The 225200-nt window shown below is 49.5% G+C and overlaps 7 protein-coding genes, 1 long non-coding RNA gene and 1 pseudogene across 17 annotated transcripts; 5 read left to right on the forward strand and 4 right to left on the reverse strand.

Moving 5' to 3' along the window:
* Positions 1–974: 974 nt before the first annotated feature.
* On the forward strand, positions 975–36137 carry CSNK2A2 (casein kinase 2 alpha 2). 2 transcript variants are annotated; one of them, XM_019754740.3, is made up of 12 exons: positions 977–1450; positions 2218–2329; positions 11390–11491; positions 13942–13992; positions 21840–21899; positions 25829–25912; positions 26688–26798; positions 27053–27154; positions 27660–27760; positions 28579–28727; positions 30132–30225; positions 35708–36137. In XM_019754740.3, the coding sequence occupies exons 1-11, from the start codon at positions 1347–1349 to the stop codon at positions 30206–30208; spliced, it is 1053 nt and encodes a 350-aa protein (XP_019610299.2). In that variant the 5' UTR covers positions 977–1346; the 3' UTR covers positions 30209–30225; positions 35708–36137. The 2 variants fall into 2 exon arrangements, with proteins under 2 accessions (XP_088656454.1, XP_019610299.2); XM_088800328.1 differs by lacking the exon at positions 25829–25912 and having other exon boundaries at positions 975–1450.
* LOC109459860 (uncharacterized) lies at positions 34175–43202 on the reverse strand. Its single transcript, XR_002139446.3, has 4 exons — positions 42892–43202; positions 40699–40831; positions 36561–36661; positions 34175–34487 (listed from the first exon to the last, which is right to left on the reverse strand). It is a non-coding gene; the product is annotated as an uncharacterized LOC109459860 (long non-coding RNA).
* A 117-nt stretch (positions 43203–43319) lies between these two features.
* On the forward strand, positions 43320–55118 carry CFAP20 (cilia and flagella associated protein 20). Its single transcript, XM_019754728.3, has 6 exons — positions 43320–43671; positions 52084–52163; positions 52881–52992; positions 53580–53768; positions 54125–54235; positions 54675–55118. The coding sequence occupies exons 1-6, from the start codon at positions 43588–43590 to the stop codon at positions 54678–54680; spliced, it is 582 nt and encodes a 193-aa protein (XP_019610287.1). The 5' UTR covers positions 43320–43587; the 3' UTR covers positions 54681–55118.
* A 35387-nt stretch (positions 55119–90505) lies between these two features.
* Positions 90506–110436, reverse strand: MMP15 (matrix metallopeptidase 15). Its single transcript, XM_019754714.3, has 10 exons — positions 109685–110436; positions 99080–99228; positions 98363–98491; positions 96814–97121; positions 96342–96503; positions 95280–95533; positions 94693–94831; positions 93901–94051; positions 93647–93762; positions 90506–92525 (listed from the first exon to the last, which is right to left on the reverse strand). Exons 1-10 carry the CDS (start codon positions 109976–109978, stop codon positions 92059–92061), a joined length of 2169 nt encoding a protein of 722 aa, XP_019610273.3. The 5' UTR covers positions 109979–110436; the 3' UTR covers positions 90506–92058.
* Positions 110437–111138: 702 nt separating this feature from the next.
* On the reverse strand, positions 111139–129966 carry USB1 (U6 snRNA biogenesis phosphodiesterase 1). Of its 9 annotated transcripts, XM_019754700.3 has the most exons (8): positions 128363–128511; positions 128118–128166; positions 127346–127512; positions 125658–125841; positions 124453–124506; positions 122085–122190; positions 120744–120827; positions 118544–119641 (listed from the first exon to the last, which is right to left on the reverse strand). In XM_019754700.3, the coding sequence occupies exons 1-8, from the start codon at positions 128430–128432 to the stop codon at positions 119537–119539; spliced, it is 819 nt and encodes a 272-aa protein (XP_019610259.3). In that variant the 5' UTR covers positions 128433–128511; the 3' UTR covers positions 118544–119536. The 9 variants fall into 9 exon arrangements, with proteins under 9 accessions (XP_074170909.2, XP_019610259.3, XP_019610251.3 ...); XM_074314808.2 differs by lacking the exons at positions 118544–119641; positions 128118–128166 and adding an exon at positions 111139–115441 and having other exon boundaries at positions 128353–128518; XM_019754692.3 differs by lacking the exons at positions 128118–128166; positions 128363–128511 and adding an exon at positions 129617–129966.
* ZNF319 (zinc finger protein 319) lies at positions 129395–135429 on the forward strand. The gene is made up of 2 exons (XM_019754644.3): positions 129395–129534; positions 131560–135429. The coding sequence occupies exon 2, from the start codon at positions 131799–131801 to the stop codon at positions 133554–133556; it is 1758 nt and encodes a 585-aa protein (XP_019610203.3). The 5' UTR covers positions 129395–129534; positions 131560–131798; the 3' UTR covers positions 133557–135429.
* Positions 129400–214378, forward strand: CNGB1 (cyclic nucleotide gated channel subunit beta 1). Its single transcript, XM_088800330.1, has 36 exons — positions 129400–129534; positions 140546–140600; positions 155759–155934; positions 157567–157624; positions 157910–157982; positions 158769–158859; positions 158970–159015; positions 159213–159249; positions 159872–159947; positions 160221–160260; positions 160641–160800; positions 161376–161451; positions 162740–162776; positions 168334–168499; positions 169319–169402; positions 173488–173575; positions 174253–174280; positions 175887–176144; positions 180048–180210; positions 183250–183357; positions 185378–185535; positions 186635–186790; positions 187802–188010; positions 189073–189123; positions 189406–189492; positions 191825–191889; positions 192691–192813; positions 196764–196905; positions 197676–197835; positions 199553–199650; positions 199751–199834; positions 202687–202805; positions 203078–203224; positions 209183–209396; positions 211659–212535; positions 212709–214378. Exons 3-35 carry the CDS (start codon positions 155767–155769, stop codon positions 211899–211901), a joined length of 3813 nt encoding a protein of 1270 aa, XP_088656456.1. The 5' UTR covers positions 129400–129534; positions 140546–140600; positions 155759–155766; the 3' UTR covers positions 211902–212535; positions 212709–214378.
* Positions 142616–148970, reverse strand: SPMIP8 (sperm microtubule inner protein 8). The gene is given in 9 exon segments (XM_088800710.1): positions 142616–142784; positions 143890–143922; positions 144311–144418; positions 144420–144469; positions 144597–144645; positions 144724–144736; positions 145120–145294; positions 145554–145615; positions 148733–148970. Coding segments are annotated over 9 exon segments (744 nt in total). The 5' UTR covers positions 148956–148970; the 3' UTR covers positions 142616–142753.
* Positions 176159–179041, forward strand: LOC109459805 (small ribosomal subunit protein eS25 pseudogene; annotated as a pseudogene).
* Positions 214379–225200: the final 10822 nt, after the last annotated feature.

Consider the following 225200-nt stretch of genomic DNA (forward strand, 5'->3'; position numbering starts at 1 on the left):
TTAGGCTGAGTGTGGAAGTTCTGTTGATAAAGGATTTAGAATGGGAACACAAGACCACAGAAAGGCCCAGAAGATCAAAGAGAGAAGAGTTTTAAGGGCTAGGAGACAACATAATAATATAGGCCAAAGTAGGGTTGGCCATCCTGCTCTCAGTCCATGCCCAACCTCTAGCCTGTCCCTTCATGCAGGACTCTCACAATTCTTCTGGTCTTCATCCTCCCCCCAAAAACCAGGGTATTTACATGGTCTCCAGTGTCTCCCCATAAATCTCTTTTTAATTACAAAGGGAAAAATAGGAACTGGACAAGAAGCAACCTGGCTGACTCCAGCTTAACCAAGTGATGGAACTGAACATTCAGAGAGCTCTTAGACACGGCTCTGGAAGAAAAATCTGGGGTAAAGTGTAAGAGAAGGATTTTTTGAGGAAGGCTCTGGATGAAGAGAGGAGTAATGTTGGAGGAAACAATGGGTGACAGGGCAGGATCCAACCGGGAAGAGGGGGTGTCTCTGGGAGGGATGGAGAAATCTTGAGATGGGGAGGTTCTGAGTGATAAGAGCGAGTCGTCATCGGAGAGGGATTTGATGGGAACAGTTTGGATGACAGGAGGTCAGCACAGTGTCCGTTCAGTATGGAGGTCGGGGTGAGTAAGCTCTGGACGACGAGAGGGTGGAGGACTTAGGACAGAGGTCTCCAGGACAGTCCTGAAAGGGTATACGAGGGGTAAGGTTCTTAGACAGCAATCTGTGGGTGGGGGAGGCTCTGTGAGCTCGTCCCGCCAGACTGAGGATGGAGAGCTTTAAAAGTGGGGGTCTAGGCGGCGGGAGCCGGGGGCGGGGCCGGGGGCGGGGCCAGCACCGCACGGCGGGTCCCCCCGCGCTGCAGGGGGCGCTGTGAGCCTGGGCGGCCCCGGGCCGGGCGGTGGCCGCTCCTAGTGAGCGCGGCCCTTTTCCGGGTTCCCTCCTCCTCCTCCTCCTCCTTCTTCTCCTCCTCCTGGTCGCCGCCGTCGCTGCTGCCCCTTTCCCGGCCGGCGGCTGCCGCTGCTGGTGCTGCCGCCGCCGCCGCCGCCGCCTTGGGGCCGCGAGCCCAGCGGAGGCCGCCGCGGAGCGTGAGCGCCGCCCGCCCGATCGCGCCGCCGGCCGCTCCAGGGCCGGGCCGGCTCGGCCGGCGCCCCCCGCGCCCCCAGCCCGCCCGCCCCCGCGGGCTCGGCCTGGCGTGGCCGCCAGCCGCCGCGCTCCTCCTCCTCCTCCGGCGCCCCGCGGCCCGCCGCCTTCTCCGCCCGCCGCCCCGCGCCCCTCGCCGCGCGGCCGCCCTCGGCGCCCCGCGGCGCTCCCCGGTCCCGCCCGCCATGCCCGGCCCGGCCGCGGGCAGCAGGGCCCGGGTCTACGCCGAGGTGAACAGCCTGAGGAGCCGCGAGTACTGGGACTATGAGGCTCACATCCCGAGCTGGGGGTAAAGCAGCCGTCGTCCCCCGTCGGGTCCTCTCACCCCCACCCCGCCCGGCCGCTCCCCGGCGCAAACCGCACTCGCCCCCGGGCGGTCTGGCTGCCCGCGGGCCCCTCTGCTGGTCCGGCGTGTCCTCGGATCCGGGGTGGGAGGCAGAGCCTGGCCCTTGTCTCCCTCTCTCTGCCGTGCCCCCCCCCCCCCGGACCCCAAGGAATGCTTTCTCTCTGGGGAGAAGTGTTGGGTCCAGGGCCTGATGGAAGGGAGGGAGCAGCCCTTCTCACACGTTTGGGTTTTTATTGGGGTGGGAAATCAGCAGCTGTCCTCTTGAGCTATTAGAATTTTCTGCTTTTTTAGTTTTTTTTGAAATGAGGCTGGGTGGGAGGAAATTCTTAAAAGACGTCCAGATACTCAAAGCTGGCGCTGTCTCCTTCAGGGTGTGAAATAGAAGGCAGGTGTCGCGTCGCGCCAGGCAGAGGGGTGCCCTCTGAGGCTCCGGGGTAGATGCTTTGCTCCCCCGTCTAGATTGGCACTGAGCAGTGCCTTCCTACTTCATCTCCACAAGTTACCAGGGACCAATTAGGTGAGGAGCTCTGTGCAGAGTGAAAGGAGCCAAGTTTACGTTGTGGCTTTCATTTAGGGAATGAGTTGTGGCGTGATGTATACAGATGTCCAAGTGCTTGGTTTGTAGAAGTAGCTGGATGGGGATGTAGAGTGGGCATAGGCTTGGTTAATCCCAACTCCTGGCATTTATGTTTCTCTCTTGCCTTTTACAGTAACCAAGAAGATTACCAACTGGTTCGAAAACTTGGTCGGGGGAAGTATAGTGAAGTGTTTGAGGCCATTAACATCACCAACAATGAGAGAGTGGTTGTAAAAATTCTCAAGGTGAGTGTCCTATGAGTGGCATTACCTTTTTTTTCCCCTCCACAGGTCAGAAGGATACAAATTACCCCAGCCACATTCTAGAATGAGCAGTTCAAGCTCCCATTTTATGTATTTTCTGTCTGATGTACCCCCACTACTCCTCCCACCCCATTTTCCTGTGAACTTTCAAGAAAGTATGCGGACCTATGTCAAATTGAGGCACGATCACTCAGCAGTGTCTTTGTTGGAAATGTATTAGGTTGGTGCAAAAGTAATTGCGATTTAAAAGGTTACAAATAATTGCAAAAACCACAATTACTTTTGCACTAATCTAATAATTACAGCTCCCAAAGTGAAAATTCTGAGGGGGCTCCAGTTGTTACAAAGTAAGTAGGTGTTCAGAAGAAAGAATAGCCTTTCCCTGAAGATCCCATCATTCCAGGGGCTCCTTGAGCACTATTTGGTTACTCTTGGTGCCCTAAGTTATCCCAGAAGGAATGTTGGAAAAAAGGGGAGCTGCTTCGAAGATGAGTTTGCAGCCTGAGTAGAGGGAAACATGTCAGTGGATAATCACTTGTTCTTCTTTGGCAACAGAAGTTTCAGGTGGGTAGGTGTAGTGAGCCACTAGTTCTGGAAGGTTCGTTGTTATCAGCCAGTAAAAGTGAAATTGGGAGCAGTAGATGAATGCACTTATAATTGCTAAAATAATAATTGGAATAAAACAGTCTTAGTGTTTGGTTGAGCAGCATGTTTGACCTTTTGTCATCTCTTAGATGAAGATACAATCTCTTTTTTTTTGAAGACATGATCTTAATGAGCGGAAAGAGTTGGCTAAATTTTCCTCAGGTAACTGATTGTGTAGCTTTAACCATATTTTATAGGATGTCCTTAAAAGTAATTATTAGAATCTGGGAAGTGTCCTCAGCATTGCCAGATCATTTAATATGTGTGCATGTAATTTGTGAAATACTGAGAAGACCAAAGAATAATCTAAGCACTTCTACAGATACAAGATTCCCAATGTGGCCATTTTACAGAATTTTCTGTGACTAAGAATTTGGGGTTGAAAAACTTTTTGTGTCTGAAGGATGGAGTTAGGGCAGCTGTGTCCCTGTTTAATATGAGAGGTCAAGCTTACGCTGTATGAAAAATCACCTTTTAGAAAAGTGATTAACTCTTAGTAGCATCCAAGCCTCGTGATGAAGAAGCAGAGTTGTTGCAATAGAGAGAAATAAGTTCTTCGTCCTGTCAGAAACACTGGGGGTAAGAAGTGAGAAACTGATGTTGAAGATGTGTTTGACTCCCCTCTTCCCTAAGTATGAATGGTACTTACAAAGTCACATGGTCTTTACAAGTGTAAATATTTAAAGAAATGTTCCTTTCAGAGAGGCCACCTGGGGAAATCATACAATTTTTTCCTTTGTACATTAGTGTAAATGTTTTCAGTATAAGCTGCTTAAAATCTTTCTAGGAAGTAAGCAAGGCATAAATGAAATTAGAAATATCTGTATTCTGTTGCTATGCATTCGGAAGAATGAACTGCTTACTCTAAAGCAAATCCGGAAAATTGTCTAAACTTTTTAGAATACGCGCAACTTCCTGTGGTCTTTTTTGAAAGGAACAGTGTCCAGGTGTACACGTAAGTAACAGTACATTCATTTAGGAAAGCATCATATTGCTCTTTAGTCATCCTTCTAGAGAACTTTATGGCGTCAGTTGCCGGGTAGTTTTTTCCCCCTGCTGTAGAGGTTCTCAGGATGTGTTTAGGGAACTCAATATGGAAGCTTAAAGTGATTTTTATGGACGAAAAGCCTAAGCACAAAGAGCCTCATCTAACATCACCATGTTGAAATGACCCTTGGCCAGAATGCCTGTTTCCTATTTTCTTCAATCTCTTACTGCTCATTTTAGCATTGGATTGTAAAGTCTTAACATCGAGCACAGAGTAAGTTCCAGTGTTCTGGAATAAGACTTGGGAGGCTGCTTTGGTGCTCTAGTTAATGAAGTGTTTTTTGTTTCTTTTTGATGCAAGTTCTTTCCAGGGTGCAGCCTGAACAACCTTGTTTCCACTGGTGAGAACTATACTCACTTCTCTGTTTTTCAAAGCCTTGTGGCATTTCTATCCAGATTTCTTTCTATCTGAAGGATGGAGTAAGAAACTCCTAATGGTATCATTGTGGTTTTCTTATTCTGACAGGCTGGATTAAAGTAGATTTAAAATATTAAAAACAAACAAACAGGGTCTTTATCCAAAGTTGTGCTCCTCTATTCCGATAGGTTGAAATTATGACTAATATCCGCTGTTGTGCTATTTGGTCATAGGAAATTAGGTCCTTAACAGAGTACCAGCTGCTCATAATTTGGAGGAATCTGGAAAAGGCTTCCTCTTTATGTACTATATTTCAACTGCAGGAAGGAACTTACGTATTAATGTACACATAGCAACCGAGATGGAAGGTACATTCCTTGAGGACAGGAGCTGCCTTCCTTTTTCATCAATAACATTTCCAGTCAATCCTTTCCAATATATGACAGTGGTGAGTTGATGAATGACCACAGAGGAATTTTTTTATATCATTTAATTTACGTCAGTAGATTTCTAAGTATTTTATTGATCATAACATATTGGTTATTAAGAGGTTTTAGGAATTTAAAAATGGGTGAGCAAAGTTTTACTGTCAAGTGAAGTTCAAAGGCTGAAATCTTAAAAGAAAACTTGACCAGTCAGTAGGGTGGTGGGTTGTATCTTTTTTGACAAAAGTTGTTTTGACGAGTAAAGAGGGAAATAAGGGGGGGATGGTAAGGGTTAATACAGCAGGGCAGAAAGCCACTTTAGTGCCTAAAGTTTCATCTTTTGATTCTGAAAAATCAATTTTTCAGTTCCTTTGTAGTATCTCTTAGGAAGGTGTACATAGAGATAAAAGCATTTGGCCATTTTGGACAATTGGTAGCATTTTGTGAGCGCTAGCTGTGTGTGCGTTTTAGCCCTTCTTAGGGGTCCTTGAGGTCCTTTAAATTATTTCCTGAGTAGAAGTTAAGAGCAATCCCATCTTTTAAAAAGCAAGGCCCAGAGAAAGCATGTGGTTTGCTCAGAGTCACGTGGTCGGGGAGAAAGCATGAGGTCGAGGACCCTCTGTTCCTGTCATGGAGTCGTGGGCATGAGGGGCCAAGTTAGGACATTGGCTGGATATTTGCCTTGATGTACTGGGAGGATTGCTGATCACTGACAGGAAGTCACATCAGTTTGTTTCTAGTGGGTTTGGGAGCTGTTCTGTAAGGAAGTACTTGACTTTGGTGGCCTGCTAGTTGAAGTGTGGAAGAGATGAACCGGAGAGCTGCATGACAGGGTTCTCTGGTTTGTATCCACAGCCCCATGCTTAATGCATAAGGGAAATGCTACTTTGTTTTCTTGGTTTGAAGCTTTAATAACCCGTGGTTTTTATACTTTTTTAACCTATGCAGTTCCTCCAAGTCTCATCATGATCACCTGCCAGGTGTTTGTGGTTGGCAGTTTTATCCCTTTAATATATTAGAGTGTTTTTGGAGAGTGAACTATATGTGAAAAGAATATCTTGATATAAAAATACCTGTTTTCATGTGTAGGGCATGGCTATCTACATAACTTCTAGAGCCTAACTTTAGGATCTGCCACCTCATAATCAGGGTGTAAGAAGTGCTGTAAGTGGAGGGCAGAAGACTTGGAATCTAGAAACAGCTTCATTTATAGCCACTTGACTGTTTTCCCATCTCTAAAATGGGTGTATGTGTTACCTTTCTTGTTTAACTCACAGCGTTGTTGGGAGAATAAAATGAGGTATAGATAGATGATAGTGTTTTAGTAATCTACAAAGCGGTTTTCTTTCCTGGGAGAGTCTGGCATGGGAAATAGACGGCCTGGGTCAGACATTAATTCCAGTACTTAGAAGCTCTGTGATCTTGAGCAATTATTTAAACTGTGCCTCAGTGTCCCGTAAAACCGCATTAAAAATACTCATCTCAGAGTACTATTACATGTAGATTAAAATGTGCTTAAAACTGCCTGGCACTTAGAAAGCAATAAAATACAGTTACGATAACAGTGTTTCAATTAGGCCAAGTGAATGATTTTAGGGGACAGAACCGATAGTAGAAAGAAAGGATGGCACCATTCTCTTGATGAGTTTCAAAAGGCCTGCTGTGTGCCTCACCTTTTTATATTTCAAAAAATCTTTTATATCCTGAGAATAAAGTTACCCTTAAGGAGTTGATAATGTAATTGGAAAGATGAGACTTGAAAGATTAAGGGAAAAGTTGCTGTGAAAATATAACATTGCTCGGATAATGTTTACATTTAAGTCAGTTCCAGTGGAACCCTATTTCCCCAAAAATAAGACCTAGCCAGACAATCAGCTCTAATGAGTCTTTTGGAGCAAAAATTAATATAAAACCCCATCTTATATTATAGCAAAATAAGACTTGGTCTTATATTAATTTTTGCATTAAGATGCATTAGAGCTGATTGTCCAGCTAGGTCTTACTTTCAGGGAAACACAGAATTTAGAGATGATACCAAAATAATAAAATAAATGCCATCATCCAGGCTGAACTTTCTTCCTTACTTTAGCCTACATTCCTGGCAGCCAGTGTTCTAGGTAGTTATTTATTGCAGATGATGAAATTTATCTTAGTGGGACAATTTTTGCTTTGGTTGTGGACTAAAAGTAAACCCAGATTTGAAAGATCTGAGCTATAGTCCTGCCAGTCTTGAATTTATCAATTCATTTGAAATGAAAAGAAATTAAAATGGGACTTTCCTGTTAATGGTTGCTGAGATTTATTGGGGTCACAATCCTTATCCCTTTGGTAGATGTTAGTTTGTATATTCAGTCATAATTAAAGGCTAGTAGTTGAAATCATTCTTAGATCTGGCTTTTTTAAAAGTGGCTCAGATTACTATCAGCTTTTGTCTTTCCAAGCATCCCATCGCTAAATTTGTCTTTTGTTTTAAAATTTGTTAAGTGTTGGTAAATAGGGAAAGAGAAAATGTACCCTACTCTTGGATTACGTTGAACAAGGTTGTCCTGAATAGCTGGGATTCTTCACCATGTAGGCAAAAACCTCTGAAACGATCTCCCTCCCTCCCTTCCTTCCTCCCTTCCTCCTTTCTTTCCTTCTTTCCTTCCTTCCTTCCTTCTACCTCCTTCCCTCCCTCTCTCCTTCCCCCCTTCTCTCTCTCATTCCCTCTTCTTTCTTTCTTTCTTTGTTTAGTTTCAGAGCTTATGCACCGAAAATTTAAAATGAGTTTTTTCCCTTTAAATATTCTCTCCAGGTGTGTCCAAATTTATTTATTTTGAAACTTGATTTAATACTTAATTTCTGTTTTTTAGTTTTTTGCCATTTTCTCTACTGGACTTGGAGTAAAAAAAAAAAGAGCAACTTTTTTTTTTTTGGGTTTGGAAAATAAGCTGATTCAGTTAGAATCTTTTAAACAGATAATCTCTGAGTTGTAATAAATGAACCTTCAGTTGTCTAGACTTTTGTAGCATGCGAGATGAAATTATGAGATTGTCATGGGAATGTATGTATTTTCTCCACTTTGTGTTGTTAATGGTGGTGGGTGAGTGGAAACACGGGGCTAGAGGGTCATAGCATCCTTGTTTCTGTAAAATTCACGAAGTTTTCCTCAGAATGCAAGGAAGTTACAAATCTTAACTTTTTCTCTCCAGTTCTGTTTGTAGAATTAAAGTGATCTCTTTCACTCCACGGGAGCTCAGTGGCTTTTTAGCTTCCCACATTCGAGGAATACGTTGAGGCTAAAGGGAGTTTACTGTCCCCTGGTTCCTGTAGAGAATAGGGGCCCATGCTTTGGAGGGGCATGTCCTGGGCTGTCGGTCACTTTCCTTTTGTACAGTCTCGTGGTCTTTTGTTAGCATGTTAGGACTCCAGCTGCTGCGTGACTCCACTGTGCCACTTCAGTTGCCCTGCTGTCCCCAATCGCTTGTTTGGGAAGTTGTTGGATAGGTGATAGTTGAGCAGCAAAATATGCTTCACTTGCTCTGTAAGTTACCTTTAGACATAATGAAAGAAAGCTTAATGTTCACTGGGTTGTCCAGGAATAGTGTGCCTACCTGACCTGTTGCTGACAAACAGGAGAGCAAAGCAAAGCTTTACATGGGGCATTGTCATAAAAGCAACCTGTTTAATGGGGTACCCTTGCACTAATTCACTGTTAGGAGAGGAGGGCTTTGGGTGTATCCACGCTTCTGGCTGTGGTGGTGATTTTATTTTTTTATTTTTATCTCTGTTACCACTTCCACAGATCTATAACTGCTTTCCAGTAGTGGATGGCAGCTCTAGAATTTTCTTATCTTGCATATGCTGGTAGCATTGGCTGAATTTATAGATATGGCAGCCAGCTTTAATTTTTCTTTGAACTTTTGGACATAATTTCAGACTTAGAGAAGTTGCAAGAATCCCCATATATCTTTCACCCAGATTTCTCAAATGTTAACATTTGCTTTATCCTTCTCTCTGATCTTTTCATATGTATGCACATATTGTGTGTATATACATATACAACTACATTTATTTTACGTGTTTTTTTTTAAGTGCTTGAGAGTAAATTGCAGTCATCCCTACTTTAATGTGTATTTCCTAAAAACAAGGACAATTTCTTACATAATCCCACAGTGCCATGATCAAAATTCAGAAATTAACATTGCTATAATGCTACATGTTTCCCCGAAAATAAAACCAGGTCTTATACTAATTTTTGCTCCAAAAGATGCATTAGGGTTTATGTTCGGGGGATGTCCTGAAAAATCATGCTAGGGCTCATTTTTTGGTTAGGTCTTGTTTTCAGGGAAACATGGCATTAGGTAATCTGTAGTCCCCATTTGCATTTGCCAGTTCTTAACAATGTTCTTTATGTAAAAGAAAATCCCAGATCATGTGTTACATTCAGTTGTCTTATCTTTGTAATCTGGAGCAGTTGTTCATTGTGTGTGTGTTTCATGACACTGACATTTTTGAAGTTTACGGGCTACTTATTTTGAAGAATGTCCTTCTCTGGCTATTTTTTGATCAAGTTGTACTTCATGTTTGAGTGCTTCATGTATTGAGCTTCCTAATTATGAAAAAGGGAATAAGGAGTAAGATGCCTGAGTGGAGATGGGGAAGAGACACAGTAGCCAGATCTGCTGTCCTGGGAGCCCTGGCAGTGGAGTGGGCCTGGGCGTCGGCAGCTGGCTCGGAAGGACGCAGCTCGACTCCAGTCTCGCGGTCGGGCACCTCGGTACAGGTGGTGCAGGTGCTCTGTGTTTCATTATCTTCTCCCTGTCTGTTTTGTTTTGTGTGCTCAGAGCTGTAGCTTAGTGACCAGCAACAGCTGAAGGTTTCTCTGGCATGTGTATGTTACATCCCGCCCCCCCCCCCACACGCACACACCACTACAACGTACACATACACAGGCTTTTTAAATCTTGTTTCATGGCAATAGCCACTGCCCCTCTTTGCCAGTGCTATTGTAACAGTGTCTCGGTGATGGAATACTCCTTTTCCGTAGTTATGTTAGTTACGTAGCCACACGTGGGAAACATAGTGGCTAGGAGTGAGGCCTGCAGGGTCAGGCTGTCTAGATTTGATACCTGCCCCCACTTTACTGTTAGCTGTGACCTTGGGTAAATAGCTCCAGTTGGCTGAATCTATTACATAAGAATTTTCTGAGGATGAAATACGATTTATTACTAAGTAAAACTTTGAAAATAATAAAGCTAACATTTATTGAGTGCTTACTATGTGCCAGTGACTGCTGCGTGCTCTGTAAAACATAATTGATTGTGATGTGCTTATTTTTCCTCAAACTCCATAGCCCATTTAAGATAAGAAATGATACATGTAATGTATTTCCGATTAAGGTCTTTAATTTTTCTGTCCAGCAGATTGAAAGGTTAGCAGGTAGCAGGGGTTTTCAATCACTGCGGTATCAGAGATTGGTTTTCTGCTTTTCTGATCTGTCATCTCTTTCTTTAGATGGGATGGGATCTGTTGGGCAGTTTTACTGGCTCTGTTCCCGATTTCAGATTCTAGATATTAAGGAAATGGGAGTGGCGACAGGAAATGGGAGCCAGCAGCTGGGAAACAAGTTTGTAACTTGATGTCAGGGAACTGGTCTCCACTCCTGGAAGGAGGCAGAGTTACATGTGTAACTCGTTGGAAGAGCAGGTGTCTCACCATTTTGTTGACGTTTTTCCATTTGTGGGTGTTTGATATACAGCTGTTCAGAGCGATAGCATTTTCCATTTGGCAGTTACCAGTAAGCATTTTATTTTATTTATTTATTTATTTTACAGGACTTTATTGGGGAACAGTGTGTACTTCCAGGACTTTTTTCCAAGTCAAGTTGTTGTCCTTTCAATCTTAGTTGTGGAGGGTGCCGTTCAGCTTCAATCTGTTGTCCTTTCAGTCTTAGTTGTGGAGGGCGCAGCGCAGCTCCAGGTCCAGTTGCCGTTACTAGTTGCAGGGGGCGCAGCCCACCATCCCTTGCGGGAGTCGAAACCGGCAACCTTGGGGTTGAGAGGACGTGCTCCAACCGAGCCATCCGGGAGCTCAGCGGCAGCTCAGCTCAAGGTGCCGTGTTCAGTCTTAGTTGCAGGGGTCGGAGCCCACCATCCCTTGCGGGACTCGAGGAATTGAACCTGCAACCTTGTGGTTGAGAGCCCACTGGCCCATGTGGGAATCGAACCGGCAGCCTTCGGAGTTAGGAGCATGGAGCTTTAAGTTTCTGAGCCACCGGGCCGGCCCCAGCATTTTATTTTTAAAGTATGACACGGGTGTTCAAAATTTGTAAATGCCCTAAATGTAGCTACTTAAAATTCTGACACAAAAACTTTAATTCTATAAATTATTTAACTTAATCCTATAAATTCTTACAGGCAGGTCCATTTTATCTCAATTTTTTTGTCTTCTAATTTTAGCATGCTCTTGAACATTACACGGTGTACAATATAATGCAATATCTATTTGATTAGGTAAAATCATTTTCAAGTTTTATTGATGAACTTTAAAGGGGGTCTCACTTCTGATTACTCTTGTGTATTTAAGCCAGTGAAGAAAAAGAAGATAAAGCGGGAGGTTAAGATTCTGGAGAACCTTCGTGGTGGAACAAATATCATTAAGCTGATTGACACCGTGAAGGACCCTGTGGTAGGTGCTTGACGGTTGCGGGAGAGCGAGTGTGTGTGTGACACAGAGCCTGAAATCGTGAGAAATGGTATGTAGTGAGGATGAGTATGTTTGTCCGTCCTACTGAATGATTTTGCAAACCAGAAAACATAGTGGCCCAATGAGCAAATAGCCACCACCACTTCTGTAGGACCTAAAAATGTACATAGAAAAATCCCTGCCCCATGTTTATTACCTCCTTATTTTGATGCAGCCTCACAAACATTTGCTAAATATTTCCTTTAACCCCCTGCTCTTCTCCCAATTTTGAAGCTGATTACTACCAATTAGCATTATTTTACGTCACTTAAGTAAGCCTGACATTTGAAAATCTGGGTTTATAGGAGAAGGAAATACCAAATATCTCCATAAGGCCATCTGGCAGAGATTGCCGAGCAGGTCCCAGCCCCACAGACCTTGGAGGATCAGCCTTGGTGTTTCTCATACTCGTCTTTAATGCAGCGTCCACCATTAGGGATCCCGTTGTATATGCAGATGCAACTGAAATGTTTTTGTTAAAATGCTTAATTTTTAGCCATTTTAGATGTGCTGTTTAATTTTTTTTCCTCTTCCTGGGGAGTAACTTAACCTTAAGTGTTTATGATTAGCTAAATAAATAAAAGTATTTTTGTAATACTTTTATACCACTTCTATTCCATTTCTGTTCTTCACCTGTTGTACCTCAAATATTTCCTTGTTCTCAAAATGATAGCTTTTATTTATTTAAGAAGTAGGTCTTTGCTTCTGTCTGCTAAAGACATCCTCGCAATAATGTGGTCGCTAACGCACTGAGCACCTTGTGTGCTTAACGGGATCACATCATTTATCATCAGCCAGTGGGTCCACAGTGTCACACTGTCCAGATGAGAAAATGGAAGTCTATGGAGCTTACGTCATTTGCCCCAGATTACAGTGTTGTTGAACTGACGAATAAGGAAAGTTTGGTTTTTTTTGGACCTGAAAAGGCTGAAAAGGAAAGATGGTTATATGTTACTGTGTTTCCCCAAAAGTAAGACCTAGCTGGACCATCAGCTCTAACGTGTCTTTTGGAGCAAAATTTAATATAAGACCCGGCATATATATTTTATTATATTATACCATACCCTGTCTTATATTAAAATAAGACCCGGTCTTATATTAATTTTTGCTCCAAAAGATGCATTAGAGCTGATGGTCCAGCTAGGTCTTATTTTCGGGGAAACATAGTAGATTCTAATTGGCATTAAAAATATACACCGGTCTGATCCACTCAGATTGATTTTACAATGACTAACAGAATTTAGTGATAGCTGTCTTACTGTTTTTGTAATTTGTTACTTAAAGAATGTGTGTTTCACATGATATGTAACAAATAAGTTGAAGTGGAGGAAAACCAACAGGGAACCCCCACCCCCTAACTTGTAGAGGAACAGTCTTGCTCCCAACCTGTAAAGCGATCTGGTGGTTTTGATGAAACCCTTTCACCTTTGGGCCAGTGAGGAGCCCTCTGACCAGGACGCCTGCTTGTCCTGGCCAAGACCTCTGTGCATCACTGGGGCCCATTTACTAAGTAATGTTCTGCTTCCTTCAGCAAAACTTCCCAGCTGCAAAGATTCCCAACATGGTGATTTTTTCTTTCTATAACCCTCTTAAGCCCCTGCTTTGCTCCCAATTTTGAAAGCTTATTACTACCAATTAGCATGATTTTACCTCACATAAGTAAACTTGACATTTGAAAATCTGTATTTACAATAAGGAAATCTTGACTGTTTTGTACTTGTTGCATTAAAGATCAGAGTGCTTTAAAAATACTTGATTATATATGATTTTGGGGGAACACATCCACTTTATAAAGTGAGACATTGTGTAATGGCTTCTAGCCAAGGCAGTAATTTCCCATTATAGCTTACTGATAATCGTAGATATTTTCCTTTTGGATCCTGAAAAGACTTTTGATAGATCCCAGGACCTATGATAATTCTGTAAAATGCATCTGCTTGCTAAACCAAGATGAAAACATGTCGCTCCTTTTGTAGTTTGCAGACTGGAACACTGCAGAGTATAAATCTTCACATAACGTGTCAGGCCCACGGATAGGTAGGTCAGAGAGGACATCTCTGAGAGCATCTGACAAAATATTATGAAAACTATCAACCATTTACAAAAATAAATGGTTGACGAGTGTAAGAACCTCCTTGCACACAGCACCTAGCTCGAGCAGTTCATCCTCGCAGTTCATCCTCACGCCAGCTTTGCTTCGTCTGTACCCCACCCACTTCCCCACTGCCCACCATCCCGTTATTTTGAAACAAATTCCGGACATAAAAGTTGAAGGGGATGCTTTCTGAATAGTCTCTCCCTGTTGAGTGAATCTTTTTCATCTAAGTGGGGGACTTGAGAAGCAAATTGTGCTTGTTTGAATATTTAATAAGCATTCATATTCTCTCTTGCAGTCAAAGACACCAGCTTTGGTATTTGAATATATCAATAATACAGATTTTAAGGTGCGTATATACTTTTTCTTTCTGGTATGGGGTTAATGAGGGATGGGGAGGTGGCGATAATTACTATTACACTAGAACACTAGGGGCCGGGAAGGTCATTGGTGAGAGTAGGAAGTAACAAGTTAATTCCTTCTAGCATGAGTGCAGGATGCAGAAGGTGGTTAGGGTCCTTGCATGTTGTGTGACTGCTCATCACCCTTTGCCTTGCTTACCCTGGAATAGCTGCTGGGCTGGGACTAAGCTAATGCCTCATCTATTCCACTACTTTTTTGGTAGATGTTAACTTTGAGTTTCATAGGAGTCTTACTTACATTGCTGATAGGAAGTGATAAGTGGATACAACGCTCATGTGAAAAGAAGCAATACATTGGATCCAAACTCTCAGATAGCATGTGTTCATGCACCCTGTACACAAAGCAGATGACACAGAAAAGCCCTACCCTGGGTTATTTACATTCCTTATATTTGTAATGCATAGCTATTTAGACTGTGAGATGTTCTTTGAAAAGCATGGTTTTAAGCTGGTTTTTCATGAATTTGTTTTTATTGTTTTCCAAACACCACAGTCTTAACTTGTGGGTAAAGTTTTGGGGCCATTCACAATATGAAAACCAATATAAGAAAATAACATTTTCAAAAATCAGAAGTGGTATTGTTCTTTAGGAGCATTTAGAGAACTTTTAGGTGATTACAACTCTGGCGGTAAATAAAAGGCTTGTGATTTTGTTGCGATGGAAGTTAGGAACAAAACCAAATCAGCAGTTGGAATATGCTGGTCCCAGAATGGCACTTTTGGGTGAAAATAAAAGAACTTTATCCTCACATTTAAATTTTCTTAGGTAATTACTCTAAAATAAGGTTAATAAATGAAAAGTAAGCAAAAGAAGACATTATGACTTAACAAAACAACAGGCAAGTTTTATTTACAGAGTAACATTCCCCGGATGTGTGACTTCTTAAAGGTAAAAAACCTGTAGTGAACTCGTGGGATGTCAAGTTTTTCATTAACTAGCACTGTCGTGTTTAGCTGATAGAATACTGTGCTGATGTCACTTTTGCTATGAATGACCCAGGTTTATCAAGGTGTATATGTGGTGCATGCATTTCTTCAGAAATGGGCAGGCTTTATTGAAACCAAACGTTTTTCTAATGCAAAAGTTTCAAAGTTGGTCTTCTTGGAGCTTCATAGTGATAATTCTTCCGTTTTAAAAGCTTCTTAATGAGTTCTTACCAGTTGTCCAGCCACACGTGTAACATTTTGTGTTTCTGACATTGATGGCTACTCTGTTGCCTTAACATGCAGAAGATCAGTTTTTTAATTCCCTAGAGAAATCTTAACTTCTTACAAAGGGAATGTTTTGATGGCTTACATTCTCTAGGAGCTTGCTTTAAAAGGATCATGAGAAATTAATGTTTTTTGAGGCTTGCATATATGAAAATATCTTCATTTTATCCTAATTAATATTTTTGCCATGATACAGAATTCTAGGTTGTAATTAATAATGTCCTAAGAATTTTGAAGAGATTGTTCCATTCTTACCACTGAAGTCATTCTGGTTTCATCTTGTGATCTGGCTTTTTTTTTTTCCTTAAAGTTTTTAGGATTTTCTCTTCATTCTCAGTGTCTGAAATTTCAGTGACATGCTTTCATATGGGTTACTTTCATCTTTTGTTCTGGATACTTACTGGGCTTTTTCAATCTAGAAATTCATGTCCTTCCGTTTTGAAAAAATATTTTTAATGTTCTTTGATTTTCTTCCCTTCTTTGTTCTCACTTTCTAGAACTCATTCGGATGTTAGACTTCATATCTTAAAGGTCTGTTTTGTCCTCGGGACTTTTAAAAATAGTATCCTATTTTATGTTTTATATAATAGCTTCTATTTTCTCACTGAGAATATGGTTTTTTTCCCCCATTATGTTTTCTTCATGCCTTTTTTTCTGTTTTTCTTTTCCTTTTTCCTTTGTTTTTCTTCCAAATTCCTTTTTTGGTGTGTTTTTATTTTTTTTCTCTGTGACATTTATCTGAAATGTCATGATTTTTGAATGTCTGCTCATACTTTAAAGTAATGAAATCACTGATGGTCAGCCCCTGACTGGAGGGTTCAAGCCTGGCTGCTGGCATCTTAGGATCCACAAGTTGAGGAGAGCTCTGGGGAGTGTCACGTAGACTTTCACTTAGTTCGCCCTTCTCAGTGTGGTGTTTTCCTGTTTTCAGTTCATTTAGCTACCCTCTTTCAGTGATACCTGGGGTCACCGATTCCTGAGCCTTTCTGTAGTTCTTCAGTTTGAAGTTGTTTGTTTCTGGAACCCCTCCACTGTTGCCAGGATTTTCAGCTTTTTTGGTCGGCTGAGTCAGCTGGACATCTGTTTTCTAGCTTCAAAATGTTGTCGTCTCTTCCCTTCTCTTAGTTATTCTGAGTTAATCCCCTTCTCCTTTTACTGTTATTTTAGAGGTGCTTTGGGAAGAAGCAGAGATAGGATGTGTTTGATCTGCCGTGTTAAACTGGAGGTCCCCTTTGACTGTTCAAGTATGCCATTTTAGTTAACTTAAAAGATCATTAAATACCAGGTAACAGATGGCTATTGCAGAAGAGTAAATCGTGACAGGAAAATTATTTTCTTTTCCAGGTAGTATGAGAGGCCACGCACAGGGAAACCAGTTGGTTTATTGTCCTTGTGTCCTTCAGGCTTTTGATTTTGTCCTGTATCTGTCTGATTAGGGAAGTTGGTTTTAATTTTCTTCATTTTACTGTTAAAGGTATTAATAACTGGTTTTAAGGTATCACCCAGAGAAGGCTTGTCCCTGGTTTAATGTTCTGTGAATCAACAGGGATACACCTGCAGCCCATTCTTCTCAGTCTTTTTATTGATACAATTGATAATACATTTTTATCTATAATTACCTTTTACTGTAGCGTCCTGATTTTGGCATCAAGGTTTTACTAACTTCATAAAATAAGTCAGGTAGGTTTTCCTTTCTATTCTCTTCAAGCTGAAATAAAATTATTTAGGTAGGTGTGTGTTTTGGGGGAGGAAGGGACACTTTGTACTACACTTTCCTTTTTAAAACATACTATAGGTTAAAGGTTTATCCCTTTTTTCTATCTTTTTTTGAGTCAGTCTGGATAATACCTGTTTTTAAAGTTACCTCACTTCAAATTGTACTCACATAAAGATATTGATAGACTTCTCTTAGGACTTCAAAACTGTTGCTAGAATTCTCTTAGGACTTAAAACCTGTAATGTGTCTGTAACTACGCTCGCCTTCACATTTGATCTTATTTGTACCTTTACTTCCTTTAAAAAAAAAAAAAATCAGTACTGCTAGAGACTTCTTACTAATACTTCCAAAGGACCAGCTTTGGTTTTATTGCTCAGATGTTTTTGTTTGTTTTCTATTTTATTGTTTCTGCTCCCATCTTTTATTTCTTCTTTATGATTTCTTTCCTTCTTTCTTCCTTAATTCTTTTCTTCCTTGGGTCTTCACTGTTTTTCCTTCTAACTTCTTGAGTTGAAGTCAACTTCCTTGATTTGTTTCCATCTTTCTTGATTGGTAGTAAGGGTGCTTTACGTCTGTACAACCCCAAGCACCATTTCAGCTACATTCCATGGTTATGAAACTCATTTCTATCCCATCTTCAAAATAGAAGTACAAATTCCAAATTTGTGGATTTGAAGTTTTTCCCTCCTAACTTTTTATTGTGAAATTTTTAAAACCTACCGAGTATTGGACAGAATGGCATAATCAGTACCCGTATGTTATTCACCTTGACTTACCAGTTGTTCATATTTTGCCACATTTGCAATTATTTCCCTCCATCTCCCCACCTTCCCTTCTGTATCTCTCTCTCATGATCTTTTTGCTGAAGTCTTCTTAAAGCAAGTTGCAGACATCATCCTTTACTCCTAAATATGCTAAAACGGGAACTAGGTCGGACATCTTCCTACATGGCCACAGTACTATTAGGTACACTAAAAAAAGTTAATATTTATACAGTAATGCCATCCAATAGACAGCGACTATATTAACACTCATCCCAGTAGTTACTGTTCTGGGAATATCATCATAGCTGTATGTTTGTGAATATATGATCCAGGATCCACTTGATTTTTTTTTTTTTTAATTGGGGAAGGGGAACAGGACTTTATTGGGGAACAGTGTACTTCCAGGACTTTTTTCCAAGTCAAGTTGTTGTCCTTTCAATCTTAGTTGTGGAGGGTGCCGTTCAGCTTCAAGTTGTTGTCCTTTCCGTCTTAGTTGTGGAGGGCGCAGCTCAGCTCCAGGTCCAGTTGCCGTTGCTAGTTGCAGGGGGTGCAGCCCACCATCCCTTGCAGGAGTCGAAACCAGCAACCCTGTGGTTGAGAGGACCCATTCCAACCAACTGAGCCATCCGGGAGCTCAGCGGCAGCTCAGCTCAAGGTGCCCTGTTCAATCTTAGTTGCAGGGGGCGGAGCCCACCATCCCTTGCAGGACTCGAGGAATTGAACTGGCAACCTTGTGGTTGAGAGCCCACTGGCCCACGTGGGAATCGAACCGGCAGCCTTCGGAGTTAGGAGCATGGAGCTCTAACCACCTGAGCCACCGGGATGGCCCACTTGATTTTTTTAAAAAAATATTCTTTTATTGTTGATTCCTAATTTGATTGCATTGTGTCCAGAGAACATGATCTATATAATGTTGGTATTTGGAATTTGTTCATGGTTGATGCTTTATGACTTTATTTAGTACATGGTCATTTTTTATGTCAAGCTTATTAATTTAGTCCAGATCCTCTATGGCCTTAGTCATGTTTTCCCTTGATATTTCATGTTAAAGGTACTGGCTTGGTCAACTTCTCCTTGAAATCATCAGTTACAAAGCTTCATATATGTCAAAGTGATAATAAAAAGATACATGGTGATACTTCAAACAAAACACAAAACTTCAAAACAAATAGGAAAAGTCAGTCTCTAAAAGTTGCAGTGAATACTTACAGAAAACTCCCAAACTCAAAGTTGTGTCAGGAACACTAAGGCACTTTTTGAGGTAGAAATGGTTTCTGCTGTGACATGCTTCTCAGTTTTCTATGCCTTTGGAGGAGTATAAATAAAAATGAATATACATTTTAAATAGAATGTCATTTGGAAATTTTAAAGATTGATAAAACGTTCCAAATGGGCTGTGTGTTGAGAAGATCGTACACCTGTATTGACCTGTAGAGAATTTCTAGATCACTCACATAGAGGTGGGCCTTGTTAATGCTGTTAGAGCTTCACATGGAGAGGATGGTTTACAGACCTGATCAATAAACTTTCCTTAATGGGGGGAACAAAATTTACTTTGATTACAGCTCGTTGACATTATTTTGCCATTTCTTTGTAAGACATTTTCAGGTTGATCTTTGATTTGCTTGATTAATGATTTGTTCTTCCTTCAATTTCTAAAAGTATTGACCTTGGTTTTATTCTGGATCTTGGGGTTATGTGTTAACAGTGCCAAACTGGTGACTACTGCTGTCGGTGTCCTGTGAACACCACAGAGGACAGTAAACAGTATGGGGGTCAGAGAAGGAAGTGCCCACTTTCAGCTCTGTGGAGCCTGAACAGGATGGGTTTGACTTGATGAGCCAGGGAGAGGGGCAGGGTATTCCAGATTTGGGGGTGGCAGAGGCGGGAACACTAGCGAGGGAAGAATGGAGGTTGCAAATCCAGGTTTGTTTGGTCAGCATGGGGGACTTCTGGGGACTGCAGTGGAGACAGCTGCAGAAGTTGAGGGAAGCCAGACTTTGGATCCTGGTGAGTCCTGAATTTTTAGCCCAGGTGGTAAAATGTTACAGATGTATTTTGGTCTCCTCCTACCCAGAGCTCCTGAGAAGTGAATGTCAGCCTGTGATTCAGGACTTTGTAAGGTATTCGGCCTAACCGCTATACTCAGTGACTGGGTTTTGTACTCCATAAAAGTGGCGTTAGTTGGAGTAGCTAGAAACCCTATGCTGGCAGTCCGAGGACGTTTATTTCTATGCCTTAGACCAGTATTTGGTATAGATACACATGAATGAGAGGAAAGCCCGCCGCAGATCAAAGTCCAGATAATAAAATCACCCAGACTTGTTCTGGAAAGAGAATATTCTAGCCCTCTGAGGTTAGAAAGTGCTCTTTTCATTGGGGTGGCCTATTCGTTGACTTGAGGTTCAACTTGGCATAGTCTCTAGAGTGATCTCTAACTCTCAGAGGAGGAGCTGATTTGACACCCAAAGAGATAGTATCTTCAGCCTGGGTCTGTACATACAGGTTGGGGGTGTGGTAGGGGAGAAAGAAAAACGTGGGTGTTTGACTGTTAGACAGTTGACTCGTGAGCAGAAGTGGTGGCGTGCTTGTGCCATTGTGCTTGAATGCGGTTCAGTCCCAACCAGGGTCAGCCTCCAGGAGTGGAGCAGCTCCCAGGCACCACCAGTAGTGTATGCTGGGATGCGTGTTTTCATTCCCTGTGGTGCCCTGAGCTCCTGCTGCCTGAGGTGGATGAAGTCAGCTGTTTTTACTAAGATGGAAGGAGAATTCCTATTATTTAAAAAGGGACCTTTGAGAAAGAAGCTAAGTCCTGGTATTAAAATAATGTTCAATTCGATTTTTGGCAAATTGGTTTTCCTTAAAATTGTTTTTGAACAGGTGATGTATTTACGCGGATCTAAAATATAAAGGAGTATGCAGTGAAAAGTCTGCTTTATTCCTCTGGGCCCAATTGTCCATCCCCCCCATATATGTGAAATCACTTGTTATTCATCTCCTTCATATCATTCTTGCAGATCCATACAAATGCGGATGTGTGGTTTTACTTTGCCCCTTTTACACAGACATATTGTACACGCCGTTCTCTGCTCCAGCAAGAGATTCCCTACATTGCTTGAGGCTTCCAATAAAGAGAGAAACAATATATTTATGAAAAGTGTGCTGATTGGTTTTATGGAAAGTGCTGCTTGGACTGATGGGGAAAGAGATTTACTTGGAATTGATTATCAAAAGTAACAGTATAGTTTCTGACAAGGGTTTGTGGTTTTAATGAACCTGGATGCATAAATGCCACTCTGCCTCCGAGAAATTGAAGTTTTAAAAAACCTCCCAGTGGGTGGGTCTTTGGATTATTAGAAATGAGAACTTTCATTTGTATGTCAGTTTGGCCTGGAATCATCTTCAGTACCTGCCTTTTTTTTTCTTTTTAATGGCATCTACCACTCCTCTTTTCTTCTGCCTACAACGTTTTACTTCTTTAATTCCCATCAGTATTGCCTATAAAGTGTTCTTTTCTTCCAGCCTGGAATTGGTTTTGGAGGAGTGGAGGGATAGATGTTTTTTTGTTTCTTGCCATCTCCAAATTCTATAGCAGTTCATTTTCTTCGTGTTTCTTTCACTGACAGACTGGCTGTTTTGCCACTATTTTACCACATGGGCTAATGAAGTTTTTCAGGTTCTCCTGTCCACTCAGAACTTGGTTCTGTAAAGTGCAGAGTGCTCTGTAGTGGGGTTAGTTTATTTGAAGTGCAGACTATGAGGAAAGCTGGACAACTTCGACATCGTCGCCATAAAAATAATTGTGGGTTCTGAAATCATAAAGCATTAAACAGGTTTTTAAAAGATCCAAGTGGGCTTACGTGTTTTTCTCCCCTGGAATTCCTTTTTTCCCTTCTGAAGACTAAAGTGTTAGAGCCTCCTCTTTAGTCTTTGTCCCCATTTGTTGCAGATCTGGTAGGAAAAAGTTCTGGGGTTCTTTAGTGACTTAAGCACTGAATTTACAGAGAATAATGACCAAAATTTGGGATGACAAGATACAGTGAAACTAAATTAACTTTCTGTTTTCTGAAATCTGTTTCAGCAACTTTACCAGATCCTGACAGACTTTGATATCCGGTTTTATATGTATGAACTTCTTAAAGTAAGTGGAATTCATAAACTGAATTTTTTTCAGGCTTATTCGTTAAAGAAGTTTTTGAGAGGACAAAGTGAACTCCAACAGAATATTTCTTTGTACCCAGAGAATTTAGTGAGGTTTTTGTTTTTGTTTTTCTTTACTTATATTGAGCCTCCATTGTGGGACCTTTCCAGTGGAATTGAGAAAAGTGGCCAAGTTGGGGGGTACCAAGGACATTATATCAAAGATTAGAACCTCTCTCTTCGTAGCTCTTGTTGGCCCTTGGAGTTTCTTAAAATTTTATTTATTAAAATTTACTATTTTCACCGTATAATAAATCACCAAACTTAATGACTTTTAAAAAATGATTTATTGTTTCTCATAATTCTGTGAGTTAGCTGGGTGAGTCTTTTGGTCTGAGTCATGTTAACAGGGGCAGAGTGGCCCGGGGTGGCCTCATTCACTTACCTGGGATGGCAGCTGGAATAGCTGAGGTCTCGTCCTCCAGGACGTTAGTCTGGTCTCCTTCCCATGGTGGTCTCAATGTTCCTGGCAGCAAAAGAGGGCAAACCTGGATGTGTAAGCAGTTTTCCAGCCTCTGCTTGTGTCACGTTTGCTAATGCCCCGTAGGCCAGAGCAAGTCACGTCGCCAAGATTCAAAGGGTGGAGAAGTAGACCCCAGCTGCCGATGGGCAGGGCGTTGAAGTCACGTGTGGAGGGACGTACATACAGAGGTTTGCAGGGCCGGGTCCTGTGAACTGTCAGGTTAGCCCCTTCCGTGAGGTGCTCTTCAGAGAAGCCCATGCGTTCACCCTGTGAGAGCTGCAATCCCAATCCCACAATTGTTTTTTTTTAAAGTAAGATATTTAAGATTTTGTGGCAGGCTAGCACACCAAAGGTAAGGTTTATAAGCTGGCACAGTTGTCCTTAGATCAGGGAAAGACACCCCATGACACAGGTCTTCACAGCCTGGTCACTCACATGGCACTTGGTATCTGGGGTCCTCTGTTTTCTAGGGTAGCAGCTAGGTGGTGAGGGCATGTACTATCTGCTAATGAGGTGTAGAACCCGAGATGAAACTTGAAAAACGTCTTTCGTGCTTAGTGGTCAGAAACTAGCAAATATTAAAACTGAAATAATTCCCCAAGGAATTTAAATGCATGTCACTACACAGGGAATCTGACTAGTGAACTTGGCAAAAGAATTACTTCCCTTACTGAGTTTGTTCAGCTTTGCTTTCATCACGTATTTTGCACATCCCAGGTATTGTGGTCCTAGTTCCTTTGGGCAAAAACTAGGCAAAACAACAGAATGACCACTTGCTAGATTTTCTCTTTGGGGGGAAATACAGGGATGGGAGGAGGAAATATTTCTCTTCATTGAAAATGTAGAAGCAGCTGAGGTTAAAGGGCTGCACAGTGATTGCTCGGTGACTCATGGGTTGCACAGTCTGATCTGCTTCAGATTCAGGGAGGTCTGTCCTCAGGAGCCCTGGTTTCATAAGGCACTGTCACAGAGCCACTGTGGAATCTTGCTACAACTATTGTAAAACAAAACAAAAATTGAAGTAGACCCTACATAAATGGAGTGACTATATCTTAGGTATACAGTTTTTTGGATTTTACATAAGTGAAACCTTCACCTAAATCTACATAGAACTTTGCTGTCTAGCATAGTAGTTACTGCCCGCATGTAGATTTTTAAATCAAAAAAATTTAAAATTCGGTTTCTTAGTCACACTAGTCACTTTCCAGGTGCCCACTGGCTTTATGTGGCTAGTGGTTGCCATATTGGACGGTGCTGATACAGAATATTTCTGTTGTTGCAGAAAGTTCTGTTGGACAGCGCTGGTGGAGAATATTAGGACTACTCCAAAAGGCTGTCTTATCCCCCTTCTCTTCAGTATCCCTTCCTCTGAAAATTCGCATATTCTCACCTGTACCACCATTGTTTAGTTTTGCCTGTTCTTGACCGTCATATAAAAAGCGTCAGACACTGTATGCTCTTTGGTGTCCAGGGAAAGCAAACGTTGCTTACTCCTGGAACGCTGGTCCTAGGAATCACTCTCTGGCTTATGGATTCCCTCCCCCATAAAGATGCTTCATACAGTGCCCTTGCTAGTCTAGTGCACTGGTTCTCAACCAGATCAGCTTTGTTGAGAACCACTGGGAAATTTGGCAAGGTCTGGAACCATTTTTGGTTGTCACACAATTGGAGAGGAGCTGAAGCATCTGGTGGTAGAGGCCAGGGATTCTGTGAAACATGTTACAGTGCACAGGACAGCGCTTCACAATAAGAATTATCTGTCCAAAGTGTCAGCAGTGCTGAGGTTGAGAAGCCCTAGTCTTGTCCCATGGAAAACTCTGCCAGGAGCATTCAGTGTCACGCACATAGTAGGTACCATAAGATTGCGGGATGCTATTATTATTTCTTAGGGAGTATATTATGTGATTCATGTTGGCTTCAAGTGCTTTTTAAAACAAGCCAAAGGGCTTAACAATGAAATTTATGAAACTTGTGTTTGAAAAGGGAGATTTAAGATGAAATTTTTAATATTAAAAGAAAAAATAAACAATCCAAATAAAAAATGGATGAAAGATTTGAATCAGCATTTGTCCCAAGAAGATATAGGATGGTCACTAAGCATGAGATGTTCAACTTGATCACTCATTAGGGAAATAGAAATAAAAACCACAATAAGATACTGCTTTAAACCTACTAGAATGGCTGTAATCAGAAAGTGTCAGCGAGGATGTAAAGAAAGGAATCCGCATACAATGATGCAGCCACTTTGGAAAGCAATTAGGCAGATTCTTTAAACATTTAGTGTAAATTTACATACAACCCAGCGCTTCTTAGGAATCTACCCAAAAGAAATGAAAGCAGGTGTCCTCTCAAAGACTCATACATGATTGTTTATAAGCAGTTAATTCATAATAGCCAAAAAGTGGAAACAACCCAAATGTCCATGAACTAGTACATTCATGAAGTGAAATACTACTCAGTGAGAAAAACAGCAGTTCAGATGAATCTCAGAAACATGCTGAGTGAAAGAAGATAGACAAAGTTATTTTATTTTATGAGTGTCCAGAAAAGGCAAGTCTGTAGCGGCAGATAGCAGATAAGTAGTTGGAAGGAGAAGGAAGAGGGGGTGGTAGGGAGGAGGAAGGAGGTATAATAGATGAGAGTGTGCATTGACCGTAGGCAAGTTGAAGGGAAATTCTTGGAGTGATGGAAAAATTCTAAAACTAAATTGTGGTACGGGTTGCACAACTCTATATAAAGTTACTAAACAATCATTGACTTGTACACTTAAAGATGTTATCTGCATATTGACGATGTCATAGAAAGCAATTTCCTGCCTTAGAGTAATACTGTAATCATAATAGTTAAAGAGCAGCTGGCTTAGGGGTTGTTTCTAAGGATACTACTAAAATTAGAATGTGTGTTAATCTAGAAACCCACATGGGACACATCGAAAAAACAGGCCACGCTGGAAGATACATTTGCAAGTCATTCTTCATGTCTACATGGACGCTTGTATGTCATTTGAACCACTATGACAGGCGACTCCAGTGAGGTTCCCAGCTCTGGTTTTAAAACATACCAAATTGGGCCAACAGAGTAACGTATGATTTCTAAATCCAGGTGGCTCACCAGTTGCTACCTGCTGCAAGTGGGAGAGAAGTGCCTAAAGAAGTGTGTCATTCTCCCTTTTCAAGAAACCTCCATCCTAGCCCTTGACGTCCCCTCCATAGTCCCCTTTGTACCAGTTGCCATGTAATGTGCACAGAGAGCGAGGGATGCCTTCTGAAGCGTGTTTTTTCTCTTTTGTTACAGACAGTAAGCTGCCCTTTGGGGGACTGTGTTCACGTCAAGCTGTCACAAATAATTTTGCATTGGGGGGTGGTAGAGGGCTTGCTTACATTTCTCTGTGCTTTCTCACCTACTAGGCTCTGGATTACTGCCACAGCAAGGGAATCATGCACAGGGATGTGAAACCTCACAATGTCATGATAGATCACCAACAGAAAAAGGTACCATTACAGCCAGGCAGCAAAAAGCCTTTCGCTGGAGGACTTAGGGCTGACCACCACACTGGCCAGTACCTGGGTGGTTTCCGACACCTGTGCTGGTTTCTTTGAGGCTGGTGATTCTGTTATTTGTCCAGTCTCCAATGTTGGTTTCTACTTTGCGTAAGCATAATACACAGCGAAGTAAACAGCTGGCCCTGACTGTTGTCACTCGCTTATTGTGATCATGGTTTTCTGGAGGGCCTCAAGAAAGAAACTACAGCTGATGGTTTCTATTGTTTTAATGCCCCTTCAGACCAATCTGCCTGGCCTTAAACGTATACTTGGGTCCCTCCTATTTTCGATATCTAATTCTGGTTGTCCCTGATTGATGAGTAAATGAATCAACTAGTGTTGCAATAATGAGAAGCTGGAGCAATGCTTCAATTCTGGAATGGGACATATATCCCCAACCTTTTTAGTTATGACTAGCGCTTATGATGAAAGCTCTCAATGATGAGGGAATGTGTTACACATGTAAGTGGTAGTCACATGAAGCCAGAGAGAAAGCTTAGCTCAGGATAATTTAAATTTAAAAACAGAAAAAGCAAATAAGATCCCAAATGCGCTGCTTTAGAAATGAGCTCTTATGCAGTTGCTGAAAGTGTAATTTTTTTAGCCAGTGCACTTGCCACCATTTTTTAATGTGGCCACATAATTATCATCTAATGTGCCTTGTTCTAAGGCACAGAAATGAGAAACGCTTCCTTCACATGTTTTATTTCTGTCGTATTTGTAGCTGCGACTGATCGACTGGGGTCTGGCGGAGTTCTACCACCCTGCTCAGGAGTACAACGTCCGTGTTGCCTCCAGGTACTTCAAGGGACCAGAGCTCCTGGTGGACTATCAGGTAAAAAGGCTGGTGAAGCACCTCTGGGCTCTTTTTATAGTTCCTTAGGGCTTTTCCTGGCTTTTCCTTTTCCCCAGTTTTCGTTTAGTCAGTTTGGATACATTCAAAACCAAGTCTTTATTCCACCCCAGAATAATCATTTCAGCTTCTCCTCAGCTACCTCTTTTTTGGGGGGACTTTGAATTCTAAAGGATCAGATCAGACAGTTGCTTTTGTAACACCCTTGACTGACTGGTCATCCCTTATCTCCTCAGATGTATGATTATAGCCTGGACATGTGGAGTTTGGGCTGCATGTTAGCGAGCATGATCTTTCGAAAGGAACCCTTTTTCCATGGACAGGACAACTATGACCAGGTGAGCAAACACCACCAAGCTCATATCCATTTGGGGGCAAATGCCAAGAAAATAGCACCCCTTGGTGGGGTTGCTATAATTGAGCCACTGCATATAAGCTTTTCTCCAGGGTAAAGAATTTCACAAGAGGTTGTCTGTGGTTGCCAGGTTCCCAAACATAGATAATGCTGTCTATGCCCAACTTCCAAAGTGAGCCTGTGAAGTCAGTTGCCCCCTTGTCTAATAAAACTAGATTCCGTCATTGGATTGTGATGCCGCCATAATCATCAACTTCTAGAAGATTGCTGTGATAAGTTGTGTTGCCATTTTAAAGGCAGTTTGGAAATCTGCATTCATATACACTTGGTGTCCTGGGGTCTGCCGCCTGTCTGCCCCAAGCTCAGATCTGTGTCTGTCCCTGGAGATTTGGTGATGTGCAAGTCCTCTAATGCCTTGGTACAGTGTCCCCGCAGGCTTGCAGTGAGTTCTGTGCTCAGTGATTTGGTCAGTTTGTTTTGTGTTTCAGCTTGTTCGCATTGCCAAGGTTCTGGGTACAGATGAGCTGTATGGGTATCTGAAGAAGTATCACATAGACCTAGATTCACACTTCAACGATATCCTGGGACAGTAAGTAAGAGAGAAAGAAAGAGGGTTTTAACTTACCCATTTCAGAAGTGGAAGGTTAGCCGAAATGACTTTCTAAAGCTCTTTCCCCTTTCTAATCATATCAGAATTGAAATATCCTTCTTTTTTCCCATGTACATTTTTTAAAACTTATTTTGAGATATTTGGACATTGTTTACATGTGTCTTCTAATCATTTTACTTCTCTAAGAGAGAGAGCCTGTTTATCAGTGGAAAAAATGTAAGACAGAATTATAATGTTATAGGAAGAAAAGCTTTCTGGGATAGCATATGCTTATTATAATGGAAAATATTAGAAAGCTGATTCTCCTTTGAATAAGAGATAATTTCTTGTTCTGTGTAATGGATTTTCTATAAGGTGGCACATTTTAAAGCATGTTTTTAGATGCAGTGTTGAAAGTAAATGTGTTGATAATTTTTAACAGTACTTTGTGGAACCTCCGTGTTTCTAAGGCTAGCTCTCTAAGTATATCTGCTGAGTAATAAAAATTACTCAGTCACTTCTGTGCCTCACTCGTAATTGACTAAAAGCCCGGGACATAAAAAATAATAATCTAGAAAGGTTCCACAAATTCTAAATCAGATGTAGAAGTTTTAATTCTGTTTGTTAGTCACAAAGCACTGTTTTTATCTGAGGATCCTGTAATTGTATGGGGCGGGCGGGGGAGTTACCAGTAAGAATGAGATGGAATGAGTCCATGATCAGCGTAGTGTTCCAAGATTTTGTTGGTTTTAGCCCTACTATGTGAGGATTCTTGTTGGACTTAATGTCAGGATACTCATGCTTCCTTTTCTTCTCAGACATTCACGGAAACGCTGGGAAAACTTTATCCATAGTGAGAACAGACACCTTGTCAGCCCCGAGGCCCTAGATCTTCTGGACAAGCTCCTGCGATACGACCATCAGCAGAGACTGACTGCCAAGGAGGCCATGGAGCACCCATACTTCTGTGAGTCTCCAGGCGCTTCTCAGGGGCTTCGTTTATAGAAGGAAACATTCACCCTTTCTCTTTGAGGCCAGTCGAGAGAAATGTAGGCATTTGGATTGAATGCACTTGGAGTCGGGCCTCATTAGTTGTAGACTATTGAGACTACTCGGCACATCTGTTTCTTGATCCCCAAAGGTGTTTGCTTGTTCATCGCTGTAACTTTCCTTGAGTTCGGTCTGTGTGACCATTCCCCGTGGCCTTGAGTTGATAGGTCACAAGTATCTAAAATTTGTTTTCAAATATATACATTTGTGTGGAAACCCAATCAAAGATTGTTTTCCCCCTCAGAATGCAAGTAATTAATTGAAAATAATAAGATAACCAATAGTATATTTTAAAGAAGAAAATGAGTTAAATTTGAGGAAAGGAAAGTAGGTATGGAAAGACCTCACTTAAATCCTGTCTGAATTACTGACTTCTTAGGTCCCACTTCGGAATTTGTGTATGTATTCAGTTTATGTGGTTGCGTATTGTTCTGCATAAATCTAGTTCTCTCCACTAATAAAGCACATCTCACACTTTCTCCTTCTTATCATTGTGAGATGATTTAGTCCGGTCAGAGGAATCGAAGAATAAGGGAGGTTAAGAGACCTGTCTCAATTCACTATTTGAAATTGAGATGAAAACTTTCAACTTGTCTGTTGCTTGACCAATATGCTATCTTTCCTTCTTTTTTTTCCCCCTTTGGAGATTGACTAAGTCTTGCCTGAAGAATAATCACTATATAGTCTTGAACTTATTGGCCCATAAACATTAGTAGACAGCAAGTTGAAAAGGTCAAGTGCAACTTGATGTCTTTGTTCCCGTTTCTGGCACAGAAAGCTATTTTCACCCTTTGAGTTAGATCGAATTAAGAACACTGATGTTTACAATATGTAATTCATGATCTGTCTACTTTTCTGAATACACCACATACTTCTATAAAAAAATTTCTCAAACTACTTTTGCTTAAAATTGATAGGTCTTCTAATGGCTCTTTTTATTCACCCTTTCCTCTGAAGTGCTTATTGCACATGCTTTGAAGAGATTGGGGCTTGGGTATGATGTTAGTATTCAAGGAAAATAACACATAAGAAAATAAGTAGGAATTTTGAGCATTGGGAAATGAGTGTTTGAGTGACACTCTTTTCCATGAGGCTCGGTGGTTGAATTTGTACTCTGAGGAAGTATACAAGCATTTCCCCTGATCGTTTTCAGTGTCTGGTTTTTCTATAACCAGAATTCTGTAATTTCTGTTGTCCCCCTGGCCCTGACTCTTCCGGCAGTGTGTATCTTTATGTCACTGGAGGGGCTGGGTTTATCATGATGTCCTCTCCCACGTTGAGCAGCCCTGATTCTGCTCACTTCCCTCCTGCTTTCTTGCAGACCCAGTGGTGAAGGAGCAGTCCCAGCCCTGCGCAGATAACGCTGTACTTTCCAGTGGCCTCACGGCAGCCCGATGAAGACAGGGAAGCGACGGGTAATGCGGCGTTGATGCTTGCCAATAAAACCAACCAACCAAACAAATCTTGAAGGAAAACTACAGTGTGATAAAAAGAAATTCTAGTCATTCCTTCTAAACGCAAAGAAGAGTAAAGACCTAAAAGTCTGTCAAAAAGAAAGAAACTCCCCAGTACTAGTCTGCAGGGAGCTGCCGCTCTGGCAGCGTGACGATGCACATAGTTCAGGATCTGAGGGCCTCTCCCTTTGGAATGCATGGGAGATGAGAGACTCGGAGTTGTTGTGCAGTTACCTTTACTTAACAGGAGACCACTGTTGCATTAACACGTTCGGTCAACAAGCTCTGAATATCTGACTTCCTATCTATTCCACTGTGGTCTGGGTTTCCTTGGGTGAGATTCAGGCTCAAGTTTGAGCAACACGTCAGCAGTCTGTACTGACACACCAGCCTCATTTACAAAAAGGAGGTATTAAAACAGTGACAGTATTTTTTTTTAAAGCTCTTTTACAAATCCATGTTTTATGTATTTTTTTATGACATGAGCTCTCTAGGAAATGTACCTCATCCCTGCAGGTTCCTTCTAAGTGAATTTATTTGGGAGCAAACTGCAGTCACTCTCACGAGTCCCCTTTGATGTCAGCAGACATCACGTTAAACCTTGTGATGCCATGAATAGGTCCATCTGTCTCATCAGAAGTTAGATGCTAAGTACATATCTTGGAGCTCACTGTAACCTTTGTTGATTTGCCTAACCATAAAATCTTGTTGCTGTTTTTTTGTGTAGCTTTTTTTTTTTTTTTTGGCAGCCTTATAAGGAGACCTCACCATTTCCCAGCACATCCAGTGTGTGCACCTATTTTAATGCATCTCTCTGAAACAAAGACTTGTTCACAACCATAACTAAAGCTGGAAGTCAGTCTCTAGGCAGGTTGGGGAGGGAGAAAAATGTCCTATTAGAATTTATTAAGGAATGACCTATTGGGTGAAAAAAAGGTCCTTTCCCACCCCCAACCTCCCTTTTGCCTCTTTTTATCCCCATGAGAAATAGTTTCCCGCTGTAATCAGGGTAATCTGCATTTTTTTTAAGCTCTGATAGGTCATACATGAATGTGACAGCACAGGTAGTGTGTCTCACGTGCAGGGACTGGAGTTGGTGGGCAGGGCCACCCATTCCCCAAGCGACCGAGGAGAACAACATGCAAGGGGCTTGGGGAAGGGAATGGAGCTCCTGGAGCAAGTCTCGAAGCTTGGGATCCATTGTGCTAGCCCTCACCTTAGCAAAGGAAGCTAGATTTTGTTTAAAAAAATTAAAAATAGGGCTGATTGCATTTGGGGGACTTGTCACCGACATAGTTTGCAAGCAGTCCCCTTACCCCAGCTCTGCAGAGCCAAGCGGTGGGGACCTCACACGTAGGCTAGAGCTAGAGGTGTCTACCACCACGTCACACTTTAGGATTTCTTTATTACCTATTTAATAATGCCATACGTTTTAATAAGGTTAGATTGTTTGTTTGAAAGCATCTGTTTACATTCCATATTCCAATAAAATCATTGGTATTGGTAGCAGGTCCTATCTCTAAAACGTAGATTCTATTTTTGTCATTTGGTTGGTGGGAACTTAAAATACAAATAAAACTCATTGTAGAGTTGAGCTTACAGATTAACAAATAAAAATAAGGTCCCAAAGCCAGAAAATGCATTCAGTTAAGGTTCTCATACCAATACTACCTGCCTGCATTGCACATTCTGTATATTAATGTATACATTTGTTCTACCTGAAAATTAAAAACAAGACATGAGCTCTTGGCTGAACCTATATTGCCATGTCAGGCAGTAAAACTCAGTGTTTCGGACTATCAAAAGCCTTCTAATGTGCCCTTTTAGGTGACACTGAACTGTTGGTTATTATCAGGGAGATGTGCCACTGTGTGTCTTTCCTGCCCCGTATCTTTCATCTCCTCCTTTGGCCCTCCTCCCTCCCCCCCTTTTTTTTAAGTTGCCTCTCTGGACCAGCAGGGGGGCTCTACTGGAGGGTCTTGGTGAAGTAGCCCCGTTTCTTTCCCTTGGGTCCCCAGAGGCAATAAAATCATCTGGAGAAGAAAGAGGCAGGTGATTTACTTGTGCCTCGCTCTCCTTTGGTCATGATTTAATAGGTGCAAACATGCTAATCTGCCTGTCCTTGGGTTCTGTAACTGCAGCTTTAACAAGAGTAATTCTTCCTTTTTATGCATAGTTTACTTTTCTACCACCTATGCTTTTACCTCTCTTCATGCCTTAGACATACAGCAGAACCGAGTGTAAAATACTCCTTTCTGAGTCTGGTCTTGACACCCAGCTTGCGGGCTGGCTGACTGTAGGTTGTTTTTTCTCAGACTGAAGTGAGTCCAGTCCAGCCCTTTTCTCTTTTACCTGGGTTAGGAGATGGTCTTGGAGTTCCAAGGGGGGGGGGGGGGGGGAGAGGGAGAGAGAGAGAGAGAGAGGCTGACTGTGTGTAGGAGTGGGAGTCTAGTCTTACTTAGATTAAGCTGTGGTATGTTTACCCACCCACTGTCCTTCTCAGTGTATTTCTTAAAATTCATCTCAGTAATTTTCATTAGACATTGTGTTTGCTTCATTACCTTATAACAGGTTAAAAGTGCCTATGATAGGACTTACTACTTCCTAAAGAAAAGCAAAAAAAAATGTGGGGAACAGGGTAGTGTTACACTATCATCTCAGGTACTGCCAATGTTCAAGAACATAGAGCTGGTATGGTGAGAACAGGAGGGAGGTTCCTATGCCAAATGCAGGTCGCTCGGTCATCAGTCTGTTGGCACCAGTGAGCGTAACTACAAGGTTTTGCCTCAGCTGAGAATTCCTATGGTGAGAACAGAACTGCTAATATTTTCATCTGTGGTTTGCTTGCAGTTCAGTCTTCCTGGATCCTACCAGCTGGCCTGCTCCTAGCCTATCCTGTCCCTGTGGTAGGTGACTGGGTGGGAGAAGCCATCAAGTTAAGCAGACCAAGCATTTCTGGGTCTTCTTACAAATCAGAGGAGTGCTACTGCCAGTTCTGTGTGGCACTTAAACCTCTGTCACTCCACTGGGTCTCCTAATAGACGTTCTCCAGCACATCGGTACTCACAAGGCTTAAAGCAAATTATTTCCTTGCAGAGAAGGAAGGTGCTCTCAGACTGGTTGATTAATTAGAGCTTGTAATCCCTGGGGGCTGGGAGAGGAGCAGGGTAGGGAAGAAAGGGAACCGATAAGAGTCAACAGGTCCAGCTGGAGGAGGGGACATGACTTCAGGGAAGAAAAGTAGGGTGCACAGAATTCATGTTCTGCAATGTGCCCTGAGGTGGGCACTGCCCCCTGGATTGGTTCCAGTGGGACCGGAAGGTGGTGGTCTCGCCGAGGCCGGGTCTCAGTCTGTGCCTACTCAGGGAAATGACTTAGGTTCTCCCAGGTGTGGCATTCCTGAGGGTGGAAGGAGAACTACTGGGGGACACAAACACCAATTGGAAGAACTCGCATGTACACTGAAGCGGGTCTCAGAGGGTGTCCTCTAATGCCAGTGCAGGTAAAACGATTTGTTTAGACACCTGTGTTACTACTGCATGAGCACCCACAGGAAAAGGCAAACTTCCCTCCTGTACGTAAATAGGAACGGATAGTAACTATCAGACTCAAGGCCATTGAAATAGAAGCCCTTGCAAAAGCAAAAGCAGGGTCCACATGAGCACACAAGAAACCAAAGTGACTGGATAATGTCCTGCCTTTAAAAACTACCCCTAGGGTGGGAACGGGGGAGGGGAGGTGGTGGGGAAACATCTGGCTAAGAAAACCAGTAATAACACGCTTCTGAGCTACATGGATGTGTTAATGAAAAGGACCATACGCAGGGATGGTAGAGGCTGGGGAAAGCGATGCGATGGGGTTACACAAGTGGGGCGTATTTTTGTGTAGACTCAACAATGTGCTACAAATGTGATACTTAATCCTGAACTACATGTATTGAGGATTGTTTAAGAAAACAAACAACTTTCATTGAATCAATAAATTAACAGTTTTTCACTTGCTGGCTTTTCTTGCTGTAAATGGTGGCTAAGGTTGGGACAGAAATCTTGGCACCCCGTGGGAAGCTTGGATAAATCTTCAAGAACCATGGAGCCCGTTTTCCTTCTGTTTGCAGAAAAGCAACACTGCCTGCTTGGTGATCCTTTATAAGTGACTGCAGACACAATTGGCCACCTCTTTGTATCACTGGATGACTGATGATGTATGATTTCCATGCTGCTGCCCTTCAGGGAAAGAAAAATGCCATGTTAAAGCCTTGTTCATAAATAAAATGTTGATCATCAGCCTTCCCAAGTGGGAGACCAGCCAATGCAATGCTCTGAGGACCATGAGCTCGTGTTTCCTGACAGGAGGAGACGAGGGATAACCCCTGAACTGCCAACAGGAGCAATGAGTGTGTGGTGGTAGCAGTTAACCACCTGTGTGTGCAGACTTGCCTTTAGCAGGAGGTAGCACTGGATTGGCATAGTGGGGATTGTTGTTTCTTGGTTCGTGCTGCCGCACTGCACCCCTCAGACACGTGCTGCTTGGAAGTGGCCTGTTGTAAAGCACGACTTCAGCCTTTGTGGCGGCGTGTTCTGCATTTGTGAAAATCTGCCCCCACCTGTTCCTTGCAACATTAGCAGGCACACACTAGTGCTTGGCAGATGGCCGTGTCTTTCATCAGAGTGCTCCCTTCTCCCTGGCTGGTCCCTCTTTGGGGTTGGACACTTGGAAATCAGTGGGAGCGCTTAAAGGAACATAGTGGAGTCTTTTTTATCCTTGTGCGCCATGCGGCCTCAAATGATAAGCAGTAGAGAGCCCTTTACCCGGCAGAAGTTTTCACATGATGTGATGGTTCTGTGTGACAGCTTCCCAGGTGCATAGCCCTTCCCCTCAGGGCTGTCATCCCGATCTGAGACACAGCGGCTAGAATGCTGCTGGCATCTCACCACCCACTTCACCATGTGGGCTGTGCCAGGCAGCCACTTCCAGAGGAGATTTAAAAATATGGGAGCTCCCTGTTTGCTCTGTTAGTGGTCTCGGCCCTTTCCCTGTGTGAGTACAGCCACCTCATTCTTAGTCCTCAGTAAATCGGATCAGGTCTGATGGGGACCTATAGGTGGGCTGCTGAACTTGTAGCTTGGCTTGCTGAATGGTCAGCATCCTGGTCCTGAGAAGGGAAAGAGACCCGGTCACAGTGGCGTCCAGAGCTCTCCCCCTGCTCAGAAGGTCATGCACAGACTGCCTGTTAGTGGTGATCAGAAGAGGAAGGGAGAGGGTACTGTTCGGAACCCGAAAGCGTAGTTCTCACTAGGTTTTCCAGAGTGGCATGGGAGAGAAGCTTGCATACAATGCCCAGCCCTCTTCAAAAGGAGGACGCCACGTGCAAGTGGATGCCTGTCCTCACTCCTGGTCAGATTGATTAATGCCATCTTTCCCCTCCTCCCATCTCTTTCCCCAGGTCTGTTGCGGTTCCTCTCACTTTTCCATAAGCAGAACAAGAACCAAATCAAACGTCTTAACGTGTGTAGAGAGATCACGTTCCGTGAGCAGACACAAAATGGTGGCAGGTTTGGCGAGCACGAACTAGACCAGCTGAAGGGCAGCCCACCACCGTATATCAAACCTCACTTCCGAATGTAAAAGGTTCACACGCCTTTGGCTTCCTGTTGACTTCCTCCTGACCCAGAAAGCATGGGAAATGTGAAGGGTATGCAAAGCGGTTGTTGGTTACTGTTGCTCCCCCGCGCCCTGACTTGTCCGGTGGCCACCTGTTTTTCCAACAGACCACAGACTCCACAGCGGGGAACGGGGACATATATGGCATGATGGGCAGTGACATATTATAATTTTAAAAGTATATATTATTGAATAAAAGGTTTTAAAAGAAATGTATGGAGAGTTTTCAGTACGGAGGGGGCCATTAACCAAGACCCATGGCCACAGAGGACTGAGTCAAACAGAAGAGCATTCATTCATGCCAGGTTCTAGCCAGAGGAAAGGTAGTCCCGGAGGTGAGAAGGGCCGCTTTTAAGGATGCACTTTACAGAGATGAGAAGTTGAAGGGGGATGGTGAGCTAATCCTGGGAAAGGGGATTCAAGGAGACTGTGAGCTAGGAAAGCCTGAACTTAAACACATCTGTCCTCCTCTGACCTTTGCTTCCAGAGCTGGTGCGTCACCCGCAGTGTAAGTGGTAGATGAGTGTCACCTCTAGTGAACTCGGGAAGATGCCTTAGCCCCTTTGCACATTTCTCCATTCCACTTCCCACTCCTGTGCCCTCGCCCCATGCCCCCTTCTGAAAAGGCATCTTACCTTGGAGGATGTTGAATCTGCTGTCCTGAGGCAGGGAAGGGGTCCCGGGTCTTGGGTCCAGATCAGGGATGCTTTGGATTACACTTTGAAGCTCCCGTGAGCTGAGAGGAAAAGAGGCCCACTCAACGTGAAAGAAGGGAAGAGAAGCACTGGTTGTATTTGTTAAGTGAACAAAACTAAACCTGTTCTACAAATGAGGCTTCGCTGCCTCCGTCGGTCCTCCCCTTCTAGGACAGCTGTGCCACAGGGATGTAAAAGCAACAACCTGTGACTGCCCAGCCTGGTCTCTGACAGTGGCCTGTGTCTTCCCACTGCCTGCAGAGCAGAAAGAAGTACCAGGCACACCCCAATGTCCAGGTGGCTGGATGGGGCACCCAATAGTTCTCCACAAAAGCCACTTGGGCTGCAATATATTTCTCCCGTCTTCTCTACTTGTCCTGAACAGGTGACTGGGAACCCAGGTGTGGCTGCTGAGTTTTTGAAGCACTTATGGGGGGAAAGCAAAGAGGTCCCTTAGGACCATCACGGCATCACGGTGTCACTGGGACCAGCTTCTGTGGTACCCAAGCAGTTCCTCAGGTGTGGGAGCTCAAGACTGCATGTCCCGGGACTCCAGCGAGTCCCATAGGCCCACCGCCAGCAGACTGTAAGGCCAACGGGACACTGAATGGACGGACTTGGTCCTTTCCAGCTCCGTCACCATCCTGGTGTTCTCTCATGAGGTCCTTTTGACTTGTGGTTCTGCACATTTCTGTTGGTCCCCCAGATCTCTGGGGCAGCATCCAGTACCTCGTTAGAATGAATGTTCCTGAAGCTCCTGTGGACGTGGTGCTCGTGTGTGCGTGTTTATGTGCACAGCATGTTACCGCCGTGTGGACGCACAGTATTCGAGGGTCTTCCTGGACAGGAAGGGCCTCTATGGAGCAGACACATGGTAGTTGGCTTGGGAGTTCTTGAGATGCCACACAGAACTTGAATGCTAGCTTCGTCCTCCAGGCTCCCTTCTCAACCAAGGCACTCTGTCAACTTCCCTGTGTGAAAGTCTTGTTTTCCAGAAACCTCTCAACCAAGATAATCTTGGTTTTTGTGGATGATTATTGCTCAGTGGGAGAGTGTTTGGTTGTAGAAAGAAAGGGAAGGATGAGTTTTTGCTTAGGTGGTCCCCTTGAGAGAAGGGGACAAGGAACCTGCTAACCCAAGACCAATCTAATGCTCATCCTCAACGTGCTTGGGAATTCAGATTATTAATTCATCTGCTTGTGGTTGGGTTGTTTAAAGTAATACTTCCTGAATTTTCCTGATTACCAAAATAATATATGCTCATGGTAAAAAATTCATGTTCATCAAAGTAAATAAGGAAAGCCTCCCCACCCACCCCGCCAAACGTATATGTACAGAAAACCTCCCTTGGAGGTAACCGTGGTTACATTTGGTGTATGCCTTCCAGTTTTTTTCCTATGCATTTACTAACATTTTAAACTAGAATGACTAATTTTTACAGAAATGTAATCAGACTCTACATTCTTTTTCTGCAACTTGTGTTTTCACCTGTGAAAATTTCACTGTCTTAACATGTATGGATCTACCTCACCCTTTTTCGTGGCTGCATAGTACTCCCTACATGATGTGCTGCAGTGGAAGCAATCCCTTATTAATAGACTCTTACCAATACTATTAGCAGTATTTCCGTGGTGAACACGTTTGCACATACATTTGTACACAGTATGCATGTTTGTGAGATAAACTCTTTAAAAAGAACTGTGCCATATGATTTTTTTTTTTTTAGAACGGGCATTGTGCAGATTCAGAGAAAGCAGTCTTCCACTCCCTTCTCTCACTGGTGTAGGTTGGAACTGTGATTGATACCGTTAGCCATGGAGTTCTTGTGGGGCTCTGACAAGCACTTGGGCATGGTGCCCAGGGTCTTAGACTTTTCAGGGGCCCACAGAAACGTTTGAGACCTGAAAAAACATCAGTTTCTCGTAATTAGTGAAGAGTCACAGACAATCACAAAATCAAGTAAATTCAAAAGCAAATTCTAAAAATCTTTTCAAAAAAATTACAGGAAAAAAATAATCTTGAACATGAAAAAGGGCTGCCTTTTAATATGTTTGCAGTGCTGTGGGGACACCTTCAAAAATAAGCTTGCAGAAGGTTGACAAACATTTTTAAAACATCCCTGGCCAGAGAGGGCTGGGTGGCAGAATGGATGAGTAACTCTCTGTAGAGTATTCCCACAAAGCTGATAAAATTATGTGCCTCTCAAACGCATTGTGCCAAGTGAAGAAGCCAGATGCAAAAGGCTACCTACTGACTGATTCTACTTATGTGACATTCTGGAAAAGGCAAAAGCGTAGGGATGGAGAACAGATCCATGGTAACCAGGGGTTTAGGGGGCATTGGTGGAGGAGGGGGTTTGACTAGAGATAGCCTGAGGGAGTCTGGGGGGTGATGGGACTGTCCGTATCCTGTGTGGCGATGGTTATCTGACTCGGTGCCTTTGTCAAAACTGTACACCAAAAAGAGTACATTTTTCTGTGTGGAAGTTTAAAAATAAAAACTTGAAAAGCACGATAATGTGCACGGGCCCAACAGAGTCCCATGTGAACCTCACTCTCAGATGAGCAGGAGCCCCATCGGCCCAACACTGGCTTTCTACTGATGTCGTCAGGGCTGGTGGTCTTTGGACAAAACCACTGCAGCTGGGATTCCGTGGTCTCCATCCGCCAGCTGAATGCCCCAGTCATTCAGACATTCTTACATCTTTGCTGTCTAAGGGGTGATTCTCCAGGCACAGCTCTGCGCCTCATTGCGATGCCTCCTCATACCCCTCGAAGAAGGGAGGAAGAATAAACTCCGCCTTACTGTGTGTCAAGCCCCTTGTGTCTCTTGGGGGCCAGGTGCTCTGAGTTTCTGGGCTTGGACTGACAAGAACAGACTCCACTGTCCACTGGGTTTTAGCATCTGACCAGGGCTTTTGTGCACTGAAAAGGATTCTTATAGTTCCTGGTGTTTTAAATAATATCTTCATTATTAAAGCTATACATTTAAAACTCTTAATTTGTCTTGTGTCTTTAAAATCAATTTACAAACCTTATTATAACTATGAGCTAGTTGGTTTTGTATATAAATATGAACAATTCTTTTGCTTACTCTTTGATCAATGCTCAGTTAATCCAAAAATTAATGGGTTAAACCCTAAACATTGTTCACACACTTAATCCGGTTTCTTTAGACATTTCAAAGTCACCCACGTATTTAATCTGATTTGCACAAACTTCCAGTAGCTAATATGAAAGACCTAAAATCTGATGAAATCTTCCTAAGCATTCAAATACTAACAATATCTTAAGTCTAAACTCATAGATATAACAAATCAAAATCTTTTAAACATTCATTGTTTACAAACTTAATTAAAATTTTTAGATATTTTTAAATTAAAATATCACAAACCTAATTTCAAATTCCTTTAAGCATTTCAAATTCAAAGTATCAGATCCTCTAATAGCTTATCTTAAATACTTCAAATATCTTAAATAACAAACAAAATGTCCCATTAATCAGAAACTTATTTGTCATTTTGACATGAATTACTGAGAAAATGTGTTTGATTTACTTGCCATAATCTCTGTGTTTTGACACCCTGTCAAGGTGACATATTCAATCTCGATGCAGGACTGTGATTTGTTCATGGTCAGAGATTCTGGGCTGGGCACAGGACTGGTTGCTACTTTTGTGATGGTTCTACCCAAACTGCAGGTTAAGAAACAGCCCTTTATAGTAAAGGGATTCCCCAAACCACCATATATGTTGCACCTCACGCAATTCCTTTATCTCTTTTGTGACTTTTACTGGCCTAATTTGTATCAGTTGAGTTTCTGTACCCACTGCCCAGATTGTAATCGCTGTACTGCTTCATTAGATGCTGTTCTTTTATTATTTTTTAAAACTGACTCATCTACCCTATTCTAATTGTATAATCAGTGAAGGAAGCAACTTATTAGCAAGATTTTTCTTGTGTTTTGTCCTTACATGCCTTCTTCATGTTGATGAAGTGAAAGTGATCTTGAAATACAGTGTTCAATGCATGTTTCTGTGAGAGACATCTGTAGTTTTAGGTTAATTGGGTGTACATTACCTTTGAAATGAAGGTAAATGTCAGAGGTGACCATTTGACTCTAGTCCGTCCATCCATCCATCCACCCACCCACTGTATCATGCTGGTGGTGTGCTGGGTGCTGTGACGCATGCACAGAAGATACAGTCTGCACCTGGAAGAAGCATGCCAAAATCAAGTCTACATGTTTGCCTAACAGTAATTTCTGTTCTCCAAACTTTTGACCAAGTCATCTTGATGTAGCCAAGGTCGATGATCCCAATAAACTTTGAACCTCTACCTAAGGGAAAACTGAACACAGTTCATGTGGACACTCACGCAGAATGAGTAGTTAGAAGTAAGCACTTTCATTTTCTCCATCATTGCTCATCGATGGGCTATCTGTTCAGGGCACTTAAGCCCACACACATTTAAGGTGTTTCCATTTTAATTGCGGAGAGTGCATGGTTACTGAGAGAAATGTGAGCAGGCAAATGGAATAGGTGAACCCTAATTCTGAGCAGATCTCTATTGTCTGGACGGCTCTGGAGCTGCTGAGGCCAGGAGAGAGTCTGTGCTGGGCCTGCAGTGACCAGGAACCCCAAGTCTGACTTTCATTCACAGATTCAACATTTACTTACTGTATGCCCGATTTTTTGCTGGCATTTGGTTTGAGTACTAGAAATACACCTATGAGCAAGACAGATCAAACTGTTTCTCTCAGAAGCTCAAAATCAAATGCAGGGAGACAGACAATAAATGTCTATATAGACTATCAAGTAGTGATATGTGCTATGAAAAAAGAATAAAGCAGGGTATGAGAGACGAGTAGTTAGGGTGTGGGGGTGCTACAAAGTTATTTTCACTGCCCAAAGGTCCTCTGTGTTCTGCCTGTTCATCTCTCCCCACAACACCACCCCTGCCAAGCACTGATCTTTTTATTGTCTCCATAGTTTTACCTTTTCCAGAATGTTAATCAGACAGTATGTAGCCTTTTTAGATTGGCTTCTTTCACTTAGTATTGGCATTTAAGTTTCCTCCATGTCTTTCCATGGCTTCATAGCTCATTTCTTTTTAGCACTAAATAATAGTGTCCATAATTATAATCCATAACTATTGTCCATTGTCTGGATGTAGCAGTTTATCCACCTACTGAAGGACATCTTGGTTGCTTCCAGGTTTTGGCAATTATGAATAAAGCTGCTGTAAACATCCATGTACAGATTTCAGTATGGACATAAGTTTTCAGCTCCTTTGGGGAAATACGAAGGAGTGGCATTGCTGCATCCTACGGTAAGTGTATGTTTAGTTTTGTAAGAAATTTCCAAACTGTTTTTCAAAGTAATTGCACCATTTTGCATTCCCACCAGTGATGAATGAAAGTTCCTGTTGCTCCACATCCTTGCTGGCATCTGGTGCTGCCACTGTTCAATGGAACAGAATAAAAAAATCCTGCAATAAACTCAAGTGCACACAAAAATCTAATGTATGATAATTGTGTAGCCCCCTAGGCTATTTTGAAAAATGTAGTAACAAGGGAAAAATTGTTCACTGGGCTCAAGTATACACAGTCCCCAGAAATCATTCAAAAGTAACAGTTTCATGTAAAAAGTTTTGACTTTCTACTGCAATACAATCCATATATTCGCCCACCCCCACTCCCATGCCTGGAAGTTCTGGCTCAATTGTTCACGGGATTGCTGTGAGGATTAAATGAGTCAACAAAGGCTAAGGCGCTTAGTATAGTGCTTGACACATAATGAACGCTCAGTTGATGTTAACTATTATTAGCGCTTACGATGAAGTTCGCTGCAAACCCCTTTTCTATCAGCCACAAGACCCAGCACAGGCCTGGGCACACGCTCAGTAAGTGATTGGTCTTCAGCATTTTGGATTTCTTCCACACTTGAAATATCATAGCTTATGTTATGTCTTTAAATGTTCTGAGTATTGATTAAAAAAAAAAAAAAAAGAACAGCTGTTGATTCAACTCAACCAAACTTGACTTTATTTTGTTTAATTTTATTAACGTCTGCTTTTACCTTAACGTTCCGGCTTTCTTGTTTTCTAAGAAGGCATTTAAGGAGATAAATTTTCTTTAAGCGTATTGCTTTGACTACATTCCACAAGTTAAGATATGTGGTGTATTCATAGCGACCCTGTTAATAATGAAAGTAATGATGCCTATAAGGCGCTTAGCTAGTGACTAATACCGGTTAGCTGCTTCCATCTTACCTTGTACTCGGCCAACAAGCATTTATTTGGCATTCGCAGGGCACCAGGTAAACACTTGCCCAACCACGCCTCCTCACCGGCCTTTCTCCACTTCTCTTTTGTGCTTCTAACTACGCCTCGCCCCTCAGGGGGCGGCGCTTGGTCTTCATGCCCCGTGACCCCACCCCTGCCAGGTTCCCATGACGACACTGCATAGGTGTAAACAATCCATTCCATATCCTCTGTCTCCTTCCGTTTCCAAAAGCAGCTCAGAGCCACGATGGGAAAAGTAGTCCCTTGGCAACGGAGTTCTTTGCTTGAGGGGGCGGAACTAGGGCGGGCTTAAGAGCGAAAGGAACAGGAAGTCCGTGAGCCCTGGGGCGGGATTGGCCCCCGCGCTCGCAGGGGGCGGGCTCAAGTAGGCGGAGGGATCCGTTTTAAGAGACGGGCGGCCCACAGCCTCCATTTAAGACAAGAAGAGTGGCGCGCGCGGCAGTTACTGGGGTTTAGGTCCTAGGTTAGCGTGGTTCTTGTGGGAGCTGAAACTCAGGGACGTAGCCTCCTGTGTCCACATCCAGCGGTCGGTGGCTGCCGGTGCGGAGGTCAGCAGCGCAGCATCCCTCGTTCGGACCAAGGCCGGCTCCTTGTTTTTCCTTCGCCACTTGGCGCTCATATCTAGGTCGCTGCGGCGCGGCCGAAGAGAAGGCCGCCTGCGAGATGTTCAAAAACACATTCCAGAGCGGCTTCCTCTCCATCCTCTACAGCATCGGCAGCAAGCCCCTGCAGATCTGGGACAAAAAGGTAGCGGACTGGGGGCGGCGGCGGGGCAGGGTGCAGGGCCGCGCTCCCTCCTTGCCCGGAGGCTGGGGACCGGGTGGCGGGTAGACGTGTCGAGTTGGGGCCTGGGGGAGGCCAGGCGGTCGCTGCTGTGTCCTGTGCCCAGCCTGATGTGACCGAGGCGCGAGGTGGGGGCGTAAGCACAGGGGTACATGTGGGGAAGGCGTGGCTGGGGTTAGGTGTCCAGGGGCCGTGATGTGGTTAGGTCAGTGGTCCCTCGCCGCAGACTTCACCTGGTCAGTCAGTTCCTCTGAGCAGCGGTTTCCCCATTTTATAGTGGGGTTGCTACGTAGTGCCTGTCTCATAGCATGCAATTCAGAAACTTACTTGAGGTTGTTTTGGAAACAGATGAAAGGAACTGCTGTTCATTGATTTAACAAATCGTATTGACTGATAATTTGTGCCAGGCGCGGTGCTGGGCCCTAAACACAGAGCCTTTGTTCCAGACAACCTTACACGTAGACGTACAGCCAGAACCAGTTATGTTTGGGGTTAATTTATTTGCTTCCTTCCTTTCGCTGATTCCAAATCAGTCAGAATGTGGTGGCCTTTGGCACCTGTTCCATCCACACTTCTTGTGACTTGGGGTCTGTGCTGTGCCTTCAGTGCTTGGTTTCTCCATCAGGAAAATTGCAAAAAATGGTGATCAAGTCTTGTCTGCATTAATGAACTCACAGCCACGTACAGGCCTCATTATCTTCAGGCATCCACAGGATGATACTTCCACTGGCCCACAGAGATGAGGACCTGTCCACTTTTTGGAGATGCTGTGTAGGGGGCCTGTGTGTCTAGCAGTCTGTGAGTTGGTCTGCATTTTATCCCAGTGATATTTCATTTCTCAAGCATCTTCCCGGACATCTGTACCCTTTTTTGAATATAAGTTAAGATAGGCTGGTTATTGAGGGTATAACAGTATTGCTCTCCTCTGGGGGGAGAAGGAAGAAAGGGGGTTTGTTGAATGGTGTTTTTATAGAGATGGATGTGGAATGATCTAAATAAGCAGTTTATTGGTCATGAAGCCAAGAATTTTGGATTTCATTTTGGAAGACAATTTCTGTCTTCCATTATCCAGATGAAAGTTTGGGTCCTCCTAGAGATGGGAAGAGAACCCAGTCTGACAGCCTTCTGCCTGTCACCACTAGGGAGTTCTGCATTCTGAAAGCAGCTTTGAGGGTGGTGTGTTCATAATGTCATTTTTGTAAGGTAGTTGAAAGATTTGAATATAATAAGTTTGGGCTTGATGCATATGTGAAAAATCCTGACCGACTCTGCTCTTTCACAATGATTCTATCTGCAAGCTAGAGCTAATGCCAAGAGTCTTACACAGGAAAGCAGTTCCTTGACTTTTTTCCTGCATTACTGAGGTTTTCGGTTGCATGGTTTTGTTCACATGAGAATAAAACATTATAAACTCTGAAATTGTACCTCTCCAAAGAGAACCCGGATTGAGTGTACCAGGAAACTCTAAGAACTTTGTAAGGCTTCCCAGCTGTGGCTTGCCTTCTTACCGGCTGTCAGAAGACATGAAGACAGGGGCCTTGCTTGCCACTTGAACTTGGAATTATAACAAAGTGTCAGTATAAGGCAATTGAAATAGACAATGGGACTTGATCTAAGAGGAGAGGTTTTCAGAGCAGGTCAGGCAGAGAACTTGGTAACATGGAAAGGGATTCCAGTGGTAGGGAGGCCTCTGCATTTCTATTAAGGGAAACTTATCAGAATTGCCCGTTTTAACCCTTCTGGGCTTGATCTTTTGTAATGTGTTTTATTTTCCCAGTGCAGCTTTTTTTTGACTAGTCAACATGTTTACACATGGAATATAAAAGCAAAGTAACCATGGTGCCCTGTGTCCCTTAACAACGCCACTAGAGGTCGGATGGTACCCTGATGACATAAACACAGGTGAAAACATTGTTAGAGCAACTGGCAGGTTTACATGGAATAAAACAGACATTTTGGCAAAGAAAACCTTTAGAAGAACACTCATTTTTTGGGGGGGGGAGGGGAACAGGACTTTATTGGGGAACAGTGTGTACTTCCAGGACGTTTTTCCAAGTCAAGTTGTCCTTTCAATCTTAGTTGTGGAGGGTGCCATTCAGCTTCAAGTTGTCCTTTCAGTTTTAGCTGTGGAGGGTGCAGCTCAGCTCCAGGTCCAGTTGCCGTTGCTAATTGCAGGGGGCACAGCCCACCATCCGTTGCGGGACTCAAGGAATTGAACTGGCAGCCTTGTGGTTGAGAGCCCACTTGCCCATGTGGGAATCTAACCGGCAGCCTTTGGAGTTAGGAGCATGGAGCTCTAACCACCTGAGCCACCGGGCCGGCCAAGAACACTCATTTTAAGCAAAATTCTTATAATAGGAAAAGTTAATTATGTTTCTACTCTTCTTGTTTAGACTAGATTCAAAAGTGTTTAGCAGTGAATTTTTTTCCCTGGGGCAAGGGAAGGAAAGGGAAGAAAAGGGAAAGTTTGGGGCCAGATGCATAGGCTTTATTGTATGTGTGCCTTTCCTCACCTGTGTTATAAAGTGCTCAGTGTTGGGAATCCAGCCCGGTCGGAAAAACACTAGAAATTGATCTACTTATCGGATTTATTGAGCAACAGTTAAGTGACAGGTATCATGTGGGTTTGGGGAAATACAAAGTTAAAGAAGATATTTTCCCTGCTCCCGGGAATAAGGCAAAGTTGTGATAAGGGCAGAGCTTGATGGAGAGCAGGAAGGACTGTCCACATTATCTAGAAATGACCCTGACCGTTGCTGGTAGGTACATACTGGCTATGGCACCTAGTATTAGTTATTTTGATTCACAAAACTTTACTATTCTCCTTCCTGAGTTATATAGAGAGAATTCTTGTAATTTGTTTTCTGTGAAGACTAATCTTGGAAAAATTTAGGCTCGGTCTCAATACCAGTGAATTTGCATATTCCATATTTGTGGGTGTGGTTACATTGGTAACACCTGCGTTTATCCATCACTCTGAGGTTCACAGCCTCTCTCCCCATCTCATTTTACAAATCTCAACTTAAACCTCATTTCATTGGGAGCTTAAGTGAAGCATCTCCCTCTAGATTACAGTTCCTTAAGGGGAGAAGGGTAGCTTATGTGGAAACCCCACTGCTGGAGTGTGATGAGACACCTTGGCTTTGTGTCCTGGCTCTGTCTTATGTCCTCTGCTGTGTGACCTTGGCAAGTACTTAACTACCCGGTTTTCTCATCTTACAGTGGTGCCACCTTCTCATGGTTATGGAGAGTAAATGAAGATGTATATAAAAGGCTTAGCAACAGAGTTATGGCATACCAGCAGGGCAGGGGACCGAGGACAAGAGTAGAAAAAGAAGTGTAATTGAGCCTGATATGCAGATGCCTAGGAATAGGAATGACAGTAAAACCAGACTTCTGACATTACAGTTACTTAGTCATGGAGCCATGGCTTTCCCATCCATAATCCTTAAGGTGGTGGGTGCCTGGTCAGCCAGTTCTCAGGCTCACCTTCCCCCAGGTGGCCGCTGAGCAGTGACCTCCTGCGGAGCTGAAAGGAATCCTGTTCTCTCCCCCTTCCGGCCTTTGTACTTGCTGGTCCCTCTGCTGGGATCCCCTCCTCCACCTCCACGGAAGTCTCTAGGTCACAGCTTAAAGGCACTTCTCCTGGTTAATTTCTGTTCACTCATAGAACCTCTACTTTTCATCATACTTGAAATTAACCTCTTAAGATCTGTATTCCTGGCTAGACTGGAAGCTTCCTGATAGAGACCTTTGTAATTTTTCAAACCAAGAGCTCAGGAGAAATTAGGGGTTTCTTAATGTTCCTTAACTTCTGGGTCCAGCAAATATTACATTTATTAAAGGACTTTTATGTGTAATGTAAACATTACTTCTGGTTTGTAAAGAAAATTCCAGGCGGTTCTATTCCTACTGTGCTTGTGTAAAACATCATTTTCAGTCTTTGCTGATAATATCCTTAAAAGTCTACTAAATGAAAATGTTAATTCATACACGCTTCTCTTTCTCTCCTCTCGCCTTGTCTCTCAGCTGCTGCTGGTCCTCCCCGATTCCCAAACTAAAGATCAGAACCAGAGTTTTTGTGGTTGTTGCTGGATAGTATTAGATTCCCATTCCCTGTTCCTAATTTAAAACATGAACAAAGTCTCCTGAAAAAAGTTCCTACACCTTAGTTTCTAATTAGTAAATGTTGTTGCTTCGTGTTAAACTGATGCAATTTCCAATAGTAGAATTGAGAGCACTTGGATATGAAGGTGTAGTGAAACTGTTTTTTCAGACTTTCCCTGGGTGGGTCTGACAACATTCTTCATTATTCTGAGTAATAGCTTTTACTATAATTGGGCGAAGGCCTGGGTTTTACTTATACTTCCGCTTTCAAGGCACTGTTAGGAAGAGACCGGTTAGCAATGCACATAACGGTCCTTACGTTACCGAAGGGGTTGTTGTATATGCCCGGAGTTGCCTGTCTGCTGTCTGGATGGTCCCTATTAAGTGTAACAAAGGATGAGAAGTCTGACCCGTTGGAGCCTGCAAGGCGGAGACCCTGAGTCGGAGCTATGCCCAGTTCACCCCACAGAGGTCTCCCTCTGCCTGTTCTCTGACTTAGAGCCCAGCCCCTAGCCCGGAGCAGAAACGTTCCTGCTGAAATGGACAGCTCTAATGGCTTGATGTAAATTGGAACATGTGTCATTAAGACTAGGATGCCAGATGGCTGAGGGCTCAGCTGTCTGCCAGGATAAGTGGGTGGAGCCAGAAAAAAGGAAAGGGGGGGTAGGGAATGGATACAACTCATATGTTATTTTTAAAGCACTTGTAGAAATACAGAGCATGGGCCAGCTTCCTCCCTATCCCAGTAGTATTTTTTTCCCCTCAGCTTGACCCTCCTCCCTGGGGCTTACATTGAAGGGGGGGGGGGAGAATTAGTGTTCTTTATTAGTTGCCCCAGCAACCATGGAAAGCCTGGGAGAGGGATTGCAAGACTGGCTTGGTGGTTCCCTCCTTGGTGTCTGCGGAGCCTGAGAACCATTCTGATTTGTAATTGTTCGTAACCTGGGTTCTGAAGTTCCTAATGTACCTCCAGCTCATAGATTTGGGGGTGGGGGGAGGTCATGAAATTTAAAAAATGTAAAGTTGGCTTTATTTATATATTTTATTTATTTATTTATTTATTTATTTATTTATTTATTTATTTATTTATGGAGGAATAAAACACTGTAGGCCACATTTTGACAGTGGGAATGTGTCATGAAGTAACAAAAGAATAAGTCAAAAATAATTGGCATTTGCTAATCTAGAGAGAAAAGTGAAATAAAACCTGTTTTCACCGTGAGCAATAAATGCTGACCGGTTCATTTTATCTTCAAAGCCAGGCCTGCCTGGCGGTGACCTTTGAACTGGAAGAAGCTAAGGAAAGGAAGCTGATGCTTTCTGAGGCCAGTATCTTGTGATACGCGTTTGAAAGAAGCTGGACTGAAGAGGGGGTTGCTTCCTGTAAGACCTTTACCATTTAAAACAGTAACAGCTGGATTGCCAGGTTAGTTAGGAAGCCTTGCCCCAAACTGCCCACCCCCCTTTCCCCTTCCTAGCTTGAGAAGAGCTTTGGGGAGGTTTTCCACCCTTTACGTGTTCATATCTCTGATTAATTGCACCCCCATCCCCACCCCACTCTTTTCTTTCAGTGAGTTTGCATTTGCAGCCCATTGAACTTAATAAAAGAGAAAAATTATAATTTACTAACAAATCAACTCAATTTGATTTCAAAGTTCTGGCAGCTTGTGATATAAGAATACTTGTGTTTTTCTTCTTTGAGGACTGAACTTGCTCATTGGGCAAAGCTCTAGCTTGTCTCACCCAAGCCAGGTTAAAACTCTAGAAAGACTGACGGGTATTCCTTTGAAAAAGCTGCCCTGTTTCCTCTGAGTTCTTTTGTGTTGCGGCTACATTAATTAATTTTTTAAGAATTAAATTTGCAAGTGTGGTTGCTGATGTGTGGCTGAAAGAAATGTCTCTTTGGGAAGTACTGGAAAGTCCACCTGCAAGTAAGCTTGTCTCTGAGGCAGAAGCAGTGGAACATACAGAGTTTGTCTTGGCCTCCAGTCTGTTGGCTTCTGCATGCATGCAAGGCACTGTTTTCTTCTGTAAAGACCTGAATAGTCGGATTTGCTAGAGTGAAGTCATCTGCTCTCAACTTTGAGATGGACAGAAGGCAAGTTCCCTGTTCCTCCCTGTGAAATCTGGCCAGGCTTCCTGCAGCTGAGGGAGTCTTCTTGTTGACTCTGGCAGAGAGACCTTTGGGGTTGTAGGATTTGAGGCCTTGCTTTCAAACAGTGCTGGATAAATTGCAACATGTTGCTTGGGCCCTAATTACTTAATCCTTTCAATTTAACCATCTGTTTGAGTGTTGCCTTGTGTACTTTTTTTTAAAAAAAGAATGAAGTTATATTACAGAGAATAATTCATAGTATGTTACAAAATTAGTGTCTGCATCTTGTTAGAATACTGCCAGCTCTTATCTATGTGACTGTATCACATTATTTGGAAATACTTTCTTGATTAATTCCTCCTTCACCACTTCGGTGGGGAGCTTTTATATGGGGAATGAGGTGGGTAGTGTTGGCATGTGCCATACAGACCCAAGCCTTGGTCTCCTTAATCTGCCTTGGAAACAGGCCTAGAATCCAAAGCTGCTTAGGAGGGCATTGGGTGTCACTAGCTTTGTTTGAGAAGCATTTCGTGTGACTTTTGTGTCTTGAGAACCCAAGAAATGGTACATTTGCAGAGGTCTGGTGCCCACCCACCCAGCGCTCTGTCTCTGACAATGGGTACCAAGGGGTGATTTGTGGGAAAGCATCTTCCTGCCGACAGACTGACGGACTCTGTGATATGCCCCAGGATCTCTGGTTTCCTGTAATAGTCCGTGGTGGGTATGTTCTCCAGGAATGTTTAAAAAATCCTCCTTGGGACTGTTCATATATGCCAACTCTTACGGAGACAAATTCCAGAAGTCAGCAAATATTTGAATGCTTACTGTATGCCTGGCACAGTACAAGCATCGTGGAAAATGCAAACGATGCTTAGTACCTTACTTGATCCCTTTCCTTGAGCTTGTACTTTCAGAAAAAGATGGGCAGCGATATCAGCTGTCGCCTGGGTGACACCAAGCACACCACGCGTGGATCAAATTCACAGTAACAGACCTCAGCGGCTGATTTCTAAAAACAGAATGACATATTATTAATAATCTGTTTTGAAAAGTACAACTATCAGATTCGAACCTGCATTCTCACCCTTACGCAAATCTCATGGAAAGCCAGATGACTGTCATTGAATATGACGGCCCAACACAGCCGTTTTCACTATTCCTAGAAAAAGACCACGTTTGTCTTCTGATGAATCTTGTTTTAAACCTGGTTGATCTGTTTCGTGTGTTAATACGTTCAGACCTAACCGTCCAGCCCCGTCTCAGAATTATCGTTGTATATCTGTGCTCTGTCCATATTTGGTGCTTAAGAGCTTATAGCTCGAAGATAATTCTTCTTCCCTACGTATTTTGGGAGGGGAATCTGTATTGAATGTTGCTTCCTTCTCATCATGTACCTCCTACACAGGCAGCAAACAATACAAAACAATGTAGGATGAAGTGCTAAATGTTGCAGTCTGGGCTGCAGGAACCAGAAAAACAGATCAGAGAGAAAAGAGGTTGGTGTGGACCCAAAATGCTGTGGAAGGCTTCTGCGTGGGGCACAGATGAGATTGAGTTCATACTTGAAAAAGTAGAAACTTAGGGAGAAGAAGATAAGCATGAAGTAGGACTAAACCTGGGGAAGAATGCTTTAGATTTCTGGTTGCCCCCTGCTCCTCAGTGACACTCAGCATTTGGCCTTTCTAGCTGAAGAAGTGTGAGGCGGCAGTATGAGGCAGTGGGGCGCCTGGGTGCTCTTCCTGAGCCTCTTACTTAGGAGCTGTCCTTTGCACTCCCTGCGAGTCAATGTCCACATCTGTAAAGCGGAAACAATACCACATACTTTGTGGTTTTGTTGAAATAAGTGAGAGGATGCATATGAGTGTTCTAGTGCCTGGTAGGAACTCAGTAAGTGTTAGCTTGAATTGAATTGATTTCTTTGGGAAGAAACTTATCCTGATTTACAGATCGCCACGTTACCTGCAGTTCCTGTAGTGGTTGTTAGGACCCTGTATAGAGCGGGCATAGCATGGGTTACTTACATACAAGCTTCAACATAGCACGTCACAAACTTCTATGTCATGCCCTTTGGGCCACCGTGGTTTCCTTTAAATGGTCTTATTCAGCCTTCAAAGCCTTAGTAAAGTTGTTGCCAAATACTCCAGTACTAAACGGTTTCACTTTCTTCCTTATAGGTGCGGAATGGCCACATCAAAAGAATCACGGATAATGACATCCAGTCCCTGGTGCTAGAGATCGAAGGAACCAATGTCAGGTAGGTGGCCACTCTGTTCTCCCAGAGACAGGGAGGCAGCACATCACAGAGGTGAGTGGCATGGACTGCAGAGTCCGACTGCCTCGCATGCATCCAGCTCTGCTACTTAGAGCTTATCTTGGGCGAGTTACTTAATCCCCTTGGCCTTCATTTTCTCATCTGTATAATGGGGATAATGATAATAGTGCATCTTCCTTATGGGGTTATTGTGAAGATTAAATAAGTGAATGTGTATGAAACACTTAGAATCTGCTTAGCGCATAGTGTGCACTACGTAAGTATTAGCTACTATTACCATTAATATTTAACCAAGGTGTGTGTGTGGCAGGGTTGTGGGGAGATGTACTACTCATCCAGTTGGTGGCCACTCTGGTTTTCAGTGCCGCAGGGGTCTTAGTTTTGATTTTCTATCATTTGTTTGTTCTCTTGGACCAGAATTGAATCTTCTCTCAATGGAAGAACTTCCTCAGATCCACTGGTCTGGCTTTGCTTTTCGGGTATTTTATTGTTGCTGTCTAGTCCTGTGTGAAGCGTTTGTTTCCGAGTCCAGCATTTTTCAAAGCATTAGCTGACTTCAGAGTGGAGGGCTTCGTTGGTTGCTCTATCTGGATCTTATCCATGCCTTCCAGTTTGTCCTCTCGGGCCGTGTGTCATTTCTGTGCGGGCCACAAAGGGAAAGTTAAGTAGTGTGTTTACTGGTATTTCCTCTTTCTACAGCACCACATACATCACATGTCCTGCAGACCCAAAGAAAACATTGGGAATTAAACTTCCCTTCCTTGTCATGATTATCAAAAACCTGAAGAAATATTTTACCTTTGAAGTACAGGTAGGTTGGTGCACATGACGGTTACAGTCTTGGCTGTACCAGACAGGTGCCACGTCAACGTATAGGGAAAGGGGGCCCTAGGGAAGTATCGTCATGCTTTCGTATGTCTTTTCTGCCTCTGCTGTACACGTCGCGCAGCCCTTATTACTATGACATAAATGTGGTATTGGAAATCATAATTTAATACCAGGTTTTTAAAGAAACACAGTAAGCAGCTAGAAAATCTAATCAATAGCTACAAGATTTTAAAGCTTACGGGTTAGAGTCGTGTCCATTTGGGGAGTAACCATTTAATACTGGGTTATCGTAGTATTTTATTTTTTAAAGGGAAGAATGTTTATGAAATTATTCTATGGTCTGAGAGCTTGATGAGTATGTCATACGTCGTACGTGGCTGGTGTTGTCTTGGCAACAAATAAGATAAACTTGCTACTTCCAGGCCATCTGTGTCCAGTGTGACCTGTGCCTGGTGTGTTTATTCTCCCCTGGGTCTCAGCCTTGGGAAACTAAGAGTTGAGATCCTTGCCTTCCCAAGATTATTTGCTTCTTCCAAGACGGAGCGAGTGACTCTTGCGTACGTTTCAAAGGTCCTAGACGACAAGAATGTGCGTCGGCGGTTTCGGGCGAGTAACTACCAGAGCACCACCCGGGTGAAACCCTTCATCTGTACCATGCCCATGCGGCTGGACGACGGCTGGAACCAGATTCAGTTCAACCTGTCAGACTTCACTCGGCGAGCATACGGCACAAATTACATTGAGACTCTAAGAGTGCAGGTACCGGGGGCCTTCTCCGCATGGAGCCCCACATGGGCGAGGGGATACTGTCTGTTACTGGCTTGGTTGCCGTATGACAGAACAGTGTGGGTTTCTGGCTCAAGTTCCCAAGTTACTGTCCTGTGGGCTTTGACCTCAGGGGGGTCCAGGACAGATTCAGGATTCTCCTTGGATATGGTGGGAGAAAACGGTAAGCAGAATCTCCCCCTTGTCAGAATCACCCAGGCCAAGCCGAGGAGATGCAAACGGGACGAAGCGCTGACAGCACCATGGAGGAGAAGGGGGGCTCTAGGACAATCAGGAAATGAGGAAGGACAATCATGTTTAGTCTCTTAGAATAAGTATTGCATCCACAGATCCACGCGAACTGTCGCATCCGGCGGGTTTACTTCTCAGACAGACTCTACTCAGAAGACGAGCTGCCAGCAGAGTTCAAACTCTATCTCCCAGTTCAGAACAAGGCAAAGGTAAGCCAGCCTTCCTCTGAGGAAGCCCCGACAGTGAGCTGGGGAGGCTGAGTGCTGGAAAGTGCTCTATTCTAAGAGTTCAGCTGTGGAGCCTCTGTCAACAGGGAGAATGGAGTGTCTTTCCATTGTAAGATCCCATGTCTTCTCCATCGTCGGCACTGAATCAGGGGTGTTCCTGTGGAAAGATCTGTTACTGCTCCCTCCACCTGCACAAGCTGGTCCTGCCCCTCCTCACAGCCTTCCATCCAATCCCCTTTATCAGCCCCAAACTGCTATCCACTGACCAGTCTCCTCTGACACGATGGTGGGTGCTGACCGGCCTGCATTTCCCCATGGCTCAGCATCCTTCCAGTGTCACAGAGGGAGGGGTTAGTGGCACCAATCAGCTGTTCTCTGATATCTTAAACTGATGGCTCTTTTCTGGTTTGTTTTCCTCCAGCAATAACTGGAATGCAACTCAAGGGATAGACCCTGGTCCTGACTCTTAATTTAAAAAGGAAACTATCTGAAGGACAATGCAAAAAACAAATATTTGTATTAGTTCACTATGCTGTGTTCTTGTATCTACTACTTGGTGTGCCTTGTCGCAGACACCAGTGACCATGTCGTAATGCCATAAGTGCATCGTATAAGTACAGTGGGGATAAGCCGTCCTGTGATATGTGATATGTGACTGCTGGACTTTATCCTGCTGCCTGCTGCAGAGTGTGGGGAGATCCACTTACCACGAACTTACAGAATTAAAGATGTCCCATAAGGCAATTTCAGACCAATATTTCTTCCTACAGTTTGTTTTTTGTTTTATACATTATCGAAATATATGTATATGCTATGTAATAGTCATAATCTGGAAATGAATAAAATGTTATATTCTTGGTTTGTACATTTGTTCTCAGTTTGCGTCTTTCTTAATGGTGACATTTCTCTTTTGTGGTATGAAAAGAGATCTCTTTCCAAAGAACATCCCATATGGGCATGCTGTGAAATAATTTGCAGCGAGCACGGAAGGAGAAAGGTCTATAGATACTGATTTGAGCAACTTCCAAGAGAGACTAAACGGAAAAGAACACGAATAGTGTATGACTGGTAGAGGCATCTTACTGGAGCTGGTTATGTCCTAAGTTGAGCTTAAGACAAAATGGCATGTAGTCCAACTTGCTCTTAAACACCTTCTGAAGGTATCATGTTGGAGCCTCATGCCCTTTTGTAACAATCAGCACAGCCAGTGTCCCTTAGCATTGGCACAGGTCGCCATTTCCCTGTTGGAGCTCCAGATAAAGTACTTGCCTTGTATTTAGGAACTTACAGGAATAATGACATGAGAGAACTAAAACCTTGTACCACTCACACTTTTTAAAAAAAATGTTTTATTTTTCAATTCTATTTGGCATACAATATTATATTAATTTCAGGTGTACAACACAGTAATTAGATATATAACTTATGAAGTGATCATCCCGATAAATCCAGTACCCACCTGACACTATATATACATATATAGTGACTATATTCCCCATGTTATACTCTACACCCCCATGACTATTTTGTAACTACCAATTTGTACTTCTTAATCCCCTCCCCGCCGTCATCCGCCTAATGCCCCCCATCTGGCAACCATTAAAATGTTCTCTATATCTATGAACTTGTTTCTGTTTTGATTGTTCATTTATTCTGTTCTCTAGATTCTACGTATAAATGAAATCATACAACATTTGTCTTTCTCTGTCTGACTTATTCAGCATAATACCCTCTAGGTGCATCCATGTTGTTGCATATGTCAAGATTTCATTCTTTTTTATGGCTGAGTAATACTCTATTGTATATATGGACCGCTTCTTTATCCATTTATCCATTGGTGGATACCTGGGTTGCCTCCATATCTTGACCATTGTAAACAATGCTGCAATGAATATATGGATACACATATCCCTTCAAAGTAATGTTCTGGGTTTCTTCAGATAAATACTCAGTGGTATGATTACTGGGTCCTTTGTCTCTTGCTATAGCCTTTGTTTTAAAGTCTATTGTCCGGTATAAGTATTGCTACCCCAGCTTTTGTTTTCATTTCCATTTTCATGAAACATATTTTTCCATCCCTTTACATTCAGTCTGTGTGTGTCTTTTGATCTGGAGTCTCTTGTAGGCAGCATATGTAAGGGTTTTGTTTTTTTATCCCTTCAGCCATTCTATGTCTGTTGATTGGAGGATTTAATCCACTTACATTTAAATTGTTGACAGATAAGTAATTATTGCCATTTTATAACTCATATTTTTGATCACTTTTTTTCCGTCTTAAAGATGTCCCTTCCATATTCTGCGTAGCACTGGTTTGGCGGTGATCAGTTCCTTTAGCTTTTTCTTGTGTGGAAGCTCTTTATTTGTCCTTTAATTCTAAATGATAGCCCTGCTGGGCTGAGTCATCTTGGTTGTAGGTCCTGGCTTTTCATCACTTTGGATATTTAGTGCCAATCCTTTCTGGCCTGCAAAGTTTCTGTTAAGAAATCAGCTGACATTCTTATGGGAGCTCCCTTGTAGGTAACTAACTGCGCTTCTCTTGCTGCTTTTAGGATTCTCGCTTTTCTTTAACCTTTGGCATTTTAATTATGATGTATCTTGGTGTGGGCCTGTTTGGGTTCATCTTGTTTGGGTCTCTGCGCTTCCTGGGCTTGTATATCTATTTCCTTTGCCAGGTTAGGGAAATTTTCTGTCATTTTTTCATATAGGTTTTCAATTCCTTGCTCTCTCCTCTTGGTACCCCTATGATGCAAACGTTGGTACGCTTGATATCCCAGAGGCACCTTAAACTATCCTCATTTTTTTGGATTCTTTTTTCTTTTTGCTGTTCTGGTTGGGTGTTTTCTGTTACCTTACCTTCTAAATTGCTGATTCAATCGTCTGCTTCATCTAACTTGTTGATTCCCTCTAATGTATTCTATTCAGTTATTGTATCTTCACTTTGGACAGGTTTTTTATTTATGTTTTCTATCTCCATTTTTATGTTTCCTATCTCTGTTGAAGTTATCACTGAGAACATTGAGCATCCTTAAAACCAGTGTTTTGAACTCTGCCTCTGGTAAATTATTTGTCTATTTTGTTTAGTTCTTTTTCTGGAGCTTTGTTCTTTCACTTGGGACATGTTTCTTTGTTGCCTCATTTTGGCTGCCTCCCTGTGTTTGTTTCTATGTATTAGGTAGAGCTGCTGTGCCCCTCAGTCCTGGTAGAGTGGCCTTAATGTAGTAGGTGCCTTGTGGGGCCCAGTGGCACAGTCTCCCTGGTCACCAAAGCCAGGTGCTCTAGGTGTATCCTTTGTGTAGGTTGGGTTTGTCCTCTTGTAGTTGAGCCTTGTTTGCTGTTTGCACATCAATGGAAGGGATTGACCCTCAGGCTAACTGGATGTGAGGACTGGCCATGACTGCAGTGGAAAAGCTGTTGAGCAGGATCTGCCTCAGCTGGACTCTGGTGCCTGCCTGATCTGTCCTTTGGGTGTGTCTTTGTGGAGGTGGTTGGATGGTGCTCTGGAGTGGTCTGAAGCTGGCCACCAGGTTTGTTGATCTGAGGCTTCTTGGGAAGGACTCTGTTGCAGGCCAAGTTCAGCCGCTGCCTGTGCCCTTCCTGAGGCCAGTTGGTATGAGCTACAAAGTGATATGTAGTTGGTTGCCACTTGTGCTGTGCTTGGAGGTGCCTGGGGGAAGCTAGGCTACAAACTGAGATTGGCCGCCATTAGTGCCAGGCTTGGGCTGCTTAGCAAGAAGTACAGAGCACGCTGAGGCCAGATGCTGCTTGTTTGGGGTCTGTGAACCTCTGAGATTCAAGTCCACAGCATGAATCATAACAGGCCATTGTGTGGAAAAGCCACTGGAAGGAGCTTGGATTGGGTAGGATGTCAGGGAATCACCAGGGCAGAGTGAACAGTGTTAGCCAGGTTGATGGAAATTCAGATATGGCAGCCGCCTGCATGCTGGGAGGGGAACAAAGGAGCAATGGATGCTGCCAGCACTTCTGTCTGGGAGGAAGCTGCCCCTCCAGCGCCTGCCCTGAAGCCAGATAATTGAGTTCCTCCCCGTGTGTCCCTGGTGCCTTTTGAGCTGCTGCCCCAGCGCTGGAGCTCAGAGCGAGTGAGTCCATCAGCGAGTGAGTCTGTGCAGGCCCTTTGGGAGGAGCACCTGGGACTCCAGCTGCCCTTCGTCTCACTCAGCCACCCCACAGCCAGAAGTCGTGGGGACTTCTCTCCCTGGCACTGGAACCCTGGGCAGGGGAGCTTGGTATGTGGCTGGGACCCATTACTCCTCAGGAGGGACTTTTGCAGCCAAGATATCCCTCCCAATTTTTAACTGCCACACTCGGGTGTGGGGCCAGCCCGTTCTGTGTCTGCCCCCCTCCTACCAGTCTCGACATGGCTTCTGTATGTCCTTAGTTGTAGGACTTCTGTTCAGCTAGACTTCAGGTGACTCTCAATGATGGTTGTCCTGTAGGTTAGTTGTACTTCTGATGTGGTTGTGGGAGAATGCAAGCACAGTGTTTACCTACTCTGCCATCTTGACCGGAAACCCACTCACACTTATTCTGGGACATATGCTCAGTAGAACAACCCTGGCACAAATAGTTACATTTACAAAAGTTAAACACAACTCTATTGTGTGTAACATTTCGGGGAGGGGGGCATAGAAGAGCGTATGTAGATACACCTATATGATCTTGAAGGATACACCAGAAGTACAGTGATTACATCTGGAGAGAATGGTTATTATATGTATATTGTACCATGAAAAGAATGTTTTTGGAAAGGTAATATTTATGTAATAAAAATGTCAAAGCCAAAAAGGAAAAAAAGGCCGTCCCAGATACCATGTTCTCTCCAGGCGCTCCCTGTGTGTTTGGATCCTTTCCACAGAGACGAGGCTGGACCGGTAGGCACCCGCCGTTTTGACTTTGATTAGCGGTAGAAACCTGGAGCGTTGAATGCGTCGTTACCCTTGCTGCCTTCTGAGAGGTCAAGTGGCAAGAAGCACTCTCCTCCCAGGTCCTTACCATCCAGAGTCTGCTCTGGTTACCCAGAGCCAAACTTCCGAGGAGGGCAGAGGCTGCAGGAGGTGGAGGGTGGAGGCCCAGTTGCTCCCCTGCGACCTTGTCTGACTCAGTTTCATTGCCCCTCACAATTGTCAAGTGTCAGGCACTCAGGAGGGCTCAGCCAAGGTGACTTAGCTCTTTCTCTCCCTGCTGACAACTGGACTGGAGCCACCTTTTTCACGGTGCTGCCCCTCTCCTTTGACAGTGCCGAGTCCTTCAGCATCACAGAGCACTCACTCATCAGCCCAGGTGACAGCACGCTCTTTCAGGGCCAACCCCAGTCACACCTGAGCGTTGTCCTGCTTCTCCATCCTTAAACATGTTAGTGTGCCTGTTGTTAGACTCCCTGTGCCTGTCTCCCGAGCTTTCTGGGTTACAGTAGGAATCCTCAGAAAGGAGTGGGGGTGGGGTGGTCAGGGACTTCAACAGAGCTTCCTGCCTCTGGCCGCTGTGTAGTGAAATCTTCCCCCGAATCTGGAGTCTGTTGGGATGAAAGATGCTTTTGTGGAGGCAAGAAAACCCGGTTAACTTTTCATCTCCCTTTGGTGCCAGGACATCCGTGAAATGCTCCTGAGCAATACAGTAATGCACTCTCCTCCACACAGAGCCCCCTTCACGCCGAGGCACTTGTCAGACTATGTATGGGGATTACCTCACCGTCCTCTTTGGGGTGGAAGGCAACAGCTGTTGACTTCCCAGATGCTTCACATATCCATCTGAGAGGAAGTGAGGGGGCGTTGAGGGTGATGGGATGCATTATCTAAGCTGGCCCCGGGCCAGTGTGAATTGTGGCACCAATGACTGCTGGCCCCTTACCCTTAGCTTTCCAGCTCACCAGGAAGATGCTGACTACGACTAGCTGTGAGGCCCGGGGTAAGGAGGAAGGAAAGGCTAGGCTGCGGGGGTAGAGGGACTTCAGATGGTGGAAACTGGAACAGGCAGCCACATTATCCAGCTTCTTGGTGTGTTTTAGAAGGAATTGCCTTCCAAATCAGTGTTAATTGGCATGAGCTGGAGGGGACATTTGTGTAACCATTCCCAACAGGGCTCGTCTTGGGGGAGAGCAGATCCACTATGGCCCTTATTTGCCACTGGCCCATTGACTGCTTCCCCTGTAGCCAGGCCAACAAGACCTTCCGTGCCAGTCCAGCCCCACCCCGTTCTCAGGGAGACGAATATGCCAGACAGCAGCCTCTAAGCCGATTTTCCTAGCGCCTCAGCAGCTTTAACCAAAAGACTCAAGTGTCAGGGAATTCACTGAAAAAGACCTTGGTGCTCTTCTTGTCTTAGCCTCCTCCTTCCCCTTTTACTGATGAGGACACTGTAGCCCCTCCAAGAGTGACAGAGATGGAGCAAGGGCCCGAATCACCTGATAGGAGTCATATGCCAACCCTGTTCTCCTTTGTGTTGGCACCCCTGGCTTCCTGTGTGGCTGGCCCAGCCCTTTTTATAGAGGGCATTGACAGGTCAGATAATGTCCACTTGGGTGGCTGGGCCAGGCCAGACTTGGCTGCTCCAGAGAGCTCAGACGACACTCAGCTCTCCTTGCAGTGAGGGCTTCCTGGTTCATCACTCTGTGGTTTGCACATGAGCTGAACTCTAGGGCCTGAGGCTGAGGGTAAAAGCTGTGGGGCAAAGTTTGTGTTTAACTAATAGACCACAAAAGCAACACATGCGTTTAGTATCTCAAAGCTCAGGAGAGCACTTTACCTAGAGTTGGGGTTGCGGGTACACGAGATGGGAGAGGCACTTTAGGGGGCTTCCAAGAACCAGCGGTGCTTTATTTCCTAACCTGGGTCATGTTTACACATGGATGTGAGCTTCATTACTATTTGAATTACGTACACAGTTGAATATATTCTGATTATACTTCTCAATTAAAAAAAAAAAAAGCTAAATTTAGATTACTTAACCCTGGCCTGTTAAAATGCAGGCTCTTGGGGCCCAGCTCATTAAAATGCAGATTCTCTTTCAGGAGCTCTAAATCTGGCCCAGAAATCTGCATGGTAACCTTCCCCCGGTGATTTTTGGTGTTTCTGTCACTTGAGAAGCTGCTCCAAGTTGGAACGAGCGAGTTGATGTGATACCCTTGAGTGTCGAGAAGCCAGATGCTGGGAGGGAAGAAAGCACAAAGCAACCCCAGGCACACCGGCAGATAGCAACCTCTCCTTGCCCCTCAAAACTCCTTAGGTTCCCTTTATACAAAATTCTAGTATTTAACTTACATCTATGCTTTTTCAATAACCTGAAAATATGGAGCCCTGTAATGCAAACTACGAGAGCCTCTGGGCTGCAATAGGGGCACTCCAAGCTGTAAATCCTAAAGGCATTGAACATCTGGATGGGGCATAAGCCTTGGAAAAATTGTGCGTCTTGGTATCCATGGTGTTTGAAGCATGCACAAATAACTGCGAGGGGTGGGATATGGAACGCACTGGGCAGAACCCCTTATTAAAGGGGCGGAAAAAGTCCCTGAGAGCCTCTGCTGTTTTATTGCAGGCGGGTAATAAATGTTAATAAGGGCCTTCATGAGTTCTGTCATCACTTGGGTTTCCCCCAACTCTTTCTTCCATTAAGTCTTAAGTTGTGAATCATCTTGGTGTTTGGGAGGGAATACAGTAAAGTCCATAAATACAGTAGAATCAGCCCACACACATTAGCCTTTGGATTCCAAGTCGCGCCCCAAAGCTGCCTCCCCTCCTCTGAGACTGCCCTCATGTTCACTCTGAAGCATCCTTCTAAGCCTGGGACCTCTTTAATTGGTATTGGAAACCGACCTAAGCCAACACATGGTGGTGTGCTATAAAAGCAATTCCAAATTGACTAATGAGCGTGCCAAAAAAGATCCATGCCACCTGTTCCCAAAGCTTGGCGAAGAGTCCGGTCGCTCTCCATGGGGAATGAGGATGTGTGGACAGCAGGATCGGACTGAAAGGATCCCAAGGGACTCCTCTGCTAAGTGTGTGTGAATGGGGGTGGGATGAGCTGCAGGTCTTATAGGAATTTCAGACTAAAACGTTCTGAAGGTCTTACCTGGCTGGTCTTGCCGAATTCTTACGCCCCGCTTTAAGAGGGACAGAAGTACCTATATATTTCTGGCTCGTCACACGTTTTGGACTTGACGTTTCACCAATGAAAAGTTGTTTCTGATATCACTGTTCTAATTATAGGGAGTAGAGATTCCTGCCCAGAGGTGGTGCTCACTTTAGTTTTTGTGTTGGCACTGGGGTGGGGAAGGGAGGTGCTCTACACTCAAAGTTTCCTTCAGGTCTCCTGCTCCCAGGAAACAGAAGCAACCTCGCATAAGGGAAATGAAGAAGCTGGGGCTTCCTCAGGCAGCCGAGCCCCAGAAGAACCCCTGGCCTTCCCCTGTGGGATTTGGGCATTAGCTGTCCTACTAGCCCACTTACCCCAACGAAGCTATTGAGGCCTGAAGGTATTTCAGGGCACTGCTCATTCCCCAGGAGGCTGAGCTCACCTGGTGCGAGGGACCCATGGTGGCTGCCACTCTCCGCTCCCATTTGGGGCTCCCTAGTCCTCAGAGGCACCAGCTTTCTTGCCTCAGCTGTGAAATCGTATAAAAGACAAACTTCTGTTTCTTCTTCTGCTCACACTCACAATACTTCTGACACCGGACATGTGGTTCTTTCCCACACCAACCAATTCTCCAACACAAGTTGTGTATCGTGCAGTTCAATTCTGACACTGTCTAGCTGGAATTAGCATCAGGTCCCCCAGATTAAGGGCTTACAAAACTGCCCCCTCCCACCTCAGACACCAATTGCGAGTATCAGGTCCCCAGGTTATCCACACTTCTGTTTGAGTTGCCTGCAAACTGCGGATTCCCAGGCCCCCCTCTGCTCAGGTTTGATAATTTGCTGTAATGGCTCACAGGACTAAGGGAAACACATTTACCACTTTATTAAATATATAATAGAGAACATCATAAAGGATTCTGATGAACAGCTAGATGGAGAGAAGCATAGGACGAGGTCCAGAAGGGTCCCGAGTACAGGTACTTTTGTCCCCATGGAATGACAGTGCGTCACCATCCTGGCCCGTGGACGTGTTCACCAACCTGGGGGCTCTCCCAACCCCGCACTTCAGGGACTTTCACGGCAGCTTCATCACAAAGGTATGATTGGTGATTAACCCTGGAGGATGGAGGGTGGGGGCTGGAAAGTCCAAACTTCCCATCATGGCTTGGTCTTTCTGGCGACCAGTCTCCATGCAGGAGCCCACTAAGAGTCACTGCATTAAAACAAAAGACACTCCTAGCACCCAGAAAATTCCAAGGCATTAGGAGTTCTGTCTCAGGAAATGAGGCCAAAGACCAAATATTACAACAAAAGATACTTCTAGCCCCTTTATTGCGTAGAAAATTATAAAGGTTTTGAAAGCACTGGTTGGCAGCTGGGGATGAAGACCAAAATATATATTTCTTCTTTGATCACAATGCCACCCTATACCAAGGAATGTGGAGAAGGGAACCAGGTGGCAATGTAAAAGCTCCAGGACCTTTAAGAAACAAAGTAGATTTTAAATATGTGCTACACAGTAACCACTAGCCACCTGTGGCTATGTAAGCTTTAATTAATTAAAATAAAATTTAAAATTGAGTTCTTCTATGGCCCTAGCCACATTTCAAGTGCTGTATAGCTGCGTGTGGCTACTGGCTACCACATTGGGCAGTGCAGATATAGGAAATTTTGATTGGACAATGCTGTTCTAAATGTTTGCATGAAACAAAATAAGACTGTAATGACCACCACCACCAAAAAAACCATTCAATGTGGTATGATCATGTCCTCAATACATGGATGCGAGCAGTCCGCAAATACTCACGTGCATGTGAGTCGTCTAATGCGAGTTCTGACTCAGCAGGGCCGGGGGGAGGCCCTAGCTTCTGCGTTTCTAATACACTCACAGGTCCCGCTAGCACTGCTCGTCCAAGGATCACGCTTTCAGCAACAAGATTTTAGAGAATGAATTAAAGACACTTAGGGTGCATTTTAGGTGATGAGCCTTGAGAAGTCAAGGCCAGTTCAACATTGCGTGATGGGTAACGAGTATCCTCTTCTGTTCCTGAACAAATGCCTTTGCCCTGTGTAACCTCATTCAGACGTGATGTGTCAAGTCTAAATTGCAGGCCTGTTGTAAATGTGAGGCCCAGCCCAATGGCCCCTCAGCCAGAATGGTAGGCCCTGGCGTCAGGGACTGTTTCATCGTCCTCTCATGTTAGGGCCCCCTGAGACCAGAAGACCCTAACTCCCTGGGGACCAAAGGGACCTGCCATGACAGCTGCCTAGGACTGCTCTGCTCAGATCGGTGAACTGGATGTCTCATTTCGGCCTCCCCTTTATTTGTTGTCTTTTTTCAAATGGAAAAATACAAAGTACCCATATTCTCACCACCCCCAAAATACTCTTGTTACAATTTTTCGTGTATGGCTTCCAGTTTTACCACTTGTTACAGCCTGCGAATTCGGTTGCTTCCAGTGACTCTTTCCTCCTCTTCTTCATGCCTTGTGTAATTCCTTCCCCTGGTATTTGGGCTGGCACTGCAACTTGCTTTAACTATAGAATGTGGCAGGGAAGACGCTGTGCCCGTTCTGAGCTTAAGACTTAAAGAAGCCTAGCAGTTTCTCTTTTTTAATTGTTGGAAGCTCTTGGCTCTAGGCTACTCTGCTGGAGCGATCGTGCAGGGTGACTGCGTGGAAAGACACGTGGAGAAGGATTGGGAGGCCCAGACCTTACGGGGAAATAGAAGCATGGCCTCAGCTTCCAGGCCAGCACAGCTACGCAGGTGGCCACCAGCAAGTTCAGCCTAAGAGCTGTCCACAGAGCCCAGCCAAGATGGAAGAATCAGGAGCAAATAAAACGGTGCTTGTTTTCAGCCAGGAAGTTTGGGGTGGTTCCCTAGGTAGCAGCAGATGACCACAACGTAAGTGACACAGGACACAATACCCAGCCCCTCCCTTTTAGTGTCCCTCCTTCCCTGTGCTTCCCGTGTCTCAGACCCCAAGTGCCCTTAGGCAGGGGGAGGAAAGGATAAACTAATGCGTAGGAGAAAGGGGGTAGTATGTATTTATTTACTAACTAATGTATATCTCAGCTCCAAAAAGTGCATGAGGTGTGGTTTACCAGAAATATATACAATGTAAGTTTTTCTTGAAAGTTGAAAGGATGAAGGGGAAGGAAAAGGCTGAGCGGTGTGGACACCAGGCTGTAAGGGGCGGGGCAAGTCCGGAGACGGGAACAGCAGGAGCCAAGGCCCCGGGGTGAGAACTCCGGCATCCTGTTGCAGCAAGAGCATGCGGCCACTGTACATCAACTTCCAGCAGCATCCCCAGGTGTGGAGGCAGACCCGCTTCTGGCCACACGTGGGCCAGGCTGCGGTGCTGCACTGCTGCGCTGGGGGAGGCTTCTGCCTCCTGCTCCTGCTGTCACCTCCTGTCCCAGGGAAGAGGACTTTGTTCCCGGTGTGAGGACTTTGTTCCCGGTGTGGGGGGAGGCAGCCTCGGACTCTGGGTTGGACAGGATCCTCACCCCCACGCCTGCTGCCCCGGCCTCCAGCTCTGTGGGTTTGGGCCTGGCTGTAGGCCGTGGGTGGGGGGTTCTGTGGTTCTGTTCCCCACCTTTAATCCCTGGCAGCTGCCATCCTCCCCAGGAAAGACAGTTGTGTCAGAGGGCAGGGAAATAGTTATTTTGAGTTGGGCACTGGCTTCTGATCAGGCGACAGGGATGGCCACATCGGGGCCTGGCAGGGGTGTGAGTGAGCCGGACCAGAGCTGGGCGTGATTGGGAGGGCAGCCCACATGATTAATTACAGGGGACGTGGAGGGGTAGGACGTGGTCCTCACCGAGATGGGGGCTGTAGAGGACAGTGATGGGCTAAGGAGGAAACAGGCTGGGGGTGGTGGTGCATAAAATGGAGCAGGTGTCCTGAGCGTAGTCTGGATTGGCTGGAGGGGGTGGGGAAGGTTGCCACAGCTTCCCCAAATTGGCCGCTGGTAGTAGTCAGGAGGAAAAGGAGGTCCCTGTGCCCATGACTGGGGTTTTGGAAGGGGGAGTCTCTTACTTGAATGAGTTGCCTGAATGAAGGGACTGGGCTGGTGGGGCAGCCTGTGGTCACAGTCCCCACCCCTTCCAGACAGGCCCTTCCAGCACCTCCTTCCCAGGAGAAAGCAAGTTTGGTGGGGACCTAACCCTCCGGTGGCATCTGTCCTTCCTGCCAGTGGGGTTACTATAGGGCAATGAGATGAATGGATGTGCCCGCATGGCCTGGTAAAACCAAGAGGCCAGTAGCTAAGCCCTACCTTCAGGGCTTACCAGTGTGGGCTGGAATCCTGCCTCTGCCGCTGGGCAGCCTGTGACCTCAGGGTGCAAGGCTGACCTCACAGAGCCTTCCCATTTTACATAAACGGGAATGACGACAGTGACGGTACCTCACATGGCTGTGGGAGGGATTCACTGAGAGACTGAATGCAAGTTGCTTAGGGAAGGAGGACCCAGCACTCAGTAAGCGTTGTCATGGTGACAGGGGTTGTCCATGGGCGTCACCATGGTTGGCTTTCCTCTTGGGCCTGCATATAGGGCTCCAGGCGGGGTTTTGTGGGGAGGAGAGGAGAAACAGGGATCTTCACCAGGTTGGAATTTGGAGGTTCCCAGAAATTTGAGGAAAAGGGAGGAGCCCACTGGGCTGTGTGGCCCAAGAGTTCGGGGCCCATGTCTTTTTCTTCCCTGCTGTATCACCAGCACCTGGGATAGTGCCCAGCACAGGTCTGGTACTCAAAGCAGATGTTTTGAATGAATGAGTGAATGAATGAATGAATGAATGAATGAACCAACGAACGGATGGATTTTGAAGTCAATCACTAGATGCCTGGGGTGTGGATCTGCCCTGGGCCCCTGGCTAAAGACAATTGGATGATGAATTATCGGACTGGTTCATGACCCAGGACATGGCCATCAGATAGATCCCTCTGTCTGGAATTTAAACAGGGACATACAGAGAGAAGGGGTTAGTTAGCAGCAGGGGCTCAGGAAGCAGAAGTGAGAAATGGGCCCCCGAGAGAAGGAGTGGGCCCTTCCAAGAAGGGGCAACGGTGGAGGAGAGAGTGTCACCTCCTCCCTCTCCCAGGCCCTCCATCTCAGCAGCTACCTTGAGTGGCCAGAGGAGGGAAGTGAGAGGGAGGAGGGGCATGCTCCCAGTGACCTGCCCCCTCCTAGAGACCCTCCACCACAGGGAGTCCTTCCCCTTCAGTCCCAGACCCTCTCGCTGAGCAAACATCGATCCCCTGCTGTGTACCAGTCATGACTGGGAGCCCTGTACAGAGTGGCTTCAGTGGAGGGTAGGAGGCCAGAGATTAGCCCGTACCCCTGCCTTCATGGGGCAGGAGAAGAGAGAACTTCTTGGAGGAAGCTGCTTCTACTGTCTGTGCTGAGAGCAGAGGAATAGGTACAGGTTGGACAAGGAACAGAAAGGGGAAATGACTTTCCAGGAAGAAGGAACAGCAGGTGCAAAGGCCTGGAGGCTGGAGAGAACCTGGCCAGTGGGGGGAACTGCAGGAAGTTCCTTGTGGCTGGAGCGTGGGGTGGCGTGGGGGGACAGGAGGCTGTGGATGGGGTCTCCACTCCGGGGTCAGAGCCTGCCTGTGCTGAAGGGTCCAGCCTAGCACTGCGAGGGATGGCTGCACGTGAGTGACCTACGCTCAGCTCTGCCACTGGCTGGCTCTGTGACCGCAGGCCGCTCATGGCTCCTCCCTGGGACGATTTCCCCATCTGCACAGTGAAGGGCTAGCTGCTTATTCTGTAAGGCCCTGTCCTTGGGTCAGAGGGGCCCAGAGAGGCACTGTGGGCTGGTGGGGGATGGGGGTGAAGGCAGACTGGTGGGGAGGGGGCAGGCAGCCCAAGTTTGCTCTTTACAAGGAGACTCCTTTTCCAGGGACTAGTGTGGTCCAGCCAGCACTGCGAGCATGTCACCAGGTCTTAGATCAGGCTCAGGAGACACAGATCCCACCTGGCTCCTGGCCTGGGTGGCTTTGTTCTTCCCCAGGGAGACCCTCTCCACCCTCCCACTCACAGAGTGGTCCCAGCACAGGCCTTCACCCCTGCCAGGCCCAGGCTGCCTGGCTTCTCAGTGACAGCCCACTCAGCTTTGGTACACCTAGCTCAGCCTCTTCCTCCCTCTGAGGCCTGACCTGAGCCTGTCTCTGGTGTCCTTCCTGCCCCTAGCTTCCTGCTGGCTTCAGGCCTTTGCAGAGAGGTGGGGGTCACTTTTACACTCTGGAGCCTTCCCCCCCCCCCCCCACACACATTCTCACCTTACAGATACACCTGCTGGGCAGGTGTTACTGCCCCACTTTGGTGGAGGGGGGGGCATTAAGATTCCAGAGGGAGCTCAGCTCTGCAGTGTCAGACTTGCAGGGGTGAGGTGTAGAGGAATGATGGAGCTGCTCTCCCCTTCTCATAGGGAGAGGGCTTTGCCTAAGGACCTCGCACTGGGCCCCGTCAAACTGCAAGGGAGGGATTGGGCCACCTGAAGCTCAGCACTGCCTCCAAGGGGCACCTTGAGAGCATTCCCTGAGGGCTGAGTCCTTCTCTCCTGGGCAGGGGCCTCGTGTGTGGCTGGCTGTCACAGGGAGGTCAGGAACACACTGGTTAAAGGCATGGCTTTTGGGGTCAGACGCCTTGAATCTGAATCCCAATTCAACCTCTTTCTCACAGCATAGCTTGAGAAAGACCCCTCAGTTCCCAGATGGAGAACATGGTGCCTCCCTGTCAGGGTAGCAGAAAGGGGAAATGCAATGATCTGTTTTATTCGTCCATTCAAAGTAGTGTTCATTGTGCACTGGGACGTAAAACAAATGAAATAAATGGATGTAAGTTCTCTCATCAGACATACATTCTAGCTGGGAGACCGACAATAGAACGTTGACATGACAAATTACACGACAGACTGGAAGGTGGGAAGGTGGGATAAGGGAAAGCAGAGCGGGGGAGGGCGGGAGGGAGCAGTCAGAGTGGGCTCCTTTGAGAAAGTGGTGAGCAGTGCAGACTCTGAGGGAAAAGCGTTCTAGGTGGAAGGAACAGCATTGCAAAGTGCGGGGTGGGCTGTGCCAAGTGGTTCAAGAAACAGTGAAAGCGATGGGTGAGGGGAGAGCAGGTGAGAGTGCGGTCAGCGAGGTGGGGGGACTGCCCCCTCTGTGACCAATCCCACAGGAAGTTGCTCCTTGGCAGCCGTGAAAGGTCAGAGCCTGTGGACACAGGACGCGGCCGATCTAGCTCCACTTCCGCATCCTGCAATTTGAGTGTGTCCTTTCTCCTTTCCTGCCATCACATGGCCTCTTCCTTAGGTCCTAGGGCCCAGAGGCTTCCCCAACTGTGACCTGTGACAACCCCCACCCGACCCCCTGGGCAGAGCCTCCTGCCACCGCCTCCTACTTGGGGAGGGCTCTGCGTCTGCTCTGGCCAGTCTGGGAGCACTACAAAGGCGCCTTTCACCAGAGGGCATTGTAGGGGGATGGGGAGGGATGTGGTGCCCTCCTGCCTATGGGCATAAAGACCCCCTTTCTCTTCTGCTGCGCCAGCCCTCCTGACTGGCGGGTGGAGCAGTGGGATGAGGGAGATTCCTGTCCTGCATGAGCAGACAGGGCCCGGCCAGACAATGGTGGCGATTTACAGTCTGCTGGGCTGCCGGGCCGTCTGTCGGGGTGGCAATGGCCAGCCAGGAGCAACTAGGCACAGGGAACCCCATGAGCAAAGACAATGCTGGGTCTGGGGGTGCCTGCCTAGGATCCCGCAGTGGGAGTCCCGACTCACCTGTCAAGTGAAGGAGTTGGGCTGGAAATTTCAGAGCCAGCACCTCCCTCCCCTCCCCGGCCCAGAAGAGGGATGAGCCTGCAGTGGAGATGTGGCTGTAGTGGGCGAAGGTGCCTGGCGAGGTTGGCGGGGGGTGGGGGGTTGGGGGGAGCAAGTTCTGCACCGGAGAAGGGACCTCATCAGGAAAGCAGTGGGCGCTCACCAGGGGTCTGATGTGAGCCTGCAGAAGGAGGAGACTACAGGGGGCGACGGAAGCCAGGAGATGGGTCACAGCACAGGGGAGACAAGAGCAGAGCCAGTGGGCATTGGGGGGGTGAGGAGGTAGGTGTTTTCGCCCCTGATGGGGCCCAAAACTTAAGTAAATGGTACCAACTCAGGACAGTGCCTTGGGTTCTGGCCTGGGCAACAGACGAGCTGGGGGTTACACCAGTGGGGCTGGGATCCTGTGGGGGGGGAGGAAGGAGGCTGGCTGAGGACTTGGAGGAACAACATGGCGACATGCCCACAGGACAGCTGAAAGGCGGTGGGGTAGTGCTGGAGAGCGGGAGGAGAGAGACAGCGGGGGAGGGAAGGATGGAGAGACAGAAAAAGAGAGAGAGAAGGGGTCTTTCCTGAAGGAGAAAGCCAAGGGAAGTGAAAGTGAGTTGCTCGCACATAGAAAGAGAGAGGGGACACAATGAGAGGGAACAAGAGTTAAATCGATTGAGAGGGAGAGTGAAGGAGAAAGCACAGGGAGAAGGCAGGAGGGGAGAGGGAGAGGATGAAGTAGAGGGAGAAGGAGAAGACGGGAAAGAGCTGGGCCAGAGCTGCAGGGAGTGAAAAGCAGAGAGAAAAGCCGGGGGACTTCTGCTTTGTCCTTGCTGGCCTTGACCTCCCCCTGCGCTTGGCGCCCTGCCCTGCACCCCAGCCCCCGGCCTCGATGGCCCGGGGAGGGAGGCAGGCAAAGTGGACGCTAGTCTGTTCCCCAGCTCATAGAGGAGGAAGTGAGGCGATCCAGGTGGACACAGCATCGATTTCGGGATTAAGCAGCAGAGCAGGCCCACAGGGAAGTGGCCTTCGCCACTTGACACCTGGCCTTCCTGAGGCAGGGGACTGGCCACGTGAACCCTTGGAGGGCGTGGACTGTACCATGTTACTCTAGGTTGACAGAATCCAATGTGGAAGAAGGTGGTTTTCAGACCACCTGCCTCAGTTTGTCTCCATGAGGCAGAGTTAGGGGCAGGGGTTCAAAGGTGGGGTGGGGCGGGGGCTCTGGAGCTGAACTGAAGCCGGGCTGGTGAAGTCGCAGTGTGTTCTCATCCAGGTGGGCCTGGGAAACTTCTCCTCTCCAGCCCCAGCCTCTGTTCCAGGAAAGGACAGCGGGGGAAGAGGAGTGGAGGGCAGGAGTCCACTGAGTGTTTCCAGGGAAAAACTGATCCTCGTGGAACACGTACAGGCAGCTGGCGCCTCCCCCCCCCCCTCCCATCCTACCCGCCTCCCGCCACCGCCTCCATTCCTTCCTCCCTCACTTTCTGGCAGAAGGAGCCCAGCAGCTGCAAAAACCATGCTCTTCTCCCAACTCCCACCCTTAACACTGCTGGGCCCAGGGTGGCCCTGCAGAGGGGGCAGGGTGTGTGTGTGTTTGCGTGCTGCCTGGCCGTCATCACCTGTAGCTATGGGGTGGGAGAAGCAGGGTGTATCAATGAGGAAGGAAGCAACCACCTGGGGCCTCAGTTTGGTCATCTGAAATATGGGCGTGACCCTTGCCCTGTTTCCCTAAATAGAGCTGATGTGAGGGTCATAGAAGCCATGGTGGGAAGGGCAGGCACCTGTCCCTGAGCCTCCCGGATACCAACCCTCATAGCAACCAACAAGGCAGGTACTGTGACTGTCCCCACTTCCCAGTGAGGAGCCTGCACCTCGGAGATGTCAGTGGCCCACAGCTGGCAACTGGTTGACCTGAGACTGGAACCCAGATTTGACTGACTACAGGGTTACTGACAAGGTCCCCGAGGGATGGGGAGGAGGCGGTCACTTCTTCCTCCCTCCGAGGCGCAGGCTGCGTGTCCGCCACCTGGGGAGTTGCCTGTCCCCTGCCTGTAGGACCTGAGGGCCTTCCTGACTTAGAGACTTTCTTCAGGTTGTTCCAGGCCATGAGCTGTTTTTCTCTCTTCCTTCCTTCAAGCACTAACGGGTTTCTAGAGGGGCTAGCCTGGTCCCTGGTATGACTTGTGTAGGGCTGATGCCCGACAGAGAGAGGAGTGGGAGGTAGATAGGGCTGGGGAGAGGTCCAGAACACCCTTTGCTTGACACACAGCCAGGCTGACCCACCTGACCAAGAGGTGGGAAGGTGGGACCTTCCAGAAGGAGGTGAAGCCCAGGGGCATAGACTCCAGGCCTGCTGGGAAGGAACTGTGGCAGGGTGTGACGCCCACAAACCTGGGCTCAGGCCGAGAAGTCAGCCACGACCAGAACTGAAGCTGCTGCCCTAGGCTCAGCTGTTTTTCAGATGCTAAGTGCTCTTCGGTGCCCGGCTCTGAGCTCCGCTGTGCCTCAGATACCGCACCTGCCCTGGGCAGCTCACACTAGGTGGGGCCCTGGACACACCCTGCCGCAGGTGCTGTTCACATCTGTCCAGATCCCCAGGCTGGTGTCCCCTTCCCTCAGCTGCTCTCAGTTCACCCCCTTCCAAAGGCTGCCGTTGGGTGATGGGCGTCACGTTACCTGGACACATGGGGGAGGTTCTGAGCAGTGACTGAATGATGTGCGTGTATAGCAGCTCTGTCCCTTTGCCTCCAGAGTCCACAAATTCTTTGGTACAATTCACAGTCCGGAGCTCCCCAGGGGACCAGGCTGAGGCAAGATTTCTCCTGATTCCACGTCTGGCTCAGTTCGTCCTCTGCCCGGCTCTCAGCCACTCACACAAAAATTGTGTCTCCAGCTCTGCTTCTAGGGAGCTTGACCTGAGACACCCACAAACTTGACCTGGTGGTCTTTCTTGCAGAACGTTATCAGGGCTGGATGGGGGGGGTACGGCCCAGTCTTGGGGGCACAGGAAAGCCTCCCAGAAGTGACATTTGAACTAGGGCCTTAAGTAAGAATGGAAGAATGGTGGAGCTGAACAGTGTCTGCTCCATTTGAGAAATCTTGCCTGATTTAACTGCTGGGGACGAGGGACAGACATAAGAGGCCAGAAGTCAACCCGAGCCAAGGTTCTGAGACAGGGAACGGCAAGGCCTATTTCAAAGAGAGCGTGAACCTGCAGCTCGAGGGGACGGCAGGCAAAGCAGGAGGAGACGAAGCAAGAAGGAAAGTTGGGGCCAGAACTGTCACCATGCTGCAAGCTCGTGTCACTCACCATCACACAGCGGCCACGGTAGATGGACTGTCATACTTTTTCTTGCTCAGCCCAGATCGAGCCTTCGAATCTTCACCCTGCGCCTGGCAGACTCTCTGAATCTATTGAATTAGCATGTGAGGTGACATCCATCTACTGTCCCTGCCTCAAGGCAAGCCCAGGCTGGGCCTGTGATGTGCTGTGTGGCTGAGTCCAGAGGCCTGCAGAGGATGGCCCAAGTACAGTAAGGGCCTCCCATGGCAGCAGCCATTGTGGCCCATAAATAGGTTAGGCGGTCAGGAAACAGGAAATCCTGACAACACAATGAAGCCTGAGGCGCAGGGGTTTCCTCCAGGCTGGAGGGCTGGACCAAGGATGCTTCTTGGGCCAAAAGCCTTGCTGAAGCAAGACTCCCTGACTGCTGGCCCCAGGCGCCTGGCCCTTCCCACAGTCCTCAGGGACCTCAGGGCCTAGCCTCACCCGACCCGGCCCAGTCAGGGCAACTCAGGACAGGCCAAGACAGGCCAAGACAGGCCAAGACAGGCCAAGGCAGGCCAAGGCAGGCCAAGGCAGGCAGAGGAACCCTGAGGAGAGAGTGATTACAGGCTCAGCTCCCAGCTGAGCCTGGAAGGAGGCAGTGGGGGTGGAAGGGTGCTGTTGGGGCAGTCAGACCAGGGACCAGGCTAACCAGGTCCCCACCAGGATCAGGGGGTATTTCCGCCAGACCCTCTGACCCCAGGAACCCCAGGAGCCTGCACACCTCTAATGTCTGCATCAGGGGCCCTGTCCCTGCCCTGGGCTCTCCAAGGGCATAGCAAGCACCAGGCTGACCCTCTCTGGACCCTAACAATGGAGAAATAATATGGTTCCTTATTAAAGAACCAGGCAGCCTGTAAAACCACATCCCAGAAGAATTTTATTAAGAAAAGCAAGTCACAAAACACGATATCCTATAGGATCCCAATTTTTAAAAAATACACACATGTGAAAATCTGTGTGACTGTGTGTGTGGCTGCCCACACTTGTGCACAGAAAACACAGGAAGAAGGGCCAACGAAATGTCAAAGTGGTAGGTTTTAGGGGATTTTATTTTCTTCTTTATTCTTTTCTGTACATTCTAAGTTTCATACAGTGAATTTTGTAATCATACAAAACCCGACCCAAATCCTGCAGTGCCTGTTTTCTTTGAAGTACAATGTGTACAAAGCTTTTAAAATGGGGAAACGTGGATCATGTAATGCTGAGGGGAAAACAGGATACAACATTGTATACATCACATGTAGGGGACGAGCTACTCAGGGCAGGAAGGGGACAGGAAGGAAGCACACGGGGTGTCAGGGCTGATGGCTTTGGCAGAGCCACCAGCGCAGCCCCAGCCACCTCCAGTATATGAGGATCCCACACTCTTGTGTACACTGGGTATCACAAGTCTCGAACATTTTTGGCGATCTGGTGAGTGGAAGTTAGAGTCTCGTAATTTGATGGAATGGTTTGAAGCTGGAGTCTTGTAATTTGCACATCCGTGATCACGGAGCCTCTCCCCGCCCCAATTTTTATTATGAAAAATTTCAACATACAGAAAAGAATTGTACAATAGTACCCATTTACCATCTATGTTCTGCAATTAACGTTTCACTAGCCTGTGGCTAATGTGAGATGAGCCACTGGGGTGCACGTGTCGCTGAACCAGTTTCAACCCTTCCAGTCTCTTATTCACTAAGAAGACACACTGGGCAGGCACAATTCTAGGGGGTAGCAGAGGCGGTCGGCCCCCTGGTCTTTACTGGCTTAGGCATGCCGGCCCCACTTCCAGAGGCCAGCTCCTGTGCTTCTTTAACTTGCTGTAGCTGCAGGAGAGGTGAGGTCCAGACAAACAGCAAGACTGAGGTGCCAGAGAATTGACACTCCCCTCACCCCCCCAGCAGTTGTTGATGGGAGTTGGTGTTTGGTATCCCCAGCTCCTCCACTCTGAGGCGGGATGTCTCTGATGTGTGTTCTACATCAGCCCCCAGAGTTCTTTAGGGGGATTAAGCTCGGGTTACCTGCAGTGGTAACCAGCTTGATAACATACTCTTTATTTTCTGTCTTCCCTTATCACTTTTCCGGGCCTGTACTCTGTTCTTGGGTCACCAGCAATAGTACTTTCCCTGGAACCCTTGTCTCAGGGTTGGCTTCTGGGGGAACCCAAACTAAGACGCAGGCGTATCCTTGCAGCTGCTTTCATTGGTTTTGAAAAGCAAATCATTGGCAAACTTCTGGTGAGAAACAATACAAATTTGTGTGACTCGGAGCCTAAAAGAGTTCCAAGCCTGGGGAGCGACCGTTTTGAGGAAAGTATTTTTGACTGCCTCTGTGGAGAGTGGTATAGAGGAGAGGCGACTTGGGAGGGGAGTCTCCTAAGAGGCCTGAAACAGGGCTCTGTGTGGGAGTGGCTGCTATGGCCCTGGAGGAAGGGTGGAGGGACCTCACTTTGCACGCAGAGGACCAGGGACACTAGAAGGGCGCATTACAAGATGGAAGCATTTGATCACATGCTGGCATGGTGTGCGTATTGGGGAAATGGGCACTCTGACACACTGTTGGCGTTGCTAAGAATTGAGGCAACCTCTATGGGAGACATTTGGTGAATTTAAAAATGCACATATCCATTGATTCAGGAATTTCACTTCTAGAAATGTATCCCACAGACATGTATATTTGCATATGTATGTTGGGATTTAACACATTGCCCAAATATACGACAATCTTCTGTTTCCAAAAGAGATCAAAAACAAAAACAAAAGCAATATCACATCTAGGATGTGACACTGTCACTAGGATGGCCACTGTGAAAACCCAGAAAACAAGTGTTGGCAAGGATGTGGAGAAGTCGGAACCCTTGTGCACTGTTGATGGGAACGTAAAAGAGCGCTGCTGTGAAAGCAGTGTGGTGGCTCCTCAAAAAGTTACAAATAGAATTTCCACACAGGATCCAGCAATTCCACTTCAGGGTATGCAAAAAGGACTGAAAGCAGGGTCTCAAAGAGATAGTTGTGCACCCAATGTTTATAGCAGCATTATTCATGATAGCTAAAAGTCAGAAGCAACCCAAATGCCCATTGATGGATGAGTGGTTAAGCAAAATGTGGTCTATCCATACAACGGAACGTTATTCAGCCTTTAAAAAGAAGGGAATTTTGATACTTACTACACTATGGTTGAAGGACACGAAGCTAAAGTGAAATAAGCTAGTCACAACATGACAAATACTATATGAGTCCACTTATGTGAGGTAGCTAGAAGTAGTTAAAGTCATAGACAGAAAAGCAGAATGAAGGGTGGTTGCCAGGGGCTAGGGAGAGGAGGAAATGGAGAGTTATGGTTTCATGGGGACAGAATTCAGTTTTACAAGATGAAGAGTTCTGGAGAGGGATGATGGTGATGGTTGCACAACACTGTGAGGGTACTTCATCCCACTGAGCTGTACACTTGAAAATGGTTAAGATGGTAAGATTTATGTTATGTGTATTTTAGTACAATTTAAACCAATAATCAAAAACAAAAACAAACCAACAACATATTCATGGGCACGCTCAGATCTATAACTTTTAGATTAAATATCAAATACTTAAAATATTTAGTGTATTAATTTAGCTACACATATATATTTTAAAATCATGTATTAAATAAAACAATATGTCACTTCAGAGATAGCTTTTGTCCACTCTGTCACATTCCATTAAATAATTATGTTCTACTTTTTGCATTATACTTCTGCCCACTCATCTCTGTCCTCTGTTTGTCACTGTCACTGTGATCACCCTCTGAGTGTCTCCCTCAGCTTTCTAGTGTTACTGCCATCTAAGTGTTTGCAACAGGCACCTAAGATGCTGTCCCCCAAATTTAACCCAGGTCCCAATTAGCCATTTTCAAAATATTAGTTTCTCTAGGTATATGTTCTCTCTTCATATGCATACAGAAAAACACACAAATATTTTGATGAATTTCACAAACAGAACCCATCCATGTAGATCAAGAAACAATACGCCCAGCCCACCAGAATCCCCCTCACGCCCCATCTGGCCAGTCTCCCCCACCCCAAGGGGAACCACTCTCTTGACTTCTGACGCCAGAGGTTTGGTTTGGCCTGGGTTTTTTCCCCCTCTTGACTTCATTTCTTTATTTGCAACACAGGGATCTTTTCTTTTTTTTAAAAAAAAAAGTTATTTATTGGGGTAGCATGCATACTTTTAAACTTGCCATTTAAACCATTTTTCGGAATAAATTTAGTGGCATTAATGACATTCACAATGTTGTGCAACCATTGCCATGACCTATGTCCAAGCTTTTTCATCATGAAAACAGACCCTTTAAGTCCCCATCACCTCAGCCCCTAATAATCTCTAATCCACTTTCTATCTCTATAGTTTCATCTTCTAGACATTTTGTATAAATGGAATCATACAGTATTTGTCCTTTTGTGTCTGCTTCCTTTCACTTAGCATAATGTTTTCAAGGTTCATCATGTTTTAACACGAGTCAGAACTTCATTCCTTTTATGGCTGAATAATAGTCCATAAAAGGACACATGTTCGGACATAGCGCATTTTGTTCATTTGCTCATCTGTTCATCAGTCGTACGACTTTTTGGCTAGCTTGGCCTGCTTTTGAATTTTATACAAACGGAATCATATAGCCAGCACTCCTTTATGTCTAGCTTCCTTTAATCGTGTTTTTGAGAGTCTGACTTGCCATTACCTCTAGTCCGAGTTGTTCAAGTTCAATGCTCTATATATTTGTATGCATATTCCACAATTATCCACAGTGCTATGGGTGGATACCTGGTTTGTTTACAATCTTTGGCTGTTACAAATAGTACGTCAAGATCCTGACACCATTTCTGCTGTGTGTTTTTTTCAACACCACTAAGAATGAACTCAATTCTGACACTGTCTACCTGGAGATAGCATTAGATTCCCACAGATTAAGGGCTCAGTCCTACAAGACTACCAGTCAGACGCCAATCAAAAGTCCAGGTTGTCACCTGTGCTTCTGCCCAAGCAGCTATAGATCGAAGGTTCCAGCAACCACCTCCTTGGTGTTGGTTAATTCGCTGGAGCAGCACACTTGATATTGTCTCCCTGCTGGCTCAGGAAGTTGCACGTGTTTTCTTATGCTTATTGGTCATTAGGATATGCTTTTTAAATAAAATGCTGACCATGTCTTTTATCCATTTTCCTTTTAGATCATCTGCTTTTTATTTCTTGTTGTTTTGTAGGAGATCTTTATATATTTTGGATATAAGTCTTTTGTTGGACACACACATTGCAAGCAATCAGCTTCTCCCGCTCTGCAGCTTCTCTTTCATTCTCTTAATGGTATCTGGTGAATGGACATTCTTAATTTGAAAACAGTGCTTTCTAAAGTAATCTTTAAAAAGTTTGTTTACAGCGTTATTTAACACTTGCAACTGTGAAGTCATATCCCCAGGAAAAACTACTAAATGTGTGTTAAATATCTGCCTTCTTTTTCCCCCCAACCAATTCTGTTGGGTGTCCGCCACAAACCTCCAAAATTAGAATTCACTGAGGTCATTTCAGGCTATTGTGTCTTCCGTAAATAGTACTTCCTTGTTTAAAATAAGGAACCAGAAAGCATCAGGTAACATTAGAGCCTTTATCAGAACTTGTATATAAGGGGACTTCTCTTTTGAGGGATTTTTTTGGATGGAAAAATAAGTTGTCTAATATTCAGGCATAACCAGTCTGTATAGAGGTATTCTCTGTGTTACTGTTGTAATAGAAAAATATTGGAAATACTCACGTGTCCTAACTGTGAATATTCATTCAATGGAATACTAAAGAGCCATTCAACAAAGAGAAGATGGGTTTATGCCTAAGAACACAGACTTATATTCCTTGTTGAGGGGAAAAATCCGGCAGTGAAACAGCATGTGTGATAAAGCACAGGGATTCACCTCTTCTTGTGCACACACTGTCTGTTTGGAGGGAATTGCACCAGTGGTTGCAAGGGGGCTGGGGGTACAGGGGTGGGAAGGAGAGTTACATTCTTTTGCAAATCATCTGGGGCATGTAAAATATGCAAAATATTTTTTGACCCATGTGCATCTATTATTTATTCAAAAAAAACTAATTAAATTTTTGAAAAATACAAAATATAGCAATTTGAAAGGGAATAACATTTTCCATCCTAAGAAATATATGCAGTTATTTTTGCCTGAGCCCTAAGTGGTTTCCTTCAAAGCCATTTCTGCCCCACTGCCACCTACTATGTGGGTAAGGACCAAGGTGAGGGCTAAACACAAGGGTGTCTGCTTTGGGGGTCTATTCTCAGCCACGTGGGCCCCACGTGTGGCACACTCAGGGCTGACTTCTCCATGAGACAGTGGGGCCAGTGCCTAGGATCCATAGTAGTTTTAGGAGCTCATGGAAATGTTTGAATTCATTTAAAGACAGTAGAAAAAATGAATACAATCCAACCTGGATTATATTTGTCTTTATACCAACACAGTCATAAAATATAATTATATATTATATAATATATATTAAATATTGTGTAGATTATATATAATTATATTTTATATTCATATTATATTAATTTTATTTTATATTTATATTTATTTATTATACATGATATAATTATGTATTATCTAATATGTATTATACTAAATATTACATTATATTATATATATTTTTCTACAATGAAAGTGTTCATAAAGGTGCAAAAGTGCCTAGAAAGTCACAATATAGCCCTGAGCAAACTTTTTGTGATGGGTCCCATAGTAAATATATTAGACTGGGGGCCAGATGGTCTCTGTTGTGACCAAACTCTGCCCTGTAGCAGAAAGCAGCCATAGACGTGCACAAATGGATGACAGTAGCTGTGCTCACAAACTTGGTTTACAAAAACGTGCAGTAGGCAGGGCTTGGTGAGGGGCCAGCCCTCTGCAGTTGGTGCTGGTAAGTCTCAGTGTTAGCTGAGTGAATGAATGGACTGGAGGGGAGGGTGGCTGCCAGGCTCGATCCCTGTCTGGTGGTTCAGGTTGGGTGGGTGGGTGGGGTGGACGTCGGGCTGGGGATCAGTTTTCACACTACCCCAGCCTCTTGTTACGTGACCTTGGGCAAGCTGCCATCGCTTGCTGGGCCTCAGCCCTCATCTGTAAGGTGGAGGCCATACCTCCCATTTGCTGGACTATGTTGAAAGAATGAAATATTAACAGAGGATACGGAAGTGCCTGGAATAGGAAAAGGAGATTCCCACTGGGCAGCTCAGGGCAGGAACGGCCAGCTTCCTGGAGGCCTGGCAGCCCAGGGAATGTCACTTTGGCAGAGGAAAGAAGGGGGTTGGGGCAGCCAACAGTGTGACCCGAAACACAAACAATCCCAAAGAGAGGCCGAAACTCTCAGCTTGGTGAAAACACGCTTGTCAGGTTTTTGTCCTGCCTCTGAGCTGGACAGGGGAAGGTGCCTCAGGCTGGTCTCAGTTGGCAGTGGCTGTTAGTGGCTGGCAGGGCCTGGGCCCCTCACGTGCCCCTGGGCGTGCGTCCAGCCAGAGGTGGCCCCGGTGCCCCAGTGTGTGATTGTCGATCAGCCAGGACACTCGCTCCAGAACCTGAGGTTGCAACTTGGGAGCAGCCCCCCAGCTCCATGGAGGGAGCCCCATACCCCCATTCCTCCTCAGGGCTGCCCAATAACCTGGTCAGACAAGCTGTCATGCGACCTGGAAGGGCAATTTGGAAGCATGTATTAAAATAGACAAAACACATTTCCAGGGATCTGGGAATTTCACCTCTCCAGCTGGATCAGTCAGAGCTTTGGCAGGATACAGAATTCACTCCAGACAGGCCAGACAAAGTGTAGAGTTTTAGTGACTTCCAGAGGTGTGGTTAGAGTCACCGGACAATACAAGGGAGGTCGAGGTCCCAGACTATCCCAGTGGGGTGCCATTGCCACCCTGGGCCTAGAGGGCAAGGGGAGGGAGAGCACGCCTTGATGCCAGTGAGGGCTGCAGTGTGTGGGCCTAGGCAAGGGTCTGGGGTCTGCCTGCGGGGAGCTGTACGGCCATGGCCAGACACTCTGAACTCAAGCAGGGATAGGGTGGGAAAATTACCCCAACCCCTCTCTTCTCCACCCTCCAGTCTCCTACAAGCAGCTCCTATTGGTGGAACCTAACTGAAGCCTGAGGGAAAGAGGAATACAGTCCGTAAGGGCCAGGCCCCCAAGGCAGGTGGAGTGGAGCAGAGATGGATGTAGAGGGGCAAATGGAGCAAAGCTTAGAGAAATGCTCGTGAGAATGCACGAGGAGGCGTGTGTGGGAAGAGTAATTGCACCACTGTCTGTAGTGGAAACATGTTAGGGGGATCCTTTTAGTGGAGGGAACTGTTTTAAAAGCGATTACACCCAGACTGTGTCCATCAGGTCAGGCAACATCAAGCTGCAGAAACAACTTAACTCTGAAATTTCCATGATTTAACACATGGTTTTCTGTGTTCTGTGAAGGCTGGGGTCGGGGGAAAGACACATCCTCAGCTCCACAGAGTCACTCAGGGACTCAGGCCCCACCTTCTCAACAAGAGGCTTCAGGAATCAAGCTTCCAGGGGGAGGAGAGAAAGAGGGTTGAAGCCCTTCTTTTAACTGCCTCTCACTGAAAGTGATACTTGTCACTTCTACTCACAGCCCACTGGCTTCCTCCTAAGTACCTAGGAGGTGGGGCTGCCTTCCTGTACCCTCAGGGTGGAGAGGAAAACTTGTTACCCTTATTTCTAGCAATCTTTGCTACACAAAATTGGTAGCATTACAAAGAATGAGGCTGATCTTTAGGTGCTGACATGGAAAAATGTCCGAGACATAATAATGGGTGAAAAAACAAGCTGCAGAACACTGCACCCATTACAACAACATTTATGTTAAGCAGACAAACCCCTCGCAAAATAAATACTGTCTCCGTTATGAATACATAGATATATAGTATGTAATTGCATAGAAGTGGTCTGAGGTGACGTAAGCCACAATGAAAGAGCGGTTATCTCTGAGGAGTGAGAGGGGATCTGGATTCTAGCATTATCCGTAATGTTTTCACTTTACATACAGAGAGTGCACGCACACGCTGCACTTGAGCAATTAGGAGTGAGGGCTGGGACCTGCTCCATCCTACAGGGACCACAGGACCATGTCTCAGTCTAACTCTGCCACTAACTTTCTCCAGAATCCTGGGCAAGCCACAGGTGCCTTTTTGGACCTCAGTTTCCCCAACTAGAAAATGTACCAGATGCTCTTGAAGGCCCCTTTCCACTTAGACCCCCCTGTGGTGCTAATTGTCCCTTTTCACCCATCCATCCTCTGTCAGTGCCCAGCACAGCCTCTCTGCCCTGGTGGCCATATTCCATGTTTCTGCATGGACAATTTATAGCATCACCAGCTAAAACTTGTTGCATGATATTCCATCAAAGAATATGCCACAAGTTATTTAACCAATGTCCTGTTGTTGGACCCTTTGTTTGTTTCCAGTTACTTCCATTGTAAATAAAGATAAATAAACATTTTTGTGCACAAAGGTTTTCCCATGCTTTGAAAATATACTTCCTCAGTATTGATTCGCACACGGCTCAGTGCTTTTATGACCCTGAACAAGAGCATGTGTTTGCAAACCTTTTGTTAACTTGCAAGGTCACGTAGATGTGAGGGACAGGGACTAGGGCTGCATATCATGTAAACCGGGGGCTCCCGGTGAGCAGGGCATTGTGGCGGGGGACGGTGTGTCTGGCTTTCTGTGCCCTCACTCTCCTGCTAAGTTATATCTAACCTGGGATCAGTCTGTTCTCATTGAGCCCTAGACTTTGATGATGAAGGACTGGATTAAGTGACAGTTGTATTTGTATTTGTTTTCAGTTACAAATAACAGAAATTCCAAGTCAAACTGGATTGATCAAAGAGAGTATTTATTGACTCTTACAAAAGAGTAAGGGGTGACAGTGTCAGGTCTGGCTGTATCCAGGGGCTCAAACAATACCATCTTTCTGTCTTGTGTCTCTATTCCCTCACGTGATGCTTATTTTCATGCAGGCTGTTCCCATGTGAGGGCAAAGGCCAGAGGGGACTTGAACCATTGCCCATCCCTGGTAGGGATGAGGAGGGGAGAAGGGACGCACTGTACCTGGGTCACACCTTCCCCTAGAGCTAAGGAGAAGGGCAGCCTTTCTGCAACTCATGAACACATAGTGGGAGAGGGGTGGCTCCCTAGAGGAAAAGCAAGGTGTGTAGCAAAGAGGTGGGAGGATGGGTGCTGGGTGGACAAAAACACTGATGCCACCACAGTACAGACAGCCTCATGTTTGCACGCGTTTAAGTCCATCATTTCGCCGATTCTTAGCACCAACTCTGGGAACTGAATCCCCATGTTACAGCAAAGGCTGAGAGCTCCAGTGAGTTCCCGGATAGAGCTGGGCTCCAGCCCAGCGTTTCTGAGCCCTGATCTAGGACTTTTTCTGATTCACCTCACTGCCTCTTCTCTGATGCCTCCTTAATGTCTGACGGCCTGCTCCTGCAGTCCTGCACTGCATAGAACAGAATACGGGTGCAGGGAGTGTGTGGTAAACCTCCCAATCAAATATGTGGCCCCTCCCGTTATCTGGGGACAAGGGGAGAACACGGACACCACCCCCTCATGCTCCACCACCCACCCCAACCAAGAAACTCAGCTCTGTTCCCTGGGACCCATTCCTCCATGGGTGACATCATCCGCACACAGAGCCAGTTGTCTGCAGAATGTCTTCCCAGTAAGAAGCTCTGGTGGGGAAGTGGGGGTGGGGGCAGGGGAGAACCTGGAGGGGCTGGAGGGAGGGGCGGGAATCTCTCTAGGCAATGAACACAACTAGCAGAGCCATCTTTCTAGAACAAGCATGGCTCCAGAGAACTGAGAACACTGATTAAAGCCAATGCCCATTCTTGTCTGAGCCTCAGTTTACCTATCTGTATACGAGGGGCTTGAGTTAAGAACTTTCGAGCTCTGAAACTCATTGAATAACAAAGGGGCAATTTCCTCACACTATAAAGAGTTCCTACAAACCAACAAGACAAGTCACCCCAAAATAAAACGGCAATGGGCATGAGCAGGCAATCCTCTCCTCCCCTAAAAAAATCTCCAAATAGTTAATAACTGACATGAAAAAATGTTCACACTCAGCGACCATCCAAGGACTGCAAGTAAAACCAACAAAGCAATATTACTTTCCCTGATCATATTGCTAAAGATGATCTCATACGAAGTGCGTGTGTCGGGGGTGGGCACTCAGCCACTGGGGGGAGCAGGGAGTACAAACAGGTGCCACTTTCTTTCTAGAGGGTAATTTGTCAGTATGTAATAAAAGCCTTAGAACATTGTGGGCTGGCAATTCCACTTCGATTCTGCTTTTAGGACTCTCTCTCTGAAGGCAAGAATCATGGATGTTTGCAAAGGTAGTTTATACAGTAGCCAGAGAAATATTCTTAAAATCAGATTATGCCACCTTTTCCCCCCATCCCTTAAAATGCTCAGAAGCTTTCTTGTCAGGCTTAGAATAAATTCAGCTCCTCACCCAGGCCCTGCTCCCTCTCTCTCTTCCTCTCACCCCCTTCAGTACCCTGCCATCTCCTTCTGTTCCTCATGCCAGGCCTGGTCCAGCCTCAGGGTCTTTGCACTGGTTGTTCCCTCTGCCTGGGATGCCCATCTCCCTTAAATGTGAGCCCCATGAGCGAGGGTCTCTGTGTGAGTCACTGCTGGATCCTTGACCTGACCCCTGATATCAATAGATGGTCATTGAATAAATAAACAGCTAAGAGCATGAGCTTTGGGGTCAGAAGCAGGTGTGGGCTTGAGTTCAGGCTCCATCATTGATTCGCTGTGTGACCTTAAGCAAGTTCCTTCACCTCTCTGAATCTTGGGGTCCTCCAGTGGGAAGTACAAACAGAAGTACTTATCAGGATTAACTACAGTAAAGCATATAAAATCTGCAGCAAAGTGAGCCCCTGAGAACTATTTGTGATAATTATGGATGTTTCCAAAATATTATCTGTAATTGTCCTGCCATGGTTGAGGAAACTCCTCAGGGCCATCTGTAGGACGCATCCACTGAAAGGATGTTGTAGAAAACAATTCGTGGACATGAAAAGTGGTTAAAGATACACTGCTTACTCACTTATGTCCTCATTATGGGCATATAATGCATGGTCATGAAAATTCAGGCAACAAATAAAGGGAAAATCTCCTACATCTCATGTTTCTCATCCAAATCTCATGCTAAATGAAAAAGGCATGACTGCTATGAACTCACGTTTTACAGATAAAATATATTAATACATATTCATAAAGGAAAGCCTGTAGGATTTACCAGAAAATGTTAAGGTTGTTTGGCAGGAGAGTAGAAATTGCTGGCATTTTTCAGAATCATCTTTGGGCTTTTCTGTGGTTTCTTCATTGTCCATGTGTTACCATTTGCAATCTGAAAGAGCCTTTGTAACAGTTAATGGAGCCTTCCTACACACCTGCCTGCTACCATCTGGCTATTTGAGTCCCAGGGCCTCTTGAGAAGACTCAGGTGTCCTGTGTTGTCTTAGGCAACTGAGGTGTTGTGTCAGGGACCCCAGAGCAAGCCTTGTTTCTCAGTAAACAATCAAGGGTTGAAGAGATGGGTGCCTTGTGGTCGGGGTTTGGTGCTATCATGAGGAGAATCTTAGATTGGCAAAAATGCACTAAGCTAAGCACACTTTAGAACTCAGGGTACGCTGGGCATCAGCCAGGAGAAAAGTTAAAAAAACAAAACCAAAAGCAAAACCAACTCACATTGGCTCAAGAAATAAGGGGAGTTTATTGGTACATGTAATTGAAAGCCTAAGGCCCAAGAGCTTCAGGCATGGCTGGATCCAGGTGCTCAAATGGTAACTTCCAGAATCTGCAAGGCACTATTTTCCTCTGTGCTGGCTCTGCTCTGAGGCAGGCTCTCTACATGTGGTGGCAAGATGACCCAGGCTCAGGGCTCATGCTCCAGTTGCGTAGCAATCCCACCAGACACAAGGCTTCTTTCTCCCAGAGCCTCCAGGAAGAGTCACAGGGAGGCCCTGATTGGCCAGACTTGGGTTTCCTGTCCACCCTTGAACCATGCACTGGGGCGCTGATTGGCTGGTGCTGGTTTACAAGGTCATCTGGCCACCAACAGGATGGGGTCAGCTCTAGCAGAACCCATGGACTGAGAGGGAGGGAGGGGTTGTTCTCACAGGACAGTGGGGAGCTATTTGCAAAGGGCAGAGCTCAGCTCCACCAGCCAAGTGAAAGGCTGTGCTCCACGAAGCACAGAAAGGCTCTTTATCAGGAAAGCTGGATTCATCAAAACACCCTGCCCTCAGCTCTTCTGAAGAACAGAAGAGGGAGGCCCCATGTGGGGGTGAGGTGTGGGGGTGGCCAAAGGGGGGCTATGCAGGAGAGTCCTGCCTGGGGACTGGAAGACATAGTTTAGAGTCAGTGTCCAAGCCTCAGTCTCCCCATCTGTAAAGGAAGCTTGATCTGACTGAAGCCCACAGTTTTAGGATGGTGCTATGTATTTTTTGATGAAAACTTTAGGGGTACAGCTGCCCTTCCCTTTCCACTGACTCGGAATGATCTCTTAATGGAATCCAGTTTATTGCTGTCATCCATGCTGGCAGGGCAATGATATCGTTTTTCCAGGAGGGGCCTGTTAACTTGGCTATAAGTAGAGTTTGGAGACTATTTCTGGCAAAGACTGAGGTGGGTGAAAATGTGGAGGTGGGAGGTGTCAGGGGCACTTAGGGAGGAAACCTGAGCAGGGCCTCCTGCCCAGGGTCTGGGAAGCAGGGCTGTGCTGGGCTGAGGAGGGGCTGGGCCAGGGCAGCCCAGGCCCAGGGCGGGTAGGGTGAGGCCTCAGCAGCTGGGAGAGGAGCTGGGGGACAGGAATGTTCCTCTTCCCAGCACCTGTCCCAGGCTTGTGACCGTTGACCCTATCCCACCAACGGTCCTGGAAAGGAAGGCAAGGCAGGGAGCCTCCTCAGGGCCCACCAGGTACCTGCACCGAAAATATATTCGTAACAAATCATTGAGACCCATGAGCCAAGAGCTGGTCTAATTCTTCACAAGGATCAGCTCAGTCAAAACTCACAACCATATGAAACAGGCTTGGCTATTAGCTTCAGGCTACAGATGGAGAATCTGGGAGCATCTCAGAGAGGTAGTGACTTGTCCAAGGACACACAGCCTATGAGCCCACGATGGAGCCACAGTCAGCATCTGGATACCTGTATGGATGGTCAGGCTGGGCTCAGAGGCAAGGGATGGCCAGGGTACAAGTGCTGGGTGAGCCTGAGGGGGAAGGAAACTCAACCACCTTGAGGAGGGAGGGTGAGACTCTGGAAACAACCCTTAATCTGGGCCCTGAAGGATTTATGCAATTTGGACAGGATGAAGTGTACAGAGAAGGGTTTTCCAGTGGGAGGGCAAAGGCATAGAGACAAGCAAAGTATAGGGGACGTGTGGGACAGGGCGAGAAGCCTGGCAGGGACCTCTGCCAGAGTTTTGTGGGTCATGAGGTCACTTGAGCAGTGGGCTGAGGGTGGCATTGCTGTGTCCTCTGAGTGTCTTGAGGCCTGGAATCCCCAGAATTTTCTGGGACAGCCAAGAGGTGGCTGACCCCAACCCATTGTGTGGTTTCAAGGGTTGGGAGGCAAAGCCTGGCAGCCTGGGGCCCCAGAGGCAGGAATGGAAGACGTGGAGGGTGAGGAAGCCTGCTCCTCTCGGACCTACACGGAGGAGTCCATAGAGTCTGGGCGGCTGTGGATGAACAGGAAGCCAGCCATTCCTCCCCGTGAGCTGGAGGAGAATGGCTTCTGTGTGAGCCACAACAAAAAGGCTTTTCTGCCAAGTCAGAGGGGGAGGAAGCGGCCAGCTTGGCCCCTGCCCCAGCCTGAAAGGAGGCTCTGTTGGTGGCCCTGGGGTCTTCGATGCCTAGAATGAGCGGGGAGGGAAGGCCGGCATGAGCAGGGCCTCCTCATTTCTGTCTCAATTCTCCAGCAGCACCAGGGTGGGGTGGGGCTGAGCTTCTGTGCAAGTCAGTCCGCCTGGGTTCTAATCCTGGCACGGCCATGTCCTAGCTGTGTGACCTTGGCAAAGTCACCTCACTTCTCTGAGCCCATTTTCTCATGAGTAAAATCTAAGTGGGGGAGCACGCAAGTTGACTGGGGTTGCGCTCGCACACGGACCACAGTGCTGGCCAGGCACTATCACCAGCACTTTACAGGCACCCGTCCTCTAGTCGTCTTCCCAGCAGCCTGGGAGGTAGGTCCTGTTACCCACTCCATTGAGGTTTAAGTTCTGGCAGCAGCAGGGCTGAAACCCAGGATGTTTCAGACTCTGAAACTCCAAGCTGTACAAATGCAGAGGAAAAAAATGCTGGAAGGAAACACAAGCTGTCAACAGTGACGGGGATTCAGGTGACTTATGTTCTTCTTCCCTTTGTTTATCTGTAATATCTTAATTGTCTTACTTGGGAATTAGCAAATATAAAGGAACAAACAATGCTGAGGGAATGGAGGCTGTGAGAGTCCCAAGGTGAGTTTAGGTTACAGCCACAATAAACAAAAAAACAATTTAAAGATGCAGGCTGCTGTTTAATAGTGGGGAGGAGGGGTTCCCAAGCTGGGGCCACAGGGCTCTCTGGGGATGGGGGGGCAGGCTGAGGTACTCCACCCATCCCTCCCCACATACCTCCTTCTCACATCTGGTCCCAGAGGGAGAAAGGGGCTCCTGAGATGGGCTGTTCCTTCAGCCACTGGGTTTCTTTGAGATTTTACCAGAGAGCTTGGGGGTGGAAGGCTCCTCAGGCAGTTTCCTGAGGAGCTGACGCCTTTGCCAGGTCTCTCCTCTGGCCTGGGCTCTGACGAAGGGCCCAAGGAGAAAGGCCTTTCATCCTCTCCTTTCTCGTCCCTGTACCCCACACTGCCTCCACCCGCTTGGTGACCTCTGGGCTTCTGGTGACTCTAAGGCATCAGGCTTCAGGCAGACCTGGGTGGGGCCCTGTGGCTTCTGGTAGGAAGGCTGACAAGATGACGTCTGCCCTGGACCCCCATGCCGCCCACCAAGGCCCCTGTGTGTGGGGGTTGCTCACAGGCCATTTCCTAGCTGAGCCTGAGGCCTTTGGGGCTTCCCAGAGCCAGCATTTCCTACCCTCCTCAGCCAGTTTTCAATACAAAGAGAGGAAAGGGTGGGATCACGGGGGGCAAAGGAGGGGGTATGCAGCTGTGGGGGCGGGTGGGGCCTGGAACAGGTTTGAAGGACCCTGCTGAGGCGTTGTGGAGGCCTGAACTGCTCCATGCTTGGAGGGGAGTCCACTACAGCGGATCATTGCATTCCTGGGGTGCAGGCCAGAACCCAATAGGTTTGGCCCAGAGGATGGACGTGAGGGTCAAGGCTCACCCAGACCTGGGGGAAAGCAGTATTTGTCTCCTGCTCTCCTGGGCATCATCGGCACCCTGCTCAGGGCGAGAGTCTCTGCTGCTTCAAAGATGAGAAGGCAGACCTTGGGTGCCCCCTCACCCTCTGAGCAGAGCATGTGGTGAGGGGAACTTTTGGAATCCACCATTGGCACCATTTCCCATCTTCTTCCTATCCAAACTGGGTCTTCAGTCTGCCCAGAACCCAGTCTGGATAGGTGGAGGGCCGAGGGGCCTGGCCTGGTTCTCCCACCCCTCCTAGACATGCAGGAAATGTGGGGAGCTGAGTTGTCCTTTCTCACCATGAATGAATGGCAAGCATCTTCCCCATTCCTTCCCTGTCCCACCCCAGTGGGGCCACCTCCAGTGCCCTACCTGGCCCTCCTCAGGTCTATTGAGGGCAGCCACCTCTCACTCTTACCCCAGCTCCTCCCCTTCCAGGACCACTAGGAAGGAGCCCCCGCAAAACTGGGAATGAGGTCTCTTTGGTGTGGGAGCAAGTTCCCTAATCCCAGCACAGACTCCACCCCGTCACCTGCAGCCCCTCCAACTGTAAGCTCTGGCGCGGGGCCCCTTACAAAGGATGTCACACTTGCCGGCCGTACAATTTAATCAGTGCAGATTATTTACAGAAAGAAACATATGGGGGTAGACATGGACCCCCCTCTACCCCTTGGCTGACTCTCCTGTTCTGAGGACGAAGGGGGAGGAAGCTGCTGGACCTGCAGTCGGGGGCCAGCCCATGAGAAGCCCCTCCCTCCGAGGGCCTCCTGATTCTGGTGGCAGCCCCGCTTGCTCAGAGCTGAGGGAAGCAGAGGGGACAGAGCCGGCTGTACAGTACCATTTCCCACAGCAGTCTCCCTCTGCTTGCTTTGGGAAAGAAAAGAAGGAGGAAGCGTCTCTGCCCTCAGGGCTGAGCCCAGGAGGAGGGGAGTCTCCAGGCTGTAGACTCCTGGAGCCCACAGCCCTCCCAAAGTCTGCGTGGGGGACAAGCTGCTGACCTCTCCCACCAGTGCCCTGGGGGACAGGGAGCTGGAGGGGAGGAAGCCCCCAACCTGGTATGGGGTGGGCTGTGGACACTCACACAGGTGGGCATACTCTGTGGACATCTACCACCTCAGCCTGGGCACCTATCAGCCCTGTCTCCCAGAGAGAGCCAGGACACTGGCAGCTGGAGACTGAGGATGGCGGAGTTATGAGACTCCCGAGGATCGTGGTGTGGGTGAGACAGGGTGGGAGGAGGCCCCGAAAAGGAGCCCAGGTGGGTCACAGCTCAGAGGAGAAAGTAGACAGGGAGGGGCTTGGAGGCCCAGCCTGGGAGGCGAGGCTCCTGGGGTACAGGGGCCTTGGCAGACCTCTTTTGGTCCTTGATAAGGTGGCCCAGAACCCCTTCTCCAGAGAGAAAAGGAGGCCTGGGCTCAAGGGTTACGCAGCAGCTGGGAGCGTCTGGCTCCTTGGCTGGCCCGCGGCAGGGAGGGGTGGGGTCCTTAGGCACAAGGGGCCCGGGCTACTGGGGTTGTCAGAGGTGGGCTGGGAAGGACCGAAATGCAACAGAAACTCACAGCCAGTGGTCACCTTTTCCTCTGTCCCCTCCCGCCTGGGACTAGCCCTGGGTGAAAGCACTTCTAAGGCAAAGAGACTCAGGTGGGTAAAGACCAGTTAGGCCCCACCAGTCTCCAAAGCCCACCAGTCTCCTGGGGCTCAGGCTGAGGAGGGCCCAGGGTGGGCAGAACCTGGACAGCTCGACAGCATGTCAGCCGCTCTCCCACCTGGGCCTTCTGACCCTCCACTAGGCTGGCTGTTGCCAAGCCAGAGGTGGGTAGGGGCCTAATTCCCTGTGTGGAGCAAAACTCCATTAAGAAAGGTCGAGCCCCCTACCCTGAGGGACTGCCCCTGGTCAGGAAAGTAGAAACAAATGCTCAGTTAGTGTGCAAAAAAAAAAAAAAAAAGATACCTGGGTATAAATAAACAATGGGGGCAGGGCTGGCAGGGATGTTGGAGGGCCTGGGGGGCCCCCCCCAGAGGCTGAGGGAACCACCAAAGGCCTCTGCTGGGTGCCCCAGGAACCACCGACTCAGAACCACTGGCACCACCGGCACCGCCAGCCTGGCCCCTTAGCACCGTGAGGAGCAAGAGGGGCCGTGGGGTCAGACCCACTCCTGCAGGGAGCGCTTGCAGTACAGGAGCATGCGTGGAGCGCCCTTGCGCTGCAGCTGCACCAGCGCGTAGGTGAGGCCCAGGATGAACAGGAGCAGCAGCAGCGGGGGCACCAGCACCATCACCATATTCACCGTCCGTGTCACTTCCTCCATCTGCACCACCACGCGGCTGCCCCCATCCACATCCGGCCCCTCCCCAGAGTCCCCCTCCCCAGCACCTGGGCCAGCCTCATGGCCCTCATCACCCTCCCGGCTGTCGCCGCCTGCCCCAGGCTCTGCACCGCCATCGGGGTTGAAGGGCGGACGGGCCACATCAGGCCATCGGGGTCCCAGCTCCACATGCTCTTGGCAGCCCATGAAGTCCCGCAGGATGGACTTGGGGTAGCCGGGCTCCATACGCATGCGCTCGTTGTCGAACTTCCAGTATTTGGTGCCTTTGTAGAAGTAGGTGTAGGCTGCAGGGGCAAGCGGGCCAGAGTGGTGTCAGGCCAGCCAGAGACACGCAGGGACCAGGATACGCTGAAAGGGCCCTGGCTCTAAAACACCCTCCTTCTCACTTGCTTCCCTGAGCAATTTCAAATCTGCCGCTTCCCAGCTTACAGGAGACAGACCCGGCTCAGAGAGGGGCAGGGTTTGTGTCAAGCGCACCACTAGCATCCTGTGCTTCCTAGCCAGGCTGACACTGACTGGGGCAGCACATGGCGGAAGGGTGCTAAGCTTGCTGGATCGGGGGCTGCAGTCAGGGACCCTGCGGTCCTGTTCCAGGACTGGCTTCACCCCACATGAGATAGGCCAGTGACTACTCAAGGCCACACAGCCAGCCTGCAGTGGGCCTGGAGTGCACCTGATACGCCTCGGCTCAGCTCTCTGGCCTTGGGAACTCAGCCCGGGAAGGGCCAGGTTTGAATCATGGGGGAGTCTCTGCTCTGCGGAACACAGTGAGATCAGAGCAGCTGTAGAGTCATGCCGTCACACACAGAAGCCATGTGACCTGCCCGAGCACTGGCAAAGGCCCTGAGCCTAAAAACCTGGAATCTCAGAACCAGGGCTATGGTTTTTCTTACACTCACTAGAGACCCTGCTGGAGAAATAAAAGCCACAGCGCCCTGTCATTTGGTTATAAAGACAGAGATTAGGCTTCCCTTCCAGGAGGGTCAGCGGGTACCCCGGAAGGACTCTCACTCCCTAACTCTGAGCCAAGCTCAGGCTCAAGGCTCCCTGTGGGCTGTGCAGAGGCAGCTGGACTCTGCGAGGAGCAGGGCAGTTCCAGGCATCAGCTCTGGACACAGGCAGCCCTGGTAGGACTTCTGACTCCACAGCTTCCTCATTGTAGGATTTGGGGCCCTTTACTCAGCGACATGTGTTAGTGCGGCTGTCTGTAAAAAGGGGATGGTGACAATGCAGGGAGGACCCGGGGAGTCATGCTCCAGAAGCTCCTAGCAGCCCAGGGACTGACACTGCTGTGTCCCCCATATATGCCATTGCAATGTGTGGTGACCTCGGGCAAGCCCTGTCCCCTGTGTGTGGAGGAGGGGCGTGGTGAGTACTGGGCAGACTGGGGGTGCTGGCCTGGTACCTGCATCATTGCTCAAGAAGGCCCCTCTGGGGGAGACGGGGATCCCTTGCCAGATACTGATGGGCTTGGGGTAGCCAGGATCTCCACGTTGCGTCTCCTCATTGAAGCGCCAGTACCTGTGACCAAAAGCACCAGGCTGTGGGCCTGCTTGGGCCTGGAGTCCATTCCCAACTGGCAGTGAGTTCTCTCTGGGTAGGTCTGAGGGTAGAGGGGCCTGGTTGGGGCCTTTTCCCTTTAGGAGACAGGGTGCTCACCTGTCCTCTTGGAAGAAGAAGGTGTGCCCTGTGGGCTCCCACCAGATGGCCGTGTCGATGCGGTCGTAGGGGATGCCCAGGCCATAGCTGGCCAGCGGCTGTGGGTAGCCAGGCTCTAGATTCGCTTCTCGGAAGAGCCAGTAGCGGTCACCTGTGGGAGGAGCAGGAGGTGGGTGAGGACAGGCCTGGGGCTGAGGGGAATGGGCAGGGAGGGGGCACAGGGACTGCTATTCTGGGCCCACAAATGCATTCACATCCACTGCCATACTGACCACACACACACACACACAGACACACACACAGTTACACATACACACACTCACACAGGACAGGCCCTGACACCCACATGCCCACGACAACACACAATGCAGCTCACCTTTGCGTCGCACCCATTCTGCACACATGGACACCTGTGACACGCTCCTTTACACACACACGTCAGATGCTCACAGCTGTACACACACCATAGTCACACTACACATGGGCCTGCATTCCCATGTGAACGTCTGTCCCCCATACATGCTTCTTGTAGAGAAAGGAAATCGGGGGAGCCCTGCCTGGCCTCTGGGTCTAGGGGCTGCATCCCTAGGGCACACCAGTCCATGGCCCAGGGCTCCCCACTTTTGGTATGGGCCCAGCCCTGTCCTTGGGGAGCTCCCCGGGGGGGCTCTGGCCCTGGGGGTGCTGCCCTGATCCATGTAACACAGCTCTTTTGCTCTCCTCCTCAGGCCCAGGTGGGTCAGAGGTCGCGGCAGGAAGGCTGCCCAGCTCCTCCCACCTACCCCAGCTTACCTTTGAAAAAGACAAAACGCCCATCTTGGCGCTCGTAGGCAGCACTGATGTCACTGGGCAGACCGCGCCAGAAGTGCCCGATGGGCATGGGGTAGTTGTCCAGGACACGGTTGTGCCGGACCCGCCAGAACCAGCGGCCCTGGGGAGGGTGTGGGTGTGAGCGGGCAGGGCCTCCATGCTGCCTTGGCCTGGGGGAGGCCCCTCCCGGGACCACTCTTCCTGGGTCAGGGAGTGTCCAGGGGAGGCCACTGAGGTCCTGAGGGCAGCACCAGGGCAAGAGCCCTGGGTGGAGGGGTGGGTGGCTGGGGTGGACCCCTGGGCTTGCTCTGTGACCCCGGGCAAATCCCTCGGGCTGGTTTCTTTTTGGACTAACATCTGATGGCTTTCCAGGGGCTGCTCAGTGAGGGAGGGGTGGGGGTGCTGAGTAGCCAGGTCGGGCAAGGCTCTGGGGTGGGATGGGGTCCTTTCCTGCTCTGAGCCTGGGCCGAGGCTGAGGGAGGCAGGGACAGGGGCTCTGGGGTGGGACGGGGTGCTCTCCTGCTCTGAGCCTGGGCTGAGGCTGAGGGAGGCAGGGGCAGGGGCCAGACCTTGAACACGAACATTTCCCCGCGCAGCATGGCCACCGTGTCAAAGTCCCCGTCGCAGATGTTGGGGCCATACTGGTCAGGCCGCTCCGTGGCTCGGGGCTGGACAGGGGGGCCTGGCTTTGGGGGCCAATCCGGCTTCCCACCTGGGGGTGGGGGCTGGGGAGGTCTGGGGGGCCGATGGTCTGGCCGGCCTGGCCGCCGGGGTGTCACAGTAGGGAGGGGCCGGGTGGGCTGTGGCTGACCATCTGGGGTGCCTGTAGAGCCAGGAGGGAACAGGAAGTGAGGGGGCAGCCCTAGAACCCGCCCAGGACTCCAGGTTCTCCTACTCGGAACCCTAGGACCCCAGGGCCCCCAGGCTGGAGAGACACATGCCCCAGGTGAACGGCCCTGTCTGTCCACAGTAGACTCCTCCCTTCCCCCCATCAACCTCAGGAGGACCCTATCCTCTTCTGTACAGTCCCCTCCTTGACTGTAGCCCCACACTGGGCTTGGGTCACTGAGCTTCTGCCTCCACTAGCCTTCAGGTACCCACGAAACTGGCCCTCAGGAGACCTCCCCACTGGAGGCTTTCTCGAGTAAGGCCTGGTGTGTGTGGGTGGGTGTCACCTGCCTCAAAGCCACTGGGAAGTGGTAAAACAACACTCAGCAGAGATCCCAGGACAGACTCAGGCTGGGACTGGCAGTGGGAGGAATAGGGTCCTGGAAACCCAGAGGCACCTCAGTCTAATAGGAATATCATTGAGGCTGAGGAGGAAAGGGGGGTCAGTGAGGGGCCCTGGTGCCACCTGTGTCCCCTAGAAGTCCAAGCCTGGAGCCACTGTGAGAGCTCTGGGTGTGAGACTTGGGTGAGAGCTAGGCCCTAGAGTCGGTTGGCTAGTTCTGAGTTTGATTTCTAGCACCATCAATTACTCACTGAGTGATGTGGACAAGTTACTAATCCTCTCCAGGCCTCAGTTTCCTCATCTACAAAATGGGGACAGCAGTTGTACCTATGCCTCATAGGGCTGGGAGTTGAGAGCAGGCCTGCAGAGCCCACTGGCCACACCCAGGCCGCCCGCTCACCATAGAGCTGCTGGATGCCCCGGAGGTCGTCCTCAGGCAGCTGGAAGTTGTCGGTGTCCATCCACTGGTAGAACGGTGCCATGATGGCGCTGGGGTTGTTGGAGTGCTCCAGTCCCAATGCATGGCCCAATTCGTGCACTGCTACCAGGAAGAGGTTGTTCCCTGCAGTGGGGCAAGCAGCATGGTCAGCTCTGGCCTGGCGCAGGACCTGGCCACCCCAGACTATAGGCAGAGGCTGCAGAGGGCCTGCCCTTGTTTCACTCTTAGAAGAGGCTGAGCTGCTCCGACTTCTGGACCTCCAACTTCCCCATCTGAGAAATGGGTCCAATGATCCCTTCCCTTCTCTACCACCCCTTGACTACAGCCTGAGACCAAGAGTCAATGCTCAGAGAACCTCGCAGGGGAAGCTCTTCCCTCCCAACCCTGCAGCTCCTGTTCTGCCCGCCCCCACACACGGGCCAGCTGATCTCACCATCTAGGTCAGTGCTGGAGAAGGTCCAGGGTTCATCTGCGTCGAAATGGGTGTCCCCACCCAGACCAGGGCCAGGGAAATAGGCGTGGGCCAGAAAGCCACCGGTGCCATCAAAGGGTGAGCTGTCGCCATGGAAACCAGAGGCAAAGAGTACCATGATGTCTGCCTCCTTCTGTCGCCGCAGCCTGATGTCCTCGTAGGGCACCTCCTGGAAGACCAGGGGCGTGGCCTGCTCCCACACGCGGAAGGCCCTGCGAACTGCCTCCAGCGAGTGGTACCAGCCCAGCTTCTCCGTGTAGTTCTGGATGCTGCAGGGGGGTGTGGGGAGACACGGGAGTGAACCCACGGGGTTGGAGGCTGAGACACATGGTTCCAACGTCTGAGCTGGTTAACGGACAATGCCCAGTATCAACCATTAGTTCACTTCGATGTGAATTTGAAAAAGAACTAACACGTCAAATCCAGGAGTTCATTAGGATATCCCCAAATAAGGTTGCATTGTGCCAAATAAGCTTATTTTAAGTAAGAAAACATTAAGTAAATAAAAGTACATAGCTGAGAGAAAGACCTACAAAGCAGGTGCAAATGGCTGAGGTTTGGGGAACACAGGCCATACACGAGTTCTGAACGTTGGGCTCCAGGGTCAGGCTGACCCAAGTTCAAGGCCTGGCTCTAACATATCGGTGCAACCTAGGGCAAGTGAGTTAGTCTCTGAATTTGAGTTTCTTCATCTGTTCAACGGGAAAAGGAGGGTAATGCTTTCGCCATTGGGTCCCTGTGAGGATTAAATGAATTAACTCCTGTAGAACACGTGCTACTGAGCCTGCATGTGGTAAAGTGTGAGGAGCCGTGTCTGTCAGACTAAGCGTCTGCGTGCTGGACAGACTTCCAGTAAAGCTGGTTGGACCATGAATTCCCTCTGGGGGCCTGGGGTCTACGAGGCCGTGGGAGCTGCTCTTCCTCAAGAGACGGAACTCTGGTGGGGCCATGGCTGGACTGGGACAGGAAGAGGAGCCCTTGGGGACCACCACGTACTGGAGGCTCAGAGGAGTTTCTTGCCCAAAGGCTCAGCAGAAAGGAGGAGGGCGCCTGAATCAGGGTTTCTGTAGGTGATGTGCCGCCTGCCCACGTGAGAGATCCTAGAATTTAGGCCCCCTGCCCTCCTCAACCCTTCAGGTGTCTGAAGCCCTGTGCCCTGCACTGTGGGGGCCCCTAGTTCATGCTGGTGTGAGAACATCTGGGCCAGTGAGCCAGGCTGGGCTGCTGGCGGGTGCGGGGAGGGAGGGGAGGAGGTGAGAGCGGAAGCAGCTCCAAGGTCCTGACCTGCTCTGGAGGGAGACTGCCTGGGGTATGTGGCCCTTATCATGTGGGAGTGGGAGTGGGAGCCGGGTTCAGGCTGTCTATGCCGGGCACCCTGGTGGGTGGGGAGGGGGATCTGCTGGGAAAGGAAGCCTTCCAGACAAGCCCACTGGGAAGGAAGCCTGAGGCCTCAGCCCAGATGGGGAGATGCCCTGGGAAGGATGCCACCCTGGGCAGCTGCGGTCCCTACCTGAAGGTCAGGTGGGGGTTGTTCCACTTCCTGCCGGTGAGAGCATAACGTTTCCGCCGCCGCCGCAGATTGGCTTTCACCCGCACCCCAAACTGGTCTGGCACCCCACAGCGGGGCCGTTTCATCCACCTAGGTCATAGGCATGGAGGGGTGAGCCCAGAGCTTCCTAGAGGCAGCCCACCTTCTTCCACCCTCCTGCCTCTGGCCTTCAGCTGGCTCTTACATGGGTGTGGTGGGCGGTGGGAGACTAGCTAAGTTCAATTTCCTCATCAGGAAAATGGGCACAGCGATCTTGTACTGGAGGACAGGGTGCCCAGCAGTAGCTCCACAAGGGTGAGCCCCTTCGCACCAGTGTCACCCAGGAAGGGGACAGTCCTTTGGCTTTGGGTCACATTCCCTTTGTCAGAGCAAGGCCTAGCTGGCTGTCCCACCCAGGGCATGTGTGCCGTGTCTGCCCATTCCCATGCCTGTGGCAGACATTGCTAATCACTTCTATGCAACTTGTGGCCAAGCCAGGATTTGGCCTCAGGAGCTTTCTCAACACAAGGCTTTAGGCAACCACTCCCAATCAGAGCTAGCATGGAGGACCAAACCACCTGCCATCTCTTATCTAGGCCACTCCTTTCTGGAGACCTCACATGCCAAGGACTCGTCAGAGCAGGCCGGAAGGGGGCAGGTGCCCGGGGCGTCTGGGATGGGCCCAGCAGAGGGACTCACGCCTTGGTCTCTTCGTCGAGCACACCGGTGACAGGGATCCCGTAGAAGCGCTGCATCTCCGCAAGGGCCGAGGCCAGGATCTGGGCGGAGCGCATGGTGGACATGTAGCGACTGGGTTGGGGCAGGTAGCCGTAGAGCCGCAGCCAGTTCTGCAAATGAGAGGTCATGTCCCAGTCAGTGGGTCCTGGCATGGCTGGCTCCCAACATGTACAGCCTGCATCCGACCACTGCCTACCACCTCCGCCATTGTCACTACCACCTCCCTGCTTCCACCTCCTGTCATCTGCTCCCACACAAGAGCCAGAGCAAAAGGCCTTCACAAGTCAGGTCTGGTCTCCTGACTCAAAGACTTCTCATCTCAGAGGAAAAGCCAATTTTTCAGGAGCTACCAGGCCCCACCCGAGCTGTAAGACCCCACTCCTCCCATCCACCCAGCCAGGCCCTCTCCTGCCTCAGGACCGTTGCACATGCTGTTTCTGAGCGCTCTCTCCCAGATATCTCCATGGCCCATTTTTTCAGGTCTCTACTTCCACCTTACCTTACTGGAGGGGTGTCCTCTGACAACACTATATAAAAAAGACCCTGACATGCCATACCCTGTAGCCCCTCTCCTCCTTCCCTGCACTTGTCACCTTCTGACACACCATACATTTCACTTAGGTATTTATCTCCCCCATTAGGTTTGTCTCCCCATTAGGATGGAAGGAGGTGATCCCCAATGAGCCACAATGAGTTCTAATAAGAAACTGCCCACTTCATGCCCCCAAGGCCATGAGAACATGATGACCACTGTGAGAGGCGGGTGGCACTGAGGCCAGGGAATGCTGTGGGCCTTGGCCACATGGAAGTGTGTCCTCTGCATCTTTCCCGGCCCACCCTGGGTCTCTGGGGGCCCCCAGATTGAGGGGACCTGAGGGCCTGCTCTCTGAGAGGCCCTGGAAGGTGAGGTCTGCACATCAAGGACCCACAAGCAGGTTGGTGGCCCGACATAATGGTTGCTCTGGGCGAAAAGCCACGTGTCAGCTGGCCAGGGCCACACCCATAGCTGTCTGCCACCAGTGTCACAGCCAGCTCCTCAGGTACTTGCTCTCTCAATGCCATCCGTCAGCCCAGCCCTGGCATCCAGCCAGGACTCTGTGTGGAGGGACTGTCACATTCCGTGGCTCAGCAGCACCCACACTGCCATTGGAGGGAGCTGCTGCTGAGCCAAAGAGAAACTGCCAGAGAAACTTCCAGAGCCTTAAGGCCTCTCAGGGCCATGGGTCGTAGCCACAGAACCAGAAGGCAGAGACACAACCATGGCTCTGGTGACAGACAGGGGGTGGGGACATATGCCAGCCCAACTTCTGAGACTCTGTGCTTCCCTGTGCCTCAGTCCGTCAGCAGTGAAAGGGGGTTATAGTAGGACCGGCCTCATCTCGGGTTTCTGTGAGGATTAAATGGGGACGTCCACACTAGTGTTTGGCATTGTGCTGGGTATGGGAAAGTGCTCAATAAATGTACCATTAATGACAGCGGCAGGGGGACGACCTGGTTGTCCCTCGAGCGGCAGCCTTTGCCTCTACCTGCAGGGTTGAAGGTTCTAGGCTCCAGCAGGGCCGGAGCACAGTGTCGCCTCTGGTGAGGGATGGCAGTTGAGGCAGGCAGAGGAGCCCGTGGCCTTCCCTGCCAGCCCCCATCTGCCCTCTGGCCTAGGGCTCCTTTCCTGGGTTCCAGCAGACGTTTGCACTGTCGTGGGCACCCTCCCCATTCTTCCCCAGCACAGGGGACCTTCCTAAAGCTCCTGTGTGTACGTAAGGGGGACGCCCACGGTTCTTAACGGATATGGTTTTCCTGAAGAAGCTTGGAAAGATCTAGAAGGCGAGGCCAGGATGCTCCAGCAGTGAAAGGGATCCAGCCGGAGGTGGGGGAAGAGGTGGGGCTGCCTGCTGCTGGCAGATGAGGGCACCTCTACATCACCTATTTGCATAAGGTAAAAATATCTCAGGGAGCGCAATCACAGGCCACCAAGGGACTGATTAGCAGTGTCTGCAGAGTGACAGGGCAGGGAGGAGGGCAGGGAGGCACAGGCTGCAGCCCTGGGGAGAGGAAGGGAGGGGAGCCTGGCCTGTCTGCAAGGGAAGGCTCCAGAACCCAGTAGAGGGCAGTTCAGGGGCTGATGGGAAGGTCTCCAGGGTGCCTGTGGACCCTCCTTCACACAGGTGAGCACCTTTAGTCTCAGGGAAGTCAAGAGCTTTCATCCTGGTATCAGCCAAGCCTTGAACCCTCAGTCTCCTGGTGACAAATGCCTTGTGGCCATTGTCACAGTGAGAAGCCAAAGCTGAGGACCAGTGGTATGGGGGTGGGGGGCAGGCGGTAAGCATAAAATGCTTTGGCCCAGAGCAGCCAAACCTCCAGCTGACAAGGCGAAGACGCTGACAAAGCCTGCCTGGCTGCCAACACGTACTCGGGCTGACCACCAGGTGCCAATCTATGCTACCAGGATAGGGCTGTGGGCTTGTACTTTCCAAGTTTCTAGCACCTTACTGCTGTGCTAAGTGTGTCAAGGCCAGGGAGTGAGGACATGGAGGGACAAGACAGCATGGGACAGGGGTGCACAGGTGCATAGCAAGGGCTGCTGCCTCCAGGTGAGAAGGGGCTGCTTGAACCCTAAGCTCCGGCTTCTCGGGGTATTCTGCTGCCATGGGAAAAAAGTGGGGAGTGATTTCCAAGGTCATGACTGACCTCTTGGTCTCAAAGTAGGGGAGGGGCTGTGTTCAAGCTCTTGCTGCTCCTTCTGTACCTTACACAAAAGGATAGGGCCTCCTTTTCCTCCTATCACCTATTCTCACAGGTAGAGTGAGTCAAGCAGGTGAAGCTTTGTTTCTCAGGTGGGGAAACTGAGGCTTGGGGAGGTCAGGGAGGAGCAGAAGAAAGGACCGCCGTCCTGTGGGAGGCAGGGAAGGTCCTGGAGAGAGCTCTGGGCCCATGAGGGCCCTTCCTATCTGCAGCCCCCCTGGTTCTTTCAGCCATTTCTTTCTTGAGCTCCAGACCCCACCCCATAAGTATTGATACATGCTTCAGGGGAGGGGCTGGCCCCAGGCAAGGAGACCTGGGACCATGAGGAGGCTGAGGGGGGATTCCCGGCCTCCTGCCCCTAGAAGAGGCCATCAATGCAGCAGCCAAGGGCTGAGAACTGCCATGGGCCAGGCCATCTGCTCATCACCCCATTCAATGCTCCCAAGTACCCCATACTCATTATATAGACTGCAGGTTCAGAGGGGGGGGGTGGCCCACCCATGGTCACACAACTGAGCTGGCTAGAACTAGTGCCCATGACAGTACTATTGGACCATGCTGTTTGTGAAGTAGCATCACAAACAGCATGGCCTGAGGTGGGGACAATGGGCTCTGGCCTTCTCAGGAACAGTGCCCAGCACAGGACTGGGGGACAGCATCTAATCCTCCCCACACTCACATCTCCGACTGGGTCTGGGCACTGGGCCACATCAGCAGGGCTGCCCCCCAGGACTGCTGAGATAATGCCAACGCAGTCCCGCAGGGAGGGTGTGTCTGAGAAGGAGCTTCCAGATCAATACTGTGCATTAAGCAGCGGTGGGGGCAGGGGGGTGAGTGCAGCCGCCACCACAGCCAGCTCCTCCAGGGCTCAGAGCAGTGGAGCCCCGCCCACAGGCCTTATCAGACCTCGTGCACTAAGGACAATCTCTGCTGGGCTCTGCTCTGCCTGTCACCCACAGCTCTCTGCGCAGTCCAAGCAGACGCTGGCAGGGCTGCCCAGACAGACACAAAGGGCATCTTGTCGGGCTCGCCAGCAATGGACAGACCTTTCAGGATGCTGTGAGGACCTCACCGTGCCTAGCTCCCCACCCGGTATCGCAGTCTGAAGGCTACTGGGCACAGGCCAAGGCCATGCCGGGCACAGGGTTGGTGCTGAATGGAGGATGGGCTGGAAGAGCAGGGCATGGACCTCAGGTCCCTTGGGCCCACCTCTGTTCAGGGGTTCTGAATCAGGACCCATTCACTAGCCAGGTGACCCCGACCGAGCAGGCCTAGACTCTTCCAGTCTCAGGCTGGAAGGGACCTCAAGGCCATCAAGTCCAGCTACCCCAAGGAAGCCTCTTGGACCACCACTGGGCCAGGGACCCATGCAGCCTGCACCCCTGCAGAGACCGAGCACTCACTGCCACCGAGGTACCCCATTCTGTCTCTGGGAGCCATGACTATCAGGTCTTCCCGAGGCTGAGCAGAAATCTGCCTCCCCGGGACATCTGCCCCTTGGTCCTGACTGCTTGTCCACAGAGCAGGCCTTTGAGGAATGGACGAGAACTAAGACAACTTCTCCGAGCCTCTGACCCCTTCTCTGCAAAATGGGATCACATTTTTCACTTCCCAACTGCCTCACAGGGATGAGAGCACAGATGACATAACTAGCCCCAAAACCAGTGAAGAAAGGGGGCATCAAGCCAGGGCACCCTGTCTGTGGTGGATCATTTACTACCTTTAGAGGCAGCACTAATCTCGTTCTAGAAGAACTGCCCTCCACAATGGGACAGTTGCAGGTGGGGTACGGGGCTTTGGGTGGCAGAGAGAGCGGGCAGGGTGGGGGATGTGCCTCCAAGGACGCAGGAAGGAGGTAGACATCCTGAGTTTCTGCCACTTCTGTACCCTGTGGCCTCCCAGCTTGCCCTGCACTGGAGGAAGAAACAGATGGGTCCTTTTCGCCAGTGGGCAGGCAGAGACGGGGTGGAAAGAGCCCTGTCTGCCGGGGGTTCCGGGGTGGCTGAGGGCCAGACCTGGGGCTTCACCTGGAAACCCCCCTGTAGGGGTTGTCTCCCGCATGCGGTGGTCCACAGGGCAGAGTCTGGGTGGCTGGACGGTTGGGGGGAAGGCTTCAGGCTCACCCAGCCCCCCTGCCCCCCCCACCACCTCCTTCCCACTTGGCTTAGGCCCCGCAGGCTCCTGCCTGGCGGCACTTGCACACAGCATGGCATTCTGGGCTCTGACCTGCAACCTTTAACCCAGTGCAGGGGCTGGGAGGTCAGGCTCCAGACCAGACAGACTGGGTTCAAACCCCAGCTCTGCCACCCCCTGGATAGGGAATTGGGCGTAATTCCTCTCACCTCATATGGGGTAATGATAGCACCTGCACTGAGAATCAGTACCAGGATTAAATGCGAACGTGCTTACAAAACAGCTCTAGACGATGCCCAGGATAGAACCAAATATGCTGAAGGTGCTCAAAAATAGCACCGGTCCTACTGGGCCACGTGAGGGCCACTGCACGGCTTTCAGCATTTTACACATAAACACACTGAGTGACCCCTAGAATTCCATCCAGTAGACGCTTTTACTATTCTCATATTGTACAAAGGGAAACTGAGGCTCAGATGGATTCGATGACTTGCCCAACAGCCAATGCCATTTGCTTCTCACTGTCACTGTTTTGCCACTAGCTTGCAAGTGCTTCCTACACACCAGGTGCTATGCTCACAAGAGCTGGACGTGAAACTGGGCTCTCATCCCCCCAGGGTGGCAGTCACTCCTGGGAGGACAGCATGGTGCCCAGGGTGGACGGCCGGCCTGGAGAGCTGATCCAGACCCTGGCCTCTAGGAGCCATAGCTCCAGAAGATCAACCAGCAGATGGCAGTGGGACATAGGGCATCTCCAAGCGCTGGCTCATGCTGGGAACCAGGTCCTCATCTGTGTGTCCAGATACTGGAGGCTGATACTTGCTCGTTTCCTGCTGTGCCCACGCAGGGAATGGGATCTGGCGCAAGGCATCCCTCCTTGTCTCTCTCTCTGATCCAGGCCCAACTCACACACCTCTGCTGCTCTTGCCTAGGGCTGCCAACTCTGTGCCTCCTCCCCCAAAGGGCCCAGGCATCCCTGGAACCAGTGTCCTCCTGGGAAGTGGCCGGCTTCCTGTGAGCCCTAACTCGGGGCTTGTCTGGCCAGCGTGTGCCCGTTGAGTGAGGAAGGCCTGGAGCGTTCAGCCACCTTCAGGGTCCCAGGTCCTCACATTCATCTGTAGCGTCCTCCCAGGCCCCTCTTGGTGATGGAGAAGGATCCAAGCAGAGAGCCCCTGATCCTTCTCTGCTTCTGCTGACTCAGAAAACACATCTGCACACCTGAGGCAGAGCTGGCCATGGGCCTTGGCCCGTGCCTGAGTGTGAGCCGCATAAAGCTTGGGACAGTATTGAAGAGGCCAACTACCTCAGTCCCTTTGGGCTGCTATAACAAAAATACCATAAGATGGGTAGCTTATAACAACAGACATTTATTTCTCACAGTTCTGAAAGCTGAAAGTCCAAGATCAGGGTCAGGTCCTGGTAAAGGCCCTCTTCCTGGCTGCAAACTGCCGGCTGCTCACTGGTGGAAGGGGCCAGGGCGCTTTTTCCGGCAGCTTTTATAAGAGCACTAATCTCATGCTTGAGGGCTCTGTACTTATGACCTAACCACCTCCCACAGGTACCTAATACCTCCTAACACCGCCTCCTAATACCATCACCACCTTGGGAGTTAGGTTTCAACATATGAATTTTGGGGCAACACAAACATTCCATCTTACAGCAACAACTCTAATGTGAGCTGGGGAGCAGAGGTGCCTCACAGTGACCACCACAGCTGGCCTCGGGTAGAAGTCAAACTCGCAGCTGGGCAGAGGTGAAAATGGCAGGGAACAGCTGGATTAGCCACAAAAGGGGCATGAGGGGGTGGCCAGGACCAAGCACCTGGCAGCGTTGCCCTTCGGAGTTGGCATCAGAGAACATGGGCAGTGGGTGCTGGGGTTCAGAGGAAGGCTTATCTGCGGGGGGATCTGGGTGTGTTACTGTGTTGTTTCCTCTCCACCTCCTTGGCGTGGGGCAAAGGAAGGTGTTTGTGTCCAAAGGTCATAATGGCAGGTGGCACCGATGCACTGTTCAGACCAGGAGCACACACTGGGCCGTTCTCTCCAAGGAGGCAGCTGACTGATGGAACCCCAGGGCAGCCCAAGCACAGGGACCTGGCAAAGGGCTGGGCATGAGGGCCACGGCCCAATCGGATCCCGGGTTCCTGGCTGTGTGTGGGGACAGAGCCAGGAGTGCAGTTTCCGAGCTCTCGACCTCACGTGGAAAGTTGCTGGCTAAGGTAGTAAATGGCCATCAACTGTGAGTGGATGGCCATCAGCTGTGGCTAGTTGGCCGTCAGCTGTAACCAGTGAGCCATTGGCTACTAATATAACTGCCGTGGCTACACTAGCAGAAAATGGGGACCAGCAAGAAGATGGTGGCTGAGCTAGTATGCGCAGATTGCAGTTAGCACGGCGGATTACAGCTAGCAAGTGAGGTTGGTTGGCAGAGAGAAGTGGACGGCAGGTTGCGGAGAGAGTGGCTCCTGCTTCCTGTGCCTCCAACCCAGCCGCCAGCGAGAATATAGTGGTATGACTCCCCTATCTATGGCTCCGTGGGTGTTCCTTTTTGGCCTCACCATATCCTGCGTTCTTATGTGGGGAGCGGGAGCTGAGACCCCACATGACACCCTGCATGACACTGTGTCAATCACCCTAGTTCTCTGGGGTTTTGAGATAGATGGTGGAGGGGTGGTTTGTTAGTAGTAAGAGGACAACAGACTACAAAGCAGGGATGGGTAGGGGAAAGAGGGAAGATTCCGCTTCTGTAGGTTCCCAATGACAGGCTCTCACATTTTCCTCAAGGGTGAGGATGGGGCATCTGTCGTTTCTGTTCCATACTCATATTTAAGAAAGGGTATTAAGAAGTATGCAGGTACGGGGCCCCCAGGGGCCAGCATGGAAGTGCCAGCAGAGACTGGAGCATAGGAAGCCTGGGGCTATGGCTCACCAGTCATATCTGAAGGTCAAAATCAGAATTCAAGCTGATCCCCACCCCTCTTTTTGCTTCTCTTGTTCAGTTGCCAGGCAGGGGCAAGGAAGGTGTGGGAGTCTGTTCAAGGAAGGTGAGTGTGTCCATGTTTTAGTGGCAGTTGCATCACACCTGTGAACTCAAAAAGCCTGAGTCACCTGTATGAGGCAGGCTGAGGGCCTGAGGTTATGTCTGGGGAGGACGGGGGGTGGGAAGAGACCACGGCTTCTCTGGTGAAAACCAAAGGCACTTTTGCAGGTGAGGTACTGTAGCCAGCAAGAGCAGGACAGAGGTCTGAAGGGGGTCCTGGACTCTCAGGCCTGGGAGGCCTCAGTCAGCTGAGGCCTTCAGCTGTGCAGGGGAACAAGGCTCTAGCCCTGAACAGCTGGAGACTGGGACCTGACAGCCAAGGGAGGGAGTGTGACAGGGCAGAGTAGCTCAGCGGTGGCTTCCCCCTGGAAGACACCCTTTTCCAGGCTGGGGCCTGGAAGGTTGTACGTGTCTGCTGGCTTCTAGCACATGCCAGACTCCCTGATGCCTTAGTCTAGTCAAACTGCTGTGGTTTCTGCCCTGGGAGGGATGAGGGGCTTTGGCTTAGTTACCAAGATGCTCTGAGAAGTCCCAGCTATGACCTGATCTGAAGTCTGGAGCTGTGGGGATTCTGGGAGGCTCTGGACACAGGATGCAGGCCAGGCCCAGGAGTCTCTAAGGCTTGTGCATGGAGAGTGTGGACCTGAGGACAGTTGTCTCACAGCCTCCTGGCAAATGCACTGGCTGCTGAAGCCACTCAGCTCTTTGGGTCTAGATCTTGCTAGACTTGATGGGACTCCAAGGAATAGCCTGTACTCCAAAGCCAATTCTAGGAGCTGGGACAACCCACCTGTCTCTAGCCCTTCATCTACCTTGGCTCTCAACATTCAAGGGTCCCCAGAACCTTTCAGAATCTCTTGCAGCAACAGCCAAACCCAAATTTCCCCCCAGGAAAGAGGCTGCAGGTCACTCACAGAATCTCTGACCAGTGCCACCAAAGGTTTAGGGCCATGGTCTGAAGCCCCAGTGCAGACCCTGGGCTATGGGTACTCTCTCAGCTGGGAGAAGAGGGAGTGATGGAGGAGCAGAAGCAAAGAAAAGAGAGAATGAAGACCCTCAGACCAAAGGTCCCAGTGGCCCAGCTCCTAGCCATCTAGGATGCATGGCCACCAAATTCCAGCTTGGCCCATAATTACCTCCTGTGTGGAGATGCCCTTCCTAAACAGATTATAAACTGCTCAAGGGTGGGTTTGTGACTTGCAGTTCTTTGGTACTCTACTCCAGAGAGTGGCAGGTGGGCCCAAACACTCTTCACCCAGAACTGGGATCACAGGCTGAAGGGCAATCCCCACCAGCAGGAGTCCCCTGCTTGCCTGTCAGTATGAATGAGGGAGAGGCAGCTGGACTGGGCATGGGCTGGGCAACCACCCCACCTCCTGCCAGGACCTGGCTCCCTGCAGCTCTTCTTGGCCTGGCCAGGGAGGGAGGGTAGAGCAGGTGGGGAACTGGCTAAGAGGTGTAACTTGAGCCGGGAGGAATTCCCTGCCCTTCCTCCAAGCTTTTATTAAAGTAGGGCGGGGAAGGGCAGGCTTCCATCGGAAAAATCTCCCAGGCCCAGGCAGTAGGGGGAGGTGGGGAACCCGCGGGGGGCTGGGAGGGAGAACCGGCCCCGCTGCAAATAGAAACGGCACTCAGGCCGGCAGCCGGAGGCTCCAGGCCGGCCCAAGGGCACTAAGGCCTGAGCCTACCCCGAGAACGCAGAGGCGGGTCTCCCCCAACTACCCACTCTCCTCTCCTACTGGTCTGGCGCAGGGAGCGGGATTTTAGAAGTCGGTTAAGAGTGGACGCCGCTTTTGCTCTGGGGCAACGGAGCTGGTGCCCTCACTGTCCCTGCTAGGGAGGAAGGCGCTGGGCTACCCCATGAAGCCGGGGGCGCTGGCTGGACCCAGCTCTGCGCCAGGAAGCCGCGCCTGATCACCAGCGGGACCGATCCAGAGAGGCGGCCCCGTAGAGACGTCAGGAGGGCTCCGGGTTAAAAGATGCGTGGAGTCTGCCTTTTGCGCACCGGGCCTCAGATAGGGAGCTCTGGTGGGAGGAAGCGCCGGGGAGACTGGGTCTCTCTATTAGACTCTACCTGGCCGTGGCGCGGCTTCCGTGCAAGAGCCCAAGAAAGTCGCCAAAGCGCCCCTGCGACCCGAGTGGAGGTTCGCACCCCTTCTCCCCATCCCGGCCCGCCGCGCGCGGCTCAGTGTCTCCCAGACCAGAGGCTACCTAAGGCGGAAGCACCGCCTGCTCAGCCGTGGTACCTCCAGGCTAGCCCACTCCCCACTCGTAAAGAACGTCATCGCGCCCGCAGGGCTCTCGAGGAATCGGCCTCCCCGGAGAGAGTGCATTAGGAGAGCAAGGGATGGGGGCGGTAGAAGCGGCTCCCAAACGCTGGCTGGGGCGGATCAGTGCCCAGGACAGGGCTGGAAAGGTAGAGAGAGGGCGCGAGCTACGCCCTCCAAGGTTTGGGAAGAGGTGCGCTGCAGAGAGCAAGCTGGGGAGAGGGACAGCTTGCCTGGCCCCTTTCTTCTGCTCCCCTCCCCTGGGACAGGTGGCTCTTCTCCGCGCCCAGTACCTCCTGGGCTCAGGCTGCGGGCGTGGCTCTTACCCCAGCAACCCCCCTCCAAGTCCCCCCAACCCAAGGCAAAGGGACAGGGCTGGGGTCCTTACCTCGGCATTGACTTCTGCGTCCTCCGCCGCTGCGTCGCGGCCCAGACAGCCCAGAAGCACCAGCAGCAGCGGCAGCAGTCGCGGTCGTGCCGCCTTCTCCCGGTCACCAAGTAGGCTGCTTGCCCAGACCCGCCGTCCGGGCGCGCTCCGGTCTCTGCCCATGCTCTCGGCGCCCAGCCGGGCCCCGAGCGCTGCACGCGGGGCTCGCCCACTCGTAGGCGCCGGGTCCCCACACGCGGCTCGGAAACTTGCGACGCTCCCTGGCTCCCCGCCCGGCGGGCGCGCGGCAGACATCCCGGTCCCGGTCCCCGGAGCCGCTTAGGTACCCTCGGCAAATTCCCACGCTCGAGAAGAAGCGGGCAGGGCAGGTCCGGGCACACCGAGCCGGCCCACTTGGGAGAGGGCAGCCGCCGGGTCCTGCAGCCTGGGCACCCGGGGCCCGGTTCCCGAGAGCAAGCGCAACTCCTGAGCCTTTGTTTGGCTCAGCGCTCCGGCCGCCCGGTCCCGCGGCGCCCCCTGCGCGCCCAGCTCCCTCTGTCCATGCCCAGGGCCCGGCGCTACCCAGAGCGCGCGCCTCCCGCCCGGGGACTCTGCTCGCCCCGCGCCCCACCGGGCCCGGGTCCCCGCGCAGTCCCGGGAGGAGGCGCAGGGAGCCGGTCAGAGCGAGCGAGCGAGCCAGGGAACCGGCGCCCGACGTCCCCGGCGAGTTCCGCGCAGCTCCCGGCGCTCCCAGCCCTCCTCCCCGCGCCGCTGCCGCCGCCGCTCTTAAAGGGCCAGTGCTCTCTCGGCGCGCGGCCCCGGCGGGGGCTGGGGGCGGTACCTTAGCCAGAGGCTTCTCGGTAGCAGGTGCGGACGGTGGAGCCAGGCAGGCAGCCCTTTTACTCTACCCAGACAGCGGCAATCCTCCCCAGCCCGCCTCCGTCACTCCCATCCTTGCTTTTGAAGAGCGGGGGTTGTTCCCCAAAGCGACCCCCTACAGAGGGAGTAAGGAGGAATGAAGACTCCTCTTTCTCCCACCTGGTGGGGGGGGGATGGGGATATTGAGGCAGCAGTGTGCAACCAGGAGGACCCAAATGTCCTGTTTTACGCTTAAACAAACAAAAAAAGATAAAAACCGAGATTTGTTATTTTCTCAAAAGCCTCAGGGTGTCTTTGGCACAGTGAATTTCTTCAGTTGCAAAGTGAGGAGTTCGTACCTTGGGTGCCCCGTGAGGTGACTCCTGCGTTGCCATTTACCTGCGGCATGGGGGTGGGCAAGTTACTTAACTTTCCTGAGACTCTATGACCTTATCTGGAGCGAGGGGCAAAGTTAAGGGTTAGGTATGCTTTTGGTTCCTGGCCTAGCACACATTAGGTGCCTAAGTAGAGGACACTATTTGTGCAAGTGGAATGTGACAATGCTGCATGACAAGGCTCTGGGCAGGTGGGCAGAACTTCCCACCCCAGTGGAGCTTACACTGCTAGATTTAATTCAATTCCAGGGTCAACTTGAGATCCGGTAGGTGTGGATACAGAAGGCTTGAGGTAGGGGGAGCCGAGGCCTAAGGTCCACAGAGGCTGCGTCCAGACCAAAGGCAGCCCTGGCCCAACAGACTGGTGGCAGGGGCAAGAGCAGGAGGTGAAGGTGAAGGTGCTCCGGGAAGGTAGAAGGGCAGAGATCTCCCCTCTCCTCTGCCACCTCCCAGCTCTGGAAATGGGCACAGATCGGGCAGGGCTTTAGAAATTGACCTGTTCACTGACCTGCCAGGTGAGGGGAAAAAAAGCACCATTAAAGAGGACAGATAGAAGTTAAAGCGGTGATGACGGACTTTATTCAAACAAGAAGAAGAAAAAACTATAGCAATAGGGAGAGACTCACTATAGAACTGGGCCTGATTCCCACTAACAAGCGTGTGTGAGGGGTGGGGGTCGGGGGGCACAGGTGGATGGAAAATGACTAAGGGGAGACATCAAGTCTGGGGGGATTCTGGCTGAAGGCGGGCCAGGGTGGTCAGACACCACCTGAAAGGTAGTGGGGATGGGGCGTTTGATCAGATATCAAGGGTGGGGAATTCTGACTAACCTGATTTAGCAGGATTCTGGATAAACCTGGATTCTAGAAGGAAGTACATGGATGGGCCTTGCTGGGGAGAGGGTTCAGGGAAGCCAGACTAAAGTTTGGTCACGCAACAACTCTTTGTTAGTCCCCCCTCTTGTTTCAGGGAAGAAGAGGCATTCTTTGCTTTGATCAGTGTAAGTCCATGTCTCATTTGGTTGCCTTTATTCATGTAGAACCAGCCTAACCATCTGGTGAGACTTGGTGACAGTTGATAACTGCTGTACTATACGACCCACAAGGCATTTAATGAGAGGAATACATTGAAGATAAATGGAAAGATGAAGATTAGAGGCTAAATCGATTTGTGTGCCCAACTTCATAGACCTTCAGGATCTACCAGAAGAAATCCAGGAGCTATTGTCCTTCCTGGTGTGGTCACCATGGCAGTGAGGCACACATGTCTTCATTCACCTCTCAAACCTTCCTGGTTATGGCAAAGATGTCAGGTAGATTGCTGGGGACAAAGGTGCAGCGCTTGCTTCCGACCACTCTGCAAGTGTCCCCCTTCTGCACCCAGGGTCATATGGAGGGCAATGCAGTTATGGAGAACAGCACACTGGATTTCTCATAGTTGGTGAGTCACCAATTCAAGGCCAGTGGTGAAGTTATCCAGGGAGAAGGTAAAGTGCTTCAGCAATGAGTCCTCCCTTAGCCAGGATTTCACTTTCTGTGGTGTCAGTTACCCGCAGTCAATTGTGGTCTGAAGATATTAAAGGGAAAATTCCAGAAATAAGCAATTCATATGTTTTACATTGTCTTCGTTCTGAGTAGCATGAAAAAATCTCGTGCTGTCCTGCTCCGTCTTTCCCAGGACATGAATCATCCCTTTGTGTAGCGTATTCACCATGTACATGCTACCCGGTAGCTTAGTAGAATCTTCTACTAGACTAGCTGAAGAAGGCGTCCTTATGGGCCTTCCCAAGATAATTTCAAAAGACGGTCGCTTACCTGGAGATAGGGGTGAACATCTCAGAGTCATAAGAGCAATGGGCAGCCATGGTAAGTCCAATTCTGGCCGGTTAGCCAGTTCGGTCTTGAAGATGCTGTTGTATCTTTCTATTGCGACTGATGACTGAGGGTGGCAAGGGCAGTGGAGACTTGGACTAACGCGTTGTCTTTCCGATTTTCTGTGTAATTTTCCCAAAGAAACATGATCCTCTGTCACTAGAGATGGTAGAGGGGATACCCCAGGTGGGGAAGATTTGTTCCAGGGAAACTTTGGCAACTGATGTTGCTGAGGCATTCGGCAGGGGGAAAGCCTCTAGCCATTTAGAAAACGTGCGCATGAGAGTGAGTACATATTGGTAGCCTTGTCCTTTTGGTACTGGATAGAATCCATTTGCCAGTGAGGGGAGGGTCTGAGGGGAAGCCACTTCCCTTCCTTGCCCACTTTTACAGTTTTTCCAGGGGAGTGTTTCAGCATTTGAGGGAAGTGGCAAATGCTTGGTCCAAAAAAAGACCAAAGGGCCTAAACTACTGTTTATCTGATATATCACACATTTTGTCCTTTCCATGTGGTGTAAACTGTACACAATACTCCAGAGAGAGACAAAGGAACTGCCCAGCCACCATCTTGGTGTTTCCAGAATCCATCTGAATGGCTTGGTCATCCAGTTCTTTCCCATCCAGTTGTTTCTGAATCTGAGGCTGTTATTTGGGCCATGTGGACAGATTTCTTTTGTGATTTCCCAGGAGTCATCCTAAATTAGTGCTCTCCCTCAAGGGAAGGTGAATAACCCCACTGGGGTCTAGGGCTTCCAAGCAGCCTACAGGGGGCATAGTCCCAAGGCTTGGGAAACACTTGGATTTCTTTGCTGACTGGGGAAGAGGCTGCTAATTTAGCATATTTATCAGCCCATCTATTTCCTTGGATCTCATCTGGATTTTTTGTGCTATGTACCTCAGTTTTAACTGTAGTGGTCTGCTGAGATAATAATACCTCTAGAAGTTCTGCTATTAGGGGTTCATTTTTGACTGGGGTACCAGCTGCAGTCATGAATCTTCTGTGTTTCTATAATGTACCCAAATCATGTATTTCCCTGAAGGCACAGCAGCCATCAACGTAAATGTTAACCTTAATTCCCTCTGCTTTAATGCGAGCCTGAGTAAGAGTAATTAACTTGGTTTCCTGGGCTGGTTTGACATTTGGCAGGGTTCGGTATTCTAGAAGTATATGTTGATCTGTAATGGCATATCCAGCCTGGAAGGCCCCATCCTCCATCCGGAGGTGTGAGCCATCGACATGAAAAGTGAGGTCAACTTGGGGGAGGGGGCTTTCTGACAAAGCCAGCCTAGGGCAGGATAGTAATCTAGTGTTAATGACAGTCATGATGTGTCCCATCAGTGAATAAAGGAAGGCAGGGTTAAGATTTTGATGGTGATATATGAAGATGTGAGAGGGAGAGAGGAGTAAGATTTCACAGGAGGTAAGTGGAGATGCAGAAAAGTGCCGTGTGTTTTCATTAAGCGATAGGGTCTGCACAGCCTGAGAACATGGATGTCAAGCGGATGACCTAATACTCAATCAGAGGTAGCGTGGACAAGTTTGGTGGCTGTAGCCATGGCTCACAGGGGGCTATGCCTTGGCAACTGGGTCCAAGGCCAAACTATAATATCCCAGAGGTCTTTGGTGTCCATTATGCTTCTAGGATAACATTCCAAGGGAATGACCCTTTCGTTCATGCTCAAAGAAAAAGGCAGGGAGTCACTGGAAAGTCCAAGGGGGGGAGGTGAGAGTCGAGAGACCATTGTTGGATGGGGGGTCCCAGACTACTGCATCTGGGGATGCCTCCTTGATCATGGCATAGAGAGGTGAGGCAAAAAGAGAAATTAGGTATCCATGTCCTATCCCGCTAGACCTCAAAAATGTGTCAGTTGTCGTTTTCTGTCAGGAAGAGAAAAATGTTGAATAGTAGAGGCTGTCTGTGGAGGTAGCTCTACCTGCAGCTGAAATATCGTGACCCAGATATCAGACACACAGAGAGAACTGTTGAATTTTGTCTCTAGCCACCTTGTGGCCTTTTCTTGCTAATGCCTTAAGAAGGTATGCAATGTCCAAAGGAGTTGTCATAATTGTCAGAACAGAGAAGGAGGTCATGTACATAGTGGATTAAAGTGGAATCTCCTGGGAATTTTAAGTCTCCCCAATTGGCATTTAGGGTGTGCAAGAATTAAGGAGGAACCTCAGTAAACCCTTGCGGCATAACAGTCTAGGTATATTGTTGGTTATCCCAGGTTTAGGTAAACAAGTATTGGGATTCCTTATGAAGGAGAATTCTAAACCAGGTGAACATAAACCAAGGACTATGGAATATTGGGTGTTGGAAGGAATAGCAGACAGGATAGTCAGGATTAGGCACCAAGGCAAAGGTAAACCTGGGTTTGACGATTTTGATAGATCTCAGATCTTGGACTAACTCATATCCTTGCCTGTTTGGTTTTTTGGTGGTGACAATGGGAGTATTGCATGGACTAGACATGGGGACGAGAAGGTGAATGGACTGTTTTGTCTAATAAACCTTGGATTATTGGGCGGAGTCCCTCAATTCCTTTTGTCTTTAAATGATATTGGGGAATCATGGGGACAAAAGGTCTAGGTCACACTGATTGTTGCATCTGAGGGTCCGATGGTGGTTCTGATCCAGATCTGAGACATGGCACTAAACACGGTGAAAGAGAACCAGAGATGGACAGAAGTTAAAGTGGCAAAGATAGATTTTACTAAAAAAAAAAAAAAAAAAATCGCAATAGAGCGACTCCAGTAGCCAATGGGGCTCAATACAAACACAACCAGAACAAGTGGAGATTTATAGCCGAGGAACAAATTGTGTGTGGGGGGGAGGGGCATTGGTGGATGGAAAATGACTAAGGGGAGACATCAAGTCTGGGGGGATTCTGGCTGAAGGCAGGCCAGGGTGGTCAGAGTCATGTGGCAGGTAGTGGGGATGGGGCGTTTGATCAGATATCAAGAGTGGGGAATTCTGACTAACCTGATTTAGCAGGATTCTGGATAAAATTGGATTCTAGAAGGAAGTACATGGATGGGCCTTGCTAGGGAGAGGGTTCAGGGAAGCCAGACTAAAGTTTGGTCACGCAACAACTCTTTGTCAGCATCGACAGTGGGTGGACATTATCTGGTCTTTGGCAAAGCTTCCTCAGGGAATGAAAGTTGGGGTTTGGAGAAAAGGTTGGGGCAATTTCACCCATTTCCACTGACTATATTCTCTGTGGAGTCCCTCCTTTGGGAAATAGATTTCTAAATTTTTTGCTTTGAAATTTCCTTTTGGGAAATGTACAGTGGACATCAGAAACGGACAACAGGGTTGTCTCAGTTTCACTAAACTCATCGCAATCTTTCACAATGTTTACTCCCAATCAGCCAATTAGAAAACAGTTTGCATTTGGGGGGCTACCTAATAAAGAGAGGAGCCTAGGAACCATGAGCAATGTGCCTCCAGGCCAGTGGTCAGACCAGTTTAGTCAGTGTTTTCTCTAGGCTGCAGCTTCCTCTCTTGGGGAGAATCCTACCTTAAGGAGATGGCACCCCTGTGACCAGACCTTGAAGCTCCCAGTGATTGGTTCTGGCTCCAACAGGTGGCTTGAAGCCAAAGTGGGTTTGTACATCCATCCCTCCCAGGGTGTGGCCAGCACCCCAGGCCTGAGGGGACCAGAGGGACTGAGATGAGCGAACGCCAGCCCTTTTCTCAGCCGGCTTTAAACGTTAGCCACATTTCGTCAATGTCCTTTCATCTAGACCCTGACCTCCCCCACTCCCTTTTTCTCTTGGAGCCTTTTGAATTAAAGCCCAGACACGTCATTTCACAGTAGTTTCCTTCTGAGACCCTGATGTGGTATGAGGGGTTGTTTAAACAGCTCTGGATTAGAAGCCAGGCCACAGGGTTCCTGCCCCAGCACGAATTGAGTGGCAATCTTAAGCAAGTGACGTCCCCTCTTTGGGTTTGTCTCCTCATTTGTAAAAGGAAGGTTCTGGCTCAGGTAGTGGCCGAGGTCCCTTGTTTAGTAAAGGAAAGGCCCAGTGGATTGGGACCAGGACCAGGGCCCCCACCCCCACCCCTGGCCTCCCCACCACAGGCCTCTCAGGCTCCTGGTACCAAGACAAGGAATAAACAAACAAGCCGAGGTAATTTCCCTCTTCCTTGGAAACAAAGCTGGGGTGGTCTGGAGAGGCGTGTGGAGAGCCAGGAGTGCCAGGTGGAAATGGGCCAAACAGGCCGAGGGATGACCAGGACAATCCTTTCCCTGCCCTGCAGGGAACATCTAAGGACACCGAGGCCAGATGTGTTGATTTTGCGCTCTCCCCGGTGTGATACAATCCCCACCAAGAGCATGTCTTTACTCCTTGCCAGCCTGCCTGGGGTGGACCCGGCCTGCTCTGGTCGTGCCTCTGTCTCCAAGCACATCTCCTCTTATGGAAGAGCCCCAGCTGCTTCTGCACTGTCAGCGGAGCCTGTTCTCCAGCAGCACACTCAATGTCTGGGCACGTGCCAAGCCCCTGCTGCCCAGCCTCCTCCGGCCCAGCCTGCCGCACACCCCCTCCCAGCGAATCTCCTACTTCCTTCCTCTATCACCACCTTTCATGCTCCATGGAGGAGCCAGTTATTGATCTTGGCCTATTTCTCCAAGTTGCCACACGCTAATTCCATCTGAGCCACATCCTCCCCCGTGGGACCCGTGGGTCTGTCCTCCCAGGATGGTGGTGGTGGTGCTACATCACACCCAGCCTCCTCCCAAGAACAGCGAGCACCCAGGATGGAGGCTGGGTGTCTCCGATGAGAAAAGTCTGGTGATCGGTGCCCAAAGGACCTCCCTTGTTGGACGCTGGCTTCCATCCTAAAATTGGAAACTGCAGGAAATTTGGTGGCAGAGAAGTGCAAAGTTGGGGATGGGGCTTTTCCTTTGCACACCCTGCCTGCCCCCACCCATGCTGAGCATCCAGAGGGCCAGATGAGACTGAGTCACCCGCTGCCCAGGTCAGGAGCTGGCACAGAGCAGGTGTCATTAAGTGCTGGCTGCACAGCCGGTTTGCTGTGTGCCTTGCATGCTGGGAAGGAAGCCTGGCTTCTTTTCTCCAGATGACCTCAAAAGCCAGAGGAACCGACTGACCAGTTAGAATTGAATCAGCAGATCCATGCAGTGGGGTTGGGGAACAAGACACAGAATATGACTTCCTGGGTCCTTCAGTGCAGCAGTGGTTGGGAGTTTGCCTCAGGAAGCACAGAGGTGCAGGAGGCAGAGTGGGGAGCTAGGACGACAGGCCCCCATTCCCCACACCTTTCCCTCAGGCTTGGGGTGGAAAGGGGGAGAGCAGGGCTGACCAGGAGCCTGTGGGCAGGACTGAAGTTAGGCAGAGGTCGGGCCTTGCCTCTGGATTTTCATACGACCTCAGGCAAGTCACTTAACCTGTTCTATACGGGTGGAATAATCATTCCTACCCAGCTTACTTTTCAGGGGGGTTATTGGGAGGAATAGCTGAGAAGGTCCTAGAAAGGGCTTTAAAAAGTGTTCATAGTATCAGGTCTTACACTGATGAGGAATAGGGGTGGCGACCCCTGCTAGGTGCCAAGTCCTGGGCTAGATGTGGTCCATGCGACCCGCTGGTGTGCAGGCCAGGTGACCCCACCCCATCATTACCGTCTCCAAGGGTCCCCCCGCCCCGTCCCCAAACTGTGAAGCACGCTGGAGAAGGTGGTGTAGAGAAGTCATCTTTTCACCTAGGTGAACAGAAGCAGCCCAAAACAAAATCCAAAATAAAAACTGCAATTTTCATTTGTTGAACATAATTTAAAACGGTAACAAAAATGTCTCTTCATCCATCACCAGAAATCCAGATGGCAACTGGAAAGGACTGGTCCTTCGCTCTGGTGAGGGCTTGAAGAATAAAAATCCTGTGCAATGCCTGGCCCTTCCTCACGTTCCCTCAGAAGACCCACAGGCCACGGCAGGCACTTGGAGGCCGCAGAAAGTGAACTCTGACCGGGGGAAGGCGCCGCTCTGCCTCTTTGGGAAAGCTGATGGGAGCCAGAGGTCACAGAACGTTGGAGGCCTGGCTTAAAGCCACCAGCAAGGCCAAAATGAAACATCTGCTCAAGTCTCCCCAGGCACCTGGCTGGGGGGGAGTGGGAGGAAGGAATGGAGAAAACTCATGCTGAACCTCCAATTAGCACCCTGTACCTGGGCCCTGAAATGTCCCCTGCTGGCATAGGAGGGGATAAGACTAAAAACAAATAAATAAAGTGGCATGCTTTAAGGCGGGAGGGTGACAGACCCACTGAAGCTTCATCCTATGTCCTGGCTTGAGCAGGGATAAGCCAGGGCACAATGGTTTTAAAAATGCTGGTCTGAGGCCAATGGCATCACAACACAAACAGCTGAAGGGGGGGTGGGGGAGTGTGAGGAGGGGCCATTTGTTGGAGGGACTACAGTGGGAACTGTGGCTGAGTATGGGTGGGCTCACCCAGTGACCCCATTTTTTTTTTGCATAACCACCTCAGACGGAGAACCAGGAAGCCCAGGTTGCCCTCTACTGGTGATTTCTGGGAATGACCACACCACAGCAGGAGGGAACCTGCAAGCCAAAAGGGCCAGGAGAGAACCAGTCCCTGGGACCACCAGGAGGGGCTGTACCTCCAGCTGGGCCTCCCAGTGGTGGGCTGGGAGCATCCCCACCACTTGAGCAGGCTCCTCCATCTCTGCCCGGCCTGTAGCAGGGCCTGGGATAAGGAGGGCCTCTGGTGTCACTTCAAAGGTATCGAGAAGAACTTGTTCCCAGACTTGCAGCGGACCTGCTCGGCGTGCACGCGTAGCAGCATCTCGGAGTCTTCAAACTCATCCACAATTTCCTTAAACCAGGAGCCGGGAGAGGACAGTCACTTTAGGGGAATCAGGAACCCAGAGGGCACTGCAAACAAATCCGGCCTACTGAAATCCTTCAGAGATTAGGCACCGCTGAGGGGAGACCCGAGGGCCACGCAGGCTCCAGAGTCTGCACCTAGTTATCTTGTCTAATCGGCTCTGCAGTCTTGCAAGGTCGGTCCTATCACCCCAATTTTGCAGAGGAGGAAATGGATGCCCTAGATTACAGAATCCAATAAAACCAGAATTGACATCTGGGTCTGCTGGAGCCCCACACCAGAGTCCTCTGCCACATCCAGCACCATCAGGCCAGGAGCAGAGGTAGCCACGTGATGGTGGCCCATGCGATGTATCTACCTAGCGTGCACATGTGTTGTCTGGCTTGCAAAATGATTTTTTAAAAAATACAAATTAGTTGCCAACATTTAAAAATAGGGAGATTATACACAAAAATCTGGATTTCTGGCTTTTCTGGAAAAATAGGAGTGGTAGCAACACGAGGCCCACATTCCTGCACAGCAACACTCCCCACTGCCTCCCCAACCGGAGGCGGAGTGTCAGCTCCTCTAAGGGCTGACGGGAAAGTGAAATATTTCACTTACTTATCAAAATATGAGAAAGGCTACAAGGGTAGGATGTTCCTTATACCTGGCACGTTTCACTCATGTCAAACACCTGCCAGACCTGTGGGCACCCACGCCTTTGACCTCTGGGCGAGGGGCTAGGACTTCAGGGCAGGCCTGCAGCGTCCTCTCAGATCAGCGTTCCAGGGCAGCGCTTCTCACATATGATTGTGTACACAAATCCCTAGAGAGCTTGTTACCATGCGAGTCTGAGTTGTTAGGTCTGGGCTGGAGCCTAAGGGTCTGCAGTGCTAATAAGCTCCCAGGTGATGCTGCTGCTGCTGGTCCAGGGTGGCACTTTGAGGAGCCAGGTAAGGTGGTGGGGTCCCCCACCATGTCAATGATTTCCCTGGGATTCAGGTTGGCATGCCCAACCCCCAGGGCCACTCAGCTCCCGTCTGCTCCCCAACACCTATCCCATTGCTTCTGGAGTTCGGCACCCTCTGCCCCCGCACCGGAACCTCACCTGGAGTTCCCTCAGGCACTGCCCTTCCAGCTGGAGACGCGCATCACCCACACACCACGCCAGGCTGATGTGGAAGGAAGGGTCCTGCAGAGGGGTGGCAGGGAGGCAGGTGGTCACCCAGGTGCTGTGGCAGGCCCAGACCTCACAGCGGTTTGTGACAGAGCTGTCATGGCAACCCTGCTGGATCCCTGGCCTGCTCCCTGGGAGACCAGAACCTCAGTGTTGATCAGTGTTGATGGCAAGCATCCTCCACAGAGGGACAAAGTAGCCCTGATTTGGTCCTTGCTGTGAACTGAACTTGCTATGAACTGTCCACCCTTTCCACTCCAATTCACAAGTTGAAGCTTTAACCTCCAATATGATGGTATTTGGAGGTGGGGCCTTTGTGAGATAATTACGTTTAGATGAGTCATGAGGGTGGGGCCCTCAAGGTGGGATTTGTGCTTGTGTAAGGAGAGCTTGTTTTCTGCTGTCAGCCCTATGAGGACACAGAGAGAAGATGGCTGTCTACAAGTCAGAAGAGAGTCCCCACTAAAAACTGGCCATGTTGACACCTTGATCTTGACTCCAGAATCGTGAGAAAATAAATTTCATTAAGCCGCCCAGTCTATGGTATTTGGTTATGGCAGCCCATGCTAAGCCAGTCCTGTTCTAAGCCAGTCCTGTTCACAGAGGCTTTCTTATACATATCAGCAAGTCATTAAATCTGGGATGTGGAAGACAACCCAGGCTTCGAGTCTATTTTCTGACCTAAAACATCTCAACAGATGACATGCTTTTTAAGATAAAATAAACAAAACCCAAAATGTCTAAAATTATGAAGAAATAGTAATTGTTCAAATTCATACTTACATATGTCAGAATGGTTTAAAAAGAATTTATCGAGCAAAACAAATGGCCCTTTAAAGCCGTGGCATTCAACTTGGAGTTGAGTACCCCTGGAGGGCATGGGGCAAAAGTGCAGGAAGGTATGTGACGCTACAGCCTTCCTGGAGTGTCAATTTTACTAAAAAATATTGGGGAGAACTACTTTTTTAAAAAAATAAAAATAAACGTGAATACAATACGGAGTAGAAGATATACATCATGTATATATTTAGGATCCAAAAAAAGAATTCTAAGATTCTAAGAAATGTTGGACTTTGGCTGGGCTGCATCTGACCACATCTCAGACCCTCAGCTCCCCAGGACTGTGTGTTCTCTGAAGGCTGGCATTCCGGACACTTAATATGGGAAGGTTCTGGAGGGCTCTTCAGTTTGCCTCTAACAAGGGCTACTTGAAGGCTTGTTTTACTCCAGTTAGAGATGGGCCAGTGGAGAAGAAAAGGGCCCGTTCATTACCTGGTAGAAAGTCGTGAGGTCAAATTCCTCCATGACTCTGTCTACTTCTGAAACCAGGTCCAGGAACTGGGTGTGCCCTGAGGTGACCTCGAGCCCAACAAAGGTCCTGGAGGGAGGCAGAAGTGGAGACGACATGGGTGTGAGATACAGCACCTGAGAACATAAACCCTCCGCAGTGGGACAGAGGATGCGACAGCCAGGAAGCTGAGCGGTCTGGACCATGAGTGCTTTCTTACCCCCATCTCCTGGTCGGTTCACTTTCCTGCTCTCTCACTGCCTCGTTCATCCACCCCCTCCTCTGGCTGGAAACCTTCCTTCCCCAGTTCTAACCACACATCTCCCTTCCCTCTCCAGGGTCTAATAACCCTTGCAGGAACGCCTTCATCTGCCACTGCCAAGTCTGCAAGCCCCAGAGCTTCTGCGCCCGTGCTCTCCATCATCACTCCTGGACCGTTTCTGGAGGACTTGGCTCTCTGGCACCAGCTACCCTCCCATCAGCACTCATGTTCTCTCTCATCTTTAAAAACCCTCCGAGACCCTTTCCTCTCTCTCTCAAACCACACACTCCACAGTCCTGGTTTGATGTCCCCCTTACCTCCTTGTCCATCCTCCTCCACTGCCCTCTTTTCTTTCCAACCTCTACCTGGCCAAGGGTTGCAGAGCTCAGTCCTCAGCCCTCTTACCGTGTTTCCCCCAAAATAAGACCCAGCCAGACCATCAGCTCTAATGCGTCTTTTGGAGCAAAAATTAATAGAAGAACCGGTGTGTTGTATTACGTCGTGTTGTGAGGTGAGGTGAGGTGATGTGATGTTATATAAGACTGAGTCTTATATTAATTTTTGCTCCAAAAGACGCATTAGAGCTTATTTTCAGGGAAACACGGTAGCTACATCCTCTAGCAGGCAGATTTCACCCAGCCCTGCTTTAAATATCACACAGGCGCATGGGTCCCAAATTTCTATCTCCCGCTGGCACCTCTCCTGTGCAATATAATTGAGTATGTGCCATCTCCTGGGGGTCTAACAGGCAGTCAAATCTAAGAGGCACAAAGCAGAACTTTTGATTTTCACCCCACCAGTGCTTTCTATCACAGAAAAATGTGGCCATTATTTACCCAGTTATTCAAACCCCAAACCTAAGAATCCCCTTACTTTGCACAGGTCCAACTCCTTGTTAATTCCAGTTGAGTCTACCTCTAGTATATTAGGAATGTGTCCAGTTCTTGGCTTTTCCACTGCCATCACCCTAATCCAGGCCACCACTGGTCCTTCACTTGGATGGTGACACCTGCCTCCTCTCTGCTTTCCGTGTCTACCTTTGCTCCCTTACACCTCTTCACCACTCAGCACCAACAGACAGACATGGTGTAGTCACACTGACATTTACAAACATAAATTGGATCATGTCTCTCTTCTGTTCACATCCCTCCAATGGCTTCCATGACACTAAAAATCCAAACTCCCTATCTTGACTTTGAAGGCCCTGCATGAACTAACCCTGCCGAACTTACCGCCTATCGCCCCTCCACCTGCTCCTCAGTCTCCTCAAAATCACCAATTGGACTCTTTCCTGCCTCAGAGTCACCTTGTTTGCTGTGTCCTCTGCTTGAAGGTTCCTACAGCAGCTCTTCCCAGGGTCCCCGGCAAATGCCACCTCTCTGGCTACTTGCCTGGTACCCTTCTTGGCTAACTGCTCCTGACTGTCACATCACACAATAGTTATGAACAATCTCATTTACTTTACTATCTGTCTCCCCTGCAGAATATGAGATCCCTAAGAGCAGAGACTGTGCTGAGCTTTTCATTGCTGAATCTGTAGGTGCTGAATAAATCTGTGTATAGAGTGAGTGAATGAACGAGCCCTCCTTTCAGAGGTGCTCAGAGAAGGCAGCTCAGTGAGTGGATCAGACAGGGAGGCTTGCTCTAAAGCCCTGATACTAATAATTTCTCCTTATATTCACCTAACACTTTAATACTTTTCGAAACTTGTCTGGCTTATTTGAACCTCACAAGGGCCAATGATGAATGTATCAAGGGCAGGCATGTGACAGCCTGGAAACGGAAAGTCACGGAGGTGAAGATATGAGCTAAACATTAAATTGTGGCCAGAGCTGGGCAGGAACCCAGGTTTTCCTTCAGTCTCAGGTTTTTTTTCACTACACCAAGATGTTTTTGTCTACCTCTGCTCCTTCCTGCATGCCCCTCTGGTTATTTCTCTTAATGAAAGGTTCAGATTTGGAAACAGCTGCTTTTGTAAAACACAAACAAACGAAAAACTGCAACAGACAAGGCCAAAAGCAAAGCACCCCCTCAATATTTACTCCAGAGACTCTTCTGGAAATGACTGGGGGCAGAAGGGGGAGACTCACCTTGTTTTCTCTTGATTGGTATAAATCTTTACCCGGTTGGCAGTAAAGCAGAATCTAAAATTTAGAAAAAGAAAAGACCACATTTCAGGAACAATAATAATAAAAAAAATCAGGAAAAAAATTTATGTTAAAAAAAAGGACTTTGAAAATATAGTTAACTCATTTTATACTTAGTATTGTCACCCTATTATACAGGTGGTAAACTTAACCCTAAAATATTAGAGCTGGACAAGACCTTAAATAATCGCCCAGTTTAAGTAATACAGTTCCATCTGGATGCTAGCAAAATTTTTATTTTATTAATAGCAGTTCATTCCATTAAATAATGTGAGACCACCTCAACTTTACTCACGGGAATTGTGAAAGTCTAGTTCACCAAGTAGGTGATAATAGATCATTTAAGGGCCAATCTGTTCCTTGCGGTTTAAAAAAAGACAATTCTGATCTAGTCAAAGAATTTTCCCTGTGTGGCTGAGCTGAGGGCTTTGTGCCTGGGTGGCTTTTTTTGGCTTCTAGAACCAATGTCAGAGGATCTATAAAGGATGGCTTCCGGGCTCCCTCTCACCTGCTGAGTCATTCAATAAACATCCCTTTGATGCCTATCGTGAGCAAAGCACCTGGAAAAAAGATGTGGGGTAATTCAAAGATCAGCTGCATTCCTGGGCCTACAGGAACTTGGGCTCCAAAGGAGAGACGGACACAGGAAAGGCTGGGTACCAGGATGAGTAAAATGAGCTCTAGGGTGTAAACAGCCACAGGACCGGACGATCCCCAGGACTTGGGGACTCTGGGACAGTCTCAGTGAAGGAGCAGGGCTTCGGTCTGGCCAAGCCTCGGCGGAAAGGCATGCCAATTAGGAAGAAGTACAAAATAGTTAAGGGAAAGAAAAGCCCTAGGCTGGCAGCCAAAACCAAAAGTGGGGTCCAGTTCAGATCCTTCGCCAAGTCCCGCTTGAGGCAGCCACCACCACTCCCATGACCTGCACACAGATAAGGACTTGGAAGGCTTCCAGAGCTTACATGGCGTGCCCAGGTCACACAGGATGAGGTGTACAGCGGGTACCTCACGTTCGGTGTTCTAACCTTTAGGTTTGGCCTGCTTGCTGGAATAATACACTCAGACCCACATGCCCACAGTAGCTCAGGACAGGAAGAGGACCTGGAGGGGAGCGAGATGAGAGGCAGAGGGGATCACTCGGGACTCACCTCTGGCAGGAAGCCATGCGGTCTTTCAGAGCCTGCACGAAGGGGAGGATCCAGTGATGACGCAGAACCACGTTCTGGGACAGGCTAAGGTGGAAGGCCTCCATCCTCACCAGCCGGGGGACATATGTCTGGGCATGGAGCAGCAATGCGTCAAGCAGCTCCAGGAAGTCCTCCCTGGCTTCATCTGGAGGGGGAGAGTGAAGAGCGTAACACACATATACTCATTGTAAAGAATTCAAGTAATAAAGACATATGCAAAGGAGAAAGCAGGGGCCCCTGAAATCCCATCACCTACAGCAATGGTCTCCAGACTACTGTGATCACACAGGCCATTAATAAAACAAGTTTGCACACATACCTGCAATGAACTTGTATTTATTTATAAATTATGAACGTGTGCTACTCTATAAAATTACGTGTTAGAAAATGCACACTCTCAAGAACAGAATTTAAAGATGAGATAAAAAGATACACCTAAAAACGTCCTAATAGCTCTTCTTCCCACACCTTAATGGATCATTTTGACCTCTCCCCCAGGGCACACACACCCCATTTTGAAGCCACTACCCTAGAAATAAACACTGTAAAATTTGGTTGCCTATTTCCCCAGTCTTTTCTCAATGCGTATACTAATGTATATATTTGATTTGTTAAAAAAGACGAGCGTATACCATTCAAACTGTTCTTCCACTGGTTTCTTCATATAACACTATATGTTAGAGATCCTTCCTCTCAGGATAGAGATCAAGCTCATGATTACAGCTCCACAGTAATCCATAACGAGAAACAGTGCATTTCTTTAATCGGTCTCCTATTACATATTTAGAATCTCCTGATAAGACATTTAGCATGCTCCCAATTTTTCACAAATACATAGAACACTACAATGACCACCATCTTATGTTCACATACTTATTTTTTACCAGGCATGTGCCTAGAGCTGCGTGGTTAACAGTCTGTTCACACCCAGCATGTTACTCAATTTGCCCAAATGTCCTGGTGAGTAGGTATTATAGAGAATCATTCCCATCTATGGCTGGGGAAATGGAGGTTCCAAGAATTTACTTGACCTAACACAAAATAGTAAGAGTCACCACTTCGTCTGTGTATTGTGATAAGAACTTGCATAGATGATCGGATTCAATCTTCACAAAAGTCCTAGGAGATAGGTATTACTATTATCCCCATTTTAGAGATCAGGACACTGAGGGTCTGAGAAGTCCAGTAACTTACTAAACAGCACCCAGGGTAGTGGATAGTGAAGTGAGGTCTGACTGTGAAGCTTGGACATTTTCTACTTTCTGCCTGCCACTCACTTCTTAGGGTTGGGGTGGGACTTAAACCCAGCAAACCTAAGGCCCTCTTAGAAATCAAGAAGTGCCAGCTTCAGCAGCACTCTGGGATGGCCCTGACACTCTGACCTATCCCCTCCCTTGGTAACCTGCTCATGAGCATGGAGAACATTATACCCAGGGTTAATAAAAAATATTTCAGGCAATGATTTGAAAACGGAAACTAATGGACAGAAAAATTCCCGTTCTTGAACTTCATTCTCTCTCTGCTGAGTTGATCTCTTTCCCACCACGAATGTCATGGGCTTCTGGCTTCTTCCTCCGGGTTGGAGTCAGCTTCCTCCCATCAGGAGGCACCTATCAGTCTCACCACTTGCCTCACCACACAGTACTCACACGGTGTGTAGACATGGGTGGCCCAGTTGCCCCGTTCGTGGGGAAAGGTGCGCACGCGGCCCCCATGTTTTGCACTGTCATCTTCAGGCGCCTCCTCGGTGCCTGGGAACATGTGCAGCACACTGTCTGGTACTGGCAACCTCTGGCTGGGAACGGGACTCTGGCCACTGCAAGAGAGTAAAAGAAAACAAGCACATATATCCTCTGAGCATTCTCCACCTCTGTAAACACAACAAAAGTTGTAACCCCTTGTACAGGGTGACTTCATATCTATTTCCCACCAGCTGCTATAAGCAGCTTCTAGATAACCACAGTGCTCTTTCCCCAGGATTGTTTCATTGGGGTCTCCCAGGGAGGTGCGTGGTCCTCACCAGAAACAACTGAGCAGGCAGCAATGTGGGGTTCAGAGGTCACCTGCCCTAACTGGACAGGGATAACAAACTGAGCTGGAATAGCACTTTCTAGCTCTGTCGTCGTGGGCCAGTCGTGTGCCCTTTGTGGGCCTCTTTCCTCTTCAGGTACTTCTACCTGATAGAACTATTGTGAGATCAACTGAGATAATGCTTGAAAAGCACTCAGCAAGCATGAGGCCTGGCACTTAAGAGACTAGGCTCCACGAAGTAAAGGACTTCCATGGTTTTGTTCACTGCTGAGTCCCCAGTCCCCAACCTGGTGCAGAGTGGGTGCTCAATGACTACTTATTGAGTGAATGAAAAAACTCTCCAACGCTTTAGCTATTACTACTGCAACTGTGTTAAATGAAAAAACAGACCTAGAGTGGTAGTGATGCGTGCCGGGAGGTAGTCGACCAGCGGCAGAGGCTGGACCAGAATCCATGTTTCCTGTCTCTTAAACCTGGCCTAGCCAGGGAGGATGGGCACCCAGCGCCCCTTCTCCTTCCCTGCGGAGCAGCCCCGCATCCTCCCATCCTCCCCCAGACACTCTGGTCCTCGTCGGGGTCTCACGCGAACCCGCACTCTCCCACGAAAAGCTGCTTCGCTCCTCACCGCGGGCAGCCTCCAGCCCCGGTCTCGGCCTCATCCTCAGAGCCGCTGCTGCTGTAGCCCACCAGGGGCGCCGCACTCATGGGGCCTCCCCTACAACAACAGGGCAGGCCAGGCAGCAGCCACACGGCGCACCCGGAATTCCGCTGCGCCGGAAGTGCCCCGCTGGGGGCGGGACCTGTATTAGCACCTCCTCGGGGCGCGGCCTGGAGGGGCGGGGCCCGGGACCCAGCAGAGACTCTACCCACCGAGACCACGCTTCCTGACACTCGCTGCGCGTTGAGGGCAACCCGGAGGCTCCCAGTGCCCCCCGGCCTCCGTATGCCCACTTCACAGATCGCTCCGGGAGCTGACCTCTGTCTGCGGCTCTGTCTGCAGCCACTCGGGATCAGACCTCCCAGCCACGGAAGGTCCCTGGGTCAGCGGTCAGCGCATTTTAGACACAGCGGGGATTCCTGCCCTCGAGGCCCGGTCGGGATCAGAGGTCCCGGAGCCCCCTACTCTACACGGCCCAAAGTCCGAGCTCCGGGGCCCCTCCCCTAAGAACACGCTGAGCTGTCAAGAGGCGTGTCAGTTCCAGAAAATCAGGGTGTCTAGGAGGCCCCTCCTCTCAGGTGCAGGGGTCGCAGGTGCAGGGGTCGGGCCGGGGGCCGGGTCCCGAGAGGCCCTTCCGGTAAGATCGAACAGGGTGGTCGGAAGCTAAGCGCCCTCCCTGAGTCAGCTGAGGGGTGCGGGCCAGGGCTACTGGAGAACCGCCCCGCACATCCGGCTGTCCGACCCGGCCTGGCCTGGCAGAGGGGTCCCCGGCAGGGGGCGGCCTCGCTCCGCGCGGTCCGCTCCTCCTGCAGCCGCCGCCGCCCCGGCAGCCGCTCCTCCTCCGGCCCCGCCTCCCTGGCCCCCGCGCGCCCGCCTGTCCTCCGGTCTCTGCAAGGCCATCAATCCGTTCGCCCGCCCTCCCACCGCTCCTCCGCTCGGACCCGCTATCCCGGCCGCGCACGTCGCTTCCTCGGTTCCAGCCACCACTAGCCCGTCCCACGCCCCCGGGCCGGCCGCCACCGCTACTCGAGGCCGGGGATTGGCAGCGCGCGTAGGCCGCGTCGCCGCGGATGGAGCCGGAATAAAGGGGCGGCCGAGAGAGCAGCCGGTCGCCACTCGCCCCGCGCCTGACCCCGCGGCCTGGAGCAGGTGAGCGGCGGAGCACCCGGGGCCGCGTCTTAGGGCCACTCCCGCGCCCGCCGCACGCCTTCCGCAGCCAGCCCGGCCTCACCTCCAATCCTCTGGCCCGACCCGGTGGCCTCTGAGCTTCTGGGCGGCCCAGTCCGGCCTCGACGCGCAGCCGCTTCCCGGGCCTGGCCTGCGGCCCCGGGGCCTTCCTCGGGCCCAGTCGCCCACGGGGCCCGCGGTCGGGTAGCAGCGGTCTGGCCATTCCCGGCGAGGGCTGACAGGAGGCAACCCAGCTGGGCGGGCGGGCAGTGCCGGCCGGGAGGTGATCGGCTTTCATTCGGTTTCCCAGAGAGGAAGAAGGGCAGGGGTGGGGCGCAGGTGGGGGCCTCCCCTTGCGTTCCTTACCCTAGTCTCTCCTCTTTGCGGAGTGATCAGAGGCCTTCTGGCTGCACCTTCTTGGAGGTGGGCAGTGGAACTGGGGGCCCCGGGTCGGGGACCTTGTGTCTGGCAGCTATTCATGACCGGGGAGGCGGGGTACTGGGGGGGGGGGGGAGAAAAACAGTTGAGAGTTGAGTTGGCGCAGCTGGACGTGCACCGTGCTCGGAGTAGCCCTGCCTTCTCTCTTTCCTGGGAAGACTTAGGCACTTGCTTGCTTTTGCAACCTGCTGCCTCCATCCAGAGCAGCGCTCCTTTCCTTCTTCCCTTTCCTGAAGATGCTGAGGATGACAGCTTTTAGCCTGACTTATACTGCTGTGGCAGAACAGTTAGAGGCCAGACTGGCCTGTGAAGGCATCCCCCTCCGTCTCCTCTTTCCCTCAGGAGAAAACTTAGAAAGTTTTCAGTGTTAGAGGCAGAGGAGCTGGGAACCTGAAAGTGGGTTACATATGATTCTAAAAGTTTCTCCCTCTCTGCTGTCATTATCTTATGCTGCCACAAAGTGGTGAGTTAGAGATTTGCCTGGGCTGGATTGTCTTTATCTTCCATTGATTATCTAGAATGTTACAGACTTGGAGCAAGGGAACAACAGGGTTGTCTCAGGAAAGGTGAGAAATCCTCTGTGGTTAGCATGCTACTTCCCACATTGCAGAGGCAAACTCATACTTGCTTACGTCTTCCTGCAGGCCTTAACGCCATCAAATTCAGAGGATTTAGGACTTTTTTTGGTGCGCTGGAAGATGACTAGAGTGGGGAAGTTCTGCTGTGTAGACATCGAGGCTAGGGATGGGGGGGTCTGTGGACTTATCATCTAACCCCCATCATGCATTGGCTTAGGTCCCTCAAGGCCCTCCAACCTGTTGTGTGGAGAGAGAACGTGGTCAGAGTGGGCAATAGTTGAGAGAGATGTGGGCCAGCTTCTCACAGGAGAAGGTTTCTGAGATGGTCCTTGGTTCCATGTAGTTGTTTTAAATATTGACTGACTGAGGCCGTCTGCTGTTGGGCCCTCAGATCTGGGAGGCCTGACCTCTTAGACCCAGTAGGCTGTTCTCCTGAATTGAGATCCAGGGCAGCAATGGGAGAGGAGCTGGCAGGCCCCAGGGAGGCCTCAACCAGAGCCTCTCTGTTTTTATCTAGATTTTGAATATATTGGGCTTCCAAGTAAGAATTTATTTGCAAAAAAGGTTATGCTGCTAAATTATTGTTTTGGACATTATGGCCCTAACTGATCAGTCTTCCCCTCCTTCTTTTCTTGGAGCATGAGCAGAATTTGTGACTTCTTTGTGTTGTGGGCAGATCCATCTTAGACTCCCACCTGTGAGACTGCTGATTAAAAAGGGTTGGCAGTGGGAGGCTGTGATGCCCTGACCCAGGGATGGGGAACTGAGGGTAGGTGGCTGTGGAGGCAGCTGCCATCCCCTTTGTTGGAGGAGCTGAGCTGCCAGTACTTCTTTAGTGTGTGTGAAGGGAACAGCCCTCCCAGCCCTGAGCCTCTCTCTTTTCCCTGGTGTGGTTCGTATTAGTGTGGCAAGTGCAGGTACGACAGGGAGAGGGCCCAGGGAACAGCTGCGTGTCCCTGCCTCAGTCTCACGATTTCTCTCTTCTCTACAGAACCCATCATCGGGGAAGGCAGAGCCTTCCTGGCGTTGCGGGCACCCTGCCTGGAAGAGCCCCCGTCCTGTAGGCAGAGTCTTAGTTAATGACTGGGGCCGTCTGACCAGTCCCTCTTCTGTGCCTTGTCGGGGGTCCTTGTCCGTCCCTGAGCCCAGGCAACTTCTCTCTGGGTTGGTCCACTTTAAGCGGGGAAACTGAAGCCATTACTCTCCAAACCCTGTTTCATCTTCCCAAGCATGTCAGAAAGCTGGCAGCAACCACCACAGACGCAGCCGCAGCAGCCACAGCCACCACAACCTCAGCACCACGCGGAGCCACCGCCGGCCCTCGCGGAGCATGCGCTGCCCCCAGGCACAGCGGAGAACCCCCTGGGCTGTGCCGTGTATGGCATCCTCCTGCAGCCGGACGGGGGCCTGCAGCCCCCACAGCACACATCCCTGCAGGCAGCAGGCGAGCCGGGCCCCAAGTGTGGTGTATGCGGTCACGACCTGGCACACCTGTCCAGCCCGCATGAGCACCAATGCCTGGCGGGCCATGACCGCTCCTTCCAGTGCACGCAGTGTCTCAAGATTTTCCACCAGGCTACTGACCTGCTGGAGCATCAGTGTGTGCAGGCCGAGCAGAAGCCCTTTGTCTGTGGTGTCTGCAAGATGGGCTTCTCGCTGCTCACCTCGCTGGCGCAGCACCACAGCGCACACACTGGCGCCGGTGGCCTTGTGAAATGTTCCATCTGTGAGAAGACCTACAAGCCCGCCGAGGTGGCGGAGCCCGCAGCAACCGCGGCCCCCTCGCTGCCCCCAGCGCCCCAGCCGCCTTCTGTCGCCCCTGCTGAACAGGCCGACAAGCCCTACAGCTGCCCCATCTGCCAGAAGCCCTTCAAGCACCTGTCGGAGCTCTCCCGGCATGAGCGGATCCACACGGGTGAGAAGCCGTACAAGTGCACGCTGTGTGACAAGAGCTTCAGCCAGTCGTCGCACCTGGTGCACCACAAGCGCACGCACAGCTCGGAGCGCCCCTACAAGTGCGCGGTCTGCGAGAAGACATTCAAGCACCGCTCCCACCTGGTGCGCCACATGTACGCGCACTCAGGCGAGCACCACCTGTTCCGCTGCAACGTGTGTGAGCTGCACTTCAAGGAGTCCTCGGAGCTGCTGCAGCACCCGTGCACGCCTAGCGGGGAGCGGCCCTTCCGCTGCGGGGAGTGCCAGAAGGCCTTCAAGCGGCCGTCGGACCTGCGGCAGCACGAGCGCACGCACAGCGCCGAGCGGCCCTTCAAGTGCGACCTATGCCCCATGGGCTTCAAGCAGCAGTACGCACTCATGCGGCACAGGCGCACGCACAAGACCGAGGAGCCCTTCAAGTGCGGCCTGTGCGAGAAGGGCTTCGGGCAGCCCAGCCACCTGCTCTACCACCAGCACGTGCACACTCTGGAGACCCTCTTCAAGTGCCCTGTGTGCCAGAAGGGCTTCGACCAGTCAGCTGAGCTACTGCGGCACAAGTGCCTGCCAGGCGCAGCCGAGCGACCCTTCAAATGCCCCGTGTGCAACAAGGCCTACAAGCGGGCGTCGGCCCTGCAGAAGCACCAGCTGGCCCACTGCTCGGCAGCCGAGAAGCCCCTGCGCTGCACCCTCTGTGAGCGCCGCTTCTTCTCGTCCTCGGAGTTTGTACAGCACCGTTGCGACCCAGCCCGGGAGAAGCCGCTCAAGTGCCCTGACTGCGAGAAGCGCTTCAAGTACGCATCAGACCTGCAGCGGCACCGGCGCGTTCACACCGGCGAGAAGCCCTACAAGTGCCCCAATTGCGACAAGGCCTTCAAGCAGCGTGAGCATCTCAACAAGCACCAGGGCGTGCACGCCCGCGAGCAGCAGTTCAAGTGTGTGTGGTGTGGCGAGCGCTTCCTGGACGTGGCGCTGCTGCAGGAGCACAGCGCACAGCACAGTGCTGCTGCCGCCGCTGCCGAGGGTGCCTACCAGGTAGCTGCCTGCCTGCCCTGAGGTCCCTGGTGGCCCACACCAGGCCCAGCCCAGCCCAGCCTCCTCTTCAGAAGTCCTCACCCAGCTCACCCAGCTCTGTGTTCTGAGACCTTGTGCATGAGAACAGAAGGGCACTGGGCAAGTGGAGGGGCCTGGTACTCCTGAACCCCCCACCCCTAGGGGTGGGGGTTCCAGATTGCTGTGGCTGGTCTTAATTCCACAAACCACTTTCCCCTTACAGGATTTGCTTTTTGAGAGCCATCAGCCTTCCTTGTGTCTGGGGGCCTGGAACCAGACTGGAAGTCAAGTGGCCTCTCTCCACCCCGAGGAGGGGTTGGTGCCAGCCCAGCCCAACCTTCCCAAACTTTTCAGCCTAATTAGAAACCAGATGGATTAGGAAACAGGACGGTTGTGGTAGGGCCTGGTAGAAGGCCTGGACCAGGAGGTGGGCTGGGTGTAGGGCGCCCCCCTTCAAGTTGCTGTTGGAGGGAGAAGGCCAGCTTCATAAGGTAGTCTTGGAGACAGGAGGGCAGACCCTGAGCCACAGGCCTCCATCCAGGGGGAATGCATCCTCCAGGTTTCTGACAGGTGAGATGAATGGGAGGGCTGCATCTCTGTGGGCTGGGTCTGCCTGGAGAGCTATCTGCCTAGCCAGAAGGGAGGAGACAGTTCTCCTGTGACACACTCAGCCAGGACAGTGCCCAGTCTGGACAGTGCTGTCCATAGGGAAAGGAGGAAAGGCAGCCTTTGTACCGAGGTCTAATCCTGGTGTTTTGGAAGCACCTCTCTCACCTTTGCAGCATGGTTCCGCTCTCTGGTGGAAATGTGCTCTCAGCCAGACAACTGCTGATGTGAAAGAAGGGAATCATTAGACCACCTAGTGCCCCCAGAGGAAACAGGCCCCAAGCCCATGATCTTCCCAGTGGATGCGACAAGTGTCCTCCCCCTTGAATTATGTGAACCAAAGCGTCAAGGGCAAGGCCCCAATCAGCACCCAGCCCTGTTTCAGGGCCAAGACCAGGCCTGGGTATTCAGGGTGGGGCAGGTGAAAGGACTGTGTAATTGGCCTCTGACTGTACAGAGCCCACCCACCCATGGGAACCCATCCCCATCAGGCTGGCTGCTGACCTGGACCCCAGGGATCTTGCATTGCCAAGATGCCCTAGACAATATCCAGCTTCTTCCAAGGCCAGAGAAGTCTCCCCTGCATCCTCCTAGGGTCCCCCAGGTCTCTGGCTGACCACAGGGATCATATTGCTGAGGGTGTCCAGGGCATAGGAAGCAGGCAGCAGAAGAAGCTTATTAAGGAAATCAGTAGGTGGATGGAGTCAACTGGTGTCACTGGGTGGCAGGTACCCTCCTTGGGAAGCCCAGAGGACTTTTGTTGTCAAAATGATGATTTTGAACCCAGCTTTGCTCCTGCCCTCTTCCGGCCCCCTTCCCTGCTGGTGGGTCTTGAAAGAAGACTAGCCAGTGCAGCAAAGGCCCAGAGGAGTCGAGAGCCCTGTCTTGTCCCATCTCACCTTAAGAAGTTTGAAAAGTACACGTCCGCCGCCTCCCTCTGACCGGGTTCCCGTCCTGTGCCTGCAGAGGGGCTGTTCCTTGCCCTCGGTGCTGACTCTCAGTCACAATGCCTGAGACGACATGGACCCCAGGCTGACAACAGTCCCAACTGCTAATGTTTTCCTTTCGTTTTGCTTTTTAAAAGCAGTTGTTATACTATTCCTAACATTGTATAGTTAATTTCACGTCATTTTGGCTCTTATATGAAAATGTGAGAATTTGGATTTTTAAAAAGAATGCCTCCCATTTTAGATAGCCCCCTTTAATGTTAATATATAGTGAGTCCAATGTATGCTTTAGAAGTAAAGACATTGACCATCACAGACCAAAACACCACATGTTCTGGTCATTCTTCCACAGGGGGAGATGGGACGTGGGGAGGTAGAGGGAGGTGTGCAGGCTTGGGACTGGGACATAAGGCTGGGTTCACATCCTGAGTTTTGAACATTTTAGTTGTGTGACTTTGGGCGACCACTGGGAACTCCCTCTCTGGGACTCAGTTGCCTGTTTGTGAAATGGGGAGGTCAGCCCTTGCCTTGCTTGGCTGTTGCAAGAATTAAATGGAATCATGTATGGAGGCTGTGGTGGGGAAGCTACAACGATGCTGATGGCACCAACTGCGGGACACCTGGGACCCTCGAAAATGGCCCTGCAGCCGCTTGAACTCTTTGGGGTTTAACCGCAGCCCCGGCAAAGAAGCTGGGCCGGGCGGGACCAGAAGCTCATGGATGGTCAGAAGCTGGGGACAGCCTGGTAGCATGAGAGCTTGCTCAGCCCCAGTGGAAAACCAGGGCCCGGCCAGACAGACCCTGCCCCTGAGGATCGCCTGCTCTTGCCCCACTCCCATTCTCTCTGTCACACAGCGATCTGCTGTGTGCCCAACCCTGCCGCCTCTCACCTCAGCCCTTCTACACACCTTTTCTTCTGTATGTACCCCTTTCCTGTCTCTCAGTGGACCACTGCGATTTGGGCTCCTTCCATTTCTTAAAGGGAGGGTGGAGGTGGGAAGAGAGGGAGAAACAACCTCCACGGACCTGGGCATCTGAGAGCAAGTGGAAGGTGGTCAGCAGGAACACCCTGCCCTGGGGGTGGTCGTGGGGTGAGGGTAGAAAGTCAGGAGGACAGGGAGCTGCCCATGCCGCTGAGGCTTAGTGAAAAGGCTGCGGGGACCCCAGATGTGACTCAGACCCCACACGCATTCCCTCTGTGTGTTTGGCCAGAGGAGGTTTGGCCTTGAGAGGCCATGTTGTTCCTTCCTGCAGGTAACCGCCGCTCAGCAAGAGGACACCCAGAGCCCTGTGCCAGGCTCGAATCCCAGCTTCCCTTCTAACTGAGTGGCCTTAGGCAAAACCCACCCACCTCACAGCGATGTCTGGAAAGCACTAGCATGCTTGGTGCTTTATAGCTTCAGGTTGCCCTTCCTGCATGGATGACGGTCTGCGTGTGCCAGAGGCTGGCTGAGCATGGCTGAGCTCACATGGAGCTTGCAATGACTTGTTTTCCTTTGTCCCCACCCCTGCCTCCCCTCACATAGCAGTGGGGCTCCTACAGCTCCCACTGGCCCTCAGCCTCTGTGCTCCAGCCTGAGCCCAAATCAGGACAGTGGATGGAGCCCTGGCCCGGGAGGGAGCCTGTATGCTCAGGTTCAAGTCCTAGCCCTTTGTTGACAAGTGACCACAGGCAGATCTCTGCCCACCTTGGAGCCTTAGTTCCCATCTGAAGCATGTCTTGACTCCTGATCTCTGAGGGTCCTTAGAGACCTGACGCTCTGATTCTGGGAAGGTGAAGGGTCCAACTTTTCCCTCCCTGCCTTTCCTGGCTCTCGGCCTGCTCTTCTCCGTCTCAGTCTGGTCTTTCTTGGTTGTGGCAGGAACAGCACGAACTGGCGTAAGCAGCTGCCCATTGCACCTGGCTCACACAGGTACCTCTCCCACCTACCTGCCCAGGAACCCACAGCTTCCTTTCCCATATCTGATGCGACTCTCCCTCTCTTAGAGCATAACATTTTCATAGGGCAGCTTCAGACATTGTGATGAGGGGTACAAACTAGTGCTATATTTAGTCTCTGGGTAACCATTGCTTTGCCCCAACCTCTGACAGGAGGGCAAGAGGGTGGTACCTTGGGGTGAGGGGTGACATGTGGATGAGAGCCAGAGCTGGGAGGAGCGAGAGGGAGAAGCTGAAAAATTTCACATTTTGGAGTTAGTAATTTCCGCTAGCTAGGGGAAGAGGCATTCTCCCAGGTCCTAGAAGTCGTTGCCAGGGCAGGCGGGGCCACCAAAGACAACTTTCCTAGGGAGCCCATCATCCCAGCAGCTTTGTCAAACTCCCACTGTGCGCTGGCTCTGAGCTGGCCCTGCTCTCCGGGATTGGAGCCTGTGCTCATGAACCACGGTGGCAGTGGCGAGATGTCATGGTTAAGAGCACCAGTCAGACCTGGCTGGAGTCCTGCCTCTGCCACTCATCAGCAACAAGGCTTTGGGCAGGTCGTTGGACCTCTCTGAGCCTCCCTTTGCTCATCGGTGAGATGGAGCCCGTAATGCTTTCTTCTGGGCTTAGGGTGAGGGTATAGAGAAATGACCTGTGTGGAGTGTGGCACTCAGTGGCCACTCAGAGAAGCAGAGCACTGGAAGAGCAGAGGTGGGAGGGAGCCAGCCCAGCGCTTCCCTCTGAATGTCACGGGCTCTCCCCTCGCCGCCTCCGACACCGTTCACAAGACCTTCCCCATCCACCAGCTCATCTGAGCCTCATGCCATCTCTGAGGTGGGCAGCGCAGCCCTGGGGATGCCCTTCATGCTGATCCTAGGGATGTCCATGGGCTGCCCAAAACCAGCTAGTGATGACAGTGGCCTGGACCTGTGGGGCTTAGCCAGGCAGTGAGGGCCAGGACGGCTTGGGCTCTGAACCTCACAGGCCTCTAGCTCCAGCCACTGAAGCCTGGCTCTGGCTCCAACCCATTCTTTGCTGACCAGGAAGCGGGGAACAATGACCGGGGAACAATGGCACTGGGTCTGGCCAGGGGAGCAGGAAAGCTCTTCTCCCGCAGGCAGAGGGGGTGGCCAGCCCTCTGGCCTGCTCTCAGCTCCTTGAGGGAGTGAAGCCACTGTGTTCTGTCCTCCCATCTGTGCAGAGGCTGCTCCATAGGGAGCCTAGGCCTCCGCAGGCGCCATTATGGGAGGGTCTTCTGTCTCCAGTCCTCCATCCTGACCTCCCAGCCCCCACCTCATTACTTCCTCCAGAGCCGACCTCAGACAGGACCAGGGGCTGTGTAGGCTTTGGAACTTTGCCCAGGGCCTCCCAGCCTGGGCCAGGCTCCCCATGATAAGCTCTGAATCCCATCCTCAAGCAGGCAGTTTCTTTGTTCCTTAAAGGTCATGCCTCCAGGATAAACCTTGGCTGTGACTGGTCTTCAGCAAATCTACACAGATTCACGCTGGAATGCCCAGTCCTCCTCTGGGCCTTGCAAAGGTCAAAGGTATAGGCCAGGTGGGAGGGGCCTGTGGGGTCTCCCTGTCACTGTGTGTGTGTCCATCCCCACCCCGGGGCTGCATTTCTGCCTTTGTTCCTCCACAAGCTTTACTGAAGACCTGCTGTTTGCCAGGCATTGAGCTGGTGCTGCAGCCATGAAGCCAGAACTTCAGAGAAAAGAGTTTTGAAGTTTTCATGTATCAAAAGGTCAAAATGTCAAAGCTGCTGATTTTCATATAAAATATTACCTGTGAGAGTCGTCGCTGACCTTCACCACCCCACCCCACCCCCGACCCTCCATTGAGACACTTACCCATCCCTGGTCCTCCCGGACTGCCAGCCCCAGGCCCTGGCTGAGGATGCGTGTGGGGACTGAGTCCCAGAGAGCAGTTTCCAGGCTCTCGGCCTCACGTGGAAAGGTGCTGGCTCGGGTAGTAGATGTTGGCCATCAGCTGTTACTGGTTAGCCATTAGCCACGGGTATAACTGCTGTGGCTAGGTCAGTTGGTTGGCAGGCAGAAAAGTGGACGGCAGATTGCAGAGCGTGTGGCTACTACTTCGTGTGTGTGTCTCGCCCGGCCGCCAGAGAGACTGGGGGGCAGGAAGACCCCTTGTTGGGGTACTGGTAGCTGTTTATTTCCTGTGCCTCCAACCCAGCCACCAGCGAGACTATAGTGGTATGACTCCCCTACCTATGGCTCCGTGGGTGTTCCTTTTTGGCCTCACCATATCCTGCGTTCTTGTGTGGGGAGCGGGAGCTGAGACCCTGCATGACACCCTGCATGACAATGTGTTTTGTGTTACTTTGTAATAAACACAACTATTACTTTGTAGTATTGTTTCCTTTACTCCTGATCCGTATGTTGGTTCTGGGAGGCCCTGGCCCCAGTCCTGAGCCCCAGGTCCGCTTGGAGAGATAAAAGGAGAGTGCAGTATTTCCCGAGAGCCAGAAGCTAGGAGTTAGTCCCTCCAGAACAGCTACGGTCCCTGTCCTTGTAGTTTGGGGAAAGAATGGGGTGAGAAAGCAGGACTTGAAAGAGGCCTGCCTGGAATAAGGAGGGTGGGGCTGGGATTTGGGTAGGAAGAGATGGGGAAAGCATTGCAAGGGGGAAGGAAGGCTTTGAACAAGGGTTAGGAAGCAGAGAAGAGCCTGGGGTATTTGGAACAGCAAGGAGGCTGGTGGTGGGGTTTGTTGGGGTAATACATGCAGGCCCAGAGCCAGGGTCATGGATTGGGGTCAGGCCAGGAAGGCCTGGAGTTGAAGCCATGGAGGCTGAGCTGTCCCCAAGGCAGTGGTCACAGGGAGGATTTCTGATGTGATCTACTTATGATGAGCAAAGAGCGCCCTTAGGCTCAGGGGCCTGTGAGGACAATGGCCCATTTGGGTAGGGGCGGGGACTCTCCATCTCTTGGCCTCTGGGTGGGATTTTCAACCTGCAGACTCTGCCACTGCCAGCAACTCCAGAAGAGCTTTCTGGTGGGATATCTCTTCCATTGAAGCCCTGGTCAAATTCCCTATCCCCAGAAAACCCCTCTGGTTTCCTCTTCACTCTTAGCTGACATCTGTCTCATAGCAGGAAGGCAGTAGTGTGTGGTGGCCACAGGCTTGGGGGTCAGGCAGGCTGGCTTCAATTCCCAGCCTGTGTGACCTTGGGCCAACCACTTAACCTCCCTAAGCTCTTTTCATCATTTGTAAAATGGGTCTACAATTACCCTCCTCATGGGCCCTGCAAAGTGCTTAAATACATTGCCTTGCACTTAAAAAATAGGAAGTGCCTAATAAATCAGGATCGTTAAGTTCATCTGCTCTGCATTTCCTTTGTTCTTGGGCATGCGTTTTCATATTTATGACATCAGATTTCAAAGTGCAGCTGGTGGGCAAGAACCTTGTTAAGATTGCTGGTGTGGGTTACTGTTCGCAGCTCCTGGGTTTGAGGAACACGGTCTAAGTGTGCTCACATTCTCACCTTCTGCTTTCAGGTTTGAATCGACTGGGGGCCTGCCTTTCTTCCCCTAGACTGGAAGTACCTCAAAGGTAGGGATGGCATCTGGTCTGTGTCCCTCCAGCACCCAACGCAGGGCCTGGTGGGGCCTCAAATGTCTGCTGAGCCAAATACCCGGATGGACTTGCCCAGTCAGTCAGTGTCAAGGAAGCAGAGCCAGGAAAACTCCCAGGCACTTGATTCCCTCTGGCATGCTTTCACATGCTCTCTGGCTGTCCCCAGTCACAGGCCAGGACTCCAGCATCCCTGCTGTGAGCCTTGGGGAAATCCAGCTCTTCTCTGATCTGGCATGTCCAAGGGAGCTCTCAGAGCTGCAGAATGTGGCCCTGACATCCCAGGGGACTCTGCCAATGGCTTCCCAAGGTTCAAGCTAGGTGGACTGTCTGCTGGGCTTGGAGGAAAGGCCTTTTTCCTGCATGAAATAGGGGGAGGCTGAGTACCTCCTGGACAGGGCCCCAAGGAGGAAGGGGGTGTGCCCTGCTTACTACTTCCTGTCGGCTCCTCCCCATGCTCGTCTCCTGCCCTGTTGCCATCACAGCCTCATACTTAGGACAGAGAGGTGGACACCATGGTCCCTCGCCTCGTTATAAAAGGTAATGGCCATCACCTCCACCCCTAAAATAAATTAAAATCAGCCTCGAGTCTGTAAGGCAGGCTCTGTCTGCATATTAGACAACACAACTCACTTCCTTGTTTAATACCTAAGGTTGAACAAAAGACCCCCATTCTGGGAAATAATCCATTGTACAAATATTGAGCACCAACTATATGTGAACACTGTCAAGTGCTGGGACACGCTTTGAGTACTGGGTTCTGCATTTGGCCAGAGGCTCTTTTCCTGATCTGGGCCTCAGTTTTCCCATCTGTGAAATAGGGTAGTGTTAGTGCTGCTCACTTTCCAAGGTGCTTATGGCATCCGAGGAGATCAGGGGTCACATGATAATTCATTCCGAACAGTGTAACACGGGGTCCAGAAGTGAGGGGCTGGTATTATCCTTTAAATTCCTTCCATCTGAGACCTGGCTTGCATGTACTAGGTGCTTGGCAAATATTATGGAAGGGGAGGAAGAGCGTGTAAGTCAGAGTTTTCTAACCTTTGAGGGCCCTGACTGTCCTGAGAATCAGATGAAAATAAGGAGCCTTTCCATGGAAAATGCACACATGCGTGGACACACGGTTTTGCACATGATTTCAGAAGGTTCGTGACCCTAGCACCAGAAGTCCTGTTTAAACAGTTCTTGAGATTGGTGGCTATTTTGTTGATCTGGGTCTGTCCTTGAAGACTGCCTAGAGGTGGGGTGGGGGTGGAATATGTGCAAGGTCCAGGAGCTAAGTGCTGATGCTGTCGCTGTGACCCCCTAACCATGCCATAGACGTTCTTCCTTGGCCAGTTTGAGTGGGTGATTCTGGACCAGGCCCAGGAGTGCCCATGGCTGTACTCAGGACATGGCGCCTTCCTTTCTGTAGGTTGGTGGGCAGATAAGGGCTAGTCCTGAAGCCACGTGGACAGAGCAGACAACTTTTTGCTTACATGGTATGTTCATTGGTGATGCCTTGGGGAGCAGGAAACTTTTCTTCTCTGAGTGGTCTCGGGTACCTCATCTTACTTCTATTCTCTGCTGCTGCACTGGGAATAGAGGCCACAGGGCTGGCCAGCTCTCCAGAGCCTGCCTCTACCTCTCAGGGGATCCTGGGCCCAGGGCAAACACCCAAAGTACTCTGGTATGAGAGAGGTGTCTAAAAATACTTTGAACCTCCTGTTTTTCTCTTTAGGGCTCAAGTTCAGAGAACAAGTGGAGGGGGCTTGTTTTGGGGGCTGCAAGCAGGGGACAGGGACACAAGGAAAACCCAATTCTCAGGCCTGCCTCAGCATCCCACCTCCGGCTGGGCCTTGGGGCTTAGATCCTGACTCACTACCTGGGGGTCACTGGATGTCTTTCTCTAGTCCCCCGCCAGTCCTCCAGGAGTTGGTAGTGGGCGGGTAAGGGTAAGACATGGTCATCTTGAGGTCTTGACTTTCTCAAAGCCTCTGCAACACACACACGGGCCCAGTGCCTCCCTGGGGGGGAATTTTATTTATTTCCAGCCAGGCTGAACTCTTAAGGAGATGGGTGGGGCCATCGTCCACACTCTGTCCTGATGTGGAACCTGAGGTGGCATGGGCTGGCAGCCTCCTTTTCATAGATTAATACCAGGGGGTCAGGTAGTTGACGCGACTGTGGAGAGAAACAGGGATGAGGTGAGGGCCTCCAGGGTGTCCTGGGGGAAACTCAGGCTGTCATTCACTAGGCTACACTTTAAAACCCACCTCCTGCCCTCAAGGCTCTGAAAACACAGCTTCCACAGAGTCTCTCTGTGGCTCAAGAGCCTTCGATGGCTTCTGATTTCCTCTTATATATTTTCAGCTATTCTGCTTGAGTTTCAAGCCCCACTTCCAGTTTACATCATCTTCGTCTCCCTCTGATCCCCAACCATGCACTGCTTTACTCATTTTTCAATCCCTTAGTGAACCTACTTTGGCAGGCATCATGTAGTAGTAAAAACACAGGAAGCATAGCCCTGCGTGTGCACAGGGTGAGTGAGAGAAGGCAAGCTTCCCGTCAATTATGACCATGCAATAGTCCGTGGGCTACCAGATAGGGATGCACAGGTGATGACCAACTAGAGGGGGTCTGAGCTGCAGGGGAGAGGCAGAGGGTCAGGGAAACCTTCAAGGAGGATGGCACTGGGCTTTAAAGACAGGCGCAGTTTTTCAGGTAGAGAAGGATCATCTAGGTGCTGAAACAACTCAAGCAAAGGTGTGCAGTGTTCGGTGGTGCTGGTGGTTTGGGTCGCACCCAGGAGACTGCTAAAGTATAGGGAATGGGGCTGGAGAGATGGGAGGCAGCCAAATTATGAAGGTATTTGAATATCTCGCACATTCCAGCTGGGAACACTAGCCCCAGCTCTTACCACCTCTCTGCATCCTGGAAGGCAGAGTCTTGGCTCCCTCCATCATGTCTGTCTCTCATTCTGCCCTTGCTCTCCTCCCCACCTTGGCCTAGTCTGGGCCAAACGGGTGGGACAAACTCTCTGTTCCCCCTACCTCACAGCTCCCCCTACCTCCTAGTGGGCTGCGCTTTTGCCTGGAGCGGGTGTCTCCGAAGGAAAGCAGCTGTCGCCCTTTGAAATCACCCAGGGGGGAAATCAATGCACTGGAGCCTCCCTCCAAAGGCCGCGCGAGCGGAGTGGGGTCTGAGAATCTCCGGAGCGGGAGACCATCGGTCCAGGCGGGACCAGGTCGTGACCAGGTGTGGGAAGGGGGTGGAGTCAGTCCCCTACCTGTAGTGCGAGCCGAAGCGTCGGAAAGCGTTCCTGCCAAAGAGGGAGGCGGGTGAACCCGAGGTGGAGGCGCGACCCTCTCAGGGAACCTTAGGCCCATCTGGGGAAGACACCACGCCGCCAAGGACTACACTGCACCTTCCCCTCACCTAAACGCCTCCACCCCGAAAGGGTGAAGTTGCCAGAGATTGGATGACAGGGTGCTCCATTTGGTAGGAGTTAAACATTTATTCATTTTGAAATTGGGATTTTTTTCCTCCCCCTTGCCCCATCCGAAATTGAGATTTTCTTGTGGTGTATTGGAGCCAACCAATTCTGCCCAGGTCTTATATTTTCAAGGGCCACTGGGTGTGTGCTGGGAAAAGCGGCCGAGACCCCCCTCCTTCAAGTATGGGGACCCGGGGCCTGTGGCGTCACTTACAGGGAATCGAAAGGCAGAGGCTTCTGTCCATACCGGTCCAGGCTGGGGTTCTGGTTAAGACAGTACTGGGGCGGGCCAGAGAGATGGGGGCTCGTGAGTGGGGGTTTACGGACCCCCGCCCCACGCCCTACACAGCGCTCTCAGCCGGAAATCTTGGCCCTGGAGACTGGGAGACCCTGCTCTCCGTCTCCTTTCCCTGCTTCCCACGTTTAACCACACCACACGTTAGCCGTCCACTCCACCCCGCTGGGCCCCCAGGGACGGGTCACCACGCAGCTCTCCCTACCCGCCAGTTCTGGGTCACCTCGGGCTTCAAGTGTCGCACCGCGTAGCCGCTAAAACTCGCAACTGTAGAGAGAGCGCCCATCTCCGGCCCCCTGCTCGCTCGAAACAAGTCCCTCCCCCGCTCTTACCTGAGCCCCTCCCCTAGATCAAGCCCCGCCCCACACCTGCTCTAAGAATCTGTCCGGCCTCAACTGCCCGGCCAGAACAAGCCCCGCCTCTAGACCCTGCTCCGCGAGTGACAGAACCAACCCCGCGCTCAGTTTCCTCCCCAGTGGTTTCTGGCGGGGACCTGGTCCCAGCCGGATCCCCAAGACGAGCTCCGCCTCCATGTCCCTCAATACATCTCAGCCCCACCCGCTCAAAGTGCCCCCACTGATCCCCAGTTTCCCCGTCTTGTCCTTGCCGGAGTTCACCTCGGATGGCCCCGTCCGTCCGCAGCCAGCGCTCCGGGTCCCAGCTCCAGGGTCCCGGAAGCTTGGCTGCCTTTCCCGCCCCAGGGTATCCTCCATGCCGGATAGACTGACCTCTCTTGCTCGGGCAGGGCAGCTTGAACTCGCCAGCCGAGGACACGAAATGGGACCAGTCCTCGATGGCGCGCGTGAAGCAGGGCCAGTCGACCCGGCTGATGCCTGGCGCGATGGACGCCAGCTTTCCCTTGCGGCACCTGTCGCGGAGCCTCTGGCCGGTCGAGGTGATATCCTGCTAGGGCGATGGGAGTCAGGGTCGCAGGGGTAGGCACAGAGGCCTTGGAGGGCCGACCCAGACCACTCGGGAAGACGGAGCTGACCTAGGGGCGCCTGAAGCCCGTGATGGAGATGGGAAGGGGGCGTGGTCCCAAGGCGGCCGCTGAGGAAGTGTGAGGAGTGGAGCCCAGGACTGAGGTGCTAAGTGCTGGTGCAGGAGGGGTCTTCGCCCCCTCCCCTGAGCAAACCCAGGGCCAGGGACAAAGGACACTCACTAAGCACTGCAGGGGTTTGTTGGGAATGCCGAGGAGTGTGAAGTAGGCGTTGTCAAAGTCATCTGAAGAAGGAAGAGAAAGGGAAAAGAGGTGTCGTCTCCATCAGGAGTCACACAGGAGAGGTTTGGCCCACACCTCTTTAAAATTTTCTTGGAAATATTTGACAATTTCAAAACAAAAATCTAAAATAAAGTAGATTTTTACTGAACACAATTTACAACAGAATAAATTCCAAATAGATCAAACATTTCATTATATAAAAAAAAAGGAAACCATAAAAGTACTAGAAGAAAACATGGGTAAATTCCTTTATAACCTTGGGGTGGGGAAGGCCTTACCAACTCTTATTCAAAATCCAGTAACGGATGTTAAAGAAGAGAGTCATAGCTTTGGCTCCATAAAAAAATACTTCTGCATGACAAAAGCAACATGAGAAGTTAAAAGACAAATAGGAAAAATCTTTCCACTTATTTTACAGATGAAGTGTAATTTCCCTATTATTGAAAGAACTCCTAGAAATCAAGACCAAAAAGAAAGAAAGAAAGAAAGAAAAACAATGGGTAAACAGCATGCATAGATAGTTCACACACAAGAAATCCAAATGGCCCTTAAACATATGAAAAGGTGCTCATCCTCGTTCATAATAAGATGAATGCATATTCAAAGTACATTAAGATATCAATTTTTGCTTATCAGATTGAAAACAATCCAAAAATTAGTGCGGTTACTGGACACAGGGCATTGCCATATGTTGCCAGAGCAGGTATAAATTGATTCGAGCCTATGGAAAGCAATTGGCAATATCCATCAGAATTACAAATACACATACCTTTTGACCCCACAGTCCTGCTTCTGGGAATTTAGCTCACTTGACAGCTGCCCAACTGGGAAACGATATGGGGAGGTTTACCCATTCCAGCATTGTTTGTAATAGTGAATGACTGGAATCAACTCAAGTGTCTGCCATGTAAGGATTGGTTAAATAAACTGATACACCCTCACTATGCAGCTATCAAAAATAGAGGAAGTTCTCGATGCATAACTATCTGAAGTGCAGAAGTATATAAGCCGTACGCTACGTTTTGCTTTAAAGCCTAAAGCTGAAACTATTGGAGGTAGAAAAGAATACACCCTCAGGTCACCACCTTAACCACGTCATCAAACTTAGCATCACACGTAGTGGGACAATGACATTCTGTGCCTCCTGCTGAAGCATTATGGCCAATAGGGCACCCCTCACCTCTGAAAGATTCTGACCGCTGATGTTTTACCTGGCTAATCAAGTCCCTACACCTAGCTTCTCGTTTACAGAAAATAGATTATCAAGGTAAACAACACCATAAGGAAACACAAGTTTACAATGTGGGACTGTCTACAACATATTTTTTTTAACTCTAAAAAGTCAATATTATGGGGGGAAAATGGAAAGTGGGGAAACTGTTTTTGGCTGAGACTAAAAGGACATAACAACAAATTGCAATGCACAATCCTAGATTGAATCCTGGTTCCCCCCAAAATTTTAAGCTATAAAAGATATCTTGGGGGTAATTGGAGACATTTTAATATGGACTGAATATTAGATGTTAGGAAATTATTGTTAACTATCCCAGATGTGATAAATGGTGTGATGTCATAGAGGAGATTCTTATCATTGGGAGTTGCTTGCTCAAGTGTGTGTGTGTGTGTGTGTGCGTGCGTGAAAGAGAGAGAGAGAGAGAGAGAGAGAGAGAGAGAGAGAGAGAGGAAACAAATATGGCAAAACATTAATGGAAACAGGTGGAAGGTAATGGGTGTTCATAGTATTATTCTTTCAACTTTTCCTATGTTTGAATATGTTCATAATAAAAAGTTGGTGAGCAAAATAATACACGTTTGTATTTGCAATAGTAAACAATGAGAGGATACATTAGAAACTAAAAGTGGTTACCCTTAAGTGGGCGTGGGGGAGAGGGAGGAGTAAGACTTGTTAAGCGTACATTGTTACAGCACTTCCAGTTTTAACCATGTGACTCTATTACTTTTATTAAAGCATATACTTGCAATAAAATATATATCTAAACCAAGGGCAAGCTTTCCCTAAAAACCTAGATTCCAAGAGAAGCCAGGAAATTGGAAGATCTGATAGCTGTGTGGACCCTTCCCACGCAGCACTGGGGTAGGGTGGGGGAGCCCAGTAGCTGCCTCCCTGTGGAGGGGCAGGTGTGGGAGCTCCACTTCATCTTTTGCCCCTCCCTCCCCTCTGCTTCCATTTCCCATATTTGTGTTTCCCATCTTGGCCCTGCAGGGTTCCGTGTGGGACCTCTGGCAATCTCCATGTAGTCTGTGACACGCTCACTGGCCTGTCACTGAGCCAAAACCTCTGTGTCATCCCCACTCTTGTCTCCCTACCCACACTGGTACCAAATCCTGTTACTTTGTCTCCTAAATACCTTCCGAAACCCTTGCCAGTGGCCAGGACACTATCACTCCTTCTAAAGACGGTGGCCCCTCCCAGTGTGCTAACCACGCCCTCCCCACATTATCCACCTCCAGTCCCTCTGGGCCATCCTCCACCCCCCCCACCCCCACCCCCCACCCCCACACCTTCCCCAACCACCCACCCCCGTGCTTAGATCTCTTTCCTGCTTCAAGTCTTCAGAGGTTCCTATTTCCCTCCTGAGAAAGTCCAGGCCCCTGAACTTAGTTTAGCATCAGGGCCCTTCCTGAGCTGTGCCCTGTCGTCCTTTCCATCATGGGAGGCGTGAGGAGAGTCTGTCTCTTCCTTCGCCAGATGCAGAGGGGGTGGGCAGAAGTTGTTACCATTGCAAATAGTATTGCTCCTGCTGCTGTGACTACTTCTGCACAGTTCTCTCTTCATTCACAATAATAATAACAACATCAACAAAAATGTGCCCAGTTCGTGCCAGGCACGACTTTAAGTGCTTTTCCTGCTTTGCCTCCTGTTAATCTCACACTTGTCTGCGAAGCAGGCCCTGTTATCATCCCCACTTGACTGATAAGGAAACAGGCTCAGCCCTTGGGCAAGGTTCCCCGGGTAGAAAGTAGCAGAGCTGGGACTAGCCCCTTTGAATGTTTTCACCTGCCACTCACGGCTTTTCCCTCCCAGATCTCTCTCCTCAAAACCAGCTCCCCCCTCCCCAAAGGTAGGGGCCTGGCAGCAGCGGGTGAGGTGGCAGGACCTTTGCAGCAGTAGGTTGTGGACCGGCAGTGCTCCTCTGACAAGCAGGCCCTGGCAGAATCCATGTCCATGCGACGCAGGCTGGGCAGGGCCGGGTGGTAGAGCTGCTGCTTCACGCTGGCCAACTGGTTGCGTGGCCGTTCCATCGGGAGCAACATGGCTGGGCACGCGTACACTGCGGTGGAGCCGTCGTCCCAGGGCACCAGGTCAATGATGCGGGCCATGGCTGGGGAGCAGAGAGTAAGAAGGGGCTCACCTGGGCTCAGGTCAGCCAGACATGGGAACACAACCTCGGCCAGTGCCGACTTGTCCACTGATCCAACGTTTACTGACCACCTACTGTGTGCCAGATCCTATTTTTCAGGAGCTCCCCATATGATGGCAGGGGCATTCAGACAACGTGACACACACACACAGGATGTGCTAAGGGCTCTGACACACATCAGTACAGGGCGTGTGTGTCTGGGGAGGCTGGGGTGGGGGCATTCAGGGAATGGTCTAAAAGAAGCGGCATTTGAGTCTGTTCTTAAATAATGAGCAGGAAGCAGCAACAGCAAGTGGGTTCATATTTAGCTCAGAATGCCTCTGGGTAACTAGTTATGAACTTTTGGCTTTAGCTAAGGTATCTGGCATTTACTCAAAATTCTACAGGGAGACAGAAAAGGAGGGGAGAGACAGATAGATATGAACTAGGAAAACATTGCCTCCCTTTAAAAAACAGGTATTCTCAGGAGCCATTCAGCCATTTAAACTTCAGTGAGAATTTGTTGACCCCGTTAGAGGTGAGCGATAGAGGTGGTTGGCAGGTAGGACCATGGAGGAGTAGGGAGAGGGGATGAGAGCAGCGTGGGGGGGGGCCTGCAGGGGGGAGACAGAGGGTGGAGCAGTAAGAGGAGGGAGGATTCCCTTCTCCTCACCCAACAGAGACAGCCGCTACCTCCTCTGCAGGGCACAAGCCCCAGGTGCACAGGCTTATAAGGATTTTCTGCTCTTCCGACTGCTCAGTGAGGAGAAGAGGCCAGGAGATGGGCCAGGCCCCAGTGCCTTATGAGAAAGTAGGCGGATAAAGGAACATTCCTCATAGACAGTGCCCACTGTCGCCTGATTGTGAGGGCACCCCCTCCTTGGCAACCCTGGCAACCACATGCTCTGTGGAGAAGTACCTGCTGCCAGGGGTCCTGGGCACTGCCCCCTCACCCCCACTTCAGACTTCCCGAAGGTCGCTGTCTCCTGGGCGTCAGCCCAAGCCGGGCGTTTTGGGAAGTGTCGGACAGGGAGATGGGACTCCCTGGGGGTGGCCATGTCAGGGCTGGCCAGGGCAAGCTGTGGGACCCTGGACTGGTTACTGTCTCTTCCTGGGCCTCAAGGCTCCCGTCTGTGTTAGGCAAGGGCCTTACGTCCTGCCGTGAGGGGTGTCTGTGAGCTGGTTCCTGCAAACCTCGGGAAAGAGGGCACTGCCCTGCCTGCCAGCCCTTGGGGATATAGGGGTGGAGATTAGCCATGGCCAGTATCTAGGGCCAGCTTAAGGGGATCAGGGAGAATGATGGCCTCAGCAGGTCAGGGATTAGCAGGTGATACATCATCTCCAGCCCCCTGCAGGTCTGCAGCCTCTGTCCTTCTGTCCCAGAAAAGCAAGGTCACAAAGTACCTAAGCCCAGCACCCCAAAGACTTGGGGAATACCCACCACCCTGGAGACAGACCCCCAGCCCTACCCCAGGAGAGGAAACCCTGGGAGAGCCTCACTTGTTTGCATTTATTGCATACACCTGCCCAGAAACTGAGCCTGTGAGATCCTGTAGGACTTGGCTCCGCAGCTGCTCCCCCCACAATGTTCCATGCAGCCCCAGAGCCGCGTCCCCAAGTCCCGGCCCCAACGTTCCCTGAGTTGATTCTATTCACCGCCCCAAATTTATTTTTTAACTCTTTTAAAGTTATAAAAAATAACAAAATCCAGAAAACGCATAAATAAATAGTGGAACCAATAATCTCTAAAATGACACCCTGAGTAACTGCCACTTAAGAGTCAAGACATGGGGTACTACTTTGCAAAACAGTTTAACAGCTTCTGAAAAAGTGAAACACACGTCCACTATATGACCCAGCAATTCTACCTCCAGGGATCTTCCCAAGAGAAATGAAAATATATGTTCACACAAATGTCCTTAGCAGCATTCTTCATAGTAGACAAAAAGCGGAAAGAACGCAAATGTCCATTGACTTGTGAACAGATAAACAGACTGTGGGATAGCAATACCACGGAATGCTCTTGGGAATTCAAAAGAAACGAAGAACAGATACGGGCTACAATGTGGATGATCCTTAAAAACAGCAAGCTAAGTGCAAGAAATCAGACACAAAAACCCTGCACCCATTGTATGATTCATTTATATAAGCTGTCCACAAACGGCAAACCCTTAGAGGCAGAAGGTCAGTGGTTGCTTGGGACTGGGGTGGAAATGGGCAGGATTGTCATTGAGCATAAGGGATCTTGGGGGTGATGGAGTGTTGGAAACGTCCTAAAACTAGATGGTGCTATTTAATAGTCGCCTACTCGGGCAATTTACTAAATCACTGGGTGGTACACTTAAAACTTTAGGGTGAATTTTATGGCATATAAATCAAACCTTAATCAAGTTGTTAAAAAATATGCCAGCCAAAGAAAGCAAATAGCGCCGCCAGCCCCTAAAAGCTTCCACAAACCCCTTCCCAGTCGCACCCCCAGTCCCCTGCCAGAGGTAACCGCGCTCTTGCCACATAGTGTAACCACAACTTTTCTTTACAGTTTTGCTACCTTTGTTTGCAGCCGTAGACAAGACAGGCTACTCTGGCCCTTTTTGCACTTTGTATACATGGACCACTGGGGTCTTTTGAATCTGGCATCTTTCCATATATATATATATATATATATATATATATACATATATCATCCAAACAGGGTGGCTGAGCATTGTTCATTTTCCTCTCCCTACAGCTCTTTCCTCTTCACCCAGGCCCGTCGGATTTTGCCAGCCCCCCAGGGGCTCCACTGTCTGCAGGTTGCCCAACCCAGGGGCACACGTCATGCCTGCGCTCACACCGCTCACACCATGGTCCCCTCGCCACACTGACCCCTCTTGTCGTGCTGCACACTCCACTCCCTAGTGCTTCTCCTCCCTCACTAGTGGCTCCTTCAGTCTCCCATCCTAGCTCCTCCTTTTCCCAACCTCATCGTGTGCCAGAGTGTTCCGGGAACCATCTTTAGTCCTGTTCTCTTCTTTATGTGGGATTCCCTGGGTGACCTCATCAGTCCTATGGTTTAAGCATCATCTACAAGCTGAGCTGATGCCCCCAACATCTCTGTCTAGTCCACAAGCTACACACACTCACACACACACACACACACACACACACACACACACACCCCTCACCACCTACTGCACATTTCCACTTGGATGTCTCTCAGACATCTTAACAAACCAGAGTTTTTGATTTCCGCCCCCCCTTCTTCCCAGCCCCAGCCCCAGGCTTCCCCTTTGTGGTAAATGGCACCACCTGCCCCCAGTTGCCCAAGCTGAGCCCCCTCCACACTTCCCTTTTCCTTCTCCTCGTCTTTCTGTCTGTCTCTACTGCCACCCATCTAGTCCAAGCCCCGTCCTCTCTGTACCAGCCTCTGTCAAGCCAGACAAAGGGTGAATGTCACCCGTGACACAGGCCATCACCTGGAGGCCCAGGCGCAGCCACGGGGAGGAGCCGTGACCCCCTGCAGCCTGGCATATTTACAGAGGACAGGCAGACGCCACCTTGAGCTTTGCCACTGGTGTTCCGCCTTGCTGGCAGAAAGACTCCTCTCCCTCACTGTATCTCAGAGTTCCGGCATAGGCAGGAGAGCCCAGGGGTCATCTAGTCGCAAATTGAATTGTCCCTCTGCAGCCTCCTAAGTAGTTTCCTGCTTCCACATCTGCCTACATACAGATCGCGTCCAGACTCTGTTCAAAACCATCAGGGGCTTCCATGGTCCATCAACCAAAACCCAACCTGTTTGCTGTGGTGTACGGGCCCGTATGAGCTGTCCTGGCCTACCTCTGGACCTCATCTCCTGCCACGCACCCTCCGCCCACAAAGCCCCTGGCCTCCTCTCTGCTCCTCAGGTGCATCTAAGCTCATTCCAGCCTCAGGACCTTGACGTTTGCAGTGTCCTCTGCCTGGAACGCCATTCACTCAGATTTTGCTTTTCATGTCTCAGCTCAAATATTTACCTCTTCATAGAGGCCAGCCTAGCCCCCGTTCCCCACCACTATGTACATGTCTCTGCCCTGTTTGTTTTTTCATGGAACTCAGAATAATTTGCAATATTTCTTTGTTCATCCTTAATCTGTTTTGTTTCTGCTTCCTCCATGAGGGCTCGCCCCATGCCCGTCTTGTTTGCATGCTGCCAGACACATGGGAGGGACTAGAGAAATGCTATGAATGATCGAGTCAGATTAGCTCCCCTTTGCTGAACATCGTTTCGCCCTACCCAGCCCCTGTCACCTCACTGAGCCCCCCTCCACTGGGCCTCTGTCCCTCTCATCCTCTCTCCCTAGATCTCTGTCTCCCCTCTAGGGTCCGACTTCAGTTCAGGGGGCCATCTCACACGAAGTCAGTTATCCGTCATTCCCTGGATCCTTTCTAAGGGCCCCGCCCTGGGACCACAGCCATTCCGGTAGAGCCCAAGGCAGGGGCTTCTGAGGCTTTGCCCAAGCTACAGAGGAGTCTGGACCAGAGAGAATCTGCCTGAATCCCGGCATTGTGGTTGGAGAGCTGGGGTGTGCCTCCTGCCACTGCTGAGTGAGAGTTGACAAGCCCCTGCCACCTTGAGGAGTCTCCCAGAATCACATGGGGACTCCAAGCTGTCATTCTCACACCAGCCACTCTGCAACTTGGCCAAGGTATGTGGTGAGCCAGGCCCCTGGTACCTGAGCAGGTCCTCTGGTAACTCATGGTACCGCAAACCTGGGCCACCTGGGGCTCCTTCCCTGGGGCCCAGATGCCTGCTGGCCCCTGGGGGGCTGCTGTTGGCTCCCTGGCCATCAGCAGCTTCTCTCCCACCACCACCTCCCCACCCCTGTTTGGCACCTTCTAATCCTTTGCACACGACCTGGCCCGGCCGCGATTAATCCCCACTGCGTTTGAGAGGCTGCGAGTGGTAGGGAGCAGGCACTTCCTGGCTGGTCGACAGCACCTGAGCAGGTAATGCAGGATGAGATGGCGGCTCAGGGGTGGTGGGACAGCTTATGGGATCCCATGCTCTCCTTCTAGTAACGTGTTTAGACCTGGCGAACCAGGCAAGGCTGGGAAACCCAGGGCTTCCTTCTCCCGGCCTTCCCAGGGGGCTCAACACTTAGCATGCATCAGAATCTTCCAGGGCAGCCTGTGAAATGCAGATTCCGGGTCCCACAAAGGGTTTGGAGGGATGTGGGAATCTGTATATATCCCAGCTTCCCAGAAGATTCTGAAAGACTGGTGGTCCACGCATCACTGTTGTCCTGGACTGCCACTCTCAGGTCCCCTTCTTGCCTGATCCATGTGGCCTCATCTAAGTGGAGTCAGCAGGGACATGGCCAAAAGATAGGAGGGACTTGCAAAGGTTCCCATTCCGGAGGAAACGGCTGAGTCTGGGGGAAGAATTAACATAGGGAATGAGGAAGGCTTCCCTAGTCCTCAGAAGGTTCAGAAACCTGAGCCAGAATTACTGGCTGCCGGGAGGGGGTTTGCAGGACTGGCCCGCAGAGGAAGCAAATGTCAGTACTACCCGGTGTAAATGTGGGACATCTGGAGTCAGGCAGACCTGAGTATAAACTCCGCTGGGCGGCTCACTGGCTGTGTTCTTTGGGCAAGTCTACTGACCTCTCTGTGCCTCCATTTCCTTTGCTGAAAGGTGGTGATGAAAACACTTATTTTTACCGGGGCCAGGTGGGAGGTGGTGAGAATGAGGATGAGGGTGATTGTAGGCAGAGAGAACTTAGGTCCATTTTGGCTTGTGAGGCTCCCTACGGCTTGCTGGGGTCCGTGAAACCCCCCATCCTCACCCGTTACCTTGGGTTCTGCTGACCTGACCCTGGTAATCAATGTACCCCTACCCAACGGGGAAATGAGAGAGGCCATGTCTCTCCCAAGTTCACCTTTTGGGGGACTGAGCCAGAGCTGTCACCACCGACCGCCCAGCCTCTCACAAGAGAAGCTGGGCTGCTGAGGCCAGAGTGGGGACCAAGTTCAGTGCGGACTGAATTCAGAGCTGTGAGTAGAAGAGCAGGCAGCAGGCCCAGGGGCTGCGGGCAGCTGGGCACTGGAGCAGGGCTCCCAGGCTCTGTGCCTGCCCTTTTCAGCCTAGGGCCAGCGTCCCTGGCAGAGGAGGGACAGAGAAGTACTCCGCCAACACCTGGCTGCCCATGCTGGGGCACACACTGAGAGCTTAATAAATGTTGGCTGTGACCATTACTTGGTGTCAAGTAAAAATGCTGATTGTGGCATATTTCAGTTTATTTCATTCTCACAATCACCCTCACAAGGTAGGTATTATTACTGTCCCATTTTACAGACAAGCAAACCGAGGCACTGGCCTCTGTTACTTGCCTCTCAAAGCAAAGAGTTTAACTCATTTGCTTATGACTAGAGACTAGACCATGTACATTTTTCCACGTTGGTTCAAACAGATCTACTTTCGTTAATGGCTCCATAATGTGCCATTATTGGATGTATTATAATTTATTTAATATGTGCCCATCTTACCGGTGAACATTTAGGCACTTTCCAATAACCAGTCTTCTACTGATGGATATTTGAATGTTTTTCATCTTTTGCTATAACACTGTTGTGACCAACCTCTTTATATACATATGTTTGTGGGATTGAATATTTCTATAAGATAAATAAATACCTGAAGATATAATAGCAAAAATATTTTAAAACATGTGAGGTTAGGGAAATGTGTAACCCACAAAAGCGGTCCCCAAGGCATAGGAGCAACTGGGAGCACTGTGGGAGGTCTAAGGACTCTGTCCCCTACAGGTGTTGAGATGTTGGCCTGGGTCCAGAGGGTGCTGCCTCAGCCCCCGGGGACCCCTCAGAAGACCGAGATGGAGGAGGAGGAGGAGGGGCCAGAGCCTGTGCTGGAGGCGGAGCTGGAACCAGAGCCCCAGCCTGAAATAGCCGTCCAGGAGGCAGAGCTAGGGGAGGAGCCCCTGGTAAGAAACAGGGCAAGGAAACACACCCTGGCTGGCCTTGCTGCTCAGGGACGGCCCAGCTCGGGGCAGCTGCCCCTATGAACCTTCCACAACAGAGAAGTTTGGAGCCAGAAGGAAACGTGGAGGTCACCTGGTTCTGTAACACACTGGCCAGTAAATATTTTCGGCTTTGTGGGTCATGCCATCTCTGTTAATTACTCAACTCTGCCACCGTCCTATGAAAACTGTCATAGACAATATGTAAATGAATGAGCATGGCTGTGTTCCAATAAAATTAATTTACAAAAACAAGCAGCAGGCTGAATTTGGCCCACAGGCCATGGTTTGGCAATCTCTAGAGCAGGGGTGTCCAATCTTTTTTCAACGTTTTTCACCAAGGGCCATATGCGGTAAAATACACAAACAGCCGGGCCACTCACTCAAGGTGAAGTACGTATTGCCTCACCTGGTTTATTTAAGTAAACTAAATATATTTTTGGAGTTTGTTGCGGGCCAATAAAAAGTGGATTGCAGGCCGCAGTTGGCCCGCGGACCGCAGTTTGGACACCCCTGCTCTAGAGTCTAGAACGGAGGTACTGGAAGTAACCAGTCCATGATGAGATCCAGAGCTTGCTAGAATGTAAATCTATCATGTAACTAGGCATACCGCTTAGTTTCAGGTGGTATTTGTTTTGCAGTAAGACTTTCTTAGTGAAGGAAGTAGTATGTTGATATACATTCTAGTACAATCTGCTCATTCACTGGTAACAGTAACAGTTTGCAGACTGACACTGGTCCATGGACCACACTCTGAGTAGCGCTGCTCTAGAACTTGCCTTCAAGCAGATCAAAACCTGCCAGTCTGCATCTCATTCATTCAGGAAGCTGATGACAACTAATTCAGAAGCTCAGTTAAACAGATTTGATTTAGCTTTTAATAGATGCCAGGCTCTCAGTGCTGGGAGCATAATGACTAAAGCATTGTCCCTGAGAGGTCAGCAGATGAGTACCTGGCCAGGTCATTCTACAAGGAGACAGAGGTGATGAGGAAATGCGGTGAGCTCCAAAAATGGCCTCAGCTCTACTCTTCTGGGAGGGCCAAAAAAGCATATCAGACTAAGAACTGTGGGAGCTCAGAATAAGGAGTCATCTTATCTTTGGAGATTGAAAGATGGCAGGGTGTGCTTCCTTGACACAGCAGGCTGAGCTGAATTATAACTGGAGTTGACGAAGCAGTGGAATATCCTAGCACAGGAAAATGTATTACTGGGGTAGTGCATGCTGTGTGTAGGAAACAGTGAGCTACTCAGGTATAGGATTTGTGTGCATATGTGTTTGCATGTGCACACATGTATGTATGTATATGTACATGCCATGTGTTCTTAGTAATATGTTTGTGCATATGTATGTATTTACAAATTGGGTGTACATGACCACATGCATGCATATTTATATGTGTGTATGCACAAGCATAGGTATCCACACGTTTGTGTGTATGTGTATATACATTAGTGTGTCTGTAGTTCCATGTGCATGTGTGGCATGTTAGTGTGTGTATATGCACATGTTTCTGAGTCTGTGAATGTATGCATATGTTTGTGTGTCTGTACTGGTCTGTCTGAGGGCTTACATGGTGCTGTTTGAACCCTCCAGCCACCTGAGGAGCCGTTTGAAGGGGAAGAAGTAGCTGCAGCTGACCCAGGCCCTCAGGGTAAGTGCCAGAAGCCCACACTGGCAGGACCGGCAGTGGGAAGGGGCTGTGTTCTCCCTTGAGAACCTTGCAGAGGAACCACAAGGCTGGCAGGCCCATTTTATAGATGAAGAAACTGAGGCTGAGAGAAGCGAAGGGTGGGCTCTTGGGGACTTTTTAACTGAACTGAGCTGGAACCCCCTTGGGGTTCTCCTCTCTCCCCTGCCTCTGACTTGACCTCCTCAACAGTGCAGAAATGGGCCTCTCAGAGGCTCCAGATCTAAAGTGTGAGGGACTCTTTTCCAGACATACAGAAGGCTGTCTCTGCTCCACCCACATCCCTCCAGGCCCAGGTCGCTGTGGTTCCTGAAGTGAACAGGTACCTACCACCCTCCCTTTCCTTAGGGCCAGACCCCATGCAAGCTAGGGAGCCACTGGGTGGTGGGGCCTGCAACTGCTCTCAGGCCCACAGTCATTCCCAGGCAAAGTTTGGGACATCTTGAGAACTGGCGGAAGGGAGCCTCAGGCAGAGGCTGGGGGTCTTGTGGCCCAACGGGCAATGTGACCAAGAGAAATGGAGGGTGGGGCCAGAGGTTTCTCAGTGCTTGGGTGAAGTGCTTGTTCAGTGTGGTCAGAGCTTGTGATTTTTCCTCCTGAAGCCAGAAATCCAGACTTTTTCTCAACATCTCGTAATTGGCTCAGACATTTTGGACCATTGGTGCTCGTCCTAGCGAGCCTGTCCGCGGCTGGGGCTGGCCTCAGGCAGTGAGCCTGTGACCCTCACGTTTAGACTGATCAGCCTCCATTACAAGGACCCCCTCACCCCCCAGGAAACCTTCAACCCTTCTGGAGCACAGATGTGTGCCAAGTGCAGGACGGGGACCCCTGGAGCCTGACCAAGGGTGATGGAGAGAACTGGCTGCTCTTGCTGGGCATATGATGAGGGTGGGCTTGGGATGGCACTGGGCATGCCTGACTCACCAAGGCTTGGTGCCCCCTCTTCCCAGAGAGGGACACAAAGCTCAGGGGGAAGACATGTGGCTGAAGTCTCATAGTGGGGACATAGAGGTTTGTGATTCAAACCAAGTTCTTTAGCTGCGGACTCACTCTGACCAGGTGGGGGCTGGGGAGTTGACCGGGGGCTGGTATCTCTGTCCCTCCCCAGTTCCAGAGGCTGGGTGCTGACTTGGCTCAGGAAGGGTGTGGAGAAGGTCATCCCGCAGCCTGCTCACAGTGGTTTGGAGGGCTCTGCTCAGGTACTGCTGGGGCTGGGAGCTGAGGTGGGTAGTAAGAGCCCAGCACCTGGGCTTTCTGCTGACTTCTGTCTGTCTGTCTGTCTGTCTGTCTGTCTGTCTGTCTGTCTCAGCAGGCAGGAGCACAGATCCTTGGGCACTGCAGCACTGGGGGCTTAGGTAAGGCCAGGAGATAGGATGGCTTTACAGGGGTGGAGCTGAGGGGTGGTTGGGCTGGGCCCTGCCTATGGGGCGAGAACACAGGAGCAGGGCTTCTTATCTGACTGGCCCCGGGTTTCACACCTGGTTTTGAGTTGGGCTGCCTGGGGGGCTCTGGGCAGGTGTCTTGCTGCTGACCCCCTTCCTTTCATCTGCAGATGGACCCAGTGAGGCTGATAGGGTCCAGGATACTGGGTGAGTCCCCATCCCTAAATGCTGGTTTCGGAGCCCCTGAGCCTCATCTGTAGTGTGTGTGGTGGGGGAGCAGGGTGTTCAGAGCCCAGGGTCTTGTGCTTAAGGGCAGATCCCACCCAATCCACCACCACCTCAGTGTGTGATCTTGGACATGCCTTCCGTCTCTTCTGGACCTCACATTTCTCATCCAAAAAATGGGGAAGATGGGCCCTGGGCTACCCATGGTTTGTTGTATTGTTTACTGGGAGATCCCCAGGTGGGGGCCACCTTCTGAGGATAGGAGGAGGCATGGAGGAGCTGCGCATGGATGGGTTTCATGTTGGGTGGGTGCGTGTGGAGCCCAGAGGCAGGGCCTGGGCCACTGTGGGGACATTAGGGTGCCCAGGTTGGCCTCACAGTTGGCAAAAGCTTCAAACTTCTCAGAGCTGACCGAGACAGGTGGCTACCTTGTCATCAAGGGTGGCAGGCTGAGTATGAGAGCCACTGAGCAGAATGAGAGCCGAGGGTGAGGAAGGGCTGGGTAAGGAAGGGCTGGGCGAGGCCTCGGACCCCAGCAGGCAGTCAGGACAGTGTGGCTGGCCACTCTGTCAGGCCGCTCAACTGACCACCATCCCCTCTGTAGACCCGGGCCCTGGCTACTCAGGTGGTTTGAACAGAATCTAGAGAAAGTGTTGCCTCAGCCTCCAAAACCCTCCAAGGTAAGTGGGGGAAAACGGGTAGCAGGAAACTGACCACATGGGAGGATATTTGGGGTCCCAGGAAGGGCCCACCTACTCCAGCCGTCTATCCCCATGCCCCATCCCCAGGGCCGACGGAGGGGGTGATCTCCCCCTTGGAGGGTCCTTGATGGGAAGAGTGACTGCAGAGGGACAGGGGCTCAGAAGAAGGACAGTCCAGGGCACAGCTGGCCAGGGGAGGGAGTGCACAGGGCTTGCTTCTCTCCGTGCCCTCACTCCCTGTTTATGATCTAGGGCTGCAGAGATGGACATGCAAATGCTGCCTTGGGCCCAGGTACAGGTAGGGGACCAGGGAAGGGACTGCCTGGGATGGTCACAGGCTGGGCTGGGGGTACAATTGGAGCCTGGGGATCCTATGGAGAGGTTCAGTGCTTGCTTGCCAGGAGTGGGTTGTTATGGGGGGCTTTAGAACCCCTGCCCCAATCCGGACTGGGAAGGCAGTGGCCTGGGACAGCCTTGTGAGGTCTTCGACAAATCTGTCCCCCTCCCTGGGCCTCAGTTCCATGTCTGTCTGATGACAGGTGTGGGTGGGGGTGGTCCCAGTGGGCTCCCTAATCAGTCATGTTGGCCCCTCAAATCCGGACCCCTGTGCCCTTGAGAGCTCCCACGGAGCCCTGCCGTGTCACCTTTAGTCTCCTGCTCTCTGCTGCTTAGAGCCCCCAGGACCACCCTTAGAAATGGAGCCCAGGCTGCAGGCCCCAGAGAGCCTCTCGCTGCCCACTCCTGGCCCCCCGGAGCCCGAGGAGGAGCTGACTCCAGAGCCCCAGCCTGACTTCCAGGCTTCCTCCCTGCTGCCCCCGAGGGACCCTGCCAGGTGAGCCCCCCAAATACCACACCTTCCATGGGAAGCAGGATCAGTGCCTCATCCCTGCCCAACACCTAACCTGCACCAAACTGGTTTGTTAAATTATAAAAGTAACACATGCCCCTGGGAGAAAACTGAAAGGGGTTTCCAGGGCCCCTTCCCAGGGCAACTGAATCGGCAGCTTCTCTTCCTTCCCCAGTTTTCAGGCACAGACGAGCTTGTCAGTACATTTCACGCTCCTCTGTCAATAACAAACCACATATACTGTTCTGCATCTTGCTTTTTTCACCCGATAATATATCTTCGAGGAGGTTTTATGCATCTAGGTCTGCTTCATTCTTTCCACGGCTCAGTAGTGCTCCATTGTATGGATGTTCCAGCTTTTATTTAACCATGTGCATTTGAGCAGCAGTCAGAGACTTACCCAGGGAGGCCAGGGAGGGGAACAGTAATCTTTGGGGGGAGACCTGGTTCCAGTCTGCCTTCTGGCAGGCTTGCTGTCTGCCTTTGGGGGCGGGTGGAGGCGGAATCTGACTCTGGCCTCACTTTCCCACCCGGTCACGGCTGCTCTCTCCCACCCACAGGTTGGTGGCCTGGCTCCTGCATAGGCTGGAGATGGCCCTGCCGCAGCCAGTGCTCCGTGGGAAGGCTGGGGAGCAGGTGGGTGCTGCGCTGGGGGAGTGGGGACCGGGGGTGGTGGTGGGAGGGGTCTTGGGAGCTCAGGTAAGGGTGCGATGATTGACCGGTGTCCGGGCTGGGGGGTGGGGGGCAGTCATATAGAAGGAAGAAGGGAGCCTGCAGCGGGAGCCCAGCCTCCCTGCCTGCCTGTCTGCACAGCTCACATTCATTTTACACACAGTCTCTGAGGCACTGGCCACAGGGCTGAGGTGTGCTGGCCCAGCCCTGCCTGTTGGGAGGTCCCAGTTGCACAGTTGGTGGGTGAGGTGTTTCCCTGATGGGGAGCAGAGAGGACGTAGGGTGCAGAGGAGGCATCTCCAGGGAGCATCAAGGAAGGCTTCCTAGTGGAGGTGGTTGCAAACTCAGACTTGAAGAAGTACAAAGTGGGAAGGTGAAAGTGAAGGCAGGTGGTTTGGAACGCGCCCTTGAGGCAGAGGATCGGCATGTGCGAAGGCCCAGAGAAAAGAAAGAGCTGAAATGTTCTGGGAGGAATGGGGGCTCTAAGGAAGCCCTAGGGTCTCTGTGTGCATCGTGACAACCTAGGGCTCCAGTATGTCCATGTCTCTTCTTCCTCTCCCTCTCCGAGAACCTGGTCCCTGCCTTTCTCCCTTGGGGACAATTGGACACCTTCATAGAAGCACCTGGAACTGGGAGGCAGGAGGCCTGGTCCCAGTCCGGGGCAGAAGGAGTCGGACAGGCAGCCTCAGGGCCCCTTCCCTGCAGGCTGAGCCCTCAAGCTCTGCATTCGTGCAGCCTCTGCAGGTGGCAGAGGAAGCCTAGCTCTGGAGTTTTCCAAGAGGAGGAAAGGGGGCCCTGGTGGCAGGAAAGATTAATCCGTGGAGATGCCTTCACAGAGAGGAGAGGTCCCTGAGGATAGGAGTGGGGGGCAGAGAAGGTGTGGTGCTGGGGACGGAAAGGCCTTTGTGCAGATGGAGCTTTGAGACAACCTCTCAGGGAAGGATGGGAGGAGGTTTATTAATGGAGGGAGAGAACCAAGGAGAGGGCATTCCAGACACGGAGCCCAACCTGGGCAAAGGCGCTGAGGTGGGACCAAGCTGTGGTCCTGGTAGGAGAGGGACTGGAGCAGAGGGCGACCTCTGAGGCAGGAGAGGAGAAGCAGAGAAGAGACGAGCCTGAAGCAAGGGCATCTTCTGTGGGTGTCCTAGGGGAGGAGGAAGACCCTCCTGCACCTGCGTGAGCTGGGGGGTCGTTGAAGCAGGAGGCCAGTGAAGAGGCCACAGCAGTTGTTTTCCCCTTTGTTCCTATGTAGGAACCTGATTCCCCTGTGACATGTGACGTGCAAACTAGTAAGTGACATGTGAATGGGTCCTTGTGTGTGTCTTTGGGAGGATTGCTGGGTCTGAGCATGCGTGGGTGAGGGGGCTGTTTCTAGCCAGGCCTGGACTTGCTCTGGGGGCACATTCAGGGTCTCCTAACCTGGGGCTGTGGGAGCCCATGGTCTGTAGACCCCATCTCAGGTCAGCCTGGCCAGGTAGCCAGAGCATAGCCCAGAGCCAGATGGTGGCTGGAAGCCCCTGCTGGGGGCTGGGGAGAGGGTGGGGGGGAGACCTGGCCTGCCTTCCTGCTTCCATCCAGAGGAGACAGTTCTGAGGCCAAGTCGATGGGCCTCCTTTCCTGCTGACAATACCCAGAGAGAGCTCCCCACGACCCCCTGGCAGCTGGGCCAGTGGGTTTGGTTAAGCAGAGTCCCTGGTTGGGGGGTGAGAGGAGAGGGATGGGGTCTCCCTGGGGAACTGCATCCCATAGACTCCAGCTCCCTTGAGCTGGGAGGGCACCCCCAGCTTATGGCTGGATTAGGGAGGTGCATGCTACCTTTCATGCCAGCCCTGCGCCAGGACCGGGGAGCAGACTGAGGCCAGCAGGGGAGGGCTAGGGTCCAAAATCTGCTCTTCCTTCATCTCATGGCCTTTGGAAAGGCATGTGGTGTACAGAGCACCCATCCATCCATCCATCCATCCATCTGCAAAGGGCCATGGAGGGCCTGCTATGTGCCAGGCCTGTGATGAGAGCTAGAGGTGAGCAAAGTGGAGTTCAGGGCCTGTGGGTAGTGGCCCTATTCCACCCTGACACAGGCCCCATGACACGCTCCTCACGTGTCTGCAACCCCAGCCCCACTGGGCCGATGGTGGTCTTTACGAGCACCCTATGACCCGGAGAACAGACAGGCCAGCTGACTATGGATCTTGGGTCTGAGAGCGGCCATGGGAAGAGATGGGGTGTGTATACTTGTGACTACTTTGTGAGGGGAAGGCCTCAGAGCAGGGCTCACTCAGTCTCCTGGAGCTTGTGCCTATCCTCGAGGGTACAGAGCAGGGACCCCCATGGCTGTTGGGGCAGGCAGAGGGACAGAGACAGGCCCAAAGTCACAGAGCAAGTTCTCACGGAGCAGAGATTAGAGTCCGCTTGGCCTGGTAGCAGTTGCTCAGTCAAGCTGAGGTTAGTGAACAGAAAAAACAGAGACCCTCCCAGGGGCTGCTGAGAGCTCTGAGGATACAATTCCTGGCCCTTCTCATCCTCCTCGCTGCTCCTCTGGAGGGAGGCAGGATCCACAGGCAGCTGTGGACAGGGCCTCCCTGTGTGCAGGAGTGTGGGTGTCAGGGGTGGGAGTGGGGCAGCAATGGGGCGACTCAAAACCAGGGCCAGAAACTGGGCATTAGTTTCCTGGGACTGGCGTAACTAAGGACCACAGACTGGGCACCTTGAACAGCGGAAATGTGTTCTCTCATAGTCCAGGTGGCCAGAAATCCAAACTCCAAGTACTGGCAGGGTTGATTTCCTCCTGGGGCTCTGAGGAATAAACTGTGCCCGCCCCTGTCCTGGCTTCTGGTGGCTGTGGGCCATCCTCGGTGCCCCTGGGCTTCTAGCTTCCCTGTGATCTCTGCCTTTCCGTCTGTGTCTGTGAAATATCCCTGTCCTTTCCCTTATAAGGATACCAGTCACTGGATTGAGGGTCCACCCCGAATCCAGGATGATCTCTTCCTGAGATCCTTAACTCATGACAGCTGCAAAGACCGTATTTCCAAACAAGGTCACACTCCCAGGTACCAGGAGTTAGGACTTGGATTGTTTTGGGGGGACACTATGAAACCCACTCACTACACGGGGTGACCCTAAGGGTCTGGGGGTGAGTGTCCCTCCATTCTCCCCACTCCATCCCCCAGCCCCCCCTTCTTCACTCATTCAGGCGCTCATTCATTCATTCCCTCTACCTGTCCACCCAGCCACCCATCCTTCTGTCTTCTCCTGTGTTTCAGGGATGGCAGCAGCTGGAGGCCTCTGAAACAAGGGAGAAGGGAGCCTGGGAGAGTGCGGATGGACAAACGGACAGATGGATGGAAGGAAAGAAGGGTGTCCTGAAGAGAAGATCTGCAGGGAAGGGGAGAGGGGTGACCGTCGACCCCCCACCCTCCTTGAACAGTGACCCCTGAACATCCCCAGGCTCCCAGGCAGGACGAGGATGAATCAGAGCAAACTCCTCCAGTCCCAGAGTGGCCTCTCGGGGACCAAGGCCGGCCCCTTTCCAGCAGAGCAAGGGGAGCCTGTGGCACTTAGGCTAGACAGCAGGAACTTCCCACCAGAAGGCGGGGAAAGCCTTTGAAGGAAGGGCTGAGGGGACATCTGCGCAGCGTGGTGCCTGCCACACACTTGGTGCCCCCCGCCCCCCGGGACAGATTTTCCCACAAGGCTTTCTTCTCAGGCTTGGCCATGTTTTCTCTCTCAGAGGGTCAGAGCCACCCATGGATGGCAACCGATGCTTTCGTAGATATTAAAAGCATAAATTAGCACGTTGAACCTGTGATTGCATGTTACTGCTGCAGATAAGCTAAAATGAGCACTTAGGCTTGAAAAGTGGGAGGATGAAATGAGGCCGTGATATGGGGGTTGCAGGGAGGAGCAGTAGCCAGGAGTCCTGAGCCGGTTGCCCTGGGTCCCAGCTGGCCCACGGGTGTCTGTGTATGAGGCAAGGAGGGATTTTAAAAATTAGAATTAGTTGCCAACATTTAAACATCAGGTGGCTTTACGTAGAAGTCTGGCTTCTCTCGAAACCTGGGAAGATCCAGTTGTAATGGGCTCAAGCTACACTTGTGAGGACAGTCTGAGCAGCAGCTTCCTCCTGCCCTCCACTTCACCCATATGCACCATCTCCCTGGAAGGGTGGGCCTTTGAGTTTGAGAACCCTGAGGTCTCAAACTGGTGGTGAAGGGAGGGCAGCCTGGTAGAGGAAATCAAGTGAGCAAATGTCTACAGGTAAGAGAGGGAGAGTGGTGGGTACTTCAGCGAATGCCAAGTCCTTGATGCAGAAGGTAAAGCTAGGGACTGATTTTAGGGGACTAGGGTGTAGGCAATGGGGAGCCATTTAAGGTGGTTGAGCAGGGGAGTGACTTCACAAAGGTTACTCTGAGGCTGAGCAAGCGTTGGTGGCAGGGAAAGTGATCAAAGCAGGGTTCTTGAGCTTTGGGCCCCATCTGAAGTGTCTTGGACTTTGGCCTGCCAAAGAGGGTAGAGGCTTTGAGCCACGGCTTGGGCTTTGCCAACAGCCCAGGGTCCAGGTGGGGCCTGGAATCTGTGCCCCTGGCTCCCTGTCTGCTTGTCCTGGAAACAGGAGCTCTCTCCCGAGATGGGGCTGATAATCTTCACAGCTGGAGTCAGAGCCCTAGTCCCCATCCAGCGGCCCTAAGGGGCATCTTAGGCTGGCAGAGAGGATGCTGGCCAGGAGGTGGAATGCCCGTGAGGGACTCCAGGGGCACAGTTTAAGCCCTGGATGGAGCAGCAGTTTCCACATGAGCTTGAGCACCCGCAGTGCTTTAATGGGCCATCTGTGACCTGAGTACTTGGGGGGCCTGGAAAAGCCAGGACAGCTGTGAATCAGATGCCTGAGGAAAGGGGGTGAGACGGTGTTTTCTTCACAAGGCCCACTCGGGGCTCTGAATCAGGATCAATGTGGCCGATTGCCCTCGGGCTGCCCTTCCTGGCTGGTACATGGGGCACCATCCTTCTCAGCACCATAGACTCTTTGACTGTAAAACAGGGATGTTTTAGGGCATGCCTTGCAGGCCTAGCACAGAGCTGAAAGGAGAAAATGCTTGTAAAATGCTTACTCACTAAATAGTACATAAAAAGAAAAGGTTAGTGAAAAGAAAAGTGGAGATATAAGCAAGGGTGCATCAACTCTTCAGGACGCCAAATGCTGGGCTCATCGAGCACCCATTACGGAGAGGCTGCCAATGCCAGGGAGGCCCTCATGGGGCACATTTATCACTTGGGATAGCACATCAGGGAAAGAGGCAGGAGTCAGGCGACCTGGCGCTGCCTCCAACATCCTGTGTGGCCTTGGACAAGTCACTCAGCCTCTCTGAGCCGCTCTCTGGTCTATAAAATGGAGAGAGTACTGTTCTCAACCTGCAGGGTTGCCGTGAATGCTAATAAGCTCACATGCCAGGGGATGTTCTGTCCCCTGCTATGTCAGGCAGGAACTTGTACCATCTTTGGACAGAAACATAGAATGACGTACGACACATCCCATTACCGGATTTAGGGCCACATGTGGAGAAGCCTCCCTGGTCAAAGCCCAGGGCTGCTTATTGGGTCAGGGGAGCCAGGACCAGCCGTGGAAAAGGCTAGTTCAAGGTATATGTGGGAGGTTTCCCTAGTGGGGAGGCAGGCGCTCCTCTGTGAAGCAGTGTAACGTCTGTACCTAGAAGCCAGAAGGCAGGAAGCCAGGAGTGAGGTGACTCTTAGAAAGTATTCAGCCTCATGCCTGGTGCATGGGAAGCACCCCATAAAAGGTGTTGACCTGTGTCTCAGTTTGTTTATCTGTAAAATGGGGTATAACATATAAAAGAGGGAAAGTCAAATGGGGATAATAATTATTCCCACTACAAAAGGTTGATGTGAGGACTAATTGAGTTAATCGACGTACATCACTTAGCACAGGGCCTGGCACATAGTAAGCGCTCAATAAATGTAACTGCTATTATTATTATTAGTATTAGTACTGTTCTACAGTAATGAACAGAAACTTCCAAAGTCACAGGGTAAGACTGGAGGCCAGCTTCCATTTAAAGTCACCATTAGTAATTCATGCTTGGCTTGGGCGCCACCAAGGCCCCTGGAGCTTTTTTGGAAACACCTGGTATCCAGGCAATCTCTCCCTTTCTCCCTTTCTCCTGCCTGAGATGCCCCTGCACCCACTTCTGCCAAGCTCACAGCCCCACAGTGTTTTCATTGTCAGGGAGCATGGCACTTGGAGAAGTGTTGAAAACTGCATACTCCTCTCTGAAGGTGGGACCAACTCCATGAGAAAGTTGAACCCCTCAGAGAGTGGAGCCTCTAGGTCCAGCAGGGAGAGAAAGACTCCCAGAAGCAGGTGTTGAGATAATAAGCATGTAGTATGCTGTCACCAGGGGGTGGCATCTAGAGTGCCGGCAGTGGGGAAGCTCTCCCTGCAGCCCTTGGGACATTCCAGGCCACCTGGATGTGGCAATTGAACCCTGAGCCTGGGTCTTTTGGCATCACCTGCAATACCCTGGTTAGGAGCATTGTTTCTGCTTCTGCACAAACTTCAAGGAGGCCCCAAGGAGACTAAGACTACCTGTAATGGAAGCTCTGTTTCAAGAGGAAAAAGAGGGGGAAACTAATGGAAGAAGATAGGGCAAACGATCGTGGACTTCAGCCCATCAGGTTAGCACCACTCTGGTTGCCAATGTTCCTACTGATGATGGAGGCGTGTCCTCTGCTTGGCTGAGAGCTGGTGCATGGCTGGTGATGGCCAAGGCTCCCTGTGTGGTCCCTGGGACTCGGAGCCCCAAGCCCACTCTCCCTCGCACCCTGTGTCCCCTGCAGTCAGCATCCTCCCTGGAAGGCCAGATCAGCCGGATCTTGTCCTGGAGGAGGTTGACCCTCTGGGGGACATAGAGGACAAGCATCAGGATGGCAGCACCAGCCGGCAGGACTCAGAGGCAGCTCCAGCTTGTGACGCGGAGAACGAGGCCGGGGAGGAGATGCCCAGGTAGGAGCCAGAGAAGGCCCTGAACAAATGATTGGGAAGATAATAAGCACATAGTGTAGAAGCAAAGGCATAAACGGGCATAGAGTGTGAACCAAACCTGCCTTCCCCTCCCCCTCCCCCTAGACACCCATCCTTCTTCCCATGGGCACAGCAGCTGCCAGGTTCTCTGCCATCCCAGAGACCATCTGAGGATATACAAGCATGGATGGACTCCCCTCTTTTTCTTTTCTTTCTTTCTTTTTTTTTTGCATGAAAGATAACATATCACATGAACCTACCTATCTGCACCTATATTCATTCAGCAATGTACTTTGAGGTCTTTCCACCTTCAGTATGTAGAGATCATCCACATTTTCTTTTACAGCTGCCATTGTATTCCATTATATGGAGGTCCCAGAATTTATTTAACCTGTCCACTACTGATGGACATTTAGCGTAATTCCAAAATGGCATTATTATAAGCAATTCCACAATAAACACTCTTGTACATGCGTATGAGTACATCACAGGATGTCTCGGGTTCTCCGGTCCATGACCTACGTTACAAAGGTGGGGAAACTGAGGCCCAGAGAGGGTCAGGGGCTGACCTCAGGTCACCACCAGGATGGTGGGGGCTGAGACAGGCCCTTCATGCCGGGAAGAGGCCTTGTTGCTAGAGAGAGCCCGGGGCTGCTCAGGTGGGAGGCCCCAGGTTGATTCTTGCTTGAGGAGGCCAGGTCTGGTCTCAGCGGCCACAGGACATCCTACTAAACATGGGGCAGGAGGTAGACTCAGGTGCACTGCAGGTGGGCTCACCTCTTGCCTCTGACCTCATCTCAGGGGGCTGCCCCAGATCCAGGAAGAGAAGGAAGATGAGGAAGAAGACAGAGAGGAGGAAGATGAGGAAGAGGAGGAGGGCCCTGAGTAAGGCGCTTGTGCCCCTGGCTAAGGGGTGACCCAGGGAGGTGGGGTTACAGGGAGGGGTATCTGGCTTCTGGGGTAGGAACGCCTTCCTTTCTTCTGTGCTGTGTGCCACGGGGCACTGACCAGAGGGGCTGGGGAAGCTGGGGTCCCCCCTGTGCTCATAATGACGTCGGACTCAGTACCCACTACTCAGCACCCCTCCACACACACACATGTGTACAAGCAGACACTAGCACACAGTCTCCATGAGGGTGGGGAGTTTCGTCTGTGGTGTTCACTGCCATGTTCCCAGAGCCTAGAGCAGTAGCTGGTTGAATGCACGGATGGATGGATGGATGGATGGACACACGCAGTGGGCTCCCGGTTCTTCCTGGGATTAACAAAGCCAAGGCACAGAGCTTTCTTTCTCCCTCGCTGCCTCCCCAGTGGTCAGTCCCATCGTTGCCTCTGATGCCTTGTAAGTCTTCCTGGATTCTGCTCCAGTGGCTGATTCTCCACCCACACCCATAAAGTTTGCAACATCCACACACACACAAGAGTCCAGTTAAGTAAAGGTTAAAAATGGAGATCAGAAACCACTAAAAGTTATAATCATCAAATGTGCTAAAAGACTAGATCTTAATCATTCCGCAGGAGAGGACCTTCGACGCTGCCCAGCTTCCTTAGTGCAGCCTTGCTTGCCCTCTGCTTTCCACCTGCCTCTGTGTACGAGAGCACACAGTAGGGAAGTTGTTCCCCCACTAAACCTGTGTGCCCTGCACAAAGGCCTGAAACCCCCTTTCTGGGCCACTCGTCTTGAGCTGAAACACCTCCTGAAGGCCAGTGAGCCAGTGTGCTCACACACATGCCCATGCACTAACTACACGTGTTCTCTGTGCACAGTGCACACAGGTACATATGCTCGTACACACGCTTCTGCACTGCACATACACAAACCGACACACACGCCAGGTTAGGAACACTTTATACCCAGGCATAGCCTGCATACATGCACAAGCACACACAACACACTCTCGTGCACACATGTACACTCACAGGCACACACGTACACACTTGCACATACCCACACTGCATGCTCGCTCACCAGCACATGCATACAGTTACCCACAATGCTGCAGGCACACACACGCTCACACAAACCTTTGCCCAGAGTTTCAAACTCAGGGAACTTATAGGCCCTGGGGCCTCAGGTAGGGGCGGGGACACTGGTAAGAGAGTGATCCCAGAGCCAGGGCCAGAGGGTCTGGTGTGGGCAAGAACCTGGGCTGTCACAAGCTGGGGAAGGATGCTCCTGGCCTGCTTTGCAGAGGCACAGGGGTTACTGATGACGTGCGGGCCCTGGTAACAGATAGATGGTCGCCTAGCGACCTGGTCTCTGCTGGCAACAGCTCAGCTTTTCCTAGCAACCACAGCCTTTTGGTCCCCACCTGGCCTCCCTGGGGTGTTTCTGTGAGTTCCCTGCACATCCTCTCAATCTGATTAGAAGCAGGAAGGATCAGTGGCTCATCCACCACCCGAGCCACACTGGCTCCAGAGCCAGTCTTGCAGGCTCAGGGCTGGGCTGGTACTCTCCAAAGTCTCTTTGTATGCACTGTCCCGGGGCTTGGGATGAATGTCGCCGTCCCCAGCTGAATACCTGCACCATGGGCGTCCTTGTCGGCAAAGACAGCGAGACCCAAGTAGGTGGCTGTTCCTCCTAAGGGCTCCCCTCCTTCCTTCTTTTGTGGTTGGAGTGCTAGGTGAAGAGTCTGCTGAATGCAACAGTGAGAAACTTAATTTGGGGGCACAGCCTGCTGGGTGACTTGGGGAAGGAAGAGTGGGCTATAAACCCTTGCAAACGGGCTGCTTCTGCTACTCCCTGCACCATTAACTTGGAGAGCCGGGGTTCCTCTGGGATGCCCACCTCAGCCAATCTGATCCTATACTTGGAATTCCCTGGGATTTGGAACCTTCTAGAAGTCAATGGCCTGGTACTTCTGGGCCAGACAGGAGGGGCTTTTGGCAGGCACTGGGCATACTGCCGACCAGGGGCAGCATGGCTTCAGGTACATAGGTCCCAGGACAGGCCCTGGTGCTGTTGGCAGCACCATGGTAGGGCTGGGTAGGTGTCTCAATAGCTGGAGATGTTTGTGAAAAACATTCCACAATCCACATGCGTGATTCATAATCCTGATGAAGGCTGCCTCCTCTGGGATTAATAATAATAATAACAAAAACAATCACTATAACAGCTGCCATTCAATTAGCACTATTTCCTATGCCAGACATGGTGCTCAGGCATCTGTTATTAACCCCATTTCATAGATGAGAGAGCCCAGAGAGGCTCAGAGACAGTACGCTACATGTCCAGGGGTGCCTGGCAGCGAGTGCAGAGCTGGGCTTCTGTCCCAGGTAGGGCTGGCTCCAAAGCGAACACTTGGTACCACAGACAAGGAAAGCTGCTGACCAGTCTTGACCAGAGTTGAGAATGACCCCTGACATGGGGAGTCTTTTTTGACTTTTCCATGAGACTCTCAGTGGCCTTTCTGACCTCGCCCAAGTAAGTCAGGCTGGGCAAGTCCAACCCACTTAACAGATGAGCAAACAGAGGCAGCCCAAGGGCTTCCTGGTGACTTGTCCACGGCCACACAGTGACTTCCTGGCTGATTCTGGAATAAACAAGACCCAGAGAAGCCTCTGAGTAGACTTTGGAAAGCTCGTTTCCTGGGCCTGTCTGCTCTGAGAACCCAGGAGGGCATAGTTCCCACAATACTTTTAGGAGCCCACAAGAATCTTTTACTTTCTTTTAAAATCAGCCCAACAACAACAAAAAGCTTTTAGATGGAAAAGAATATTTTAATATATAATATGAACATAAGAATCTTCACGTAAATATAGTCACAAAATATAATTTTTAACGTATTTTTATGGAGGAAGTGGCCCGTGAAGGCTAATGTGCCCATGCCCCATGAAAGTCATAACGTGCTCTTGCTTTCATAACTGGAATCTCTTTGAGGCAATCTGTTTCTTCTTGGGCAGGGTAGAGAATATGACCCTGATAATTCAGGCCCCACATGATGGAAATAACCATACAATGAAGAGAAATACAGGTGTGTGAATCCTCCAGACACTCACGTCACTCTTCCACGTCACGTGTTGCTGTTTAGACACTGAGAGGCAGGCAGCGGAGTGTTAAGTACGTGGCCCTGGGGTCGGAGACACCTGTGTTTCATCTACACATGCCTTATACAGGCCATGTGACCATGGACAGGCCACTGGACCTCTCTGAGCCTCCGATTTCCGAGGTAGAATGAGATGAGTCGCAGCCCTGGTCTTTCAGGGTAATATTTGGGTGAGGGTTCAGGGAGAGCTGAGCATGCAAAGTACTGGGCCCAGAGCCTGGCACACAGCCTGTGGGAGCAGCTGCGACAATACGATTGCCGATTGCCGGTTGATTCTGCTCCCAGGCTGCTGACTCCAAACTGACTGGGGCTGCCGTCTGGGCCCACCGCCCCGCCCACCTCGGGAGGGCCCAGAAGAGAGGATGGGGAATCCAGGTTTTCTGTGGGATTTTGGTCAGGTCAGTTCACCTCTCTGGGCCTCACTTGTCTCATACTCTCTGCCCTGCCTACGTCACCAGGGTTGCCTGGAAACTCTCAGAGGGGAAATGCCAGGCATATATTTTGAACACTATCCAGCGCCCTTTGGTCACACCCCAGAGGACAGTTTCTCAGACCGTCCTCCGTGCTTTCTTTACGCGTGATCGTCCCCTTTCCTGATGCCCTTCCTCACCTATTTCTCATGGTCAACTCATCATCCGTGAGGCCCAGCTCACAGGCCACCTCCGCTGGGGGGCCCTCCTTCCTAAGCAGAATTGTGGCTGTGCCTTTCACAGCCCCTTGCTCCAGCACATGTCAGACTGGGAGATGGTTAGCAGGTCATGGGGTCTGCCACCCGCCCTGTGCTGGAAGCCTCATGCGGGCGAGGACCGATTCTCAGGAGTATTTGTGTCCCAGCTCCCAGCACAGAGCTGGCACTCAGCAGCGTTTAGGAAATGTTTAATACCCCTAACTCCAACCCTTTCCTTCTCCCTCTCTGGGTCACAGTGTGCTGCTGGAGAGCTGTCTGGTGACACAGGCCGGTGAGGACCTGAGCAGTGTAGGCGGGACTGAGCCCCGGAGGGCCTCACGCCAGGTATGGATGGGGTGGCACCAGGCCTGGCACCTGGCTCCCTCGGAGGCCTGGGCGGGTGTAAGCGGAAGGGGCTGGGTCCCCCAGGGGATGGTGACAGCTCACCAGATAGAGGGGAGCAGGGTGGGGGGGTCTTGCGAAGCCCTGCTCATACCAGGGTTCAGATGGTGTTAGCAAGGGCCTTGGGTGACACAGCTGAGGGTGGGGAACCTGCACTTCAGTCCCCACATGGCTGTGCCACCCTGGACAAGTCACCGCCCCATTCTGGACCTCCGATTCACTCAGTGGCCACCTTTGTAAAATGGGGCTAAACCCCCTCCCAGGGTGTTGTACGTAGCTGTACACTGTGAAGTGCGGTGCCCGGTGGGGAAGGCTGTGGGGCTGCTTTAGTTGCTTTGTCCCCACATACGCAAAGCTGCATAAGAGCCCCTTGTTATGTGTGACAAGTCCAAGTGTTGGGGCCTGGGGATCCTGTGTGCACCGCCCTCTGCAGCATGGAGGCCATCTCCCTGGATGCCTCAGAAAGTGGGAGGGCAGGGCCTGGCCAGCTGGGCAGGTGAGGAGTGGACTTGGGGCCCAGGGGGACCCCTGAAGGCAGATCTCCTGATAGGGGCGGGGCTGGATGAGGGCTGGGCAGGGGCTTGATGGTCACAGCTCTGTTTCCACTTTATATTTTGCAGGAGGAGGCCGTGGACGCCAGCTCAGGAGGTAGTTGTGTGTGTGTGGGTGGGGGGCAGGGCAGTTATAGAATGTCCAGGATACTTTCAGGCTGGTGGCAGCCTGGCACAGGGGCACCCTACCTCCTATCCCTCCATCTCCACCCTCCCTACACCGCTTCACCTGTCCCATCCTCAGGCAAACCCCTCCTCTGGGTCTTGGGGCCACATTATCAGAGCCTGGTGATGTATTTCAAAGGCTCTAGGGGAATTACCCTGAGGTTCCAGGGTTCCAGCAGGCCTGGGGAAACCCTGCTCCCAGCCAACCCTTCCTGCCACCTCCCTCACTGAGAACACAGTTTTCCGGGCTACCAGCCAGCAGCGGTTTGGCTCAAACATGACATATCTGAGTCAGAACTGGGGCCAGAGCTTGCTAAGGACATGTTCTAGACTCCACATCTCTCAATGAGCTTTTTCTTACTGCTAAGAGCTCCAGGCTGGACCCAGCATAGGCACTTTGCTTTTATCACCGCCTCCGATCCTGAGACCCCAGGCACTGGAGGGACAGAGTCCAGGGGAGCTGAGGACATCTGGACACTGAGTGAGGAAACAGTAATTGTACCATGATGCTTGTGTCCCAGCCGGCCAGGGATTGAGATGGGATTGGAGCCAGGGATCCTAAACCCAGCATCTTGAGCTTGTTCCCCATCTGGCCTTTGAAAAACATCCCTGTCCATTTCAACATGCATCTGTAGGAAACCTACTAAGTCTGCACCCACATAGAGAGATAAGGCCAGGCTCACCTGGGTGCAGACTCAGGTTCCAGGGCCTCTGCCCCTTCCTCAGGTCATTTGGAAGCAGGTGGTCTGGGCACCACACTCTGAGAAACACTGAGGCACGGCCGTTTTCTGCCACTACTCAAAAGTGTGGCCCTAGAACCAGCAGCTTTGGTGTCACTGGGAGCCGGTTGGAAATGCAGAATCCCAGGCCCCATCCAGATCTGTTGAACCAGAACCTGCATTGTAACAAGACCCTTGGTGATTTGTCTGCACATTAGTGTTTGAGAGGTGACGGCTTTGAGCCCTGGTTCTCACACATGCCCGCATATCGGAATCATTTGGGGATATTAAAATTCCCGGTGCCCAGCCTGACCCCAAACCATTACATCAGAATCTCTGGGATGGGCCCCAGCCTCAGACATTTCTAAACCTCCCCACGTGATTCTGTGTGCAGCCCAGTTGGGAACCAGGGCCCTAGGAGAAGTTACTGCTTCTGTTTGAAGTGAAATTAATTAAGCTCCAGGGTTTCTTTGGAATGGAAAATCCTACCAGGCGAGGAAAGTTTGAGTCCTGAGTCTGTGAGTCTAAGGGTCTGAGGAGTTCCGGGTTCTTTGATTCTGATTTTTTGAGTCTGAGGTGAGAAATGCTACTGGTGGTTGGTTAGCAGAGAGAGCACAGGCGTTGGGGGGCTCGGGCTGTCCCTCAGAGCTGTGGGGCAGACCAGCCACATGACATGGTGGTGTGTTCGCCATTAAACTCCAGGGACGAGTGTGATGCTCCAGACGTTGGGTGTAGCTGCTGCAACTGCAGGTGGGCACCGGGCTGGAGCCCCACTTCCCCTGCCTCCCCCAACTCTGTGCTCCTCTGTGCCGTTCCCAGGGCCGCGCTTCTGCCTGAGACCCTCTGGCCTCAGCACCATGGCTAAACCAGGCCAGGATACGGAGCTGAATCGCCTGGTCCAGGACCAGCTGCCTGGCCAGGTGGCCCCCAGCCTGGCCCCCCCAAACCTGGTGGACCACCTCCCCAATGTGCCCCGCTACCCCCCAATCACCCGCATCCCTGTGCTCATCTCCCGGAGGACCGCCTTGTCCAACTCCAGCTTCGCCAAGGAGACCAGGAGCGGTGTCCGTCGCCTCGGTAGCGTGAGCTCAGCCACCCACATGCTCGTGCCGTGGTGTGTGCTTTGCATGGCTTGGGCGTTCCCCGCATGGGAGCCATGGGCGTGGTGTGGGAGCATGGATCCTCTTCCTCTGCTGACCAAAGCCTTCATCGTGCTTTGTGGCGACTTGAGGGCTATTAGTTCCAGTCTCTCTGTGCCTAAAATTCCACAGTTAGCAACTCGTTTCTTTGGGTTAAACATTGCTTTCTTCAGATCGTCATTTTTCTATACCAGTAGTCATTCAGACCCTGGTTTAAACAAGTCACTCAGATCTCCAGGTCAAGAGGCTTGGGGCAGGGAGCTGGGCAGGGGAACAGCGGAGAGGAATGGAGCAGAAGAAGAACGTGGAGATTCATTGCAGACACTCTTCTGATCTTGAGAGTTTGCTGGGAGCTAGAATTTCTGAGGACCGTTGATATCTGCCCTGAAAATTCCATTTCAGGAAAGGAGAGGCTCCCAGGTGCTGACAGGTAGCCCAGGAGAAGAAACATCCTCAGGGGCCAATGCAGCCGTTTAATTGTGACAAGTTCCCCTCAGGGGCCTCCGGGCTCCTGCTGCTTGCTGCTGCCTGATGACAAAGCCCTCAGGAACACACTGGCACCTCTGGGCAACCCCTGTCACTTTCTGCCTTACTCAAGCCAGGCCTGTCCACTTTCTCTCTTGATTTGATTGTTTATTTTGGAATGACACTGGGCTAGGTTGCCTCTGAGATCAGCAAGTAGGCAGAACTGAACATTTCATGAGACAAGATCCACTGGTACCTTCTCTCCTCTTCCTGGCTTGGCGTGGGCACAGAGTGGGGGTGAGGTGGCACACTGTCATCCCCACGACGAAGGAGGACACCCAGGGTCAGTCTTCAGGGCAAGCCCAAAATCCACTCACTCCAAAGGGTCCCCCCACCCCGCCACGACCTCCACCCCAATATCACTCTATGTGTGCTATAGTCTGTACCAATTCACTTTTATTTACTTACTAGTTTTTGTTCAATGGATTCTCTTTGTAAATTTAATTCAGTGTATTCAAACAAGAAACTCGACATTACCATTAAAATGGGAAACCAGCATGACTTACCATCAACAGGAGGCAGAAATAGAAGTAACCCCAAGTACAGTGAAAACCAAGGCGTGTTGTTAGTGTCTAGTGAAATATGATGGCAGCCGAAGGCTCACAGCTGAGGCCCGCTCTCTCAGCCACAAACGGGGAGTAGGGTGAGGCAGAGGGGCGTTAAGGCCACGGCAGCACTCACCTGAGTCTCCTTCTCTGGGCACTCAGGATCTAGAGAAAGTTGAAATGGGAGGAATATTTTCGCTATATGCCGTGCTTTACCTGGTCTGTGCCATCTAACATCATCTTGTGTCATCCCTGGTCCTAGGGAGCCCCACACTTTGAAAAAATATTCCCAGTGACACATTGGGACAGGGGACTGAACCAGCTGTGGGGTGACACTCAATGATTTTAGATGCTGCAGACAAAACAATGACAGCTCATAGTAAGGTCATTAACACCATTTCAATGATGCTGCTTGGCACCCAGTGAGGTTTTGTTTAAACAGCTGCTTCTGTGTGTGCTGGTCCCCAACCTCAGGATGGGGTGAGAGTTTAAGCTCTGGAGCCAGGCTTATCCTGCCTGGGACCAAATCCTGCCTCTGCGGCAGGTTTCTTACCCTCTCTGTGCTTCAGTTTCCTTTCCCACAAAATGGGGACAGCATAGCAATAACCTAACAGCGTGGCCAGGAGGGGTCAAAGAATGAATGTATATAAAGCTCTTACCGTTTAGTAAAACGAATGCCTGACAGACACATAGGAAGTGCTTAACAGTAAACATTATTATTCTCTAAGCCAATTTAATCATGACTATTATTCTTTATGTTCTTAATCATATTATTGTTGTTCTATAATTCAATATAATATCAACCAATATAATTTCTACTGTGAGTTCCCAATCTCCCAAGTTGGTAGGATACGAAACACCAGGCCTAGGCGTTTTCTCTCCTCCCCTGGGGCGATCGAGTTTGCAGGGTCTTACTCAGGGGGTTGGGAAGCACCTGCTCCCTCCCGGGCTCCCTGAGGCAGGCTGGATGGGGAGGCGAGGGCACTTTCTGCTGCCTGGCAGTCACGCTGGGGGGCATTGTGGGGCCCTGAGCACTTGAGAGTCCTGGCTGACTCCATGCCCCCCGCCCCTTACCTCCAGCTCACCTCTCCAGGAAGCAGGGTGAGGTCCCCTCTGCTCACGCTTTCTCCTGTTTTCCGTAGCCTGGGGCATCTCTTAGTCTGACAAAACTTCTTCAGTTTTTAAAAACTTCTCAATTCCTGCTCATCCTCTTCTCCTGGGAGCCCAAGGCCTGGTAAAACAAATGCCCTGAAGTCTCAAGGCCTGCTCAGGTTCTCTCCACCAAACTCCACAAAGTACTGGCTGTCCCCGTGGTGGCCATTTAAAACGAAAAGTCACATAGGACATCTTAGCGACGCAGCAGTGGTAGCATCTGCTCTCCGAGCTTCACTATGCCGCCCGTGGACGACGAGAAGAACAAAGATGCCGAAAAGTCGGCCAAGGAAGACCAAGCCCCAGCGATCACATCTGGGGGCAAGGCCATAAAGAAGACGTGGTCCAAGGGCAACGTTTGGGACAAGCTCAGGAACCGAGTCGTGTGTGACAAAGCGACATATGACCAGCTCTGTGAGGAAGTTGCCAGCTATAAACGTATAACCCCAGCTGCTGTCTCTGAGAGACGGAAGACCCATAGTTCCTCACCAGCTCCCTTCAGGAGCTCCTTAGTACAGGGCTTATTGAACTAGTTTCAAAGCCTAGAGCTCAAGTCATTGCCACCAGAAACACCAAGGGTGGGGGTGCTCCAGTCGCTGGTGAAGATGCATGAACAACAGGCCCCACCAACTGCACATTTTGAAAAATGAAACTGTATTAAATCAAAGAAAAATAAAGGCACATATCCCCGTGTTTCCAAATGCTTCCCCTCCCCATTTAGGGGATGTACGCCTGCCTTGCTGGTACCCAGGCCTGCACCTGGCTGCGATGGGAAGGTCCTGCCCACGTGTGCCTCGGAGTCGGGCACCATCTGAGCCCCTCGGCATCCTCCGAACTCCGCCTCGGGGCAGACCTGTCCCCACAGTCCCTGGCGAAGATAACGAAGCCTGAAGTAGGGCCACACCCAGGCTTCCTAAGGAGGACCCGATTCTTGAGATGGCAGATGCGGCACTGGGCCTCTCAGAGGTTGGGAGAGGGGTTGGGTTAATGAATTTTGGCATGCATGAAAACAAGGAAATACCAAAACAGGTACTCAAACATGGGTAACACACACTACAAAGGCAAGTATTTCTCTTGACTAGAGGAAACTTCCAAATGTCTCCATCTGAGGCCCTTTAAGAGTGTGAGGCCATGTACCTTCTTGCCCCCTGCCCTCTGGCCTGGGAAAGTATCATCACCCCTACCTTGGGACGGGGAAACTGGGTTCAAGAGACGGGAAGCAGCTGATCCAGGTTGCGCGAGGCCAGGTCCTGGGACTTGGGACCTCCAGGCTCCCCGTGCCCTCTCTCTACGCCCCCCTTCCCCAAGCTTGAGTCCTTAATTGGGCGTCTTCAGACCCAGGGAAACCAGGTGGTATTTCAGAGACCGGGACTCCAGGCTGGGTCTAGGTGCTCCAGTGTGGTTCCTGGACTGGCGGCTGGGGTGACATGGTCCTCAGAGGCCACCGGGCTCTGCATTCTTGCACCCCCTGCATGGAGCTCTCCTATGGGCCCCATTGGGAGGTGAGGCTGCCAGAGGCTGCTCCAAACATCCTGTCTGTGTCTTCCTTGAAGAACACCAAGGCCCCTGGGACCTGGCTTCTCTCTCTCTCTGACTGTCCTCTCCTTCCTCTCCCCAAGTGCCTGCCACGAAAGAACACCCAGAAGTGCAGGTGGAATACGCTGATGCTGACAGCCACCCCCTCATCGTGGAGGACAACCCACCCTCACCCCAGCTGCCACCACCTTCTCCTGCCAAAGCTGACACCCTCATGGTCCCGGGATCCACCGAGGGGACCCACAGGTTAACTTTTATGCTTCTCCTGGGCTTTTCACAGCACTGTGTCACCTGTCCATTTGGCAGATGAGGAGACTGAGGCCAGAGAGGGAAAGCAGTTGGTCCAAGGTCACTCAGCGAGTTGGTGTTAGAGTGGGGACTAAGCATCCCCTTCCTGTTTCTCCTAGTTCCTGGCATAGGGCTCTATAGAGAACTGTCCAGGGAAGCCCTGTCCCAGATACCCTCAACTGTCTGTTAGAAGGGGGTAATAAATGTGGCGAGGCTAAATTCTAACACCACCCTCGTTTTATTATTAAATAATACAATGGAAATACCAAAGAACGCTAGAAAAATAATCATCTATAGTCTCATCACACTAGGTGGTGTTTTTATTTTTCTGTTTTCTCTTTCATTCCTTGATTGTGGGCCCATGCTTTTGTGTGGTTTTAATTGAAGCAGTGATTTGGATCGCATCTCATTTGAGACCACATCTCATTCAGTGATTCCTTTTGTATATTGCTGGGCTGTCTCCTTAACACACGTTTATGACTGTGTGACATTCTTCCAGTTCCATGTGCCAGAATGGACTTAAATCCCCTCTTATTGGTCACTGTCCGTAATCGTGCTGTGAACAGCTCTTTGGTCTTCTGCTCTCTGTCCTTAGGCTCCTTTGTCAAGAATGGGATTCTTGGTCAAGGTTGCACGCATTTTTATGCCTCTTGAGATCAATTTGTTGCTGCGTGGTCAGAGTTGGTTTTGGGCGACCTGAGCCAGATCCTGCATACAGCTGTAGGCAGACTGCGAAGTACAGCACAGTGCTTTGTGAATGACTATGTTTAAGCTGAAGAGGAGCTACCAACGCTTCTCCGCACCGGCTGGATTGAGAGATGATTCTTTTTCCTTGATTAATTTTTGCTCTCATCCATGGGTCCTTGAGTAATTTCTCAGCAGAGGCCAGGAGCCTTCCAGAATGGAGATGGCTAGATGTGACAAGCAGGGGACTCTCAGAATTTAAAAGTAGAAGAGTCATAATCTTACCCAGCCTCAGAACACAGATCACAGCTCCATCAGTCCTCATGTTTAATTCACTGAATTACATACAGAACACAGACAGCAGAAGAAATGGTGCCACTATGGTTGGAGACATCTGGTCTACCTCCTTCTGTTCTCTTTATAAGGGTAGGGAAACTGTACAGGCTGGGGTGGGGTGGATATTGGGGGGCTGGGAGGGGGCTAAGATCACTTGGAACTAGAACCCAGGCCTCCTGCCTTCTGCTTATGGGCTGGGCCTGTGAGGTTCCTCTTATCCCTATCATTCATTCATTCATTCATTCATTCACTCATTTTTTTCATCTGCAAACATTTACTGAACGTCTTTCATGTGCCAGGCTCTGCTCCAGGTGCTGGCGATGCATCAAGGAGAAGCCTGACAGGGGCCTGCCCTCACGGAACTGACATGCTAGTGGGGCTGAGATAGACAATGACCAAGTAATCAAACAAACAAAGAAGACTATTCCCGAGAGTGCGGAGTAGAATGTGATTGCGAGAACCTGGGGGAGCCTCTGCCTGAGCTGGGCCCCGAGAGCGGAGAATTCTGATGCCCGATGGGGAGGCCAGTGGGACTGCCTCTGGTCAGGGATGGAATGAGCATTGGAGGCAATGGATGGGAGCAGAAAAGCCACCAAAACCACAGGGTCTGACAGAGGGGCACATGGGCACGGCCCTTCTCACAGCTGAAAGCCGTGGTTTGGAGTAAATCCCAGCTCAGCACTTACCAGACAGAAGGCTTGAGGCAAGTCATTTAACCTTCCAAGGCCTCCATTTTCCCATTGTATGATGGGAAACACCACCTGTCTACCAGGATTGTTGTGAAAACTGACCCAGTTACTGCACGTGTGGTGCTGAGCACGGGGCCAGGTCCTAGGAAGGGCTGGGGGAGCTGGCTGCGGATGTAGTTCCCCTCATCGTTCCCAGGGGCAGCGTGTGCTCTCCAGGCTTGGGAGAGGGCACCAGGCTGGGCACAGGAGGACTGAGTTTGGGTCCCAGGTGTGGGACTTTGACCCCATTCTTCTTGTGTGGATGGCCGTCCTATTAATTAGAGTGTGAAAGAGATGAAGCCATGCATTTTGTTCTCCTAGGTGAGTTGGCAGAAGGTAATAGGATAGTTTCAGGGCCTTCTGGAATAAAGCAAATGCTACCCATCCCTCCTACTGTGCCCCTCTAGAAGCCCTACTGGTAGAATCCAGAGTCACGGGGTTGAGGATGAAAGAATCCCAGGTGGATTCCAACCTAGACATCACCAGCCTAAACACCAGTGTCTCCAAATATAGCACCTCATGGCAGACTGGGACTGAGTGACAGGATAATTTAGTCTTCATTCCTCAGATAGGGAACCTGGGGCTCCAGGTGGGGATGGGCTTGTCCTGGGTCCTACCATAAACTAGAAACTGGACTCCATGGCCACGGACAGTTACTTTTCTACCTGGTTCACATCTGCAAAGGGAAGGAGGCTGACCTTCCAGAAGATGGAATGAGAGCCCTCCAGTCTTCATGGTAGCTGAGAGCGTGGTGTGATAGAGAATGGAGTGGGGTGAGATGGGGAGGCCAGTGGCTTTAGACTAGACTCGGAGGGGAAAGGGAGAAGGACACTTAAGCTGAGGCCTGACTGAGTGATAAGTATCTGGTTGAATTGGGCAGATTTAGTCCCATTTTACAGAATAGGAAACTGAGGTGGCTCAGAGAGTTTAAGTAACTTGCCAAGGTCACGCACTGGTAAGAGGCAGGGCTGGATACAAACTCAGGTTTGCCTGAGACCGGGTCAGTGCTGTGATGTTTATGCCAGGCCATTGAACAGATGTGGAGACTGAGTTCCACAGAGTGACGGTGTCCCTCCCTTCTCCCTTTTTGTCTCCCTGCAGGCAAGTGATGACCCTTAGGCAGCACCATCCCCTATCTCATCCCCTACCCAGGATTTGGCTCTGAGTGGTCTGCAGGGGTCAAAGTTGGCTCACTTTCCCCAGGGCCCCTGCTCTCGCTGAAGGCCCCTCCACGCCTGTGTCCTTGCAGGAGGCGGCTGCCCTCCCAAGATGAGGAAGCTGAAGAGCTAAAGGCGCTGTCACCAGCTGAGAGCCCTGTAGTCGCCTGGTTGGACACCCCCACCCCACAGGGCACTGAGTGAGTGGGGACGGCCTCTGGGATCTTAGAGAGTCAGAAGGCTGGGTGGGGATGGGTGGGTGAGAGGAAGGAGTGTGGGGGGAACATGGATGCTTTTAAAACCTACCACAAGGCTGACTCTGCTAGTGGCTTCTGGGCAGTGAGACAGGGCTGGGTCTCCGGCACAGGCTGCTTCTGGCTGGCCTGGGAGTTCTACAAAACCTGCAGAAAGGGCTCATTCACCCTCTGGATCGAGCTGTGTGCATGACATGCGGTACCCAGAGGAGGAGGCGTCTCTGTGCAAAGTCTCTGTTGTAAAGGAGAGGCTGAGGGGAGCCACAGGCAGGGGTTGGGTCCTGTTCCTGAACCCCTAAAAGAGTCAGTGGGGAGAGGAAGGACCATGAGGATATCCAGGGGGCCCCAATCTGGGGAACTTGTTAAAAATACAGACACCTGGGCCCCCCCCAGACCTGCTGGATCAGAAGCTCAGTCAGTGGGCCCTGGGGAATCCATCTTTCCAAGCTCCCCAGGTGAGCTGATGCAGCTGGTGTGTGGAACAATGTGTAGAGGCCACTCACTGCGAGGGCATTGGGACCTGTGTCTCTGACATCTAACTGTCCCAAGGACTGTGCCAATGGGAGATGTTTTCCTGAAGAGTTTGCCTGAGTAGCCGAGTTGATGGTGAGTCCTCCCCACCCCACCCCCGGGCTCTGGTGTGGAGTCTCCATCCTGCTCTCAGCCACAGCTCTGGAGTAGCCACAGGACACTCTGGGCTTTCCTTCCAGTCTTTTCTTTCTATACATAACTTTTGGAATTTATGTTTAACGGAGTTATGGAAAGTTCAGAAAAGTTAAAGAAGCAATTAAAAAAGAAAACACCCCAAACCTCACCCACACTCCAGTGGTCTGTTTCACCATACAGTGGACTCACATCTGATGCAGTAGGTAAAGAAAGGGCTAGGGCTTAGTATCAGGAAATAAGGCAGAAATCAGTCGTAATAATAAAAGTTACCCTTGGAAACTCTCAAGGAGGTGAATAGGGAGACCCGTGTATTAGCGAGGTAGGCTAAGCTGCTGTAACTTTTAGACCCCAAAGATTCAGTGGCTGAAGGAGCAAAAGATGTCACATATGTCATAGTCATGTCACTCGCTGAGTGTTTCGGGTCAGTGGAAGGCTCTGCTCCATGCAGTTGCTTAGGGACCCAGCTGACAGAGGCTCTACCACCTTCGTATGGCTCCCCAGATCCTGCTGGTCACCATAGAAAGGGAGAATGCCAGGCCACTCTTGGACAAGGAGGCCTGGAGTAGCACGGAGCATATCTACTCATGTTCTACTGGTGAGAGCTCGCGTGGCTACAGCCAGGAAACGTAGTCTCTCGCTCTCTCTCTCTCTCTCTCTCTCTCTCTCTCTCTCTCTCTCTCTCACTTCGAGTGCATACCGTTTAAATTTCTTTTTTTTCTTTTTTTTTTTGCAATTAAAGTTTATTGGGGTGACAATTGTTAGTAAAGTTACATAGATTTCAGGTGTACAATTCTGTACTACATCACCTATATCTCACATTGTGTGTTCACCACCCAGAGTCAGTTCTCTTCCCATCACCATAGATTGGAGGTTTAAATCTCTATACGTAAAAAAGATGTATAATGTATCTGCCCTGTTTTTTCCACCAGCTATTTCTGAAGCCTAAAAAAGTAGTCCTGTCCCCTCTCTAATCTGTCCCAGACACGTATCTCACGTGAACCCCAAACTGGAACTAACAGCCCTGAACTGAGTTTCCTCCTAAATCACAAGTGGAAGCAAAGAAGTTTCAGATCTGCCCATCTGAATTAGTGCCTGTGTGGTACATTTTCTAAAAGCTGGGTCCCCGGGTGTTATCTGCAGATCGAATGTCCTCGTAGGGGATATTAAAGCAGGTTTAACAAAAACTGGAGCAGGATTCACGTCCTTCAGGCCAGGTGGGACACAGATGCTGCTCAGCTCTTCCCTGGGGGCACTAGGTCCCTTCCCACTCAGCCCGCTCACCTTTGGGTGGTGTTTCCAGTGGCCAGGACCGGGCATCCTCCACGGCCAGCCAGAACAGCACCATCATCAATGACCGGCTCCAGGAGCTGGTGAAGCTTTTCAAGGAGCGGACAGAGAAGGTGAAGGAGAAACTCATCGATCCCGATGTCACGTCCGATGAGGAGAGCCCTAAGCCCTGTGAGTCCAGAGCTGAGGATGGCCCGCCCAGCCAGGAGGGGGATGAGGACCCGAAAGCCCCATCAACTCATGGTCAGGGTGGCCACCCAAGGAAATGGTTGAGGTGCTTGAGATAAGCTCAGAACCCCACTCTCTGGATTTTGGGGTTCCCATATGTATGGGTTTAGCAGTAGACCCAGAGTGGGAAGGTCGAATCTCTGACCAATGACCCAGTTGTACTTGGCTCCCCCTCTTACAGGGCAAGTATCCTCATTGACCCTTCTACCTTTTTCCCCGCTGGCAGGCAGGTGGTCCACCCTGGGTATATATTGTGGTCTCACACTCAGATGGTGTCCATAACCCACTCTAGAACCACAGTTTTATTTTTCAGAGGCCTCAGTTGCAAGGTTCTTATGAGGCTATCTGAAAGTTTTCTGCTCTCAAGGTACCAGGAGGAAATAAGAAATGTGCTCTGTTGTAGTGGGGGGTGGGTTCTAGGTCTTTTCAAAGGAGACATCCCCACCTTAGCACTTACGATGGCAATAATGAACCTCGCAGAGCCTGACTTCACAATCCTAAAGCTAGAAACAGCCATATTGAGCCTATAAGAGCCAACCTCTAGGTCACCAGTATCACCGTAGATGCACAGGGAGGCTGTGGTCCCATTCAGCGTCTTGTTTTAGAAACTAAGGAGCTGAGATTTCTGTGCTGAGAAAGCTGGAGCAATTTTTCCCTAATTTCTGACCCTGAGTGGCAGAAATCCTGGGTATGAAATGCTTCCAGCCCTCAGAGAAAACCAAAGCTATCCAAACACAGACACACAAGCAAACACTTAACTGGAACATCCAACTTGCTCAGAAACACTTCATTTTCAGCAGTTCCAGATTGATAGCCAGGAAGGGTTTCTAGACAGGGGCCCAGGTGGCTGTTAGTGTGGGAGCTGTGGGGTTTGCTCCAAGAGAACACCCTGGTTTCTGCACACACAGCTTGTAGCAGGTTGTGGGATGGTGCCAGAGTCTCCTCAGCTTCGGGTCCGGGGTCTGTGGTTGGGAGCCTTCTCTCTGCATCCTGTACCTGAGCCTCAGGGCGGGGTCGGATGGTCACCAGTGTTATCCCATAGCCCCAGCCAAGAAAGCCCCAGAGCCGGCCCCGGACACAAAGCCTGCTGAGGGGGGGCAGGCCGAGGAGGAGCATTATTGTGACATGCTCTGCTGCAAGTTCAAAAGCCGCCCCTGGAAGAAGTACCAGTTCCCCCAGAGCATCGACCCGCTGACCAGTGAGTCCTGGGGGGGTAATGGGCATTGCTACCATGTAATATGAGAGGGCAAGAGATTGGGAGGGGAATGGACAGGGCAGTGCAAGAGGTGAGGCAGTGCAACCATGGGCAGCCAAGGTTCCTGACCCCAAAACAAACAAAACACCCCTGGAATCAGAATATAAGATCAAATCCATCTTACAGACAAGGGAACTAAGGCACAGAGGAGTTAATGAGTCTAAAGACATAAAACTGCGCAGTGGCAGACCCAGGACTCGAACTCCTGACTCTTGGCAAAGTCTTTCTGCTCTGCTCTTGCCGGTTCCTTCTTGGAGCTGCTGCTCTCAGCAGGAAAGGAAAGAAGTTCTTCCGATACCTAAAGTGAATCCCCTCTCACTTCCCTTTTAGCCCATTTTATACGCCTCAAGAGTAACAACCTTTCATATGTGCACAGTACTTGACAGTTCACGAAGGCTCTCCCTGCCTTTCTTATCTGACCTCCGCTTGTGACTTCTTGGAGGAGAGTAGGGCAGGTGCCAGAGATAGACTTTCCTAAGTTTACACAAGAAGTCATTTAGGGGACAGAACTCCAACTCCGGTGTCCACTGGGCCTCTAAAATGACCAGGTGACCCAGTGGTATCCATCCGTCTGTCCATCCTTCTATATATCCATCTATCCATCTTCTATGCATTATTTACTGTTGTGTATGTAAGCCTTTCCTACTAAGTCAGGAAATAGATTTTTGGAAAAATTTCAACAAGAATGAAAGCAACAGGGTTTTCTAGTTAGCTATTATCTAATAATGCCCCCATATCCCCTCCTCAAGATGCTCTGATTTATTAGGGCCTAGCTGTGATTTATTTTTAAATCAAAGATAGTTTTACACCACCACCACCCCCAAGTGACAGAAGTGTCACATATAGTGCTTACAGGAAAGTACAGACAGACGAGTGGAAAAGAGAAAGCTCCCCCGTGAGGAGCCCTTCTCCAGCTGATGTTCTAGCATGTTCCTGCCCCTCCCTTCTGCACAGACCTGCTGTACATCCTGTGGCTGTTCTTTGTGGTGATGGCCTGGAGCTGGAACTGCTGGCTGATTCCTGTGCGTTGGGCCTTCCCCTACCAGACGCCAGACAACATCCACCTCTGGCTGCTGATGGATTACCTGTGCGACCTCATCTACTTCCTGGATGTCGCCGTGTTCCAGATACGCCTGCAGTTTGTCAAAGGAGGGGACATCATTGTGAGTCACAGGCAGGTGGAGGGCGTGACTGGCGGCAGACTCTGCAGCCAGAGCCTTCAGGGGACCAAACCCTGATGTTTCAATAGACAATAAGATAAACGAACAAGGAAATCTTGGAAACATCTGCCCTTGCTTGTTCAACAACATGGTTACTTATTTTGCACACCTTTGATATATTCAAATTACATGCATCAAATACCATTGCTGGGTGAAATGATTCCTGGATCACTTGATGGAATTAGAGATGGAGACGTGGTCCAGAGAATGCCCTTTAGCACAGGCAGACCTGGTTCAAATCCCAGCTTTACCACGACTAGCTGTATCACCTCTCTGAGTCTCAGTTTCCACATCTATAAAGTGGGGATAGTAAATATCCCCTCATAGCATCACTGTGAGGATTGACTGAGGTGATGCATGCAGAGTGCTCAGCACAGGTAACTGCTGGCAATTGACATTTCTTGGGGGTCCTGCAAAGAGTATGATACTTGGACCAGTTTGAGACCCCGTGCTCTGGTGTAGACCCTACTTACCAGAAAAGGGACTGAAGTCCTGATTTGGGACTTGACAGAAGCAGGAGGCATGGTTCCTATCTTCCTGTGCAGGTCACTTTTTAAAATTCCACACTGGCACCACCTGCTCCTCTGTGTGCTCACAAATTGAGCTTGTGCCTCTAAAACAATTTAGAAGAAAAAGCATTTCCTGGGCAACCCCTCTCCTGGTCTGATCAGAGCCATGCCAGCTCCTCAGTAAATAAGGTGGCAAATGGGTCCAGTAAGACCAACATGCTGAGAAAATGAGCTCAGTAGCCTTGCCTTCCATCCCAGAAGTTGCAATCTAGCTGAGTGACCTTGGACAGCTCCCGCCCCGCTGGAGGCTTGACCTCCCCACCTATAGACTGTGAGGCTTTCACCAGGGCTCAGCTGGTCCTTTGGGCTCTCTTCCATGGGGCTGTTACTCTGGCAGGAAAGTAGAGGGTGTCTGGGGATTGCCATTGTTGCTCCCATGGGATTAAAGGATTAAGCTCTCAGGCCATTTCACGGTCATTATTCCATTTTCTTCCAGACGGACAAAAAAGAGATGCGCAATAACTACTTGAAATCTCCCCGCTTTAAGGTGTGTACCAGGGATGCAAGCGTCCACAGGGTCTTAGAAGGTTGTGTCTCAGGGGACCCTGGGTGCCTTGGGGCCAGGTGTGGTGTGGTTCCCCCAGGACTGGCACAGGTTGGGCAGCCGAACAGAGGCCTGTGGGTGGGATGCTTTCTGCTCTCGTTTTAGGCCCTCCTGGGGCATTCTGAGCTCACCTGTCTACTGAAGGTAGAGGCCCACTCACTCACCCTGTCCCACAACCCTGGGGTTTCCTGTTTTACACACTGTGATGCCCCACTGGGATTTCAGATGGACGTGCTCTGCTTGCTGCCTTTGGACTTTTTCTACTTGAAACTCGGCGTGAAGCCCCTCCTGCGCTTGCCGCGCTGTCTGAAGGTAAGACGAGTGGGCTTCCCCATCCAAGGCCTTCAGCTCTTACCTGCTCTGCACCAGCACTGGCACATTCATTTCTGCCCTGAGCTGCACTGGGAAGTGGGGGGCATCAGGGAGGCGGGTCCCAAGGGGAGATGCAAATTCCTTATAATTGTTAGTGCTTCTTAGTGGTGCCCTGTGTTAGGTATTGTTCTGGAAGCTTTATAGGTGCCATGTGAGTGTTGGTAGTACCAGCATTTTACAAACGAGAAGTCTGAGGCACAGACAGGTTAAGTAACTTGCCCAAGGTCACACAGGTCGAGTCTGCATTTGAATCCAGACAGTGTGTTTCCACTGTCTGTGCTTTCAGTAATTGTACAGACTCCTCATCAGTAATTGTACAGACTCCTCATCAGTAATTGTACAGACTCCTCATCAGTAATTGTACAGACTCCTCAGAGGGACTTCTACTTTATGTTGGACTCCATCATAATGTTGGTTTCTCCAAGATGGAGAAACTGAGACTTGGAAAGCTTGGGTGGCTTGCTCAAGGTCACAGGAGCCAGGAAGTGCTACGGATGGATTTGAATGTACAGCCCCGCACCTGTTTCATTGTTGGTTGTTGCTCAGTGTCATTACGGCCATTCTTCCTGCCATGAGGGCAGAGCTAGTGTCCCTGGTGTAACCAGTGTGGACAGGCTGGTCAGAGCACTCAGGATCCTCCAAATGGATTTTTCTGGTAGACCAATTAAACTCATCTCACTTCTTACATAATGGCTGATGTCTCTTCCCCAAAATGGCAATGAGGGAATTTGCGAAAGAGACAAAGGCAATCTCCTTAATAAACCCAGAGAAACAGGGCAGCAGAAAGTAGGAAGAATGCAAGTATACTGCTGGAATTGAGCATGGGCCCTGATGCTGAGCTTCCTGGCTGCCAAGACGAAAGAGGAAACTGGAAGCATCACCAGTCTTATCTGACAGGTGCCAGCTTCCTGGGTGCTGCTGAGATTGCGTTAGAGCCAAACATCAGAGTGGGGAAGGTTGATCCATAGCCCAGGTTCCACCCCAGATGCAGAGGTGAGACCCGTATCTTGGTTCACGTGGAGGTAGGGGGTGTGCATCACTCACACACCTAACATTTCAGCACGTCTCAGAGGACATGACTCTTTGAACCTAAGGTGAGGGATTCACGTCCGTGGTCCTTCTACATCCAGTGCAAACTCCAGATGGAAATCAGAACGAACACCTGGACGATAGCTAGGTGTTCCCCTAGGAAATCTTCATCCATGTTATTTTTAAATGTCAAACAATGTGTGCAGCGACCTAAAGGCAGTGTTGCATAATGGAAAGAGCTTGAAGTCTGAATGCAATCTGGGTTCAAACCCTGGAGCTGTCACTTACCAGCTGTGTGCTTTGGGCAAGTTACTGAACTTCTCTGAGTGCCAATTTTCTCTCTTTATGAATGATAATACATACCTCACATGTAAAAAAGTAATAAGGTAATTTATATACAGCTGACCTTGAACAACGCGGGTTTGAATTGCACAGGTCCACTTATACGTGGATGTTTTTCAATAAATACATACAGTACTATAAATGTATTTTTTCTTATGATTTTTTAAATAATATTTTCTCTAGCTTACTTTATTACAAGCATACAGTATATGTTCTGGCATTGAACATATAGTATATGTTCATATAATAATGCATTGAACATACAGTATATGTTCAAAATATATGCTAATTGACTGTTTTATATTATCAATAAGGCTTCTGATCAACAGTAGGCTGTAAGTTAAGTTTTTGAGGAGTCAAAAGTTATACACGGACTTCCGACTGCAGGGGGGTCGGTGCCCCACCCCTGCATTGTTCAAGGGTCACCTGTAAAGTGCAGCTACCAAAGGTGCTCAGGAAGGAAGAACAGTTACTATTGTACATGAGCCTGGAAGGATATAAGCAAGGGTGTTATGGAGGCTGCTCCTTTATACAACTCTTTCTTCCTCAACATTCACAACAGTGTCCTTAACCTGGGACATATGTACCCCTAAGCGTTTCGTGGTTGGATTCAGAAGGTCTAGGAGACCCCTGAAATTATGTGCAAACTGTAAGGACATAATTATATGTCATTTCCAAGGGAAGAGGTGCCGTGGTTTCCGTCAGATTAGTAAATGGAGTTTCTGGCCCTGACCTCTAAGGGCTAAAGACGTCTGATTTTGAACATTCCTTCTCTAGCCCCTCCCACCGGGGGCTACAGAGAGAGGCCAGTCTGGTTACCTGAGGGGAATGGGCCGGGGAGGTGAGGGCAGTGTGTCATCGCACACAGCGGGCGGCCCTGATACCTTGTTCTTCCTCCCAGTACATGGCCTTCTTCGAGTTTAATAACCGCCTGGAATCCATCCTCAGCAAAGCATACGTTTACAGGTAAGATCCCTTTCTCTCTCTCTCTCTCTCTCTCTCTCTCTCTCTCTCTCTCTCTCTCTCTCTCTCTCTCTCTCTGCATTCTCTACCCACCTCACTTCCCTTTCAAGCTCCCTGGCTCGGCACGCCTCGCCACCACCGGAAGCCAGGCCTCTTCCTCTAAAGGGATGTTTGTGTTTTAGAAAACCAGGAATGTCCCATTTCCCCCAATTGTGAAAAGGGCACACATAGATTGACACACACGGCTCACCAGCATTTCCAGGGAGCTAGGCCTTATTTTGGTCTCGGCTCAGGGAACTGACCCCACCAAACTGCTTGTAGGACACAGTGGGCCATCTGGCAGATGTCCAAGGGTGGAATTTGAGACCAGCCAGGCCACACTGGGGGACAAAGCTCCCCTCCACCCCTCTCATGGAGTGGCACTTCTCTGCACACATCTGTCCCTTCTCTGCCCCTTCTCAAAGACACATTCTCCTTCTGGCTCCTCCACACCCTCCCAGAACTGTCTGCACGTGTAGCGTTGAGCCAATTGCAGCCCCGAGTCTTGACAGCTCTCGGTTCAAACATCACCATTCCTAACTGGCAGAGTCTCAAAAGAGCATCCGTTTGGCTCAGTCCAGCCACTGGCTGGTTTCCATCGGACATTGTCCACCAGCTGGGCAGGGCCTTGGGGCTCCAACAGGGGCTCTATGGGGTGGGCATCAGGGGAGTGAGGACTGGCTTTCTCTCTGCGTCCCCACCCCTGGGCGAGCTGTCCTGGCTGCCCTTTCTGCTGCGGCATTCACACCTTTCCTTCTTCTGCAGGGTGATCAGGACCACAGCCTACTTGCTCTACAGTTTACATTTGAACTCATGTCTGTATTACTGGGCATCCGACTATCAGGGCATTGGCTCCACTCACTGGGTTTATGATGGCGTGGGAAACAGGTAAGCCACAGTCTTCCTCCTGGCGCCAGAATTCCTGGATAACATAATATTGTACATGTTTTCCCATCATTAAACCTTTAGAACCATGATAGCAATACCCCACCATACAGATACACCACCGTTTATTTAACCATTTACTTATCATTGGCCACTTAGGGTGTTTCTAGTTTTTCACTATGACACATGACACTGCAGGGAACATCTTTGTATACGAAATTTCATTCTCTGGTCTGTTTCCTTATAATAAATTCCTAACGGGGAATGGCAGGGTGAAGGGTAATAATAATAATTTTTTTAAAACCTTAAAAATCTATGGACATATTTTAATTAAACTTTTAAGAGCAGTTTGAGCTTTACAGAAAAGTCGATTGGGAGGCACAAGGAGTTCCTATATACCGCCTCATTTTTCAGGCTTGGAGGGTTATTGAAAACTACCCCGTTTGTCCTCTCACCTCTTGATTTTCAAAGCCTTTTAAGCCAGAGAATGACAGGACCTGGGGGACCTCGGAAAGATAGCTGGCGGGAGGAGAACTGGGAGGACAGGCAGGAAGCAGAGGAACCAGTTAGGGGGACACTGGTCTGTCCCTTAGAGCAACAAAAGAGCCAAAACAAAGGGTTTTGTGACGAGGGGGAGGGAGGGCAGTGTGGGAAGCTGAGAAGACATGGGGTCTAGAGCAGAGATGAGCCTGGAGATTCAGATATAGGCTTTAGGGACCAGAGTCCAGGGTGTGACTCCTGGAGCTGCCACCTGCTGGCAGTAAACAGGTGACATCTCTTTTCTGGGCCTCAGTTTCCTGACCTGCAAAATGGGGCTGATAATGGGACCCACATCTTGAAGAGGTAACTATGAGAATTAGGTGCATCTGTGTCATTAGCCCAGTGCCAGGCCTTAGTGGATGCCCAGTCAGCTGTGGTGACGAAGAGGTAGAGGCGGAGTCCAGGGGTCAGTTAGCCATCTCAGGTGGACCCTGCCTTACGTTGATCTGTGCCTACTAGTGACACAAAATGCTCTCAGTACAGCTGTCAATACTTTGGCCTCCTCCACACTTGCTTCCAATTGGCACTAGAACAGGTGGTCACTTGTGTCCAAGGTAGCTTCTTTGTAGAGTGGTTTGTCTCAGTATGGATGCCCCAACCTGGTCACAGTGGCCATCACTCTTTGCTGCAGTGGGCTTGTGGCCTGAGGGGCAGCCACACCTGTAGAGAGATGTCCCAGAGTCCAGGGCAGCTCCAGCAGGCAGGAGGGCAAACCCTACATGGATGGGGGGTGGAGTGTTTTGGGAATGGGGTCAGAGCCTAACACCCCTATATCACTATGGCTCTGGTCTCTGTTCCCCTCGACAGAATCCATCTGTAGCCCTGCTCTTGATCTCATTACTAGACCATTCATTCATTCATTCATTCATTCATTCATTCATTCATCTAACAAGAGGGCAGAGAGAGCACTCAAAGTCTTTTTCTAAGCAAAGAGAACAACAGAAACTATTCATTAAATCTTGCTCTGTAAGCTTGGATAAAGCCTTTACCCTGGGACTCAATTTTCTCTTCTGTAAAATGGGAGTAGTATTGCATTCAGATTTCTTGTGAGGAAAAATAAACTAATGTGGGTAACCTGTCTAGTCGTGCCTGGACAGGAGTCAGCGACCTAATTTCCTGGCTATGGCCATTCTTATGGGGAAGCCAGCATACTAGGAAAGGGGTTCCTAACCTGGGGTCCAGAGATTTAAGGGGGTCACATCCCCCCAGAAATTAGAGCTTAATTTTGAGGATTGACTGGCTTTTCCAAGGAGAAATTCCTGGCTTTCCTTTGATTCTCAAAGAAGTCTGTGCCCCAGTAAGCTAGGAACCTACAGCCCAGAGCTAGGGCTGGCACATCTGACATGGGCAGACCTGGGGAGGAGTGGCAAGCAGGGAGGGGAAGACAGGGGACGGCTGTCCTGTCTAGGACTTCATTCTGCAGGGCCCTTGGGAGCTCTTGAAGCTCAGCTTTGGAGGGACACGCTTTCATGGCATCACCACTCGTTTCCAAGTGAAATCCTACAGGGGTTCCCAATATATACTCAAAGCACAAGCAGTGAAGGAGGAGTCTCTAGAAATCCAATATCATGGATAATAATAACTTTCAAAACAGTGACCATTTGTTGAGTGCGTGCTGTTGGCCAGGCGCTTGAGGACCCAAGTTCGTACATTCTGGGTCCTGTCTCTTGCTCAGCTTCTGCCCAGGCATCCCCATCGGCCCAGTAGCACGGAAGACAGAGACTTCAGGGACGCCCCTAAGACGTTCCATGCCAGTGGAAGAATCCTCCAAGCAGGAAGGGTTTGGAGGAGAGCCGGATGTTTTTGGGCATCGCTCCTTTTGCGGCCCAGCAGCACCCACACCCAGCTCTCAGACAGCACCCCGTTCAGTCCCACTGAAGGCTGTTTCACGCGCCCTCTGGTGACCAGGACTGATATGACGGGAGTGGGGTGGGGGAGGGTGTGGCTTAACTGCAGGCCTGTGTTGTCCTGAGATGTCCATGCACCTGGTGGTAATGAGGTACAGGGCGACTCACAACCAGTGGGAGACAGAGACCCCTCCTCCACGATTCCCAACAACCTCTGCTTCCCTCTCCCAGCTCTCATGGCACGTCTGCTTGCCTGTGCCCACTAGATGGTGAGCGTCTTGAGGACACAGGCGAGTCTATTGTTCCTGTTGCAGGCACATGACAGGTCCCAGCAGCCGGGAAGACTCTGATAGCTGACATTTCCTGAGAGTCCGCCCTGTGTTAGGTGCTCTTCTAACTCTCATTCTGTCCTCATGCTCACCTGTGAAGGATGTTCTACTGCCATGCCCATTTTAGGAGAAGGAAGCCGCGGCTCTGTGAGATTGAACCATTTGTCCAGGTTGTAGAGCTGGAAGGTGGCAGAGCCGGCTGTGAGCCCAGGGAGTCTGGATCCAGAGCGCATGTTCCACGATGCTGCATAAATAGCTGGCGGATGGTGCCCAGGGGAGGACGGGTGTGGGGTCATTCTCAGACTGGATGAGTTGCCCACTAAATGATTATTCTCGATTTTAGGGGGACCCTAAACAGGGACCCTGAAAGTGTGGGTGTATCAGGACACGAGCTGGGGCAGGCTCTGGGCGGCTCCTGGGTCCCTGGTAAGAGGATAGGAAAGCACAGAAAAACCCACTGGGATTGGCCCGTCTCTCAGCCCTCCTGACCTCACCCTTTGCTGACCCCGGGGAGGGCACAGCCTGAAGGTGTGGATGCACCCGTGAAGGACTCTTGCCACTTTGTGATAATGAGACAAGTTCGGGCATGTCCTATGCCTTTTACCACACAGTAGGACCACATCACCCATACCTCCCTTCCCAATGGTTCACATGTCTGTGTTGAGGGGTTGACAGCTCAGCAAAGCAGATGACACCCTGGGTTTTAGTCCCAGATCTTGCCACCTGGTGACCATCTGTGTTCCCTTTCCCTTTGAGGGCCTCACTTGCACTCTCTGGAAAATGGGTAGGCATGGGGAGGGTCAGCCAAGGTGGTTCTTAGGCTATCCTCCGATTTTGATGTGGCTCTTGCTTTTCATGAACCAATATGATTGCATAGCAAAGGACAGACTGTGGAAATGGACAGAATACTGAGGGTAATGGAGGGAGCCCAGGCCAGGAATCAGAAGGCCCTAGTCTGTCCTTCTGCCAACTCGTCCTACCAATCTTCTGCAGCCTCAGTTTCCACATATCTCTGCACGGTTGGGGCAGAGCCATGACCAAACCAGTCAGCATCTGCAAATGTGCTCTACAGACGACGACAGAGAGTCCTTTGGGTGTGACAGGTTGTCTTCCTTGAACTTCTAAGCTGTAAAGTGTTTTCTTTCTTGCATAGTGCACATCTGTCAGAGCCAGGCCACGCAGGGTTGGCAGGGTGAGACCTGTGATGACTGAGCTCCCCTTCCTGTTTTCTCTCTAGTTACATTCGCTGCTACTACTGGGCTGTGAAGACCCTCATCACCATTGGCGGGCTGCCTGACCCCAAGACACTCTTTGAAATTGTCTTCCAGCTGCTGAACTATTTCACGGGTGTCTTCGCTTTCTCCGTGATGATTGGACAGGTAGCTGGGTCACTAGTCTGGCTTCCCACCTACCTGCCTACAGGGCCGCTCTCCCTCCCCCTGCTGCCAGAAATGTCCCATCTGTGCCCTGGACTTTTGGACTAAGCCCAGGAAAGAGCAGTGGACGTAGAGCCAAGAGCCTGGAGCTCTAGGACCCGCTGGGTGAAGGGGGTGGTAGTGGACGCCTAAGTCCCATTGTCTCTGAGGTTGCTTCCATCAATCCCTTTGGGATATCTTGGAGAGCTGGGTTGAATGGCTTTCTGCCAAGGCTGAGGCTTTGGGCTGTTCCTTTGGAGAGAAACCCCTTGGGGTTTCTGTTGTGCTGGGGGCACATCTCATATTCTAGTCAGTGCAGGTGACAATTGGTGGTCCTCAGAGTTACCTTCGAAGGGTCCTGCCCTGAGGAGCTGTACACCGGGTGCACATTTCCTCCAGGGTTTGACCAAAGTGACCTCTGGCACAGAGGGGCCATATGGTACCAGAATCAGCCCAGCCCAGCGGAGCATGCCTTCCTTGTGGCCCCAGGGACCTGCGGCCGCCCAACGGGCCAGCAGCCTCCCCACTCTCCTCCATCCTTGCTGGAGGCAGAACTTCCCCATTTACAAGACCTTCTCTGTGTGTAGACTCGGGTCTCGCTCTCTCCTGAGCTCCCCCACTGCCTTAAGCACACACCCCTGCTCTGTGTAAAGTAAATGTGCTCATGACACATGGCCCCAGAGCCCATGTAATGACCCCACTCTGACCCTTGACCCCCCCACCCTTGCCCCCAGATGAGAGATGTGGTGGGGGCTGCCACCGCAGGCCAGACTTACTACCGCAGCTGCATGGATAGCACAGTGAAGTACATGAACTTCTACAAGATCCCCAGGTCCGTGCAGCACCGTGTCAAGACCTGGTATGAGTACACCTGGCACTCTCAAGGCATGCTGGGTAAGACTCCTGCTGCCTGACCCTCTGCCTTCCTGGGCCCTGCACTTGTCCTGTGTCCCTGAGGCCTGCGCCCTGGGCCTCTCTTGGCTGTGGCTTCTACATTTAAGTGAGAGGGACCTAGATGGAGACTTGAGGGGCCTGTCTTGTGGACGCCTTGTTCACCTCACTTCACCCACCTTGAAAAGTGTGCCCATTAACGATGGAAGTACAGTTGAACTCAGAAGAGAAGGAAGAATCTTCCTCTCTCTCCATATGTGTGTGTGTATATATGTGTGTATACACCCACACACACACACACACACATATATTTTCTTGTAAATTTGTTGATGTTATACTTTGCTTCTGAAACTATTTGGCTATAACAATGCATTTAATTCACCATTGTTTTTGTTTTTTGACCATGATGGTTGTGCCCAGTAATTGTTATAAAGTAGGAGAATCTTACCTGGAAATTATTTCCAAATGCAGTGAAGTTTTCATGGATTCTAAATGGAGCCCTTAATTAAATTTGAATGTGCTAATTATATGTTAATTAATTAAGTTTCACACACACAGTTTCTGTTTTATTTTGGGGAGCTGGTAATTTTGTTTTCAGAGCCTAGTCATCATTTTGGAGGCCTCTGAAAAGCCCATACGTCATCAGCATTGTGCCTAGAGTCCCCCCAACTTTCTCACTCAAATAAAAGGGCCCCACTGCCCCCATGGGGTTCCCTGTGGTCTCAAAGAAGCCACATTTAGCCCCAAGGTCTCCTGAGCTGGGGGTGTTAGCAAGTCCGTGGACAATGAGTGTTAGAATCTTCATTATTATCTGCTGTTAGAGTGTAGGACTCTCCAGTGTACAAGGCATGTTCATATCCATTGGCCCATTTAGTTCCAGTGACAGCTTTGTGACATCTATATCATTGCCCTCTTTCACAAGAGAGAATATTAAGGACCAAGAGGGCCCTGACCTGCCTAAGCTCCCACCAAGGTTGAGCCCATGAATAATTGTGGTGCAGTGGGAGGGGCATTGGGGTTGGGGTCAAGCAGAGAATTTCCTGTCTCCAGTTACCAATATTCATTCCGTGCCAGACTTTCTGCTGGGTACCACAGACCCCACGATGGACCAAACAGACTTGGCCCTACTCTCCGCGAACAGGCTCTGAAGCCCCATGGCCTGGGTGGGATCCTGAGTCCATGCCCCTGGGCGGCACTGCGTGGCTGTGGGCATGTCGCTGCCCTCCCAAGTCTCCCTGTCCTTGTCTGTAAAGTAGGGATTATTGTGGTGGGCACCTCTTGGGTTGCTGAGAAGATCTGATAGAATCATCTTTGTAAAGCACTCTGTCAAAACAGTGCTTGAAATACTTTAGTTCTTGCTGATGTTGTTCTGCTAGTGTGAGTAGGGAAGATGGATCATTAACAAACAATCGTAGAATGGGTGTGATAAGTGCTAATACACAGGGACTGTTAACATAGGTGGGTGGGAGGCCTCAGGGAAGGCTTCCTAGAGGAGGTGACATTAGTGCTGTTTTCTGAAGAATGAGTAGGAGTTTACCTGGAAAGTGCACACAAGGGAATGGCATCCACAAAAGTGAGAGTTGATACTCTCCCACATTAGAGTGGTTCTGGGTGCCAGAAGAATGGTGTGCCAGGGCCAGCTGGTGTGGTGTGGACCTGGCCCATTTGTTGGCGAGGGGCCTGGCTGTGCCTCTGACCCCTGCTAGGGTCTTGTTCGCAGATGAGTCAGAGCTGATGGTACAGCTTCCAGACAAGATGCGGCTAGACCTCGCCATCGATGTGAACTATGACATTGTCAGCAAAGTGGCACTCTTCCAGGTACGACAGTCCCGGCGCCCTCCCCCCTCATTTCTCTGGGAGGCTCCGAGCCCACACCTTCCTCTGAACAGGGGCTCCTTTCCTCTCCTTCTCGGGACAGGGTTGTGACCGACAGATGATCTTTGACATGCTGAAGCGTCTTCACTCTGTTGTCTACCTGCCCAACGACTATGTGTGCAAGAAGGTGAGCGGCCCAAGGCAGCTGCAACGTGGTCTGGCATTTACTGCCCCCTGGCGGTGGGGAAACTGGGCTGCAAGGGGTGCCTTTGAAAGCCCAGTGAGGTTTGTGCACCCAGGTAGAGCGGAATTGCTGGAGTGGGAGAGGAGAGGCTGCAGCTCTGTGCACTGGTCAGTTGGCCCCAGAACTCTGGGTTGTTTGGCACAAGGGGGCTTTGTCCGGCTTCGGGCATGGAACTCAGATATGCCTCAGGCTTTGCTCCCTGGACACAGGACCATGGGGGCCAGGATGAGGAACCCCACTTTACAGAAAAGGAAAGTGAGGAGCCTAAAGAGAGGCAGAGCCTTGACTGTGTCGATGGAACTGCTTCCAAGGACTTGGTTCTGATACCAGGAATATGGGGTGGGAGAAGGGGTGGGACATGGCGAAGGTTGCAAACTGATGGCCCTCTTATAGGAGCCAACCCAAAGGTGTTTGTGATTTGTTTTTATTTTGCCTGATCTTAAAAATAACAACAATAACAAAAAGAGTGGAATTAGTCTCCAACCTTTAAAAGTGGAAGGTTTTTACATAAAAATCCAGATTTCTGGCTGAAAACCAAAAATCTGCTAGCACCGAATCTCACTTTCCCAAATAGCTAGAGTTAACTAGGGAGGAGAAGGCACTGCCCTTCACGGGGGACAACGTGCTGTCTCCTGACGCTGCAGGCCCCACCACTCCACACTGTCCCACACCTTCGCTCTTTAACATCACCCACCTGATCCGGGAAAACGCCTGAATCCCGGGGCTAGACAGTGTCTCGGGCCTTTTTTGTTCCCACTCTTTGGGACTCAAGGTAAGACCAAGGTCACTTGGTAAACGAGTGGTCAGGGAGGAGGAACAGGAACCAGATTTCAGACCTCTTGTTACAGAACTGTTAATAAGGCCAGGGCATGGGGGTGAAAATATTGTCCATGCAACCCCTGTAGGACTCAGGCACCCTCAGCCCAAGAAGACCCCTGTTTCCAGATTGTATGCTTCACTGAAATTTCTGGAAGCAGAGCTGGGGGAGGAAGGGAAAGCGTACTGTAGATGGCTAAGAATTTAAAACTGCAGCCTTAGAAGCTAAGAGGGATTTGGGTGCCATAGAGTGATTTGACTGACACTGCAGCTACTTCCTAGCTGTGTGGACTTGGGAAAGTCGCTTGCCCTCTCTGAGTTTCTCTCTTCTCATGGGTAAAGTAGGGATATTGAAGGTACCTCCTTCGTGGGGTGGTTGTGAGAATTGAAAAAGATATGCACATGGAGTTTAGCACTGTGCCTGGCACACAGTACGTGCCATTGCAGCTGCTGTCATCCTTGCGGGTGATGTAGAATTTGCTTGGGATGAGGAAAAGTGCAGCAGGTTGTGGGGGAGTTTGCAGTTGCAAGTTGAAGTGAGAGCTTGGTGAGCATGTATGAATGGCGCCCTCTGCTGTCCAGTTTTGCTCTATGACGATTTTACTGAGACACCCCCAGGCCTCCCCACCCACTTAACACATACCCAGGTGAGGGTGAACTCTTTAAACCCCTCACACTTCAGCCCTATGTCAAGTCGGACACAGGGAAATGAGGCTTTCTTCCTTTTTGTTAAGAAGGTCATACATGTGTGAGATACCCAGGAAACTATGTCAATGAATCAAAAGTCTAATCTACTTACCTGTCCTTGGTCTCTCTCCCTTTAAACATGGCTGGTGAGACCGACAGGTACTAGGCCAGGGCAGGGGCCTTTGAAGCCAAAAGGATAGGAGGCTGTGTGGTAGACTGGGTATTTCTGATTGCAGTACAAAGTAAGCTGTTATTCATGCATGCATGCATGCATGCATTCATTCATTCATTCATTCGTTCGGTTTAACTTGAGATTAAGGCCATTGTAGTATTTGCCATGGCTGTTGTAACAAGGCACCACAAACTGGGTGGCTTGAACAACAGAATTGTACGTTCTGGAGACCGGAAGTCCTACATCAAGGTGTCAGTGGGATTGGTGCCTTCCGAGGGCTGTGAAGGAAGGATGTGTTCCAGGCTTCTGTCCTTGGCTGCCGGAAGGCCGTCTTCTCCCCATGTCTCTTCACATCGCCTTCCCTCTGTGCCTGGCGCTATGTCCAAATGTCCCTGTCATATTGGATTAGGGGCCCACCCGACGCCTGTCAACCTCATCTTAGTTTAACTACATCTGCAATGACACTACTTCCAAATGAGGTCACATTCTGAGGAACTGGGGGGTTAGGACTTCAACAGATTGGTGGGGGTGGGAGACGTAATTCAACCCATAACAACCATGAACTCTGGAACCAGACTGTCTGGGTTCAAATCCCGGCTCTGCTTCGGCCAAGCTTTGTGACCTTGGGCGAAGGGTTCCCACCTCCTAGGGCTGTTAAGAATTAAACAGGCTCAGCCACATAAAGTCCTGAGTACAGTGGCTGGCACAGAAAAATGTCACGTAAGGACTGGACATTTTTATCGTTCCTATTTCAGTTAGCAAATGCTCACTGAACTCCTGGTGTGACATGTGCTAGCATAGATGTCAGTTTATTGTATAATGCACTGCTAGCCTTTCCATGCCTCTGGACCCTCCATCCGTGTGGATAATTGGGAATATGCAGAATACCGTTACACCTGCACTGTTACATCTAGCACTTTCCTTTTCATCACCCCACTAATTCTCCACTGTAATCCTGGTAGTTAGGCAGCTGGAGGGATGGTCATTCTCCCCAATCCACAGATGGGGAGACCGAGACCCCAAAACACACACCAAGTCCATGGCAGGGCTGGGCCCAACCCTGCTGCTTCTGTGGTCACTTTTAGTGATGGTAGAGGGTCTCTCCCCTTCTCTGTTTCAGGGGGAGATAGGCCGAGAGATGTACATCATCCAGGCAGGGCAGGTGCAGGTCTTGGGTGGCCCCGATGGGAAGTCTGTGCTGGTGACGCTGAAAGCTGGATCTGTCTTTGGAGAAATAAGGTCAGAGGGGGCCTGGGATGAAGGGCGGGGACCTGGGCAAAGGCTGGGGAAGGGGGTGGGATGGTCAGTAGGTGGGACCTCATCCTCAAGGGCCCTTTGGTGGGTCTGCAAAAACTTGTGGCTGCAGCCTCGGTACCTGCTGACATATACAGGGTAGGCCCTCACCTGTGTGTGGCTACCATTGAGCTCCATGCAGGGGTGGAAACGAAGATTTTAGTCTGCTTAGGACCACAGCCTCTGAAGGGTCTCATCTCCCTCCCTTCTCACCCCAGCTTGCTGGCTGTTGGGGGCGGGAATCGGCGCACAGCCAACGTGGTGGCCCACGGGTTTACCAACCTCTTCATTCTGGATAAGAAGGACCTGAATGAAATTTTGGTGCATTATCCCGAGTCTCAGAAGTTACTCCGGAAGAAGGCCAGGTACATTTGTTTTGTTAATTTAAAAAAAAAAAAAAATCCATCTTCCCTTCAATGTGCATTTCTTATGTAATACTCTCTTATGTAACCATAGGACCTTCATCAAAATCAGGCAATTCAATACTGAATCAATACTACTGTCTCATCCCTAGTCCATGTTTGAAGTTTGCTAATTGTCCCAACAGCACCTTTTATAGCTTTTCTTCTTTTCCATCCCTGAATAAAGTCGAGGATCCTATTGCTCTGATGTCACACAATCTTCGTCTCCTTTGATGTGGGAGCAAAGTTTCTCGGCTTTTTCCTTCTTTAATGACTTTGCCTTCTTCGAGGAGGACAAGCCAGTTATTTTGTAGACTGTCCCTCAGTTTAGGTTTAGCTGATGTTTTCTCGTGGTTACATTTTTGGCAGGAATTACTCAGAAGTGATGTTTTGTCCTTCTTAGGGCAGCGTGATGCTGGTGTCTCCCAACATTCATGGTTTTTTCACTTTGATCATTTGGTTAAAGTTTCTGCACCTTAACGTTACTATTTTCTCTTTGTAATTAATAAATAACTGGTGGCGGGGAGTCACTTTGAGACTATACAGTTCTGTTCCTCGTCAAACTTTCACTCACTGCTTTTAGCATCCACTGAAGATTCCTCGCAATGATTACCATGACGGCTGCAAAATTGTGATTTTCTAACTTCATCACACCTTCTACATGTATTAGCTAGCATTCTACTGTAAGGAAGAGCTTTCTCTTCTCTCCCACTTACTCATTTATTCATTTATCTATTTGTATCAGTATGGATTCACTTTATTCCATGGGTATCCTGTTACTATCATTATTTGGATGCTCCAATTGTTCCACATTTGGCCAGTGGGCACCTCTTCAGAATGGCTCTAGGGACCCTTTGTGATGTCCCCGTCCTATGTTAGCAGTTCCCTGCTTAGAGGCACAATAAGATACCCTGGGCTCATCTTGTACTCTCCCTGCTGCATCCCTGGAAATAGCCATTTCTCCAAGGAGGCTTGATTCCTTTTAGAGGGGAATGATAGAAACCAAGATCTGAGTACTAAGTTCATTGCTATGGGGTGTTACCAGGCCTCCAAAGTGGACAGAGCTGGGAGCTACACCCACATACACACCTGTATGTATAAATGCAAATATATACATACATATACACACACACACATATATATACACATACATATATATCAACATCTATTTTTCTGTCTGTATCTATCTCTTTCTACCAAAGAATTTCAATCCAACACCACAGAGTTCATTCTAATCTCCTTTCCCATATTTGTAAATTCCTTCTCCTGCACTGAGAACTTTGGCTCCCTTTATCCTCGTCACATTTATTCATTTGTTCAGTCCCACAAGATAGAGAAAGTAGCATCAGAGTTGTTATCCGGTACCACTGGAGAAATGAAAGAGCCCAATCTCAGTTTCTGCTTTTTCCTCCCTGTGTTTTCTTTGGCAAAAATGGCAGGTCTGTGAATATTTTCTTATTTCCCTTTCTGTCTTGCACAAAAGGTAGCACATGGTGGATTTTCTTTTGCACTTTTTTCTCACGACCACAGATCCTGCAGTGCATTCTCTGTCAGTCCATAGACAGCGTCCTCTTCCTTTTGACAGCTGCAGAGCATTCCTGCAAGTGGGCATTCAGGCTATTTCCAATATTTTGCAATGAATAACTTTGTGCATATGTATTTTGTATTGTTGGGGAGTAGGTCATTTCTTGGAAAAGCAGGTTTTTGCTTTCAAACCCTGAGATCAGGTTGTTAATAGAGTGATGGAGGCCACATGGTGTGGTAGAAAACCCACAATAGGCTTGGGAAGCTGATAGAGCTCAAATTTCATCCTTGTGTGGTGCTGGCTGTGTGACCTTGGAAAAGTTACTTTACTTTTCTGGTCTCAGTTTTCTCCAATATAAAATAAAGGTAATCACCCCCTTTTTTGTTGTTGAGAAGATTAAATAAAACAGTGTGTGTGAATGTCTCTAGGAGGGTGCCAGGCACATGAGCAAACTCGATAAAAATGTTAATAGTAATAATAATCATTCCTCTTTATCCATTAAATTCCCTCGTAATTTTTCCCTTGGGTAAAGCCTTTTTAATCCACATGTCTGGTTTTCTCCCTTGCCTTTTTTCACATGTTCTTATTTTCTACTCCATTCTATGAAATGACATAAACAAACTGCACAGAGAGTGGTCATGATGAAGGGAACAAAGTCACCAACATCTATCTATTCATACAGCACAATCATTTATTGAGTACATAGTTCTCAATAATTTATTGAGTCCTCTGGGGACACAGCAGGGACCAAACAAAGCTGACATTCTAGTTGGGGAGACCAACAATGGAGACATGAATGATTATGTGATGTGTCCACTGGGGAGAAGGGCTATGAGGAAACATAAAGCCACATGAGGACACAAGTTGACTGAGGGAGCTATGTGAGATGAGTTGGTCAGGAAAAGCCATTCCAAGGAGGTGGCATTTCAACCAAGACCTGCACAGAATTCAGGAGTGAGCGAGGGCACTGCCAGCAGGGAAGAGCATGCCAGGGAGAGGGAACAGCATGTGCAAAGGCCCTGAGGAGGTGCAGGCTCAGTGTGTGTGCAGACCAACCAGAAAATGAGCATCGCTTGATATGGAATGGGAGAAGCTGGAGGGATGAGATTGGGCAGAGCCTTGGAGGTGAAACCTCAGGATGGCTCTGGCTTTTACTCTGAGGGAAATGGGAGCTATGCAGTGTTGTACACAGAGGGGTGACTTATTGTGACTTAGATTTTTACAGGGTCACTTTTGCAGCTCCCAGGTGAGTGGATCTAGTGTTGACATTAGAGCATAATACACACAAGGCGCTGTGGTCTCCTGGGAAAGGAAGCTGCCCATTTTCCCTGGCAACTCAGCGAAGCCACTGGGCCCTTCCAAAGGCTGAACTTTTCCCACAGAATCGGCCCACTTCCCCCTGCTCCCCAGAGGGATAGGAAAGGATGGCCAGTCCTCCTTATTCCTGGATTCCATATTTGCAATTCACCTACTCACTAACGTTTATTTGTAATCCCCAATCAATACTAAAGGGCTTTCATGGTCATTCGCAGACTCGTGTAGAACAGTGAAAAATTCGAGATGCCTGAAGTGCACGTGCCCAGCCGGCGGTGAACAAGGCGGTGTTCTGCCTTCTTGTTTTAGTTCGTCCTGAAAACAAGTGTCTTTTTTGTGGTTTATCATGTGCCATGTTTCTCATATTTTTGTTGCTGATTTCACGATTTAAAGTGGCTCCCGAGTGTAGTGCTGAAGTGCTGTCTCGTGTTCCTGAGGGCAGGAAGACCGGAACGTGCCGTCATTCAGGCACGAGCCCGAGAGCTGTTGGCTATGAGTTCATTGTTAATGGATCGACAATGCCTGGTAAAGGAGATGCCTATAAACAGGAACACACACAAGACAAGGTTCTGTATTGATCAGCTGATAAAAATGTGCGAGGCATGCAGAAACCTAATCCTGTATTTCCCCCAGAAGCCATGGCTCAGTAGTCACTAATTCAGTGTTTGCATGGACTTTATAAAACTTACCAAATAATAAGAATCGACTGTTTATGTCTGACAACTGGCTCCAGGTCGCCTCCCTCCTGCAGGAGGATGCTGAGCGTGGCTTCCCGGGCCACGAGCCATGCTTAGAGCTGTCATCCCACTCCTCTGCCTGGGGTAGGTGAGGGTTTGGCAAATCAACTAGGATCTTACAGAGGCCTGGCCTTTCTGCAGTGTGATGGTATGAGGCAGCCAGAGGAAGGAGGGGCTGATTCCTCAGAGAGACTGGTTCTCTGGACAGACAAGCCTTAGGAGAGAGGCAGGGGGTCGCGTAGGAGCTCTGCCCATCAAAGGAGACATGCAGTCTGAGAAGCACAAGGCCCTGGGGGGTCTCAGTTGGTGAGAGCCCCATGCGGGATTCTGTCTAAACTCCCTACTTTATGGGAGACCCGAGGTCCCAATGAAGCAATGAAGTGTGGTACTCAGCTATCTGACTTGAAATGGGGCAAAAAGTTCTCATGCATGCCCCTTTCTGCAGGGGTGAATGTTTGATACTAATTGTAGTGAAACGCATGCCGTCTGAAGACGAGGCTCAATTTCCTTCATCTGGAACTGTCCCAGAAGCTGGCTCACTGTTTCAAAACAGAGACAGCCTTTCGCAATTAGCAAAGGTCCTATAGATAGTTCTTTTGTGTCATTTTAGTACCACGCTGAGCCTTCCCACAGACTGGTGTCTGATGAATTATGGACTCAAATAACACAGGTGACAGAGCTGTGCATGTCAGAGGCCTCTGATGAATTATCATGTTTGTGTTCTCCTGGGGGAACTCCAGCTAGAAAATGCAAGACTTGGGCAATTAATATCAATAGGCAAGATTTAAGTCCGTTGCCTCTGATTAGATAAGCAGCCAGGAATGGCCTCATTTTTAAACAAACAAGTTTTGCTGGAACCCTGATGAATGAATTTGCCAATTAGTAGTCTAGGTCTGCTAGATTGCAGGCGAAATTCATTTGTTCTTGAGCCAAACCACTCATCACATATTCTGTTTGATGGAAAATCCTATCTTATGTAGAGAAGCAGGGTGATATATTGTATGTAGTCTGGGTTGTTATTCTGTCTCTGCCAACTTCCTAGCAACCTTGGGCGTGTCACTCCCCCCATTCTGAGCCTCAGTGTCCCCAGCTCGCATAGGTACAATAATCCTAGCCCTTTTCATGTCACAGGAGTAGTGTCAGTGTCCAAGAAAATAATGACTGTAATGTTGCTTTGTAATTAATCATTAAGATCTGGGGTGCTGGGGTCAGAGGCATGGGTTTGAATTCCAGCTCTGCCCCTTCCTAGTTATGTGTCCTTTGGGATTTCCTCACCCCCTCCGGATTTCCATATCCTCATTTGAAATGAGGGAAAATAATAGGACCTACCTGAGGATTATTGTGAGACAGAGTGTGTATCAGTTCTCTATTGCTACATAACAATATTACTTCAAACATAGTAGCTTAAAACCATGCATATTTATTATCTCAGAATTTCTTTGGGTCAGAAGTCTGGGGACAGCTTAGGTGGGTCCACTATAAGGCTGTAATCAAGGTATTGGGCAGAGCTGGGTCTCGTCTCAAGTTCAACAGGGAACAGTCTGCTTCCAAGGTCATGTGGTTGTTGGCCAAATTCAGTCCCTTGTGGTTGTAGGACTGGGTGTCTCAGTTCCTAGCTAATTGTTGGCCAGGGGCTGCCCTTAGGTTCTTGTCACGTCACCTCCCCCAAGGTAGCCACTTGCTTCATCACAGCCAGCAAGTGAGAGAGTCTCTATGCAAGACAGAGATCACAGTCCTATGTGATATACTTACAAACATGGTATTCGATCACTCTTGCTGTATTCTACCGGTGGAAAACAAGTCATATGTCCCGCTCACCCTCAAGGGAGGGGAGGGGATCACCCAGAGGCATGAGCACGAGGAAGGGAGATCACAGGGGCCACCAAAAAGTGCCTGGAAAGGACTGAGCACAGGGACTGATACCTATAGATACTCAGTAAGTGCTGCCAGTGGTGACAGTGTCGATGGTGAAATGACAGCGATGCAAAGAAGGAGCAGCAAAAGGCTTTGGACCCTTTTTCATTTAGGCATTCTAGTTCTGATTCTGCGTATTAAAGTCCCCTTCATTATTTCCGGCGTGACCTCAGAAAAGCTACCTATGCCCTCTGAGCCTGTTACCTCATCTATAGGTGCAGACGGTAAGGCCCACATCATTATGGCTGTTCTGATGGTTCAGCGAGATGCTAGACATGAAACATTTAGCACTGTGCCTGGTTCAGAAGAGGCACTCAAAAATGGTTCGCCAAACAACCACCGTCACACGACTCCAACTCAAAGGGCTCCATACAAACGAGCCTTCTCTCCCAGAGTGTGCTTGTGCTGACAGCAGAAACTGCTTCCTTTCAGGCGCATGCTGAGAAATAACAATAAACCCAAGGAGAAGAGCGTGCTCATCCTTCCTCCCCGGGCCGGCACCCCCAAGCTCTTCAACGCTGCCCTGGCCGCAGCCAGGATGGGTGCCAAAGGGGCAAAAGGCGGCAAGCTGGCCCACCTCAGGGCTCGACTCAAAGAACTGGCTGCGCTGGAGGCGGCTGCAAAACAGCAACAGTTGCTGGAACAGGTAATGCAGTTGGGAACTCAGCCACCCATCCACTTCAACAACATGCCAGGAAGAAGGCCGGGGGGCCTCAGGGAGTAGACCACACATTTAATTTTAGCAAATTTCCCCCCTTCTTTATATCAGTCAGGGCTTGTTTGGTTACAAGTGACAGAAATGCAAGTGACACTGCAAGCTCAAATGAGCTTGATAAAAAAAGAATTTATTGGGTCGAGTAATTGAAAAGTTTGAGCAAGGCTGGGTCCAAAAGCTCAAATGATACCAACAGGACAAGTTGTGCCATTCTATCATCTCTGCTTTCCTCGGGCACGGCTCCATTCCCAGGCAGGCCCCCAATTACTCTTTCCCAGTAATTCCAGCAGAAGTCCCAGGGCTCCTCATCATTGGACAGAATTGGGTCACATGTCAATTCCCGAGCCTTCGATGGAGTGCTCTGCAGAGGCCTGGCTCACATGCCTATCCCTGGACTGAGAGTGGAGGGTGGGTTCCCCAAAGGAAAGTCCTGGTGTGGACAGAGAATGTCCCTCCCCAGGCGATGGTGATGTTCTCATATTTAATATTGTCTCTGTGACAATTTGGAAGATTTGAAAGGAAAACCAAGGCGACAGGCACCGTGCCGACTGCCCCCACCCCCATAAATCTAAAGGGAATTTTAAAATTAGTTCTGGGAATTTTTCCTGTGACTAATGCCAAGAATGCCAATTAGAATGATTGCATTAATTATGGCTGCTCATTACTGTCCTTTAGGGAGGCTGTGAGGAAAGGGGGGATGGGATGAGGCAGGAGCTCTGTGGCTGGGAGGCGACAGCAATCCACATGACAGAATGCAGAGGAGCCCAGGGAACTCAGGCTCAATCTAGGCTGGTGTCAGAGTCCAGGGGACCCATCCAGAAGTCAATTGACAGCAGGAGTCTGAGGAGTGATATAAAAGCAACCCCGGGTTCCAATTCTCCAGATAGTCACCAATGGCTCCAGACTGAGGACAGACATGATCGTGTGGCTCACGAATTGTCAAGGGCAGCTTCAAGCTGCAGGTTGGGGTCTTAAGGGCTGGCTGGTGTGTGGGGTTTTGTGGATGTGAGCTCCAAGAGTGACTGGCTTTATCTGAAATGATCTCCTAGTGTTAGCTCTTCACCAAGGCAGCTTGCAGATGTGAATTAAATTTGCATTGAGTATTCCAATAAAAGGCATTTCCCCTGCAATTCAGAACAAGGGCAGAGTGGCAGAGTGCAAGGAGCTTTTAGATAATTGTTCAAAGATACAGGTCAAGTGCCCGCTCTGTCACTGCCAGCTCTGTGACCTGGGTAGCTCCTCAAGCCTTCCAAGACCCAGGTTCCTCATGGTTGCCACATGGGGTGGTAGAGAGGAAACAGGATACTTGGGATACCGTTTATAAAAACATTTTGACCATGGCAAAGCCCTTGACCAAAGTTCCCAATTCTTCTGGTTCCATTTATATATAGCAGGATGCTTCAGGAAGTCCCATAATGGGCACCATCTGGGCATCGTGCCCTGGAAGTGCATTGTCAGAGTTTAGAGTGGACAGGGAAGGGTGGAACAGCAGGCAAACATGCAGAAGCACTGAGACAGAGCTGCCTTGGGTTCCAGGAGCATCTTACCCCCCACTCCTACTTCCCTTTCTTCAACTCTATGACTTGAGCAAACTTCAGGTTGTCTGCTCCTTCCTGGCACGCATGCTGACTGCTCTCGCCTTCTCTCACTCCCACCACCTTACGTGGGTCTTGGACAGCTGTGGACCACCAGGCCTCCTGGTCTGGGGGCTGCTCCCTCCCCAGTGTCCTTCCATGCAGAGATGGGGTGAGACAGGGCAGGATGGGCCCTGGGTATCCACAAAAGCTTGGGTTTTCACCCAGTCCCCTACTGATACACAGACCATAGCCAGCGTCCACGGGAACCTGGTACCGGGCACAGCCTCTCCCCTTCAATAGCTCAGGAGCGAGGCTCGCCCCTTGAACCAGCTACTTGGCTCCACTTCCAGCCCCGCACCTCAGCAGAGACCAAAAATATCGCCAAGACTTTCCACTAAATGCAATCGGGACTTTTAACCCTTAAACTTCCCCCGTAATGTACTGTCTCTACCAAATAATCCTGATACGGCTCCGCCCAGCCCTCCACCCGGTGGATTGCACCCATTGAGCGCTCTGCCATTCTCCTCCTTGGGGTTCAACAAGGACGACAGCGAGGTAAGTGTCTAACACCCTTGGACATTCATCTGCCTCATGAGTCATCCTTTCCGGATTCCAGGCCAAGAGCTCGGAAGGAGCCGCGGGAGAGGCGATCTCGGCCACTGGCGACCAGGCCGCGCCCCAGGAGCCCCGCGCCCCAGGCTCTCCTCCACCTGCTTCCCCTGGGGGTCCCCCGGGGGACGCCGAGGGAGCAGCCGTGCCGGAGCAGCACTCGGTGCAGACCCGCATGAGCCCGGGCCCGGACCCAGGCGAACACATCCTGTCGGTGGAGATACCGGAGGAGAAGAAGGGGGCGGAGTGAGGTGTCTCCGCGCGCCCGCTCACCGCTCACCGGCGGCCAAAACGGGGGCCCTCGTGGTGGCCTCAGCAGCGCTCAGATGACATTCCTGCCCTGACATCAGCTTCTCCCAGAGCTGGTCTTCAAATCAACCAATTTCCTAGTGTCCGTGTCCCTAAGTTCCCGCTGTCACTTGAGGACCCTACCTCTCTCCCCACTGTTACTATTTTTAAGAACAAAATTCTTTTCTATTTTGAAAGTTCCTAGGCAGTGGATAGAATGGGGGCTTTAAAACCATGGGACGTTTTGTTAGAGACGTGAAGTTTCCCTTCTGGAATTTGTCTCCCACATTTCAAGGACAGAAAACTTTTTAGCAGAAAAGCTGGCAGTTGCGCGATGCGTTTGACTCACTGGGAATTAGGCACATGTGACCCCATCCTCAGATGCTATTTTTCGTTGCTGGGCAATCACAAGAGGAACACGGTGAGTTCGGGTGGGTAGCACTTACCTTCCTTAGACTTTATTCTGTTCTGAGTCGATGCTGTTACCCCAGAACAGATCAAATGGAAATGGATGCACTGGCCAGGGCTGTGAGCGTTTCTGAGCAGCGCCCCTGCCGGCCATCCAACTCTCATCAGCAGGGATTAACCCACAACTTGCTTTTGATACCCTTGCTATAGAGATGATGGTAGCAATTTAGATGAATCCTAGAAGATGAAATCAGACAGCTGGCACCACTGAAATTCCTGACGTTTCTCTAGATCACATCATGCTGCTTTTAGAATTCAAAAAAAGGTGTTGGGTGGGGGGACGGGAGGGGGGCGGGGGGAGGGGGGAAGTGATTCAGTCAATGGATCTTTATTGAGAGGATTTGATCTGCACAGTGAATGGCTCTTGGGCGAGTGGGTGATTAAAAACAAAACCTAGTTTCCACCAGCAACAATGAACCAAAAGGCCCAGATTTCCAATAGGTACTGCCCATTTTATATAAAATTACAGACACATTACCAACTGAAGGGGCCGTTGAGGGCTCACAAACGTCTGTATTTGTCCATCAAACTAAAAGCAGAATATTTATTTCCCCTGTGAACAACTTAAACAGTACAGGAGGTCCCAGGCTGGTCTAAGCATTTCCAAATTCCAGGGTAATGAACAGATTTATCTAGTTGATGACATGTCACGTGGTCTGACTAATCATCACATTGAATATAATGATGAGCGACATTATTTCACCCTTTTGAAAAACTGCTGTCAATTTATTTTAATAGGTAGTAACATAGTTACATGGGTATGAAAGGATACCCAGTAAAAATTCTTCCTCTTACTCCTGGCACCTAACCTCCTGGGCCCCTTCCTGGAAGCAACTGCTATTATTAGTTTCTCGTGTATCCTTTCCGAGATATTTGAAGCTTATACAAGGAAAGGTGTAAATTCATTCTTGTTAACCTTCTTTTTGGTACCGTATTGGAGCCTTTGTTATTTTTCACTTGATTTATTTTGGAGCGTCCTCCTTTTCAGTACATAAAGGGCATGCCTATGTTTTTCATGACTGCACTCCCGTTCCATTGTATGCAAATACCGTAACATTGAGCTGCTGTCTATTGATGTGCATTTGCATTGGTTCCAATCTTAAGCAGTTAAACATAATGATGCAATAAAAATTGTGTACAGACATAATGTCACAGGTAAATACTGTTTTAAAATAGGAGAAGTCTGGAGGTTTGGGGTTTTTTTTAATTTTTTCTTTACCATCCCCATTTATTATTCCTATATTTGCACTACATATTCTAAGGTCCAGGTATAGTGAATGCTTCCACCTTTAGCAAGTATTCCAGATATATCAATAAAATAAGTGTATTGCCCTCCAGGAGATGGCAAATTGTTTCAAGGGCACCGACACTGTGAGATCCTACTTTATAAGGAATTTTTTTATATGAATGTACTTACTCTTTTAGATATCAAGGCTTGAATGTATACTGCTTATTATATAAAGCAAGATATTTTTGAGGTTCCCAAGAATTGTCCTGGAGAGAAGATTGATTTTGAAATGAGATTAACAGTGTCTTAATTTCACTGAGCTATCTCATTAAACTTGACACTTGCACAAAATGTGGATATCAGATCAATTGAATTTGAGGCTGGCACTATTATCAAAATAGAATTGGACAGGTTGATTGGCAAGGTATGGATGGCATAGCTCAGAAATACTGTAATTCTGCAACTGAAACAGGACCTTTATTTATGTGTGTTGAATTTCTACTAATTTAAAATGTCTCAACATTTCCTGCATTTTGGTAGAAAATGAATAGCAAGCTATTTTTTTAACTACTTAAATATTTTAAATAACATTAAAACCAAGCAGCTGTTTAAAATTTTGTTACCAAATATATTCAGCTACCTGGACTATTTTTATCTGTTTTCTTAGTAAACGTGAACACTATATTGTGCAGTCTGGCTTTCATCCTATTACAATGTAGTTTAATTAAAAGTATCTAGACACATGTTCCTGGCTTGTGGATTCATTTCAGAAACTGACCATGTACGACAGACACTTTTGTGAGAAAAACTACGCTTGTTTCCTGGCTTAGCCTCCCTGGCTCATCTCCTATTGCCATCCTTGAGGCCATCATCCATCCTGTATTCCTGTGGCTGAGTGATAGCCCTGTGGCATACCTTATAGAGCCTCCCTGGGCTCTAGGAGTCTAAGACCACCCCCCGCCCCAGGCAGCCCCTTTATGTCTAGTCTCACCTGCTAGTCTTACTAAGCCAACTGCTTCTGATTTCCCCAACTCCATTAGACTTGTTCAATGGTGCAGACTGCTGACACACTTGGTCTCTGGGTTCAGACTACCTAGCTTCTGACCCCTGATCGATCATACCGCACAGATGACCACGGACCTCTCTGAGTCCCAATGACCTCTTCCATAAGATGGACATAATACATTGCATCACACAGGGCCACTGTGATGATCAGAGAATAGACTATCATTGCCAAGTCTGAGGACATGAGGACTAAAGCCAACTCCCTTCCTCTGCTACACTTGGAGTAGAGTGGAACCCTCCCTAGAACTCTGTCTTCTCTGAATTCTGCCTCTGCCCTGGGTTATATGCAAAGAAAGGGTGTGATCACTTCTTTCTTTGCTCCTTAACTGAGAGTTGGTACTAGTAGGTTGGTGTAAAAGTAATTGCGGTTTTTGCAATTGTTTTCAACCTTTTAAGCTGCAATTACTTTTGCACCAATCTAATCAGACCTGGATATATACAAATCACAGCTTTCCCCACCATCCACCAATGTATTTAATCAAGGCCTATCTTTGGTGCATGTGGAGAGAAGGTGCAAGTTCTCTGGTGTCTCTTCTTATAAGGTCACTAACCCTATTAGATCAGGGCCTCACCCTTATGACCTCATTTAACCTTAATTATTTCCTTAGAGGCCTCACCTCCAAACACAGCCACACTGGGGGTTAGGGCTTCAACATATGAATTGGGGAGGGGGGGACACATTCAGTCCATGACACATATAAATTGTGGATGTCAACATTTTCTGCATTCAGTATCCTGAGCACGATCTCTTCCAACATCCTTTTAGAAATGAAGAGAAAACAGATCTGAATGCCCTTTTAATTGTATTCTTTCAATGGGCATGAGATGTTGCATCTCCAAGGGGTCTTCCCTGGTTACCATGGTAGAATGCCAGATTTAGCAAATAAAAATACAGGATACCCAGTGAAACTTCAATTTCAGATAAACAATGACTGGAGAGGGTGTTTTTTTTTAAAAAAACACACCATAAGTATGGCTGTGGGGACAGAGCCCCAGAAAGTAGTTTCCAGGCTCTCAGCCTCACACAGACAGGTGCTGGCTCAGGTAGTAAATGGCCATCAACTGTGATTGGATGGCCATCAGCTGTGGCTAGTTGGCCGTCAGCTGTAACCAGTGAGCCATTGGCCACTAATATAACTGCTGTGGCTACACTAGCAGAGAAAGAGAGAAAACGGGGGCTGGCAAGAAGATGGTGGGTGAGTCTGCAAGCAGAGCAATGAGGGTTGACAATTATGTGGCTCCTGTTTCCTGTTTCTCCAACCCAGTCGCCAGCGAGAATATAGTGGTATGACTCCCCTACCTATGGCTCCGTGGGTGTTCCTTTTTGGCCTCACCATATCCTGCATTCTTGTGTGGGGAGCGGGAGCAGAGACCCCGCCGGGTCCCCTGCATGACAATGGCCCATGCAATATTTGGGATATACTTATGCTAAAAATTATTTGTTATCCAAAATTTACATTAAAATGGGTGTCCTGTATTTTATCTGGTAACTCGACTGCACTGTACAGCAAAGGCTGCAGCCTCTGCTGTGGACCTTGGCCCTGAGGCATTCCAGCACCTCTCACCCTAGAAAGGCAGGAATAGGCTTTCCATTGGAATGCTCCCTCTCTCCCCTCTCCTGAGTTGGTCATGATTGGTAGAGGAGGAGGGAAAGGACCCACCCCAGTCTGTTGTCAGTGTTTGGTTTTTAATAGTCATCATTATTAATTTTATCCTGAATGCACACACAAGCTATTCTGTATCAGAGACAAATTGCTTATTCATTACCTTAAAGTAAATAATAGGTACATCACTCCACATGCACCTCCCCCAAGTCTTACCTCAGGCAAAGGATCAAGTGTCCTGTGTAAATAGCCAGACAGGTGAGAAATGAGGAAAAAAAAATGTTTGTTTGCTTATCAAGAGGAAGGAGGTAGCTACCTACCTCCCTTCTTGAAAGACCCTTCCTGAAAACCTGACAGGCCTGACACCTACCTCCCACACTTTGATTTGTAAATAGTCTCCCCAGGAGCTAGGCAGCCCCCAGCATCTCTGCTTTCACTGCCCATAGAGTCTCCTAGTTCTGGGACTTCACACCTTTTGATGTAAATACTCAGGGAGATAGCGCTGATGTCTTCTGGCTCTTTAGGGCTTGGCCTAGGGACCTAGGCCCAGCTGTAGCCATTTGGTCCTCTCCCTGAGATAAAAGGAACTTTATCATGCTTTCAGAGGAGAGCAATTACCTAGACAAATGGCTACAGATCTAATTATCATGGTTTGTGCAGAGTCCCAGGAGGCTGGAGCTCTTCCCCAGAGCCCTGAGAAATCCAGGGACATTGCGTTTCCCCTCAGTCTCTAAAAATGTGCTTGTAGACTGCTCTGGGCACCCCACATCTCACACTTCCAGACTTCTGAAACTGAAAGTCTTGTGCTACTTAAAGGGAAAAAAAGAACTTGACGTGTTTACAGACAGGTCCTAAAGAATGACTCAGGTTATACTGAAAACTTCCATACAGAAGCCTAAAGAAAATAAATAGTTTTAAAATCAGACTGACCGCGCGCGGAGGATAATATATTGAATGACTTTTCAGCAAATTTGAAATGAACAGAACCTACCAGGAAAGAAACTGCCAAGGAGTATGAGCCACAAAAGTACCAAAAAATAACACTTTGCCTTTTATCGGAATCTAAGTTTACTCGAAAGGATGGAGTTGAGAATGTAGGTAAATCCTTTTTAAAATTACCCCTAAGGAATGTTACATGATAACTATGAAGAGAACATTTTTGAAGACTAGTAAAGGAGATTAGAAACTTTGTCTGATTCAGATTTGAATTATCCATTGTGATCTGAGGTAATTCTTCTGGATATGAGTAATGCCCCTGAAAACAATGAACTGAAACAAAGAACAGCCCTTGTTGAATCACAGAATTCCTCAGACTTCCTTAGAAGGAAATCAAAGGTCACCCACCCACCTTTAATAACAGGACCATAACAATATCTCCATGAGATTTTAATATGAAAGAAAATAAGGCTATGTCTCTTAATTTGTCAGCAGATAATATGACGTTAAACGGCACAACTAACAAACAACACTCAACGCTATGTATGCTTGGCTCTTCTGCTTAGTAATTTCTTTTTGATGTTTGTAAAACATTTCGCAAAAGAGGCAATTAATCTTTTAAAATAATAAAACAAAATAAGGAAATGGTCAGCTGTAGAGACTTTATGTATTTCTTTAATGTTTTGTTTCATCTCAAACTTTGGTTTCTGCTGAAAGCTTGCTTAAATCTCTTTGTATTCCTTAGAATACTGCATCTTGTGGTATCTTCAGTGAGTTTATACTGTATTCAACTGAGCTTCCTGACTTCCGCTTAGCACAGAACTGCTGTCCTCAATGCCATTGGAATGTCAGTGAATGATATCCGCCTTGTCCCCTGCATTGTCATTGGGCCTTTGTTGGGGTTTTGACTTTTAGCCTTGATGTTGCTCAGATTTGGTATTTATGTGACCTAAATGTCCCTGTCTGATCAGCCTCTGCCAGACCTGGAAACGTCACCCTGTGCTTCTTTCCCACTGGACACTGTGTCTGCTTTCTTGCCTCTGGACTTATATTCCCTTTCTTATTATTTTGTAACATTTTAGATTTTTATGGTTATGGAAATGATGTATGCATGTACCCATACTCTAGCTTTTGTTTCTTTTGAGGATATATCTCCAGGCAAAGTATTTTTTGCTTTTCTTCTTTTATTTGGGCCCTAGCATGGCCTTTGGTACTTTCCTTTAGTCACATCGTGGAATACATTTTTTGAGCTGGTCCACTGTTTCATAACTTTGGGACCACTTGTATTCATAATCCCCTTGAAATTTATTCTACCCAAATGGGTAATTTTTCAAGAATATCGTCTACGTAGAAGCTTGGAGTAGCACATAATTCATCTGTAATCTGAGCATTCAGGTTGTTCCACTGAAATGGAATCTGACAACATAAAAGCACACTTATAATCGACTCTCAAAGCACACAGCCTTCACTTTTAACTGATTCTATGTCTGACTTACAAAAGCAAAATATTTTCATAAGGCTTTTATTTTTTCCCCTCTTAAACAACTCTCTTCTTGCAAGGCTTTAGCTCCAGGAAGGATCTAGAAAACAATTAATGTTGTTTATATTGGTCTATACATTGATTTCAATAGTCGGGGAGCAGTTCAGCTGACAGTGAAACAATAGAAGGAAAAAGAAAAAAGAAAACTCCTCCACATATGAAGTACATTATTTGAACAAATGAAATCATTTCTATTGAATTAAAAAATTCAATTATCTGCTTTAGTGTACCTTTCCTTATTATTAACCAAACCCCAAATGAAATACCAGGTACATCGGGTAGGTGCACAAAGCTCGTCCACCAGAAAGGCTTGGACAACCAGGATAAGAAGGGACATTTTTTTAGTTGAGCCTTTGTTGTGTGGTATCAGCTCGTCGAGTTGACAGGTCCATTAATCAAGGGACACTTAACATCCAGCCAGCTGAAAAGACAGGCTTCATTTGCTGAGTATTCATTACAGGAAAAATAACTTATTAAAACCTCTAAGCAGAGCACACTTATCAACAAAACAGAGGTAATGACTGTGACATCTCTGGATACACAGAAATTCCAAATGGAATTTCAGGACCAAAAAAAAAAATGGAGGAGATTGGAGAATAAGAACACATTTACATTTCAATGGGTGCCAATTCAGACGGTAATTTTTCACAGTAACCTAATATATTTTAAATTACCATGCAATTAATTGCAGGTGTTTTTCTTGTTTGGATTTTATTATGAAGCTGATGACTTTGCACTGGGTTCATGGACCTTCTCCCCAAGTGCTTTAGTTACCTATTTAAGCATTATTAGAATTTAAATTTTTTTTTTATTTAAAGTTTGTTTTTCAACTCTGTACGTTAGAAACTCTTTTTGAATTTGTCAGAAAAAACTGAGCTGATCCAGATAGAATGTAGCCTCCTTTATGTAACAGTATCAGGCATAGAAGAGGTACGTCTAGTAAGTGTACAGGTCGAGGCACATATTTAACAGCAAGTAAAATATAAAAATCAGGCACAGACCTGTCTCACTCATCACCCACAACTGGCTACATTCCTTTATGTTGTTAACGCCTGAACCGCCTGCACCCAGCAAGCCATCCCCTTCCTTCAAATCTGTCTCTGAAACCTGCCCACTGGATTCTGATGCCGGTCATAAAAAGGCCGACTTCTTTCTGTCTCCTGCAATTTTTGCCTTTTTCAAACACTTCTAGATTATAAAATTCCCAAGAAAGAAATAATCTGGAGGTGATATGTATTGGCAATTTCGGTTTCCCCTTTGTCTCTATGTGCCCATTCTTGTCAATGTAAGTGGCCTTATTTCGGGCCTTATTTGGGAAATATGGTCACCGTAGGGAAATGGTCCAGTTTCAGGGTTATGCTTTATGTGTTTCTGGGGTCATACAATAATAATGACTGTATATGTGAGTTATCAGTCAATGGATCGCTACCGAGATTCTGTCAGACAGACCCCAATGAGGTGTGATGTGTAAGAACAGATTTGTAAAGTCATGTGCTCTGCAGATGTAGGCTACTATTATTTGCTAATATAATTACAATGGGATCTCCCTTTAGAGACGGTGTAAATGTAGGACGGATTTGTCTCCTTTTTCCACTCAAAGGCCCTTAAAATTACTGTAATGTCTGTAAAGTACCTACCCTTTGCAATGTTTGCTTTGCCCAGAAAATGGTCTCAAGAGCATGGCTCTGGGGACAAATTATAGCAAAGCTTCAGCGTCATTCCCCTTCAGTAAATGTTCAATGAAAACAAAATTTTTTTGTTTGTTCAGTTGTTTGGCTGATTCTTATTTTTGGCAACTAGAAAGTACTTTCAAAGTCATATATGAGGTTCATAAAATTGTTAGGTCAATGAGTTTTAATGGAACTTCCATACAAGCACGATTTAGACGCTCGTGTTTTGTCACTGTTTTGCTGCGTCTCTCAGAATCATCCTCAATATTTTTCATAATGTTAATTGGCCATATTTGGATTTTTAACATTTCTGATCATACTCTGATGAAGGTAAAACAAAATTTGTGAAAACTACATATTTACTCTTAATTATTTAATCTGTGGTTTTATTGGGTTATTAGAATTGTATGCCACAGGCTCTTCAAAAGTACACTTCCTCGCAAGGAACAGATTTAATGAGGACAACAGCCAGTACACTGATAAAAGAGCAAGAGGACCACAGTAGACAGGAATTGTGTTGCTGCCTTTTCCACATTCCAGGCATCCTAACTGGCTGCCTCATACTGGTTCTGAGGGTCACTGGTTATTTCATCAGGATAAAGGACTCAAAGTCACTGAAGTTAGGCCTCTTGGTTTTATCTTCACATTGGACCTAATTTCTTGCTGCCTCGTAACATAATTAAGCTTGGAGTTTCCCTCTCTCGTTTACCTCCCACCTCCCTGGCCCTTCTCCCCCACTGCTGCTGTGCCGGCTTATCACTAGATGGTGCTAAGACTCGGGTTATAACTGTTAGAGGGCTGAGGCAGGGAACCGAGCTCCTGGAGCCAAGGGGCTGGACTTGGAGAACTGGAAGAAGCTGCCAGGGCTCATCTGGGCAGCACGTTTGTTTTTCAAATGAGGAAACAGAAACTCAGTGGACATAAGTAATTTGTCAGAGTCCCATAGGCTTTTCTCCTCCTTTTCCTCCCCTTCCTCTTTTTCTTCCTCCTTCTCTTCCTTCTGGTTTGTTAATAGCTCCCAGTGTAACGCCATCATCTGAGGAGCCCAGGAAGGAGGACTATAGCTCAGAGAGTGATGCGATCAGATTTGCTTTGTGGAAAGAGCTCTGGCAGCTGCAGGGTACCATTCATTCATCCAAGAAGCAGTTATCGACTATGGACTTTATGCTTTGCACAGTACTAGGCACTGGGAATTTAAAAAAAAAAAGGCAAATGAGACGAGGGTCCTAGGAGCTCATATTCTCTTAGGGAATACAGAAACAAACGAAGACACAGAAATCACACCCTAAATTAAAGATGCGGTAAAGCGGCTGATTACAGGACGCTGGTCACTTAGAGGAATTTGAAACCAGCTGCGTGAGGAATTTAAAGGGGAGATTTCAGAGAGATAACATTAGAGGCTGAAGGACGCATCGGTCTCGTGGGCTGAGAAATGAGAGGAAGGGCATTCCAGGCCGAGAAGAGCATGGGTGAAGGTGGAAAGACTTGCCGGAGAGCAGCTGGTTGGGGCTGATGCCCAAAGGGGACAGGCCAAAGCCAAGCTGGCAATCCCGGAAGGGGGGAAGGGACAGCTAAGGCCTCTCCGAGGTGTTACCCTTAGGAGTTTGCCCTTTTCCTGAAGGCTGAGGGACAGTCCAGGCAAGAGAACTATAGCTCAGAGAATGATGCAGGCAGATAGGCTTTTCAGAAAGAGCAACCTGGCAGCTGCATAGAGGCCCAGAGGCGAGGAAGGCTCAGGTTGGAGGCTGGTGTCACAGAGCAGTGCCAGATGGGGTGGAGCAGTGGGGTCAGGAAAGGAAGGCATGTGGGTGAGAGATGTCAGGAATAGAACCAACAGACTTCTCTTTGAAAAACAGTGATTGGGACTGTAGCCAACGTCCCTAGTGCTTCAATTATTTATAAAGCATTGAAAAAAATAAGTTTTCATCATGCACACATTACTTTGATAGCATCTTTGAAATTCTGTTTAAAGTGTAATTTAATGGCATTCAAAGTTGAAAAAGATAAAATCTTCCTATAGAGCCAACCCCCTCCAACCCTATTCAAATGGATCTCCAACCCACATCCCCATACCCCTCCCTCAGCACTGACTGGTTAGAATTAGGAAGAAACAGACCTCTCTTTGCCACCTTCTCCTTGCTCTTCCTCTTCTGGGACATGCCACTGATGTTTTCCTTCTAATTGTCCAAATTCTGTTTCTACCAGTGCCCTCTCCTGCGGGCTGACACTGATGGTGGCTGAGGACATTATTTTTGTCTCCTGTCACCAAGACCAACCTGAAGTGATGTGCTCGGTGGAGAGCAGTGCCTTTGCTTGTAGCTAGAAGGGCAGAACTTTGGGGGCTGTTGCGGGAGCTGCTCTGGGTAGGCTCCAAACTGTCACTTGCCCCTGGAGGACCTTGTCTTTTTAAGAATTTCCAAGTCCAGAACCATCCTGTTTTCCTTTTGTTCTACTCAGGCACTAATTAGATTTGAAGGGGGGGAATTCTGCAAACTGAATTGTATTGCAAATGTGTCCAGGAGGCTGTGAGTGCAAAGAGGTGCAGCAAAGGCTTGGGTAAAAAGAGGACCCTTTGAATGTTTTAAGCACATGATAATGTCTTTGCTATGTTTGCATAAATTTCCAAGTTTGGGGTTTTCTTTAAGAGGTAATAAAAGCTCTCATTTATTAAAGGCTTACCACGTGCCAGGCATTTTCAGTGTTTTGTCTCCAATTCTCCAGGATCCTCCCCTGCCAGGAAAGCTTGGCTCCCCACTGCACGCCCAGAGCCCTGCTCTGTGTCAGCTCATTATGTGGGCTCAGGGCAGCTGTGTGAAGAGTGTTGACTCTCCCTGTTACACAACAGGAAACCAACTCAGGTTATGGGCTCTGTTTCTTTATTGATGCATGTACTAAATACAGAAGGTGCCAAAAAAAAGTATACACTTTTAAGAAAGGAAAACGATTAAAATTGTAATACTCAATATATACCACTAACAAAAGATGAATACAAGTCACATTTGCCTTCTGCAATTACAAGAGGTGCTCAAAGTGGTTCCCATCAGCGTCCAAACACTTCTGATTACAGCGAACTCCTGCTTGAGCAACGTTGACCACTTGTATACATTTTTTTGGCACCCTCGTAAGTATTTAGTTTAGATAGGGAAGTTAAGGGAGGCCACTCTGAAAAGGTGACACTTGAGCTGAGACCTGAAGGATGGGAAGGAGCTACCATATAAGGAACAAAAGAGCGCTCAAGTTCAGGCTGCTGCCAGTAAACTCACTCTGCCGGATTTGCACCGAGAAGCTCACCCTCACTCTTTGATGCTCTGTACACATTACTGACCAGTCCTGCTTCTGGGAACTTGAAGACATTTTACCTGCAGCAAAAGGTTACTTTGACCACACAGTACCCTCTGCCCTCCTGCCCTTCGACACCACGTGAACACTGTGTCATGAGTGTCCACTGGGAAAGTGCCAGCTGCTTGGTCCACCTGCCATATTTCCTCGAGAACTTCCCAGCCAGTCATTTGCCCTGGTCAATCCCATTTAATTTATGAGACCGACAAATTAATGATCTAAGGTTTCATGGAGATAGAATTAGAGGGAATAGAATACTGATTATAGTGATGAGTGGAAAAAAGTGAGTTAATTTCTTTGAATGCCCCGTTTGATTTTCTAAACTTCACTCTGCCCTTGCATAATTTCCTTGGTAAGGATTGGGAACTCTGTCTGCTACCCGTGTTTTTATTTCTTTATTTTTGTAGGCAATGTGTTTTGAAATGGATCCAATAGTTCGGAGGTTTTAGTTACCTACACAGTTGCCCTCCCATTGTAACTATGGTAGCACTTCAGGGGTGTGGGAAGAGAACTGTACGAGGGACGTTCTAAGGCCGACGTAGACAAAGTAATCTTGAGGTTGATGGCAGCTCAGTAAGGAATGGATGAGCCCCCTGGTGGAGTTTCTGAAAGCTTGGAGTTTCTGAAAACAGCTATAATTATCTCAAACTAATACCCTCTTTACTCCCAACTAAAGCCATTCATGCCATTCGAACTGCTCTCACCAAGTGTAGGGGAAGGGAGGGACAGGAACACCACCTTTTCTTAAAACTGGAAGTGGAAACGGGAAAAATAAGCAGACTATACATTGGTAAACTGTCTATTTTTGGTGTGTGGAAAATAAGTGCTTTTAGTGTAGACATTTCTGGAAAGGCTTTGTCTTTCCTCTTTGGGATCAGGCCTTTAATAGTAGTTTTGCTCCCCACCCGTGTAAAGTTGTAGGGAAGCCAGCTTTAAGGAAATCTAACTCTGACTTCTCCAAAATAGAAACTGTTTAAGTCTTTTCTGAAATAGAGAGGTGGATATGATTGTATGTATTATTTTAAGACTCTAAAAGTGCAAAGTAAAAATCTTTTTGTTTACTTTCTTTTGTCATAAAATGGAAGACTACTCTATAGAAAATTTTCCATTTGTCTGTCTTGATATGCATGTAAATTAAATTTGTTTTGAGAATTCTCATTTAAATGTGTTAAGGGATCAGAGGGTTAAAAAAAAAGGCACGCTTGTTAATTAGTGAACAATAGAAAATAAATGGCATTTGATTATATACCTGGAGCACAACACCAGAGGAAGACAATGCAGGCTGTCATGACGTGCATTTTGTTTTTCTAGGAGTGATACTCCAAACTTACATTGCGTGTCTTTCTACTGTTGAAGTGTGACAGGAAGGAAAAAAAATAAAAACAAGTGGAACAAAAAGCAGAAACACCAC

Source organism: Rhinolophus sinicus, chromosome 8, assembly GCF_057876585.1.
Source record: "Rhinolophus sinicus isolate RSI-liver-muscle chromosome 8, RSI-T2T, whole genome shotgun sequence".
Lineage (NCBI taxonomy): Eukaryota > Metazoa > Chordata > Mammalia > Chiroptera > Rhinolophidae > Rhinolophus > Rhinolophus sinicus.

Excerpts from the sequence above, each read along its gene's own strand:
- CSNK2A2 (XM_019754740.3), top strand. The coding sequence starts at position 1,347 with ATGCCCGGCCCGGCCGCGGGCAGCAGGGCCCGGGTCTACGCCGAGGTG. Across the intron at positions 21,900-25,828 it reads ATATGTATGAACTTCTTAAA|GCTCTGGATTACTGCCACAG; the intron begins GTAAGTGGAATT and ends CTCACCTACTAG. Across the intron at positions 28,728-30,131 it reads CATGGAGCACCCATACTTCT|ACCCAGTGGTGAAGGAGCAG; the intron begins GTGAGTCTCCAG and ends GCTTTCTTGCAG.
- CFAP20 (XM_019754728.3), top strand. The coding sequence starts at position 43,588 with ATGTTCAAAAACACATTCCAGAGCGGCTTCCTCTCCATCCTCTACAGC. Across the intron at positions 52,993-53,579 it reads ATTTTACCTTTGAAGTACAG|GTCCTAGACGACAAGAATGT; the intron begins GTAGGTTGGTGC and ends TACGTTTCAAAG. Across the intron at positions 53,769-54,124 it reads TTGAGACTCTAAGAGTGCAG|ATCCACGCGAACTGTCGCAT; the intron begins GTACCGGGGGCC and ends TTGCATCCACAG.
- MMP15 (XM_019754714.3), bottom strand. The coding sequence starts at position 109,978 with ATGTCTGCCGCGCGCCCGCCGGGCGGGGAGCCAGGGAGCGTCGCAAGT. Across the intron at positions 99,229-109,684 it reads ACGCAGAAGTCAATGCCGAG|AACTGGCTGCGGCTCTACGG; the intron begins GTAAGGACCCCA and ends TCTCATTTGCAG. Across the intron at positions 97,122-98,362 it reads AACCCCCACCTGACCTTCAG|CATCCAGAACTACACGGAGA; the intron begins GTAGGGACCGCA and ends ACCCCCCTGCAG.
- USB1 (XM_019754700.3), bottom strand. The coding sequence starts at position 128,432 with ATGAGTGCGGCGCCCCTGGTGGGCTACAGCAGCAGCGGCTCTGAGGAT. Across the intron at positions 127,513-128,117 it reads ACGCATCACTACCACTCTAG|TGGCCAGAGTCCCGTTCCCA; the intron begins GTCTGTTTTTTC and ends ACTCTCTTGCAG. Across the intron at positions 120,828-122,084 it reads ACCTCACGACTTTCTACCAG|GACCCTTCCTTCCACATCAG; the intron begins GTAATGAACGGG and ends ACCCCTCTGCAG.
- ZNF319 (XM_019754644.3), top strand. The coding sequence starts at position 131,799 with ATGTCAGAAAGCTGGCAGCAACCACCACAGACGCAGCCGCAGCAGCCA.
- CNGB1 (XM_088800330.1), top strand. The coding sequence starts at position 155,767 with ATGTTGGCCTGGGTCCAGAGGGTGCTGCCTCAGCCCCCGGGGACCCCT. Across the intron at positions 169,403-173,487 it reads GAAGAGGAGGAGGGCCCTGA|TGTGCTGCTGGAGAGCTGTC; the intron begins GTAAGGCGCTTG and ends TCTGGGTCACAG. Across the intron at positions 189,493-191,824 it reads GCTTGCCGCGCTGTCTGAAG|TACATGGCCTTCTTCGAGTT; the intron begins GTAAGACGAGTG and ends TCTTCCTCCCAG.